Raw genomic sequence first — 288,358 nt, forward strand, 5'->3', positions numbered from 1 at the left:
TATCTTCATTTTTTAAGCCATCGGTAATTGACTTTTCTGTTATTTGCAAGTAAAAGCAATTTATCTGGCTATATGTTCTTATGATGAAAGCTATTATGATTTTTTATCCTCTTGAATAAAGAGAAGTACAGCTCATGCTAATTTTCAGAGTTCAGAAAGTGAGTGTTCTTAGAATGAAAATGTGCAATGGATGTGGGATCAATTTTTTTTTTTTTTATAATCTGGCCATATAGAAAGACTTTATTCAGTTAAAGTTTTGTTTTGTTTTTGTTTTTGTTTTGTTTTAATTTTTTCAATTTATTTATTTTCAGAAAAACAGTATTCATTATTTTATAAATAAATTTCATTCATTTTCACCATACCCAGTGCTCCAGGCAATCCGTGCCCTCTATAATACCCACCACCTGGTACCCCAACCTCCCACACCCCCACCACTTCAAACCCCTCATATTGTTTTTCAGAGTCCATAGTCTCTCATGATTCAATTTCCCTTCCATTTTACCCCAACTCCCTTCTCCTCTCTAACACCCCTTGTCCTCCATGATATTTGTTATGCTCCACAAATAAGTGAAACCATATGATAATTGACTCTCTCTGCTTGACTTATTTCACTCAGCATAATCTCTTCCAGTCCCATCCGTGTTGCTACAAAAGTTGGGTATTCATCCTTTCTGATGGAGGCATAATACTCCATAGTGTATATGGACCACATCTTCCTTATCCATTTGTCCATTGAAGGGCATCTTGGTTCTTTCCATAGTTTGGCGACCGTGGCCATTGCTGCTATAAACATTGGGGTACAGATGGCCCTTCTTTTCACGACATCTGTATCTTTGGGGTAAATACCCAGGAGTGCAATGGCAGGGTCATAGGGAAGTTCTATTTTTAATTTCTTGAGGAATCTCCACACTGTTCTCCAAAGAGGCTGCACCAACTTGCATTCCCACCAATAGTGTAAGAGGGTTCCCCTTTCTCCACATCCTCTCCAACACATGTTGTTTCCTGTTTTGTTAATTTTGGCCATTCTAACTGGTGTAAGGTGATATCTCAATGTGGTTTTAATTTGAATCTCCCGAGGGCTAATGATGATGAATGTCTGATGGCCATTTGTATGTCTTGATGGGAGAAGTGTTTGTTCATATCTTCTTCCCATTTTTTGATATGTTTGCCTGTTTCGTGTGTGTTGAGTTTGAGGAGTTCATCATAGATCATGGATATCAACCTTTTGTCTGTACTGTCATTTGCAAATATCTTCTCCCATTACGTGGGTATTCTTCAAAGAGCTGGAGCAAATAATCCTAAAATTTGTATAGAATCAGAAGAGACCCCGAGTCGCTAAGGAAATGTTGAAAAACAAAAATAAAGCTGGGGGCATCCCGTTACCTGATTTCAAGCTTTATTACAAAGCTGTGATCACCAAGACAGCATGGTACTGGCATAAAAACAGACACATAGACCAGTGGAACAGAGTAGAGAGCCCAGATATGGACCCTCAACTCTATGGTCAATTAATCTTTGACAAAACAGGAAAAAATATACAGTGGAAAAAGGACAGTCTCTTCAATAAATGGTGCTGGGAAAACTGGACAGCTATATGGAGAAGAATAAAACTTGACCCTTCTCTTACACCGTACACAAAGATAAACTCAAAATGGATAAAAGACCTCAACGTGAGACAGGAACCCAGCAGAATCCTAGAGGAGAACATAGGCAGTAACCTCTTTGATATCAGTCACAGCAACTTCTTTCAAGATATGTCTCCAAAGGCAAAGGAAACAAAAGTGAAAATAAACTTTTGGGACTTCATCAAAATCAAAAGCTTCTGCACAGCAAAGGAAACAGTCAAAAAAACAAAGAGGCAACCCACGGAATGGGATCAATTTTTTTTTTACTGATTTTACTAGGTTGCTTGGGCTGCCATAACAAAGTACCACAGACTTAGAAGCTTAAACCACAGCAACTTAGTTTCTTAAAGTTTTGGTGGCTGAAAGTCCAGGATCAGCAGTTGCTTTCTCTTGAGGCCCTCCCCTCTCTCCTTAGCTTATGTGTGGCTGTCTTTTCTCTGTGTGTGTGTTGTGTGTGTGTGTGTGTGTGTGTGTGTGTGTGTCCGAATTCTCTCTTTCTACAAGAACATCATTGGATTGATTAGGACTCACCCTAAAGAATTCATCTAACTTAAACGACCTCTTTAAAGATCCTGCTTCCACATACAGTCTCATTTTGAGGTACTGGGGGTTAAGACTTCAACAAACGAATCTTAGGGGGACACAATTCAGTTCATAATACTGGTAATGAAAATTTGGCCAAGAATAGGCTATTTTCACATCTATAAAGCCCTTTTCTTGCCATAGAAAGTAACATTCACAGTTCTGGGAATTGGGATTTAGACATCTTTAGGAGGTCGTTACTCAGTTTACCACAAGTACTCAGTGTTCCAGGTGCTTACAGCTTATGAGTTATGGATAGAAATCCGTGGTACCTACATCGGAATCCCATTCTTCCCACAACAACTGCATGGATCCAATACCACAAAAGGAACCCTCATTCAGAAATTCTTCCTTAGGACAGGTGTAGCTTATAGTCAAGACAATGCTACTGGCCTTCTGGGGAGCCTTGTGGTTGGGTCCAGGCCCTTATTTTTCCTGAAATGGAGACCGTCCCCCAGGTCAGAGCAATGCCCCATTCCAGCAGGCTCAGTTTATAACTAGGGGTCAGAACTTTTACAGTATGTTCTCCTACTCCTTCCTCTTATTTTTCAAAAGCAAGCTGGCCTGTTACATTTCCATTTTCTTTAAGGCTGTTATACAAGAATTTGGAAATGACCCTCAATTGCTTATTTTTTTCTCAAGCTTAATCAGAGGAATGGAAATCTAATTATTATTGACTGGCCTAGCATATCTTACATAGGGAGACAAGATTAATAAAACAAAACATTCTTCTGAGTATGTCTTATTCTGGTTGCATAGTATATTTCAAGCCCAAACACTTTTCTAAGGAGTACAATTCTTTTAAGAAAATTCTATATAAGAAAATTATTTTCCTTTAATTAAGGTATAGTTGACACAACATAAGAAAATTCTTATTACAGGATGGTTCCTGCTTGATCTTTTTACTTCAAACTATATCAGAAATTTTTATTTTTTTAATTGTTTTTAAATTTTCTTAGGATTAACTTTAAGTGTCTTTTATTCCTATCTGAAAAATTTAAAGTCATTTTAAAGTCTTGTTTTTCCTTGTTTCTCTTAAACTTAAATAAGCCCACAGTCAGGTGTTAGAAGTTTAGAAATAGTTTTACTTTATAATATACAGGATCATCCTGAGAATCAATTTAAATGACAGAAACATGCTTTCAGGAACACACGTATCTTTTCAAATGCAAGATCATAATGCCATATTTTACATAACATCTATTCTATTAATATGACAATCACTCTTGTTACATTTATTTGGTTATATTGTTTCTTAAACTGATGGCCATTTTGTTACTGATAATATTAAAATAATAAATAAGGAGAGGTAGCATTTTATAGGAGGAGAAGGGCAGGATTCAGTTCAAATTCCTGGGGTACCAGGTACTATCTGTGTAAGTATGGTCATGTTAATTTACTCTGCGATTGTTTCCTCATTTATTAAATGGGGATATATATACTTTTCTTGTAGAGGTGTTTAAGGTGTATACTAACCTATTTAAAGTACCTTGTACAATGGCTGATATTAAATGAACTGTCAACTGAACAGTTACTATGGCTGTTATTATTGTTAATAGTGTTATGACTAATGAAGACACTGACTTTGTTGGAAATCAATTCCCTTATAGAGATTGAACATGGATGGAAGACGATAGAGATCTTTTTTTTTCTAAGTTTTTTTTTTTTCTTATTTGACAGAGATCACAAGTAGGCATAAAGGCGGGCAGAGAGAGAGGGAGGAAGGGAAGCAGGCTCTCCGCTGAGCAGAGAGCCCGACGCGGGGCTCGATCCCAGGACCCTGGGATCATGACCTGAGCCGAAGGCAGAGGCTTTAACCCACTGAGCCACCCAGGCGCCCCAAGATCTTTTTATTTTTAATTTTTAAAAAAGATTTTATTTATTTATTTGACACAGAGAGAGAGAGATCACAAGTAGGTGGAGAGGCAGGCAGAGAGAGAGAGAGGAAGGGAAGCAGGCTCCCCACTGAACAGAGCACCCTATGTGGGGCTCGATCCCAGGACTCTGGGATCATAACCTGAGCCAAAGGCAGAGGCTTTAACCCACTGAGCCACTCAGGTGCCCCAACAATAGAGATCTTTAAAAATTCCTCTAGCCTTCTGACCATTTGGCCAGGGAAAGTGGCCTCACTTTATAAATGCAAAGTAGATGTATAAAAGGGGGGAAAGAAAACCACTCTAATTTATTCTCTCAAAGTATTCATCCAGTGAGGTAGGATTTCTGGGAAAGATTAAGAGCTTACAATTTTTATTGGACTTATTTCCCATAAAGTTTCATAAAGGATGAAAGGAGGGGAAGTGTAGAAGCGTACTATTTCTATTTTATCTGCAGCCTGTGATTATAAATCTTCCTGATACATCATTAATTATAGTGGTGCCATTCACAATTTGGGCTGCATTTCAGGCCCATTAGAATTTTCAACCAAAATTTCATGGCTGGGGCTTAGTAATTGGCAACTGAGTTTTTGTATGAGGCTGAAAGTTGAAGGCTATGACAGAGGGGAACATCTTTAAACTAGTTGCTATAGACTGAATGTTTGTGTCCCCTCCAAATTAATATATTGAAATCCTAATACTAATCCCCAATGTGGTGTTACTTGTCGGTAGGACCCTGGAGAGGTAATTAAGTCATGAGGTTGGAGCCCTCATGAATGCAAATAGTGCTCTTATAAAAGAGACCCCAATGAGCTTTCTCACTCTATTCCCCTGTGTGAGGATAAAACACTAAAAGGGCCATCTGTAACTCAGAAGAGGGTTCTCACCAGAGCTCAACTATGCTGCACCCTGATCTTGACTTCTAGCTTCCGGAACTGTGAGAAATAAATTTCTATTATTTATAAGTCACTATGGTGGCCATGGTGTTCTGTTAAATAGCCCACGCTGACAAAGACATGTACTGTGCACAGAAAGCCTAGAAACCTATGATGGGTTTGCCCAAAAGTTCAAGGCTGAGGGATGAACTTTATAAGCACAACGTGAGATCACCAGAGACTTGCCAGTTCGTGGCTGCTAAGGATTGGGAACAGAACAGAAGTGCTTAGGATCAGGCAGTACTGGGGGTACTGAACATTTCATAGTGGAGAGATCTTTTTAATACTTTGTATAATACTTCTGGAATCCAGCTGATACACCAGAAAGTCTGCACTCTAGCAGAAAGAACAATATCCTAGAGTTAGGCCTGCACTAGACCTGCCTGAACAAAGTCTACAACCAAGCCTGTTGTAGACAGAGTTTGGAAGAGACAGAGTTTGGAGTCCTACTTGGAGTCCTACTTGAGTCCTACTAAGTTAGATGGGCTTTAAGAACATCTTGGGCTTTCCACATATCTGCACTAGTGAAGTATATAACTAAGTCTGTATAAGTGCAAGGTAATCACCCCATACTTAAACTGCCTGCTTAAATAAGAATCAACACTCTTCAGAGAAAGAACAGAATCCAGGTTCTTACAACGTATTATTCAAAATATCCAGTGTTCAATAAGAAAAATCACTAGATATACAAAGAAACAGGAAAATGCAATGCATAGTTATGAAAACATTCAATTAGTAGAAGCAGAACTTGACATGGCACAGATGTTGGGTATAACATATATAGGCTTTAAGGCAGCTATTGTAAATATTTTCAAGAAATAAAGGATATCTTTGAGAGGTAAAGGAAAATAGGGTCCTAAGAGTAACAAATGGGGAATATCAGTAGTCATGTGAAAACTAAAGAAAAAGACCACATGGAAATTTTAGAACTGAATAATACATTAAGTGAAATAAAAAATTCACTGGATGGTGGGAGTGTAGACTGGCAGGGCATTCTGGACAGCAACTTGGAACTTTTTGGTCAAACGAAGACTGTTCATACTCCATGACTTAATTTCTATTCTGCTCATTATATACCATATGGAAAATTTATAAAACTTAAGCATGAATTGGGGAAGATATTTGTTAACACATATAATAGATGTAGGATTAGTAGTCAGGATATATAAAGAACTCCTATAAATCAGTGTAAGAGAGAGAGAGCAAGGGAGCATGACAGAAAGCAAGCAAGAGAAAAACAACCTAAAAAAATAGCAAGAGAACTAGTAGACAGTTCATAAAAAGAAAGTGGCAAGACTAATAAAACCAGGAAAAGGTGCTGAATCTCAAGAATAATAATAATAAGAGACACAAGACAAATCCACAATGAGATACCTGGACTACACACACTCAAATATACAAACATTAAAAACCTAAACAATACCAAATGTTGGCGAGGATGTGGGAAAATAACTCTTATGCACTCCCAGCAGGAACAATAATTGGTTCAACTACTTTGGAAAACGGTATGGCATTACCAATTAAAATTTCTCATGTACAAAACCTAATACCCTGTTAATCTACTCCCTCTGGAGCATGTGCACACTAGTAGACATGTACTAGAAAGTTCATAACATTGTTAGTAATAGCTAAAAATGGAAACAGGGCCAGTGACCATCAATAGTAATAATATTCACTATATTGGAGTACTATCCAAAAATAAAAAACTTCAGCTACACAGCATTGATACTGGGTGAATTCCACAATGTAGTAGTAAGTAAGAGAAGCAAGTCACAGAAAAATACAAGTGGTATAATTTCATTTATATAACATCAGCAACAGGAAGCAAATTAAAAACATCTAGTTCAGAAATGTACACATAAGGGGTGTCTGGGTGGCTCAGCTGGTTAAGCATCTGACTCTTGATTTTGGCTCAGGTTATGATCTCTGGGTTGTGAGATCAAGCCCCATGTCTGGCTCCATGCTGGGCTGGAGCCTGCTTAAGATTCTTTCTCTCCCTTTGCCTTGACGCATACATTAATAGCAAAAGTATTTAGAAAAGTAAGGGGATTAGTAAAACAAAAGTCAGGGGGTGGGAGAGTGGTTTCTCCCAGGTCAAGGAAGGCAAGCAATGGCTGGGGCATTTCTAAGGTGCTAGTAATATTCTGTTTCTTAACCTGTGTACTAGTTGCACAGTTGTTTTATTGTTTAAGATGATCATATTTTATACACTTTTCTATGTATAATGTATTTTACAATAAAAATGATTTTTAAAAAGACTGGATTGGACAATCTCTTAGATTCTTGTCATCTTTGATGGTTTATGGCCCAAGCCCTTTCCAAATGGATTTATTGTTGGCTCTGCACTGACAGTCAATTTAAGCAATGTACATTGAGTACATGTGAGTACTCAGTGAATGGGAAAGCTTGAAGGGAGAGGGGGACACACTAACAGAACCACAGAGTAGGAGACTAGGAAGAACGTGATCTGATTCACACCTCAGTTCTCAGGGAGGCCACAGATTTTACAGGAAAGGTCCTGAGTTCCAGTCCTGGTTCTACCTTCTTCTGGGCAAACCTCTTCTCTAATCTTCCATTTCATCTCATGCTGGCTTTGTAAACTACTGTGAAATTCAAATAAATAATCAATAATAATTACTATTCTTTTACAGTTGAGGAAACTGAGGCTGCACTAGGACTCTACTAACCCAAGGTGCCATCGCCACCTTGGAACTCAGAGCTCTTGAGTCCAACTCCCTCACCTGGGCACTGCCCCACTACGCAAATGGTTAGCTATTCTCTCCTTTGTTTGGCTTTGAGCCCACGGTTTGATGTCACAGAAGAACTGCCCTGCCCCATCCCGCTCCTTCGGAAGCCACGCCTCCCCGCGTGGCACCGCCTCTGGCGTTCGCCGAGCCCCGCCCCCGGCCTCTAGCCTAGGAGTGGCGGCTCCCGCGCCTCCCCGCCCTGCCTCTCTTCCGGCCCCGCCCCTCCTGGCTGCCATGACAACGAGTCCGCGCCCCGCGCACAGCTGCTGCTCGGGCGGGACCCAGGCTGGACCGCGGGCCCCGGCCTGGGGGCCACAGCTGCCACCGCCGCCGCCACCTCGTCTCCTCCCCGTCCCCGCCCCGCCCCGCGTCTCCTCGTCTCACTCGGGCGCGCGGCCGGGGTCCCTCCCCGCCGCCCTACCCCGCGCGGATGCCGAAGGTGAAAGCGCTGCAATGCGCCCTGGCGCTGGAGATCCGCTCTGTGAGTACGGGTCGCGACCCCTCACCCCCCCGGCCTGGGTGTCGGCGAGCCTCCGGCATTTTCTCGGGGTCGCCTCCCTTATTCACCTCTTTGAACCTCGAGTCACCTCGAACCAACTTTACCCTCCGAATCATCCCTCGGGAGCCTTGTGGATCCGCGTCACCTCTGTCTCCTCCTACTTCAAAATCCTGAAGGCCCTCCCACTCCAGCCTCGCAGAGCTGTCCCACCGCCCCCCGCCCGGCCCCCCGCCGCCCCTTCCTGCCCTCCCACCTCTGCTCTCCTCGCTCTATCCCAGCTTCCAGCTTGGGTTCCATCAGATCATTTCCAGACCACTTCAGAAAGCCCCTCCTCTTCTGCCCCTAACTTTTCAGTGAATTGGGATGGAGGAGCTTCTCTTTAAATTCCTCTTCTCTGCTCCTGTTCTTTAAGAGTCCCGTTTCTCTCCGGTCGTCAAGGGAGACTTTTTCTTCCCAAATCACTGCAGGCAGATTCTTTCAGACAAATTTCCAAGCTTCTGATTGGTGAAGGAGCCTTTATTCTTTACTCTTTACTCTGTTTTCAATGTGGAATCCTCACACCCAGCAACCAAATTGTGTCAAAATCGCACAGAGCACCTTGTCATCTCCCCCAGGGTCAGCCCCTCAGAAACCATTTCAGGTACCTGAATCCCTTACCTTTCTTGTCACTCCAAGAAAGGCACCAACTTTTACAGAGAAACTGCTCATTCTCTGAACTTGCTGGAGAGGACCAGTAACAGTCACTTTCCAAACTTGTTCAAGAGGATCCTGTCCCCAGACCTGCTGTGGAAATCCAGCTGAGGTCTTGAGCCCCCATGCCCTTCCTTAAGTGAGAGAGGTTGGACCTCTCCATGGCATGAGAAATTTGCATCCCTCTTAATCATTTCAGAAGACCCTTCCAATTGTTCTTAAACTCCCTCCTCTTCACTTTTTACAGACCCCTTTCATTCTCATCTTCAGACAAAGCTCCAGCCTCTCTCTTCTAGAGGAAATCCCCAGAGAACCTTTCCATAACCCCATTTCTTTTTTTTTTTTTTTTTAAGATTTTATTTATTTGTCAGAGAGAGAGCGTGCACGAGAGAGAGCACAGGTAGAGTGGCGGTCAGAGGCAGAGGGAGAAGCAGGCTCCCTGCCAAGCAAGGAGCCCAATGTGGGGCTTGACCCCAGGACGCTGGGATCATGACCTGAGCTGAAGGCAGTCGCTTAACCAACTGAGCCACCCAGGTGTCCCTCCATACCCCCATTTTAGACATGCCAGCAGTTTGGAGCCAAAATTCCCCCATTCAAACCCTTTTCTCTCCTTCCACCTCTCCCAAGCCCTCTTATCTCTCAACTCTTTATCTCCCAGCAAAACTGGGGCAGGTATTTGTGTGCGAGGGTACTTCTGTATCCAACACCACACCTCTGAGCGCTGCCTCAAGAAGCTCTCCCCACTTCTTCCTGCCCATGGCTTCTTTCTCCACTTAACCCCACCTTGGCCATGCCCTGCTTTCCTGGCTGACCTTCCTCGCATTAGAATGAGGCCGCTGGGCGCACCTGGGTGGCCCAGTGGATTAAGCCTCTGCCTTCAGCTTGGGTCATGATCTCAGGGTCCTGGGATGGAGCCCCGCGTCAGGCTCTCCGCTGAGTGGGGAGCCTACTTCCCCCTGTCTTTCTGTCTACTTGTGTGTCTCTCTATCAGATAAATAAATAAAATCTTAAAAAAAAAAAAAAAAGAAAATAAAAAAAGAATGAGGCCGCTGTAACACAGTCTGTGTTACCTCCCTGGAGGTCACAAGATTGTTCTAGATCTTTTGTTAGGTCTTAAGGAAGGCAAGGCTGGGTAGGACAGATTGTGAGGCAGGGTGGAGGCGAAGAATGTTTCTGGCACTCTTGGTTTATCTCTAAAGCCACAGAGATTTTACTCTGCTCTGTAGCAAGGTACCGCGCTCATCCCACAGCTGCCAAAGATTAGCAACTTCTTTGTAAAGTTAAGATTCCTTTAGCCAACGAATACAGGAAGCTTCCTAAAGGGCTTGGCCTGGAACAGTTAGTCAAACGCTTCCTCAGGCACGCCCTGCCTCACCAGACTTTGTTACTGACCGCTGCTTCCTCCCCTGTCAGCCAATGGGGCTTAGCAGCCCAGTGGTGCAGCTGCTTTCCCTGCACTGCCAATAGAATCTTCCAGAGGAAGTACTTCGTTGTAACTGATTACTACCAGAAAGAGTTGCAGAAATACTTTTGATTTCAGTACCTTTCTTCCTCAGTGTTGATTGTACTGCAGAAAGTGACTTACTTTAGTACAATGGAGTTCTGTGTCCGTTGAAGCTGAAGAAATTATGTAGGTGCAAACATTGCTATTTAACTCTTTTCAACAAACACTTGAGTCAGAATTTTACAGTTCTCAGAATCTTAGCTGTCATTGAATTTAATTCCGTTTCACAGGTGAGGCTTAGCATGGCTAGTTATTTGTTTAGGGTTGCACAACTCTTTAGGGACAGCTCTGCAACAAGAAGCTAAGTTTTCAGACCAGCAGAAAGCCTGTTAGATGGCTCTGATGCTGAGAAGGAGCAAAAAAGACCCATTAGCAACCAGACAAGTTAAGCAAGCTTGATTAATTTGGCCTTGATTGAATAGATGAATTATATGACCATAGATACTCTTAGCATCTTCTTTTAAATTTTAGTGTTTTCTTTTCAATTTAATTTTTTATGTTTACATGGTATAAAAGTAAAAACCTACAAAATGATATACTCAGAGCAGTCACACATCCAGCTCTGTCTCCTCAAACTTATTTCCCATCCATACTCATCTGCTGTAGGGAAAGCTACTATGGACATTCATTCTTGTACAACTCTGTGTGTATTGCCTTTTGAAGATACCACGCTCAGATATAGAATATCCCATGTCATATTATTGCCTGAATTTTCCCTTTGTGGTAACATTTAATTTGTTCCTGATTCCTGTTAACTGGAAATTAGATGTTTGGTCTCTGTGTGCCTGTTGAAAGTGACACTCCAGGGGAACCTGGTTGGCTAAGTGGGTTAAAGCCTCTGCCTTCGGCTCAGGTCATGATCCCAGGGTCCTGGGATCGAGTCCCGCATCGGGCGGGCTCTCTGCTAGGCAGAGAGCACGCTTCCCTCACTCTCTCTCTCTGCCTGCCTCTCTGCATACTTGTGATCAGTCTCTCTGTCAAATAAATAAATAAATAATCTTAAAAAGAAAAAAAAAAAAAAAGAAAGTGACACTCCATTCTCCTCCTCCCCCACTCCCTCCACGATTGTGTTTTGCTGTGGTCTTGTATTGGTAGTAATCTCATGTATAATACTGTGGTAATATGATAGCAAGAACATAGTAAACATGAAAGGCTTTAGTGTATAACACAACATTCTGTGTTGCTCCACAGAGCCTTATGACTCGAGAGAAAATATATTGCTAGGAAGAAGGTGTGACTTTTCTCAATGAATCTTTGGAGAAAGATATAATAGGCCAAGTTTCTTGTTTTTCAAGAGCAGCAAAAGAATTACATCTTCTATCACTTGCGTTTTTAATAGTTGATACATCTTATCTGAGATATGAAAAAGTATTTTTGCTGTTTCTTCTCTCTTCTTTTTGTTAATAAGTCGTTCATTTTTCTTGAGATTATTTGGGAGAATGAAAAAAAAATCAGAAAGAGAATAATAAAGCCTAGTGCCTGGGCAGTGAAACCAGCCAATTTGCCTTATCTGAATAGTGTCAGTTTGAGGTTAGTTTAGATATATAATTCCTTGTTTTTCTTCTGTATACTCCCTTCACCTCTTTACCTCATCAAATTATTGATAACATTGGGGCAAACAGATCTGGGTCCTTTTTGATCCCTACTCATTTGAATATTTGTGATCCTTCTCCAGCTTTCCCTGGAGTGATTTGTCTCACAATTGTGCTACAGTTCCCTTTGCACACCTTCCTGACCCATTTTTCTTCTTCCCTTCCTAGAGGTGAGGCAATCAATGTCTTGAATTTGGAGTGTATTATTTTCATTCTGGTTTTGTACATTTACTGTATATTTGTGCATGTCTGTGTGCTACTGGTATTATTGATTTGTTTTAAAACTTTACGCAAGTGGTATTTTACTCTATGTATCCCGTACCTGTTTTTTCCAGTTCAGTTACCAAAATTTGTCAGTGTTGATTCTTGCAGATCAAGTCCATTTCCTTATTGCTATATAATACTATTTATTTTTATAATAGTGATTAATTTATATTCTTTTTTGATAGACCTTTAAATGCCAGTGAAATTTGTTGGGCTACCTTTTTTTACCTTAGTGTTTAGGGCTCCTGCTGGTGTTGTCTAGTATTCTGCATGACTTGAATGTCCTATTGAATGTGTAGGTGAAAACCTTCGTACAATTATTAGAGGTTAAGAATCTGTTTTATGTATAAACACAAAGTCTTTTTTTTTTTTTTGCAAGGTGGTATAAAATACATTGGATTTTCTAGGAATACAATTATAGTGTAATTTGAGGAAAGAGTATACTTTGCTTTGTTTGAAAATCTGCTAAGAGTTTACTTTTTTGGAAAATTGTGGCACCAGTGGCAGCACTGTTTGCGTTCGAGTTGCCAGTATGGGCACTTGTCATTCTGTTTAGAAACTGTCCATTTTACATAGATTCCGTGTATAGGTTCAAATGCTGTATCTTCTAGCTTAGTCCTGCCATGGCATTTACATATAAAAATAGATCTTTTATTATAAATTATTTCTGGTTTTTTGTTTTGTTTTGTTTTTACTTAGGGCATTGGTTTAGTTTTTAGTCACATGTATAGTAAACTGCAAACTATCTGTTGTAAAGGAGGGACTACAGACCCAGTGCTCCAGGCACTAAATTTAGAAATGGAACTACTGAGGCTCAGGTGGTTGTGTTGATTTCATAGGGCTACTATAGCGAATTTCTACAAACTTGATGTCTTAAGACAACAGAAATTTATTTCCTCGTACTTCTGGAGGGCAGAAGTCCAAAATACAAGTTCGGCAGGGCAACACTCCAGAAAGCTCTGGAGGAGGGTAGGGGATGAAGGGCTGGGAGCTGAGGGCTACGGAGTAGAGGGGTCGGCGGGGTGGGATTGGGATTCTTCCTTGTTCTTTCAGTTTCTGATGGCTCCGGGCATTTCTTGGTTTGTGGCTACATAACTTTAGTCTAATCCAAGAGGTTTCATTTTCTGTGAATAGCCAGTTTATATTCTTTGCCTTTAGGAATTCTAGTGTTTTTGTTTGTTTGTTTGTTTGTTTGTTTTTGTTTTTCTTCTTGTTGACTATTTCTTAGCTACTAACCTATCAGTTATATGTAATATAAATTTCAACGATCTAGTTGAACTTTATTTTTTCACTTTGTTTTTGCTGTTTTCGCAAATATATTTTTCTTTCTTTTCTTTTCTTTCTCACTGGGGAACAAATCAATGCTACTGATTTAAGTTAACTCTTTATAGAACTCTATATGCAGCAGGTATACTCACAAATCTGAAGTGTGTAATCACCACCTGGATCAATAATTAGAATATCAGCACCCCACATTGCACTCTTGTGCTCCATCCCTCCCAGCCACTCCTTTTGTGCCCTCCTCTCCCAAAGGTAACAGCTATCAGGACTTCTATCACAATATAATTTGAATTCTTGAAATCTTTTTCTCCACAGTATGAACTTTTTAATGTCTAGTTTTTAGTGAGAATTCAGCCCTGTCATCTTGTAAAACAATAGTTCTTAATCATTCTGTTGTTTTTTTCTCCCCAGCTTTATTGAGCTATAATTGACGCATAATATTGTATAAATTCGAGGTGTACAACAAGTTTATTTGTCCCTACTGTTGTAGGGACACCTGTGTGACTCAGTCACTTAAGTGTCTGCCTTCGGCTCAGGTCGTGATCCCAGGATTCTGGGATGGAGTTCTGTGTCAGCCTCCTTGCTCAGCGGGAAGCCTGCTTCTCGCTCTGCCTTCACTGCCCCTGCTTGTGCGCGGACTCTCTCTCTCTCTGACAAACAAATAAATAAAATCTTAAAAAAAAAAAAAAGATGTGTTTGATACAATTATAAATTGCAGAATGATCACTGCTATAGGATTAGCTAATTAGCTACTACTTCCATCCTGTCACATAGTTATCATTTATTTTTTGTGGTGAGGACGTTTAAGATCTATTCTCTTGGCAATATCAAGTATATAAGACTGTACTCGCTATAATTACCATGTTGTACATCAGACCCCCAGACTTGTCAGTCTTACAACTAGAAGATTATATCCTTTGACTAATAATTATCTCCCCATTTTCCCTATGTCTCCCAACCCCTGGTAACCACCACTCTACTCTGCTTCTCTGAGTTTATCTTTCTTAGATTCAGTATATATGTGGTGTCATACAATATTTGACTTTCTCTGACTTCCTTCGCATAGCATAATGCATTCAAGGCCCATCCAGTTTGTCTCAAATCAAAGAAGGATTTCCTGCTTCCTCATGGCTATAGATTATATATGTATAATCTTACATCTTCTCACATCTTTATGCATTCAGGGACAGTTGGGCACTTAGGTCGTTTTCCATATCTTGGCTATCGTAATACTGCAATGAACATCAGAGTACAGACATCTCTGTGAGATCCTTTTTAAAATTCCTTTGGCTATATACCCAGCAGTGGGATTGCTGGATCATATGGTAGTTCAAGTTCTAATTTTTTGAGGAGCTTCCATACTGTTTTCCACAGTTGCTGGACTCAGTTTACATTACCATCAGTAGTGCGGTAGGGTTCCCTTTCCTCCACACTCTTGCCAACACTTAGGATTTCTTGTCTTTTTGATAATAGCCATTATAACATTTGTGAGGTGATACCTCACTGCAGTTTTGATTTGCATTTCTCTGATGACAGTATGTTGACTATCTTTTCACGTACCTGGTAGCCATCTTTATGCCATTCCTGGAAAACTGCCTATTCGGTTCCTTTGTATCCATTCTACTGTTGATGGACATTTTCCCAGTTTGGGGATATTAAAAATTGTATTCCTATGAATATTCTTTTTTTTTTTTTAGATTTTATTTATTTTGCAGAGAGAGGAAGAGCACAAGCAGGGGGAGCAGCAGGCAGAAGGAAAGGAAGAAGCAGGCTCCCGGCTGGCTGAGCAGGGAGCCAGACGTGGGCCTCAATCCCAGGACTCTGGGATCATGACCTGAGTCAAAGGCAGATGCTTAATCAACTGAGCCACCCAGGCGCCGTCCCCCCTCCATGAATATTCTTATATGTCTTTTCACACATTTTGAATTCAGCACATTGCTGAAATCTCACATTAGTTCCAGTCATTATTTGGATTTTCTATGTGGAAAATTACGTTGTTTATGGATAAAGATGGTTTGACTTTTCCTGATCAATGTTTTGTTTTCTTTCCTTTATTGTATGTCCTTGAGTAGAATTTCTGGTGTAAAGTTAAACAGTAGGAATAGGTTTGACTTTTCCTGATCAATGTTTTTTTGTTTTGTTTTGTTTTCTTTATTGTATGTCCTTGAGTAGAATTTCTGGTATAAAGTTAAACAGTAGGAATAATAGTAGATATACTTGTCTCTTTATTTTTATTTTAAGTTGTGCTTCTGAGGTTTTACCAGTATTATATTGAATCTTAACGAATTTGCTGACAATGGCTTATTTTTTGACTTAAAAAAAAAAAAGCCGTGACAATTTCATATAATTCAGCCTAATGTAATATTGGCTCTAAGATTTTCACTTACTGAATTAAGAAAGTTCCCTTCTATTCTTCATTTTGGAAACATCCTGAGGCATTGAATTATACTGAATGCTTTTTGAGATTATTATGTAATATTGTTCCCATAGTCTTTGAAAGGACACATTTTGCGATGTTGCACTCTTTATATTCCTATGGTAAATTCTTTTTGTTAGAATGCATTATTTTTTATGTATTTGGATTGGCTTATTTTTTTATGATCTTTCGTTTGTGTTCATACATGAGGTTTTGCTATCTGAATCAGATACTTGTTTTATTAAGATTTCCGTGGTTTTTTTGCCTTTTTTTTTGTTGTTGTTGTTAAGGATTTTATTTAACTGTCAGAGAGAAAGAAAGAGAGCATGCAAGCATGGGAAGCAGGAGACAGAAGTTGGCTCACTGCTCAGCAAGGAGCCAGGCTAAGGACTCGACTCTGGGATCATGACCTGAGCTGAAGGCAGACACTTAACCCACTGAGCTACCCAGGGTCCCTTGTTTTTTTGTTCTTAAAACATTTATTTTAAGATATTTTAGACATACAAAAAATTATAAAGAGCGACATAATGAACACCCATGTGCCTACCTATCAGCTTAGGAAGTAAAACATTTTGGATGAAGGTGAAGCCTCCTGTATATCTCTCTAATAGAATCCTTTCTCCCTTCTGCCCTTTGGCTACTCACTAATCTGAATTTTGTTTTATCATTTCTCTGCATTTCTTTTTTTTTTTTAATTTTAATTTTTTCAATTTATTTATTTATTTTCAGAAAAACAGTATTCATTATTTTTTCATTTCTTAATATTTTCCTTATATTACTGTCTGTCTTTAGGGCACTTGATTTGCTTCCAAGTGATGCTTAACTGACATCCCAAAAGGATTGATAATATTGTTTTAAAATTATTTGGTTCTAAATATTTTTATCATTTTTATTGTGATTTCTACTTTAGCTTATGAACTATTTAGGATTTAGTTTCATTTTCAAGATGCATAGGATTTATATATGTGTATATACTCCCCTGTCCCATACTATACTTACCTACACATATACAAACATACTATCTTTTATTGTGGTGTTTTAATTTAATTGCATGGGGGTATTGAATGACATCTGCATAATACTATTTCCATTGAGATTTTTCTTGTGTCCTAATACTTATCCAATTATTGTGAATGTTCTCTGTTTACTTGAAAATTACATATAACTTCATTTTTTGGATGTAGGTCTCTAAAACCATTATCAAATGGAGTTTATTTTCTCCAAAATATCTTTAATTCCGTATTAATCTTTTTCTGCCTGATCTACTAGGTTGTAATGGAGATATATTAAAATTTTCACTGTGTTTATGTATTTCACTTTATTCTTGATGTAATCTAGTGCACTGTGATCTGTAGAACTGGATTCATTTCTACTTACTCTGCTTTGTACTGGGTGTGTACTTTCCCTTTGGAAATTTGTGGGTTTCTTCAGTTCTAGGTAAATTCTTAGCTATTATGTCTTTGAATTTCATTTTTTTCCCTCCTGTTTTCTTTTTTCCTCTGACACTATTAGACATATATTGGAACTTTTATCTATTCTCCACATTTCTTAAGTGCTTTTTTTGTTGTAATTTTTACTTTTATATCTTGTTCTAGGGAATTCTTCAGGATTATATTATTAAATTATTAAGTTAAATTTTAAAAATCTCCTGTATTGAGGGGTGTCTGGGTGACTCAGTTGGTTAAGAGTCCCAACTCTTGATTTCAGCTCTGGTCATGATCTCAGGGTCATGAGATCAAGCCTTGCATAAGACTCTGCACTGAGTATAGAATCTGCTTGGGATTCTCTCTCTCAAAGCCCCTCACCCCTGCTCCTGTGTGTGCACATGCTCTCTCTCTCTCTTTCTCAAAAACAAACAAACAAACGAAAAACCCAGGGGCACTTACGTGGCTCAGTTGGTTAAGCATCTGCTTTTGGCCCAGGTCATGATTCCAGGGTCCTGGGATGGAGCCCTACATTGGACTCCCTGCTCAGTGTGGAGTCTACTTCTTCCTCTTCCTCTGCTCGTCCCCCACTGCTCACTTTGACTCCTGCTTTCTCTTTCTCAAAAAAATAAACAAAATCTTAAAAAAAAACCCCAAAACTCCTATATTGAGATTTTTAATTTCACTGACTACATATTCAAGGATTCTCATATAGTCTGTCTTCATATTAATTTATTAATTTGTAATTTGTAATTTTTTTTTAAGATTTTATTTATTTATTTGACAGACAGAAATCAGAAGTAGGCAGAGAGGCAGGCAGAGAGAGAGGAGGAAACAGACTCCCCGCAGAGCAGAGAGCCCGATGTGGGGCTTGATCCCAGGATTCTGAGATCATGACCTGAGCCGAAGGCAGCGGCTTAACCCACTGAGCCACCCAGGTGCCCCTGTAATTTTTTTAAAGTAAACTTTACCCCCAATGTAGGGCTTGAACTCACACCCTGAGATCAGTAGAGTCATGCTCTACTGACTGAGATAGCCAGCTGTCCCTAGTCTCTCTTTTTAAATGACTGCCAAGTATTTTCCTTCTCTGTTTTAATTTTATAGTTTTGGGTTTTTTTTTTTAATTCCTCCCCTCCCCCAGATGAAAAATCCTAACTACTTATTTTAAAATTGTTTTCAGATTGTATAAATTAATTTTCATTTGAAGTGAAATTATCTCTGGATTGTCAACTCCATTGGGTTTTTTTAAGCTCTTGGAATTGCACTGAAATTATAGACCAGTTTTGGGAGAATTGATATTTTAAAAATATTGAGTCTTTCAGTCATGAACCTGGTGTATTTTTACATCTATCTGGACCTTCAGTTTCTTTCAGAAGTGTTTATTGTTTTCAGTAGACATGACTCACACGTAATTTGTTTAAATGTATTTGTAAGTACTACATACTTCAGGTTTTAATGCTATTGTAAATGGTATTTAAAATTTTTTCATTTTATAAGTGTTATTGCTGGTATAGAGAAATAGCATTGATTTTTTGCATATTGAATTTATATCCTGTGACATCAGACTCTTTCCTTATTTCTAGTAGCATTTTTGTACAGTGTAGACTACAATTAGATTGTCTACAAATATTCAGTTTTATTTCTTTTCAATCTGTATATATTCCCTTTTCTTGTCCTTTGTACTGGCCAGGACCTTTATAATAGTACATTGTTGAATACAAGTGTTGAGCATGGACATACTGACCTTTTTGGCCAATATTGGGGAAGCATCCAGTCTTTCAGCACTATGTATGATATCAAATTCAGGCTTTTTTTCTTTATCAGTTGAAGAATTTTCTGCAGTCCTCTGTTTGTTAGAGCTTTTATCATGAATGGAGCTTACATGTGTCAAATGCCTTTTCTGCAGAGAAAGAATTAAAGGGAATTTCTAAGATTTAATGCTATAATACACCTTTTAGAAGTGATTTAATTATACCTAACACATTTCTATATATTGTCTTTTCATTTTCATGCAGTCCAAGATATTTTAAAATTTGTTTTGTATTTTTTCTCTGACTCATATGAGTGATTTAGGAATACAGTGTTTAATTTCCAAATATTTAGGTTTTTTTCAGGTATTTTCCTGTTATTTATTTCTATTTAATTTAATGGGGCTAGAGAATATAGTCTGCATGATTTCAGTCCTTTTATGTTTGTTGAGACTTCTATGGCTCACAGTATCATCTTTCTTGATAAATGTTTTCATGTGCACTTAGAAAAAAAAGTATATCCTTCTGCTGTTGGATGGAGTATTACATAAATGTCAATTAGGTCAAATTATTTGAATGTTGTTGTTCACATTTTCCATACTCTTAGTGATTTTTTGATTGCTTATTTTATCAGTTACTAAGAGGAAAGTAATGAAATTCAGTTTGTTTTCATGTACTTTGATAGTATCTTATTAATTGGTTACACATTTAATTTTCTTATATCTTCTTGATTTTTGAAATTTGAAACTTGAAATTTGACAAATCAAATTTTTAATCAATATGAAATGCTTCACTTTAACTTGGGTAATCTTTCTCTTTCTGAAGTCTACTCTGTATCAGATTAAGACAGTCCTCTAGCTTTCTTACGATATTCATATATTCATATGATACACCCTCTATCATTTTGCTTTTATCCTGAATCTTTAATTTAAAAAAAATTAAGATATAATTCACATATATAAAATATACCTATTTAAAGTGTACAGTTCAGTTAATTTTTATATATTCATGAAGTTGTGAAACAATCACCACTGATTCCAGCGCATTTTCATCACCCTATAAAGAAATCCAATACCAGGGGTGCCTGGGTGGCTCAGTGGGTTAAAGCCTCTGCCTTCTGCTCAGGTCATGATCCCCAGAGTCCTGGGATTGAGCCCTGTATCAGGCTTCCTCCTCTCTCTCTGCCTGCCTCTGTGCCTACTTGTGATCTCTGTCTGTCAAATAAATAAATAAAAAATCTTAAAAAAAAAAAAAAAAGAAAGAAAAAGAAAAGAAATCCCATACCTGTTAGCTGCCTTTCCTCCTCCCTCTTCCCGAAACCCTGGCTACCACTAATTGGATTTCTAGGTCTATGGATTTGCCTATTCTGGACATTTATATAAATGAAATCATATAATATGTGGCCTTTTGTGGTCTGGCTTCTTTCACTTAGCATGTTTATAAGATTTATTCATGTAGCATCTGTTGGTACTTTATTCTTTTTTATGGTCAGATAATATTCCATTGTGTGGATATACCACATTTTGCTAATCCATTCTTCAGTTGGTAGCATTTGGATTGTATCTGTTTTTTGGCTATTACAAATAATGCTGCTTGTATGTATTAATACTCTTGCTTGTATGTATAATACTCTTGTATGAATTTTAGGGTTGCTGTATGTTTTCAGCATTCTCAGGTATATACCTAGGAATTGCTGAATCTTACAGTAACTATTTAGTTTTTTTGATGAACTGCCAAACTTTTTTCTACGGTGACTATGCCATTAATATGTTTCCAGTAGCAAAGTGTGAGGGTTCCCATTTTTTGGGATACTCCCCAACACTTGTTTTTGGCCATCATCTTAATTATCCTAAGATCCTAGTGGATGTGAAGAGGTTTCTCATTATGGTTTTGATTTATATTTCCCTAATGACTAGTGATTTTGAACATTTTCATGAATTTATTGGTCATATACTTATCTTCCTTAAAGAGATAGCTATCTTTTTTTGCTTCATGGGTTTTGGAACTCTGTTAAGCGCACATATATTTTCTTAAAATGTATGTCATATGTGTTTTTAATTGTTGTGTCATTATAAAATGTCCTTTGTTTCTAGTCCAATTTTTGTTTTAATGTCTATTTTGTCTGATATGAGTATAACTACTGCAGCTCTTTTTTGGTTACTGCTTGCAGAGTTAATTTTTTCCATGCTTTTACTATCAACCCATTTGTGTCTTTGGAACTGAAGTGTGTCTCTTATAGACAACATATAGTGGGATTATAGTTTTTATCCATTTTATGAAGTTCTGCCTTTGCTTGGAGTAGTTGGTCAGTTTACCTTTCATGTAATCACAGACAAGGTAGAATTTGCCTCTTTCATTTTGCTATTTATTTTCTGCATGTGATGTCTTTTTTTGTTTCTCTGTTTCTGCATTAGTACCTTTTGTGTTAACTGTTTTCTAGTGTACCATTTAATGCCTTTGTTTCTATTACTATATTTTTTAGTTATTTTCTTAGTGGTGGTTGTCCTGGGGTTCACAGTTAACATCTTAGTTTATAACAATCTAGTATAGATTAATACCAAGTTTAATTTGAATAGCACACAAAACTTTTGCTTCTATTTACTTCCATTCCTTCTCTTCTTAATGATTTTATTTTCATGCAAATACATCTTTATACACATAAGCCTCATCAACACAGTTTGATAATTGCTGCTTTATGTAATTTTATTTGAAATAAGGATGGAGAAATAAGAGAAAAAAATTATACTGTCGTTATATTTATTTGTGCTTTTTTTCTTCTTTTTTTTTCATGTGGTTGGGAGTTATCTAGTGTCCTTACATTTCAACTGAAGGATTCTCTTTAATATATCTTGTAGGGAAGTTGTGCTAATGATCTGTTCTGTTCATCCAAGAATATCTTAATTTTCCTTCCTTTTTGAAGAGAATTTTTTGTTGAAATTGAATTCTTATTTGAAAAAGTTGAAGTACAATATGCAAATATTATGAAATTCCTTTAGCACTTTGAATAAGTCATCCCACTTCCTTCTAGCTTCATGTTTCTGAAGCAAAATCAGCTGTTAAACCTATTGAGGAATTTTTTGTACTTGCTGAATCACTTCCTCTTGTATGGCATTAAAGATTCTCTCTTCATCTTTGTCTTTTGAAAGTTTGATTATGATGGATGTGGTTTGGAATTTTTTAAGGTTGTTGGGTGTGTAGATTGCAATTCTTTAAATTATGGAAGCTTTTGTCCATTATTTCTTTGAATATTCTTTCTGGCCATTTCTCCTCTTATTCTGGGGCTCCTATTACATCTATGTTGTTGTGCTTAATGGTATCCCACAGATCTCTGAGAGTCTATTCATTTTTCTTTATTTTTTCTTCCTGTTCTTTAGGATGATAATCTCAGTTGATATATTTTCAGGTTCACTTATTCTTTCTTCTGCTAGCTTCTCTAGTGATTTTTTTTCATTTCTGCCATGTACTTTTCAACTCGAATTTCTATTTGGTTCTTTTAAAAAATGATTTCTGCTTATTGATATTCCTTCTTTGATGAGACATTGTTGCCATACTTTATTTTAGATATTTAGGCAAGGTTTCCTTTAGTTCTTTGTACATATTTATAATAGGTGATTTAAAGTCTCTGTTTAGTAAAGCCAACTTCTGGGCTTCCTCAGAGATAGTTTCTATTGACTGCTTCTCCCCTGTGTATGGATCATACTCTTGTTTCTTTGTATATAATATTTTTTGTTGAAAATTGAACATTTTAAATAATATAACATGGAACTCTGTAAATCAAACTCCCCCCTATTTCTCAGGGTTCATTGTTGGCTATTGCTTTTTTTTTGTTTAGTTACTCTCCTGAGTTAAAGTCTGTATTCTTTGTCAGACCACCAGAGTCTCTTCTTGGTTAACTTAATGACTTGCTAATGACTGGATTTATATATCCTTTAAATGTCTTCAACCAGTAAGTCTCCCAGTCTTTGCTAAGGATCTCTGTGTGCTTGTTGGGCATGTTTTCTGAGCCCTACAGGGAGTTTACAACTCTGGCTTTGCCTTCATTTCCAACTATCCCAAAGCCTCAAGGTCAGCGAGAGGTGAGAGATTAGGGTTTCATCAGGTCATTTCTGGGCACATGCACAACCCTGAACATGTGCATGATCTTCTAAGTTGCCAAGAATATATTTTACTTCTCAAAGACAGTACCCTCCCCAGCCCTCACACACTCATATACATGATTTTCCAGCTTTACCTTTTAAGCATTTTGATCAGGTTATGTTTTGCCTCTCTTGTGATCACTGCCTCAGGCATCTGTGGTGTTAAACAATTGCTACTGATTGTATTTGACAATTGCCCTGAGGAGAAAGGCTCTTTATATGAGTGAACTCCAGTTCAAGTCAAATAGAATCCTTGTGAATGAGGGCTTCCAGGGTACTGTCAGACAGATCAAATAATGACAGTTTCCTAGGGATGGAGCTTTTGGGTAGCACTAAATCTGTTCTCCTCCACTGTCTCTGGGACTGCTGGTTTTCATGGCTACTATAATTCTAAGGATTTTGGTTTTCAAGGCTACAGAAGACCTGAGTAGAGGGGATTGGGAGTAGAATACATTAACATACCACAATATCACTGTATTAACCAAAGTTCAGCTATTTTTCTCCAATAAATGCTCTTCAGATTGTTGCACATCTCTGGTTAGTTTTTAGAGCTGTAAAATGTTCATTTTGACAGTTGTTGGTAGTATTCCCTTTTGCTTTTATAGAGGGACTGATTTTTAGAGGCATTTGATCTACCATTCTGAAAGTACCATTTCATTTTTTTTAATACTTTTTAAATTTTTTAATAAACATATGATGTATTTTTATCCCCAGGGGTACAGGTCTATGAATTGCCAGGTTTACACACTTCACAGCACTCACCACAGCACACCCCCCACAATGTATATAATTCCACCACCCTCTCTCCCGACCCCCCTCCCCTCAGCAACCCTCAGTTTGTTTTGTGAGATTGAGAGTCCCTATGGTTTGTCTCCCTCCCTATCCCATCTTGTTTCATTTATTCTTTTTCTACCCCCCAAATCCCCCACGTTGCATCTCCACTTCCTCATATCAGGGAGATCATATGATAGTTGTCTTTCTCTGATTGACTTATTTTGCTAAGCATAATACCCTCCAGTTCCATCCATGTTGTCACAAATGGCAAGATTTCATTTCTTTTGATGGCTGCATAGTATTCCATTGTGTATGTATATATATATATATATATATATATATATATATATATATATACCACATCTTCTTTATCCATTCATCTGTTGATGGACATTAGGTTCTTCTCATCGTTTGGCAATTGTGGACATTGCTGCTATAAACGTTGGGATGCACGTGCCCCTTGGGATCACTATGTTTGTATCTTTAGGGTAAATACCCAGTAGTGCAATTGCTGGGTCATAGGGTAGCTCTATTTTCAACTTTTTGAGTGAAAGTACCTTTTCTATGTCTGTCTTTATCTTTAAAGGAATTTTCTTTGAAGACCACATATTATGTCTTGCCTTTTTATCTAATCTGAACAATTTCTGCTATTTAATTAGAATGCTTAGAATATTTATATTCATGTAATTATACATATGGTTGTTTTATTTTCTATTTGCCCCATCTGATTTTCTTTACCCATCCTCCTTCCCTGATTTCTTTTTGGAAAGGTGCTCAGAGTTCTATTAAAGCATGGCAGAATTTGTAGAACTGTGGATGAGAAAAACTCATGCTTTCTTGCATATATTACACATTGGAAAGAGAGTCAGTAGTTTCTTTTTTTTTAACTTTTATTTTTTTTTCAAAGAGTTTATTTATTTATTTGACAGAGAGAGATCACAAGTAGGCAGAGAGGCAGGCAGAGAGAGAGAGAGGAGGAAGCAGGCTCCCCGCTGAGCAGAGAGCCCGATGCGGGACTTGATCCCAGGACCCTGAGATCATGACCTGAGCTGAAGGCAGCGGCTTAACCCACTGACCCACCCAGGCACCCGAGAGTCAGTAGTTTCTAGTAGGGTAATTAGAGCAGCTGTGCTACTCCATAGAAATAGAATATAAGTGACAAATTTGAACCAAGGATGTAATTTTAAATTTTTTACTAGCTACATTTTTAAAAGTTAAAAGAAGTAGATAAATTAGTTTTAATAATAATTTTATTTAGATTAATATATTCAAGGCATTAGTTATTAATGAGATATTTTATGCTGATTTTATAATGAGTCTTCAAAATCTTTTTGAATACAAGTCTTCAAAATCTTCAAAATCTTTTATTTTACATGCAGTATTTATCTAAATTTTGGACTAGCCACAACTATAGGCATAAGTGGCTTTGAGATACCACATTGGGTACTGTGGAGTTAGAGGGATTCTAACAGATTTGATTTTAATGAGGCATAGTAAGAAATGAAGGTGATGGGCAACATGAAATTTTCTGAGGACATGGATTTTAATAGATTTTAATGATCAGTGGGGGAATATATTAGGACAGAAGTGGAAAACAATAAGAGGGAGATGGAGTCAAAATATCTGGCACAGAAAATAATCTTAGCTGCTATGTACAAAGAGACATGAAGTCTTAGTAATTTATTCAGTTCAGGAATGTGTTGAGATGACAAATGATAATGATTTTCAGTCTAACAATAGCTATAGCTAGTATTAGTTGAATGCTCTGTTAGGCACTTTTCTAAGCACTTTTGAATGTTTTGTATTCATTCATTTACTGTGTCATTTTAAATAAGTGTATCATCTATACTTTTGGGGGGCTCTGTTGTTATCATATATAAAAAATATGAAGCTGTACTTGATAATCTCTAAGCTTTTCCTAAATACCAAAGTCTATGGTTTTGGATATATTGATGAGGAAAATAAAGTTTCTGTCGTCGGCAATTAATTTAAAAAGGTGAGATGTATTCACTAAATTAAAATGTGTGGAGACAATAATTGGGCCTTAAGAGAACTACAAAATGTTATGAGAATCTAAAATGTATTTACTTGAGTATAGTAGATTCGTGGTATATGTTTGGATTAGATTGAAATGAATAATGATAGCTGGTGAGTCAAGAGAAGTTTTGTGTAGGAGATGCAGTTGATTGATGTAAGCCTTGGGAAGTAGTGAGTGTAAATGAGGAGGAGATGGAATGGAGTGTTGAATAATCAGATAATGGGAGAATGTAATGTGTGTATTCAGAGGATAATAAAAAATACTTTGTATTATTGGGGAGCCATTGAGAAATATTACTATGTGGGTAAGTTGGATTCGAATCTTAGAGAGCCTTTAATATCCTACTAAGTGTGTGGTTGATCACTGCCAATGAAATATGGCAGGGACTGGGGAGACTGTGCCATGTAGTTTTTAGAAACCTTATATTTTGTGCCTATACTTTCTGTCAATGATGAGACTAATTAAGTGCAATTTCATATTTAAAAAATTTCATTGTGCTAGAAACTTATAATTCACTGGCTTTGAAACTTTGTCATATTGCTTTTGATGAGGGTGTATATGGGCTGCTATTTAGAATGGTACAGGTCAGATTTGTGCTTTTTATTGCTAGTTTTTGTGTGTCCTCTAGGATAGTGCTGTGTTTCTGCTGAGTCTTAATCCTTTGTGATTAAATGATGCTGAGTAAGTTTATGTCAGCATTCAGCATAAAGTGGGTGCCTAAGGCTGACTGTTTAAAACTGTTAGTGTCTGTCCCAAGAGCCAGTACACAGAGCTTCAAATGTGGCACAAAGAACCAAATGGAAAATCATAGATTTCTCAGAGGGATGGAAGTTATAAAGGCATTTCATTTAACTCTGCAAACATGAGTCTCTCTCTCTCCTTTTTTCATTTGAGCTTAATTTTATTAGCTTAGCAGACTAGTGGTTTTATGTAATGCCTTGTAAATTATTTTAGTAGGATAGTTCAGGGGATTCGTAAAGCAGTTACATCTCTCTATCTAATTTCATTCAGGTAACTTGTCCAGGAGTGGTGCTGAAAGACAAGGAGGACATCTATCTTAGCATCTGTGTGTTTGGCCAATACAAAAAGACACAATGTGTCCCAGCCAATTTTCCACTGGTCTTCAATGCCAGAATGGTGTTTGAAAAGGTGAGTTCAAATATCAGATCAAATATTTACACATAATCAGAGGACTTCCAAATTTTTAATGAAAACCCAGAACACAAATTATTGTTGCTGACTATATACTTTTGTTTATTCAAAAGGAGATTTGTAATTTAAATCTGAAAATAAATATTCATTATTTATGTATTGAATCAGTTGCCTCTTTTTTCAGGATGGATCAGTTTATTTCTAAAATTGTGTTAGTGGGCTTTATTTAAAATAGAGCACCTGAGTATTAAATAATTTTTATAAAAAAGAGAGAGGAGACATTAATAGGTATTTACAATGGTAAATGTAAATAGGTATTTACAATTTACAATGGCTATCTTGTGGTACTTCATTCTATGAGTTTCTTTTCTTTTCTTTTTTTTTTTTTAAAGATTCTATTTATTTATTTGAAAGAGAGACAGTAAGAGAGAGCATGAGTGAGGAGAAGGTCAGAGGGAGAAGCAGACTCCCCATGGAGCTGGGAGCCCGATGCGGGACTTGATCCCAGGACTCCAGGATCATGACCTGAGCTGAAGGCAGTCGTCCAACCAACTGAGCCACCCAGGCGCCCCTATGAGTTTCTTTTCTATTTTTCCCTGAAACTGCTGCTTCTGGTTGTTACTAATCACATTCCTCACTTTTTTATTTCCTTCTTTCCTTCCTTCCTTCCTTTTCCTTTTCTTCGGCAAGGAATTACCCATGTCTCCCTCTGCTTCATGCACTGTTCTATAGGTACTGGGTAAACAAGACAAACAGCCTCCTCTCTCAGAGCTTTCATTGTAATATGAGAAACAGAAAATAATCAAGTAAACACAGGAATAATGCAATTTTAGATAGTGGTAAGTGTCATGAAAGAAGTAAAGGGGGGCACCCGGGTGGCTCAGTGGGTTAAGCCGCTGCCTTCGGCTCAGATCATGATCTCAGGGTCCTGGGATCGAGTCCGGCATTGGGCACTGTGCTCAGCAGGGAGCCTGCTTCCTCCTCTCTCTCTCTCTGCCTGCCTCTATGCCTACTTGTGATCTCTATCTGTCAAATAAATAAATAAATAAAATCTTTAAAAAAAATTCTCTTCCCCACTGTTTAAAAAAAAAAAAGTAAAGGGAAGGCAGGGGGGGGGCTGAGTGATTAGGGGGATTATCTAATTTAAAGGATAGAGAAGGCAGTAACATTTAAGCTGAACCTGAATTATGAGACAGTTTCAGTTATTCAAAGGTCTAGGGGAAAAGTATTCAAAGCAGAGGAATAGCAAATATAGAGGCATCTTGTTGGCAATAAGTTTGATGAGTTGCAGGAGCACGAAGAAGGCCAGTATGACCATGGAAACAAGCAGGGGAGGAACTGGAGGTGAAGATCAAGCACGGGTGAAGTTAGAGAGGGCGCGTCGGCTAGCCATAATATGTAATTGTCAAATCCTCCATAGTGATCATGGGAAGCGGAGACGAAGTGACAGTCTTCAAGAATGTCAAAAGTTTCTTTGGTTGGGAAAGGAGTATTTGGGGAATGAGAGGGAAAACACAGAGAGTGTTGTTTTATGTGTATATTCCTCTCACTTCCTCCTCTCCACCTTGCCTCCCTCCCTGCTCTCCCTCTGTAGGTGTTCCCTGAAGCAGTTGACCCTGGAGATGTGGTTGCACAGCTTGAATGTAAGTCTTTAACTTTTAATTCCTGATTCTAGGACATTTTAGAATTATGCTTCTTAATCTTGGGTCAGGTAAAAGTTAAAAAGAGTCTACTAAGAATTTTAAAAATCTTGAGTTGATCATTTTAAAACAATTTTTTTTTAAGATTTTATTTATTTATTTGCCAGAGAGAGAGAGAGCAAGCAAGCACAGGCAGGCAGAGTGGCAGCAGAGGCAGAGGGAGAAGCAGGCTCCCCGCCGAGCAAGGAGCCCGATGTGGGACTGGATCCCAGGATGCTGGGATCATGACCTGAGCCAAAGGCAGCCGCTTAACCAACTGAGCCACCCAGGCGTCCCTTATTTTAAAACAATTTTTAAAAACATTTTTCAGAATAAGAATATACCTGGAAATAATAAAATATACATGTGCTGTACAGAGGCTGAGAGTTTTTGCTTTTTCTGTATTAGGTCTGTGGGTATCAAAAAGACTTACTTGAACCTTATATTGATTTAGATGATATGAAGTGTTTTTGATGTAAAGATAGAGATCCATGTTGGGTGGGGCTTTGCCCTGCAAACAAGCATATGTCTTTAACCCCAGTGTATTACAAATTAATAGAGTAAATAATAGAATATTGAAGTAATGGCAGCTTAAAATTATATATGATTTGCATTTTGTATTGCATCTAATATGTTGGTAAATTATTTGAAGTGACATTTTCAAGACTGTGAGTAATAGTAAATTCCTCAAAGTACTAGGAATCAACTATAAAAAGATACAACTATTTTTGAGAGCAGCAATGCAAAGCTGTATATATATTTGGGAATAAGTTACTCAAGCTCAGGGTATGAAATGAAAAGCTCTGTTATCTATTCTTGTGATTAGAGAGGGATCTGAGATCACTGGTTTGGTCTAGTAAATATCTGTGGTTCAAAACATCAACAATAATGGGCATCATCAATGTCACCTGTTCTTTCCCCCTGCACCCCACTGGGATTCCAGCCTTGTAGAAACATTGAACTCAGCACCTTGCTGGAATCTGGGCATACGGGGAGAAATAGGCCAGCTTACTCTCTTATCTTTGTGAATTATACAGTTTAATGATTCGTCTCCAGAGAACTCTTTATGGCCAGCATCAATACCTTATTTATTTTTTTGTAGTTGTTCTAGTGCTTGATATTCTATCTTTCACTGTGGTGGATTAGGTAAGCAGCAGTTTGGTGTTAGTAGGTAAATACCTTTTCTAAAATTAACATTAAATAAACATTAATATTTCTTGTACATCTTCTTCAGTAACTGGGAAATTGTTTTGTGTATCTTAGAAAATATGAATTCTGATATCTAAATATCTAAATATTATCTAATATCTAGTATTATCTCATCTAAATATGAGATAATTATTTCATTCTGAAATTCTTTTTTTCAAAACACAATTCTTTTTTTACTATTTGTGTTTTTTTAAAAGATTGATTTATTTATTTGAGAGAGAGAAAGAGAAGGAGAGTGGGAGAGTGGGAGCAGGGGAAGGGACAGAGGGAGAGAATATTCAAGTAGACTCTTACTGAGCTCAGGGCCCCATACAGGGCCCAGTCTCACAGACCATGAGATCAGGACCTGGACCAAAACCAAGAGTTGAATACTTAACTGACTGAACTACAGAGGTACCCCTTTTTTTCTATTTGATTTGAAATTTTGGGACTATAATAAGAGTACTTAGTGGTTATTATTGTGGTTATTATTATTTGGAAACTTTCTTGCCTTGCTTTTCCTGATTTAGTTTTTCTCTTAGGTCTCTTCCCATCTTACTGATTCTACTTTTTGGTATCTTTCTCAAACTCCTCTTTCTCTGCTCTGTCTTTAAATTTACTATTCCACTGGCTTTACTTCTCCGGTCTCTTTTTATGTATTTATTTTCTATTTTTCTTCTTGTATTCTGCTCTCCAAAGACTAGGCTTCATGTATTCTCTATCTTCTGAAGACTTACATGTCAGTCCTTATCTTTGACCTCTCTTGTGAGCTATGGCTCCCCTTTTTCTTTTACTTTTTTTCTCTTAGGTTTACAGTCTTTCATTGTCCACTAACCTTATTAATATGAAAAATTAAAAACATACTAAGAGTGGTGAGAATGGGACAATGAAGTCCAATATACCTATTGTCCAGTTTCAACAATTTTCAACATATTATCAGTTTTATTACATGTGCACTCTGCAACTTAAAGTAATTGTGGTTATCTTTAAAAGCACATCTTTACATCATTTTACCATAGGTATTCTAGCTACACATACACGCATACCACTATGCTGGTATCATGCAAGGAAATTAATTATTTCTTAATAATATCAAATATGTAGTCATAATGAAGATTTCCCCACTTGTCACCAAAACATCTTTTTACAGTTGGTTTGCTAAAATCAGAATCCAATCAAGGTATAGTTCATACTCTATGTATCAGTGTTTACCTCTTGAATCTTTTTCTCTGTATTTGTGCCCCTCACTTTTTTTTTTAAGATTTTATTTTTAAGTAATCTGCATAGCCATCGTGGGGCTCAAACCTACAACCCCAGCGTCAAGAGTCACACGCTCCACCGACTGAGCCAGCCAGGCACCCCTTTACTGCTGTGAATTTACTAGAAAAACCAAGTCCTTTAGAATATCCTTTAACTTGGATTGACTGATTGCTTCCTTAAAGGGCTGTTGAGTTGTTTATTACTGTATTATGTAAACTGATAATTAGATCTAGAGGTTTGATTAGATCTAGAGGTTTAATTTTTGGCAAGAATCCTTCAGAGTTGATTCTGTGTACTTGTTGTAAAATATCAAGTTGTATATGAGTCTGATGGTCTTAAGTTTAGTGATGTTAAAATTGATGATTTAGCTCCAGGCAGTACCAGCCTGATTCTTCCATTGCAAAGTTCCTCATCAGTCTTTCCTCAAGTAACTTTGAGATCTGCCTTTTAAGTAGGGATTACAAAGTGTGATTTTCCTAATATTGTCACTTTCTGTATTTATTAGCTGGAATTCCTCTGTAAAAGAAATCTTCTTTATTAGCAATTTGTTTACTCTGAAACATAGTTCTTCAAGAAAGCCAGAGTCATTCTTCTCTTCTTCCCTTATAGTAATAGCTTTAGTGAGGCATAATTTGCATATCACAAAATTCATCATTGTAATTGTACTTAAATGATTTCTAGAAAATTTATGCAGTTGTGAACCATCCTCACGATTCAATTTGTGATACTGCCATGACCCAAAAATTTCCCTAATGGTCATCTACCAGCATTCCTTATGGCCACTTCCCATCCCCAACAACCACAGATCTATTTTCCCTCTTTGCCTTTTCTAGAAATTTCATGTGTATAGATTCATATAATATATAGCCTATTGTGTCTGGCTTCTTTCACTTAAAATAATATTTTTGAGATCTATCCATGTTGTTTTATGTATTAGTACTTCATTCCTCTTTATTGACAAGTTAGTATTCTATTGTATGAAATTTATTTCCCTTTCCAAAACTCCAAAATATTGGAGTGAAATTAAAGATCAGCTAAAAAAAGCAAATGAAATGACACAGCATGTTTATAGATCAGAGATAGTTCATGAAGGCAGTTCTTCTAAAATTTTTTTCTACATTTAACATTATTTCTATTTTATGGACATTTGGATGAGCATTGCATTATTTCTAGTTTTTGGCTCTTATGAACAGTATTGCTATGAATATATGGCTATAAGCTGGATTGTATACTATGTATAATGTTTAACTTTTTTAAAGATTTTATTTATTTATTTGCGAGAGAGAGAGTGAGACAGTGAGGGAGAGCATGAGGGAAGAGGAGGGGCAGAGGGAGGGGGAGTAGCAGGCTCCCTGCTGAGCCGGGATCCTAGGGCCATGACCTGAGCAGAAGGCAGACAATCAATCGACTGAGCCACCCAGGTGCCCCTGTGTTTAACTTTTTTTTTTTCTTTCCATTTTTTAAAAATTTAATTTCTTTTCAGTGTAACAGAATTCATTGTTTATGCACCACACCCAGTGCTCCATACAATACGTGCCCTCCGTAATACCCACCACGAGGCTCCCCCAACCTCCTACCCCCCACCCCTTCAAAACCCTCAGATTGTTTTTCAGAGCCCATAGTCTCTCATGGTTCTTTTCCCCCTCCAATTTCCCTCAACTCCCTTCTCCTCTCCATCTCCCCATGTCCTCCGTGTTATTTCCTTTGCTCCACAAATAAGTGAAACCATATGGTAATTAACTCTCTCTGCTTGATTTATTTCACTCAGCATAATCTCTTCCAGTCCCGTCCATGTTTCCATGTTGCTACAAAAGTTGGGTATTCATCCTTTCTGATGGAGGCATAATACTCCATAGTGTATATGGACCACATCTTCCTTATCCATTTATCCATTGAAGGACATCTTGGTTCTTCCCACAGTTTGGCAACTGTGGCCATTGTTGCTATAAATATTGGGGTACAGATGGCCCTTCTTTTCACTAAATTTGTATCTTTGGAGGTAAATACCCATAGTACAATTACAGGGTCATAGGGAAGCTCTATTTTTAATTTTTTGAGGAATATCCACTCTGTTTTCCAAAGTGGCTGCACCAACTTGCACACCCACCAACAGTGTAAGAGGGTTCCCCTTTCTCACATCCTCTCCCACACACGTTGTTTCCTGTCTTGCTAATTTTGGCCATTCTAACTAGTTTAAGGTGGTATCTCAATGTGGTTTTAATTTGAATCTCCCTGATGGCTAGTGATGATGAACATTTTTTCGTGTGTCTGATAGCCATTTGTATGTCTTCATTGGAGAAGTGTCTGTTCATATCTTCTGCCCATTTTTTGATATGATTATCTGTTTTGTGTGTGTTGAGTTTGAGAAGTTCTTTATAGATCCTGGATATCAGCCTTTTGTCTGTACCGTCATTTGCAAATATCTTCTCCCATTCCGTGGGTTGCCTCTTTGTTTTGTTGACTGTTTCCTTTGCTGTGCAGAAGCTTTTGATCTTGATGCAGTCCCAAAAGTTCATTTTCGCTTTTGTTTCCTTTGCCTTTGGAGACATATCTTGAAAGAAGTTGCTGTGGCTGATATCGAAGAGGTTACTACCCATGTTCTCCTCTAGGATTCTGCTAGATTCCTGTCTCATGTTGAGGTCTTTTATCCATTTAGAGTTTATCTTTGTGTACGGTGTAAAAGAATGATCGAGTTTCATTCTTCTACATATAGCTGTCCAATTTTCCCAGCACCATTTATTGAAGAGACTGTCTTTTTTCCACTGTATTTTTTTTCCCGTTTTGTCAAAGATTATTTGACCATAGAGCTGAGGGTCCATATTTGGGCTCTCTACTCTGTTCCACTGGTCTATGTGTCTGTTTTTATGCCAGTACCATGCTGTCTTGGTGATCAAAGCTTTGTAGTGAAGCTTGAAATCAGGTAACGTGATGCCGCCAGCTTTATTTTTGCTTTTCAACATTTCCTTAGAAATTCGGGGTCTCTTCTGATTCCATACAAATTTTAGGATTATTTGCTCCAGCTTTTTGAAAAATACTGGTGGAATTTTGATTGGAATAGCGTTAAAAGTGTAGATTGCTCTAGGCAGTATAGACGTTTTAACAATGTTTATTCTTCCAATCCAAGAGCATGGAATGGTCTTCCATCTTTTTGTGTAGTCTTCAATTTCTTTCATGAGTGTTCTATAGTTCCTCGAGTACAGATCCTTTACCTCTTTGGTTAGGTTTATTCCCAGGTATCTTATGGTTCTTGGTGCTATAGTAAATGGAATCAATTATCTAATTTCCCTTTCTGTATTTTCATTGTTAGTGTATAAGAAAGCCACTGATTTCTGTACATTGACTTTGTATCCTGTCACGTTACTGAATTGCTGTATGATTTCTAGTAGATTGGGGGTGGAATCTTTTGGGTTTTCCATATGAAGAATGATGTCATCTACAAAGAGAGAGAGTTTTACTTCTTCATTGCCAATTTGGATACCTTTTATTTCTTTGTTGTCTAATTGCTGTTGCTAGGACTTCTAATACTATGCTGAACAAGAGTGGTGAGAGTGGACATCCTTGTGTGTTCCTGATCTCAATGGGAAGGCTGTGAGCTTTTTCCCATTGAGGATGATATTTGCTGTGGGTCTTTCATAGTTAGATTTTATGAAGTTCAGGAATGTTCCCTCTATCCCTCTACTTTGAAGCGTTTTAATCAGGAATGGATGCTGGATTTTGTCAAATTCTTTTTCTGCATCAATTGAGAGGACCATGTGGTTCTTCTCTCTTCTCATATTAATTTGTTCTATCACATTGATTGATTTGCAAATGTTGAACTATCCTTGTAACCCAGGGATGAATCCCACCTGGTCGTGGTGGATAGTCTTTTTAATGTGCTGTTGGATCCTGTTTGCTAGGATCTTGTTAAGAATCTTGGCATCCATATTCATCAGTGATACTGGTCTGAAATTCTCCTTTTTGGTGTGGTCTTTGCCTGGTTTGGGGATCAGGGTAATGCTGGCTTAATAAAAAGAGTCTGGAAGTTTTCCTTCTTCTTCAATTTTTTGAAACAGCTTCAGGAGAATAGGTGTTATTTCTTCTTTGAAAGTTTGGTAGAATTCCCCAGGGAACCCATCAGGTCCTGGGCTCTTGTTTTTTGGGAGGTTTTTGATCACTGCTTCAATCTCGTTACTAGATATTGGCCTATTCAGGTTGTCAGTTTCTTCCTGGTTCAATTTTGGGAGTTTATAGTTTTCCAGGAATGCATCCATTTCATCTAGGTTGCTTAACTTATTGGCATATAACTGATGATAGTAACTTCTGATGATTGTTTCTATTTCCTTGGTATTAGTTATGATCTCTCCCTTTTCATTAATAATTTTATTAATTTGAGCTTTCTCTCTTTTCTTTTGGATTAGTGTGGCCCATGGTTTATCGATCTTATTGATTCTTTATAAAAACCAGCTTCTAGTTTCATTGATACGTTCTACTGTATCTCTAGTTTCTACCTCATTGATCTCTGCTCTAATCTTGATTATTTCCCTCCATATGTGTGGAGTTGGTTTAATTTGTTGTTGATTCTCCAGTTTTTTAAGGTGTAGAGACAGCTGGTGTATTCTGGATTTTTCAATTTTTTTGAGGGAGGCTTGGCTATGTATTTCCCCCTTAGGACCGCCTTTGCTGTATCCCATGGGTTTTGGACCGAAGTGTCTTCATTCTCATTGGTTTCCATGAACTGTTTAAGTTCTTCTTTGATCTCTTGGTTGATCCAAGCATTCTTAAGCAAGGTCGTCTTTAGCTTCCAGGTGTTTGAGTTCCTTCCAAACTTTTCATTGTGATTGGGCTCCAGTTTCAAAGCATTGTGATCTGAGAATATGCAGGGAATAATCTCTGTCTTTTGGTATCGGTTGAGTCCTGATTTGTGACCCAGTATGTGGTCTATTCTGGAAAAGGTTCCATGTGCACTTGAGAAGAATGAGTATTCTGTTGTTTTAGGGTGGAATGTTCTATATATATCTGTGAGGCCCATCTGGTCCAATGTGTCATTCAATTCTCTTGTTTCTTTACTGATTTTCTGCTTGGATGATCTATTACTGAGAGAGGCGTGTTAAGATCTCCTACTATTAATGTATTCATATCAATATGACTTTATCTTGATCAATAGTTTTCTTATGTAATTGGCTGCTCCCATATTGGGGGGATAGATATTTACAATTGTTAGATCATCTTGGTGGATAGTCCCTTTAAGAATGATATAGTATCCTTCTGTATCTCTGACTACAGTCTTTAGTTTAAAATCTAATTTATCTAATATGAGAATTGCTACCCCGGCCTTCTTTTGAGGCCCATTGGCATGAAAGATACTTCTCCATCCCTTCACTTTCAGTTTGGTTCTTTACATTCCATATACATTTTAGAGTCAGCTTGTCAATTTCCATATAAGAATTTGGGAGGAATAATAGTGAATAGGAATAGTGTTGATGCCTTCATAAACTATGAACTCTGTGATGTGAGAACATGGTGTGTTTATTTTTTTATTTTTTAGATAATCTTTAATTTCTCTTAGTGTTTTGGAGTTTTTAGTACACAGGTCATGCATTTCTTTCGTTATATTTATTTCTAATATATATTAGAAATTGTCATTGAATATATATTAGAAAGTGTCATTGTTTCTGGTGCTATTGTTAAATTTATTTCTGAATATGTCATTCTTTTTGTTGATAAAAAATAGAATTATTTTCTCAATTTTATTTTTGAATTCTCATTTACTATTCTGTAGAAATAAAATTGATTTTACATATTTATCTTGAACCCTGAACCTGCTAAACTTATTAGTTCAGGTAGGGTTTTTGTTGTTCTTGTTGATTTTTTTGTTAGTTCATTTTTATATACAGAATTATATGGTCTGAGAATAAATGTAGTTTTACTTTCTTTTCTAATCTACACGCCTTTTATTAAAAATTTTTTTTAAAGATTTATTCATTTATTTTAGTTGGGGGAGGGACAGAAGGAGGTAGAGAATCTCCAGCAAAGTCCCCACTGAGCACAGAGCCTGATGCGAGGCTTGATCGCGGGACCCCAAGATCATGAGCTGAGCCAAAACTAAGAGTCAGATGCTTAACTAACCAGCCACTCAGGCACCCCTAATATGTATGCCTTTAATGTTTTTCTTGCCCTTTTGCCTTGGCTTGAGCTTCTAGTACATTGCTGAAAAGAAGTGGTGAAAACAAACATTCTTGCTTTGTTTCTGATGTTAGGGGAAAAACATTATTTATATTAAATTTGATGTTAGCTGTAGTTTTTATAGTAGATTTTAAAAAAGCTCTCATTAGAAGATATGTTATTGATAAAAGATGACGATATCTGTTCCTAACTGGTTGAGAGCTTTTATCATACATGAGTATTGAGTTTTGTTATATGCTTTTCTATGTGTTTTTCATGTGTTTTCCCTTTTATTTTATTAATGTGGTTCATTACAATATGGATTTTCAATGGTATACCAGTCTTTCACTCTTGAGAAAAATCCTAATTGGTTATGGTATATAATCCGTTTTATATTTTTCTGGATTCAGTTTTCTTTTTTCTTTTTTTTAAAGATTTTAATTATTTATTTGACAGAGATATAGAGAGCACCAGTAGGCAGAGAGGCAGGTAGAGGGAGGGGGGAAGCAGGTTTTCCGCTGAGCAGAGAGCCCAACACAGGGCTTGATCCAGGACCCTGAGATCATGACCTGAGCTGAGGTCAGAGGCTTAATCCACTGAGCCACCCAGGCACCCCTGGATTCAGTTTTCTAATATTTGTTAATGATTTGTTTAAAAAGTTTCATTTAAATTCAATTTAGTTAACATATAGTGTATTGTTAGTTTCAGGGATAGATTTTAGTGATTCAGTGGTTGCATATAACACCCAGAGCTCATTATATCAGGTGCCCTCCTTAACGCCCATCACCCAATTACCCCATCAGCCTACCCATCAATTATACAGTTTTTAAGTAGTTTCCACTCCCAGAATGGAGCCCAGTGCAGGGCTTGAACTCATAATCCTGAGATCAAGACCGAGCTGAGATCAAGTGTTGGATGCTTAACTTACTGAGCCACAGAGGTGTCTTATTAATTTTTATATCTATGAGAAACTTGATTTGTAGTTTTGTAATTTTTCTGTCTTGCTCTGTTATCAAGGTAATACTAGCCTCATAAAATGAATTGAGAAATGTGTCCTTTATTTCCTGGAAGAGTTTGTATAGGAGTGATAATTATTTTTTTTAATATTTTATTTCTTTTTTTGAGAGAGATAGTGAGCAGGAGGGAGAGGAGAGGGAGAGAGAATCAGAAATAGGCTGTGCACTGAGCACAGAGTCCGATGCAGGGTTTGATGTCATGACTGCGAGATCATGACCTGAACTGAAGCCAAGAGTCGGCCATTTAACCAACTGAGCCACCCGGTTGCCCCAGATTGATATTATTTTATCTTCAAGTATTTGTTAGAATTCACCTGGACCTGGGCTCTTTTGGAGAAGGGGGGTTAAATTACTACATCAGTTCTTTCTTATGTATCTATTTCTTCTTTAGTTAACTCTGATATTTGTGTCTTTCCAGAAATTTGTCTAAGATGTCTACTTTGTTTGCTTAAAGTTGTTCGTACTTTACTCTTACATTTTTTATTTTTGGAGGATTAGTAGTGATGATGTTTCTTAATTTATTCCTCCCTTTGATAATTTGCATTTTATTCTTGGACGGCTTAGCCTACAGGCTTATCAATTTTGTTGATAATTTTGAAGAACCACTTTTTAATTCCATGATATTTCTCTGTATTCCTATTTTCAATTTTACTGATTTTTATTTTAATCTTTACTATTCGTTCTTATACTTCCTTTGTGCATGCTTTGCTCTTCTGAGTTTCTTAAAATAGAAGTTTAGATAGTTGATTTTAGATATTTTTGCTTTTCTAATATAAGCATTTAAAGCTAAAAGTTCTTTCGACACTGATTTTGATGTTATTTTTTGTTTCCATTAATTTTGAGATAGTGTCTAATTTGTGTGTGTATTTGATTTTTTCTTTGATGGCCGTGATCGTATAGTGGTTAGTACTCTGCGTTGTGATTTCTACTTTGATTTTTGAATTATTTTGAAATGTTCTTTCATTTCCAAATATTTTCATATTTTTTACATTTCTTTACGATCTTGATTTCAAACTTAATTCTAGTGTGGTACTAGAACAAACTTTATAGGATTTCAGTTCTTCTAAATTTACTGAGATGTATTTATAGCATATCCCAAAGTTTCTATCCTTGATAGTATTCCATTTGCCCTTGAAAAAATGTGTATTTTGCTGATGTTGGTTGAGATATTCTATATCAATCAATTTCTATAGGTCAAGTTGGTTGATAATGTTTAAGCCTTTGTATTTTTGCTGATTATATCTCTTGAGGGATAAGGGAGGCCTGATTATTTTATGAATTACTGAGAGAGGGGTATTTGGATATGCAGCTCTAATTACCGAATTTTCTGTTCTCTTTTCATTTTTTTTTTTTCCAGTTTTTTGCTTCATCTAATGTTCTGGTTATTGATTTCTTACTCCTCCATTCCAAATCCAGCCTTTTTGGCTGCTCTGTGGAAATTGATCTGGTTCCTTTAAAAAAAACCTTTTTCCCCCCTCAGCTGGCACTGAAGCTTCACGCAGTAGAGGGCCCTGGAGTAACGCTCCAGAGGGAAATGTTTTTGCTTCCAGGTGCTGGTGTGCTGGCTTTTTCCAACAGCAGGCTCCTGTGGCTCTTGAGCCTTCCCTGATGCTCAGGTATTGCAGTACAGGGTGACTGACAGCAGTGTCCTCTAGCTGTTCCCATTGGTAGTGTGGTTTGCATTGTGTATTGTTTGTAGTTTTGTACTGAAGTGCCTCTGGTGAAACACCTCTCTGAATACCCTCCCTGGTTATTGATTTCTGGCTAAGTGGTTGGTTTCTCGCAAGTTTTTTAGGCAGCTTCCAGAAAAGTGAACAACTTTTCTCTTTCAGTGAGCAAAGATTGTACCCTCTTGAACAAGTTCTGGATCTCAGTACTGGAGAAGAGAGCTTGGGGAGAACTCTTCTTTGGGTGCTCTGGGTCCCTGGAGTAATGGGATCTTAGATCTCAGAGCTGCTATTACGATATTCTTTTACGTTCTCTTACAGCTAGGCAATCCCTCATTACTTTAACTGCCATTATAGTTAATAGTTCTTGATATTAAATTTTCCTTATGTAGTCTCTCTCTCCTGATTGGACCTGTATTGATATATTTGTGCTGAAGCCCTGTTTTAATTGTTTATATATTTATAATTGTTGTGTCTTCTTGAATCTTCACCTCATTTATGGTAGTAAAATTCCTGGTAGAAAAATTACAGCACCTTCAGGCCTCACATCTTCCATATTCTGAAGAATAAGAGGCCTGTGATCCATGATTTTCATCAAGTTTTGAGATTTATTCTAATTACAGTTGGGTGAGGAAATACAATATGCTCTTCACTTAGCTTATACATGTTGTTCTTTGGTCCAAGCGGTGCATGTGTCTCCTTTCTAAAAACCACATAGGTCTCTGACTGAAGGGGAAAGAAGGCGAAAGCTGTGGAGAATTCTCATAGTTGTCCCTACAGTGAGCCTCCATAGCACCAAGCCTTTGAACTTAAACACAGAGTGATGGTAGAAATGGTAGAAATAGCTCCTTTAAATAAAATATAAAATTGAGCCCAAAGAAGTAAAGTAGACTTTAGGTCAATGGAAGCACAGAGAAGAATTTCAAGTAAGGAAACACTGAAATAATCGTGGACTCCTCCAGAGTTCCCACCTACCAGTAGTAGTCTACTATTGTGAGTCACATGTATCATTTTCCATTGTGTAACATACAAAATGAATGTGTAATTGTTGGTCTAAAATCCAGTATCTGTTAATTGAGATTATGTTATTTAGAAGCAAATTGAACATGCTTAAGGAGATTCAACAACCCCCTTAACTGGACAGTCTGACAAACAGTGAGATCCTTAAATAACAGTCCTTGGCACAAAGTAAACACTAGAAATGTCTCTTGCTTATTATTACTGGTGTTATGTTGTTATTATTACTAGTGTTTTTACTGGGGAATTTAACGGTTACATTTCACATCATATCTGCACCCCTAAGGAAACCCCAGAAGTCCAGAATCACTTAAAGTCTAGGGAAACATATGATATATAAAATGATATTAAGTGCCAATGATATTAAAAGCCATAATAAGTCAGTTTTATATTAATAGAGAAGGCATTCTCTCTAGGGAAACTATTTTAGTCCTGGAATCTACCAGAATAAACTTGGTGATAGCTAAAACCACACCCTAGGTACCATTTTTAGGCAAGAAACAGAATGAAAAGTTTTCTACTTCATAGACTTCTTTATTGAAATGGTGTATTTTCATCCTTTCTCAGTGTAGGTTTATAGATTCTCTTACACACACACACACACACACACACAAAATATACTATCGAAAAAGCTCTCCCTACAGACATCCGTGTTGCTTCCTCCCTCACTTCTTTCTAGTCATTTCTGAAATTTATCATCATAATAAAAGGCCTTTTCTCACAAGAGTAACTAAAATAGCACCTGTTGGTCAATATCTCAATCTCTACCTATCCCATTATCTTTAGAGTTATTATATCTTACATCCAAGATACTTTTAAGTAAAAGAGTATGCTTTTAATAGTTCCCTGAGGACAACAGGTATAAAAAGGATACTGTCCAGGGCAAATAGGAATGAATGGTCCTCCTGTCTTTCCTTGTAGCACTGATACATTATTTACATTTTTCTTTCAATAGAATGACAGTTTCATAAGTGCAGAGATTTTTCCTGTTTTGTTTACTGCCATATCTCTAATGCATATAGCAATACCTGGCACATACTAGCTACCCAGTAGAGAGTTAACTAAAATATCATAATGCATCATAAACCTGTCTCTTATTGCTGTTTTTATGACTGTTGGACCTATCCTGTGGAGACATGGCAGCTGTTTGTAGTGTTATAATCCTTTGATTAGGAAATCTATTTTGTACTTAAAAATTTATAATTAATAGCTTCTCTGGCCTCATTCCCTTTAACACTTGATACAGAGAAAATGTGATTTTTATTTATATTGTAGTGGATTTGGAGGTATCTATATTACTTTCTCTTGCCTGTAGGGAAAAATTTCAGTTTCAGTGGAGCTCCTGCTTTTTAAGCTTCTGGAAATTAGTGCTCACCTGGTGTCTGGAGTATTAAAATGCTTTCAGGTGAAGATTTGAAGGCTGAGAATATATCCTCCAATGTCTATGAATGCGAGTATCCCTGCCTCAATCCTCAGGGAGGGCTTGTAGGACCCCGGATTCATATTTTAAATGCAGAGTGATAAATACATTCCAACCAATTCATCTTTGTAGTTAGGGCAGGTAAATAGGCATCCAAAGGATGTCAAGAGAGCAGTTGTTCTTACTGGTGCAGACGCTCTCAGAGTTCTGGCTGAGGTATTTACTGTGCTTTTGATTTTCTGTGTGTGAGTAGGATTTCTGGAGTATCACAGTGTGTTTACTCTGTAACTCACACTAAAAGGTATATATGTGAAAATGAGGATTTTTATAGAGGAATGAGGAAAATTGTCATTATTTAGTTACAAGAGAAAGGGCAACTATAAAATGATTAATTATGCTATATGTTCCCATAGATGTGATTACATCAACTTGCTATGTAGTTTCTAGCAACATTAGTCAACTTCCTTTAATAATTTAAGGTCTTTCTTCCTGAAGTACTTTTCCAAACTATAATTTCTAAGTATAAAGGAATAGAAAATTGTTTATAGAAACTAGCAAATAGTTTTTCTCAGTAGTTTATCTAGGTTCTTATGATAAAATATAAATCAAGCCCAAGCAGTTACTTTTCAGGCAATTTCTTTACAGCTGGACACTTGCAATCACGGGGGTACCTGTCTGGTTTAGTTCATCACTTCACTTTGCATGGCAGTTGTTCATTAAGCCGGTGGTAGATTTGCAAGGTAGATAGTATATTGACACAAATCTTATATTTGTTTTCTATTTAAACCCTTTGTTTTTCAACTTTATGTTCCTACTGAGACCATATTTACTTCTGAGACCATCGATACCTTTACCAAACCTATTGGAATTACAAGCGAATTATATTTGGAAATATATTTTGGCAATAGGTGCATTTATTTTTCTTTCTTTGCTGGAAATGATTCACAGAAATAATAACTGGCAATACTAAATACCCATGTAATATTTTCATGAATGTTTTCTTGGCCATTTTCTGCTTGCATATTTGGCCCCTTCCAGAATGGTTCTGGCTAGAGTGGGGTACTTTTGTTTTACTTTGGTCCTATCCCTTATGGAAGTATTATTGCCTTCCTTGGCTTTATTCTTAACCTTTTTCCTTTTCTTTATGAAATATTTTTCTTTTAATTTTTTATTTTTTAAAATATTGTATTTACTCTAGAGAGAGTAAGCAAGAGAGAGAGCATGAGTGGGGGAGGGACAAAAGGAGAGGGAGAAGCAGGATCCCCACTGAGCAGAGGGAGCCCAACATGGGGCTTGATCCCAGGACCCTGAGATCATGACCTGAGGCAAAGGCAGACGCTTAATAGACTGGACCTCAGGTGCCCCTGATTTTTTTTAAGTTTTATTTTATTTGAAAAGAACTATCACTTTTTTTTCTTTCAAATTCACAAATACTGAATTTACACTGTCAAAGCAAGGCAGGTTCTTTGAAATGGAAGGAGGAGCCATATTATGCACATGGAGACAGAACTTTTCACCCAGAGAACTACAAAGCAATTGATTTTATTATTCTGTAGTACTTGCTGTCAGACCAGATGTATGCATACATATACACATACACACATACACATTCATATATAAATACATGCTATTAATAGCTATATGTAGCTATTAATGTCTTACCTTTTCAAATTTGGTTTTTACTTATATTGAAATCATTTTAATTAGTTATATAATTTTGTTACTTTTCTTTATATCAGAGTTACATATAGTCTACAGAGCTTCTTACAAAAACAGCCATCCTGTAACATCCCTCTCCGCCACCATTTCCCACTGCCCAGGGACTAGGTTTAATTTTTTAAAATTTGTTTTTCTTTGTACTCACCCATGTATCTCTGACATGCTTATATTACATTTGAAACATTTTCATTTTTTCAGTTTTAGACATTATTTGTACATTCCCTTATAGAAAATGAGGATTTAACTATTTCTCATACATTCTCTGTTTGTCCGGAAACATATACACGACCTTTCTCTGTCTTTCTCTCCTCTTAGTATAGTTGTACCACAATTTTGGTTTACATATGACCATGTAAAAAGTATTTTTAGCTGAACCATGTGGTGAATATATTATGGTAACTTTTCTTGGCAAGAATCCTGTCTTCACTTGAATTAATATTTTCTCTGCTTAGTTTTGTGTTTGTTTTTTTTCTTTCAGTTTTTGCCTAACTTAACCCAGTTCTCCCTCAGGTATTTAAATCATTTTCTCAAAGTTTAATGTTATTTCAATTATAAGTCATTTTTTTTTTTTTTTTTGCCTAGATGCCCAAAGTGTTTTATATTTATCTTTAAGGTCTAATAGTTTTGAATATGTCCTGAAGTTGTTATGACTTGGATTCTTCAGTAGTATGTGTGCTTTCTCATTTGTAGCTTCTAATCTTTTTTCATTCTTGCAAAGTTTCCTGGACTATACTGCTTAGTATTTATTTTTTTCCTTTGCCTTAGTCTTCATCGGGGTCTGCTGTTATAGTATGTTGGATTTTTTGTTTAATATTTGTTATTTTCTCTCATTTAGAAATCTTTTTTTCTCTTTGATTTAAAAAAAATCTCCCTTTTTTATTTCTTTTAAGGCTTTTCTATTTTTCATTTGCCTGAAATGACTTCCCCTATTTCTACTTCCTTTCTGAGTTATACCATCTCACTTTTTTGATTTATATAGCTCTTCAATATCTTGTATAACTTTTTGAATTTTTAAATAGTGAATTATAGATGTGATCTCTTTTACAAGCATCTTTTAGCTGTCTTTATTGTAGGAAATTTTTTCTTTTGCTCACTATTTTTTTTTTATACAAGAACCAGGTATATACTTGACTTTTATCCTTTTCTTTGCTTATTCTTAATTGACTTTAGTTTTTTCCTGAATGGTTTTTTTTTTTTTTTAAGATTTTATTTATTTGACAGACAGAGATCACAAATAGGCAGAGAGGCAGGCAAAGAGAGAGGAAGGGAAGCAGGCTCCCCGCTGAGCAGAGAGCACAATGCCATGTGGGGCTTGATCCCAGGACCCTGGGATCATGACCTGAGCCAAAGGCAGAGGCTTTAACCCACTGAGCCACCCAGGCGCCCCTTCCTGAATGTTTAGAAGGAAGCACTATTGAGGATAACTTTTTAGCCTCGCTGAGCTCCCTTTTATAGTGTTCAATGAATATGATAGCTTGCTTTTGTGGATTTTTCTGCCTTTGCTTCATTCTACTTGTATTAATCGTCCCCCCCCCTCCACCCCCAGCCCTCCCCTGGTTTTTCTTTTTCTATTTTTTTTTTTTAATTTCTTTTCAGTGTAACAGTATTCATTGTTTTTGCACCACACCCAGTGCTCCATGCAATACGTGCCCTCCTTAATACCCACCATCTGGATCCCCCAACCTCCCACCCCCCACCCCTTCAAAACCCTCAGATTGTTTTTCAGGGTCCATAGTCTCTCATGGTTCCTCCCCTTCCAATTTCCCTCAACTCCCTTCTCCTCTCCATCTCCCCATGTCCTCCTTGTTATTTGCTATGCTCCGCAAATAAGTGAAACCATATGATGCTTAACTCTCTCTGCTTGACTTATTTCACTCAGCATAATCTCTTCCAGTCCCATCCATGTTGATACAAAAGTTGGGTATTCATCCTTTCTGATGGAGGCATAATACTCCATAGTGTATATGGACCACGTCTTCCTTATCCACTTGTCCATTGAAGGACATCTTGGTTCTTTCCATAGTTTGGCGACCATGGCCATTGCTGCTATAAACATTGGGGTACAGATGGCCCTTCTTTTCACTACATCTGTATCTTTGGGGTCAATACCCAGGAGTGCAATGGCAGGGTCATAGGGAAGCTCTATTTTTAATTTCTTGAGGAATCTCCACACTGTTCTCCAAAGAGGCTGCACCAACTTGCATTCCCACCAACAGTGTAAGAGGGTTCCTCTTTCTCCATATCCCCTCCAACACACGTTTCCTGTCTTGCTTATTTTGGCCATTCTAACTAGTTCTAGTGTAAGGTGGTATCTCAATGTGGTTTTAATTTGAATCTCCCTGATGGCTAGTGATGATGAACATTTTTTCGTGTGTCTGATAGCCATTTGTATGTTTTCATTGGAGAAGTGTCTGTTCATATCTTCTGCCCATTTTTTGATATGATTATCTGTTTTGTGTGTGTTGAGTTTGAGAAGTTCTTTATAGATCCTGGATATCAACCTTTTGTCTGTACTGTCATTTGCAAATATCTTCTCCCATTCCGTGGGTTGCCTCTTTGTTTTGTTGACTGTTTCCTTTGCTGTGCAGAAGCTTTTGATCTTGATGCAGTCCCAAAAGTTCATTTTCGCTTTTGTTTCCTTTGCCTTTGGAGACATATCTTGAAAGAAGTTGCTGTGGCTGATATTGAAGAGGTTACTGCCTATGTTTTTCTCTAGGATTCTGATGGATTCCTGTCTCACATTGAGGTCTTTTATCCATTTAGAGTTTATCTTTGTGTACGGTGTAAGAGAATGCTCGAGTTTCATTCTTCTACATATAGCTGCCCAGTTTTCCCAGCACCATTTATTGAAGAGACTGTCTTTTTTCCACTGTATATTTTTTCCCGTTTTGTCAAAGATTATTTGACCATAGAGTTGAGGGTCCATATCTGGTCTCTCTACTCTGTTCCACTGGTCTATGTGTCTGTTTTTATGCCAGTACCATGCTGTCTTGGTGATCACAGCTTTGTAGTGAAGCTTGAAATCAGGTAACGTGATGCCGCCAGCTTTATTTTTGCTTTTCAACATTTCCTTAGAAATTCGGGGTCTCTTCTGATTCCATACAAATTTTAGGATTATTGCTCCAGCTCTTTGAAAAATACTGGTGGAATTTTGATTGGAATGGCATTAAAAGTATAGATTGCTCTAGGCAGTATAGACGTTTTAACAATGTTTATTCTTCCAATCCAAGAGCATGGAATGGTCTTCCATCCTTTTGTATCTTCTTCAGTTTCTTTCATGAGTGTTCTATAGTTCCTCGAGTACAGATCCTTTACCTCTTTGGTTAGGTTTATTCCCAGGTATCTTATGGTTCTTGGTGCTATAGTAAATGGAATCGATTCTCTAATTTTCCTTTCTGTATTTTCATTGTTAGTGTATAAGAAAGCCACTGATTTCTGTACATTGACTTTGTATCCTGCCACGTTACTGAATTGCTGTATGAGTTTTAGTAATTTGGGGGTGGAATCTTTTGCGTTTTCCATATGAAGAATGATGTCATCTGCGAAGAGAGAGAGTTTGACTTCTTCATTGCCAGTCTGGATACCTGTTTAATTTGTATTCTCTTCTCTTAAGTTTCTTCTAGTTTATTGGGCTCTGTCCTAGCTTTCTAGTTTCTTGGGCTCTGAACCCTGGGTGGTCAGTTTCTATAGTTCTTACAGGTTGCCAGACTACCATCTTTGGGACTTACCTTAAATCTTTTGAATTCACCAACTACTAGAATGGGCTAGCATTTGCCCAGTTTCAGCTATTTTTCTCAAATTGACCTGTGCTTCCCAGTGAGCACCTGTTGGCTATTTTGGGGATCTCTTCCCAGGTCCTTTAGATTGCCCCTTACTTCCTTCTGCTTCCCTGAATAGATGGATGGTGATATCCATGGGTTTTGTGACTGTGAGTGGTTTGTAGAGATATCTTAACACCTTACATTTTTATAAATGTTGTCCATAGGTTTATGGTTTTGCTATGTAATTGCTGCGTCTGTTTTTATGAGGGGATTTGGGAAAACAAACTCTGGTGCTTCTGCTTTTATTTTCTGCTTTGTGTTTTTGTTTCTGCCTTTCATATTAGAGGATGTCATCAAATTTTTGGCCATCTGTTCATATTTGAAGAGCAGAAGACTAGTATGCTTTTAGAAATTATATGCCAAAGATGCCTGGCACTACTAATTACTGAATCTGTTGGGGTTCCTCCTCGATGGAGATTGTCAGTATGGACTTTCAAGTTAGGATAATTTCTCTGGGTCATCTTATTGGAAAACTTAGGATTTGGCATCTTTTTATGTCTTTTCTCTTTAGCTGGTCATGTTTAGTAGAAAAATAAGTTATATCTTTCTCCTAGAGGCTATAAACTTGGCTACTACTGATTTTAGAACCTTGTGGAAGAACCAGCTGTGGTAAAGTATCAATATGTAGCCCATACTCTTCATCTACCTGTTTTCAGATAGTACCCCTGCTATCAATGATATCTGCTGTTTCCATTCCAAGGACAACAATGACCAGGACAAGGATGACTAATCTTCCCTCTTGCCTCATCTTCCCTCCCTCCCTCCCACCCTTTTCTCCCTGTCCCACCCTCTCCAAAAAATAAACTTCCAAACTTACCTGCTTGGGTATGAGGAAAGACCGTTTCCTAGCAGTGTACACTGGAGGAAGGATCTGGGCTTTTGACTGCTTCTTAAACTTTCAGCTGCTCTGGCTTTTAGCCCCATTGATTCTGTCATTTCCAGAGGTACCTGGCACCACCAATTACTAAATCTGTTATTACTAAATCTGTTAGGAATTCCTGAGTATAACATGGATTGCTTCTAAGATTTCCTGTCTATTGGCTTAAGATCCTTTCTCCTGTTAACTCAGTTACCACTTCTGTTCAGATTGTTTCCTCTCAGGTTTTGCCATTGAGAGAGAGAGAGAGAGAAAAAGAGAGAGAGGGAGTGTGTGTGTGTGTGTGTGTGTGTGTGTGTGTGTGTGTGTGTTTAATCTTTTGTTTTTTTACTGAGGGTTCAGAAGGGAACATAGCTAATGTGTATGTTTAACCTACCATGTTTAACTCAAGCATCTATTTATAGTTCTTTGAAATATTGCAGTGTGAGGGATGCCTGGGTGGCTCAGTTGATTAACCATCTGCCTTCAGCTCAGATCATGATCCCAGGGTCCTCAGATCAAGTCCCATGTTGGCCTCCTTGCTCAGTGGGGAGCCTGCTTCTCCCTCTGCCTGCTCTGTCTGCCACTTCCCCTGCTTATGGTCTCTCTAAAAAGTAAATAAATAAAATCTTAAAAAAAAAAAAGAAATTGTATTACAGTGTGAATACCTGTGTAATCAGAAGAAATAGAGCATTGCTAGAACTTATATCACCCTTAATCGCTATTTCCTCTCTATTTCACAAAAGAATTTCCATTTTAATGTCTAATATAATTTAGCTTTGTGTATTTTGGAACACTAAATAAATGGAGTCATACTGTGTGAATTCTTTTGTGCCTGACTTTGTTGCTCAGCATTTTGCTTGAGAAATTTATCTGTGGTGTTGTAACTAATCCATTCGTCTTTACTGCTGTATAATATTTTATTACATGACTCTACTCCAATTTATTTACTCTGTTCTTTGTGGACATTGATGGGCATTTAGGTTACTAGTTTTTGCTAATATTTTAAAAGATTTTATTTATTTATTTGACAGAGAGAGAGATCACAAGTAGGCATAGAGGCAGGCAGAGAGAGAGGGGAAATCAGGCTCCTGATCAAGCAGAGAGCCCGATGGGGGGCTCTATCCCAGGACCCTGAGATCATGACCCAAGCGGAAGGCAGAAGCTTAACCCACTGAGCCACCCAGGTGCCCTGCTATTTTGAATAATGTTGCTGTGAGCATTCCTGATTACATGACTTGGTGCTCATGAGCATGCATTTCTATTTGGTGTATACATAGAAGTAGAATTGTAGTGTCTTAGGGTCAACATGAGCAGACATTGCCAAACAGTTTCAGTGTTGTTCTACCAGTATACACTCTGCCATGGATGAAAGCAGTTCTCCATGTCTTTCCCAACTCCTGGCATTGCTGGACTATTTCATTTTAGTTATTATAATGGGTGAATAATGGTTTTATTGGGCATTTCCCTGAAGACAAATCAGGTAGACCAATTCTTCATTTATTTACCAATCTTTCTGGACACCTTTTTATAATATATGTGAAGTGTTTTGTTCATTTCTGTATCAGATTTTCTTATTAATTTGTAGGAATGTTCCATATTTTCTAGTTACAAATCCTCTGTTAGTTTCCTGTGATGCAGTATCTTCTACTCTGTGGCTTGCATTTTTTATCTATTAGTTGTTCTTTTGATGCACAAATTACTTTTAAGATAGCCTAATTTAATAATGTAGTTTGACTTATTAATTTTTTCTTTATGCTTAGTGGTTTTTTTTTTTTTTTTTTGGTCATGTTTAAGAATTCTTTTTTTTTTTTTTAAGATTTTATTTATTTATTTGACAGAGAGAGATCATGAGTAGGCAGAGGCAGGCAGAGAGAGAGAGAGAGGAGGAAGCAGGCTCCCCGCTGAGCAGAAAGCTGGACGTGCAGGGCTCCATCCAAGGACCCTGGGATCATGACCCGAGCCGAAGGCAGAGGCTTTAACCCTCTGAGCCAGCCAGGCACCCCATGTTTAAGAATTCTTCATTTATTTACCAATCTTTCTGGATACCTTTTTATAATATGTGTGAAGTGTTTTGTTCATTTCTGTATCAGGTTTTCTTATTAATTTGTAGGAATGTTCTATATTTTCTAGTTACAAATCCTCTGTTAGTTACCTGTGATGCAGTATCTTCTACTCTGTGGCTTGCATTCTACTCTGTGGCCTACCCTATGTTATGAAGATGCTCTTCTATCTTCTGTCTTCTAATCTAAAAACCTTATACCTTACTTTTTACATTTATATTTATACTTTACCTGGATTTCATTTTTATCTATGGTTTGAAGTAGGGATAAAATTTCATTTTTATTTTATATATGTGTGTGTAAAATGCTATTTGGCGAAAAAACTTTTCTTATTCTCATCACTCTATAATGTTACTTTGTCATAAATTAAGTGCCTCCATATATGCAATTGTTTTTCTAGAGTCTCTGCCCTGTTTCATGGGTCTGTTTGTCCATTCTTGGGTATATACTATGCTTTCTTAATTACTGTAGTTTCAGTTTTGATATCTGGTAGTTTGAGTCCTCCAGGTTTATAATTTTTGAAAATTGTCTTAGCTATTTTTTTGTGTTGTGTCTAATGTACTAATTTTAACCCTGTGTACTCATCAGTGATTAGTGACACCTGTGTATATCAGTAATGACCATTCACCAAGACTTAGTGTTTCCATTGCCGAAAAAGGTTTCTGTGTGCCTCTACCAGTCAGTGCTCCCCTCAAGATAATCACTATTCTGACTTTTATCAACATTGATTATTTTTGTCTATTCTTGACCTTCATATAAATTAAATCATAGAATATATTTCTTTGATATGGCTCATATCTGTGTGAATCATCTGTGTTGTTTGTCTCAGTAAACCATTCTTTTTTATTGCCCTTTGGTATTCCACTGTATGACTATACTATAATTTATTCATTTTTCTATCAGGATTGTTTTTAGTCTTGGATTTTGATGAATAAAGCTACTATGGGCATTTTTATAAATATTTTGGTAACCATATATATTCATTCTCTTGGTGTAGTCTTAGGAGTAGAATTTTTGGGTCATAGATTAGGTATATAATTAGTTTAGTTAATAATGCTTAACAGTTTCCCAAAAATAACTATAACTATTCCTAGTTGTTTGGTGTATTGGACATCGTATGTGAAAAATTGTAGAAAAAATTGGGGGCATGGCATCATGCTATCTTTCTCCAGATAACTTTTCTTTGCTTTTATTTGCCTGTTCTAGGCTGCAGGTAACTGGCAATCCTTGATCATGTCAGTCTGATGTCACTAATTAAGGTCATTTGAAGCCAGGTTTCAGTCCTTGTCAAAACCAGGTTATTTCCAGTTCATCTTTGTTCCTGGGCCCTTTCAGGAGCTTAAGTATAAAAAATGTATGAAAATCTCTCCTTGTTGGTAAGCTCTACAGTCATATTTTGCTTCTAGGTCTGCAAGACCATCAAAATCTCAGCTGAATTTATCAAGTTCTTCATGTGGAATTAACAGATGCCCTTAGAGAGAAAAAAACTCCAATATCTGGTTCATCCTCCTGGATTTTTCTTCTTCTCCAGGATTTTGGCACTGTAATTCTTCACAGCCTTATTTGCTTCTCTGTGCTTTCAAGCAGATTTTTAAAAATAGTTTGACCAGATTTTTTAAAAATCTTCTTAGTAGGATGATTGGTCTGCTTTGTATAAATTGCTATTGTCAGAAGCAAAAATCTGTTCTCCATTAATATCCTTTCTACCTTCATCCTGTCTCTGTGTACTCTCCCATTTCTTTTTTCCTCCATTATGTCTGTTTATTCTAAGTGTATATTATTTGGCTGATACTGTGTGGTTAATTATTAGAGCTTTCTGTAATCATATTTTTTTTAAAGATTTTATTTATTTATTTGACAGTGAGACAGGCAGAGGGAGAGGGAGAAGCCTTCTTCCCCCTGAGCAGGGAGCCTGATGCGGGGACTCGATCCCAGGACCCTGGGATCATGACCTGAGCCAAAGGCAGACATTTAATGACTGAGCCACCCAGGCGCCCCTGTAATCCATATTTTAATTTGATATAATTTGATTTGATATAATTTAATTTGATATTCATATTCCTACATGTTAGTTTTGTGGATGTACTCAGAATCATGTTTCAGGGTCTAAGATAAATCTCTTTGAATTTTAATTTTAATTGTACTTTGGGACAAGTGGCATTTTTACATTATTCATTCTTCCCATTTAGATATGCAATGTTTATTGACTTATTTAAATTTGTTTTCCTTCTGTCTATTACTAAGGTTTTGGGGGGATATATGTGTGCACACACGCACCTGTGTATGTATGTATATGTGTGTGTACTTGCCATATAGATCTTATGTTTATTTTGACTGTTATATATTCTGTAGCTTTTGGGAATAAAGCTTTTACCCAATTTTCTTTTCTTTTTTTCCTTCCTTTTGTGTGTGCGCACGCGTGTGTGTGTGTGTGTGTGTGTGTGTGTGTGTATGTGTCTGATATACAGGGAGGTGACCAAAAAATATTTATCTCATTTCCAATCATTTTGCTGAACTTTCATATTGAGTCTGATGTCTTTTGTTCTATTTAAAATATTTATTCATGATTCATTTAAATATCTTTAAAAAATATTGTTAATTTGTATTGAAATTTGAGCACATGGCCTATAATACTACTACTTAGAATTTACTGATATTTTTTCCCTGGGCATCTAGGATAGAGATCAAATAAAAACATGGCATGGGTGCTAAAAAAAGGTATGCTCTCTCTGTGTTGGCTACAACATTTGAAACTTTCTGTCTTATTTTACCTTATGTATTTCATTAAGCCAGATATTACATTGAGGCTGACATACAGGAGATTCTTCATGAAGGGTCATAGCTAACATTTGCCTTCCTGGCTTTTATTCTAGCTGAGTTTGGTGTTGCTGATTGACCCTCATGACCTTCAGATTGGTACCAACATAAGTTGCTTCTCAGTGCTACCTTTTAGTCTTTATACTTCTTGGAGAATTTCTTGTCTAATTTCTCTTATAGGATACTCCAAGCATTTAAACTTCAACATTCTTAAGATGAACAGATGACTCTACTTCCTACATTGCCAACCAAAATTGAGGTTATAGTAGTGATCTACCTTCCTTGTCCTAAGTCACCTACATTATTAGTCATTTTTATCTTATTTCTCCTGGTATTAGAGTTTTTCTGCTCAGTGTTTTTCTATCTGCTTGTCCCCTTACCTGTCTCCTTATGCCATCTCTAGTGTCTTGGTCACTAGATTCTTTTTTTAAACAGATTTATCTGAAAGAAAGAGAGAGAGCACATGCATGCGAGCAGGACTGTGGGCAGACAGAGTGAGAGAAACTCAAGCTGACTCCATACTGATCGCAGAGCCCAAGGCAGTGCTCAGTCTCACAACCCTGAGAGCACAACCTGAGTCAAAACCAAAAGTCAACGCTTAACTGACTGTGCCACACCCCTCAGTCATTAGATATTTTTAATTCCTCCTGTATCTTCAACTTCTCTCTTTTTGTGAACGCTCACCCCATATAAACATGCTGTATATTCCCATCTTAAGAAAATATATTCCCTGCCTTCATACTCACCCCCATCTAGCTACTGTCTGATTCTTTATTTTACTCCTCATTCAAAATACAGTTTACTCATCTAACATTTGTATTGTAAGTCTCACTTTCTAGTTCCAGTAGGCTGTAAAGGAAAACAGTACAGACTTTGAAGACCATTAGAGCCAAGATAAAATCTCAGCTCAGGAATTTAGGATCTTTGGAAACCTTAACCTTTAGGCTCTGTGTCTTATCTGAAGGGGAGCACTGACTTCTTAAGGTTGTTTTGAGGATTAGTGTGAAGCTCATAGAAACTTAGTTCTGGCAAACAAGATATTCTCTAGATGGTAGTAAATACTACTGTTATTTTGACTACCCTTATCCTTTTTTTAAAGGTATATTTTCTGTTTTGTAATCATGTTTTTCAAGTAGTTGGGGTTGCAGAATAAGTGACCTCAGGAAAATACAGTGTTGGTATGTATAGAAAATTAAGACAGCTTATCCCAGTCTTGTTAAATGTGTTTGATTCTAACAAAATTCATTTTATTTTCTAGAAGACAGGACTTTTCTTGGTGGTCAAGAATTAGAATTATTTTGAGTACAATAGATCAAGTTTCTTAAAAGCCTAGCCCTTATTTTAGCACCATGTTTAGCATTAATCCTTTTCTGTTTTTCCGCCTATTGGAAAAGGGATGAAAAACAGCATGGTGTAGTCATAGAATGTGCAATGTGATTCAAGGGATTATAGTAAAGTTCTCTTACACAAAAGTTGCTTATCCACTGACCTATCATAAGAACTGGAATTTTTTTCCAGCTTTTTGATTGCCTATGCAGACTCCGTAACTCCGAGAGAATATAGAGGATTCAGAAATAAATCAAATATAGGCCCATTTTAGTAAAAGAAGAATGAGACATATAAATAAATAAGCAGAATCTTTGCATAAGTGGATTATGTACTGGATTGGAGGAGATTAGAGCTGTTGTATGAGGCAGTCACATGGAAGTTGGTATTACTCAAAATTATGACAAAGTCCTGTGTTTGAAGGGAACGTATTTCATCTTCAGTGAAAAATGATAGGGACCAGAGGTTTAGAAATTGTAATAAGAAAGAAGATGAATGGTTGACAAAATCAGATGATAAAGACTAAAAGGAGATGATTAATTTCTTGGTAAGAGTCCTCCTCTAAAAACTTTTTTCCCCCCAGTTTTATTGGGAAATAATTGGCATACATCATTGTATCAGTTTAAGGTGTACAACATGATGGTTTGGCTTATGTATAATGTGAAACGATTACTATGTTGGGCTTATTTTATTTGTTTTATTTATTTTAAGAGAGGGAGTGTGCACACCTGAGTGTGCACTGAGCTGAGTGTGTGGTTGGGAAGGGCAGAGACAGAGGGGAGAGAGGATCTTAAGCAGACTCTGTGCTTAGTGCAGAACCAATGGGGGGCTGGATCCCATGACCCTGAGATCATGACCTAATTGAAACCAAGAGTTAGCTGCTTAACAGAATGCACCACTCAGGCCCCCCTACCATGAGAGGTTTAGTTAGCATCCATTATATAGATACAATACAAAGAAAAGGACAGAAAATTTCTCTTGTGATGAGAACTCTTAGGATTGACTCTCTCAACAGTATTCCTGTATGTCATACAGCAGTGGTAATGGCAGTCATCATTTGTACATCACATCCCCAGTACTTACTTATATTTATAACTTGACCACCTTCTTCCATTTATCCTTCCCCCACCACCTGCCTCTGGTAACCACAAATATGATCTCTTTTTTAGAGTTTGGTGGGGTTTTTTGCTTTTTGTTTTTAATTCCGTATAGAAATGAGATCATAGAGTATTTGTCTTTCTCTGTCTGACATATTTCATTTTGCGTAATGTTTTCAACATCTATCCGTGTCATTCCAAATGGTAGGATTTCTTTTTTTTATGGCTGAACAGTATTCCATTGTATAATTTCTGCAGATTTAGTGGAAAAGGCAGAAGAGAACTTTAACAAAACAGTATAATGGGAGTTTTCATGGTGATGCTTTTAGAGCACACACACAACTTTCTTTAATCAAAAATACTTTAAAAAACCTTTTTATTAAGAGAAAATTTAATAAATATACAAAAGTAAACAAAAGAGAAAAATAGACACCCCTGACTTATCACTCAGTTCAGTAGTTATCAACTCATGGCTAATGTTGTTTTATATCTATCTCCCCCCTTCTTTTAGAATATTTTGAAGTAAATCACTTTTTTAAATTGCTTTTTTTTTTTAAGATTTTGTTTATTTAAGATAAAGAGTGAGTAAGAGAGAGAGAGAGAGAGCATGAGTTGAGGGAGGACAGAGAGAGAGGGAGCAGCAGACTCTCCATTGAGCAGGGAGCCTGATATGGGGCTCGATCCCAGGACCCTGGCATCATGACCTGAACTGAAGGCAGATGCTTAAGTGACTAATCCACCCACATGCCCCTATACCCTTTTTTAGATCATCACTTTTTTTTTTTAGATTATTTTGAAGTAAATCTCAGACATCATATGACTTTATCTATAGATACCAATATCTAAAATGTAGGTTTTGGATAGATAGCCTGTTTTTTTGTTTGTTTGTTTGTTTGTTTGTTTGTTTGTTTTTGAGCTTCTTGCCATGTTTTGGTATCAAGGGTTTCCTGAGCTTATAAGACAAGTTGAGAAGTGTTCTTTCTTTTATGGCCCTTGAAAGAGTGTGTATAGGGGCGCCTGGGTGGCTCAGTGGGTTAAAGCCTCTGCCTTTGGCTTGGGTCGTGATCCCAGGGTCCTGGGATCGAGCCCCACATCAGGCTCTCTGTTGGGTAGGGAGCCTGCTTCCCTGTCTCTCTCTCTGCCTGCCTCTCTGCCTACTTGTGATCTCTGTCTGTCAAATAAATAAATAAAATCTTTAAAAAAAAAAAAAAGAGTGTGTACATAATTGGCATATTTTCTAACTTAGAAGTTTGAAAGAATTCACCAGTGAAGTCACTGAATTAGTGTTTTGTTGTCGCCGTTGTTGTTGCTGTTGTTAGGTTTTAACTAACAAATTGTGTGTATCTCTACATATATATATATATGTGTGTACACATACATATACACATATGCATTTGTGCATATATAAAAAACCATTTCATTTTTCTATATAGAAGTTTTAAGTTTTCTTTTGGTAGAAACTTGTTTGTTTTTTTTTAATAAGGAAGATCATTTTGAAGTTAACATCAAGATCAAGATTGGATCAGATATGGGTATCTAAAATAAAGGAACAACTTTACCTCACACCAAAAAATACCAGTTTCTTACCATCATCAAATATCCACTCAGTTAACATTTCGCCAGTTGTATTATAATTGTTCAGTCATTTTTGTTTGAATTATGATTCAGATCAGGTACCTTCAATACATTCAGTAGCATGGATGTATTCATAATGTCTTATTAGAATTTTTGAATATCTCTATCTCTTTTAATTTCTGATGTTAGTAATTTGTGTCTTCTCTCTTTTCTCTTGACCAGTGTTATTATGTATTCATCAGCTAATGAATTGAATCTTTTATTATTTTGATCCTTTTCTTGGACGATTTCTCTCTTTTCTAGCGCAGCCAAGCCAGAAGGGGTTTTTTTTTGTTTATTTTGTTTTGTTTTACTTTATATATTATATATTATGTCTTTGTAGTTATTTTTTATATATTATGCCTTTATTTGTATTTTTGTTTTCTATCTTTATATGTCCTTGTATTTTATGTGTGTGTCTTGCAAGCAGATTTGAAAATAGTTTTCTTTCTTTAAAAATACAATCTGAAAAAAATTTTAAATAAAAATAAAAATTCAATCTGTCTTTTAATTGGCTGATTTAGACTTTTTCTTACAATGTGTGATATAATTATAGAAACTGGAAACAGGCCATTAGTTATCAGGGGTTAGGGATGGGTTTGGGGAGGAAGGTGGGTGTGATTACAGATGTGATGCAGCCCTTCTGTATCTTGACTGTGGTGGTGAACACAAACCTACAGACCCAACAGAAGTATATAGACCTAAATATAGACACACACTCACACAGAAATGAATACAAATAAAACTGGAGATATCTTTAAAAAAAAGTGGATTGTATCAGTGTCACTGTGGTTGTGATATATTTTACTATAGTAGTCCCCCCTTATGTTGGGTTTTGCTTTCCATGGTTTCAGTTACCTACAGTCCAGTAGCACATGATCCTCCATCTGACCTGTTATTGTCAGAAGGTCAATAGTAACCTAACACTATAATTCACCTCACTTCAGTAATACCCTAACAATCATTCACCTCACTTCATCTTATCATAGTTATTTTATCATCTCACATCATCACAAGAAGAATGGTGAATACAGTACAATAAGATATTTTGAGAGAGGGAGAAAGATCACTTTCACATAATTATAGTATTTGTTACAATTTTTCTATTTTATTATTACTTATTGTTAATCTCTTACTATACCTAATTTATAAATTAAACTTTATTAAAGGTATGTATATACAGGAAAAAACATAGTAAATATAGGGATCAGGGCTGTCCATGATTACAGGCACCCACTGGGGATCTTGGAATATATCCCCCACAAATAAGAGGGGACCATCGTGTATTTTTGCATTGGGGGAGAATGGGTAAAAAGTATATGTAGTATTTCTGTCTTGCTTCTTACTGCATGTGAATCTTCATCTCAAAATAAAAAGTTTACATAAAAAATGTATTTACTGATATATTTTGATTTAAATCTACCATAATATTTACTTTTTATTTGTTCTGATTATTGATTTTTATTATTCTTCTTTTTTTCTTCTATTTTCTGCTCTTTTATTTCTACTCTTTCATTAACTTGGAAGTACATGTTCTTTACTATTTTGTTTTTTTCAGTGGTTACCGTAGAGATTGCAGAATGCATGCTTCACTTATCAAACCCTAATATATATATTTTTATATTTACCTTTTCTAGGAGTGGAGAAGCTTAAAGCTCCTTGACTTCATTTATGTCCCTTCTAGATTTTATGTGTTTTTTTTGTCCTGCATTTTAGATTAGTATGCAGTTAAACTACACAAAATATTATTGTTATTGTTATATCAGCATCATCTTTTCACTTTACCACTGTATTTTACCTTTTTGGTTGTTCTTTATTTCCTTTGTTTTTGAGCTTCTTTCTCAGTTTAATGCTTTTTTTCTGAAGAAAATTTTTTCACAGTTCCTTTCTCGGTGGTCTTTTGGTGATGGGTTATCTTTTTTTTTTTTTTTTTTTTAATTTGAAATGTCTTTATTTTTTCTTAATTTTTGAAGGGTAGTTTTGCTGAACTTGGAATTATTGCTTCCTAGCTCTTAGAACATACTGATTTCATTCCCTAAGTTTTTGTTGAAAAGTCATCTGTCAATTTTATTGTTATTTTCTTAAAGGTATTGTCATTGTCTACTGGCTACTTTTAATATCTTCTCTTATGTCTTTTTTTCCTGTAGTTTTACTTTGATGTGCCCAACTCTGCATATATTTGTTTATATATGTGTATGTATATTTTAAAATATATTCCACTCAGTGTTTGTATCTTGATATCTTTCTTAAAATAAATTCTCCGGCATTAACCTTTCAAATATTGCTTTTTGTCCCTTTCTCTTCTTTCCTTTTACAAATCCAGTTACACATTGTCAGACCTCTTACTGTATCCATTTTTCCCCTTTTTTTATGTTCTCTATCCTTTTCGCTTTCTGTGTTTTACTCAAGGTACTTGTGTCTTCTAATTCTGTTGAGCTCTCCAGGGTCATTTATAATCTGATAAATATACCTGTTATGGGTTTTTTTGTTCTTTTTGTATTTTTCAGTTTAAAAATGTCCCCAAGGTTCTTTAGAATAGTTTCTAGTTCTCAACTAACATTCTCAACCTTGCATTTTATTTTATTAAACGCATTAAGCATATTTTAAGACCCAGTCTGATAGCTAATTTTTCTGGATCTCTTGTTGACCTGTTTTTGTTGTCTGTTACTTTTCTTGTTTTTCTATCCCAATTTTCATTTTTCCTGTATACTTGGTCAGTTTTCATTGATTGTCAGACTTCAAATGTAAACATTTTTGCAATAACTTAAAAGCTTAGATGATAGTGTTTTCTTTTAGAAAAGATTTATGATTGGGATTTGGCAGATATCTAGGTGGCATTAACAATTCTGGACCACCTTTATTTGGACAGGATTTGGGATAATTCAAATTTAGCCCTTAGTTCCTAGTTGGCTCTCCTGGTTCATTTGGGTTGCTATAGTAAAATACCATAGACTAGGTGCCTTATAAACTATAAAAGGTTTTTTCTTACAGTTCTGGAGGCTGGGAAGTCTCAGATCAAGGTGACTGGTGTTTGGTGAGAGTTCCCTCTCTGTTTGTAGATAGCCGTCTTCTCTCTGTATCCTCATGTGACAGAATGAGAAAGGAAGCTCTCTGGGGTTTCTTTTTAAAATCTCATTATAAGGATTTGCCCTACCTCTCAAAGGCCCCAACTCCAAAAGCACATTGAGGACTAGGATTTCAGTATATTAATTTTGGGGAGAATATAAGCATTCAGTATATAGTGTTGGCTATCTATTTTTGGTTTACTCTTTATCCTTGTAGTTTATCTTTTCAAGATCTAATCTTACAGCCTAGCCAGTTTATTAGGCCATCATCTCTTACCAGCATACCTCCCCTCCTGCCTCTTTCCAAGGGCATGAAGGGCATGATACTCCAATTTTTCATCCTTTACTTCATGAATTTATCAAAAGCTTTGTTCAGCTTCTCAGCCTCTAAGCTACCTCTATCGGGACTGTCAGATATCTAAAAAGAAAAGCAGCCTCAAATGCCTCAAATTATTTCTCTGTTTCCTTCTTCTGTTGCGTTTCAGACATTATGTTTTTACTACCTTTTTATGTCTCTCGTGCTTTCATTGTTTACCTTTTTAAGTTGATTTTTGCAAAAGGGTTATTTTTCAAACACCTGATCTCTCAGATTACCCTGCTATGTTCTGCTTAAAGCTTTTGAACATCCTATTCCTCCTACTTAAAAAACTCTACCTCCTTAGTCCCCCAGTTTACACCAGTTCATGCTGTAAATCAGATCCTAAAGAGTTCTTCTTTAGGCTTCTCTGACTCCTGGAATAGATTAAGACTTGTTAGTATAGTCTTTTATAGCACTACCTGTAGTGCCTTCATTGTACATGTGGCTTGTAGTTATAATTTATTTGTGTGTTTATTTCCTTTAATGTTTATATTTTCAATGCAATGTAAAGTTCTTGAGGAAAAGAGCCATATCAGGTTTTTTATTTTTTTTTACTTATTCCAAATTATAACCTATAGAAACTATTTAATATTTCTTCATAAATAGGACACACTGGTATTGGGTTAAACGATTGAGACTTTCCTTGGATGATAATGGCAGAATTTAAAGAAAGAAAGAGATGATGCCTTTTTCATGGGTCCTGGAAGGGGAGACGAGACACAGTTCATCTTCATCTTTTATTCTTATTTTTATAAATGGATTATAAAATACTTCAGGTGTATTAAAAATACAAGGAGGTATATAATATATCCTGTTGTCCTCACAGCACTGCTTAAGAAATAAGACATAATTTATATTCATAAAGATATATAGAGAGCCCAGAAATAGACCCCCTCCAAAATATAATCAACTGACTTTGATAAAAGGCAATACAGAGGAACAAAGATAGTTTTTGTTGCTACAACACTTAGGCATCCAAATGAGATAAAAGGAATCCAGATACAGACAATATACCCTTAACAAAAATTAACTCAAAATGGATCATAGACCTAATTGTAAATGCAAAACCATAAAACTGTTAGAAGATAACATAGGAAGAAACCTAGATGACCTTGAGTACAACAATGCCCTTTTAGGGGCAACTCCAAAGATAACATCAATGAAAGAAATAATCGATGTGCTGGATTTCATTTAAATTAAAAATTTCTACTCAGAGAAAGACAGTATGAAGAGAATTAAAAGATAAACCACAAATTAGGAGAAAATATTTATAAAATGTTGATAAAGGACATTTATCCAAAATATACAAAGAACTTTTAAAACTCAATAATAAAATAACAAGCAACATTATTTTTAAAAATGGGCCAAAGACCTTAAAAGATACTTCATCAAAGAAGAAGATGGCAAATAAGCATATGAAAAGATGCTCCATACCATATGTCTCTGGGGAAATCCAAATTAAAACGAGATAACACCACATTACTAGAATGGTCAAAATCCAAAATACTGACAGCACCAAATGTTGATGAGGATATTGAACAACAAGAATTCTTCTTTTATATTCTTATATATTGTGGGTAGAAATTCATAATGGAACAGCAATTTGGAGACTCTCTGGTGACTTATTACAAAACTAAACATATTCTTAACATTTAAACCAGCAACTACCCTTTTGGTATTTACCCAAAGGAGTTAAAAACTTACGTCCACATAAAAATCTGAACAAGCGTGTTTAGAGCAGCAGTTTTAACTACCAAAACTTGGAAGCAACCTAGATGCCCATAGAAGGTGAATGGATTAATAAAATGTGGTACATCCAGACAATGAATATTATTCAGCACTTATAAGAAATGAACTATCAAGCCATGAACAACATGAAGGACACTTAAATGCATGTTATTGAGTGAAAGAAGCCAATGTGAAAAACCTGAATACTGTGTGATTATAATATGACATTCCAGAAAAGGCAAAGCTATGGGAACAGTAAGAATATCAGTGGCTGCTTGTGGGAGCAAATTGGAGTGAGGAGAGAGATGACCAGGCAAAGCATAGAGGAAAGCCAGGAAAGTGAAAATACTATGAATGATACTGTAATGGTGGAATATGTCATTATGCATTTATTTGTCTAAACCCAGAGAGTGAGCCCCAAGGTAAGCCATGGACTTTGGGTGACTATGATGTGCCTATGGCGGCTTATCCTTATTAAAAAAAAATGTGCCATTCCTGTGAGTGCTGTTGATGGTGGGGAGGGTCTGCCTTTGTGGGGACAGGGATATGTGGGAAATCTCTGTATTTTCCTCTCAATTTTGTTGTAAACCTGAAACTGCTCTAAAAAGATAGTATTAAAAGAAAAAAAATCAGAAAAAAAGCCCAGAGAGATCAAAGGGATAATCTCTACTATTGATTAATAAAGCCCTAAGAGACAAAGCAACCAAAAAATATACATAGTATACTAAGATATAAACATACATAAACATAAACATGTGCTAAGATATATACATAAACAAATAAATATATAAACAAATAAACATATAAACATATATAAGCATATATAAACAGCAATTACTTTGACTTTTAGATACTCTCATGATAAAGTAACTAATTTTTGTTTATTGTTAATTTGTTTAAGGAAATTTTTCTTTAAACTTTCAGATGATACAGCATTGTTTGAGTTGATTCAACTAGTTCCACCAGGTACTGTATTATATTTTGATAAGGTAATTGATATACAAACCCATGTCAAAGAATGCTTTTAAAAAATACATATTTTTCCCTTCTTCCCAAATTAAGAACAATGTTGAGTTTCTCGTATTGGTCCACTGTGCACAAATACATAAATACATGAAGATTGACATAAATTGTGTTGGGCTATATTGTTTTAAGTTGAATAAATAATAATAAAGAGAAGTGGAAAATTGTATGCTATTCTCCTAGCATATTTTGTGCCATTCATAAAAACTGACTTTGCGTTTTTGTGATTTTCCTTAAACTATATTTTTTTGCTTATAAAGTAATTATCTTTGTTTTTGTGTGTTGAGTGTTACTGGGAATGGGGGGGGGGGTGGAATAAAACCTTAACTATTTAGTAAATATTACAAATTTCCAGGGTAGGTAAAATTAAAATTGATATATGGAGGATAGCTTGATTTCTGTTATTTACTTCTGTGATTTTTAGGAGAATTCTATCTTAAATAATTATTCTGTGTGAAAAATGGAGAGTTATGTGTTACTGAAATTTAATAACCTTAAAGATTTTGATTATTACATATATACCTAATTTGTGTAACCACAGATTCTAGAAAATACCTTCATTTTTTTTCCAACATGTAACCTAGTGCCTTATAAGGGCAATTAGAAAAGAATGGAAGATAGAAAAAATTTATGGAGCTGATCATTACATTTTAGATTTGTAAATGTTATAACAACTTGATATGTTTACAAGGACTTTTTTCCTCTGGAACACATAGGTACTCACAAAATTTACATGAATATCTCCCTTCTATAAAAGGGGGAGGGAGAAGTAGTAATATGTACTACATTTCTGAGTAAGGAATCCATTTAACATAACTTTCTTTTAATTTTTATTTCATAGAAAAAAAAAAGGCCCTGAAGCAGAAATTTCAGTAAGGCATCAGGCACTATAAATCCTGTACTTGATGATTTTATTTCTAAATAGAATATTTTGTTATAATTTGAATCATAGGGTATCTTTCTTGTAGTGGGTGAAACACTGTCTACATATGATGAAAATACACGAGATTTCATGTTCCCGGGTCCAAACCAAATTTCTGGACACCATGATTCAAACCGCCAGGTTACCATGAGGAGGATTTCTGGCCTTCGAGTAAGTGCTTACAATTTTCTGAATCAATCTGTGATGTGGGATCATTGTCAAAAACCACCACATATGCTTTAATACCTGAAATGTGAAGAACTAATTCAGAGTTTAATTTGGTTCAAAACATAATTTTTTTATGAAATTATGATGTTATTTTAAACATACTGAAATCTGAACAAAACCCATGCATCTTTCATCCAGAATTAACAAGCATTAATTTGCCTTATATCCTTAAGATTTTTCTCCTCTTTTTCTGCCTCCCACCTCCCTACTTTCCATGTCTGTCTCTTCTTTCTTCTTTATTGTTCTCGCAAAAGAAAGACCAATCAACATTTGAAAAGATGTCAATTTCATTAGCATATAGGGAAATCCAAACTAAAACAACCTGATGATTTCATTCTTATAGCCATAGGGTTGGTAAAATTTAATAAAATCTGACAATATTAGAAGTGTGAAAAACTCTTACATGCTGCTATGCCATGTAAGTTGAAACCACCACAATTCAGAATTATCTAGTAAAGGCAAAGATTCTCATAGCCTCTTGCCTTATAGGTATGTAACATGAAAATGTATTCTCTCTGGTATACTAAGAGCCTTCCTAGGGATGTTCATTGATAGCATTGTTCATAATAGTGAAAAATCAAAATGATTTAAATGCTCATTAGTAAGAGTTTGGATAGATTAATTGTTGTATGTTCATGTCATGGAAATATACATTTATATGCCTAAAAGTGAAAGCAGCGTTGTGACAGCCAACTCTACCATCCTTTCCCCCAACACCTTTCAACTTTCGTTGGGTGATTTAAAAATATATTTATCCCGGAAAATGTCTTCTGCTTAGAGAAACTGAGAGAAGACCCTGCTATTTCAAAGAAGAAGAATAGCAAAAGATGTCTAGGTTGAAATAATTTGGACAAACATTTTTTTACTACCTTTATAAAATGTTAAAGCTGTATGAGTAAGGAAAGTGGGGTGATCCATGAGCCAATATGGTGAATTAAATACTTTTCCCTTGGGTCTAGGTTTATGATATACTCTGTTCTGGGAAATAGGAATTTCAGCTTGCTAGAAGTGTTAAAGTTGACTAACTAGCAAATCTATGAAAATATACTTCCTTTGGGATATTATCAGTGTCTATTAGCCATCTTCTGTATTATAAAAACCTTCAAAGAGTGTTTCAGCAAATGTATGGAAGCTTGCAATGAAAAAAATATGATTTTAAAATTATGGTGTTTTGAAAGTAATTTAAAATGCTGTATTATACCAAATTGGCAATATAAACATCGAAGTATGGACCATTAATAAGTATCTTCTTCATTTTCTTTGGGTTACTTTTGTATACATTCAGGTGTTAGATTACTAAAGCAAAAAATACACACACACACATAAATATATAAATTAAGACTTCTGGTAATGGTGGTTTGAAGAGGTTGTAATTCCTCTCTCCATAAAAAAACAGGTATAAAACTGGACAAAATTATCACAAAAAACAATTTCAGAACACCGGAAACTAACTGGCAATAACTACATTATACACCTGAAACTAATATTGCACTGTATGTTAACCAACTGGAACTATATAATAAAAAAAAAAAGTGTTTATGCTTAAATAATGGCTAAAGCTTTGGATAAAAATGGCGGCCGCATGGATCTTCTTGCCTGGGACAGCTCCCATACCCTGTGAGGCAATGAGAATTGTAGCTTCACCAATCCTGGGGTTGGGCGGAAAAATCAGAAGCTCTGCTACCAGAGAGGTCAGAATCAATTTTGAAGGGTGAGACTGTGATACTGTGATTTAAAGTAAGAAATATATATTTGGTCTTTATTCTTGTTCCGGTACAGAGCTCCCCAAATCCTCCGCATTTCCTAAGTGATGGGGAGCAGTAAAGGTGTCTTTTGTTACGTTAATGAGGTGACTTTTGGAAAGCTTCTACATAACCTAAGGATGGGGGCTGGTTGCCAGGAGGAACAACCCTGGTATTAAAGGGTTAGGCCTTTAAGACCCTTGAGGCTGGAGATTGCATTAAAATACTAATGGCCAGTGATTTAATCAATCTTGCCTACGTAATAAAGCCTCCATAAAAAAACAAAGGGCCTGGGTTTAGAGAGCTCTTAGGTTGCTGGACGCATGGAGGCAGCTCCTGGGAAAGTGGTTTCCCTGGGGAAGGCATTGCTCCATGTCCCTTCCCACATACTTTGCTCCATGAATCTCTTCCATCTGTCTGTTCATCTGTATCCTTTATCATATTCTTTTGTAGTAAATTGGTAAACAGTAAACAATTTCCTGAGTTGTGTGAGCCTCTTTAGCCAGTAAATTGAACTGGGGTGGCAGTCACGGGGACCTTCAAATTATACCCAATTTGTCAGGAACACAACCCAGACTTGTGATTGCATCTGAAGTGGGGTAGGCACAGTCTGGTGGTACTGATTCCTTAACCTCTGGGATCTAATGCTATTGCCAGGTAGCTGGTGACAGAACTGAGTTAAATTATAGGACCCCTACCTGGTGTCACAGAGAATTGCTTGGTGCTATTGGAAAACCTACACATTGGAATTGGTGTCAGAATCGTAAGGACAGGCAGTGTGTCTTCACTGGATTTGGATGCAGGTGGTTGAAGAAATGCCATAGCTTTGATAGGCCAATGGCAGTTTCAACTAGAGGGAACAGCCAACTAGAGGGAGCAGCCCATCTGCCAAAAAGTTCACAGAATTAAGGGAGCAATAGAAGGGCTGAGATAAGCTCTCCACCCATTCCTGGCTGACTCTGAAACCATGTACATGCCACGAGACCATGAGTGCCCAGCAAAAAATGAAATTCAGTAGAAATTACAGACCTGACTATCTTTGAATGTATTCCCCAAGCCACATACAGATGATCAACGAAGAGTGGAACGTTTATAGGTAGATTGGATGACCACCAAGCCATGTAGACAACAGGTGAGATTCCTAGAAAGAATGGAAGAATCAAAAGATATGGGACATGTAAACTGAAGAGCCAAATGGCAGATAAAAGTCCAGTCATATCAATTATTCTATTTAAATGTATAAAACACTCCCATCAGTAGTTTATTGTCCTGGCAGATGACAGTGCACCCTTCCTCAGAATTCTTGTGACATCTCTCTGAGTCTTGAACCCATTGCTGTGGCAAGGGGTTCTTCTGGGATTAAATCTTGGCACTCTCGCAGACTACCTGACTAAACTTGAGCAAAGCACTATCATATGAAGATCTCGTAGGGCTGCTGGGTACATTAATGAAACGTAAATGGTTATAGCAGTACCTGGCATGGAGAACACTCTGAAGTATGAGTGACATGCTGATGGCTGTGGAGATGATTACAGCACTGATGTTAATCCCCCTTAAGGCTGTGGACGCCATACAAACAGCATCTGTGGCTTTCTCATCTTTGAACTTAACTCTTAGCACAGTACTTTGCATGAAGTAGGTACTTAAATGCCACTTGATTGAATTGAATGAATGAATCACATCTTACAGACTTCATAGAGGAACTGACACTTGAGATGGAGTCTAATTAATTTTATGTGTCAACTTGGTTAGGTTATGGTGCCAGTTGTTTGGCCAAATGCTAGTCTAGATGTTACTGTGAAAGTATTGTGTAGATGTAATTAATATTTACAAGCAGTTGACTTTAAGTATAGGAGATTACTGTTGACAATGTAGGTGGATCTCACCCAATTAGTTGAGGCCTAAAGAGCAAAAACTGAGGTTTCCTGAACAATAAGGAATTCTGCCTCAAAACTGTTATGTAGAAATACTTCCTGAGGGGCACCTGGGTGGCTCAGTCGGTTGGGCATCAGCTTTTGGCTCAGGTCACGATCCCAGGGTCCTGGGATTGAGCCCTGTGTGGGGCTTCCTGCTCAGGAAGGAGTCTGCTTCTCCCTCTCCCTCTTCTTCTGTGCTTTCTCTCTCTGTCAAATAAATAAGTAAAATCTCAAAAACAAAAAGAAAGAAGTGGCGGGGGGGTGGGTGGTTGGGGTACCAGGTGGTGGGTATTATAGAGGGCACGGATTGCATGGAGCACTGGGTGTGGTGAAAAAATAATGAATACTGTTTTTCTGAAAATAAATAAATTGAAAAAAAACTATAAAAAAAGAAATTAAAAAAATTAAAAAAAAATACTTCCTGAGTTTATAGCCTGCTAGCTTGCTTACAAATTTCACACTCAAGACTGCAATAACAACTTTTGTCTGAGTTGCTAGCTTGTGGATTGCCCTATGGATTTTAGGCTTGCCACTCTCAAAATCACATGAACCAATTCCTTAAAATGAATCAATCTCTTCCCCCTATATATATACTATATACTAATATAGTATATTACATGTTTTCCTGGAGAACCCCAACTGATACATACTAGTTTTGAAAGCTCAGTGAAAATAATAGCTAAAACACTGAGTATTTGCTATGTGACCAGTGATATGTATGGGGAAGGGTAAAGTGATAAGTTGTAATCCAGGCTATGGTAGTTATAAAGTATGTCCACACATGATCTGTTACTTCTCTCTTCCAAAGGCAGAGCTAGTTCTCCAGACTATACTTAGTAACTATAACAGATAAAACGTGGTGAAGTGACAGTATTAGACTGGAGACCAGGTCATTAAATGCAGTGTGGCTTCCTCCTTGCTCTCACTCCTTTATCAGTCACTTTGGGCTAAGCCAACTGCCATGTGTGAAGACACTCAAACACCTCTATAGAGAGGAAAGAAGCTGGAAAGGCTTTGCTAGAATGTCTGTGAAATCTTGAAAGGTCTTGAAGAAATTCAGATGTGTGTTTGCAGGAAAATAAGGTAAATGTTATTGGAAATTAGGGATAAAAGGGTTCCTTGTTATGTAATGACAGAAAGTTTAGCCACACAGTCACCTGCAGTAATGTGGGAAGGAAAGAAATATGAAATGGATGGTGTGTCTAAGACTTTGAGATAGAGAGTTAGAGGGTCTGCTTGGTTTTCTCTTGCTGCTTTATAGCAAAATATAAGAGGACAGAGATAAGCAAAAGGAAAGGCTGTTCAGCAAAAATGAGTTGGAACTTACTGTTCCTAAAGATTCCCAGCCTTTCCTGATGGCAAATAATGCTAAAATTAATGAATGACTTCCGAAGAAAAATCATCCCAGGCACTTTTGGGAAATTGTGGTCTGACAGTGAAACCAAAGGCATAACTATAAAACCCTTCATTAAAATCTCAGAAAGATCCAAGATGTTATCTCAGAAAATAATTTAATCAAACATTGATTTTTTTTCAAAGATGCTTAAGGGCAGTCTCAGCAGAAGCCAAGTGTAGAGAGGGTGTAGCTCATGTCTAATGGAATAAACTTTAGTAAGATTCATATGAGAACCAAAATTTTTTTTAAGAGCACTATATTGGTAGAAACACCACCAGCTTGGTCTGAAATGCAGAGAGATCTCACAAAATGAATAGGCCTTTGAACCCTCAAAATTCTGTTGACAGGACTCACACTCAGAACATTGTGCAGCTCCAAACATGGTCTACTTCTCCTTGAAAAGGAATAATAATGCAAAGATCAGGAGCAAGAGCCCAGAGGAGCCCAGAGGATAGTTATTTCTGGGCAGGAACAGGACCAAATTTCTAATCAAGGAACTTTTAACGTTCTCCTGGCTGTATTTTAGAATTTCTATGGGCCAGTGATTCCCATCTGACTCTTAATTTCTCCCTTTTGAACAAGAATATCTGGAGTAATTACCCTGCACTTGCCGCATGTGTGTGCTTTGGGTACATGTGGGGCAGATAATTTGTCTCTGTGGTTCATAAGTCTTCTAACTCTGAGAGAACTGTATTCTAGAAACTATCCTTAAAGAACCACATCGAAGGAAGCTGAATAAGGATTTGACTTAGATGCCAACATCCTGGATTTCAAGCTGAAGCTGTAAAAGGATGAGACATTTCTTCTTTTCTTTTCTTTGTAGAGCATGAGTTTGGTTGACACATGAAAGGAGTATAAGTAACATGTGGTCAGAGGGTGAACCATGGTGGTTTTAAAATATGTCCACAAAATTTTTGGTACTCCTGTGCTAAAAAGGAAATCTAACTACTTTGTCCTTGAGTGTGGCCTATACTTCAGGACTCTAATAAATAGGATGTGATAGATGTGACAGTGTTAGATTTAGGAGACTAGGTCATAAAAACAGTTATGGCTTCCTCCTTGCTTTGCTTTGGGAGAACTAGCTGCCATGGCATGAGATCACTTGAGAGGTTTGTGGGATAGAGGAGCTGAGTCCTCTTGCTAAAAGCTAGAAAAGAACTGAGGCCTCCAGCCAAGAGCTATCTGAACAAGCCTTAGGAAGCAGATCTTCCTGCCCCAGGCAAACCTGCAGATGACAGCAACCAAAACAACATCTTGACTGTAATCTCATGAGAGATCTCAAGCCAGAACCACCCCGTTCAGCCTCTGCCAGATTCCCGAACCATAGAAACTATCTGAGATAGTAAGTGTTTACTCTTGTTTTAAACTGCTAAGTAATATCCTGTTAGGCTACAGGGTAACTAATAAGTGGGCATTATGGACTTCATTATTAAAAGTTACATTTGCAGAATTACATTTAGTTAATTCTTAGGCAACATGTATTTACCTTTTCTATAATACGGTGGTTCTATAATATGGTGGTTGAAACTCCCAAGTTAGTATGTTGGAGACTGGGTCTGTAAAGGACAAATATCTGACTTCAGCTATGTTAGAATAAAGTTGCACTGGGCCTACACAGTATCTTTTAATGCTTTGGTGAATATACAGCTGGTATGCTTCCAAATATCTAGGCAGGTGCTTCGTGACTCTTCCTTTGAATTTTACCATTTGTCTCCACTTATTTTAAAACAGTGTTCAAGCTGATGTTTGAAAGGTTGTGAGAAACAGAAGCCAGGTTCATTCATGGATCTGAGTGTAACCTATACATTATGAAAAAAAAATGTTGGAGGTATTGGTAGAGACTTCTTTCTCTTCTGTTTTCAGGAACTGCATATCTGGAAGCTGTAATTTTTTTTTAACATGAGGAGACTATCCAAAGTGTTTCTTGAGTATATAGTTAAGTATGTCTTAATTTGTAAAAGTAAAAAGAACTCAAATCCACCAAGTGTTCTTATATATTTATGACTTTGATATTTTATCATAGTTTAAAATCTTAGAATAATTTGACAGGGAAGTTCTTGACAATGAAAAAATATAGTAATTTTTACATAAAGGTAATATAATCACTTCTGTGGGAATCATCAGCAATGAAATGGTTTCTTGCCAAAATTTAGCATCACTGTATTGTCTTTATCTTTAATAAGGTCAAACTAACAAATGAAGCAGCTAAATCTTGACAGGTATCTGTTACTTCAGGTCATAATTTTATCACTAATAATTCTATTTTTTAAAAAATTGAAATATGTAATACTACCCTTTTTCCCCTCAGGGAATTGCTCCAAAGCTGGAATTTTCTACAACCTCAGTGATTACTGAATGTCTGATAAGTTCAAGGAAGTGCCGCACTCAGGTTGAACTCATTTATTTAAAGTATTTGTTTAACTTATTTGTTCATATTTATGGGCATTGGGCAAGAATTATTCTTGTATTTTGACTGTAACTCTTTTCACTTTGGGGGGTTATTCTTCAGTTTAAGCAAAACAACTATCAGAGGCATTTAGTAATTTGGTTGCATCTTACATGGGAGAGGAGAGAGTTTGGTATACATGATAGAAGGCGCCATGATGTTATTGCTATTATTTTGTAACTCCATGGGCCTTTTTTTTTTTTTAACCAGCCTGCCAGAAAGGTGTTGAGATCAAAAAGTCCCATGGAGAACTAGATCTGAGGCTTCTATAAATCTTATAGAAGTTAAAGGTGGCTGCAGAAAGTTCAAAGGATACCTTTTAGCAAATGTGACCAGAGGTTCTCATGCAGGGATATTGGTGTTTAATGAGTATGGTTTCTTGAGTGTCTCTAATTCTTATATGACTCTTGCTCAGTCTGATGGCCATACGGTGTAATCAGACCAAGGGAAGCTTGGACAGTCCAACCTAAGTACTTTCTCTGTTTGTATAAACTGCCTTTAGTAAACTGAGATATCTGGACCTAATATTTCATTCTTGTCTAACTTTTTCACTGAGTCACTAGGTTCATCTTACTGCCTTGTCCATAGGTTAGCTAGTAATGTCTAGGCTTCACTCATATGCAGTTGCATTATGATTAGGTAACAATGACTAGGCTGTGATGAAGAGCCACTAACATATAAAGCCCAGAGGACCCAAACAAGACAGGACTGGACCTATGATGGAAAGAGTGCAGTATTAATTTACTGCATTCTCAGTTTCAGAGTACATTTGTTAAGGACAGTAACAGTGATGTAAGCTAAGAAAGGTAAAGCGCGATTATATAAAATTATCAAGGGGATCATTCTTATTTTGTTTAGCAAGATACATAGTGTGCCTGTTTGGCTATAGTTAATTATCTTTGAAATGCAATCTGAAATGCAGCTATTAGAGATCTAAATAACTATGCTTGCCAAATGCAAAGATGTTACTGACCTGTTTTGAGTTATGCACTGTGTATATTTGTAAATTGTTAACAGTATTTTACCTGAACTCAGATAAAAATTTTTTCTTCTCCTTGGGGTATGTCCTTCTAGTGAGTGGATAGAAAAGTCTTTTTTTTTTTGGTATGAACTATGGCATATGCACAGAAAAGGACATGCCAAGTGTACAGCTTGGTTGAAAGTCTTTTGTAAATGTAAAATTGTGCCCTCATCAGTAGTCTCATTAGGCTTAGGAGCTAACATTTTCCTCTGTAAACTTTTGGGAAGACTCATTTCTTTATTTAACTTGCTATTTCAGTATTTGTCATTTGTTCTTTACTGAACAGATGTAAGAAATTAGGATAGGTGTTAGAATCAGACAGTTTTTAAGCAAATATGCCTCAGAATCACATGGATCTGGGTTCAATTTCCTCACAAGACTGCCGTAAAGATTAAATTAGAGAATAGGTGATGTGTCTGGCACATAACATATAATTAATGAATTTGATGGCTGTTACTAAGATTTCTTTTAAAATGATAATTAGGAGACAAGACAATAGTTAAAATACAAGATAGAAAACATTATCTGGTAGGCACAACAAAGTATACACTTGCACATTAAAATTTTAAATGTTAACAGCCAGAATTTTGATCTTATTTGACCTTATTTAAGAATGTGATAAATCTGCTTTTTAAAAAGTGAGTATTAGTTACAATTAAAATTTTAGTGACTACAAAGCAGCATTTTCAGGTTCAAAAATAAGAATGAGACAAGCCATTTTGGTTTTTAGAAGAAGAATGAGTAAAAGAGGCTATAAAAATATTTAAGTTTACAAATACTTATAAACTTTATTCCTTTTGGCATATTATTTTCAACTGTCACCAGTTGAATGGATTGAAAAAATTATATTTTTGTGATTTTTCTGAAATTAAACTAGTTTTAATTAAACTAGTTTTCTACTTACTTTTTTTTACCTACTAAAGGTAGAATTTAGTATTAATTAGTTCAATATCAATAGTAGTATTAATTTGTATGCTGCATCAGGTAGTTTTTGCTGTGTAAAAAGTGACACTAACTTAGTGGCTTAAAACAAACCATTTTTCACAGTTCTGTGGATTGGTTGGGTGATTCTTTTGGTCTGAACTGACGAGGCCAGGGCTGAATGATCTAGGATGGCTTCATTTATATCTGGTAGTTGGCTGAGTTTTTGGTCTGGGAGGGACATTACATTTCTCATAATTTGCTTGATTTTAGCTGGGATGGTGGCTACAAGACTTTCATCATCTAATAGGCTAATTTTGGCTCATTCATATGGAAGCAGGGAGGTTTTCAAAAAAAGGAGTAAAAGACAATAGCACTTTTCAAGTCTCTCTTTGTATCCCAAGCTATTATCCTGTTGGCCAAAGGGAGCCATCTTGTTACCAACGTATAACAGCCACTATTTTAAGTTTTCCTGTGCAGTAACAGGATACATTAAGGATCTGGTTGAGTTAGACAGCATGTATCTGTACTACATATGCCACAGTTTAGAACTTCCTCTATAGTATTCAACATTCAAAAGTTGTAATGAAGGAAGAAGATGGGGTTAGTTATTTTAGGTTTTGTATAATCAGAGGCAGGTAAGGAGGAACTTCACAGCAGTGCTGAAGTGGGTGCTATTGGGTTTATCTGGGTCTGGAGGTAAGAGATATTAAAAATATATGAAGGTCTGGGGAAAAAGAGGTCAGCCGGTAGCAGATTCAGTGAGAATAAAAGGAGTAGAATGAGGAAAAGTAGTTTTGGTCAGCAAGGGATTTTCAAAGTTTCAAATGCAATAGATCTGTGTAATGATGAAATCTAAGATGAGGTGGAAAAAAGCAATGAAAGCTGAGAAATAGAAGTCCAAGTCCAAGGTCTTGGAAAGATTCACTGCTTGAACATTTATTATACCTCAGAAGTCCTTGTGTGTGCTAACGTTCCTGCTTCTGTGCCTCAGTGTGATGTCATAGAGATAGATGAAGTGTGATAAGGTAGGAAATTCTGAATTACTTGTTGAAGTCATTGAGCAAGGTGGGAGAAGGACCGGGAGCATATCAACAGCTGTAGAGGAGAGATGAGGAAAAAATCTGATGCTGCAGGTTTGTATGAAATTCAAGGACTTATTTTCCAGTTAGGAAAATATATATTTTTCCTCTTTATCTTCTTTTTAAAAATATGTGACCCTCTTCCCTTCTATATAACATTTCTGTTTTAATATTTACTTAGAATAGATACCCTTAATGAGTAGGGAAGGAGGGGTTGAGAAAATAGAGAAGGAAGTAGGAGTGATGGGTTTTTTTAAATGATTAAAGTTAAGAAGACAGTTTCTCACCTGTCCATTTTCACTAATATTAGAAATATTATAATTCTAGATAATGAATCAAGAGATCTTATATTATTTACTTGTAATCCAAATTTTAAGGCACCCATAAGGCAGAGACTAAATAAAATGTTATCCTAATAACGCAAAAAAAATTTTAGAAAGGTAACATTTACTTTTTAAAAATTTTTAGACTGCTAACCAGTTTTACTAGTAGAGTACTAGTCATTGAAGTTTAAATGTGTCTTTTACGTCTTTTTACTTTTATAAAAATATGGAACCAGAATTAAGATGATATGACTATTGGTCATTGAATTGTAAAGTTTTATTTTGGAAGAGATCTTAAAATCCTAATCACCTTATATAATCCAAATATATATTTCATGAAAATATGTATAAAGCTGTTTTTCAGATGTTCACATTGTATATATGTTTTTAATCATAGCAGTATAAATGAAACTAACTTTAATAGTTGTCTCCGGAAAGATTTCATAAGCAACAAATTAGTCATGTCTGTTTGTAACATTACTAAAGAGAGCCCTCTTGGGGCATCAGGTGGCTCAGTCAGTTAAGCCTCTGACTCTTGATTTCCTCTGGGATTATGATCTCAGGTGTGTGAGATTGAGCCCCACATTGAGCTCCATGCTCAGCATGAAGTCTTCTTAAGATTCCATCCATCTCCCACTTCCCTTCCCCAACATTCACACACACACTCCTAAAATAAACAAACCAAAAAAAAAAAAACCTCTTAAATTATATAACTAATTACTTGGAAGCTTAATTACAAATGATAAACCAATGTTTTTGTTAATTTTTTACTACACTGAAAACTAATTTTTCTGACCTTGTTTCTTAGGTTTTTCAAGTGGTTAAATATTATGCTTTTATTTTCATAAGTACTTGTTAGACTTAAGAATACCATGGACTTTATTAACTACTAGACAAAGAGTAACTTAGCATAGATAAGAAAGACTAATCTAGTTGGGTTTGATAGATTGTATGTGCCTTAAATTAATTTTTGAAGTCTTTTTCTATGTGTAATTTATAGATATACAAATATCCCTACATATATCTTCTGCCCAAGTTAATTTTTATTTTTAATGTTTAGGATAAATTTATTTACCATACGGCTCCAGTTGAAAAATCACACGGCAGACTGCAGACCAGAACATCAAGATCACAAAAGAAAAAATCCAAGTCACCTGAGAGAAATAAATATTGCATAAATGCAAAAAACTACGAACAGCCTACCATTTCTTCAAAATCACACTCTCCATCTCCCTACACAAAAAGACGCATGTGTGAGCTATCTGAAGACACCAGGCGGCGGCTGGCCCATTTAAATCTGGGACCCTATGAATTCAAAAAAGAAACAGATAAACCTCCATTTGTGATTAGACATGTATGTGTTCTCTTAAACATTTCCATTTGAAACCGATCTAATCTGTTCTTTCACTAAAATGTTATTCTGAAACTTCTTTCAAAATCTGGCTTCTATTCAAAATTTTCTTTCCTGAACTGTTAGCCTAGCAATCTAAAACGTAAAATTAACTTAGAGTAAAAGAACATTCTTTTGTCAGTCTTTAAACCCGACAGAGATCAAGTTCCATTATGAATACCATGTTAACTCCTATAAGTATTCATTTCCTTTCTTCTTCTACACTGGACAGTGTAATAACTCTACAAATTGAACTTAGATGTAATTGACATTAGTACTAAAATGGCAGAGTAGGGTTTTAAAAGAGGACCAGCTTTTCTTTATGAAAAGGAAGACTCTCCTATTCTAGCCTTTTTAAAAATGATAATGGAGAGTTAAGTTTTCTTTGATATTATGTCCCTTGGATAAACCTTATATAATGGATCTTTGAAGCAAATCATTATTTGATGAAGATGGGAAGGCCTTTGAAAGTGAAGAGAAAAACTTAGGGTAGCATAGTTCTAATCTTCCCAAACAGAAGACTGCTTTTGATACGGTTTAAGCTTAGAGCTTGTGTTCATGTCATAGTCAAGTAAACTTCGGGTAATCTTAAGGGTCTGTAATATTTCAGAATGTTTAATAAGGGACTTCCTTAGAATTCTCATAGTTTCTTGAATTTTTGTAAAGAATTTTTATCCTAAAAGCATTTCTTTAACAAAAGCTTGTAATAACAATAATGAATGTTAAGATTTAAGTGCCTACAGAAGTAAAACAACTTTTAGGGTTATCTATAAAGTTATTTCTGACTTTAATGTCTAATTCATTTTTTCTAAATTCTAATATGTAAATGTAAATGTAAAGATGCTTCTTGGGTAGTCTAATGGGGTTTTGAAAATATATCATCAGAAAGTTCAGATTTTTTGTGTGTGATATATTTTTCTTAATTTTAGATGTAATTATATTAAACAACATTTCACTCCATTTTTACATTTGACTATAAATCCTTTATGCTTTTAACCTTAGTAACAGATAATTTTCATTGTAAAAAGAAAACTTATAGTGGGTACTTTTAAATGATAATATTCTATTGAGATTATTGTGATTATGTTTGTCCTTTTTCTATAGAATTGGTTTATAGGTGCTGACCACATTTTTTTGTTGTTGTTTGGATGTATCCAGATAAGATTTGCTTGTTTCATGGCAGTTTCAGAAAAGCTTTCATTTTATGACTGCTCATAGTTGTAAATTAAGTTGAAAAGAAAGGATATATTAAATTCTAATCTGAAGGAATAGTAACATTTTAATTAAAATGCTTAGTGCAAAATAACCAGTAATAGTGGGAGTTAGCCACAAAAAAAATTGTTGAGGGAAATAATTGCTCTTCCAATGCTCATTAAATTACTGTTTTTCACACCAGTGTTCAAAGTGGAATAATTCTAATATTGCTGAGTGTAGGCTTTAATGTTTTCGTTGAAGAGATTTCCTTCACAGCTTTCCAATGAACAGAAAAAAAATGCATGCTTCTAAGGCTACAGTTAGAAAATTGCTTCCACTGGGGTGCCTGGGTGGCTCAGTCTGACTCTTGATTTCGGCTCAGGTAGTGATCTCAGGTTCATGAGATTGAGCCCCACATCAAGCTCTGGGCTTAGCGGGGAATCTGCTTGAGATTCTCTCCCTCTCCCTCTGCCCCTCCCCTTCTCTCTCTCTCTCTCTCCAATAAATAAATAAATCTTTACAAAAAAAAAAAAGAAAGAAAGAAAATTGCTTACATTAAAAATCCTGGAAACAGGATTTTTCCAATTGTATTTACATAGAGATATCTTTTCTTCCCCTGTAGCCATTCATGATTTCAAAAGCACTTAATAAATTGATAAACAGAATTTTAATTTCATGGGCTCTTGGGTGGCTCAGTTGATTAAGTGTCTGACTCTTGATTTTGACTCCGGTTGTGAGCTCGGGCTGGTGAGATGATCCCCACATCTCGCTCCGAGCTGGGCATGGAGTCTACTTAAGATTGTCTCTCTCCCTCTGCCCCTGCCTCCTCCTCTGTATGCGCCCTCTCTCTGTCTTTCTTTCTCCCTCCCTCCTCCCTCATCTCTCAAAAAATAATAATAATTTTACACATGCATATGTACAGAGTTAATACTTTTAGGAAAGACATTCTAGTTTTGCATACGTTGTGAGAAAAACAGTCTTAACCTAGTAAGGAGCAGTTTCAAGAAACCAACTAGCATGCTTCCAAACAAACTGGCACAACAATCCCAGAAAAGTTAAGCAGAATTACTTACTTTTTCCTTGATACAGAATAGGATCTTTTTTTTTTTCTATTTGCAGTAAAATATAACATGAAATGTACCACTTCAGCCATCTTAAAGTGTATAATTTCAGTGGCAGTAAGTACATGTTTTGTAACTGTTGCTGAAGTCTAGTTCCTGAACTTTTTCTATAATCCTAAACAGGAACCCTATACTCATTAAGCATTTACTCACCATTTCTCCCTTTCTTCAGCCCCTGGCAACCATTAATCTGCTTCCCATATGGATTTTCCTATTCTGCCTTTTCATCTAAGTGGAATTATATAATATGTAGACTTTTCTATCTGGGATTTTTCATTTAGCATACTGTTTTCGAGTTTCATTCATTTTATAACCTGTATGAGTACTTGGTTCTTTTTATGGTTGAATAATATTTCATTGTATGGATATATACCACATTTTGTTTATTCATTCATCTGTTGGTGGACAGTGGGCTGTTTTCATCTTTTGGTTATATGAATAGTGCTTCCATGAACATTTATACACAAGTTTCCACTTGAGTACCTGTTTTCATGCCTAATTTAATACCTAGGAGTGGAATTGCTGGGCCATGTGGTGTGTCTATGTTTAACTTGTTGAGGAATTGTCAAACTGTTTTACACAGTGCCTGTCCTATTTTACCTTCTCTCCAGCCATGTAAGAGGGTTTCACTTTACCTGCAGTCTCACTAACACTTACTATTCTTTTTGTTTTCTTTTTATTATAGCCATCCTAGGGGGTGTGGATTGGTTTCTCATTGTGGATTTTTTTTTCTCATGGTTTTGATTTGCATTTCCCTAATAAGTAATGATGTCAAACATCTTTTTATGTGCTGTTAGCCATTTGTATATTTTCTTTGGAGAAATGTCCATTCAAGTTCTTTGTCCTCTTTCAATTGTTTTTTTTTTTTGTCTTTTGATATTTAGTTGCAAGTTTGCTTTAAATATTTAGGATTCTAAATCCTTATCAAGTATGATTTATAAATTTTTTCCTTTTTTGAAAATTTAATTTTTAAAAATTGTGGTAAAATATACACAATATAAAATTTACCATTTTAGCCATTTTAGTGTATAGTTCAGTCGCAGTATGTACATTCACATCATAAAGTAGTATCTCTCACTACGATTTTGATTTGTACTTCCCTAATGATTAGTGATACTGAAAATTTTTCTTGTGCTTATTGGTCATTTGTATATCTTTTGTAGAAATATGTACTTAAGTTCTTTGCCTACTTTTGAGAAGTTTTTTTCAGGGTTGTAGAAGCTTCTTTATATATTCTGGATATTAATGCCTTATAGATAATTATTAGCAAATATATATTTTTATTAAATGGTTTGCTTTTCACTCTCTTAATAGTGTCCTTTAAGGGGTGGCTCAGTGGGTTAAGCCTCTGCCTTCAGCTCAGGTCATGATCTCAGGGTCCTGGATCGAGTCCCACATCGGGCTCCCTGCTCAGCAGGGAGCCTGCTTCCCCCTCGATCTTTGCCTGCTGCCCTACCTACTTGGGATCTCTCCCTCTCTGTCAAATAAATAATATCTTTTAAAAAATAGTATCCTTGGGGTGCCTGGGCTGCTCAGTGGGCTAAGCCTCTGCCTTCGGCTCAGGTCATGATCTCAGGGTCCTGGGATCGAGCCCCGCATCTGGCTCTCTGCTCAGTAGGGAGCCTGCTTCCTCCTCTCTCTCTGCCTGCCTCTCTGTCTACTTGTGATCTCTCTCTCTCTCTGTGTCAAATAAATAAATAAAAATCTTTAAAAAATAGTATTCTTTTATGGGTGAAGTTTTTAATGTTGATGAATAGAACTATCTTTTTTACACTTTTTATCACTCTCTTTTCTTTTTCATTAGAAAACGTGCTTGACTACAATAATCTGTGAACTATAAAGCACTGAGCATGCTGGGCTCTGAACACAGCTGAGTAAAGACACTGTTTGAATTCAACATCTGTCTGAGTAGCAAATGGCTAAACTTGCTTTTTAAGTATGGCAAAATAGATTCCTCTTTTTGTAGCTTTATAATGGAAGGCCAAGTAGGCAATGGGGTAATGGACATTTCAACTATAAATTTGTTAATTTTAAAAATAGACTCAAATTTATAATTAAAAATTTCTGGAGTTTAATTTCAATTTTATTTAAACATGAACAGCAAAATAGTCAACTAACCTCTGGCTTTAGAACATGCCTGAATCACACAGGCATTATCCTGTTAACCTGATGACCACACTCTATGTGCTTGAGTTGATTTTCTGGTGCCATGAGACTGAGAGCATTTAGGTTCTTTTTGACTTTCAATCCTTCTTCTTCTAGGTCGACCCCCCAAGTCCAAGGGCTGATGCTTTATTTGGATCTTCTGGCAGAGACTGTGAAAGAGATGGATGGTCCAGGATGCACAACGGTAAGTTAAAGGTTGTCTCTCTTCATTGCTTTAGTTGCCTTGGCTACAGCCAAGCCTTTCACTTACATCAATGAACAGAAATAGATTCTTTGCTGTGTTTGTGGATAATAAGGCATACTGCTACTTTTTACAACTTGTGGGACACCCAGATAGGTACTGTCTAAAAATAATAGAATTTCTGTGCTGCTATAAAATTAGCTCCCTCTTTGAGATTCACATTACATAGTAGCATATTAAAGACTGATGACCTCTTAGTGAAGGAAAAGAAAGACTTGATTTTGCTTTGCTCAACAATTTCTAAGTTTATTTGCCTATGGAACCATGTTCCTACCTTAACATATACTCCTTAGTTTGTGGAAAAGGCTTTGGGAAACACCATAGTAAAGAAGAGTTCAAGGTTATGGGTTTAGGAATACATTTACAGATATATTTAAATACTTTGTCACTTTTAAATTGGGCATTTTTGAACAAATCATTTTAACAACTTTGATAGTATATTACAGAATGAAGATAACATGGTATATATGAACATGTAAAATGCCTTAGCACACAGGCCTTAATATCCACTGTCATTATAATAATGCTTACATTTCTGAAAAGATAATGTCCTTTAAGTTTAGTTTATAGGAATCTTTTTTTATCATAGGCCCCGGTTCTAAGGGTTAGAGAAGTTATTTCTTAAATTCAATCTGAAGATGACCTTTATGAAGAAGATGAAATAGTATTATGTAGTTAGGGATATTTGAGTGTTAATATCTAGAATCATTGGTTGGTCAGTTCAGCAAGCCTTCCTGAGCAGCCTTTAAATTAATTCACTACACATTGATAAGGGCATAGAAGGAAGAGAGACAGTGAAAAAAACATGATCATAAGATGTCGTGAGTGTCCATCTCTCTTCGTTTCTAAACTGTAGTGTAGAATCTTTTTTTTAAAATGGGGAAATGATATATTTTTCTCTGAGAACATCCAGAGTTTGTGCTCATTTATTTTCATGTTTTAGCATTAGCAGGAAGATAGATGTGGTAGTCAATACGTCTTTAATAACCACCATAGAAGATTATATGAAATTAGGAACAGATGTTATACTGTTTCCCCTCTTGGAAGAAATGTATGGACATGGAACAAAAGGTTTAAGAACAAGAAAATAAAAAATTACTTCAATATAGATATTCCTTTGGAAGATGTTTTTGGAATGCACTGAAGCATCTGATTTCTCTTGATAATTATTAGGTACTTGCCAGTAGAACTGTTAGAGTTTCTAGTAACTTTTGATTGCCATAGTCAGCTACCTATGTAGAGGTACAATCAGAGAGGTTAATAGTGAGGTCAGCTTTTGTTTTTTAAACTTTTTATTTAGACATAATTTCAGATTTATAGAAAAGTTGAAACAGTGTAAAGAATCCCTATATACCTTTCAGAATCCACAAATACTATATTTGCTTTTCCCTCTTCCTCTCTGTCTCCTCCCCAGCACAACCCCGCCTCCATCTCTGTGTGTGTATATAAAGTTTTTTTTTTTTTGGTTTGGTTTGGTTTTTTTTGACAAGGACATTGCTATGGACAGAATTGTGTCCCTCCAAAATGTTTATGTTGAAGCTCTAACCTGAAATGTGGTAGTATTTGGAAACTGGGCCTTTGGAAGATAAATAGGTTTAGGTAAGATTCGGAAGGTAGAGCTTTCATGATAGCATCAGGGCCCTTATAAGAAGAAAAACCAGAGATCTTGCTTTCTCTCTCTGCTTCATAAGGACACAAGCAGAAGGTAGCCATCTTCAAGCCAGAACTAGAGCTATCCCCAGAACCTGACTGCACTGGCACCTGGATTTCAGACCTCTAACCTCCAGAACTGTTGTATAAGCCCCTCCCCAGTCTATATGTTATTTTGTTATGGCAGCATGAGGAGACTAATGCAGATATTATGTGATATAATCATGAAAATCAGATAATTGACAATGATATGATAATAATAACTAATCTATAAACTTAACTCAGATTTTGCGCCTTGTCCTCATAATATCTTTATAGCAAAAGAAATTCCACATCATGCATGGGCTTCAGTTAACATGTCTCTTTAGTTTAGTTTTTTTTTTTTTTTCAGTGAACACATTTCAGCAGTTTAACTTTATAACAATTAACAATAAACGTGTTACATTTTTTCAGTCAATGCCAGCATTTGGGGATTTTTTTCTTTTTCATTTTCATTTGATTTGATTTCTTTTCTGTGTTCCAGAATTCATTGTTTATGTACCACACCCAGTGCTCCATGCAGTATATGCCCTCCATAATACCCACCACCTTACCCCCCTACCACCCACCTTCCCTCCAAACCCTTGGTTTGTTTCTCAAAGTCCACAGTCTCTCATGGTTCGTCTCCCCCTCCAATTTCCCCCAACTCACTTCTCCTCTCTATCTCCCAATGTCCTCCATGTTATTCCTTATGCTCCACAAGTAAGTAAAACCATATGATAATTGACACTCTCTGCTTGACATATTTCACTCAGCATAATCTCTTCCAGTCCTGTACATGTTGATACAAAAGTTGGGTATTCATCCTTTCTGATGGAGGCATAATACTCCATTGTATACATGGACCATATCTTCTTTATCCATTCATCTGTTGAAGGGAATCTTGGTTCTTTCCACAGTTTGGCGACTGTGGTCATTGCTGCTATGAACATTGGGGGTACAGATGGTCCTTCTTTTCACTACATCTGTGTCTTTGGGGTAAATACCCAATAGTACAATTGCAGGGTCATAGGATAGCTCTATTTTTAATTTCTTGAGGAATCTCCACACTGTTTTCCAAAGTGGCTGCCCCAACTTGCATTCCCACCAGCATTGTAGGAGGGTTCCCCTTTCTTCATATCCTCTCCAACACTTGTTGTTTACTCTCTTTTTAATTTTGACCATTCTAACTGGTGTAAGGTGGTATCTCAATGTGGTTTTGATTTGAATCTCCCTGATGGCTAGTGATGATGAACATTTTTTCATGTGTCTATTAGCCAGTTGTATGTCTTTTTGGAGAAGTGTCTGTTCATGTCTTCTGCCCATTTTTTGACATGATTATCTGCCTTGTGTGTGTGTTGAGTTTGAGCAGTTCATAGACCTTGGATGGCAGCCCTTTGTCTATAGTGTCATTTGTGAATCTCTTCTCCCATTCCCTGGGTTACCTCTTTGTTTTGTTGACTGTTTCCTTTGCTGTACAGAAGGTTTTGATCTCGATGAAGTCCCAAAAGTTCATTTTCACTTTTGTTTCCTTTGCCTTTGGAGACATATCTTGAAAGAAGTTGCTGTGGCTCTCGAGATTACTGCCTATGTTCTCCTCTAGGATTCTGATGGATTCCTGCCTCACATTGAGGTCTTTCATCCATTTCGAGTTTATCTTTGTGTACAGTGTAAGAGAATGGTCGAGTTTCATTCTTCTACACATTGCTGTCCAATTTTTCCAGCACCATTTATTGAAGAGACTGTCCTTTTTCCACTGTATGTTTTTTCCTACTTTGTCAAAGATTATTTGGCCATAGAGTTGAGGGTCCATATTTGGTCTCTCTACTCTGTTTCACTGGTCTATGTGTCTGTTTCTATGCCAGTACTATGCTCTCTCGGTGATCACAGCTTCATAGTAAAGCTTGAGATCCGGCAATGTGATGTCCCCAGTTTTGTTTTTCTTTTCCAACATTTCCTTAGCAATTCAGGGTCTCTTCTGGTTCCATACCAATTTATGATTGTATTTTCCAGCTCTTTGAAAAATGCCAGTGGAATTTTGGTTCAGGATGGCATTAAAAGTATAGATTGCTTTAGGCAGTATAGACATATTTTTTAAATTTATTTATTTTTTATTTCTTTTCAGCATAACAGTATTCATTGTTTTTGCACCACAATGTGTATTCTTCTGATCCATGAGCATTGAATGGTCTTCCATCTTTTTGTGTTTTCTTCAATTTCTTTAATAAGTGTTCTGTAGTTCCTCAAGTTAAAGGTAAAGGATTCGTACTTGAGGAACTGCAGAACACTTTAGATTTCTTTAAAATGGATCAGTTCCCTAATCTATCTTTGTGTTTGACACTGATGATTTTGAAGAGTATAGGCCAGTTAATTCGGTTGAATGTCCCTCAATTTGGGTTTGCTTGATTTTCCCTCATGATTTAATTTAGATTATTCATTTCCCCCCAGAATATAACAGATGTGATGTGTTACTCTCAGTGCAACATGTCAGAAAGCATGTGATACTTCTTTGTTACTGGTGATACTCATTTGCTCTTTAATTAAGATGGGGTCTGCTAGGTTTCTGCATCATAAAGGTGCTATCTCTTCCCTTTGTAATTAATGGGGAGATATTTTAAGACTATTATATCCTGTCACCTCGACTTTGACTCCTTTAGCATACATTGATGATTCTTGCTTAAAACAATTTATTGCTGTAAAGTTTGCCAAATAGTGATTTTTAAAATTCCCTTATTCTTGGTACATTTATTACTTGCCCTTCTACTGTAAAGAGTTTTTCCATCTCATTTCTCTACTTTAATGTTCCTATCATTTGACTGCCTTTTTTTTTTGTCTAGCCATTGGGTGGTTGTGCTTTAGGGTCTCAACAGCTATTAAAATGCATATGGGAATTTCTTATGATAGAGTGAATTTTCATTAGTGACTTTAATGGAAATTCTTAAACCTTTTCTTGCCAAATTATCCTACCTAAAAATTAAATTTTTATAGGATACCATTTCACCACCATTGACTATTTTAGTCATCATAATAATCGCATGAGGATGAATTTAACTATATTTGATCAGGAAAAATGACAGAGGCCTAGACAGGTTAAGTGGCTTGTTGGAGAGTTCCAGAACAGTCCTGGTTGGTCTGGGGTCCAGGGTTTCTTGCCCCAACTTCCTTCCTCCCACCACTCTTCCCACTTACTCTATTTCCACTTACATGTATTTTTTTTTTTTTTAAGACAAGTTTTTCAAGCACGTTATCTTTATCTGGAATTTCCATAGTATATAATTCTAATTGTAATTTGTGCAGTCCTTTTGAAGAGATCCAGCATGTCTTGCGTTACAAGAATGTTTATAAGCTTTATCCGACCATTGGTATTTTTGAGGAGGAAATTGAGGGCATCATCCTGGCCCCTTTTTTATTTGCTTAGAATATGAAAAGATGTTAGATTCTGTCTCCTCTTTGAAGGAATCTTCTCTTTTTCTCTTCATTTTGAAGATTCTTTTATGAGTTTCATTTCCACCTAAGATTGTAATCTTTTTATGAGCTTCAACTAACCTCTTTGTTTGGTGGTTATTGTTTGTAAAGTAAAATAAATTGGAAATTATATTCTGAAAGCTAGTATGTCATTACTGGAATAGAGGATAATAAATGGTAACATTTTACTATTCTGAGTAAAATAGCAAATAGTCATTTTATATGTATACTTACTAGCAAGATATCTTATTTGTTTCAGCTTTTATTTAAATGTGTGCCTCATCTCACAGAGCAGTGGGCAGCTAAACTGTATCATTTTAGGTATCCCTTTTTTAGTTTCTTCATTTTCTATTATTAATTAAACATTTTTATCAACTTTAGTAAGCTGTAATTTATATATCATAAAATTCACCTATTCTGAGTACACAACTGAATGATTTTAAATAAATTTGCACAGTTATAAAATCTCCACAATCCATTCTAAGAATATTTTTATCATCCAAAGGAATTTTCTCATACCCATTTGCAATAAATCTATATTCTCACCTTGAGTCCCTGGGTTGTTTCCACTTTTGGCCATTATGAATGGTGCTACTTTGAGCATTTTCATTGGAGTCTTTGCATAGATACATGTCTTTATTTATTTTTTTTTGATACCTGGGAATGGAATTACCAGTTCATATGGTAAATCTGTATTTAACTTTTTAAAAAATTGCCAGTTGTTTTCCAACATGGCTCTGACATTTTACATTCCCACCAACAATGTATGATGGTCTAGTTTCTCCACATCTTTGACAACACTTGTTATTATTGCCTTTTTTTAACCATTCTAGTGGATAGGAAGTCCTGTCTCACTTTAATTTACATCTTTAATTTAATTTACATTTAATTAATTAAATTTACATTTAATTAATTAATGAATGAAATTACATTTTAATTTAATTTAATTTACATCTTTAATTTAAACTTTAATTTACATTTGACTAAGGGCATTGAATGTTTTTTCATGTGCTTATTAGACATTAGTTTATCTTTTCATGATCATCATTCTTCAGCCACTGATAAGTTTGCTGTTTGCTAAACTTCACACAAAAATGGGGAAAGTCTGAGTCTTTTGCTGATGAGATTTCAGAAAGCAATAGAAATAAGAAAGATGAAAACATTAGAGGTCAGAGTAACCAGTTTCCGGTGAAGGTATCAAAAGTGATCAAGAGACAGAAAACACATGTTATATGTCTTTCCTTTTTAGAAGGTGGGATCCCCTAAGAGATATTAAACCCTGGTTTTATTTCATAAAGCTGGGCATCTTAGCTTTGCTTCCAGTTACAGGGACTGGCATATAACAAATACATGGCTGTGTGCTCCACGAAGATTCACAGGAGAGCAGAGGCCAACCTTAGGATGTTATGTGGGCATTAAAATAGTAATAGGATAATTGCTGATAAAGGACTCCAGGGGCATACTCTTTGAAGTTTTGTAGGTACACACATTCATCAGTAGGGATGTTTTGCAATAGTAGTAGCACTCACTACCAGAATGGGGTTCAATTCCTTGAAACCATGAAAAAAAAGAAGATAACAGTACCCTTCCAGGTGGAATACTGTAGAGGTTTCCAGAATATGAATTGATTCATAGGGAACACATATTGGCTGTAATCATCAGAATGGAGCTCAAGAATTATTTTGATAGAAAGGATGAGCTAATACAGGGATGCTAAGTTTTAGATTAAAGTTTCTTAAGCCCTTCTTGGTTCAAGTCAGGACTGGCCCTTTAGGACTGAGTCATATTTGAGCCTGGTGGGTGAGGGTCCACTGTGGAGAGAAGAAGGATGCAAAGGCTCTAAGTTATCAGAATACTCCCAGCAGAAATGGTGACCTTTGTACAAAGTGGATCTTTGTTTCTATATTAGATGGTTGCTATGGAAATATTTTGATGACTGATTAACACATTTGTTTGTTTGTTTGTTTTTTAAAGATTTTATTTATTTATTTGACACAGAGAGGGAGATCACAACTAGGCAGAAAGGCAGGCAGAGAGAGAGAAGGGGAAGCAGGCTCTCTGCCAAGCAGAGAGCCCGATGTGTGGGGCTCAATCCCAGGACCCTGGGATCATGACCTGAGCCAAAGGAAGAGGCTTTAACCCACTGAGCCACCCAGGCACCCCACCACATTTGTTTTTAACCCATACAGTTAGTCACTACTTGATACCTGACTAATCTGATTATATATCACATCCATTTTGTTAACAAATCCAGAATGTGATGTCATTTTTGAGACTAAAGGCATTTTGATTCTCTTGTGTGAAATAATCAAAGACCTTAGTTCCATTACTTTTGAACAATAGAGGAGGTCAGCTTCCTGAAATGTAAAGCAGAAATACCTACTCATCTTATGTGTTCTACCAGTCTGCTCACGCTGCCACAGCAAAATACCATAGACAGGGGACTTAAACAGGGGATGTTTATTTTTCTCACAATTCTAGAGGCTAGGAAGCCCCAAATCGAGGTGCTAGCAAAGTAGGTTTCATTCTGAGATCTCCTCTCTTGAGTTGTAGAAGCTGCCATCTCCCTGTATGCTCACATGACCTCATCTTTGTATACACAGCTTTAGAGAGAGAGGGAGAGTGTCTGAGCACATATTCATGTGCAAGCTGTCTGCTGTCTTTTCTTAGAAAGATGCTCTTTCCATCATGAGGGTCCTACCTGCATGACCTCATCTAATCCTGATTACTACTCAAATGTCCCATCACTATGGGGGTTAAGACTTCAACATAGGAATTTTGGGAGGAGACCAACATTCAATTCATAACACCTATTCTATTTCATGAGGTTATTAGAGAACCAGGTAATAGCTAACATTTATTGAATGTATTTTCTGCTGGCCTTGATTCTAAGTACTAATATTCATTGGTTACTTAACAATAATCAAGAATTTTATAGGCGCCTGGGTGGCTCAGTGGGTTAAAGCCTCTGCCTTCAGCTCAGGTCATGATCTCAGGGTCCTGGGATCAAGTCCCACATTGGGCTCTCTGCTCGGCGGGGAGCCTGCTTCCCTTTCTCTCTGCCTGCCTCTGCCTATTTGTGATCTCTCTCTCTCTCTGTGTCAAATACATAAATAAAATCTTTAAGGAAAAAAAAAAAGAATTTTAGATACTATTATTTATCTCCATTTTACAGATCAAGAAACATGAGGTTTAAAGAAGTAAAGTCAAAGGTGATCAAGGTCACAAACACATGTATACATGCACAGTCTGAATTAGCTCTAATTTTTCTTCATACTTCTCTCTTTTTTTTTTAATTTATTTTTTATTTATTTTCAGCATAACTGTATTCATTATTTTTGTACCACACCCAGTGCTCCATGCAATCCGTGCCCTCTATAATACCCACTACCTCCCACCCCCCGCCACTTCAAACCCCTCAGATTGTTCTTCATACTTCTCTTAAGTGTGACCCATCCATTAATGCTCAGGTTAGCTTTCTCCTCCTTAGGAAGTTTTCTCTGATTGCCTTCAACCTTGAGAGATTAATCTCTGATATGACTTTTTAAAATAACATTAATTGCCTGTACCATTCTCGCTTAGCCTCTTCTTTTATGCTGCTGTTATTCAACTTTGTGTAACTTAACCAAGGTAAATTACAAGCATTTCACAAGCATGGGCCATGACTTTTATCTCCTTTATCTCCTGCTTTTAGAATACAGTTAGTGTGAGGTTAGTGGGTAATTATCAGTAAAGGTGATGAAGTGCAAGTGTCGGGAACCTCAGTTAACAGCTGGATCTCTAAAAATAAAAGAAAATTATAAATCTGTCTCTGTTAGGGTAGATTTATAAATGGTTTGTGGAAAGCAGAAGACATACTGGAGTTTTAATATACTGATAATTTTAATATTACATTAGCTGCCAGAAAGGATATATACCAAGTACAGAAATTATTACCTTAATTTTCAAAGTTAGCACGTGTGGAGAATTAGGTTCATTATGTCCATATCATTCTTTTATTTCTGCTGCTGTGGCCAGCTATACATTATTAGACTTTATGGAAGAGAAGTTGAGCTGGGATCTATTTTTATTTTTAATTTTGAAAAGCACTTGAAGTAAGTTGAGTCTTACTGACTTAAAGCGTAAAGTTGGCCTTGTGTGCAAGACATTAATGTTTCAGCTAGTCGCTGTAATGGTTCAAGACACTTGGTAAACAAATAGACTCAAAATGGATGCAGGACCTCAATGTGAGAAAGGAATCCATCAAAATCCTTGAGGAGAACACAGGCAGCAACCTCTTCGACCTCAGCCGCAGCAACATCTTCCTAGGAACATTGCCAAAGGCAAGGGAAGCAAGGGCAAAAATGAACTATTGGGATTTTATCAAGATCAAAAGCTTTTGCACAGCAAAGGAAACAGTGAACAAAACCAAAAGACAACTGACAGAATGGGAGAAGATATTTGCAAACGACATATCAGATAAAGGACTAGTGTCCAAAATCTATAAAGAACTTAGCAAACTCAACACCCAAAGAACAAATAATCCAATCAAGAAATGGGCAGAGGACATAAACAGACATTTCTGCAAAGACATCCAGATGGCCAACAGACACATGAAAAAGTGCTCCATATCACTCTGCATCAGGGAAATACAAATCAAAACCACAATGAGATATCACCTCACACCAGTCAGAATGGCTAAAATCAACAAGTCAGGAAATGACAGATGCTGGCTAGGATGCGGAGAAAGGGGAACTCTCCTACAGTGTTGGTGGGAATGCCAGCTGGTGCAACCACTCTGGAAAACAGCATGGAGGTTCCTCAAAATGTTGAAAATGGAACTGCCCTATGACCCAGCAATCACACTACTGGGTATTGACTCTAAAGATAGAAATGTAGTGATCCGAAGGGGCACGTGCACCCGAATGTTTATAGCAGCAATGTCCACAATAGCCAAACTATGGAAAGAACCTGGATGTCCATCAACAGATGAATGGATAAAGAAGAGGTGGTATATATACACAATGGAATACTATGCAGCCATCAAAAGAAATGAAATCTTGCCATTTGCGACAACTGGATGGAACTAGAGCGTATCGTGCTTAGCAAAATAAGTCAAGCGGAGAAAGACAACTATCATATGATCTCCCTGATATGAGGAAGTAGTGATGCAACATGGGGGCTTAAGTGGGTAGGAGAAGAATCAATGAAACAAGATGGGATCGGGAGGGAGACAAACCATAAGTGACTCTTAATCTCACAAAACAAATTGAGGGTTCCTGAGGGGATGGGGGTTGGGAGAAGGGGGGTGGGGTTATGGACATTGGGGAGGGTATGTGCTTTGGTGAGTGCTGTGAAGTGTGTAAACCTGGCGATTCACACAACTGTACCCCTGGGGATAAAAATATATGTTTATAAAAAATAAAAAATTAAAATTAAAAAAAAGACACTTGGTAAACAAACAAGATCTTGTGCCTTAAAAGAAAGCTAATTAATTGACTGACTATTGACTATCCTAGGTCTCTCTATATATAATCATTTCTTTTTTTTTTTTTAATAAGGTGGTTTGGTAAAATAAAATATAGAATGTTAGAATGCTTTTGACTAGAATGTGTAAGGAAGTGGAATTGCAAATTATGGTTCTGATTTGCTTGAATGTCAATATACAGAGATTATAATACTTAAGTGTTGACTTCTTTAAGTAATGAGGAAAACCCAAAACCTGCATCTGCAATATAGTGGTCTTTATCCCAGGAGAGAGTTAGAATAGTTTTATGATCCACTTTGTTAGAGATACTGTGCTAGGAACTTTCATAAGCGGTATAATTTAATCATTACTATGACTCTCCGAGGCAAAGTAGGCATTGTCTTCATACTTTTAAAATGAGGAATGAAACACGGATTACTTATATAACTTGACCAAAGTAATATATTTGATAAGTGGTGGAATCAGAAATTGCATTTAGGCTTGTTTGACTTAGAACTTGAGAGTAACGATGTTGATGATGAAGTTAGTTTATTTATTTTATTTATTTTATTGCCTCACATGTAATACTTGATATAGTATTTAAAACAATTTATGAAAGAAATACATGAGACAGATGAGGAATATGAGACTTAGAAAGGTTAAATAATAAGTTCAAGGTTATACAGGAGGTGCTAGTGACTGAACTGTATTATGGATGTATTTGTCACAAGGTCTGTACACCTGTGCTACCACACTCTAAAGCTGGTCCTCTTGCCAGTATACTCACTTGACTGTAGTGTAGACTCCCAAGAATGGGAACACTTGCAGTTTGGCAATACCTATCAAATACATATATTCAAATTATATTTCATCATAAACTGGCTTATCTACTAAAAATTATCCATTCCATGTAGGTGAATTGATTTAGCAACAAAAAAATTATTCTGGTCTATATTCTGATACCTCTAACTCCAATGAAAATAGTATTTGTGTAATCACCTAATTACTGAAGAATGGATACAGATTTTAGCTTAGTGTGTATCATCTTTACTCATATGGCATTGTTGAAGGATTTTAAGATACTTTTGAATACTGCTCTATGAAATTATAATCATAGAAATCAAAGAAATTATAAACAAATAAACATAGAAATTGTAGCAAAAATCAAAGATGAAACCAAATTTTCTTCTTTTTGATATGAAATATCTATAATTTAATTCTTTTGTACATCCTTTTTCAGATCATGCTCATCTTGGCTGCTACCGACCCAAGGATTATAAGGTATGTAAGTATAAATCACAGAATGATAATTGTCCTGGCTTTCACATAAAAGCCATAATGCACATAAATGTACATTTCTTATATATATGGTCAGAGATTATTGTAATCATTTAGTCAAGAAAATGGACAAACAATATTGTCATATCATAGAATATCATTATTTTGGCTACAATGTCAAGTGATAGAACAGACTTCTTATTGAATGTCTTTGTACAACAATTTGTGGTATATATACAATTACTTATTGAATGTGTTTGTGTATTTGTGTGTGAGAGACATAGACCAGAGAAATTGGTGGCTACTTTTAGTAATAACTTGCACAGTACTATTTCTCAACTTCATTCATAGACCATCCTTATAATTTTTAGAATATCTGCATGTAATTTGTGCTGTTTTCTTTAAATTCACTTTTTATTTACCTCACTACTATAAATGAAAAATCAGTATCTTATGCTTTAAATGGATGATTGCTGTAAAGGATACAGTGAAAACAAAACAATGTTACAAAGTTCTGGCTAGATAAACAAAACAATGTTACAAAGTTCTGGCTAGGTTGTTTTCCAAAAGCTCTGAGGCATGCTCTCTATTTCTTAAAATGGGATAAGCAAGGATAGAGAGGTGTAGGAAACATACCAATAGCTAACTGAAGGTTTCTGACTGAAAGAGAATTGAAAAGATAATATCTGTTTTCTTTTGTAATTCAGTGTTATTTAGTCTATGTCCATGTGCCATGTAAAATAATCCTGCATATCATCTAAAATCACTTTGGGTACCATAATAAATTATGTGCCATACTACTAATAGTTTGTGTCCTCCATTTTGATAAGTATCATCTCAGAGTTTGTCTTTTCTGTTCCTAAGTGAAAGCTTTTTGATAAGGTGTGTCAGTGTATTTGAGAAAAAAAAACAAAATCATAGCTTTCCTTATAATACCTTTGCTTATTTACTTGAAGACAATCTATTCTGTGTTTACTAGCACTGAACAGCATAGTTTGAGTACTTTGCCATGCTTTTGGGCATGATAAAGGAAGTATGGGACAGTTAAGTAATGAATCAAGGCAATGTATGACTAAGAACTCAAATCTAACAGAGTATCAGAATCATCTAGGTGGAACTTTTTAAAAAATTCATTCCAGGTACTAAATTGAAATTGTTGAGAAAGGAGACTGGAATTTTTAAATTTTTAACACATTTCCAGGTGATTCTGATGCAGCTCTCTTGCCATCTATCCAAGGATTGGCGTTTGAGAACCACTAGCATAGACTATGAGTATAGCATTGGTATTGGTGGAACTGTCTCTTGCATAGTGTGTGTATATGGCTGTGCCCTTGTTTAAGGCTGCTGCTGCAAGAGTGTGTGCTTGGCATAATTCACCTGTTGCAGATCTGGAATGTATTACACACACACACACACACACACACATACAAGCACACTGGTGTGTGTAATATATATGCATGTGTACACACATAGGTCAAAAAGCATAATATTCCTTATCTTGCAGGGTAGCCACCCTCATTTGGTCTACCTAAAGGATAAGCCTGTCTTTGTACATTTCCCTCAAGTTATGCTTGTATTTATTTACATCTTTATTTGCATCTTTGTTTAAAATATGCTTGTTTTCCTAATCTCTAAGTTCCAGGGTGGTAGGGACCTTACTGATCTGCTTATTGATAATTGCTAGTACCTAGAATATTAGCTGATATATGGTGTGGATTCCTAATATATGTGTATTGTGTGAACAATTTTTTTTTAAGATTTATTTAAGAGAGAGAGAAAGATAGAACAAGTGGGAGGGGCAGGGGAAAGGGAGAAAGAATCTCAGACAGACTGCCTTGAGTGTAAAGCCCAACTCCAGCATGACCTGAGCCAAAACCAAGAGTCATACGCTTAACCAACTGGGCCACCCAGGTGCCCTGTCTGAGTGGGTTGTTAAGAGAAAACAAGTAAACCAAATATATAAAAATACAGAATGGAGAGACAGGGATAAAGTTTATAAGCTACTAATCTTTATCTTATTAGAGTGACTGTAATCCAGCTCTATGTTGGCTGGTCCATTTAAAGATAAGTGTACAATCTTCTTTCCCACTTGAATTCTTTGAAAGAACTGAACTTTGTCTCCCACTATCATTTCTGGATTCTTCACTTTTAGGGTTAGAGTGAAGTTGATCATTCATACTATCCTTGTTAAAGCAGTAGGTGGTAAGTAAACTCACAGGATTATTTTTATATTCAAGGGGTAGATTTTCACTGAAATGCATATATAGCATTGAAGACTGCTAGCTTCTCTATGGAAAGAATGAACGTTCTTATAGGCACATAGTAGCTGGCTAATAAATATTCAGGGAATAGAACACTAGGATTTCTACAAGTAAAAAAAGTCATAAAGGTGGGAGTGCTTACAAAAAAATTTCTGGAAAAGGACTTTGCTTGAATCCTGTTCAGAAATATATTTTGCATAGACAAGAGAAAGAAAGCAATGTAAAAAAGTTTTAGGATTTATATATATATACAGGGTCCTGGGAGAAAAGAGAAAAGAGAAACAGCTAGTTTCGTTTGAGTAGAGGGTAGTACTGAGGGATAAAGGCTTTTTAACATCCTTACTTTTCTATTTTTCTTACATCTTCTTATCTCTATATCTGCTGCCTCCCCTTTTAAGATTTGTAGCTGTTTGATCATTATCTATTCTTTTGACCAAACTCAACTCTCTTTACCTTGGAAGCCTTATAACCCAACTGTTCTCATAAATGCTTGTATTCTTTTCACTTCTTTTTTTTTTAATTTTTTATTTTTTATAAACATATATTTTTATCCCCAGGGGTACAGGTGTGTGAATCGCCAGGTTTACACACTTCACAGCACTCACCAAAGCACATACCCTCCCCAATGTACATAACCCCATATTCTTTTCACTTCTACCATTACTCCCCTGAATCATTGACTTCTTCTCTCCAATGTAGTTCCAATATGCCTGTGTCGTAGGCATTCATTTAGTATATGGGCTCTCAGTGGAGATTGTACCACTCAGTGGAGTGTACCATCTCAGTGGAGATTGTCAAGGTGGCATTTAACAGGTACCATTATTACAGTAATTTAGGGGAAGTACTCTTGATATTTAATAATAAGGGATGCTAGATATTCTGTAATAGTGGGACAATGCCAAACGGTGAGGAATTTTTATGTCACACATGGTTTTTAGCTATCTCACCAACCATAATGGAGGTGAAAAACATGTTCATAGTTATTAGAACAATTCTAACTCTACATAAAACACAGGTACCTTTACATTGTTTTGAGATACATATTATAGGGATACAAGTATTTTATAAAGCTTATACCTTTGTTTTGTTAAAAATATGTGGTATAATATTACACTGTGATGAAGTATAGGGCAGCTCATTTATTTTCCTGGTTTTCTTGTATGGAATGGCTTATGATCTTCTTACATTTTAAAACTCCAAACTATTTATGTAAGTGACTGTAAGCATCCACTATGTTTTCTAGAATAGTCATGCTTGAGCATTTATGTATTAAAGTACATATTTTAGGTCATGTTCCATTAATTTCTCTTTATACTACAGTTAAGACAATTTGTTGATTTTTGATACATTTCATTTCAAGATATAAATGAAGGCAATACAAAATATTTGTTTTTAAATGAGAACTGTCTTAGTTTCGGCTACCATAATATATATCATAGACTGGGTGATTTAAATAAGAGAAATTTATTTTATCACAATTCTGGAGTCTATGAAGTACAAGATCAGGGTGCCAGCCAGTTTGGTACCTGGTGACAACTCTCTTCCTAGCTTGCAGACAGCTGCCTTTTCACCATGTCCTACATGGCAGAGAGACAGGAGTGCATGAGAGTGCAAGCTCCGGTATCTAAGAACAGTAACCCTTTCAGATTAGGACCTCACCCCAAAGACCTCATTTAACCTTAAATCCTTACTCCAAATGCAGTTAAGTGGGAGTTAGGACTTCAATATATGAATTTTCCAGAGACACAGTTTAGTCCATTGCAGGGACTTTGGGAGTGAAGGTTGAAAAATCAATGATGCCATATGTAATCAGTGTATGAGTAAATGAATGGATATACATCTAATAACAGAGTATTTCTGTTAATAGAACCCATTTTACCTGGGTCTTGATAAAGATATCCTTTCTAGCTTCAAATTTGCCTTCAGTGCTATTGATCATTTTGTTCTCTTGTTGATTCTGTAACACACAGTCCAACCTAAGTTCTACTTCTTCTCCTTCTCGTTTTCCATACATAATGTCATATTCTACTTTGTCAGAGAACATATCAGTCAGTTGTGGATGGAATTATCCTCCATTATCTTCATCTCTACTTCAGTCTTTCTGTTAATTTCCACTTTCTTTTTCCTTCTACTCTGCCTTCTTAATAACATTAACACCTTCTTTGCCTTTATTTATTTATTGGCTCCATCTCTTTTGACCACAAACATAATAATAAAAATCAAGTTAAATGTATATAATGGGTTCCAGTTTTAAAGCTTTTCATATGGATTATATCACTGGATTGCATGTAGCCTTATAATTAAACAATAATTTTTATTCCCATCTTAAATGACAGAAAACAAATTCTGCAGAGCTCCTGAAAAAGAACATACCTCTCAGTCTGCATCGCCCTATCTTTATCATCCTCTCTTTCTCCTTCTTTTTACTGCTAGACATTCAAATGAACATTGCTTCCACTTCTTTATCCATTACTTCTGAACTATTTGGGGAAAATGAATTTTATGAGAACTCTCAAGCCGGAAAGTTCTTATATTTCTTTGAAAGGGATAGGAAACCACCTTAGTGGAAGTGGAGAAGCAGACCTGGCTTTAGGCAAAGTTATGATATATGTGTGGAATATATGGTTGATTTAGAGTAGCCTTACATCACTCTTAGCATCCTCGAATGCCTAAGCATCGCTTTATTACACTGGGTGCCTCTTGGACTTAGAAGAATATGGATTTAATGTATCTTCCTAAACCCCTGAAAGTAAGTGTAATGTTTTGTTCATTTTATCCTCACTTGCTATCAGGCATATAGGTATCTGGTGGACACTTACATAATGTTTGAATTTATGAATAAATATCACATCAAGGTCAGGGTTTTCTGCTTGGATTTTTTATTCCCTACCACTTAGTTGTTCCTGCTGCTCCTGAACTTACACACTGTTCCCATGGTGTCGTCACTATCCTTCTCCAGGTCATGTCTGTATTTCTACTTCTGGATTTTTAACTCATACAATGTAATGCTAGAAGTTCTGAAACTTTACTATTTCAGTGTCTTAATGAAATGTAAGTGTATTTGTCATTAACAACACAGTGCATCTGTTTCTTAAAAGCCTGGCTGTGACCTAAGTCACATCTTATATTCCATTGACAAGAACTGGTCACATATCTAGAAGCACAGGAGGAAGAGTGGCCAGCAAGTAGAAACCTGGTTAGGCCGCTGATCCCGTTCATCTTATACCACATAAGAGGGAACACAAATTTTAGGGGACAGCTAACCGTATCTGACAGTCTGCCCCTCTGGACACAAAATATCTCTGCATACCTTTCTTCCCTCACATAGAACATACTCATGTCCTCCTCAAGAAAGACCACTCAAAGTTCCATGCAGGGGCACCTGTGTGGCTCCGTTGGCTCAAGTCATGGTCCTGGAGTCCGGGGATCGAGTCCTGCATGTGGCTCCCTGCTCAGGAGGGAGTCCGCTTCTCCCTCTGACCTCTCCCTGTCATGCTCTCTCCCCTTCTCACTCTCTCTAATAAATAAATAAAACCTTGGCCGGGGGGAGCTTCCATGCAATTACTTGAGTCTAGCTTGAAGGCCAGGATCTTTGGGTGATGGAGGGCCAGTCCATCAGACCTGCATTGGGTGACCTGTGAGTTGACATACTCTTTCCCCTCTCTCATATTCCCACCCTACCTGAACCCCATTTCTAATATACTCTGTTAGAGTAGGAACAGGATAGCTGAGAAAATGGGATACTTGGAAAAGGAAGAACTAGAAGGTAAAGAGCAATTGTCAGTCTGCAGCAATGCTGAATCCTGCCAGGCTTGCCATCCTGATAGCAGAAGGATTTCTTTGCATAGACATTGCTGAAATTATGGTGCTTACAACAGTAACTGTATGGTTAAAATTATAGTGTAAATACACGAAAACAACTTGAATCTAACTTGGAGGGGCTACAGACCTAAAGTGAGGCAAACACAGGAGTCTGGCAATATTGGCCAGTGGGTTGCTTGCATACTTTGTGCCTCCGGCCCCTTGTTGTCTCCAATGGGAGACCTGACACATCCATAGTTCTAGGAAGATGGAAGGTATGGGAGCAATTTCTCCTAAAGGTATGTTTTCCCAAGGAGAAAACAAGAAAAAAAACCTAAAGACGTTTTCATGATATTTTGACAAGTGACACAGGTCAGTTTTATAGTAAAAAAGGATTGTGATGTGGCCTGTTCACCCATGGGCCTGACTGGAGGATGGATTTAGTAGCTTAATGTTTTGTTCATTTTCCCATGACCTTCCTCTTAAAGACTCACAAAAAGAAATGACAAAGATAGAGACATATAAGTATTGTTAATGAAAGACAGACTTCCACTGGGGATATGAGTTTTCAGACCTGATCACATAATGAAAAGATTACTAAAGGTTCTGCATTCCTTGAAGACAAAGCAAGCATTTGGGAAGTTGAGCAAAAGGAAGTCCGAGCCCAGCCTCAACACCAAGATTCACTCACCTCACTATGTAGTCAGAGAAACTCCCAGGAGGGAAGCTCGAGAAGTCTCAGAAAAATAAAGTTTCTATATTGAAGGTCTTCACTGTGGTAGCAAGGGTATATCTATTAATATCTTAATGGGCTTCTAGGATTGTCTACTACCAAATCACCAGAAGTCCAGCACAATAACTGAATAGTCTGTTGATACCAAGCAAAACTGGGTTTGTGACATAATGCAGTAAGGGAAAGCCATCACCTTGACAGTTGGAGTAGTGTCTCTGAAAGGGGAAGGTTAAGGGCAGGTACTTATAGGGTTTTGGGGTCTGAACTCCAGTGTTTCAAGGTAGGGCTTTTACTGAGGGAATCTAATTGACAAAGTCTGTGATATAAAAGTTTAGGATTGGGGCACCTGGGTGGCTCAGTGGGTTAAGCCACTGCCTTCGGCTCAGGTCATGATCTCAGGGTCCTGGGATCCAGCCCCGTGTCGGGCTCTCTGCTCAGCAGGGAGCCTGCTTCCTCCTCTCTCTCTGCTGCCTCTCTGCCTGCTTATGATCTCTGTCTGTCAAATAAATAAATAAATAAAAATTTAAAAAAAAAGTTTAGGATTAATGGACACAAAGATTGGGGTCTTAAAGCAAGTCTTGACAAGTGAACAGTTTATTTGGTAAGGAAGGGTTTGTCCATTTCAATGATCTGTCCTGAGAAGGGAATTGTTTGCCCAGATTAAGAATCTATTGTTTCGAGAAGGAAGTTGATTGATAATTGAGCAGACTGCTTTCAGGTAAATGACTTATGGGAATGTCCTGAAGCAAATGATGGTTATTTACTGGTTTGTAACATAATTTTTTGGGGCAAGAATTTCCTTAAATTCATGGTCAAGTCATGTTCAGGTAAGTGGGCCTCATTTCTCTGTTCTGATAGTTATACCATGTGAATGCAGGTGGTCTCAGTTCTCATGTGGCTCACTAAAGTTATAAATGCTTTGCCATCAATGTGTTGCACATTTTTTGTTAGATATATTCCTAGAAACCTTTTAGTTTTGGTTCCTACTATAAAGAATATTTTATGTAAAATTACCTTTTTGTGTATTTTATTGATATGTAGGTTTGAAGTTGATTTTTGTATAACATTCTTATCATAGCTATTCTTGAATTTTTTAATAGAAGAAACTGCAAATAATCATCTGCAAATAATGAATTTTATTTCTGCTATTGAAATTATTTCTCTATCTTAACTGATTAGAATCTTCAATATGATGTTCAGTAAAAGCAGTAATAGTGGATGTGACAGAGACATTTATTGCTTATTTGTTATTCATGTCCTCTTCCATCCTTTCAAGCCCTCTTTCAGGTATATAGGGCCTACTCTCTCTGGGCTATGAAGGAAAATTACGTGGATCCCTTCCAGGGTGAAGCGTAAATGAATGGGTATGAACTCTCTCTCATTGCAGTGATAATGAGGCCTCATGTTCTGGATCATACAGCCATAAGTTGTTCAGAGTGCCTCATCAAAACAGTCCTTGGACAGTTTTGTGAAGTGTAATTTCTCTTGCTAACCTCTATTACTGTAAAGCACAGGGGGAAATGAACCTTTATTATGTTAAGCCACTGATTTTCAAACTTAATTTGCTACTGCAACATAGCCTAATACAGTGTGCCTTCTTGTCTTGATCCTGTCTTTGATAGGCTCATGTCTAAGGTTTCACACCTTTGAATGTTATTTGCAGTAGATTTTTGTTAAATATCCTTTAACAAGTTAACAAAGTTCTTTTTGAAATTCCCTGTTTGCAAAGAATGTTTTTTTGATTATAAATGGATGTTGAATATTATCAAACGCCTTTTTTGCAGCATCTATTGAGTTGATTAATAGATTTTCTAATATTAGCCTATCCTTGTATACTTTGAGTAAACCCAATCTGGTCACGTTATGTTCTTTTTCTTTAATGTTACTAAATTTAATTTTTTAATATTTTATTTAACATTTTGTCCATAGATGGCTTCTAGTAAGGGTGCTCTGTAATTACCCTTCTGCTATCCATTAGTGATTTGGTAGCATTATTATGATTGCATCATAAAATTAATTGGAGATGTCTTTTTTCTTTGAGGACAGTTTGTTCCTGAGCTCTATATTTTGGGTTGTTAGTAAATCAGATTGTGAGACCATCTTCTGTGAGACCTTCCTTTTAGGTATCCTGAGGGGCTTGGGCTCTGGGAGTTTTCCACTTGGGAGATCTGCCGTAGGTCTCTCGTATGTCACTGGCCCGAGACCCCCTTACTTGGTAGCTATTCTACTTTGCTTCAGTTTCCTCTGCTATGAAGTACAGAGGATTAAAATATCTACCCCATAAGACTGTTGTGGGGATGAAACAAGTTATTTATATAAATGCATAGAATAGTGGTCTAAGAAGGGACACACACACACACACACACACACACACACACAAACAAGGATTGATCTATTTAAGGAATGACTTATCACTTTCATTGCATTATTTTAGAATTTCTTCTGAATCCTCCAGTGTAAAGGAAGTACATCTTACTAAAACCAAACCAGATAGTTGAGCGTAAGGATTTTTAAACTAGATAAGATAGGATTGATTACTTACTTGAAATAGGATTCACTAAGGAATTTTCTTGGCAAAACTGAGAAACTGCTCTTAGTTACCAATATCTGTTTCTGTCTTCTTCTTCTTCTTCTTTTTTGGGGGGGGGGGGATTTATTTATTTGGGAGGGAGCACAATCAGGGAGGGGAGCTGGTGGAGGAGAGAGAGGATCCCAAGTAGGCTCCCTACTGAGTGTGGAGCCTTATGTGGGGCTTGATCTCATGACCCTGAGATCATGACCTGAAACCAAAAGTTGGAGCCTAACAGACTATGCCACCAGGTGTCCCTGCTTCTCTCTCTTTGGATGAGAACTGTACTTTCTTATCATCAAAGCAATACCTATACTGAACTTTTTTCCTGCACTCCTTATTCTCAACTACTTCCCAGCTAATTCCGTTAGAATTATTTTTATTTATTTCTTAAATTTTATGCCCCACAACAAAGGAGAAGTTTTAAAGCATGTTGTTGACTACCAGGCACTAAGTAACTTTCAACAGATACTTGATGGATAAGTGAATTTCCTGTTTCCCATTATACTTAGTAGTTAATTCTTCCTTCTATTAATTGGATCTTGAAGTTCCTATAAATATAAAATGTTATGGGGCGTCTGGGTGACTCAGTTGGTTAAGCCTCTGCCTTCAGCTCATGTCATGATCTCAGGGTCCTGGGATCGAGTTCCACATTGGGCTCCCTGCTCAGCGGAGAGCCTGCTTCTCCCTCTCCCTCTGCCTGTCACTCTTCCTACTTGTGCTCTCTCTTAGTCTCTCTGTCAAATAAATAAATAAAATCTTAAAAAAAAAAAATATATATATATATATATAAATGTTATGGCCATTAATATGATTTAACTTATCAGATTATCATGTAAACAACTTTACAGGAATCTCATTTCATGAGTATAGTATAACCAGACCTTTAAATATCACAAGTTTAAAAAGTGTGTCATTTCCATCATTACATTTATGAAATTACAATTAATTTTATATATGAAGCTTTTCTATTTACAACAGTTTTAGATTGGGTCAAAAATACTAAATTTTTTATCTTGATACATTTTAACATTTTGAAATTGTTACATATTTGAGGTCTCGGCATTTAAAGGATAATTTCCATAAATGTAAAAAAAAAAAGAACTTTATGCTGAAACATGAAGATTGCTATAAACAGAGGACATAAATATTATTCTGTCTCATGAGCTACACCCTCTGCTTTGTGTTTTCACTAGTCTTACCACATTTTTGTGGCAAACCTGGGAGATCATTTGCCTGGTTTATAGATAAGGAAAAACTTGGAGGGGAAATGACCTGCTCAGGCAGGGATTTGAACCCAAGTCTTTGGACTGTAAGCCAGTGTTCTTGAGGAATCATCCAGGAAAGGAACTCTTCTGTAATGAGCCAAAAACATTAATATTCCATTTGATTTCTGAAGTGAATAAGTACCCTATGGAAAACTCATAAGAGCTATGGAAATGTTTCTTAAGCTAAGGTTTAAGACTGAAAGTTTGAAATGGATTCTTATCAAAGACTCACCCCCTCATTATACATTTCAGTCCTCTGTTTAGATATAAAACATTACAGTACAAATATTTACTCTAATTCCATGCAAAGTCTACATCCTGGCGGTGATCCCATTGCACAGTTACTTGTTATAGACCTCTTTAGTTCTAATTTGCTTCCTCTTTGTTGTGTCAGTACTTGTTTGTTCATGTCTGCCGTCATGGATTGTAACTTCTTTGAGGTTTTGTCTGTGATATTTATTTTTATCAAAAATATATTGTGTATTTATCTGTGTCTTTTACCATGTTCAATACTTTTTACATAAAATATGCTTAATAAATGTTGAATAGTATTGAGTTATGGCGTGCACACACACACTCTCTCTCTCTCTCTCTCTCAAATATATAAGTAAAATCTTTAAAAAAAAAAAAAAGAAATTAACAAAGAGAACACAATCTCTCTAGCATAAGCCAAGGAGCTCGTATTTGGATATAACTCTAGAAACAGTATTACAGCACTTTTTCTTTCTTTCCTGTCTCTCTTATATATACTCTTAACATTTGTTGACCATGGATCTCTTTGATCTTTTTTTTTTTTTTGACATTCACTGTGCTTTTACTTCATCTCTGTGAACAGCTAACAGTGGAACAATTTTCGATTTTTTTATTCAGTCTACATCATATATTTCTTGATCAGTTATTTGGGACTGTAACTGAGCCATTTGAATTACATGCTATTTTGTTCTAGGATTGAAAGCTTGATTCAGCTCACTGCTGACTCATCATATGTTGCTATAATTCTGGAAAACAGTGAAAATTGTGGTAGTATTGAAGCAAAAGTTGTATTGGACTGGTAGTTCAATAATAAAGGACTTACATTTATTGTATAACTAATTCATATACCTAGGTATTCTATAAAATACTTTAAATTGTAGATGATCTATAAGATATATATATCTTACAGTAGCTATAAGATAGCTGTTATTAACCCTATTTTACATATGAGGGAAATGAGTCTGTGAAAGATTAGTTAGCTTTTCTAAAGATCAAATTGACCTCCTTTAAGGTCAGATATTTACCAAGTAATACTTCTAGGACATTGACTCATAAAGGCAGGGACTTTGTTGTGTTCAATGCCATTGTCCCAATACTTAAAATAGTGGCTGGAGGTTAGATGTTTATTAAATGAATGCAGTTCCCCTCTCTCATTCTCTCTTGAACTCAACTCCAGATTATCACTCCCATCACTCCATCAGTGCTACTCTTGCTGATGTTACTGATGACCTTCCAATTGCTAAAATACAAAGGTCTATTTGCAGTGCTTTCTAATTTGATTTATCAGAGGTATTTAACTCAGTTACTCCTCTTACTTGAAACGCTTTCTCTCAGCTGACAACACATTCTCCTGTTTCTTCCCCTTCTTCCCTGGTCACTCCTTAGTCTCATGTTTCCTTCTTACCTTCTCAGCCTCTCAGAGTATTCCTAGGACTCTGTCTTCAGATGTTTTCTTCTTTCTATTTATGCTCTCTTCCATGGTGATACCATGCAGTTCCCTGTATTTTTATTCTGGACTCTTCTCCTGAATTCTGCTCCTCTGTGTTGTGATTAATAAATTAATATGTGAAGCTCAACATGTCCAAAAGACAGACTCTTAACATCCTTCCACCCTTCCAGTTGGAATAACTAAATCATACGGACTCAACTCTTCAGGTTGATTAGGCTGAAAGACTGGTGTTATCTTTGACATCCAGTCCATCAGCAAATCCTGTTGGCTCTATCTTTCAAATGCCTTTTGAGTCTAATCACATTTCACCTCCATTATCACTCTGATCCAGTCCAACATCCTTTTCCATATTTTATTGTAATCATTTCCAAGCTGATTTCCCTGCCTCTGCCCTTGGAACCTCTGTAGACAGTTCTTAACACAGTAGCCAGGGAGAACTCATTTAAAACAAAAACAAAAACAAAAACAAAAAACAGTCACAACATAGAAGCCTAAATCCTTTAAATCTACCTTTTTAACTTCACTGCCTACTATTTAGTTCAGTGTTGTTGGTTTCTTTGCTATTTCTAATATACCAGGCCATGCTCTCCACCCCACCTCACAGGGTCTTTAATTTTTTTTTTTCCCTCTTTTGGAATGATCTTCCTATAGATGTCCCCATGACTTATGTCTTGTGTTCTTTACTAAGGTCTTCAGGTCTTTACTCCTTAGATCTTTACTAAGATATTCTCTTTCTCTGTGAGGTCCCCATTGATTATCCTATTTAAAATTGCAACTCCTTCCTTCTATACCCCTCCCACACCACCCATCAGCACTTCTTATCCCCTTCCCTGCTTTATTTTCTTCTCATGCTACTTACCATCCTTAGGCATACTATATATTTTACTTATTTACCTTGGTATGTGTGTGTTTTTAAAACTATATTCTTAGTGGAATGTAAAGTTTATTAGAATCGAAGTTCCACATAGTAAGGGTAGGAATTAATTTTTCTGTCCTGACTTACTCATTTGTTCCCAGAACAAATGAATCAATGTGTGAGTATTGGGGTGGAATTCTGTTCTGATTGACCTCATAGCTAAACTGGGCTATAATTAGTTTCTGTGTATTGTCCTTTGTTTTATATGTACACCCCTACCTTTACCCCACTACTACTCAAAGGCCCTTGGAATTGATAAGGTTTTATAAGTTTTAGACATGTAGAATGAACAATCCAGATATATTCAGTATTTAATCTTAAAATGATAATGATGACTGCTACATTCTGAAATTTACCTTTAAGTACAGCTATGACATTATACTTTTTTTTTAACTCTTAAAAATGTTCTCAGGTTGTGTGTATGTATAATATTACCACATTTATTGGTGTATACAAATATTTTTTAAACAGGTTATCAGGACACCCCATGGGAGAGACTTTGATGAGTCTTTGGAAAGGTGTGATGAGTACTTAAGCTCACGGTCATGTAGCAAGCCCCAGCATTCAGCAAGGACCTTACTCGTCCATTCAGCACCCTCAACGATGCCAAAGCATTCTCCCAGCCCTGTGTTAAATCGAGCTTCTCTCAGGGAAAGGTAAAGCTTAGTCTCTCTTTCTGTACTAATTTTTTTGAATAATCATCATTAGAAAAGACAAGGCAGCACTTATGTATGTGAAATGATTATTCATACAAGTATAATTCGATCTTTTATTAAAGGGCTTAATTTTTGTTTAGAACATGACATAATACATATTATATGGTACTAGATACTCCTCCCCAACCCAGTCCTCTTGAAGTAAGTTTATTAATTATTGACGAGTTTATTAATTAGAGTCACTTAAACCCTAATTAAATACTGTAATTCAGGGGTGCCTGGGTGGCTAAGTTGGTTAAGCGACTGCCTTCGGCTCAGGTCATGATCTTGGAGTCCCAGGATCAAATACCACATCGGGCTTCCTGCTTGGCAGGGAGTCTGCTTCTCCCTCTGACCCCTCCCCTCTCATGCTGTCTTTCTCCCTCTCTCTGTCTCTCAAATAAATAAATAAATAAAATCTTTAAATACTGTAATTCATGAAAGTGAAAAATAGCACACGTTGGTTTCTTTTCAAGAGACTCATAGGGATTTAACATATGAATATGGCTAATGCATAAAAATAGCATAGGTTATACTTTCCTTTTAGTGGTAATGATGATGCCATATATCGTTGGTATATGGTACCTGATTTCCTCAAACAACCCCCCCGCAACTCCCCAGGAAATCTTAACCATGTAAAGATTCCAGCCGTCCTTCTAAAAAACCTTGGGCAACCAAAGTTAGACACTTGTTACAACTGAATGTGAAAGAAATAATTCCTCTTTATTGGTTTTTGTCATTGTTAAATTCAAGTTGGAAATTCCTTGCCTCACTCACTAATAGTAATGTAGAAAACAGAGTTGTCATAAATTAAAAAAAAAAAACTTTAGTTAAAAAATTTTATAGAAATTTGAACACCTAAGAGAAATGTTATCAACAAATGGAAATAAAATATGTCTTTACAGATGGTATAAAAAAGCTAATGTAACACACTAAATTTGTACGGCTTATTACAACCATTGGACATAATTGACAAAATTTAAACTAAATGTATAGTCTGTCAGAAAGTTCATCTCAAAACTGATGATCTGAGCAAGAGTGTATCAGTTTGGAAGCTGTATTAAAGCATCTCTATTCTGAAGAGAGATTTGTCTGTTTTCTTTCTTTGCCCTATAAGCATTCAGATGGATGTATGGAGGTCTGCTGGAGACCCTAACCCTGAGATGGGGAATTTTGATTAATATTGCTTCTAGGCCAGTAGAATCCTGCCTGAGGTATCATGGAGGTCATAGATAGGACAGATAGATTAAAAGATGTATCTCTGTATTTACAGAGAGAGATACATATTTATGTTTCTGTAGGCTTTAAAGTTCAAGAGAGACTTTTGAAGAAAGATTTTCCTGCTGAAGTCTGGTAACTTGTGTCTCAGTTGTCAGGGGACTTTCTTTAATTTCCATGTCTGTTCAGATGTGCGGTCAGTGCTACACTCTTTTTCTGTACTTTTAGAATTAAGCACTTGTGATTTTATTCATTAGGTTCTTTGCCACCTCTGTAGATTTTCAAGAAACTTTTTACTCGTATCTCCTTGGATATGTTTTTATAAACATTGTTTTATTTTTCTATTTTGCACAGTTCTCCAGTTGTCTACCACTATAGTACAGTATGAATTTTAGTCCCATGTTATTTTATCCTTACCTGTAATTTTGTCCCAGCTTCTGAAGCCTGTCTTCCCAATTTGATAAATTCTTCATTGAGGCTATACTCAAAAAGTCTTCACTGAGGTGAGGTAAAGTCAACTGTCCCTTTTTCATATTCCAGTGGAAGTGATGGCTTCTAGTAATGAGCGGCATTTGTACATTTATCATGATGGTTGGTAATAGATATAATTCTTTTCTAGAAAGAAATGAATGGCTCTAATCTTAAACATGACCATTTCACCTATCACTTGAGGAAGGTTAAGGTGCTTCTAAAATAAAAGAATATAATGACATTTTAGTTTTAAATTCATCTAAATAAGTTAATAAATTTATATTGGGGTATGCCTTAGGATGGATAAACCTTTCTACTTTCACTAAAGAAGAACACCTCTACTTTGAGAGTATGTTCCAAAAAATATTCAGATTTACTTATCAAAGAAATTAAAATGTCTATAGGACATATTACTAGGAAGAAAAACATTTCATCCTTTTTAGCACACACAGTACCACACCTTTAAATATAAGACGTTCTCTGATATGACTTTTTAGGTCACTGAGCAGTATACTTACAGGGTGTTTATAAAATCTAGTGGAATCAGTACACAATTTAAGCTGATGTAAATGTAGACTGTACATCTCCAGCAAAATTAGGAGTGTGACAGAATATATAGCTATAGGAGATTATCTTGGTAATTATTCATTAAGATGAAATAAGTTTTCCTCTAAGATTACTGTAAAATGTTGACTCCTTAATCATGTATGTGAATAAACAGACTTTCAAAAACTCTATTAGTGACTGTAAGCAAATGAACTTCTTTATTTATGGTGAAGGTGCTTTTTGCTATAAGCCCATTAAAAAAAAATCTCCAATAGATTTAACACACATAAAATGGTTGCAATTTTTATTATAAGTGTTACATTTCAGAAACAGTGTTCTCCTCCAAGTATAAATATTAATTTTATGGTTTATCATTTGTATTAGGCTATAGAGTTATTACTAAAATCAGACTTAGAAATACTAGCAAATCTAATTAAAAAGAAGCTGATATTCCTTTTAATCATGCTTATGGTTTTGAATTTTGTAAATGAAGTTAAATATAGTTAGGTAGTCATTTCTTATACCACAGCACAGACTAGTGGATCCTTGAATAGTATACTGAAGGGATCCTCTTGGAACTGCATATTTGGATCTCAGATTTTCAAAATGGGTTACATATATAGTAAATGACAAAGTCAGACAATATATTTGTGTCGATGCAGTAACACTTCCTTTTACAAATGTAGGATATTAAAATTTAGATATAGTTGATCATCTATTATTGATGCATTCTTTGACAGATTATATAAATCATTTTTCCTGCTTAATAGTTTATATTTTGTATAAACATATAAATTTATAACTTTGCAAGAACAAGCTGCGAGAAAAAAAGGCAAAGATGTAAGCACTTAGCATTTTAGTACTCATTCCTTTATAAAGGAATTATCAATAATGTTTGATATAGATGAATTATAATCAGGTGGACCTGGAGATATGAATATTCATTATTCCTTGTATAAGGTAAATATAAACTAGCTTAGTAAAACTAATGCAAGTTTTGAGTTTGGGAAGGACATTAGAAAGAAGAATGGTTGCATTATTTCTTCTGTAATTCCAAAACTCAGATTTTAATAAAAGCCACATTTTCCTTTCCTGTTTTTCAGTATTCACTTTAAAAACACACACACACACACACACACACACACAGAAGAGACTAGGGGAGTGATATCTGTGCTGAGAGGGGATTATCCATTTTTATGTTCCTCTGTATTATGAAAGAGTAAGAACATGTTTGGATTCTAAATATTTTCATCTATTTAAACATTTTGCTTCATTTCATAAAACATTTTATTTTTCTGTATACAAAAAGGAATTTTTCCCACATAATTTAAGAGAGTGGGATTAAATTACTGGAAAATAAGAACTAATTTTAAAGACACTATACTTGGAATTATTGTTCTAATCTGAACATCTGTATCTTTATTTCTTGATAAATTCTGAAGACTTATGTAAGGAAATCATTAAATGGTCAGATGTATAGGTATGCTCTCCCTGATTCACACCAAACTTTATTAAGACTACTAATTACACATATTATGAAGACTCAATATTTCTGCAGAGAACCAGTGCCTGATTTTACATCTGCCTCTCATCCTTGGTCAATGAAGAAAATATGCCATTTTAATCTTTCTGTGTTATCACACAAGGATAAGGGGAAAATGACTTTCTGTGTCTGGCATTTGAAAAGATTTATTTTTCTCTCCCTCTGGCTACAAGTCACCTTTGTTTTTTATGCCCACAGATTCCATTCTGATTGGTGTTCACCTTCAAACTGCGATGAGATCCATGACCGGGTAAAAAATGTCTTGAAATCACATCAGGCTCATCAAAGACATTTATATGTTAGTTTCTAAAATTTTCTCTTGAAGGCCTTTTCTAATTGGGCAAGAAAACCAGTGAAGATGCTTAAAGCCTGTAATAGTTAATCACTGGAAAGAGAAGAAAAAAAGATACAACCTCCATTCGACGGAAGTCAGGGGTTTTGCTAAAGGCAACATCTCTAACTTCCTGCTTGACCTGAGTCATTATGTGAAATGTTTGACATCATCTGAACGCTAAACAATGTTACGAATAATTATCTCATAGTCAGTAAGTAGTGACTTTATGATAATTATTTCATAGCCTTCAAAGTGTGGAGATTTGTTTTGTGGCCTAGTATAAATTCCATTTCCCACAAATAGTTTTTATTCTAAATGGTAGAACAAGAGGACATGGGGTGAGATACAACTATTTTGAAGCAGTTTCTGAATTGATTTTTGTGTTAATTAAAAATTTAAAAGAGGAAAAGAGCAGATCAGGTTTACTGGTTTAATATTAGAGAACGTCAATATGAGAATATTTTCTGGGTAAGGCAAATAAACATTTATGAAGGACAGCTGGGGAATAATTACAGTGTATTCTTTTTGTGTTTGCTTTTTTTGTTTGTTTCATTCAGTAGTTTAAGAAACAATCATTTATCATGAGTGTCCTGTTGGGTACTAGGCTTGGTCCTAATGATGTGACTGGATTATGTGACATTCTATCATTTTGTACAGTTTTAAGTTTCTATATGCATACTGTCTTTAAATTAAGCTTGTTTTCAAAGTACAGTATACATATGGAAAAGATACAAACCATAAGTAACAACTTTATGAATTGCAATAAAATCAGCACACTCCTTTGTAAACCATCTACCAAGTCAAGAAAAAAAAATATCAGCTCTGCAGAAACTTCTCCTCTTGTCTCTCAGCTACTTTCACTCCAAGGATAAACCTTCTCCTAACTTTTAATAGCAAGATTAGTGTTGTGTGTTTTAATCTTTATATAAATGAAATCCTATGGTATCTACTTTTTTCTCTGACTTGTTTCACTTTGACTTCACAATTCAGACTTCTTTGTACTACAGACATTATATTTAACAATAGGTCTTCACTTTTGCTGCTATATGGTATTTTATTATATGAAAATACTACTGCTGACTTATTTATCTCTCTGTTGATGGATATTCAGGTTGTTTCTGGTTTGGGCTATTATAGACCTGCTATAAGCATTTTATGCATACTTTGGGTATCATTGTATTCTTCTTACTGGGGTATGTATGTATTCTTATTTGGGTGTCTATGTATTCTTCCCATTTGCAATTGCCCAGTCATAGGGTATGCTTTAGAAGCAGCTTTAGAAGGTGCTGTCAAAGAATTTTTCAAGTGATTTTAACAACCTGGGTGTGAGAGTTATACTTGCTCCACATCCTTACCATTACTTGATTGGTGTGTGTGTGTGTGTGTGTGTGTGTGTGTGTGTGTGTGCACGTGTACTTGTGCCTGTTTGTGTTTTCATTTTGCCCTTTGGGTAAGTAAGAAGTAGTTTATCATATGATAGTTCCAGTTTGCTATTTCCTGATGACTAATGAGTATACTTATTGGCCTTTGGCTATTCTCTTTTGTGAGTACTTGTTCAAGTCATTTACCAATTTTTGTACTGAATTGTCTCCTTTTGGTTTTTTTGTTGAGTTCCATATAGACCCTTGACATGAATTTTTAATTAATGTTTTGTAATTGTCTTTTTTCACTCTGTGCCTTGCCTTTTTATTCTCTTAATGACGTCTTTGATGTAAAATTCTTAATCCTAATGAATTCAATTCATTATGGTTTATTGTTAACATTTTTAGAAATTTTGTGTACTTCAAGACTGTCTCCTGTATTTTCCTCTAAAGGCTTTCTTTCCCATTTAAATATATGATCTGATGAAAATTATTTTTTCTGTATCATGATAGATAGGTATCAAGCTCCAACGAAGGTTTAAGCCTCAAGATTTCTTTCTAGTTATGTTAATTTTATATATTTGGAGCTATGTCATTGGTGGGATACAGATTTCAGACTGTGGTATGAACCTTTTGTTATGAAGGTTCTTCATCTCTTCCTTTCTAGCAATATTCCTGTGTGACAGTATGTTTGATCTGATATTTATAGAGTTACAATGGCTTTCTTTTGGCTAGTCTTCCTTTTGGCTAGTCTTGGCATGGTATGTATTTTTCCACTTTTTGTTTTTATCAATATATTTGAAGTGCATATCTTATGAGTAGCACAAGGTTTTTTTGAAGAATTAAAATCTTGAACTTCTATATAAATTGATGTGGCTTTGGTCTGGATTACTATTTTTTATAACTTACTTACCTTTTTATTTGTTATTTATTTTTAACTTTTCTGTTATTGGTTGCTCTACAGATTTCAACATGTATTCATGACAAATTATTTTTTCATTGACCTCTCCCTTATAATGGGGCCCTAAATTATTTAACCCTTTTTAACCTGCCCCCCTTTTTTGCACATTTTTGTCATGTATTTTAAGTCTACATATATAAAACACACAAGAAATTAATTTTATTTATATAGTAATGTTTATTCATATTAGCCCCTTATTTAGCCTTTCTATTATTCTTCTTTCTTTCCTGCAATTCCATGTTCCCATATGGATTCTACAGTCATTTTCCTTCTGCCTTTAATACTTCTTTTGTGATATTCTCCTGGCTATCAATTCTGATTTTGTTTGAAAACATCTTGGTTTTAATTTTATGGGGGTTGATTTTATTGGATATAAATAAATGGTTGGTTGGTTGGTAGTTGGTTGGTTGTTAGTTATTTTCTTTGGTGTTTTAAAGAAGCTATTCCATTGTCTTCTCGCTTTTTTTGTATGTCTTAGAAAGTAAGCTATTACACCTTTGAGGTAATATGGGGATTTTTCCCCTCTCTGTTGTATTTAAGATTTACTCCTCAACTTTGTGTCTAGTAATTTTACTATCATATACCTACATTTGGCATTCTTGGATTGATTCTATGTTAAGTTTTCAGAGCTTCCTAAATTTGTAGGTTGATATTTTCCATTAGTTTTGGAAAACCTGTAGCCATTCTTTCTTTAACGCGTTCTTATGCCCCATTGCCTGTTTTTCTGGAACTCCCAGTTATACTTACATTAGATGTTTAGACTTATAGAAGATTTTTTAGGGGCACCTGGGTGGCTCAGTGAGTTAAAGCCTCTGCCTTCAGCTCAGTTCATGATCCCAGGGTCCTGGAATCAAGCCCCATATCAGGTGCTCTGCTCAGCAGGGAGCCTGCTTCCTCCTCTCCTCTCTGCCTGCTTCTGTGCCTACTTGTGATCTCTGTCTGTCATATAAATAAATAAGATCTTTAAAAAAAAAAGATTTTTTAGATTTTTAGACTCATATGTATCTTGTGCTTTTTTTAAGATACTTTTAATTATTTTTTCCCTCCCTAATTTGGATACTTTCGTTAGAAATGTCCTCTAATCTGCTAATCCTGTCTTGTGTTTATATTGATGTTAAAACTATTTGAAATTTTATGAAAGACATAACTTTTCAAGAATTTTTTGAAAGACATAAAGTACCAAAACTAACTCAAGAAGAAATTGATAATCTCAGCAGTTGTATATCTATTAAAGAAATTGAATTTGAAGTTAAGAATCTTACGTAAAAGAAAACACCAGACCCGGATGGTTTCTCTGGTGAATTCTACCAAATCTTTAAGAAGATTTCTGTCTTACCAGACAGAAAGTAAAAGGAAAACCTTTTATGAAATCAGTATTTTCCCTAATATCAGACTATGACATAAAAAGAAAAGAAAAATACAGACCAGAATCCCTAATGAACATATATGCAGAAATCTCAACAACACACTAGCAAATCAAATCCATCAGTTCATAAAAATGAAAGTATATCATAATCAAGTGGTCTCCTTCTAGAAATGCAATATAAGTTCATCTTACTGATGGGTTAAATAAGAAAAAACATATTTCTTCTGTATGTCATTTCAATAAGCACAGAACAAGTATCTAACAAAATCAAACTCTATTCTTGATAAACATTCTTTTTTTTTTTAAGATTTTATTTATTTATTTGTCAGAGAGAAATCACAAGTAGACAGAGAGGCAGGCAGAGAGAGAGAGGAGGAAGCAGGCTCCCTGCCAGAGCAGAGAGCCCGATGCGGGACTCGATCCCAGGACCCTGAGATCATGACCTGAGCCGAAGGCAGCGGCTTAACCCACTGAGCCACCCAGGCGCCCCCTTGATAAACATTCTTAGTAAAATTCAGGTAGAAGGGAACCTTATCAATCTAATGAAGAGCGTCTTTGAAAACCTACAGCTAACACTTTATACTTAATGGTGAAAGAGTGAATATTTTCCGCTAAATTCAGAAACAAGGATACCCTCTCTTAACATTCCTTTAACATCATACTGGGAGTTTTAGACAATGCAGGAAGATAAGAAAAAGAAATAAAAGGGATACAGATTGGAAAATAAGAAAAAAATACCTTATATTTGCAGAGGATATGATTTAGCAGAGAATTCCACAGGAGCTCCAGAAAGGCTGCCGGAACTAATAAGTGAGGCTAGCAAGGTCATAAAATATGAATAAAGTCATTTTTTTCCTATATATCTGAAATGAATAGTTGGAATTTTAGATTAGGAAATCCAAACCAGTTACAGTAGCACCTGATAATGAAGTCCTTAGGTATAATCCTAACAAAATATGTGCAGCATTTGCATTCTGAGAACTACAAAATGCTGTTGGAAGCAATCAAAGAAGAGAGAACTAAATGAAAAACTACACCATGTTCACAGATTGGAGGACTCCATATGAAGATGTCAGTTTTCCCCAATCTGATCTCTAGATTCAGTTCAATCATAATTAAAACCCTATCAAACTTTTTAATAGAAATTGACAAGCTGATTCTAAAATGTATATGGAAGGAACAAAGGAAATTGAAAAAACAAAAACAATCTGAAAATGAACAAAGTTGGAGGACCCTCTGCCTAATTTTAAGACTTACTATAAAGCACAACAATGAAGACATTGTGTTGTTGACTAAACAGTAGACACATATGTCAAAGGAATAGAGTAGATACCCCAGAGATAGACCCACATCAATACTGTCTACTGAGTTTTGACAAAAGTACAAAGTCAACTAAAGACTTTGCATTTGTTGTCTTTTCAATGCATGGTTCTGGAGTTTTAAAAATGCACATTTAAAAATAGATCATAGACCTAAAACATAGTAGAAAAATCTATTTAATTTATATTTGTAAATTACTTTTAAGATATGACAGCAAACCCATGATCCATAAAAAAATTGATAAAGTGAACTTGATTAAAAATAAAAATTTTCATTCTCTGAAAGATAATATTAAAATAATAGAATGACAAGTCATAGTCTGGATGAAAATATTTTCAAATCACAAATATAATTAAGGATTTTTATCCAGAATTTTTTTAAAAAATCCTCTTCAAACTCAGTTGCAAGAAAATAACCCAAATAAAAATGGGCAGTATATCTGAACAGACATTTCACCACATAAACATGAAAAGATGCACAATAATCATTATAGAAATGCAAATTAGGGGCGCCTGGGTGTCTCAGTGGGTTAAAGCCTCTGCCTTCAGCTCAGGTCATGATCCCAGCATCATGGGATCGAGCCCCGCATCGGGCTCTCTGCTCTGCGGAGAGCCTGCTTCCTCCTCTCTCTGTCTGCCTCTCTGCCTGCTTGTGATCTCTCTCTCTGTCAAATAAATAAAAATAAAAAAAAGAAATGCAAATTAAAACAGCAATGAGATATCACTGCTACCTATTAGAATTGTTAAGCAGAAACAAAACCCCAAAAAAAACTTGTGTTAGTAAATGCTGTGAAGGATATGGAGCAATAGGAATTCTCATTCAGTGCTGGTGGGAAAGCCCAATGGTTATAGCCACACAACAGCTTGGCAGTTTTGTATAAGGTTAAATACACTTATCATAAAACCCAGCAATCCTGCTTTTAAGTATTTACCCAAATGAACTGAAAACTTATGTTCACAGAAAAACCTGTACATGAATGTTTATAGTAAGTATATTTTTAATTGCCCAAAATTAGATGCAACCAATATACTCTTCAAAGACAAATGAAGGTCAAACAATGGTATAGCCATTAAATGGACTATAACTCAGCAGTGAAAAGGAGTGAGCTATAGGGGTACTGGGTGGCTGTCAGTTAAGTGTCCAACTCTTGATATTGGTTCAGGTCATGATCCTCAAGGTCATGGGATCAAACCCCGCATCAGGCTCCGTGCTCAGTGAGGAATCTTTTTGATATTGTCTCTCTCCCTTTCTGCTTGTCCCTCCCCCCTCTCTAAAATAATACATCTTTTTTTTTTAAATGTGGGCTTATAAATTCATACAACAACATGGTTAGTCTTAAATTCAGTTTGCTGAATGAAAGAAGTTAGAACTCCAAAGCTACATATTGTATGATTTTATTTATATGACATTGCTGAAATAGCAAAGTATAGGAGAGGCATGAGAAGTTGACTACAAAGGAACCAGGCTCACAGAGAGATTTTTAGGGTGTTGGAGCTGCTAGGTACTGAAGTTGTTAACATGTGACTTTTCTTTGAAAAACTGCCGGAAATGTACATCAGAGAGAGAGAACTTTACTGAATGAAAAATAAAAGAAAAAACATCAAGTGTGGGCTTCTGAGGATTTAATGCAGATTATACCAAATTAATCTAAAAGTCCTAAAAATACAAGATATAGCTATAAATTAGCTTACCTAAATAACTTTGGAGTATAGGGTTTTGGTTGATACTGTGAGGATAAAGACAAAAAGAACTATTTAATCACTATATTCTTTTGCAGGGATTTGCAAACATTTTATGCAACGAGCCAGAGAATAAATTTTTTTTTAAGATTTTATTTATTTATTTGACAGAGAGAGAGAGGGAACACAAGCAGGGAGGGAGGGGACAGGGAGAAGCAGGCTTCCCGCTGAGTGGGGAGCCCAATGTGAGGCTCAATCCCGGGACCCCAGGACGCTGGGACCCCGGGATCATGACCTGAGCTGAAGGCAGACGCTTAACAACTGAGCCACCTAGGTGCCCCAAGAGTAAATATTTATTGTGCCATAGGGTCCCTGTCATACTACTCAGCTCTGCTGTTATAGCAGTAAAGCAGACATATACAATAGGTAAACAGATTAGTATGTCTGTATTCCAAGTAAACTTTATCCATATGCACTAAAATGTGAATTTCATGTTATTTTCATGAAACCTTTCCTCCCATCTTTTAAATGTAAAGATAAAAATTACTTTTACATATCAGACCTTACAAAAGGGCCAGAATTACCATGGGAGTTAAAGTTTGCCAACCCCTGCTCTAATAGCTAAGTGTGTTTCATACAGGGGTATGGATTAGCAATTCTAAGAATACTTTACATTTATATGAAAGTTGAACAAACAAGTAAAGAAGTCATAGATAAATACAACCAGGTTTTTCACTGTGAAAAAAGACATTTGACAAACAAGGTGAACCCTATGATTTTAGTGTCTAAAGTAACAGTTTAATTCATGTTTATTTTAATATGCATACAGATAGATTGACTCAAATACAGATATGAGTGTATTTGGGTTAGTACACATCTGTATTTTCTACTTTTGTCCTCCAGAAGGGCCTAAAAGGAATGACAATCCAGTAGCAATGAGCACACCCAGCTCCCAGATCTTGGTTTCTAAATACCTGTATTCAGTAAAAGTTGCCAGGACTCTTGGAGCAGTAGCTGATTCTGGGGCTGGGGCAGACAAAAAACAGATTAGGACAGAAGAACATCTTATAGCATGGAAAGTGAAGAATCACTTAAAAAAAAAAAAAAAAGGAAAGGGGAGTGAGGAGGACAGGGTTATATCAAAAGAACATAGGAGCCAATCTGAAGTCCCAATGGCCATTGCTGGAATAATTTGAGCAACAAATATATAGCAATATTTGGATTATAACCCAAAGAATAAAATTAAGTCCATGAGTACATATTGATATAAGTGGAACAATGAATGACTGAGGAAGAGAATGGACACATCTTCCTTATAGCAGAATTGTAAATAATAATTGTGGATATGGCCCCTTCCATGAGGTAGAGCTTAATTATTCCTCCCTCCAGTGTGAGCTAGACTTAATGATTTGTTTCTGTTGAAGAGAGCATAGAAAGGAGAAATTTTAACTTGAGAAATCTGGCAGACACCACCTTTACAAAGTGGTCAAGGTTAACATCAGTAATGATAACTCATGCTGACATCCGGTGTTCCTTGATATCAGGCGATATGAAGGGCACTGCTCTGTGACATTGTTTCCCAGAGCCCATAACTCTAGTTAAACATGAAAAAATATCAGACAAAATCAAATTAAGAAGCTTTATACATAATACCTGACTGGTACTCTTCCAAACCGTCAAGGTCATGAGAGACAAGGAAGAACAGAAACTTGTCACAGTTTGGAAGAGACTGAGGAGAAATGATCCAAAAGCATCATGGTATCCTCTGTTGTATCCCGGAATAGAGGTGCATTACTGGAAAAACTAGTATACTCCAAGTATAATCTGCAATGTAGCTAATTACTGTACTAATATTGATTTCTTTGTTTTGCAAAATGAACTGTGGCTATATAAGATGTTAATATTGAGAACATGGGTGAAGGGTGAAGTTCCTGTATACAAGAACTCTTTTCTTTTTGCAACTGTTTTGTAAATCTAAATATTCAAAAATAAAAAGTTAAACTACTGTTGACCTTTAAACAATACAGAGTTCAGAGGCTCCACACCCCCCTTGCACAGAAATCTGTATATAACTTTTGACCCCCCAAAACTTAACTACTGATAGCCTACTGTTGGCCAGAAGTCTAACCAATAACATAAAACTGTCAATTAACACATTTGTGTATGTACTATAGACTGTATTCTTACAATGAAGTAAGCTAGAGAAAAGAAAATGTTATTAAGAAAATCATAAGGAAGAGAAAATATTTTTATAGTACTGTAAAAAATCTGCATTATATGTAGATGGACCGCTCAGCTCAAACCCTTGTTCAGGTCAACCATTCTAAGTTCTTAATTTCAGCTCTTTGGGCTTTTAACCGAGAGCTGATATGATTATAGGCTCCTTTCCTCACATAGCGTACTATGTGTAATTCTTCTTAGGCAACACAGCAGAAAATCCCTTCTGCTTTTCAAATACTTTCTGCTTAGCTTTTTGTCCCTTCACCCTGCACTGATTCAGACATTCTGCATTAAGGGAACAGTTAGCTCAGTTTTGTACCCATCATGTCTCATTGGATTTTGACCTCTCAGGTTTTTAATTTTGTACATCTAGCATAGTGAGACTGCCAAAACCCTACTGATTTCTCTGTCTTCCAGCAGTGGACCTGTGGTTGAACAAAGCATAGATTCCCAACATTTTATTCTATGCTGAACATACAAGACCTTTAATTCACCTATTATCTTACAAACCTTTAGGTCTCTTACAGACCTTTAATTCACCTATTCTCTCAGAAATTTGGCACCACTTGTACTACTGTTTAAGCAGCTTCTTTGTGCCTTTAAACAAAAACAAACTACACACAGGCACATTCACACACACACCAAACACATACATACATGAATGCAGTTGTCTTAAACTAGGCACTAATCCCAGTATCTTAAATTGGTTTACTCTAGGGGTAGCCTAAACACATACTATTAAAATTAGTCATATTTTTCTGCCTATGTTAATTCATATATATTGAACATTCTCCTCCAAATATCTGCATGCTCTGTATCTGGCACTATGCACAGCACTGGAGATTTTTGCATGTAAGCAAATTTCCTGTCCACAGGAACTTTTATAATCAATGATTATTTAATAAACCAGCAAATAAACATAAAAGAGTAAAAAAAAACAGTGTGGCACAGTATATGATTAAATATAAGAATAGAAAGCATAAACAAGTAAAGTCATTGTTTTTCCAGAGAAAAACAAATTGATTACATAGAAATAAGTGTTCATTAAATGTTGACTGCATCCCAGTCACTCTGTATATGTTACTCCATATTATCATTGCAATAATCATAAAGTAATTACTATTAAGGAGTACTATTTTAAAGATGAACTCAGAAAAGTTAAGTGGCTTGTATAAGGTCATATAGATATTTAAGATGATTGGAACAAAGATTTGAATCTAGATTAATACTTTTTTTCATTTCAGCATGTTTTTATTGAGGTTTTTTTTGTTTGCTTTTTTCATTTAAATTCAATTAGCCAATATATAATACATCATTAGTTTCAGATGTAGTGCTCAATAATTCATCTGTTGAATATAACACCCAGTGCTCATATACTCACATCACGTACCCTTTTTACTCTCTGATCTTAACCACTAAGCTCTACAGAAATAAACACAAAAAGTACAATCTGATACACATAAGTTAGATAATATAAATTCCCAAACATAAACATGTGGAAACATGCAAACATAAGATCCATCAACAGAATACATGCTCAGAAACAGAAATAAATACTAACATTTAGAGATAGACATTGTTTTTTGCACACTCAAATACACTCTTTGGACACAGGTCAGATCAAAGTTCAGGTTGGTCCTCCTTGAAGGATGCTCATAGACAAAGACATATAATCTTAAATGTAAATACCAGGGTTTTAAAAATTTACTTTCTACTTCACAAAGAATTTTACAAACTAAAAAAAAAAAAAAAGGATTTTATTTATTTATTTATTTTTTTTTTACTTCACAAAGATTTTATTTAAATATCAACCTATTCTGGGACAGCAACAAAGTCCTTTATGAATCATTAAACATTTGACTAATATGGAGGAGAATAAACCATAATATGTTGAAAGTTTGATAATCATTAAACAATGAAGAAAACCTTCAAACAAGTTAATGAAAGTCAGTGATCAGGAAAGATTGAATTGAAAATAAAATCCCAAGTGAAAAGGGAGCAAATGATTTCCACTTTTATTCAAGAAAATGTAAGATCACTTCAATGAAAACCCCAGTCCTTTTGCTATTATGTCTAAATCCCAGACACTTGTGCCTCTGGCAGAAATAAGAGAAATAGAGGGAAACACAGACTATAGAATAGGCAGGGTAAATAGAAAACAGTAAATTTATACCCAACCATATCAGTTAGGTACATTAAATACAAACAGAATAAACATGATAATTGAACACAATGATTGTTATGTTGAGTAAAAATGTCAATATATGCTTATTTCAAAATACCTCTTAAATAGAAACAGAAAGGTTGAGTCATGTTTTGTCTTTCATCAGTAAGCACATAATGCCTGATTAGTTCATATTCTCTCTTTCTCACTGTCTTGCTGTATGTAGCAATTATTTTTTGCCTAGATGCTTTAAATAGAAGAAATAAGAATAAATGTGACTTAATCCTACCAGCCTATCCTGTACAGAAATGCATGTTTTTAGGTATAACTCCTTGTGGAAATAATCCAGGTAAAGCAGAAGGTCCTTATTGAGCCAGATCATGGAAAACCAGGCTAAGATGTGTAGACTTTATCTTGTAATCCAGAAATCATGAATGCAGATGCTTTCAAGGTGATAAAATTAGAATATAACCCAAGTCCTCATTTTCTGTGGTAACAAAATGATCTCAGAACAAAGATAACAAACTACCATTGGAGATACAATTATTGAAGACAGTTAAAGAATTTTTTCTCATTTCTGTTTTTTCATAACTATACTCAGCTACCTTTTCAGAGCATATACCATTATAATATTCTATAATATGCACTCTCCTTTACATTATTCATTTAAAGTTCTACGTGTAAATAACTAATGTTTGCCATTTTATATCAGTGTCTTCTCCAATCATTGCAGTTGTCTGAAGCTCTTCCCTAGTAGATTCCTAAGGAGGCTCAAGGGACAAATACTCCCTGAGTTGCACAAAGTTGATATTTTGTCTGTAATCTTTGTCCCTGAAAGTTACTTTGGCTGGATATAAAAATCCTTGGCTTATATTTTCTTTATTTTAAGTATGTTACTTGGTTTTGACACAGAATGTTGCTGTCAAAATCTGTTTAAAATCCAACATTCTTCCCCTTGTGAGTGACTTGCTCTTTTAGCTTGGAAATCCAATTGTGGTGTTTTTTCCCCCTTCCTTTTTGAAGTTTGCTAATAATACCAGAATGCATCATGTGTTGATTATTCTGGATTGACTTTTTTCACCAATGTATGTCATGTGTCCTTCATTATTTTATGAATATTGTATTTTTTTATTTCTTAATTAAATTTTCCTTTTTCAATTTAAATTTTATTTAGTTAACATAAAGTGAAATATTGATTTTTGGAGTAGAACTCAGTGATTCATCACTTAAACACTCAACATCCAGTGCTCATCACAAGTGCCCTCTTTAATTCCTATCACTCATCTAGCCCATCCTCCACTCACCTCCCTCTACCAACCGTGTTTGTTCCCTATCATTAAGAATATCTTATGGTTGGTTTCTTTCTGTCCTTCCCACCCCCCTCCCATATGTTCACCTGTTTTCTTTCATAAATTTCAAATATAAGTGAGATCATATGGTATTTGTCTTTATCTGACTGACTGATTTCACTTAGCATAAAACACTGTAGCTCCACCCATGTTGTTGCAAATGGCAAGATTTCATTCTTTTTGATGGATGAGAAATATGTGTGTATGTGTGTGGATATACACACACACACACATACACACATATATTCTTCTTTATCCACATCTTCTTATCCATTCATCCATTGATGGACATTTGGACTCTTTCTGTAGTTTGGCTATTTTTGATAATGCTGCTATAATACATCAGGATGCATGTAAATGTACTCCTGTGGATCTGTATTTTTATATCGTTTGCGTAAATACCTAGTAGTGCAATTGCTGTATCATAGGGTGGTTCTATTTTTAACTTTTTGAAGAACATTCATACTGTTTTCCACATTGGCTGCACCTGTTCATATTCCAACAGTGTAAGAGGTCTCCTCTTCCTCCACATCCTCACCAACAACTGTTGTTTCTTTTGTTGTTAATTTTAGCCATTCAAACAGGTGTGGTGTGGTACCTCATTGTGGTTTTGATTTGTATTTCCTCATGGTGACTGATGTTGAGCATCTTTTCACACATCTGTTAGCCACCTGGATGTCTTCGTTGGAAAAGTGTCTATTCATGTCCCATGCCCATTTCTTACCTGGATTATTTTTTTTTTAATATTGAGTTTGAAAAGTTCTTTATAGATTTTGGATAATAACCCTGTATCAGGTATGTTGTTTGCAAATATCTTCTTCCATTTCATAGCCTGGAGAGTGGGAGAGGGAGATGCAGGCTTCCCATCGAGCAGGGAGCCCAATGTGGGGCTCAATCCCATGCTAAAGGACATCAAAAGAAAGCTGGAATGGCCATACTTATATCAGTCAAACTGGATTACAAAACAGAGTGTAGAAGATAAAGAAGGGCATTTTATCATAATTAAGGGATCTATCCATCAAGAACATCTAACAATTGGAGCACCCAAATATATAAATCAATTAATAATAAACATAAAGAAAACTCATTAATAATAATACAGTAAAAGCAGAGGACTTTACCATCCCATTTACAGCAATGGACAGATAATCTAAACAGAAAACCAATAAGGAAAAAATGGCTTTGAATGACACAATGGATCAGATGGACTTAAGAGATATATTCAGAGCATTTCATCTTAAAGGAGAAGAGTACACATTCTTTTTGGGTGCACATGGTACATTCTCCAGAACAGATCACATACTGGGTCACAAATCACCCTCAACAAGTATGAAAAGATCAAGATCATACCATGCATACTTTCAGACCACAACACTATGAAACTTGAACCACAAGAAAAAATTTGGAGAAACCTCAAATACATGGAGGTTAAAGAAAATCCTATTAAAGAATGAATGGGTTAACCAAAAAATTAAAGAAAAAATAATAATAAAAAAACACATGGAAGCAAATAAAAACATAACAGTCCAAGATCTTTGGGATGCAGTAAAGGCAGTTCCCAAGAGGGAAGTATATTGCAATACAGGCTTATCTCAAGAAGCAAGAAAAGTCTCAAATACACAACCTAACACTACACCTAATGGAGCTAGAAAAGGAACTGCAAATAAAGCCTAAAGCCAGCAGAAGAGGGAAATAATAAACATTAGAACAGAAATAAATGATACAGAAATAAACAAAACCCCCAGAAGGACAGATCAATGATGCTAAGAGCTGGTTCCTCAAAAGAATTAATAAAGTTCATAAGCCCCTAGCCAGACTTATCAAAAGAGAAAGGGCCCAAATAGATAAAATCACAAAGGAAAGAAGAGGGATCACAACCAATACCACAGAAATTCAAACAATTGTAAGAGAATACTATGAAAAATTATATGCCAACAAACTGGGCAATCTGGAAGAAACAGACAAATTCTTAGAAACTTACAAACTACCAAACTGAAACAGGAAGATATAGAAAATTTGAACAGACCCATAATCAGAAAAAGATTGAATCAATAACCAAAAATCTCCCAACAAACCAAAATCCTGGGCCAGATGGCTTCCCAAGGGAACCCTACAACATTTAGAGAAGAATTTATACCGATTCTTCTCAAATGTTCAAAAAAATAGAAATGATAGGAAAACTTCCAAAGTCATTCTACGAGGCCAGCATTACTTGGATTCCAAAACCACACAAAGAACCCACTTAAAAAGGAGAATTATAGGTCAATATCCCTGATGCAGATGGATGCAAAAATTCTCAGTAAAATACTAGCAAATCAAATTCAACAGTGCATTAAAAAATTATTCACCACAATCAAGTGGGATTTATTCCTGGACTGCAAGATTGGTTCAATATTCACAAATCAATCAATGTGATATACCACATTTATAAAAGAAAAGAAAAAAAAATATGATCTTGTCAATAAATGCAGAAAAAGCATTTGATAAAATACAGCATCTATTCTTTTTTTTAGATTTTTTTATAAACATATAATGTATTTTATCCCCAGGGGTACAGGTCTGTGAGTCACCAGGTTTACACACTTCACAGCACTCACCATAGCACATACCCTCCCCAATGTCCATAACCCCACCCCTCTTCCTCCCCCCTTCCCCCAGCAACCCTGTTTTGTGAGATTAAGAGTCACTTATGGTTTGTCTCCCTCCCAATCCCCTCTTGTTTCATTTCTTCTTCTCCTACCCCCCTAACCCCTCACGTTGCATCTCCACTTCCTTATATATTTTTTAAAGAATTTATTTATTTGACAGACAGATCACAAATAGGCAGATAGGTGGGGCAGGGCGGCGGGGAGCAGGCTCCCCACAGAGTGGAGAGCCTGACAGGCCTGATCCTAGGACCCCAGGTTCATGACTCGAGCTGAAGGCAGAGGGGCTTTAACCAACTGAGCCACCCAGGCTCCCTGAATTCTTTTTCCAGATGTTTACACTCAGTGAGGGTTTTATCTTGGAAGATGACTTTGGTATGTTAGTTTGAGTTAACAGTTTCCAGACTGCTCCAGCTTCTTCAGAATTTATTGTAAATCCTTTGTATTCATCAGTAGGAGAGTGGGAAAACCTCTTCCGGTTTCAGTTTCTGAACTGACCCACCAAGCTTTTGAGTGAATACTTTTTTGTTACTTTGAACTTACTTTTTTTATCAGATGCTTCAATGTTTTCCTCTGATTCATCCTCCACAGATGGTGTTACCTTCTCGTGTACCTTCTGGGGGTTTATGAATGTCTCCTGATATTTTGGAGTTCATGGGAAATCTTGTCTGTTAATTTTCTTGCAGATGTTTCCCATGGATTTTTAATACTGCTATTCTAGATAATTTTAAAATTTTTTATTTCAGTATAATTACTCTAATCCTAAATTCTACAGCACAGTGAGTTTTTAAAAAGTGAACCCATGGGTAAACAGCATCCAGGTCAGAGACATGACATTACTAACACCCAAGAAATGCCTCTGGTGCCTCTTTTCAGTCACTACACAACCTATCTTCTAATATCTAACAACATACAGATAAGTTTTATGTGTTTTTTAACATTTCATAAATGGAATCATATATTCATCCTTTTGTATTTAGTTTCTTTTGCTGATCATTATGTTTGTGACATGCATGTGCTTCATTTTTATAGTCATATAGTGGGAATCAGTAAGCTATAGTCCACAGACAAATTCCAGACTTTTAAATTTTAAATAAAGTTTTATTGGAACATGAATTAGACCCATTTGTTTATATATTATCTATGGCTATTCTCAAGTTACAACAGCAGAGATGAGCAATTGTGACAAAGAACAAATAACTTGCAAAGCTGAACATATACAGTATTTGGCCCTTCAAAGAATAGTTTGCCAACCTTTGCTTTATAGTATTCCAGTAAGAATAGCAAAATTTATCAGTTAATTCTTTTTATTTGGGGCTAATACTAATAGTAATGCTATCAATATTATTGTATATGTTCTTTGATGAACATATATATGTATTCCTGTTGGATCTATACCTAATATGGAATTGCTGGTCATAAGAAAGAATGTAGAATATACTGCTAAAAAGTTTTTTCAAAGTGTTCCAGTATCAGTGGTTTTCTCTCAGTTCTAGTTTTCTATAGCCTTGCTAACACACTGTATTTTCTGGGTTTTATTTCCTCATTATGGGTATTCCAGAGGCTTTGCATATTCTGAAACTGTGTTATTGGATGCATACAGGTTTAAACTGTGGTGAGGTTTTTTTTCTGGTTAATTGACCTTTTTGTCATTGTGAAATGTCTTTACCTCTAGGAAAGCTTCTTGCCTTCAAATATAGTTTGTCTGATATTATAATAAGCGTATCAACTTTCTTTTGGTTAATGTCAATTGGTACTTTTCATTCTTTTACTTTTACCCCTTATGTGTCCTTATACTTAAGATGTGTGTCTTATATAGTTAAGTTTTGTATTATTGAGTACTTACTTTTATTTACTGCAATCACTTAATTACTGATATTCTGACGGATCTGTTCATGTTTGTTTTTTAAATCTCCTGTATGTCTCCTTTGACTAAGATATTTTTGTTCCCTCTCCTCCCTCTTTTAACTCATAGGGTATGCATTTGCTTATTATTCTTTTAATGTTGCCCTATAAAATACATGTCTCCTCTGTTATAATTTAAGACACTTCTTTTCTTTACCAGTTTTTTGATAATGCTAGAATTTTAGAATACTTATACTCCATTTAAACTCCTTTCTTTTTAAAAGTTATTGTGATACATTTTATTTCTGCTTGTATTTTGGATTCCAATAATGCATTGATACTATTGTTTCATATAATAATATTTATTTGTATTGGCCTACATATTTTGTATAGTAGTATTTATATTTGCCTACATATTCATCTCTTTTGATGCTTTTTAGTTTTACTTTTCTTTTCATTTTAGATCATTTCCCATTTGCCTGAAAAATTTCCTTTAGTGTTTTTTTGTTTTTGTTTTTGTTTTGTCAAGGTCTGCTAAGGGTCTGCTATTTTTTTGTCGCGGTCTGTTTTCATTTTTATTTACTTATTTTTATTACTTAGGTGTTTGTTTATGTATCCATAAATCTATGAGGAAGTTTTCCTCACTGGATATAAATGTATATGTTGGCAGATGTTTTTCTTCCTGTACTTTAAGAATATCATTTTGTTATCTTATAACTTCCATTATTTTCTTGATAAGCCTATTGTCAGTCTTAACCCTTTCTGCTTATAATGTCTTTTATCTCTGGATTCTTTTAGTATTTTCTCTTGTCATTAGTTTTAAAAGATTTGATTGTATATATTTTTTTAAAACATTTTATTTATTTATTTGACAGACAGAGATCACAAGTAGGCAGAGAGGCAGGTGGAGGTGGGGCACAGGCTCCCTGCCGAGCAGAGAGCCCAATGCAGGGCTCAATTCTGAGACCAACGCAGGGCTCAATTCTGGGATCCTGAGATCATGACCTAGCTGAAGGCAGAGGCTTAACCCACTGAGCCACCCACGCACCCCTGGTTATGTATTAACCCTGCCCAGAGTTTCTTGAATCTGTGAATTCATTACTTAAATTAATTTAGGGAATTCCAGCCCTTTATTTCTTTAAATATGCTATATTGACCATACCTTTATTCCTTCCTTCTTGGGTGTCCAATTTCAACTATTAGACCTTTTGATTATCTCCCATAGTTTCTTGCACTTCTTTCCATATTTATCTTTCTATTTTCTCTTTTATTAGCATTTCCTATGAACCTATATTCTACTTCACTGATCTGGTCTTCTACTGTTTCCAATATACTGTTAAACACATCTATTAAGTTCTTTACTTCTGGGGCACCTGGGTGGCTCAGTGGATTAAAGCCTCTGCCTTCGGCTTGGGTTGTGATCCAGAGTCCTGGGATCAAGCCCCGCATCAGGCTCTCTGCTCAGCAGGGAGCCTACTTCCCTTCCTCTCTCTCTGCCTGCCTCTCTGCCTACCTGTGATCTCTGTCTGTCAGATAAATAAATAAAATCTTTTTTTAAAAAAGTTCTTTACTTCTATTTATTTTTTTTTTTAAAGATTTATTTATTTATTTGACAGAGAGAAATAACAAGTAGATGGAGAGGCAAGGAGAGAGAGAGAGAGGGAAGCAGGCTCCCTGCTGAGCAGAGAGCCCGATGCGGGCCTCGATCCCAGGACCCTGAGATCATGACCTGAGCCGAAGGCAGCGGCTTAACCCACTGAGCCACCCAGGCGCCCTCTTTACTTCTATTTAATATTTAGATTTAAAATGTCTCTTTGATTAATTCTTATAAATGCCAGTGTTTCTGGAAAACCTTAACCTTTGTTTATTTTGTACAATTTTTCATCTATTTTCTTGAAGATACTGATCATAGTTAGTTTAAAGTGCTTATCTCCTAATTCTGATACATGGATTACACTTGTGATCTGCTTCTTTTGTCTTTTTCACTCTTACATGCTGTCCTGACTATACTGTGCTGACTATAGCACTTATTTCATAATAAATTCTAGACATTATTTCTAAAAGAACTTTAGATCTTTCTAGATGATGAAAGGGTTCTCTTTTTCCTCTATTAGGCAGGTTGCATCAGGGGGCTAACCTTGATTCAAAAGAGACCAGACTACTTTGAGGCTATATTGATGTTTTGGTAATCAACCTCTAGAGCTTTGAAGTCAGAGTTTTTCAGGTCTTTGTCTTCTCAGTACCAAGAAACTGAGGCAGTTTCTCTCCTACTTCTCAGAAAGTTTAGGTTTAGTTCCTTGTATTTCCATACCAGGAACCTTCAGAAAATATTCATATATTTGAGTCCCTTCTCATCTCTGTTTTTATGATATCAGCTCTGCATAATCACCAAGATGTCTGCTGGTTTCTCTGTCTTCCAGTACAACTTCTATGACCAGTTCTAGCTGCTCCCAGAAGTGATCATACCCTGCTCCCAGTATAAATGTGATTTCAACCAGTCAAGTGTCAATTCACTACATTTCAAGGCTTTAAACTTTGACCTATTCTGTTACCAACATCTTTTTTCCTGACAGATGTTTGTCTTTTAACTATCATCTAATTATATGGATCTTTTGCTTTTCAGTCATTTTTGGATTAGTTTGATTCCCCCTTCCCCAAACTGGCATAATTCAAAATTTTGGCAAATATTGTGACAAGACACTTTTATGTGTTTGAGGTTCTTCCAGTTCTCAGTTTTATTTTTCGAGTGTGGTGTGATTCACAAAAAAAAATTCTGCTGGGTACTCCATCCCCAGAAATAGCCTTTGCCTGAGCCAAGACCAGATTTTTTAGCCTAGCTTGTCCCAAATTGTCAAGTCTTAACAGTTTAAAAACAGTTACAGGTCCTTAAGTGTCACTGCTATCTCCAGGGTTTTTGCCTCTTGTGTTTTGAGGGCCTCTCACTATAGATCTTTATCTCTTATATAGGTCTTTATCTCATAAGTACCATGAAATTGTAGGAACATTCAGAGACTTTTGGGTTAGCTCTATACCCTCTAGTCCCACACAGCTTCATAAATCAATAAATGTCATAACTGAGAAACTGGTTGTACATCTAAGGCCTCATAATACTCCAGTTACATTACTCTACTCTTTTACAACCATCAAAAACTTTGTTGGTTTTTCTGTGTCACAGCAATGACTCTTGTTCTAATAGAAGCTCTGGTTCTTAGCATCTAGCCCATGCTCACGATATGCAAACACTTTGAGGAAAAGTGGCTGTGCAGATCATCAGTCCACCTTTGAAAGTTACTCTCCTCTGAAATGTTAGTATCGCTAGTGTTTTGGTTTTTGCACCTTTCTAATAGCTTAAAATATATAAATTTTTATTTTTTTTCTGGCTTTTCTAGTTTTCAATAGGGGTATTGGTCTGCCATGAATTGTTCCTTGTAACCCCAAAACAATTTCTGCATGTTTTTATGAGGGGATTTTTGCCTCTAAATACTATTTGTTTTTTATTACTACCACAACAAAGTACCACAAGTTTAGTAAATCAAATTGATTATCTTACATTTCTGTAGACCTAGCATGGATCTCATTAGGCTAAAATCAGTGTGTCAGCAGAGATGTTTTCTTCGTAGAGTTTCCAGGGAAGGATCAATTCCTTTGCCTTTTCCAGCTCCTAGTGACCACCCACATTCCTTGGTACGTAGCCACTTTCCTCCAATTGCAAAGCCAGCAACACTGCATCTCCTTGACCCTTATTCTTTTTCAAAAAAAAAAAAAAAAAAGATTATTTTTGAGAGAGAGAGAAAGAGAGAGTGCGTACATATTGGTGGGGGACAGAGGGAAAGAACCTTCAAGCAGACTCCTCACTGAGCAAGGAGCCCTATATGGGGCTTGATTTCATGATCCATGAGATCATGACCTGAGCTGAAACCAAGAATTGGATACTCAACCATCTAAACCACCTAGGTGCCCCTTGACCCTAATTCTTAGTCACATCTCCCTCTTTCTGACCATAGCCATGAAAGGCTATTTCTGCTTTTAAGAACTCATTTGATTAAATTGGGCCTAGATAGATAATCCAAGGTAATCCTCCCTTTTCAAGATCCTTAACCTTAGTCAAATCTGCAAAATTCCCTACTGCTCTGTAAGGTAACATGTTCATTGGTTCTGAGAATTAAGGCATGGACATCTTTGGGTACCCTTATTCTGCCTAGCATACACTGTCACTAACATCTTCCTAGAATTCCCTTCTCTGGCAGTTTAAAAAAATTTTCATCGTTATTTCTTTTCAGCACTTAATTTTGTACGCTTAGCTGTGATTTTCTCTTGTTTTTATATAGTTTGGCCTTTGCAGTTCTTCTCAAAAAGCAATGTCAGACTTGTTCCTTGTGTACCGTATATATGCCTCTTAAGGTCTTTTATTTAACTCCTGGACATTTTCTGATGGATATGTTTTATATTATGAATATATTCAAATCTGTTGCATGCATGTTTGTTTTCTTAAGACACCATTTATGAATAAAAGTTCTTAATGTAGCCCAGTTTTCCTCTCTTTTTGTTTAGTGTTTTGGTTAGTCCTTTCTTATGTGTATATAAGACAACTTCAGCTAACCGTGATTCTGAAGATATTCTCCCATTAAAAAAGTCTTTTATCATGTTGCTCTTCACATTAGATCTACAGTGTATGTGGATTTGATTTGTATGTATAATGTGAGACTTGGATGAAGGTTTATTTTTTCCCCTATGTTTATGATCCATCATCTTTTTTCAGGTGGCCATTTTTTCCCTTTCTCTGTTTACGTGGAAATAGTCCTGGATTCTTTTCTGTTCCATTGGGACTGTATATATATGAGTATCTTTCTGGATTTTCTTCTGTTTCATTGGCTTCTCTCATTTTGTAGTAACATCATACTTTTTCATTTGCTGTAGGTTTATAATAACTCTTGACATCCAATGGCTACAGTTCTTCAGGTTTGTTCTTGCTTGCAAGTGATATGGCTATTCTTTGTTCTTTGAATTTCCATCTGCATTCCAAAATCAGCTTGTCTGTTTTAAAAAACATGATATGATTTTGACTGAGCTTACATTGAATCTGTGCTTTAACTAGGGGAGAATTGACATCTTACCAATATTGAGTCTTCCAATCCATGAATATGATGTCTTTTAAAATTAATTTAGAGATTTAATTTCTCCCAATTATGTCATAGTTATCATAGTTGCATTTCTTTCAGTAGACTTATTCTTAGATGTTGGATATTTTAATGCTTCTATCAGTTGTATATTTTGAAGTTGTATCTTCTTTTTGGTTTTGGTATAATGACTCTAATAGATTTTTGTGTAATGACCTTGTATCCAGTGACTTTACAGTCACATATTAATGTTAATATATGGTACTTCTTTCATGTTTATATGTATAATATAGTCTGTAAAGAATGACAGATTTATTTCTCCCTCTTTAGTCTTTAAGCCTTTTATTTCTTTTTCTTGCCTTACTGCACTGTGTAGGGTTTCCAAAGCAATATCAAATAGATGTTGTGAAAGAGGGTATCCTCTCTGGTTTGCCATCCAAAGAGGAAAGCTTTTTACAATTCAACGTTAAGTATGATGTGTGCTATGCATTTTTTGTAGGCGTTCTTTGCCAGATTACAGACATTCCTTCTATTCTTTTTGTTGTTGTTGTTGAGTTTTTTTAAATTTTTCATTATAAATATATGAATTTTTTGACATTGGGATGATTAAATGCTTTTTCTCTTTGTTTTAATGTGGTAAATTGCTTATTTGATTATTCAAATTTTAACCCATGCCTGCATGCTTGGAAAAAAACCTCCTGATCATAATTTATTTATACGTGCACACACACACACACACACACACGCGCGCGCGCACACACACACTACTGGTTTTGATTTGGTGATATTTTACCTAGGATTTTTACATCTTAGTTAGTGATAGTGATGGGTCTATAAGTTTCCTTTCTTGTAATGTCTTCCTTAAGTTTTTGCTGGCCTCATAAAAATGATTAGGGAGTGGGGTCTGGATGGCTCAGTTAACCATCCCACTCTTGGTTTCGGCTCAAGTCATGCTCTCTTGGGTCATGTGGTGAAGCCCGGCGTCCAGTTCCCCACTTGGCAAGGAGCCTACTAGAAGACTGCTGCCCTTCCTGCCATTTGCTTGCTCGTACTCTCTCTCACTCTCAAATAGATAAATAAGTCTTTAAAAAATGATTTGAGCACTGAGCATTATACACAACTGATGAATTATTGAACTCTACATCTGAAAATAATGATGTACTATATTTTGGTTAATTAAATTTAAATTATAAAAAGTGATTTGGAAAATACTCCCAATCGTCCTCTGAAGAGTTTGTGTAATATTATTTATTTCTTAAATGTTTTAAATAAGCCCATCTTTGTAGGAGAATTTTCAATAAAGAATTTGCTGATTTTGTTTCACTGTAGCCAGATAACATACTTTGTATTATTTTAGTCCTTTTAAATTTATTGAAACTCATTTTATGGTTTAGTGTATGGTCTCTGCTGAAGAATTTTTTTTTTAAGATTTTATTTGTTTATTTGACAGACAGAGATCACAAGTAGGCAGAGAGGCGGGCACGGGAGAGGGAGATGCAGGCTCCCCGCTGAGCAGAGAGCCTGATGCGGGGCTCGATCCCAGGGCCCTGGGATCATGACCTGAGCCGAAGGCAAAGGCTTTAACCCACTGAGCCACCCAGGAGCCCCTCTGCTGAAGAATTTGTTGTATATACTTGAGAAGAATGTATATTCTGCTAGTCTAGAGTGTTCTGTAGATGTTAGATCTAATTGATTCATAGTATAGTTCAAGTTTTCCATTTACTTGTTGATCTTCTGCCTTGATTGTTCTATCCATTGTTGAAAGTAAAGTACTGAAGTCTCCTACTTAATATATTGTAGGAGTTTTTCATTCTCATATTGTGGGAGTCAGGATTCTCCAAGGAAACAGAAGCAAAAGAACATGTGTATGTGTATATGTGTGTGTGTTTATATACATAAACACATATATGGAGAGAGGGAAGTTTTCAGGAGTTGACTCATGCAATTGTGGAAGGTTGGTGAGACCAAAATCTGGTGAGGTAGGCTGGATACTCAGGGAAGAGTTGTAGTTCAAATCCAAAAGCAGTCTACTGGCAGCATTCCTTCTTCCTTTTGGGAGGTTAGCCTTTGGTCCCTTAAGGCCTTCAACTGAGTGGATGAGGCCAGCCCACATTATGAAAGTCAAAGTCCATTCATGTAAATGTTAATCTCATCCATAAATACCTCATGGAAATTTCCAGAATAATGTCCCACCAACATCTAGGCTGCATGGCTGAACCAAGTTGACATACGTAATTAACCATCATATGTACCTTTTCTCAGCCTCCCTCTAGCAATTTGTCAAAGTTCCCATTTAAGTATTCTTTAATTGGTCTTCCCTTCAGACTTTATTATTCTTTATTACAATTATAAACCAGGTTATAGAATTAGAAAAACCTTGGGGTGCCTGGGTGGCTCAGTTGGTTACATGTCAAACTCTTGGTTTCAGCTTAGGTCATGATCTCACTGTCATGAGATAGAGCCCACAGAGGCTCCATACTCAGCGTGGAGTCTGCTTCAGATTCTCTCCTCCTCTCCCTCCCTGCTCACACACTCACTCTCTCTCAAATAAATAAATAAATTCAGTTCAAATCAATTCAAAGTTAGCCCTTCAACTTCTTATCCCTTTGTCTTTAAGCAGTTCTACCTAAGTTTTCTCTATGTTATGAATTAGGAAATTAAAGCCATTAAGGCTAACTGATTTGTCCAGGGTGATAATGCATATTAGAACTATTTAAATTCTTGTCCTTGTACACAATTCACTATAAATCATGTATTGAATTTGATAGTAATAAAATATACCTTATAGGTGTTTTAACTATGTATGAGAACTTCATTTCTTTGAGAATGACAGATGTATATTTTATTTAAACACTCTATAATTAGTGAGATTGCTTGCTGCCTTTTAGTTCTAGTTATGTTTTAGACTAACCACCTTCGTCCCTAAATTTTTCAGTTTGCAAGCATGAGTAGAAAGCAGGGGTAGTCTAAGTAAGATGTCAATCACATGTATAAGGCATAGTGATCATTGTTGAGAGGAATCATAAAAGCACATTTAATTTAGTGCCAGTTTTAGGGAAGGAAAGCCCACAGCTTCTTTTAATAATGTTTACTTTATTAATGACTTTTGCTGGAAGAAAAATGTTTCTTCGTGGAAATCCTGAGAAAGTTTCTTCTGAGCTATATTATTTAGGACCACCCTCATAAAAAAACAAGTAGATACTGGCTGAAAATAGATACAGCTGAAAGTTTGAGCCTACTTTTCATATAGGAGAGTAATCTAATGGCTTGGGATGGAGATTTTATTTCATTTGCATTCTAGGAGGCAGTATAATGTAAATCAAGTTAAATCTAATTTTAAATTTCAGTTCTGCCACTTAATAATGTATGACTTTGGCCAAGTTATTTAATTTTTTGATTTCACTACCTCCTTTTTCATAAGGTTATCAAAGGCTTAAATGATACACAAGTAAAGAGAACCTAACACAGTCCTAGATACCTTACAGGAACTCAGCAAATATTGGTGTCATCTGTTTTTTCTGTATTTGTATGTTGGCAAATGGGAATGTTGACAAGGAATAAGACTGGAATCATTTCTCCTTGCCCTAGGGTTGTGTTTCCTGGCACTAATGAGAATGATATATCTCTTCAAATGCTTGCTCTACTCATAGTTAATACCATATAATAAAGTATGATTTTTTTTTACCTCTTTACTTTTATATAATTTGACCTTTAAAAGAAAGACTATACCAGGACTCTTACAAGATATATGTATTTGTACTGAAAATATATTAAATGTCACAGAATATAGTCTTAAAATTTGAAGGGAATAACCATGAAGATCACCTGGTCCTTTGTGTTTCCTGGGGCAGAATTCCCTTCCATGAACTTCTTGAACTAGATGTGTATCAACACTCTGCCAGAATAATTTCAGTAATTATGATCTTATTTCCTCTAAAGAACATCATTCTGATTTTAGAATACTCCATTAATTAGAATGTTCTTCCCTATTTTTTCCTTTGCTCTCCTTATAATTCTGCCCTTGCTTCTTACTACCCGTAGAGCTTCACAGAATAAACAGCTATGGTTCCACAGGAACCATATCTTGGTCATTTTTTTTTTTAATCTCATAGGATAGTAAGTACCCAATTCAATATAGGGATTTATTTAATGAATACTAAAAGTTCAGATTTTTTTTAAGTACTTCTGTATTTTTTTATATATAAACTTTAAAATTTAGTCAACATTTTTTATTTCTCTTGGTCAAAAATTATTTTTTTCAACTGTATTGATAAAATTAAACAAGGAATATTGATTTATGCTTATGTATAATACCACTTATATAATTTAGAAATGAATGGCTTTTTCCAAGGAAAGAATTAAAAATTAAATATTATTTACATCTCTTTCATTCATTCCTTCTTGTAGTATAATCTGTTTCTGAAGATTGAAAACATATTACATTTTTAAAAATTTCTTACACTTTATTTTGTAGTGTCTTTTGTACTCATTACAGACATTAATGCTCTACTTCACTGATTCATCAGACTGTACAAAAATAACCAACATCCAGCTATATGATATTTAAGAAGAAGATCTAAAACCTAATGATAAGGGAAAATGGAAAATAGAAAGGGAAATTTATGCCATCCAAACACTAAGAAAGCTATTTAATTACAGTAACTGTAAATCAAAAAAAGTTAAGGGGAAAAAAGCATTAATAGAAATAAATGGAATTATTTCATTATGATAAAGGGTTAATTCACCTAGAAGCTATAACAATTCTAGATATATACTCACATTTTCTGTGATTTTTAAAAATTTGCTCTATATTTTATTGCTTCCATTTTTTTAAATTTTATTTTTTCAGTGTTCCAAGATACATTGTTTATGCACGACACCCAGTGCTCCATGCAATCAATGCTTGCCCTCCTGAATACCCACCACCAGGCTCACGCAACCCCCTACCCCTCTCCCCTCCCAAACCCTCAGTTTGTTTCTCAGAGTCCACAGTCTCTCATGCTTTGTCTCTCACTCCGATTTCCCCCAACTCCCTTCTCCTCTCCTTCTCCTAATGTCCTCCATGTTATTTCTTATGCTCCACAAGTAAATTAAACCATATGATAATTGACTCCATTGCTTCCATTTTTTAATTGAATGCTCTCTTCCCAATTTCATGCCATCAGCAAATTTTTTAGAAACATTTTTCTTCATTATCTTTATTCAGCTGATTTCTCACATAAAGTAAATGACTCCCTTATTAATACTAATCTTTATAGCAATTGATTTGTGCTTACTGGCTTCTTTTGTTATCCATTTGCCTTTATGTCTGTTCCTATCTGACTGAGGGATAACAAGGATATTGGCTAATTGTCGTGAAAGATATTTGATACTAAATTATATGAAATTACCATACATAAGAACATAGTTGCAGTGGATGATATAGTTTACAATCTATTTCTTTAGAATTCTATAGCTATGGATTTTGATACCAACTACCTTGCCCTTCATTTTTGCTTCTTGTGGCTTATTGTTGTGTTTTGGCTTATGAATAATAGGTACATGTTTGAATGCTTACATTTGCATAAGTTTTCCAGGTACTTATTCTTCAGAGTGTAGGAACAGTCTTTCAGGAGTCACATAACAATGTGTAAGATATTACTATATATCTTACTACATATCTTGACACAGTATCAATTCTTGCTCATTTATTGATGCAGGAAAACATCTACCAGGTATCTAGTCTTTGATAAGCCTTATTAACAAAATATGATAAAACTATATTTTATTGAGCAGAATCATGAATCATGAATTCTCACCTACTCTTTTTCTCTTTCCTAAGAAATCCAAGCATTTAATTCATTTCTTATAATGGGGAGAGGGAGAGCATTTCCCAAAGAAACAGAAGCATCATTTTAATTATAAAATGAATTAATGGAAATCTTTAAACTTTTCAGGATGAGAGAGATCCAGAGAAAGAAGATGAACTGGAACTGAAAAGAGGTCTTTTATACAGAGACTCTGCCTATGACAGTGACCCAGAGTATAGGTATGAGCTGGATTAATGCAGTGTGTTGAGATTTTTCTCACAGTTGGCATAAATATAACCTTTTTAATCTGCCTGGATTTGTGGGAAATTTAGACTCAAATTGATAATTATTTATTAGTAAGTTTTATTTTTAACTATATAAAAACCTATTAAAATACTTTAATGATTTCATTACTGCAACTTTTCAGTGAAAACAAATATAGTCAATTAAGGGTGATTCTGTCCATTTTACTTAGGATTTTTAGGGTATTTGACTGGCCTGCAAACCCACATATCCAGGGTTTATTTTCAGGTATATTTATTCTCATTCAAACAACAGTTGCCATAATTTTGGACCATGAGTGAACTTGTTTTTAATAACACAAGAAAAACTGTTCTTCTAGCCTAACATTTCAGAAATGTTAGTAATAACAAAATTTTTGCAAGATTATGCTAGAAAATGTCATGAAGATTTTTAAAAGCTCTGTGTCAGTTGCCACAGAATGTGATATTAAAAGCTGAGTGTAAATTGTGCGTTTAAGTAACTGAAGGTTCTCTGCATCTTTGGTGTTACACCACTGATTACCACATGGCTTCCACCTTCTGAGTTTCCTGAAAAACAAGTATAAGAAAAAAAAAAGCTCCAGATAATGGAATATGTCTTATTGCTAACTTGAGTTTTGGACTGAAGTTTCTGATCTTTACCCTGATAAGTTAGGCTAGATATTCTGTGAACATGGAAGTACTTCTCTTGCCCCTTACACAGAGTATAAATGTGAACTCCTTTCCCAAAGCTACTGCTTCCCAACCAACAGGCAACCTGGGCCTCCCATCAAGGAAGTAGCATATTACAGGTGAGTTTGAAGAAGCAATCCAAACAGGAAAAAGGAGATCCAAGAAAGTTCACACCTAAAGGAAGAAGACTTTTTACCTTTTATTATTATTATTTACTTAAAGCTCTAGTCTCCAGATTGCTACTATATGGATTAGCCTCTCAATTTTAATTCTTAAACTATATAATTGATTCTAATTTGGGTAAGAATGGATAGGGTTGGTAAAGGAAAGTGTCTGATTTGCATACTTTTCATATGAATAATAATTACCTGGGTTGCATCTTAAAAATATAGAGTTCTCCTTTCTACTCCCTTAGATTCTAAATCTTTACATAGAGGGGTGAGACCTAGGAAGCTGCATTTTAAGAAATATCATGGATGCTCCTAATGCAGCTAGTGTAAGGACCACATTTTGAAAAGCACTGGTCTGTATTTAAAGTTTGCTGTAAACCTGAGTATTGGTTCTTTTTCCAGTTCACCAAGCAGTGTTACTGGCTAAGCTTTTGATTACCTGAGACTGTTTTCGTACCCCTCAGGTAAGAGTTAAGCAGAGTATCAGAAAAGTTCTGCTTACACATTTTTTTGAGATTCTTTATATTCCTTGCCACTTATCTTATATACACATTTATTTTTTTTAAGATTTTTTACTTATTTATTTGACAGAGAGAGAGATCACAAGTAGGCAGAGAGGCAGGCAGAGAGAGAGAAGGGGAAGCAGACTCCCCACTGAGCCAAGAGCCCAATGTGGGACTCGATCCCAGGACCCTGGGATCATGACCTGAGCCGAAGTTAGAGGGTTAACCCACTGAGCCACCCAGGCGCCCCTTATATACACATTTAGACTGATTGAACCGAGTGGTCAGAACTTCAAGACCTCTTTTATAAGAATATATTTTATATTAGCTCCAGAAGCTATTGAAATGATCAGGATATTATTTTAGTTTTATCCCTAAGACATATTAAATATTCTGCCAAGGTATGACTCTCATTCTACTTTCCATCTCAAAGATGAGAGAACGTGCACTCGGAGTCATCACCCACTGGCTTGCCTTACAGCTTCCATCAGCAGACAACAAGAGGAGATTTGGGGTCTTGGCTTATATCACCCCTCTGCAGACACAAATTAACACAGAGGTCCTGAGGAAGTCTGCATGGACCCCTGGAATGGCTGAGTGAGGAGCTCAACAAATCCTCTTCCCCAAAGCAACAACTAGACAGAAGTGTCAGAAACAATAATTTTAAGACTTTAAAAATTGAAAAGCGTGTAACAAATTGAGAAGCACTTATCAAGAAAATCTACTGAACCTCAGTAAGGGCAGTAGGAATCTGTGGCACTTTGCCCAGAACTCCTGGTTCCCAGCTCCTTGGGGCAGTCCTGCTGAGAGAGCTGCAGCGTGGCTGCCAGAAGAGACTGGCTATATGGAGCAGAGCATGGGAAATCCCGTGTGCACGGAGATTAATAGAAACAACAATGACCCCACTGGCAAGCTGTAAGAGAAGGCTGAGATCTAACTACTTGTTGGTACAGATAAAGATCCAGGGACCAGGTAGCCAGCATTGGTTTTGATAAAGTTGTACTTACTCTAGTAGTCTGGAACATTATGTGGGTGTGTTAAGGGTGTAAATAAGTCCAGAAGAAACTGGAGAGGCCCTTAGGGAGCCGCTAGTCCATGGCTGAATGTGAGGCCTTGTGAAGGCACAAAGTAATATCCAGGGCAGGCTTGCAAACCAGATACACTTTGAATCTATATTCCAAGTCACACATAGATAGATCCATTGGCAAAAGATGGAACAAGCCTTTCTGACCAATTAGCTAGTCACCAACCTATGTTAACGCAGGGGCAGCCCCTAAGAGTATAAGCTTCAAAGTAGAAACAATCATTTTTTTAAAAAAAGAAAAGGAACAAGAGACATCAGAAACTATACAGGGCAAGGGAAACAGACTTCAGGCATTAGTCCAGGCAGGATACTAAACGAATAATCAAAAACAAAACCCTGGTAAGGTCAAAATCCAGAGTTGTTGCAGTTTTTATTTAAAGTATCGTTTTCAATAAAAAATTGTGAAACACACAAGAAATAGGAAAATCTAACCCATACAACTGAAGAATGAATTACTATAAACTGTCTTTGAGAAGGCCTGGATATTGGATTTAGCAACTGTGTTCAAAGAACTAAAGGCGATCCTGTTTAATGAATTAAAGGCATATATAATGGGAGTGACTCTTCAAATAGAGAATATCGATAAAGAGATAAAAATTATTTCTTTCATGTTTTGCTTCAAAATTATGCCTAGGACTCCATGCTTGATCTTGTGATCTACATGTGCACTGTGGCTATCATCCATGGAGCAGAGCAGAGAGGCCGTGCTTTCTGTAGGAGGAGCAGAATGGGAAATTGGAGTACCTGTTACTGTACACGGCAGCCTGTGCATGCTAGCTGTCCTAGGTCTTCTGACATCTTTGAGTATAAAATTCATTTGGAAGAAATCTCTTTTATCAAGGAGTTGTTAAGTAATCTTACTTAAAGTGCTTTGGAGTTTGGAGCCAGAGTTTGGGAAGAACTTTCTACCTGTGCTGACCTCCCTCTCTCTTATGTGCTACCTATATTTAAGGAAATTTTAGACCTTCATGATGGTAGCCTTGCCAGTGCCCTGGGTCCTAGTGTGCTTTTTAGTACCCCCTCTGTATAGTTCAGATTTCTTCAGTTTTCAGGGTGTTTAAATTTCTCTATATTGTCGTGTACTTCTGGCATAACTGTCTTACTTGAACCTTGTTCCTAATTAAAGACCAGGCATGAGTGATCCTTCATATAGATGGGAGTTGGTCACAAAAAGAGAGAAGTAAGGATAAAAATAATTTTAAGTTCATCATTAAAATGTGAATTGACCTGTTATGACTATTGTCTGAAATTTTTAATCATATTCTTTTATGGAACTAGCTAGTGATATAAACTGTTTTCTATTTACTTATGCATATTTTTCAGGTTATTAAGAGTAGAAATATGTTCGATATAATGTTTTAATTGTGAAATTATTTGTAACTGAGTAATTTAAATTTTGACTCTATTTATTTTTTTTATCTTTATAGATTCCAGTATAGTTAATATACAGTGTTATCTTAGTTTCAGGTGTACAATATCGTGATTCAGTAATTCTGTGCTTCAGCTGGTGCTCATCACAAGTGCATTCCATCATTCCCATCACCTATTTCACCTATCCCCCACCCCCCTCCCCTTCCATACCCAGCAGCTGAGTATTTTTGAATAACACAGGCTTGACTCTAGTTTTCATCTCTTCCCTATTGGTCACTATTTGATTAATCAGATGAATCTATTAAGATATAATAACAGCCAAAAGGCTGCCTTTAATATTTAACAAATAGAAGAAAAAATCTAAATATTATACGGACTTAAAATCTCTTAAATAACTAAGAATAAACCTTCATTTTTAAGTGAGATAAATGTTATTTGATTCTATTTTGAATTCACTGGATCTTGTGGTATTAACTCAAGTATCTTAAAATCCTTTTTCATTAAATACTTAAGGTTGAACTTTTCTTTTTAAATAAATTTTGTCTAGGGGCACCTGTGTGGCTCAGTGGGTTAAAGCCTCTGCCTTCAGCTCAGGTCATGATCCCAGGGTCCTGGGATTAAACCCCACATCAGGCTTTCTGCTCAGCAGGGAGCCTGCTTCCTCCTTTCTCTCTGCCTGCCTCTCTGCCTACTTGTGATCACTGTCTGTCAAATAAATAAATACAATCTTTAAAAAAAAAAAGTTTAATTAAATTTTGTCTAAAAGGTATATTGATATTCAGAAATATTGGGGGTGCTGCATATTTTTGTGATTTTTCAAAGTGTCAAGATTGTAGCTTAGGAGTCTAGAAAACTCTCTGATGATTAAGACAGGGCAATGTTGTATTCATTTTTTAAAACAAAAATATGACCTTGGTAATTAGACTTAATATTGATGCCAGGACATGTCCAATGTTCCAACTTGTTGCCTGCTTAAAAAATACTACTACTGAGCAACCAGAATGGTTTTAGGACTACCAAATCTTGGCAGACTGATTTAATTCTTTAAATAGATCATGAGAAAGTAATACATTAAATACAACTTTCGGTAAGAATTGTGATTTTATGACATTCTCATGAACAACTAGGCAGTTATGGTCTGAACTAATGTTAGGTGGACTGCGGGCTGGATGATGACATGGAAGAGACTATTACAGCAATCCCGAGTTAGATTCAAGAGGCATAATAAGCAGTCGTTCATGATGATATGCTTGAACTGTAGTTGTCTGAGCTCTAGTGATAACTGCCATTAGGAATAAAAAATGCATTTATTATTTTATGTAACCAGGGCAAAACAGGAAAACCCTCCTGAAGTATCACAGCTGTGCTCTTCATTAAACCAGTTTTATGGGTAGTTCTCTTTACTCCAAGTATGAGAGGGAAGTCAGAATAATAAAAATAAATGAGCTGGTCTTTATGGGTTTACCCTGAATTCATGAAACTGGAGGGAGGACTTAAAATATCAGTTTAAAATACTATTTTTTTGTGTTTAAATAAAGATCACTTGTCCCCTATATACATATTACTAAAAATAATGCTTGAGACTGAGGAGATTTTGGAGTAATCTTGATTCAGTCACCCACTCAGTAGAAATCCCTTCTGTGTCCTCCCATTGTAGGCTCATTATTCATTCCAAGATAAAATTATTTGACTTCTGACAGTTAAATCTTACTTTATTCTTACCTCTTCAGATGTACCTGGTATTTTATGATACTCCAAACTGCCTCCTGCCTTGATTCTCTTACAATACGGTGCCCGGAATAACTTCTGTCTTCTTGTTTATGAAATGAACACCTACTTATTCTCTAGGACTAAAGTCAGGTTTTTCCCTCTTGTGAGATCCTTTCATGACCTCAATAGACTGTTAGGCATTTTCTCCCTTATCCTGCCACTTCCTCTCATGTATTTCATTTGAATTGGCAACGTTTTTCTCACAGTAACTATTCTATCATGTGTCTGTTTTGTCTTCTGTTAAATGTGAGCTCTTCCTGAAGGCACAGATATGTTACTTATCTTTGTTTTTGACAGTCCATCAAAGTCTTTGATATGTAATAGTTCAATTTCAAAAAATTGTTCCATTATTAAAACTATGTTCTTTATTAATAATGATCAGTTACATTGCTAAAATTCCATCATTTAAGTAAACTTATATTTTGATTGTGGTATTTAATAACATGTCTAGATAAGGAATCAAGAAAGGAATTAATAACATTGAAAGCTCTTAGACTTTATTTGTTGTCAGTGGCTCATTTCTACACATTCTTAGTCATAGAAGAGGGGGGGGAAAAAGACCTGTGAGTAACCAGTGTTCAGTAAATTTCTCTGAATGTACTTCTTTTACAGTTTACTATATAGTTTCTGCTAATGATAAAAGAAGATAAATGGCAAGATGCAATTTTTTCCCTAAACTTTTTTGTTCCTATAGAAAACAAAGTCTCAGGGGACCTGGGTGGCTCAGTCAGGTAAGTGGCTGCCTTCGGCTCAGGTCATGATCCCAGAGTCCTGGGATGGAGCCCCGTGTCGGGCTCCCTGCTCAGCGAAGAGCCTGCTTCTCCCTCTCCCTCTGCCTAGTGCTCTGCCTACTTGTGCTCTCTCTCTATCCCTCTGTCAAATAAATAAATAAAATCTTAAAAAAGAAAAAAGAAAAGAAAATAGAAAAGTCTCTAATTCAGTGCTTTCTAATGATAGTTCCTAGACCAGTGACATCAGCATTACCCTGGTATTTGTTAGAGATCCAAATTCGTGGACTCTACCTCAGTAACTCTGGAAACGAGACTCAACAATCTTATTGGTAATAGGCCTTCCAGATGACCTGATGCATATTATAGTTTGAGAACTACTGCTATAATTTATGTCTTTAATTACATTTCACCTTTATATGGTATCTTTAAAAATACAAAATACTTTTCAGATTTTAATAAACTGTAATATATCCTCTTCCTGTTACATATTCTAAACCCCAAGACTTTTGAGTACTTCCATTCCTACTTTTCATCCATTCATCCATCCATACATCCACCCACCTATATGTCCATCCATTCCATTGCCTCTAAATATACATCACATCCTTAAAAATATTCCGTATTTTGTGAATCAAAGTTTTGTTTGATAGGAGCCTTTGTTGGGTATTATGGGAAAGATCTTATTCTTTTATTATATAAACATCTTTAATCATATTGACTCTTAAATCACAATTTTGAAATATAGAATGTCATCTTTGAAGTCACTTTCAGCTCTGATTTTTTTTTTTTTTTTTTAGTACAAATGGCCAGTAGCCAATTTTATAATCCTCATGGCCTTTTCATTATTTCTTTCAATTAATAGTTTGGGGATAGCATATCCATCTTACCTTCTGACCTTCTTTTCAATGAGTATTGAGGTATTTTGAGATATTTTGTCTGAAGACTATATGCTTGGCCTTCATTTGGCATAGGAAACCCTGATGTAATTAACATCAGGGTTTCAAGTGAGTTCATTCTTTTTGAAGCAAAAAATTAGTAATGTCCTTTGTCTCCTAGTTCATGCTAAACTTTCCGAAGACCTTTCTCTTCTTTGATATATGCTAGGCCTTATCAACACCTAGGAATTGAAGCTGTGCAGTTCTTGGATATTATCCTGGTCTGTTCTTTTTTCTCTTTTTCTCTTAATAGCATTATCATAATTAAATACAGGGCTCCCTACTTAAGTAGCAAGAGTAAATTAAAACAAAATGTACCACATTAATAAAATACTATCCCCATTTTGAAAGTAACCGTTTGATAGTATGTAGTACTGATGCAGTATTTTGTAGAATATAGTAGGAATTCACTAAAAGGCTTTGAATTAATGAATGCTGAAGATACTCTTGGTAAAATAGAGGACTATAATTTTTAAAAGCCTATTACTATAATAAAGCTTTTTAGAGTCACTTACACATATTAAACTTACTAATATATTCAGTAATGAAAATCAGAATTGACTCAATATGTTCACAGTTCATTAGAGATTTAATGCTTTCATGTCTGGAAGTAAATATCTTTTTTAGGATTATGGTACTGCACCTATCTGTGGACCATATTAGGACCTGTTCTGTGTTCACATCTCTGTTTTGAAATTCAGACTTCCAGGCCAAACTAATTCCTAAATTCTCTCCAGAGAATTACAATATTCTTTATTAAATTGAAGAACTTTGCAATTTTAAATAGCAATAAACTCACTGCCAAATTTTACAAGCTCTAAAAGCATCAGGATGTATATTTTGGCCACTTTAGCTCTTCTTTACAGAACCTTATCAGGTTTACATTTGCTTCTAAAAAGCTTTCTGAATTTTATTTATTCATTGCAAGCCACGGAGGTGATACTTTACGGCAGCTTTGAGACATGAAAAAAAAATGTATTGTCTAATGGAACCAAAGCAGTAACAAATCTATGCCAGGTAACATTAATTATAGTAATTGATGATAGAGGTGGTAATTTGGTTTACAATCTCAGAAAAAATCTACACAATGTTGTTTAAGGTTAGCAGCTATGCTGCTACTTTACCTCTCTGAGTGGGGGGTAGAGGTGTATGTTAGAAATTCAGACTTCTGTTCAGTAGTTTATCATAGTAGAACTAGCCTGGCAACTAAACAAAATGTAGAATTCAAAAAAGAACATTGTTAGCTGGCCATCAGCATGTAGTAAAGTCAGTGATTGTGGAAAAAGAGATAAGGACAAACCTGTGTTTTGTGAAATTTTAATTAGTTCATGACTTATTGCAAAACAATACAACAAATAAAAACAACCAACCAAGCAAAACACAACACTGTGGGATTCCTAAAGTAGTATGAGGGAACACAGGCAAATGCCTGGGCTGGTAGATACGGTTGCAGAGGCAAAAAAGATGTAGAAATGTTTCTGTTAATACATTTGTGGGTGTATGATTCCCCTATCATTTGATTCATACGGTAAAAAAAAAAAAAAAATGACAATAGGAGTGAAGCTTGGTGAAAAAATATCTGTGAAATCAGAAATTATATTCAGTGGCTAGACTATTTCTTCAGCAAAGCTAATGAAAGAAATGTAACTATATCAAAGCAAGAACACTAAGACTTAGCTAAGGCCCTTTGAATAATTTTAAATATTATACTGACATTATTAGAAATTGTCTTAATTATCCCTCCTTAACTGAATGGACAAGATAGAAGTAATGATAGTCATGTTTTAAAACACCTCTGTTATCCCAGAGACTCTATCATTTTCAAAATTTTCCAGTGTGAAAGAGGCAGCACCCAAGTGTGAAGAAAGTATGATAGGATCTAGTAAATCTAACTAAAAAATATGAGGTAAAATTTCATTTTAGCAAGGCCTACAGGGGTAGAGAGACCTATTGTCATGGTTCACAGAAGTGAATTTTTAAAAACATATCACATATATTACTTGTAATAGGGGAATATATTTAAGGTTTGTGCATCCTAAGTAATAATAATAGTGATAATATGATAAATGAATACCCCTTTACTCACCATTCAGCTTCATAGAACATTAGCCATACCTCTAAAGCCACCTTATGCTCCTAGCCAATTTCATCTCTTTCCATAGAGATAGCTATTGTTACAGCTTTTCCATTGTTTTTTTCTTTGTAGTTATACCACACATGAATCTATCCTTCAGCAATAAGTTGTTTAATTTTCCTTGTTTTAGACTTTATATAAATGTAAGAATAACTGTGTACTGTTTAGAATTTTTCTTTTTCACTCCATTTGTTTTTCAGTTTCACCTACATTGATGCATGTGGCTATAGATCATTAATTTTCCCTGCTGCATATTATATCATTATAGGCACATACCATTTTATCCATATCTGATCTAAGGTAGATGGATATTTAGGTAGCTTCCAGTCCTTAGCTTTTTTACAGAGTGTTATTATAAACATGTCTGTACATGTCTCCTGGTACACAAGTGCGAGAATTTTACTTCGTTACCCGGGAGTGGGATTACTGGCTTGAAACTGCTTATCCAACCTTATTGGGTCATGCCGAACTCTTCCAAAATGAGTGTCTAAATGTTCTCATGACTTTACGTCCTCATGGACCACCATGTCAGGCTCCAAGAATGATAACCCAAACTACTCCATGCCTTTTTTCATGGTGTCTTTTATTGTGTTCAGGTGTTAGATTGACTTCATGTCAAATAGCAAAGTCTTCTTATAGATACACAGCCCTGAGAGTTCCTGTTTCACAATTGACAATAGAGGTAACATCATTGAACTGAGAAGTAAAGGAAGAAATTGTTTATTGGAAGTGAGATTCCAAATGCATGAATAAAATATATGTGGCATTTAATAAACAGAACATACAGTTTTATAGGGTACAAACTTCATAATCTCTATCATGCCTGAGAGTCTTATCTATAACAAGTAATTAATTTCTTGAAGTCAATTATTTATTTAAAAAAAAAAAAAAAAACACCTCAGTCCTTGAAAAAGTCAACATTTTGTTTCTGGCAAATATGTTAATCCCAGAACTTAATATTAGTGAAAATTGTAACTTTGGTATGTTTTTAAAAGTACTATCAAACTTTCAAAAGGAGTTGCCTTTTCTTATTACCATTATAATTAGTCCTGGTCTATTTCATAGCTTCCTATCTATTCTCTCTTTTTTCTTCAAGACCCTCAAAACTGGATCCCTATCACTTCAAATACACTTTTTGGCCTTGTTTTCCATTTTCTAGAAGTTGTTCATATTCAGGCTAATTTCCTGCTCCTCCTTGAGGACAATAGCAGTGTGCCATAGTGGAAGGGGCCTTAAGACCACAGATGTGGTATCTCTTTCTGTTCTGCCAGTCACTAGCTGGGTGGCCATAGGCAAGTCCCTTGACTGAGCTTCAGTTTCCACAGCTACCAACTTCAGAGTGTCCTCAGATTTTTAGGTAAATATGGAGTACCTAGTTGTTTAGTGCCTTGTGGTTAATAATGTCTGTGTGCAGAGTAAGCACTATACTATACATTTTACACATATTATCTTTGATTTTTTTTTAAAGATTATATTTATTTATTTGACAGAGAGAGAGATAGCAAGAGAGGAAACACAAGCAGGGGGAGTGGGAGAGGGAGAAGTAGTCTTCCCGCTGAGTGGACAGCCCGATGCAGGGCTCTATCCCAGGACCCTGGGATCATGACCTGAGCCAAAGGCCACTGCTTAACCGACTGAGCCACCCAGATGCCCCTTGTCTTTGATTTTTAAACAACACTGAAGAAAATACAGTAAAGGAAGCTGAGACTTGGGATGACTAAATAAATTGCCCTTGGGTCCATAGCTTATAAAGGAGCTGTTACCCGGTTTCAGGTCTGCCTAACTGGGGAAGCCAGAAGCTCTCAAGACTGGCCTTCCCACAGCGTCTGCACCCTGCTTTCACCACATCACACGCATCTCCCTTCTCAGCATTCTTCGTAACTCTCTCAGGCACAATTTTCACTTTAGTGTTTTGTAATAGTTTCATACAAGTAGGGTCACTCTTTGAAGGCACAGACCTCATTGTCTTTTATTTCTTGCAGCCCAGAGTATCACACACACATAAAGTACTCAGTAAATATTTGAATTATATAATACTACCTCTCATTGAGTTTCACCAGTTTTAATATTTTATATCCTTTTTTATAGCTCATTTCAGCGGCCACGTGGCACTCTCCATTTGGATGATGGTGAATACTGGTCTAACAGGGCAGCCTCTTATAAAGGGAAATCCCACCGACCCATCTTTGAGAACAGCATGGACAAGATATACAGGAACTTGTACAAAAAGGCCTGTAGTTCTGTTTCTCATACACAGGAAAGCTTCTGAGACCATCCATGATAAACTGTATGGGTGTCTGTGTCAACTTCTCAATGAAAACGTTTGATGTGATCAATATCTGTATTCTTTTTTTTTTTTAAACAGGTGGTTCTGAATAGTTAGATGTGAATAAGTTTACTGCTTCAAATGGTCAATTATCACAGGCAGTCCTTTTATTTTTAATCACAGAAGAGAGTGCTCTGTTCTAAAAGTCAAAGCTCTGCACCGTAATCACAGCTTCCAATCTGATTATGAGAAGAATGTTCTGCCACATATAGCTCATATCTCCATCTACAAATCCCAGAATAGATTCTCTCTAGAAATGGTCTGCCTTAATCACCTTGTGATTTTCTTTTCATCTGCTTGATTGGTTATCTTGTCTAAGATTAATATGGACTCCCTTTTCTTGGTAATAAGCAAAAAAGATATACTATACAGAAATTAGTTTCCTAAGTTTAAAACCCGTATTTTACTAGTATTTCCTACTTAGTTCTCCTCCCCAAAAAAGGCTCCTTGTACTTCTTAGCTAATAAGAAATAGGGGTTTTTTTAAGTTTCTATAATCATTCACTTCCTCTTCTTTAAAAGAACTAAGTTACCTACAATACGGTCAGCTAGAAATAGCAGTGGCCATGTGTGACCCAAAATGTGAATAACTGATTTTTAAAAATAGAGTTCTTTGCATGATTTTCTTTTAAGGTCCTATCTCTTGGTGCAACCAGATTCAGAAAAAAGCTTTTGTTAGCACGTAGAAACTCAGAAAGAATAAAGGGATTATATTGTATTTTAAAACTCTTTAGAGTTTTCATAGGTACCAAGTGACCCAGGAAAAGTAGTATCTTTACCTAAAGGACACTTTAAACCATAAAGGGGAGTAAAATATTATACAGAATGCTTTGTACTGGAAAATCCGGTAGTTGATAAAATTAGCTCCTCTCTACCTGCCTTATCCACCCCTGTGAGGCCAGTGAGTCTTTGAAGATATGAAGAAATCGGTCACCTCGTATTTATCAGAGTAAGTGGAGGGAAAGTAGAGAATAGAAAATAAGTAAACTTGGCTGACAAGCTCGAAGAGTTGACAATACAGTACTGTTCTCTCACTGACTCTACCTATGGTTGGTTTTACAGTTATGATTTAAAAAAGAAAAAACTTGAACTCCATTTAAGTTGAAATTAACTTGTAAAATTGAGTGATTTGTTTTGTATTAGGAGAAAATATATAATATTTGTTATATAATAATAGGATTTTTAAACTTCATGTTTAGAGTGTTCTGGCATGGCAATCAGTGATGTATGGGAAAGTATGCCAGAGAAAGGGGCCAGGAGGCCTAGGCTTTATTCCATCCTGCCATTCTCCTGCTGAGTCTCTTTAATTCTCTTGGCCCAACTCTCCTCAGGTATCAAGTGAAGAGAATGAAGCGGATCAGCATTTCTTGAACTGTTTTCCATGGACTTCTAGTCTAAGAGATGGCTGTAGGCATGTAGATACAGGTGTTTCGTTAGTCATATAAGCTGAGGAGACTCTCTACACTAGATTCACACTCCCCAACTTAGAGAGTCATAGGTAGGAAGGCAGGAGTGAAAGGCAGTGCTATCGATACTGGAACAGCTGTTCCAGACAGAGCTGTCCAGGCAAACTAGCAAGTATGGCTGATAGAGTAAACACTGGCCTGTTGGAGGCACTAAAATATCCTGGCATAACCCTCTCTCATTCTAGCATCTGGTCTGGAGTCTGACACATAATTAGTTCTCATTAAATATTTTTTGAATTAGCCCAGAATTTCCTAAGTGAGCATGTAGCAGTATTTGTCATTATGGCGATCCTTCCCCACCCATCCCACCCCCTCAGCTCCCCACACTCCCTTTCAATCATGCCGTCCTCAGGTCCATGTAGACACTGTCAAGGAAGTAGTACACTACACAATCACAGAGTTACCCCCTGGCTGTAAGTTGTAGGATGGCGTTTTGTACAATGAGCTTTTTGAAGGTCAGCAATGACTAATCCTTTTTTTTTTTTTTTAAACAAAAAATACCATCAGTGAAACAATATGTTTTGATTTTGTTTTTGTTTTACATGTGGAAACAAATGAAAAACTCTTCCATTTAAAAGGTCCTGCTTGGTGAAAAGAACAAATACAAACTTCAAAGAAAATTTCACTTTCATAGAAAATCTCCCAAGTGAATAACTACATCAAAAGTTACCTATTACACCTATTTCTGCCATTGGCTATAGAAAGACCACAAAAAATTAGGTCTCAAAGGGGAACTTAAGAATATGATATTCTGAAAGGTATTCTCCTGTGGATTACATTTGATTTCTCTCTGAAGGAGCAGATGAAGAAAATTTCCAGATATATCTAGTGTCTTAGCTAAGTATCTATTTCTATTTCCTGGGGGAAGGAGTGGTCTTTGTTGCTCTCCCTATTACTATGAATTCTTATGTTAAATTATTGTTAAGAAGTAAAACCTTTAAATACTAATAGTTGTCTTTTCTCATTGTAAGAAGCAGAAAGATGCATTATTTCCTTAGCCTTTTAAAAATATTTCTTATAATCTAGTAATAGTCATTGGATTTAATATGAAAGATAAATTGATCTTACTTCTTCCTTTTAAGGTATTTTTGTCCTTTAAATAAAAAGAAAAAAAGCCCTGGGAATTTCAGGAAGAAAGATGTCAATTCAACTTAGAAAAAAGATTTGTGATTTGACAGAGTGAAGTCTTCATGGTCCCACTATTAGCTATACAATCTTGTTCAAGTCATTTATCCTTCTTGGAGCTAAGTTTTCTTATCTATAAGGTGATGAAGGGGTTAATTTAGAAGAGGCTTTTAATGTTCCAATATTGCTGTAATTGTGTAATTGATTAACATGGAAGATAAATAAGTTCTAGGCTGCAGAGTTGTATTGTAACTTCAAAGATTAATCCCCTGATTAAAAATCTGGAGCAGATAGAGCATCCTTCTTGTGTTCATTTTCCAATAGTAGCTTTATTGAGATATAACTCATATACTGTAAGGTTTACCCTTTAAAAGTATACATCTGCATGGTTTTTAGTATATTCATAGAGTTGTGTGGCTATAACCACTAGCTAATTATAAAATTTTTGATGACTCCAGAAAGAAATCCTGAACCCATCAGCAATCACTCTCCATTCCCTTCTGCCCTCCCCTCCTGGCAACCAGTAATCTGCTTTCTGTCTCTGTGCCTGTTCTGGCATTTCATATAAATGGACTCATACCATATGTGACCTTTTGTGTAGCATAATGTTTTTCATAGTTCATCTGGGTTGTAATGCACATCAGTACTTTATTCCTTTGGTGATTAAGTAACAGTCTTAATGTGGGTGCACAACCCTCAGTTGATGAGCATTTATATTATTCCCACTTTGGGGATATTATGAAGAGCACTGGGGCATGAAATTTGTGCATGAGTTTTTGTGAGAACATATCTTTTCATTTCTCTCAAGTGTAAACGTAGAAGTGGAATTGCTGAGTCATACGGAAACACCGTGTTTGACATTTTGAGGAACAGCCCAACTGTGTTCCAAAGGGACTCCACTATTTTACAATTTTTGTGTTTTCCTAATTTTACCTTAGGATCTTGGGCTCGTTACACATTTAAGCATCATCCACCCATTCATCACATGTTTACTGAGCACTGTGTTAGTTGTAGAGTGTATCAGTTTTTACACATACGAGTGTGTGCATACCTGCACGTGTGAAGAGTCTGCTGAAAAAACAACATTGTATTCCAACATTTATAGTGGTTGGTAACCTCTACAATGGAAGACTACAGGAATGGGGATATAATACAAGAATGGGGACACAAGGCATTCTAGCTTGAAACAGAACTTGCAGAAGCATAAAAATGGGGGAGAGCATGGTTGTTCAGGAAACTCCACGGGCTGTCACTGGAGATGGTCCGCAGGAGTGCAAGACCTTTGGGAAGACGGGTTGAGCAAAATAAAAGAAGGGCAAAGAGAATGATAGGCCTGGAACAGCACTGGAAGAGGTGACCTTTGAGCTGGACATTGGAAGATGGGAATGATTTTTGAGGAAAGGAAACCAAGATGGAATAAACTAAATATTGATCAGGTTTTATTATGAGGGGAGAAGTGGGATAGAAGGAAATATTTAGTAATCAGTTAAAAATTAAAGATCTAGAACTTAGGAGAATTCAGAAGTAGAGAATGGATTTTGAAATCAGATAAAATAATGAAGTGAGAGAAAAACAAATGAAAGCTGTCTGCTGTTCTTGTCCTAATTGGTACAGGACCATTATAGGTGCCCTGACGGAAGGAACCTCAAGCAATTGCATGTTTTGCTTATTGTGGAGGCTCTGGTGGCTAGCATGTTAGAGGGCCACTCTTTTAGAAATTAGGAATAATAATGGAATTATATTTCTATTATAATTAGGGAAATAGCTAGAAATTCATGTACAAAATAAAGAGGTAAAAGAGGAAACCCAATTTTTTGTTATGAGTTATTATTTATCTCTGAGTGATGCATTTAGTTGGGTAATATAAAATTTCTTAGACAACCAGAACTGGTGAATATTCATCCGTTCAAAAATATTATCAAAGGTCTTCTCTGCTCTAGGCAATCTGCACAGCACTGACTCAGCATCCAAAGATAAACAAAAACGTAGTTTTTGACCTGAGTTCATGGGGGGAGACTGACATTAATTTACTTATTATATTGAGAGAAGTACTGTAATCAATGATAGAAATGCTATAAAGATTAAAAGGAAGTCCTAATTAATTCTTAAAGGTGTCATATACTTCAGGAATTAGTAACTAATGATAATTGAAATTAGCTGGTATTCTACTAGATGGTCTGGATAGTATAGGCCTTAGAAAATCACTAGGACTTTTATTAAAGTAGGAAGGAAATAACCCAACACAGAACAGATATGAGCATATATACTGCTACACTTACCTTGTTCTTTATAGGTTAATATTAAGTCCTTATTCTCTTTACTAAAAATAACTCTACTTTTGAGGGGAAAAATGTGTGTTGCGTATAAGAGATTCAAAAAAGTACATTTTGCTATATTTCTATAGATCACCTCCACAAAAGTACTGAACATGAATTAGTAAAATAAATCAGGACTCTTGAACTCAGGGAGCTCATTTTGACTATTGATGGAGGATCAGACAAGCAATGCTAATATAGTGTCCAAGGATTTCCTTATTTTTAGTCTTATGCTTTATGTAGGCTTCTCTAGCTCAGGAGTATTTCCTCATCTTTGTGTTTCCAGCACCACAATCTGAGCATACCTTTATTATAGCACTTAAACTGAATTACAAATGCCTTTCTTGTATGCCTTTTTCTATTGGTCTAGGGCCCTGTTTACTTTTGTATCTGTGGCACAGAGTAGTTGTACAAGGTTTGTTGAATGACTGCATGAAAGAAAAAATACATAAAGGGCCACTAAAAATGATACAAAGCCCAGCTACCTGGACAGAAGGAATAAGAAGACCTGATAGGACTTGCTTTCAGCTAGTTTATCCACACCAGTAGCCAAAAGAGAAGACAAAGGAAGAGAGAAAAATCCTAGTTGAACCATGGTCCTCAAGAAGAAAGAAATGGTTCATCAGTTGAGTTAGTGTTTATGTAGTGCAATCTATTTTTCAAAAAAGTACTCTCAAATTAAGAAAAAATAAATTATACGATGGCCTTTTTGTTTGGCTGTTACTTGACTAAGCAACTGAAATGTACAGCATTCAGGTGCCAAGGGCCAGGTCCTACTCAGCTGCTGCAAGGGGTGATAAGTACAGAGTTAGGCAGTGGACCAAGCAAGCAATTGCCTGCAATTGTTTCCAGCACCTTCTATTCCAATGGAGTTTAATTAAATCCCTTCTATGAAATGCAAATTACATGGTTCCCAAGAAGAGCCTTAAATGTTCTTTCCCAATGTCTTATGTTTTATCATTCACGCAGAGGCAAATTTTTGACTGAAGGATTGAATAATTTTCCATCTTCCAGCCTTCAGATGTAACTAAGGTACTCAATCTAGAAACTGTGGCTCTCTAGATTAAGAGTTGGTATATTAAGGCATTTAAATGAATATTTAAGCAAAACTGTCTCAATGAAATAGTTTTTTTAAGCTAATATCTTGAACCTTAGTATGTTGCATTCAAGTTATGCTAAATCAAGTAAATGAACCTGATGGAAGAGAATGCATTCTGCTCTAATTTGTACTATATGAATGTTTGCAGTATATTGGGGGGGGGCAGTTAGGGTAATTTTTTGGTTTTTTAAATTCTCATCCTCATCTAAGCATCATCTTTAAAATTCTTAAAACAAGGGAATTAAAGTCATACTTATGTAAGGACACCATCTGTACTTGATGATATACATACGTTATATTATTTGATCTTCCCAACAGCCCTGTGAGCTAGGGTAGGTATAAGTAATCTCAGTTTTAAAGACCAGATAACCAAGGATCAAACTGCTATGATTGGCTAGTGATAAATACAGTCAGTATATGGTAAAGCTCAGATTTGAATCTAAACCCAATTCTTCCTCTCAACAAGTAAGTGGTTACAAAAACTCAGCCTGTTACAGTTAACATTTTTAAATGGTGGGGCTAGTTCTTCAGAGAACTGCTATAGATTACGACCCCAATTTAATTAACATTAATGTAGTAAAACCTTGGGCAATTTTCCAACATCCAAACACTAATAATGAATAGAGATCATTTCATAAACTAAGGTAGAAGTTGGTGGAAGTATATGAAAGGAACATCACTGAAGATTTATTTTAACCTGAAATTTCATGGTAACCAGAAATGATGTATGGGATAGTTCCAGGTAAAAAGACAATGTGCTTTCTGTGGAGCACTAGTTACCCTCTTTGAGTAACTACACATTCAAGCATCACTAACATTTCTCTTTTTAAAAACAGCTTTATTGATGTATAATTGGTATACAAAGAACTGTATCTATTTAATATGTAGAGTTTGATAAGTTTGGACCTATGCAAACACCTATGATACTGTCAACACAATCAAGGCAATAGTCATGTTCAACACATTCCAGTTTCCTTGTGTCCCTTTCTTTATGTATTAAATATAGACACCATGCCATACAGTAGTTCTCTAGAACTTACTCATCTTCGAGAACTAAAACTTTGTTATTACTAACAAAGATATTATCAGATATCTGGTTTGCCAATATTTTCTCCCATTCTATAGGTTGTCTTTTTCATTCTGTTGATTGTTTCCTTTCCCATGCAGACAACTTTTTAATTTGATATGGTTCCATTTGTCTGTTTTTACTTTTGTTTCCTTTGCTTTTGGTGTCTTACCTAAGAAATCATTGCCAAGATCAATGTCAAGAAGGTTTTTCCCTGTTTTCTATTAGGAATTTTATAGTTTCAGGTCTTAGGTTTAAATCTTTGATCCACCTTTTTTGTATGTGTGGTATAAGGTTGGAACTTCCTTCATTTCTGCATATGGATGCTCAGTTTTCTCAGCACCACTTACTGAAGAAACTGTCCTTTCCCATTGTGTGTTCTTGGCAGGAGGGTGCCAAGAACAGTTGACTATATATGTGTTGCTTTATGTCTGGACTCTGTCTCATTGCTATACTCTTTCTTTATATCAGTGTCATACTATTTTAATTACTGTAGTTTTGTAATTCAGTTTGAAATCAGGAAGTATGATGCCTCCAGCTTCTTTGTTCTTTCCTAGATCACTTCAGCTATTCTGGGTCTAAAGGTTCCGTATGAATTTTATGATTGTTATGTTATTCTATTTCTGTTTTTAAAAAAAAAAAAAAGTGCCATTAAGATTTTCATGGGCATAGAGATAAATTTGTAAATCACTTTAACAAGTCACATGGTAGCCAAATAAATACACACACACACACACACACGCACACACACACACACAACATACAGAAGATACACAAAATAAAAAGAGGAATAAAGTATATCCCTACCAAAAATCAATAAAACACAAAGGAAGACAACAGAGGAATAAAGGAACAAAAGAACTACAATACGGAAAACAAAATGTCAAAGTAAGGCCGTTCCTATCAGTAATTACCTTAAATGTAAATGGATTAAACTCTTCAATCAAAAGACATAGAGTGGCTGTATGGATAATACAAACCCAACTATATGCTATCTACAAGAGACCCGCTTTATATTTCTTTATATTTAAGGACACACACAGGCTAAAAGTGAAGGAATGGAAAAATGGTATTCCAAGCAAATACTAAATAAAATAGAGTATAGTGGCTCTATTAATATCAGAAAAAAAAAAGGGCTTAAAGTTAAAAACTGTCATGAGCATCACTGTATTTCTGTTGCATTAGTTTAAAGATGTTTAGTGTATGATATAATTCAGAAATAAGGTGAGAGGAAACCTTTAATGTCTTTGAACATGTAATAGAATTGAGAATAAGTGTATTCTATTGGAGACTTTTAACAATGAAACACGTTATTCACTAGAGTTTTTGTGTGTTTTTTAATAAAATTAGTGATCAAAGGAAGGAACAAAGGAAGAATTTACATATATATATAGCTTTTCAGAAAGTCCTTCCAAGAGACTGACAGCAACATTGCATAGTAGAAAAAATACTTCCTCCACAACTTTTCTGAACCTCATTTTTTTTTCTACCTGTGAAATAATAAATACTGCCCTACATTATTCAGAGAAGTGTTAGAATTAAATAGGAAAAATAAGTGTGGACATTCTTTGACATATATGAAGTGCTATCATAATTGCTTTTTGAAAATGATCTGGGAAAATGAATTTGCAATTTCAAAAATATTCCATCTAGCACAATAGCAATGCTATTGGTTTTAAAGTTGAACAAACCTCAGATTTCTTTCTCTGATTTTGTCACCTCTGTGTTACTTAACCTCTCTGAACTTGTATTCTCACTTGTAAAATGGAAGATATTTTCATAGAGTTATGACATTTATTTAAAAAAAAAACATTTTTTTTAAGTAATCTCCATGCCTAAGTGGGGCTCAAAATCACAACCCCCAGATCAAGTCGCATGCTCTACTGACTGAGCCAGTCATGTGCCCCCAGTTGTTATGACAATTTAAAGAGTTAATCCATGTAGAGCACCTCATACAATGCATGGTGATCAATAAAGGTAACTGTAATAAATGAAATTCCAAACCAATGTAAAAGTAGTATTTTGAAAAATCTTAGTCTGATTGGAGAGCAAAAAGTGGAATATGAGCTATGTGAATAAATGTAAAAATATTCAAAATTATTTTAAGAAATGAAACCGCATTACTCAGATTTTTGGTATAACTTTCAGATTTGCTAGTTATTTAATTTAGGTAGGTTGTACAGCATATGGAAAGAGCCACATATACCTGGGTTTGAATTCTGTTCTGTGATGCTATCTGGACATATTGAACCTTATTTTTATCATTAATAAAATGGGAATGATACCTATCTGGGATGGTTATTATGAAGAATACATTAGGTAAATGATGCAAATATTGTAGGTAAATGACGCAAAGTGACTAGCATTGTACTTGACAAAATGCTTAAAATGATTTAGTTCCCTTTCCCTGTCATTAGTTTCGTCATTGTATGCACAAATCCACCCAAGCGTACACAGTTGCCTTAGCATCATTATTTCTATTTTTTAAAAATCCTGTTAACCTTGTATACAAGTGTGCCTTTTGGTAAAGGTTTTATGTAGCTTTCACAAGTGAAACTAAACACATGACCTCAGTCTCTGATAATATTGCCCACTTCCACTCTGTATATGGCTTCTCTTACTTGTGAAGATATTATTTTTGAAATAAAAATAAATTTAGTTTGAGTGTATGTCCTATAAAACCAGTTTTGATCCTAGGACGTTTATTTTGTCCTTTATTTGTTTTAGATTTAGCACAGATCTGTTTTATAAATTAACCACATATATATTTTTTGACTTGGGGGTTGTTAGAGGTAGAATTTAGAGTAAGTTACCCTAATTCAACAGAAGTAGCAAGATGATGCGAGCTTTTGAATTAGGAAGTATTTTCAAGTGTTTGTGTGGGGAAAATGAAAAAAAGGAACATTTGACTTCAGTAAATTTTTATCTACCAATTTTCTATAGCTCTTGAAAATTATAATGAATGTGATTGAGCAATTACCTTTTTGAGAAGACACATTTAGATGGCGGTCAGAGAGGTATGTATGCACACACACACATGCACACATACACTATCTTAAGAAACCAATCTTAGGTTTACCAGGTAAATTCTAAAAAATAATTACAAAGGTTTCCTTTAGAGATCTCAACCCAAGATAAAAACAAAGTAAAATTTTAAATATATTTAAATATTTTTGGAAATTGCTAGCTAATGACTATTTTAGCTATTGATCTTACTGCCTGTGAATTACTCACTGTCCAGAAAAATAGTCTAGTGGTTAGATACACAGGCTCTGGAATCCCACTGCTAGATTTCCTTTCCACTTCCATTACCTAATACTGTCTTACCTTAGAAAAATGAACAGATTTCTTTACATCTTAGTTTTTTCATCTGTAAATGAAGATAACATTACCAGTCTCATGGGGTCACTATGAAGATTAAATGCGTTAATAAATATAAAGGGCTTGAAACATGCCTAGCACCTCGTAAGGCCTCTGTAAATGATATTTACTATGATGATGATGTAGCTAACTGTGGGACTCATCTGAAATATGCTTTCTGAAACATTACTTAGTAGAGCTTCCTTCTCCCTGTTTTTAAGAATATGCCGCTATTAAAAAGTTATATTGAAATCTACCACTGGACAAGGACATGTTAAAAATATTTCACATTTTCCTAAAGGATAGAAAAAATATGCTATCCTGTTTGTGGCCCGGCAGTTGTTCACATATGATATATTCCTAAAACTGTGCTGCATAAAGAATGTGTTTTGGCATAGAAACTGCATAATTTGGAGAGGTTTTTGTTGATAATCTTAAACAAAAACAGTCAAACTCATTTCAGTTCCACTGGAAACCTTCGGGGCCAGCGGGGGGCGGGGGGGCAGGGGGTTTGTTTTTGCCAAATGAGAGAAAAAATGCCAGCTTTTGAATTAGGAAGTATTTTCAAGTGTTTGTGTGGGGAAAATGAAAAAAAGGAACATTTGACTTCAGTAAATTTTTATCTACCAAACATTCAAAGCCTTGGAAAACTATTTTCACTAAACTTTTACGATAAATAATGGCTTGTATTTTATATAGCCTGTTATGATTTTCACATATTTTTATAGAAATTATAACTCCCCATAACACCTTTATGAATTAGGTAGGGCTGGGATGATAACGTCCATTTTTGACAAATGAGAAGACTCAGGTTTGGGTTAAGCATCTCTTGTAGTCCACAGTGGGAGTGTAAGTGGCTGAATTAGGATTTAAACCCAGATATTAATATTTTCTCATAAATATCCTATAGAACTTTTTTCCAATATTGTTTGGTTTTCCTTAGGTATTGGATTTAATATCAGACTTTAAGAGATAATATTTGATTCATTTGTATTTTTGGAGGAGGCTTATTGTCCCTCATTCAGATTTGTTTATATGTTTGTGAATATCTACAAATACGTGCTTTTCCTGCTCCCTAATCTGCTCCTACCCATCGGCCAATTCATCTGCTTATTAACAGACCTCTGTTACCTTGAACAGCAAAGGAAATTAAATTACTCAACTTGAAACTGTTAGCAGCTCTACTAAAAAGTTCTGTGGGATTTAAAGAATTCAGTGATCTACTTACTACAAATAATTAGAAATTATCATGATTTGGAAATAACTTTTCCTTAGGTATAGGATTCAGGAGTAGAATATCAGAGACATACCTAATATTCATCTCAACAGTGGAATATGGATGAAAATATAGCATCCAGGTCAAAAGCTGGAGAAACATTTTTTTTTCTTACAATTTCATTTATTTGTCAGAGAGAGAGAGAGAGAGGATGTGAGCACACAAGCAGGGGGAGCAGCAGCCAGAAGGAGAAGCAGGCTTCCCTTGAAGCAGATGGCCCCATGCGGGGCTCCATCCCAGTACCTGGGATCATGACCTGAACAGAAGGTAGACGCTTAACCCACTGAGCCACCCAGGAGTCCCGCTGGTGAGACTTTTGGTTATGTTCCAGTTCAGTGGTTCCAAATCCTGACTGATCAGAATCATGTTAAATTTAGTTTCCTCATCTCAGTCTTTGGAGAGCATGATGCAGTAAATATAACCATTTTTATGAGTCTCTTTCAGTGATTGTGATGTTTGCCCCAGTTGGAGGGTCTAGCACCTATTCACATCTTCCTCTGCAGTAAGGAGCATGTAGGACTTATCTTGTGATTTAAATTTCTCCTCCCTTTTTTTTTTTTTTTTTTGGAAGATTTTTAAGTAATCTCTACACCCAACATGGGGCTCAAACTTACAACCCTGAGATCAAGAGTTGCATGCTCTACCCACTGAGCCAACCAAGCACCGCCCCCCTCCTCCTCTTAAAATGTTTTCATTTTGCTAACCTCTTCAGCATCTGAATTTTCTTTGTTGTTATTTTAAGCACAAAACATTTTGAGCTCCAAGAAGTGATAAAGGCTGGCTCTTGATTCGCATATGAATTATATACCTTTTGGGTTATCCATGGCTAACAAAAATCAGATTTTTTTTCTCCCTTCCTCTAAAGAGTTTGCAAGGTCATTCATTTATCTATGTACTCATTAGCAAAAACACTGGACACCTACTGTGAACTAGTTATTGTAAGTGGCACTGGGCAAATATAAGTAAGATACATCTTGACCTCTCACAAACATAAATACGGTATGTTCTAAAATGTTAATTTAAGGGCCTATGCAGCCCACCTCAGTTGAACAGCCATTTTGTTGTTTATGCAATAAAACTTACATTGACCCTGCCCCCCTCCCCCAGAGTAACTTATTTAAAAGCAAGTCCGGGAAACCAGTCCCAGGTAACAAAACCCAAATACAAGGGTGGGTCAGGTCAGGTAGAGATAACAGCCCGAAGGCAGGGATGAGTCTGGTCAGGTGGAGACATCCAATCAGTAGAGCGCATAGCTACTCTCTCCCTAGCTACCAAGGAGTGCAGGCCCTGCCTTTTGGGTGCCATTTCTCACCAAAGTGATAGGCTAGTTCAAATGTCTACTACAGAGTAAATTGTAATTCAGTTGGTCACTTATGTGTGACCTAGCATGACTGTGCAGCTTTCTCTGTGGTTACAATCTCATTGGCCACCTGTGTGTGGCCAGGTCGAACCACATGGCCTTTGCTCTATAAAAGTTAGTCTGTGAGGCAGGGAGGGGTCGCCGTCTCTGTAAGAGATGCGGCCCCGGCCGGTGGGTTTGATTCTCGATGCTTGGCGCGAAATAAAGCTTTGCTTGACCTTTGCTTTATATCAGCCTCGCTCCTTTAATCACGGATCCATTATTGGGGGACCCAACATTGGGGACCCAACAGTTAAGTATAGTGGAAATATACAATATAAATGGATGAAAGAGATGTTTGGGTGGATGCTTTAGGAGCATGAAAGAGGAAGCAATTAATGAGTAAAGGAAGACATTACAAAGCAAAACCTTTTATCTCAGTCTTAATGGATGATTTGATTGGAAGGGGAAAGGCAGGGCCTCAGAACTCTCAGGGACATGAAAAAAGCACAGCATATTCTGGGGCCTGCAGGAGGTTTAGAATAGTCAAGGTGTAAAGGTCCATGGTAAAACTGGGGCCCAAGATGAGGATGAGATGTAGATGGAAATTACATCAAGGCCCTTCTTCACATGCTTTACTATAGATTGTGAATTGTGTCCTCGTACCCTAAAAGACTGTTAGGTGCTCAAATAATGCCATTTCCCTCTCCTAGTATTATTAAGCAGATGTAGCGGACATCCCAAAGGTCACAAGTCAGATAAGAGTCAGGCTTTTGTAGTCTGTTTTTCTGGCTGTTTTTCTTCTTTTAGCTTATTTATTGCACTTGCACGGTAAACACTATAGATGAGCGAAGAAAAAAAATATCATTCTCAAACATTTCCACTGAATTTTCAGTCTACTTCAGCAGATGGTATAAATACTTGAAAAGATCACAGTAAGAGATATCACAAAGGAATCTATAATTGCTGAAGAGTCCATGAATAGTAGAAGTTCAAAAGACGGAGGAACCGGTGCCCTTGATCTGAAAAGGCTTCCTGAACACAGAGGGACGTGAGTTCACACTGAGGGGTGGGTCCGATTGGAAGAGGTAGGAAAGGAGAAGCGTCTTTAAAAGGGAAAATACTGAGCAGCAGCAGAAAGGTGTGAAAATGAGGGTTAACCACTGTGTGTGAGGGCAGCGTTTGGTCACTTGGCTGGAGCTCGAGTTTTGTGCAGGGAGACCATCAGTAAACTCTGACAATAAATAAATGTGTCTTCCACCTGAAATGAAGCCTTCAGAAAACCTAGTGAGAAAGTCTGTTGCTGAATTTACTTTTGGTCCATCGTAAAGATCTCACATAAAACTCTTCAGCTGAACTTTAAAAAATAAATATTTTGTAATAGAAGAGCATTTTCTGGCTCTTTCAAGACACTCTCAGATCCTAAAGTCATTGCCAGAGATTTTTCAGCTTAAACTCATGCTGTTTAAATGCATTCGAAAGAGATTTAGATAGCCTTTAATGTTTGATTTAGATTTTTTTTTCAAGAAAAAAAAATAGAAAAGTCTAACCATCGACCTTGTGTACACAGAGAGCATAATTGTCACATCTTCAATCTGTTCGATGCCTGCATGTGGTTCATTGTTTGCGTATAGCCAGTGAACTTTAGGGATAATTCCTTCTTGTCTCCAACAAGGATGAAACTATCCCGATAAGGGCCACCATTGCTAAGGCATCAGAGATTAATATAAAAACATTTTCTGATAAACTTAGAATCACTGTTATTTTATATCCATATTCTAGGTGGATATTTCAGCTTTAACTGGACTTACCAAACATTGCTTTCTGATTTTAAAAAAAGCAATACTTTATAAAAATTAGAAAATTTATAGAAGTACTTGCTCACATAAAAGTAAAAACTTGGAATAACTTGGTAATATTTTTGTATGTTTTATTGTGATAGTCAATATGCAATTGCTACAAAGCTGCATTTTATAAATACTGTATCTTACTACTTCAATGTTAATATGTACACTTGAATTTTTCTAAAATGATGCATAATTGCATTTTTAATGATTATCTAACATTGCATTGGTATACTCCAGAGCAACTTAACCATTCCTTTATGGTTTGACGTGTAGGTGTGTATGTGTCTGTTACACACTTCAACTGAGGAGAAACGTGTTTGCACCGAAAGCAGGTTATATGATCTACTTATGCAACATGCAAGCAGAAAATAGATGACAGAAGGGTTGTTCTTCCTTCTTTGTTTGTTTGTAGCAGAACACTCTATTATTTACATACATTTTAGCCTCTGTGCCATTTTCAGAAGCTTTATTTGTCTCACTTACTTTTTGGTTTGGGTAAGGCTGAAATAGAAAATCCATCTGTGAAGCATATTGTATATTCACATTGAAGGCTAAAAATCCATTTTTAATTAAAACTTTATTCAGCTCTATGGTTCACTTTGTCCTGTTTTTATTATGAAACACTTCAGTCTTCTTCCTAAAACACATATGTCTTGTACATTTCAAGATGTTCCTTGTTGCTCATGCGGAACTAGCTCCTTTATGCTGTCAGCTCACTGCCATATGTTCCGGCTGTTCATTTTGCTTCCTTTCTGGCATTTGTGTAGGCAACATCTTGTATGTAATACAAGTTAGTTTCATTCCCTTTGCTTTTATAAAACTTGTTAGAAGGTAAAATAACAAACTGGAAACACTGAATGATTCTCTGGCTTGTTAGATTACACATGAGTATAAAGGATGTAGCCTCTCTTAAGTTCTTAATGTTTGTAAGATATGAAGAGAAAATATGTCCAGTGAGACCAAAGTCTTGCCAGATGTGAATAATTATGATTAAGATATAATTGATGCTACTTGGCAAGGGCACACATTATATAAATTAAACCAAATGTGAAGATTGGAGGGGAAAGGAAGCATAAAAATCAGATTATCCCTTTTATTTTCAGCAACACACCATCAGGTTCTCATCTGAAAATATCTTTGTAGGATTGTCCACACCATGTAAATGATCTTTAAGGTGGGAGGGGCAGAGAGAGAGAGAGAGATGGAGAGAGAGAGAATCTTAAGCAGACTACACCCAGCACAGAGCCTGACACGGGGCTTGGTCTCATGACCCTGAGCTCATGACCTGAGCCAAAACCAAGAGTTGGAGACAACCAACCAAGCCACCCAAGTGCCCCTCCATGTAAATGATTTTAAAGATAAATTGGGTTGTACTTCAAGTTAAGTATATTGAGATGAATTTAAAAAGTAGTGATGTTTGAGTTAAATCTGAATTAGAAAAGGCAATGATATCTGATGGTATTATAATAAAGATTATAATAAAGAAAATTCTGTAAGGATGGGCTTTACATTCTCTATTATATAAAGTCTCTGAATAGTATAACCTCAGCTACTTGAACCCTAATGAGTTCTGAATATTTGAATTTCTCAAAGAGTTCCATTATACTTCCATTAAAATATTTGTTCTTTTAACTATTGACTGCAGCATCTAAATTTATCACATATTTCCTAACCTCCTTGAACTAGACATTCTAATGCATTCTTGATGATTTTGGCTCACCAACATGAACAGCAGGTGCTGTGTCAGCCCGCACAGGCACAGGGCTGCTGAGGTGGAGGGGAGCCTTTGTGCCCGAAGTCACTGCCTCTGTGTGATTACGGTTCTTTGTTTTATTTTTAGCACTGATGCTACTTTGATGTCTGTCCTGTCCTTGCTGACAATTGGCACATCTCATTATCTCAGAATTTCTTCTTCCTCTTCAAATTTTCTGTTTCTGGCATAGAGCAAACTTGGGGACCAGGTCACCAGTGTAGAATGATCCCATAAAACAATAACAGAAGTGTCCTGTCAGCTACCTCTTATGTATTGATGTTACGTCATCAGCTCTGACTAATAATGTTTGCTTCCAGTTCCATCCATCTGGATGAACTTACTGTGTCCAAAGACTTTAGCTGTCAGTGTAAATGTTAATCTGTTTCTCCAAATTTGGAGATAAATTACTTTGGCCTAATGTTCTAACTTCATAGAAATTTTAACATGAGAGAAGTACAGGTGCATTTCGACTACCCTGAGTAGTCGAAATATGATAACTTAGTATATCATACACCTTTACCTTACATTGATTATAATACATATTTTTTTTTATTTATCATCTTGCACAACCTAGTATGTAAGACTTATCATTATCCCAGTACAGACATCATGGCATATTTAATTTAAGCTCCTGGTGGTTTCCCTCTGAAATGGAAACCCTTCTTCCATCATAGCACAAATGAAAGAGCTAAGATATAAGGTTTTATGTATTCTGTGCAGCCATTTTGAAATGGGCTAATAAATTTTTATTCCATCAGTAACATTTGAACTTAGCATTCTGAGTCATGTCCTACAGATTTACGTATTTGATAAGCACTTTGCTGTCACTGAACTAAGAGAAACACGCATCCAGCACTCAACTTTAGTGGGACACTGGAGCATTTCTTGAACTCTGTTGAGCATTTTTTTTGCCAGGTCCAGTTCTAGGTGCCAAGGAAAGCAGATACAGGGATAAATGAAGTTCCATTCCTACTTTTGAGGAACTTCAAGTCCTAAGGAGAATGAGACAATGAGGTAGGTTAAACTTCAACGTGGAAAATGCGATAATAAATAAAAACAAATCCAGTTGTGAGCTCTAGAAGCTGACGGGAGAGGAAAACAAAAAAAAGAGTTGAGGGCTGGTGGGCAAGTAAAGGGGCAGGAGAAAAATCCTTCCTCCCTGATTCAAATTAAAACCACATTGAGATACCACCTTACACCAGTTACAATGGCCAAAATTAGCAAGACAGGAAACGTGTGTTGGAGAGGATGTGGAGAAAGGGGAACCCTCTTATGCTGTTGGTGGGAATGCAAGTTGGTGCAGCCACTTTGGAGAACAGTGTGGACATTCCTCAAGAAATTAAAAATAGAGCTTCCCTATGACCCTGCAATTGCACTACTGGGTATTTACCCCAAAGATACAGATGTAGTGAAAAGAAGGGCCATCTGTACCCCAATGTTTATAGCAGCAATGGCCACAGTTGCCAAACTGTGGAAAGAACCAAGATGCCCTTCAACGGACGAATATCCATTCGGAAGGAAGGAAGGAAGATGTGGTTCATATACACTATGGAGTATTATGCCTCTATCAGAAAGGATGTATACCGAACTTTTGTATCAACATGGATGGGACTGGAAGAGATTATGCTGAGTGAAATAAGTCAAGCAGAGAGAGTCAATTATCGTACGGTTTCACTTATTTGTGGAGCATAACAAATAACATGGAGGACATGGGGAGATGGAGAGGAGAAGGGAGTTGAAGGAAATTGGAAGGGGAGGTGAACCACGAGAGACTATGGACTCTGAAAAACTGAGGGTTTTGAAGGGGCGGGGGTGGGAGGTTGGGGGAACCAGGTGGTGGGTATTAGAGAGGACACGGATTGCATGAAGCACTGGGTATGGTGCAAAAACAATGAATACTGTTACGCTGAAAAAAATAATTAATTTAAAATAATTTTTAAAAAAAATCCTTCCTCCCTGTCTCCAGGACCAGGAGAAATACCTGTCCCCAACCCACTTGTTAGGAAGACCAGACATGCATTTATTAACATTTTGAATGCTGTTACTCTTCAATCTCGGAAAAACAAAATATCTAGGTACAGAGTACTGTGAAGACAGAGAATCTGATCAATTCTGCTAAAAGAAGGAAGGAAGGAAAAGTTGAGACATTTGAGCCTTAAAGGAAGCATGGATGTTAAGTGGGCAGAGAAGAGCAGCAGGGTAGCTAGCTCAGGCAGAGAGAACAGCCAGGACAAGGAGGACCACACCATAACAGACACTACGCTACCCAGCCTGCCCCTACGAGCTCTCGTGTCTTCTAGCAGAGGAGGAAGTGCAGGGCAGTGTGCTAAGAGCCCCGGCTTAGTCAAGTCAGCCTGCTTCCTGTCCCGCTGGAATCATGCACCGATGGTGTGAGTTGGTGACAAGGGGCCAAATAATTTCTTTGCCTCCATTTTCTCATCCCAGAAAGAGAAAAAGTAATGTCTGGCCCAGGGTTTCATGTTGCCCAACTGTAGGAGGGAGGCACCCTTCACACTGCACACCGAGGTCCTACCTATCTCAGGCAGGTCGGGAGGGTTCAACAAGGGAATACAGATGAAGACTTAACATAGTGGCAGGCACTACGTGCTCAGTAAACATGAGCTATTGTTCAGCGGTCTGCTGCAATTTTAAGGAATCTCTTTGGAGTCCTTTTTATTTATAAAGGTTTATGCATCCCTATCCTTTTTAAGCCATCTGTGTGTTCCGAGATTTATTTGAGTACAATGCAAGATGCCCTTTGCCTAATACTCTGGGCTTCAACCAAAAGCAAAACAAAACAAAAAATTAAATCCCTCTAAGAGGCTTTGAATGATCAATCTTTTGTCCCCAGTCTTGGTTCATTTGATTCATGCCAATGTATAGAAGTGTCAAATATATTTATTTTTATTAATAAAACCTGTCTTCTGTGACCATCCAGCATTTCCTCTGGGAACTTTTTCTGATATAATTTTGTGACCCTGAAGTTTAAAGATGTTTGCTTTATCTTTTCCTTTTATATCCAAAAGCAAGTCTGTTTGGAATGGATTAGTTGGATAGAACATCTGACTCAGAAAATGGGACAGCCATGAATTTGCCTGAAGATTCAGAAACATGGCTAGGGGACAGTGATTATTACCAGACTTCAAATGTCAGCAAACTCTTCAGGGTTGCAGGAGAGAGAAAACAAAACACACAAGGTTTAATGGCTTTTGCTATGGGGGCAGCCAGGATGAAATTATTTGCTGAACACATGAGAGTCTTTTTGTTACTTGTCCAACTGGATTAATTGAAGCCTGTTAACACTCTGTCTTGTAAAACAGAACATAGCCCTTAGCTACTCACCAGTCCACATAGAGAAGGCAGAGGTTATCGTCTGTCTTCAGAGATCAAGTCAGCAAAGTTTGTGAATGTAGCAAGAACCATGACTAGGTAAAGTCAAAGGAGTTTGGTCAGAGGCTCCTGGGTGGTTCAGCTGAGGCATCCGACTCTTGGTTTCTTCGGCTCAGGTCATGATCCCAGGGTTGTGAGAATGAGAACAGCCCTGCCCTGCGCTCTGTGCTCTGTGGGAAGTCTGCTTGAAGATTCTCTCCCTCTGCCCCTCCCCCACTCGTTTTTCCTCTCTTATTTTTCTCTCTTTAAAATAAATACATAAATCTTATAAAAGAAAAAAAGCTTAATTAGTCACAATTTGGAATCAGACTCTGAGCCTGGGGTTCAGAGGGCAAGATGTTCATTAGGGAATGCCCTGGGTCCACACCAGTGGAAGGAAGGACACAGGACCGGGTGCAGGGAGAGGTTGAGCTGAGATGTGGGCCTGGTCGCAGCCTTGGCCAACCCCAGGGGGCTATTGAGCTAAAATGACCCATCAGACTTGTCTCACATGACGCTGAAATGACAGTGCCTTTATACTTACTAGTCAGTGGATGTGAGCTGCTCCCAGAAGGGTGGGACCCATGACAAGGTGGGTCTGAAATGGGGCAGTTCCTTGTCAGTTCCCGTGAAGTCGGCCTCCCCACAAAACTGCCAGTAGTTGGCGCATGTCCTTCCTGTCCTCGCCTCGCCCCAGCTCCGAATTCTATTGTCACACGTGTGTAATCCAAACCAGTTCCAGAAGCCTCCCTGGACAGAGAGAAGCCCCACCCTCTCCCTTTCCCAGTTGACCCCAATGAAATAAAGCCTCAAGTGACTCACTATCCAAAAGTTACTTAACTTCTGGGCAGCAACCCCCCCACCCCCAACACAAAAATACAGATTCAGTACTAGCTCTGTGGGGTAGGTTGTGTTTTTCCCAAGCAGGAATTATAAGGACCTTTTACAGCTGTGATCTTCCCAGGCCCCAGACCCACAGACACAACAGTATGCTCAGACCTGAACTCATCATTTTACTGGATTTGCTTTTAGCGTATATCCATCCATTCACCAATCCTTATTTTTATTGTGTAAATATATATAACAACATTTATAATTGTAACCATTTGTAACTATATAATTCAGTGGCATTAAACACATTCACAATGCTGGGTACCCATCCCCACCATCTATACCCCGAAGTTTTTCATCGTCCTCAACATAAACTCCATCTCCATTAAACAATATTCTTTCCTTCCCCCTCTCCCCACCCCTTGGGAACCTCTCTTCTACTCTGTGTCTCTCTGAATCTGCCTATACTAAGCATCTCATATGTGTGAAATCATACATTTGTCCTCGTGTGACTGGCTTATTTCGCTAAGCATAACGTTCTCAAGGTCCATCCATGTTGTAGTAAATATCACAATTTCATACCTTTTTATGTTAAGTGGTATTCCATTGTGTGTGTATACATTTTGCTTATCCATTCATCTCCCGGGGGACTCTTCCTTATTTCTTCCCTGTCTTGCAGTGATACCCCAACAATCTCGTACACAGCCATCCCTTAGCAGCCTCTGACCCTTTAATTTCTTCTCTTTCTCTTGTGTTAACAATTTTCCTAAACAAACAATAAGGTGCTCCCTGGATATGTACTCGCTGCCCTTCCTCCCCCTCCCTGACCCTATCCCATTCTCCGCTACATCATGGCGCTCCATTTACAGTGGCCTTCCGTGGCCTTAGCATTGCCTCTACCTGTCTCTCCAAGCTGGTCTGCTCTATACTCCTTCACGTCTGATGCTTCGGCCACACCAAGCACCTCACTCTTCCCCAAACATGCCACGCCCTAGGACCAACTTGTCTTGCTTGTTTCTTCTGCCTGGAATATAATGCATTCCAACTTGTTTCTTCTGCCTGGAATATAATGCATTCCATTTTTCTGCACAGAAATCTCTACTCACCATTCAAAATCCAAATTAAATGTCATATCTGTGAGCATACCTCCCCAACTCTGCCAGGTAATTTGTTTCTCTCTCCTCCATTTCCCCAGAGTATTTTGTTCCTTCCTCTACTTTCAGTTCTTATTGCAGTGCACTGCAATACCTTACTTGTCCGCCTTTTTTTTATCAGATTGACTTCTGCTTGGACTGCCAATTTTTTGCACGTCTATTCTGTGTGCCAGGAAGCTAGCACCATCCACAAAGACTGCTGCCTATGTGAGCAGGGCAGTGGGGTGATATCTGAAGGCAGAGTCCCGTGTCTGGTCTAGAACCACCTGCATTACTGAGTGATGGGGCTAGGCCATCTCATGGCCCCTCTGAGTTTGTTTCTTCATTTGTAAATAATTCAACATCCTAGAGTGTTACTGAGAGCTGCATGAAGTGATTGATGTGGAATTATTTTTATAAAACAATTGTGAGTGGTCTAAAATGGCCAGTTTCTTTAGTCTTCATGTACTTCTCCTTCCAGATTAATCTGCCCTTCTATGGGTCATTCCCAGTTTTGTGAATTATTCTTTTAAGAATAAGTCACCAGGGGCGGCTCAGTGGGTGGCTCAGTGGGTTGGGCCGCTGCCTTCGGCTCGGGTCATGATGCCAGGGTCCTGGGATCGAGTACCGCATCGGGCTCTCAGCGGGGAGCCTGCTTCCCCCTCTCTCTCTCTCTGCCTGCCTCTCTGCCTGCTTGTGATCTTTCTCTCTCTGTCAAATAAATAAATAAAATCTTAAAAAATACTTTATAAGAATAAGTCACCAATAGTGGGGATGTAATTTGGAGTAAATGATTCATTTGAGTTATGGTCACAGGGCTGGGTTTGTTTGTGTATGTGGTTGGAAATGCAGGGATGCACAGTTTAGACAGTAAAAGAAAGAACTTTCTAATGGTCCGTATAGTCCAATGGTGGCTTCCAGCTCTGAAGTTAGGGAGTTCTCCATCACTGGAGGCATACAAGCAGAGCCTGGGGAGATTTACTTATCAAGGAGGCCAATCAGAGAATGTATGACCTGGCCCGAGGGGCAAAAGAGATCTGGGCTAGCTGACCTGAGGGTCCTTCTCTTTTAAATTTACACACAAACCACTCTGAGAGATGGGTCAGGCTTTTGCATTTTATTCAGGGGATAAGGTAAAATGGAGGAGGTTTTCTTTCCTCTTTAAATGAAAGTTGTGGATTTTATGTAAGACCACTGTAACAAATCTGACATTTCTACAGTGTGAGTCTGAGCTAAAGCTGAGATTTGATTTTGAAATATGAAAGTAAACTGTTACTAGCTCAATTTAAGTCTCTAGGATTTATATTCATATATATAACCTTTAAAGTTCTCCCAACTTTTCACCCTGGAGAAAAAGAAGAAATTACAGTTATCTTACTTAGGGCCGGAGGTTGAGAGACACACTAGTTGTAGGTTAATGGAAAACTGACCCTGTTTTGCCTGGGCTCCCAGCAGCTTCCACCACCTTCCAACTGATGTGAACTCTCACACCCAGGGACATAGTTACGAGCCTCACATATTAAATTGAGTGCTTTTGTAGTCCAAGCTCGATTACAAATCACGTTTTGAAATGTTTCTTCATGGTATTTTTAAGAGCACGATTGGTTTTTAAACATCAGCCTTTCACAGTCCAAAGCAACTTCTTAATGTCGTTATTGCTCATGGCAAACCATTTCAATTCTCCAGAAACTATCTTCCAGGGTTTCTCTCTTTGCGCTGTTTCCACCCAGCGCGTCAGTGTGTGGCTTGCTTTCCTTGTACTCTCCTCCACCACCGCCCACTCCCCCCCACCCACCCCAGAGCTGGGATTGAGCCAAAAGCATGCCATGTTGGCATTAGAAGACTCCTAGATCCCATCTCTGCTAATTCCTATCTCTGCAGCCCCTGCCCCACTCTCATTAAGAATGAAGAAACTGAGGTATGGTGGGGCCCAGGGGTGCTCACAAAGCAAGTAGTAGCAAAATCAAGCTCGGTCACGCGGACCTCAGAGTCTCAAAAGACTGAGTTTGGTTTGCCAGAAGTAGCACATAAAAGCAGGTACAAGTAGTCTATTTGCCGGGGGATCCCAAGAGGCCAGCAGGCACGTGAGGAAATGCGACAGTGTTTCCTCATTAGGGAAGGTGGCTGTTTAGGATGCAGTCATGGACAGGTTAGCACCGTGGGCAGCCAGGGCTCAAGTCCCTGAGAAACTTTGCAGAAGGTTCACAGCAAGCACCGCCCCCCACCGGCCTCGGCACAGAGCTGAAGGGCTTTCCACAGGAAGTCACCCAGCAAGCAGCGCTGGTGCTGGCCTGGGAGACACGAGTGGGGCTGGGGCAGCTGCTGCATCAGGGCTCAGATGCAGAATCCGCTCTCGTCTCTGGCCAATGACTCTCAGAGCTCTCTGCCTTCGAGCCAAGAGGCTGGAAAGAAACATGATTTGTAAAGGGAGATTAAATGTGCAAGGTCCGTATTTGCAAATGAGCAGTGTCCCTATTCTGTGGGAACGTGCCGTGCCCTTGGCTCATGCCATCCCTCCTGCTTGTGACTTGTCCTAGAAAACTCCTACTCATCTTCTAAAGTCCAGCTCCATCATGAACTTTTCTGCTATGGCCTTTCCTGATTCCTCAGGAAAAATTAACCACTCCCCTGCTTTGCTCTGACAGCGCATTGTGCTGGCTCTGAAATAACAGATGACATAGTGTCAAGCATCCTGTGCGCCCATCTCAGCTCTACTAGGAGCAATAATAGCTAATGTTTACTGAGTTTAATTATGACTTTATGTGCCAGGCACTGTTAAGAATACTTTATGTAGATACTTATACTTATGTATCCCCTCAATGGCTCTACTATGAAGTAGCTGCAGTTAACATCTCCAATTTGTAGAAGGGAGTCAGAGAGGTTAAGCAGCTTTCCTGGGATCATGTTAGCTAGGGCCAGAGCCAGAAGGTTCCAGAATGTCAGGCTACCAAGTCCCTGCTCTTAACCACTCTGCCAAACAGCCTCTCTTTGGCCGCAGTTGAGAAGGAGTGCCAGGGACTGAACCCTGACCGTACTGCTGGCGGTTTTCATAGGGTGTCCTGTGAGGCTAGGAAACATTGTAGAGAATCTGACACGGATAGGCAACACAAGACTTACATTTAACAAAGATCATTCTTGCTGTGGTGGTAGGGTGAATTGGAAGAGGAGAGCTTGAACACAGAGATGGATGACGGTTGAGAAGCTGGTGCAGCGATCCGGGAAAGAAGTAACAAAGTTCCAGGCTTAGCATGAGCTAGCCCCTGTTTACCTCCCCCACCACTCCCCAACGCAGCGGGGCTACCTCCTGTGTTTGTGCAGGTGGTGCCCTGCACACGTGATCTGGCCAGGGGGGCAGGTAGGGGCGGAAATGCAGCCGCCTGTGAGCCCTGGCGAGGGGTCACACACACCAAGAAGGAAAGGCACTTTTTGCTCACTTGTGCAAAGAAGCCAGGTGGGCCAGTGGGGACCTTACCAGTGCAGACATTTTAAACTACTTTTTGTTTCCTGATTATGTCATGGTTTTCCCCCACCTCTGTGTTTTGAACATTTGGTTTCTTCTGCAGAGGATGCTCTTTCTGTCATTAATTTTTTCTTTCACTTGATGGTGACTTGGTGGGGAGCTTACAATTTACAAGGTAGGATGAATATCTGTGGAGTCATTCTACAAATAGATCCGTCTGACATTTTCTTCAAAGGTGAAGTCAGGGGACCATGAGACTCTAGGCTGGGTGCTGAGGGCTTCGCTGTTCTGGAAGGCAGCTGGCCGTAGTAAGGTCGTCGCTGGGAATTAGGGCTTCCCTTAGGATGTGCAGAATTTTTACACCAAGGTGAGCCAACTAGGCAAAGAGGGTAGAGAAGGAGAGTGGCCACTTTTGTCAAGGACCCACTACCTTTGATAGCATGCTCACGCATCTGTGGGCCAGAGGACAGAGGTCTGGACCCAGACAGGCTCACATCGCAAAGAGAGGGGACACTGTGGAGGAGGCCCTGCAGGACGATGGAGTCTGTAGAGGGGAGGGAGGGAGCACCACAGTGCAGACAGCAGGAGCTTAGAGACTCAGAGGCCTGTGGGGAACCCTCAGAGGCTGCTGGAAGCTTTCAAAACAGAGATGTTCAATACTTAATTTCAAATTGTGCCTCTGAGGTTTAAGAATCTTTCCTTCCCCAAACCTTCAGTACGTTTGGTGGCACACAAATGCTTCTAGGGAATGGTTTTGGGGAAAATTATGGGGAAAGCTGAGTTCCCAGTAAAGGCCAGTGGGGAACAGCAAGGAAAAGCATGGCCAGGTGAGGTGACAACAATGAGGTCAAAGGTCAGAGGTCACAGAAATGTGGAGGCAGCACCAATAGGAGGCGTTCATAGAATCAGCTGTGTTTCAGCCTCAAAGGGCTAGAATTTTATGTGTAGCCAAGTGTGGTGAGTGACTAGTATAATGATCAGAGACAGTGCTGAGGAGGCTCAGATGAGAATAGGAACAGCCTAGACACGAGAGAGAAAGGAAGGGACCTTCTCGCTGTGTCCTTGGCAATGGGACAGGACTGGGTTCTCTTCTGGACATCTGAGGCGTGGTGTGTACAGTCCAGCTGAAGGAGGCTCCTCCCCACGGGCTGGCTCCCCAGGTCGCAACCCAGCCAGCCACCATGCAAACCTTCCAGGACCTTAGAGTATTACTAAGTCACCATTTACTGGCACTTTCACTTTCTGGGTACAAAGTCACTTGGAATGTGGTCCTTGGCTCTTGGTCCTTGCCCCTTGGACTATCCTGCTTAGTTGGGGAGAGAAACATCACAGGACAGTGATTGGTATGTGACAGAGGCAGGCCCAGAGGAGGTGGGAGTGGGAGAGGGAGACTGGCCTGGTTGTGGATGTCAGACAGCTCTGGTCATGGTATTTTCCAGGCTGGGTGGATGCCTGGCAGGCAGAGGGAGAGAGGAGCATGGGCCCAGGGCAGTGACTCGCAGGCTGTCCATGCAGCCTTTCTGCATGGCTACTTCTTCACAAGTTCTGTCTCTCCAACTGGACTTCAAATGCCTTAAGGCCATGGAGACTGCAGTGTTTGGAAGTGATGGTGGGAAGGGGCAGAATTTGAGTGGCACCAAGGAGAGTCCCCCCCAGAGCTCCCTGCCCAAACATCATCTGTCACCACGCTTCCATTCCATCCTGGCCCCTCATTCCCTGGGGTGTGTCAGGGGAAGGACCTCCTGGGTAGGTGCCTGCTGGAAATAGATGACTAGGGGTTGGGAACTAGGGAAGAAGGGGACAACGTGGGGAGGGAAGGGATGCCAGTGAGCAAAGATGCACTTGGACTTTTGCAACGTTCTTGCAACCCTGTTTCTTATGCCTTCCACTTGTTTAAGCCTCAACACACAGGTACAGTAAAAGCTCCTGAAAGGAAGCACCCAGGGGGTGGGAACAGTGTTTCTGAGGTAGAAACATAGGCAGTAAAATGGACAAAGAGCTGGAGTCAGAAGACCCAGTGTGAGTCCTGCTGTGTGGCCCTGAGCAAACCCAGAGCCCTCTCTGGTCTCCCATTCTCCACGTGGCCTCTCCATGTGGCCGGTGTGCAGCCTGGGACAGGGGCTTCTGCTGGCTCAGCCTCCATGGTCCCCGGTTTCCACAGCAAGACAGACTGGCCAGGCTCGAGTCCAGTTTACTCGGTCTCCACTGAAGCCAGGTCTATGGAGTCAGGCAAAATAGCCCCAGAGGAAGATGTTGAGGGCCAGGAGCAGGATGGCATTGACGTTGCAGACGGTTCTCCAGAGCGGCTCCTCGGCGATGCTGGTCAGCTCCCGCTGGCGTGCGGCCATCTCCTCGGGGCTCCGTGCGGGCTCGGGGCTGCCGGCCAGCCCACAGAACCAGTCCCACAGCACCCTGCCCCACCGCCTGCACCGGGCTGGGGACCACAGCCGGGGGAACAAGGGAAGCAGAAGGGGAGGTGAGGCCAGGTGGCAGGCAGGGAGAGAGAAGGGGCAGGGGAGGGGGAACTGGTGAGACACAGAAAGGGGGCGCACAGAAAGAGGGGCAGGTGGCACTGGGGCCTTGCTGGGAACCTACAGACTGGGCGCCCAGCTGAGACTGGGACAGAGCTCTGACCCCAGCGTCCAGTCCTCCAGCAGAGCTTCTCAGTGATGCAAGTAGGGGGATGCGGTGAGGATAATGGGGTTCATCCCAATTCAGAGCATGAGGATGGAGTGGGACATGATCTCTTCCAGGACAGCTGGGAGCCACGTTCCCACTCCGGGCTGGCCTACCTGAGGTCCTGTGCTAACCACCCACCGGCTCCTCTGAGCCGCAGCTTCTCTCTCAATTAGGTTAACTGCGATGCTCAGGTCTTCTCCAGATTGCTTTGAGCATCAAATGAGAATGCACATTTGCTAGCATTTCGAAAAGTGAGCCTTGCTGGAGCAGCAGGGAGGTTCAGCTGACTACGGTTCCAAACACCCGTGAGACAGCTGGTGTGGACCTGACTCCCCAGCACCCAGATGGGGCTGCTTTGAGGTGAAAGGGTAGCTCAGTTCTTTAAAAACTAAGTTTAAAGGAAGTAATAAAGTAAGTATTTTTAAAGTTTTTTTTTTTTTGCATTAGCAGATGACATATTAAAATTAATATTTCATTGAGGTCAGACAGAACCCACTGGAAATGCTTTATGATCTTAATGACCTTGGAACTTGGTACCTGGTAAGCTCAGTGTGACTACAGCGTCTCTGGTCCCATCAAGAGACCGCTTGGTTTCGCTCCTACCTTGTATCCAGGAGGACACAGGCTCAGAGAAAGGAGGGGACCTGCTAAAGGCGGCACTAAGCAACACCAGGCGTGTGGCATTCCAACGGTACTGGGTTGTAGCATTTTACAAGCCCATTCGAGAACTCTCTTCTGACTCTCAGGGCCACCCTCAGAGGCCGGTGATGCACAGGGCATCGCGCCAGCTCCGAGGCTCAGAAGTCACAAGGCGGTTGTTGGTGAGCCATGACCTCGTACATGTGAGTGTGCGTACACTTCTTTCTGACCTATTCTGCTGTCCTTAATATTTTTTTTCATCTTTCTTTTTTTAGGACACAAAACTACACTGCCATGTTGCTGTTTAACTCAAGGACAACAAAGATGAGGCTTCCTCTGCCTGTGGGCCTTTTGTGAGGGGGATTCCAGGGGTTGCCTTCTAGGAGTGGGAAGTGTCTCCTTCATCTTTTTGGGGAGCAAGCCCCCCACACGGGGCTGGCATTTCTCTGCTTCTCCAGGAATAGGTTCTGCGCTGGGCCACAGGGACCGCCAGGGAAAGCCGTGATGATGGCGTCCGTCTGTCTCGTGCGGGGTTCCACCGGGACAGCACAAGTGGTGCCCTTCCTCCTTCTGCTAAAGCTACCTTCCCAGCTTCTTCCGTCCCTCTCTTCTCTTGGATCCACCTCCTAGAAGGGCCTCTGCTTCCTCCCTGCCATACACTTTATAGGAACCTAGACCAGGTTCTTGCCTTGATGGGGGGGAGAAACACTTTTGAGACCCATCTGGTGTACGGACCACAAAATGTGAAAAAGAGACAAGGGGTTACATTGTGCAAAGCAAAACACAGTGAAACTAATGGGACAACTGATTAGACAGGGGGCAGGGTGAGGGGTGTTGACTTTGAGCATTGGTGGGGTTTTCTGAAGTCAGCCCATACGGGTTTTGCCTTTGGAAGTTTGTCAAGGGTTACATTCTCCATTAAGCATAGGTTTCTAGAGTGGACCGCAGGTGTTTAATTGTCGCAGCTTGGGCAAGAAGATGAGACTGTTGGCTCTTAGTGGGATGCTGGAGCTTATGATGTCATTGACTCCAGGCCCCTGGCTGCTTCTCTAGCAGGGCCTTAAGCAAAGGGGAGGGAGTCAAGATAGGGGGGCAATTTCTCAGGCCTAGGGGAGCACAGGGCCCCCCGAACCTGGCAAAGACGAGGGACCTGAGTGGCATGCTGCTGCTGGAAGTTCAGCTCTACCAGCTGGCACTCTGATGATGTCACCTATGCTCTCAGCTAAACACGGCTTATTAGAAGTTCCCAGAGGCTGGGAATGGGACTAAGACACTGTGGAGGCCCAGAAGGAGCCCCACCCAATCCAACAGGAGAAGGCTGCTGACCAAGGCACCCCAACTCCACCCACATGCTGGAGTTCCCTCTAACTGAGGCAGGAAGTAAATTTAGGACTTAAATACCATTAAATTATTAATTCCTGAAGGCAAGAGAAATTGATTTGGGGCTTTGCTTGCCACCTGATTTAACTTTTTTGACTGTAATTTTTCCTTAGGAAATTTATAATTTAGGAGATCTCTATAAGGTCATTATATCAGACTATTCTAATGTGGCTATTTAATCACACTGTGGGAAGGTTACAGTTGTGTTGTGTCTAAAGCAGTAACATTAAGTCTTACGCCAATTTTCAACTTCAGACACTGTGTGGCCTTGGAGTACATCTCACTAAGGGACTATTCGAACACATTTAAGGACCTCTAGGAGGCCAAAAGTATATGGCCCATCAGCAGCTCGAGGACGATACCCATAGGAATGGTTGTTGGTCTAGAGGAACCTTGTGAAGAGAGACAGACCAGTACGGACCCAGGGTTGCCATGTGTCTGGGTGACTCTAGGCAGAATGGTTAAGCCCTGAAGGAAGTAAGTTTCTTTGATGTGCCTCATGTTTCCTTCCATCTGGAGGGAACTCAGTTAGTGTAACACCCTTTGATTTCTCTGCCCTTAGACTCATTCAGCCCAGGGGAGGTGAGGAGACTTCCCTGCTGGTAGATTTGGGAAGCATGAAGGGGGCACACTTGGCTGTGTCCCTCCCTCCTCCTTCTTGTCAATGCAGGGCTCACAGGGGTAGGAGGCTGATGGGCACCTCTGTCTGACGCTGGGCTTCACCATAAGGAAATGCACCTCCCCATGGATATAAACAAAATCTTTCTAATTATATATATACTTAAATACAAAATATTTCTACTTATATATAATCTACTTTCTACTTATATTTATACTTATACTAATTATATAATTATCTACTTATATTCTACTTTCTACTTATAAACAAAATCTTTCTACTTCTATATACTTATAAGTATATATATACTTCTATTTTGACTCCTGCCTTGTTTGTCTTATTTCTCTAATAGTTTGGTAGCCATGTGGGAAGGGAGGAACAGTCATTTTCTTTTTTTGGCATCCGAGATCTCATCCCCAAAGGAGGGTCTCTGGGGCCCCATGACACGGCATCCCCATGACCCTTGTGTGATGTGTGCCCCCAGCGTGGCCCCAGCCTACCTCCATGCTGGTCCCGGCCCTGGCTGGAGCTCTCTGTCCCTCCATCTCCTGGAGGGCTCACCCCAGTTGGCATCTCCAATGTCCCCGGCGTGCCCTCTGGGGCTTCCTTCTCCAGCTCAGGGTGGGGACCGTTCCGTGTCCACCATGTCAGGCGAGCAAGCTGGAGGGAAAGAAAATACTGCTTGACTCAGCGGAGCATGAGGAACAGGCACAGGGCTGAGTCAGGAGGCCTGGCTCTCAGCCCGAATGCCCTTTCCTTTGAACAGCTGCGCCCCTCTGAGTACCTGCTCTAGGCTCCCCACTCATAGACTGGGACGAGAGAAGCTGGACAGAGAGGCAGGCGCCCCATGACAGAAGGCTTCCAAGATCAGGTTGTGGAGTTGATACTCTTAAAAAGAAACTCATAGGCGATGGAGAGTCCCTGCAGACTTTAGACAAAGAGACGAGACTCTGAGCTGTGGGATTTAGAAAGCTCTCTTGGGGTGAACTGAAGGGATCCAGGCTGGAGGCTGCTAGAACAGCAGAATACAAAATACAGAGCATTGGGGGCAGTGTTCGGGCAAGGAAGCAGTGAACATGGCTCTCAGGTTCCCACCTTGGCCCATCAGCTGGGGCATGGGAAGAGCTCGGAGACTTTGCCTACAGAATGCCTGCGGGGCCTGCTGCCACAGAGCAGAGATTGTCTGGGTAAGGAGCAGCGAGCCTGCATTCCCTGTACGGCCCCGGTGGCTTTCTCTCTTCTCCCTTTTTGGTGGCACAGCAGAAAACCCAACAAGTTCTCTAGCTGGTATGGGTTGGGCCCAACCAGAACTATCTGAGCTCTGTACTATCTCCTTTCCAAAAAGCTCTTTTCCTGGCCCGGCAGCTCTTGGTTACAGATTGGAACAACTGTCCCTCCCCTGTCGCCGAATTCCTACAGACATGTCCAGCACGCCAGGGGAGCGGCTGTCCTCTAGGACCCTTTCCTCCAGCGCCCAGCTATGTGTCTGTATGGTCTCAGGAGAGCCCAGGCTGCTTCTCCACTTGTAAGGACCTCTCAGTAAGCGTGGCTTCATACTTCCACGTGTGCCATTAGCAGTGTATGGGCAGTGCCTCTTTAAAGCTGGATTTGGGTTTGAATCTTGGGCAAGAGCGAGAGAATGGAGTTTCATCTTCCTGTAGAGCATATAAACCAGCTCAGGGACAGTGTGGGTGAAAAGGGTTAGAGGCCATAGGTGGGTCCCTAAGGGACACCATGAGGAAGGCTTCAGAAGAGCGAGCAGAGGGTTGGAGGGGAGTGTGTCACGGACATGAGCAGGACGTGGTGTGTGGTGGCTAGTTCTCCTCAGAACTCACTGGCGACGAAGATGCGGATATGATCATTCATTTCTAGCATCAAGAAGGTAACTGGGGTCTTGGTGAGCTCAGTTTCTGTGGGGAGGTGGAACACCAGCCGGACTGGATGAGGAGACAGGAGGTGGGAAGTGGAGGCTGCCAGTGACCACCCTGCAAAGTCCGCTGTTGGGGAGCAGAGTGGGAGGGGAGAATGGGGCTGGGGAGGGGATTTCAAGTGAGAGATTCTTCCGTGTGGGAGTGAGGCAGTAGGCAATGGAGAAGCTGAAGAAAGCAGTGGGGAGAAAGCACTTCTGGAATGAGCCACCAGAGAAACTGGCCTGTCTGGACTCCTTTGTCTGTAGGAATTAGTGACGTCAAGGGTATAAAGTCATTTTGCAAACTCTCCAGCACCCTCCGGTAATGCCTTCCTCCTGAAGTTCTGGGACTAGCTTCTGGCACCAGTTCTGTTATTCACTGAATTCTATAATCCCCCCCATTCATATGGTAAAGTCCTAACCCCCAATACACCAGAATGTGACTGCTTGTGGTGATAAGGCCTTTAAAGTGGTAATTACGGTTAAATGAGGACATCAGAGTGACCCCAATCCAATAGGGCTGGTATCCTTATAAGAAGAGGGGATTGGAACACAGACACACAGGGGAAGGACAGGGTGAGGACACGGAGGCAAAGGCAGACATCTGCAAGCCAAGGAGGGGGGCCTCAGAGGAAAGAACTCTGCCAACACCTTGATCTTAGACTTCTTGCTTCCAGAACTGTGAGAAAATAAACTTTGATTGTTGAAGCCACACAGATGGCAGTGCTGTGTCATGGCTCCGCCCATGAGGTAAAGATGAAAGGTTTCAAAAGACTGAGGACTGGGAAATCTGTCAGCATAGGAGAGTGGGGCACTGGCCCTGGGCTCTGGGAGACTCTGTGTCTTTTCTTACCTACCTGTTCCTTCACTGACCAATGAATCCCTACTCCTTCTTCTAGGGCCAGCTCAAAGTGACCTTGCCGGGAGCCCTCTGCCATCCCCCAGGGGTGACCGCCCCTCCCATGCTGGGCGCCTTCCCACATTTTCTCCTGGTAGGATAACTGTCGGCGTTGGTGTCTGTCCTGGACAGTTGGTGGCAGGGACAATTCGTCTTTGTAACCCCAACACAGTGCCTGGCACACAGGACAAGTTCACTGAGTAATTTTCCAATTGAGTAAATTACTTTTCACCTGGGATTGAATAATCCAGTGAGCTCCTCTCCCAAGAACGTGTGTATGGCCACAGAGGAGTCAAGCCACTGGAATGAAGCTCGGTGCTAGAATCCCAGGGCCCAGGGGGGAAGGGACAGAATTTCGAGGGGCCCCAGCACCAGCGCTCCACTTGCCTTTTCCTCAGGGATGGGGCTGGTACAGAGGCTGACAGCGACGATGACGATGGCAGTGAGCCCACAGAGCAGGAGGGCAAAGTAGAGGTAGTGGATGTCCTTCAGCACGGCCGGCCTCCGGTCCACCTCCCCACAGGCTGGCGCTGGGTAGGAGAACTCCAGGATCATGCGCACAAGCCCCACAGCCAGGCCGAACATGAGGCCCCAGAAGGCTCCCTGTGGAGAGAGGGCAGACATGGGGGCGGGGACCCTGGCAAGCTCAGGTCTGTTACACCGTTTGCAGGCCCACCTCGGTGAGCTCCCCTGTAATGCTGAGCCTTTGCTGAACTTAAAAGCAGTGGTGCCCTGGGCAGGACATAGTCTCCAGAGTCAGCCAGACGAGGATTTGGATTGTGGCTCCATTCCAGAATGACTGAACAGGTGAGACAGCCTCACTGGCTTAGAGTTTTCTCATGTGCAATGATAGAAGAAATTAGTATATAGTAAGTATAGATGCTTGCTATTCAGCTAGAATGGGATATGCTTTTGTAATAAGTAGGGAAAACCAGGTATCCCATCCTGATTTTCTGTCACAATAAATAATCAGAATAGAGCTCTTCTTTTTTACCAAGAAAGAAAGAAAGAAAGAAAGAAAGAAAGAAAGAAACAACAACAACAAAAAAAAAAAAAAAGAAAGAAAGAAAGAAAGAGGAAAGAAAGAAAATCTCCTTCCTTGTTTATAACACCACTTGAACCAAACCTACACCTTTTCCCCAATGTGAGGGTCAGAAGGCTCATATTTTAAAAATGAAGTGCTGATCCTGACAGCAAAAATTCTGGAACAAACAGAAACACCCAGAATTCAACCAAGACCTGCTGTGCACCTGGTTATCAGCAGGGAGGTTAAAGTTCCGGAAACGATAAACATGTGGCCTGGGTACCTGTCCTCCCCCAAGGAGAGGAGCTTCTGGGTGTCCTTTGCAATGACGTAGAGCTCTCCTGTGGCTCATATGGAACCGTGTCCGTGACATCCTTTAGCCCCCAAAGCACAGCCCACACAATCGGGCCCTTCTTTTTCTCTGCTCTCCTGGGGAGTAACCAAGGCAACCGTCCCGGCCCCTCTAGCTCCTCCCAGCCCATCAACCTGCAGCAGCTTCATCAGCGATGCACCTGCAGGGTCATTTGTGGCTGGTGTTTGCCCACATACAGAACCTTATGGGGTTAGAGAGGGAACAGACCCCAGAGAGCCTCCCATTTGTCCTGGCCTTTCGCGCACACTCTTCCACGTGTCGGAAACATTTTTCCCCTCCCCATTCATTCTTCCGTCTAGGCTCAGATGTCCTTCATCCAGGAAGTCTTCCCTGGCCCCTTCCCAGGCATCCCCTAGGTTAGGTGCTCCCAACCTCCACTCTCACAGCAGCCACTAGACCTTATGGTTATTCGCTATTGAATCATCTTTCCTCTCACCTGGCCCAGAGATGGTGGACCTTCATGAAACTTATAAACCATTGCATCTAGAAGCCTCCATAATAGGATCAATGAAGGCTTATCGAGTGAATGAGTGAATCAAAACCCTACACTATGGATGGGGAGATGGAAGCCTGAAGGAGGCAGCTGGTATGTCTATTATGTCCCAAAGAGACCCCAGGCTATGGAGAGCCCAGACCTCCCAGCCCTCTGGTGTGTAGGGAGAGACAGGGGCCCTGCTGCACTCACAGGCTCTGTGACCCTCTTGCAGAAAATGGCCAACAGGAAGAGGGCGGTGATAGGCGGGGCCAGGTAGCTGGTGACAGACTGGATGTAGTCGAAGAGCTGCCCGCTGTTGGAGCTCTGAATGATGGGGATCCAAAGGATGCTGATGACAACCAGGAACACCACGAACACTCTGCAGGGAGGGCACAGGGCTAGAATTTCCCTTCTTTGGGCTCCTTTAGCTCTAACCCACCACTCCATTACACTGGCACTTATCTCAGAGCGGGGACTCCACCTTCTCCTCCTGACTTCACCTCAACTGATCCTGGTTCAGGCCCAAGTACCCTAAAGCACTGTCTTAACAATTTTGCATGCACGAGTTGAAAATTTTTCTTGGGTGCAATAATGCCATTGGCCAGGAGATGGCGCACGAACCCCACAGATGGATGAAATAAAAGGCATGAGACCGCCTCAGTAGAAGGAAGGGAGGGTCTTCGGAAATGTCTCTGAGCACCTGTTCTTTCCTCTCCCTTCCCTCCCACATTTCCCGCCTCAGGCCCCACTGGAGCCCCTCCACTCGCAGATCCTTAAATGTTCAGGCCCTACACACAGCACCCCCTTAGGCAGCTGTAAACCAGAGCCATCCTGATGGAAGGAACAGTGAGTGCAAAGGCACAGAGATGGAAGAGGGTAAGTTATTGAAAGTCAAGTATCATCTTCCAAACGGAAAGAATAAACATGTTCATCCAGAAACCTGAGTCACGGAGCCTTAAGTTATGAAGCAAAGAGTCCGGAAAGTGCCCCTTAGCCCCGTGTAAACTACAAGCCTAGGGAGAAAAGAAAACAAGCCACCAAATGATACTTTGAAAAGCAGAACATCGAAACCAACGAGATGAAGTTCAAGTTCTCCTGCTTGTTGTTCAAGGCTCTGTGTCCACTGGAGACAGCCATCCTGTCAACTTCCTGGCTGCAGCAGCCCATGCTGCATTACCTGTGCTACTGCTACCATGCTCAGCCCTCAGCACAGACCAGTACACATCGCCCCGGTGTCCCCAGCACAAGGTTTGATGCAAGGGGAATGCTCAGGGTGAGTCTGATGGAGTAAATTTAACACGCTTTCCGTTTTCCTGGGATAATGGCCAGAGCTATTCTAGAGCTCCTGGGGGTGAGTTGCTTGCTAACTACCCCCGACCCCCTACAGTTCACCTTCCCTTTCTTAAATGCTTTGTCAGCTTCTCTCACTTACTCAGTCATCAGAGAAAGAGAAAATTGAACAGACAGGGAAGAGTTTTTTTCTCCTTATTCTGGAAGTGGAGGAATGTTCAGAGCTGGGGAGGGACTTACATGAGGTCATGCAGGAAGCCGGAGCTAGAACCAGGTCCTCCAACTGCCAGTGCTGGGGCCCAGACCCAGCCGTGCCCCTGCCCCCGCCCTCCAGGGCAGCCCAGGGCAGGGAGGCGAGGGGAGAGGGGTCCTGCCTGCAGGAAGGGGTGCTCCAGAAGAGGGGCCAACGCACCTGCCCACCACCATCAGCTCCTGCTCGGTGGCCTTCCTTCGGAGGCGCAGCCACACGTCAATGGCAAACAAGGTGCTGCTGCTGTTGAAGATGGAGGTGAGTGAGCTCATGAGGGCGGCCAGGATCACGGCGATCATCAGGCCCCGCAGACCTGGGGAGAGGCGACGTCTCCGTGGGCAACCGGCCGGTGAGGGCCAGCTCTGCCGGGGGCCATGGAGCCTACAGTGTTTAGAAGAGCCGGGGGTTTGGGGTGGTGATGGCTTGCAGGAGGTTCCCATCCGGGCGGATAAGGAATCCAAGAGCCATGGAGGCCGGCTTCTGGGTAAGCACTGCCTCTGTCTTGCTCTGCGGCCTTGAGCAAGTAACCTGCACCCAACCTCCTCAGCTGCATCACCGAGAGTAGTGGGACTGGGTGACCCTGCTGCTTTGACTCCCTGGTCTGGGTTTCAGAGTTTGTAGACACTGGGTTACTGGCCCTTGCTGGGGAGGAGGGTGCCTTTTAAGAAAGGAGTGTTTCTGGGGTGCCTGGGTGGCTCAGTCATTGAGCACCCGCCTTCAACTCAGGTTGTGATCCCAGGGTCCTGGGATAGAGCCCTGCATCCAGCTCCCTGCTTAGCGGGAAGCCTGTTTCTCTCTCTCCCACTCCCCTCTGCTTATGTTCCCTCACTCACTGTGTCTCTCTCTGTCAAATAAATAAATAAAACCTTTTTAAAAATTTTTGAAAAAGAAAAAAGAATGGAGTGTTTTCTGTCTGTGTGCCTTCTCATGGACACAGTGGTGTCGGGTTAAGGCCCTGGCCTGGGAGGCAGAAGGCCTGGATTTGTTTCCTGGTTCTGCTAGTAACTAGCTGTGTGATCTTTGAATGAGTTCCTTCCTTTCTGGACCTATTCTCCCCCTGTTTGCAGGAGAGGGTAGAACCCACTGATCTCTGCAGTCTTTATGACTCTAATGATCAAGCTTCTAGAAACAAGTCGTCTCCCTGGGGAGACCACTTTCCATCAGCCCAACCTCGGCCCTCTTTCCTCTCAGTCCAAACATTGAACCACCTCCTAGAAGTCTCCCTGAAAGAGTTAAGGCGTTCCAAACAAACCGAGGTCAGCACCTTCTTCTGGGGTCTTCTGTTGCTTCCTTTGGTAGCAAACTCCAATCTCCACAGCAGACACTCAGTTATCCTAGACCCCTCCTCTGCTGCCCTCCCAAGCCCCCTCCCTCGATCAGCCTCCCTGTGGATGGCCAGTCCCAGCCACGCCCCCCACCATCTCTCCTGTTTCTTTGATTCATTTCTTTTTCTACGGGAGAGAGGGGAGAGCTCAGCTCGAGCACTTCCCTTATAAACCTGGCTTTTGCCTATACCCCTACTCTCAATATCATCGTAAGCCCAGGACCTGGGAGCCCTCTCTGGATCCCTCTGTCTCTCTCATCCCTCGAATGTAATCAGCCACCAAATCCTGCCACCTGTACCTCACAAAGATCTTTAAATCCCTTCTGTCCACCCAAAACCACTGACATGGCCCAGGCCATCCAGCACCCTCAGCTGGGCCACCGCAAACCCCTGTTAATCTTCCCTCTGCCTCCCCGAAGCTAAGCTCTCCCTCAGACTGCTCCTTCTGAAGTTCGAATCCCCTCATGTGCTCTGGCCTAAAACCCAGAGGAAAGGCTCTGCTCCACAGTGAGGGGCACGACCTCCTCTCCACCCCTGCGGCCCATTCCCCGTGCAGGTAAGCCCCACGAGGCCGCTTCAGACGTCCTGCTCTCTGTCAGCCCTTAGCCTCAGCACATGCAGTCCCTCCTTCCCCGCTACATTTCCCACCTGCATCTGGCTTTGTCTGCTTAAAATGTTCCTCGGGATTCAGCTCCATTTCCTCTCCTCTGGGAAACCTCTGAGGTTCCCCCAGGCTTCGTCAGGAGCCTCCTTAGGGATCCCTCAGCCACACTGTGTCCCCACACTGGTGACGCAGCACTGTATCCTCAGTGAGCCCAGGTGTCCTGGGGATGGCATAAACCCCAAGCACAGGGGCGGGTCTTTCATCCCTGCATCTCCAGGATTAGACCCAGACTGGGTGTGTAGACGCTCGTGAAAACTCTGTGTGTGTGTTTGTGTGTGTGTGTGTGTGTGTGTGTGTGTTGGGGAAGGAGGTGTGGAGGTGAGGTTTTATCCCCTATTCCCATCCATGTCCATCCTTAAAGCCCCTCCTGGGCAGCAGGGATTGGAGGAAGCTGGAGGATGGGCGTGAAGGGCGACGTGGGGGAGGCAGGACTCACCGACGGGCATGAGGGCTATGACCAGCTTAGGGTAGGCGATGTTGGAGCAGCCCACTCGGGCCCCGCAGATTCTTTGGCAAACGTCAGGGTCTACACAGCCCACCTCATCTATAGAAGACGTGATGGCCATTAGAGCCCAATATTTGCTTTCCAATGGGAAGAAACTACAGGAAACCTTTTCCTGCTGACTCTGGAGAGAACTAGCATCTCTTGTAGGAGCCAGAGGGTCAAGGGGCAGGCCGATGTCTGGGTACCACAATCTAGCCATCTCCAGGAAATTTCTTGACCACATACTATCCTGCAAAGCCTGACAGACTCCTGTGGGTTTGAGGCTTTCTATCTTGCTTAAAAGGCAAAAATCCTTAGAAGGCACCAAGAATGCCTTCATTGGTCTTTCCCTTATAAAGGGAAAGTAGGATTTTAAGATGACATTCAGACACAAATGTCTTCTTCTGAAACATTTACTGTATGTTTGGCCCACAAAGCCTGACACACGATGTATTCTTAATAGAAGTAACAGGTGGGCTCCCCCACCCCCCACCCCACCCCACCCCCAGTGCAACACCGTCCAGCTCCTACCTGGGTACAGGGCCCGGCTGATCATGCCAGGCATGACAATGAAGAACATGGGCAGGATCTTCAGGTAACCCCCCAACACAGAGCCCCCCTTGGCATGGGACAGATTCTTAGCAGAGAGAGACCTCTGCACGATGACCTGAAAAGGGAGGAGCAGTGGCAGGCTGCTCAGCTTGGTAGGGCTCAGCTCAGCCACACGTGAGCCCTGAGGTGGTCCGGGAACAAGGCCCGACCCTCTCTGCTTCTAGATGCACGGTTTTCCCACAGGAAACCACCCCTATGATGGGCTGGGCCAAGCCTGGCTGGGGCATCACCTGGTCCGTGCACCAGCACCATGTGGCCAGCACCGTAAGCCCGAAAATGAGGCCAGGCCAAGGGATGTCCCCATTCACAGGGTCCCGGAGCATGTGGAAGGCGTCAGACCGGGGGAGATGGCAGGTGGTATTGGGGACTGTGGCATTAGGGATGGCCTGTCTATACCGCTGCTCCAGGCCTGGGTACCAGCCTACCTCCTGAAAGCCTGTGGAGAGAGACCACAGGAAGTGACACGGCCCTGAGACCCCGCTGAGCCTGTCCCATGCCCCTACCCTAGCTTCTAGTCCCATGTGGGGCCCTGGGGCTTGGAACTAGTATGGGATTTGGGAATCGGGGAGGGACATGGGGCTCAGACCCTTAGTTGGTGTAGCGAGAACTTTGCTCATTTGGAACCCAGTGGGGGGGGGGCGTGGAATAAGGCTCTGTGCTCTGGAAAGTTCCAATCAAACCACGGAGATGAAAGTCCAAGACAGATCAGTAAGAAGTTTCTACATGATTGGCAGGGGTGGGGGGATGGGGGTGGGGAATATATTCAGGTCTCTACCTTACCCAGAAACATGAGGACCAGGGCGCCCCCCACCATGATCACCGTCTGCAAGGCATCTGTGTAGATCACGGCCGTGAGGCCCCCTGTGGACCCAAGGAGAGGGCTCATCAGTGGACACCAACAGGGGGTTCCTCTCTGGGTGCCTGCCCTGTGCTTGGCCACACTGAGAAGCCCTCTTAGCAGGTGGATTCTCTCTGTCTGCCTTCCCCCCAACTGGCTGGTCCTAACCACAAGCACTCTGGTCTAGCTCTCTCTCTCCCCAGCAGGCCCTGAGTGTGGCCACTGTGCCTCAGTTAGTTCTTGTTGTTAATATCCTAGGGCTATTCCTCCGCTGTGCTGGGAATTTCCACCTACCCCAACTCCACTGAAATTCCCCAGCTTTGCAGGCTGACTTAGCCACGAGCTGGGGTCCCAAGTGCCCAGACCTGGAGGAGACAGGGGAAAGCGGGCTGGTGGCTTTGTCCAGAGCAGGTCCTGATGACTCCAGTCCCGATGACAATCCCCTAGTCGCACCCCTGCTCACTGCTACATCCCTAGGCATCCCTCTCCACCTCCTTCTGTCTCTTGGTTTCTGCTCCTGATGCCTGCGCCCCAGTGCAACCTGTCCTCGGCCCTACCAGCAATGGTGTAGACGGCCGTCACCACCAGCAGCATCACCGTGGAGAGGTAAAGGTTCCAGCCCAAGGCCATCTGGATGAAGAGAGCTCCAGAGAAGATGTCAGTCTGCAGAGAGCCGGGACCCAGGAGTCGAGGTCACTTGAGGCCCTTGCTGTGGCCACCAGGGTATGTCGCCTCCTGCTCAGCGATACCAAGTGCTGGCAGCCCTCATCCCATGATGAGGGTGAGCCTAGAATGCTGTGCTGAGGAGGACGGGCTTGACCTTGCAGACGCTGAGGGGCCATAGGGAGTGTCGAGCAGAGGAGCCCCACATCCAACTTTGGAACCGGGAACAATGTCATCTGGGGCGCTGATAGGAGAGTCTTTGCCCAGAAGGCAGGGGTGAAGGAATCAAGTGAAGACAAAGGAGGTGAAGCGGGGAGCAGGGGTCGGAGAAGAGAGAGCGAGTCCCCAGAGGCTCGCCGCCTGCTCCCTAGCAGAGCAGAGGCAGCAGAGGCAGCTCCGGCACCCACGGACATGCAGGGGCAGGAGCCCGGTGCAGAGGACCGCACTTCCAGACACGCCTCGTGTTCAGGTTTATTAGAGGACTCTGGAGCGTCCTCTGCCGGAGCGGCCTTGGGCTCATTTTCAAGCTCGGTCCCTGTCGGTGCCTGCTTGCTGACGCCCCTGCACAGCTCTTTAATGAGCCCATCCCAGGTCTACAACAGGGCAAGGTGCAAGGACCCCTGGACTGGGGCACAGGACCCCAACTTTAGTTCCAGTCCCACAGCTACATTCTGTGTGGATGTGGGCAAGCTATCGGCCTTAAGTGTGTTTTCTGAGTGCAGGTCAAGCAAGGAAGAATAAGGACCTTTGTTACTGTAACATTCTAGGTAATCAATGCATGGTGCTAAATGGAGAATCACTTAACAGAAAGATAAATGAGCCAATGAGCTCTAGATGATGGAGTCTTTGAATAGAGGGACTGTCATTTACACAACAGACATTTCTTATTCATCTGTGATCACTCCACTGCTGAGCGGGGGCTTGCATTGAAGGTACGTGGTTTCATCCCTTCTTCCTCCCTTCCTTCCTTCTACCAATCTATTAGCTGTCCATCCATCCATCCATCCATCCATCCATCTATCCATCCCTACACCCAACAATAAGCCATGACACAAACTCAGCATTTTCGGGCGGCTGCATAGCTCAGTCAGTTAAGCATCTACCTTCAGCTCAGGTCTTGATCCCAGGGTCTCGGGATGGAGCCCCCGCATCAGGGTCCCTGCTCAGCAGGGAGTCTGCTTCTCCTTCTCCCCCTGCCCCTCCCCCTGCTCTTGCGCACATGCTCTCTCTCTCTCTCTCTCAAATAAATAAACTCTTAAAAAAATAAACTCAGCATTTTAAAGAAGAAGGTGGCCACACTGGAGTGGGTACTCACAGAAATCTTGGTGAAGATGTAGAGGATAAGAGACAGGACAGACATGTACACCTGGATCCTGTGGCCGCCAAACCGCTTCTTCAGGTACTGCGGCATCGTGACCGCCCCGGCGGCGATGTACACAGGGACAAAGATCCAGCCCAGGGCCAGAAGCAGCCAGGTTGCCTTGGAGAGTGGGGAGAAGTAGGTCTCTACATCCTAGATGCAGAGAGAGGGGCAGCCCCTACCCTAGGGAGAGAACTGAGCCAGGGAGCAAGGGACCTGGGACCTAATCTTGGTGCTGTGTGGTCTGATGAGTCCCTCTTCCTCCTCCAGGCCTTGATTTCCTCATCTATAAAATGGGTTCTTGATTTACCATGCAGCCTCCCCAAGTACCTCCAATGCTTCCCTCAACACTAAAGACTGGGATGGAGGTCAGGGAAGCTTCAGACCTCCATTTTCCTCTAAGAAGCCTCCAGGCCAACTTCCTTACATTCCATTCAAAGCCGCCCACAGCAAGACCTCCAGCGGCTCCTGTCCCAGCCAGGCCAATGAACAAGCCACTGCCCACATTGCTGGACATCAGAGAGGCTCCAATCTGCAAGGCACAAGTGGGGTCAAGGTTCAGGGTCAGTTTTAACCCAAATCAGTCTGGAGCCAGGACCACAGGCCTCAGGAGCTGTGGACAGAGCAGGAGCTGGGCTCAGGAAATCTGAGATCAGAGGAAGGAGAGGACATGAGGGAGCACAGAGGAGGAGGGATGGACCTGACATTCACTGGGTACCTATGTATGCAGGCACTGCGCGAGGCATTTAATATGCAGCAATACACTTGATCTTCATGAACATTTCAAGGGATGGGCATTAATCTTTTCAATTTACAGAAGAAGGAAATAATGTTGGGAAAAACAAAGCCACTGGCCTCAGGCCACCCAGTGAGTGAGTGGCCAAGTGGGAAAGAAGGAAAGCCTTGGGGAGCAGGGTCACGTAGGGAGGACAAGGCTCTGCACTGGGCTGTCCATCTGGGGGCCTCCAGAGATGAGGATGTTGAGGGGAAGGAGGAGGTCCCCTCGAGAGGGATTGGAAAGGCCCCCCCCCCCCGTGACCCCAGTGCCTCCAGGCTCCAGGGCAAGGCCAGGCAGAGGGAGAAGCCAAAGGGCTGACCACAGGCTGAGCCAGCCTCTGAGTTGAGGTCATGTTTCTCTAGGAGGCAGCCAAATATTCTGAGGCCTTAGAGACACTGACATAAGGACCATAATGGTTAGTACAGTTAGTACGTAAGCAGCATCGCCAAGTGTCGGGCAATGTTCTAAGTTTCCTCATGCAGTCCTCACCACAGCTCTGGGTCGGATATCCTGTTACATCCCCAGCTGACTGAGGGGGGAACTCAGGCACTGATAAATGACTTGCCGGAGCTCCAGAACCAGTGAGTGATGAACCTTTGAACCCTGGCTCCGGTAACCAGACTGACTCCAGTAATGACTGCACAATTATTGCTGAGCTCCTAATAAGCACTCATTACTATCACCTTTTATTATTGGATGGGATCCTTCGTGGGGCAGGGGGAGGGTCAGAGGGAGGCGCTCTGGAGCCTGGGCAGAGACCAGCCCTTGGGGACAGGCCCCCAGGGCCAGAGGTGTAGACTCTGCTCTGGGCTTGTCCCCTGTGTCAGCCTAATAAAATCACTTCCTCCTGCAAATCCTGACTCTCCACTTATAAAATGTGGGGACTCACCTGTTCCCACTGCCTGTTTTAGAGGTTGCTGGGCGGTAGAAAGCGAAAACAAAGAAAAGGTACTGAGGCCTTCAGAGATCAGACCGCAGACGCATAAAGGCACAGAGATTACAACCGGCTTGACGTTGCTCATTGCCTCAGGCACCTCTGCCGCCACACACTCGGGTGGTCCTGGGGATGCTGGTGGGGCCGGCGCTGGAGCACCTAGCCAGGGCACAGAGCACTGGGCCTTCCCTGAGGCTGCTCTAGGAGCAGGGAGCTGCTTTGAACCTACTCAGCACAGGCTCCTAGCTCACGACTCAAGGAGACATCGGTCATCAGGGTTGGAAGGGGGACCAGACGGGCCCCCTGGGACCAGGGATGCTGCTGCTCCTGCTCTTGGCTTCCCAGCCACACACTCTCTTTGGGGTACAGGATGGGGGGTGAGGCACGTCTCAGGACTGTCACAGACTCCCGTAAGCTCCAGGGTTGTCAATGGGACAGAGATACCCCAAGCAGGGTTGGCTCTGCTCAGGCTGAAGCCTGCTCCCAGGGCAGGAGGCCCAGCTCCACACCACACACACGGCCGTGCCCCACAGAGACGGCCCGTGTCCACACTCCACTGGTCTCGGGAGCACCCTCCTCGTGTCCAGAGGCATGGGGTTTCCTCACACCTACAGTGAGACACAGAGTTTCACATGGAGCAGGAAGATCTGCTCTCTGCAGGGCCGGATGAGCACCCGGGCCAGCCCCTGGTCACTCCCCCAAATGGACCAGAGAGGCGCCCTGTCCTGCTTCTCGTCCCTGCTAGTGACTCATCTCCAGGGCTGTGATAGGGGGTGGGGCTGGGGATCCAGCAGAGAGGAATGGGCTCCAAGGGGCTTGCTTTCTTCTGTCGAGGGGATGGCGGGCACCACTGGGAACCCAGTCACTCTTCCTGTGAGCTGCCAGGCCCTCCGTCCCCTGCTGTCCTGGGGACTCTCACGCTGAAGACACGAGATCTCCCTGACCCAAACTCCTCCTGTCCCAGATACCCGAACCTTCCAGAGAGCTCTGTCAGAATCCTGGGCTTCCTCTCCTCTTTAGTGAGTCTGTCACCTGTGCAGGTGGAGAAAATGGGAAGAGCCAGCATGGGGTGTAGGGATGGCTGGTGGTGTGTAAGTGCATGCACACGCGCGTGTGTGAGCCGGGTGTGTCTGCGCGTGTACACAGCCGCAGCGCCCCGGGTGCTGACTCTCCTACCATTCGATTTCCAGGCAGGGCGTACCTCCCTCCGTGCTGTTTCAGGAAGAGGAAGTTAGTTTTGCGGACTAAGAGAAACAAGTGAGGCAGGCGGATAGGGGAGGCTGGGGTTGGCAAAGGCGTCGGGATCAGTTCCCTGAGGTTGCTGGGGATGGACGTCTGTGGTCCCCCTCACTGCTCCACAGTACTAAGCAGATACGTCTCCTTCCCACCTCCCGTGGCTGAGGCCAGAGTCTTCCCGGAGATACACACAGCCCCCCTGCTTCCCTCCTGTTGTCTGTGAGTCTGTCTGTCCAGCTAACCTGAGCTTCTCCAAGACAGGAACGTTCTAGGTTATTTCTTTTGGAGGGCGCTCACCCAAGGTGTGTGTTAACAAGATCATTCTGGTGGTGGGGTGACTTGGGGCCATAGAGAAGAAGCCCAGACTGCCAGGAACCCCACTCATGGGGCTGAGACATTAGCAAAAGAAGACAAGACGAGGATCCAATGGTGGGAGGGGCAGGGAGGAAGATTGACTCACCGGCCACCAGCTCATGGACCTCCCCGCCAGGAAATAGCCACCAATTGTGCCTCGGCTCGCGCGAATGGATGACTGGAAAGGAAGGGGAGAGAGCTGAGGGTTTCTGGAGCTCACCCACCTCTGCCCCACCTCAGCAACCTGTCCCTGGGCTCAGGCACTGGGGGACCATGAGACCCGGATGGGCAGTTTCACTGGTTTTACTCGACCTGCCTTTGGGAGGGGCACCACCTCTCTCTGGGCCTCACCGTTCGTCCGCTGGTGTGAAGAGCCAAGGGGTCAACAGAGGTTAAAGCCTTGGCGAGCAGCACCGTGTTGGGCAAGCGCGCAAGATTCTGGTTATTGCCCCCTTAGCCCTCCTTCTGTCCAAACTCTGGTTCAGGAAGTGATTTATACCTGATCTCCTTTCTGCAGGACTCCCACACTGGGGCTAGGATGGCAGAAAGCCCCACAGGCCCAAGCAGAGAGGGGCCCCATTTGGGGCTTCTCTGCCCTGGCCTGAAGTGGGACCACACTGTAGGAGCCCGGCCAGTCCCCTCATCTGAAGAACAAGAGGAGAGTGGATGTGAGTGAGTTCCTCTGGGGCCTCAGGGGCTGGGAGCATGGATGGCAGGCATGGAAGCAGAAACCTGACTTTATTAAGATGCTAAAAGCTCGGGATGCCTGGGTGGCGCAGTTGGTTAAGCGTTTGCCTTGGGCTCAAGTCATGATCCCAGGATCTTGGGATCGAGCCCCACATCGGGTTCCTCACTCCGTAGGGAGCCTACTTCTCCCTCTGCCTCTGCTGCTCCCCTGCTTGTGCTCTTTCTGTCTCTCTCTGACAAATAAACAAATAAAATTTAAAAAAAAAATGCTGAAGCCAGCAGGTCTCTGATTGGGTCTAGAGGTAGGAGACATACCTGAAGAAGAGGAAAGGAAAAGAGAAAAGGGGCTTCTTTGCCTCAAGGAAACATCCCTAGTCACGAGGGAGTGTTGGGGGAGGGGAGGGGCTGGTTCTTGTGAAGCCTTTGCTTGAACTTCACCTGTCACCTGTCACCTCCAGCCCTCGGGCAGGCCAGATGAGCAGAAGGAATTCTTCTCACACGTGAGGAAACTGAGGCCGGAGTCAGGGAGCAACTTGCCCAAGGTCACTGAGGAGTTGGTGCCTTTCCTGCCAGGAGTCGGTGACCAGCCTTTTGCCCATTTCTTCCTCACATCAGCCTTGGGAGGAGGGACTGTTCACCCCGCTGTACAGCTGAGGGAACTGGGGCCCAGAGAGAGTGTGTGACCCAGCCTCAGTAAGTGACTGGCTGGGACTCCCATCACCGTCTGCCACCCAGCAGCATCTGAGGGGGCTGGCCCGTCTCCCGAAGGGGCCGCGGTGACACCTGCCATGTCTTGCTCCCTGCCATGCCGGGCACTGGGCCAGGTGCCTAAATGTGTCATGTTACTCAGGGCCATGACCCCTCTGTGGAGTAGTCTTTATCGTTCTCACTGTCCACATGAGAAAAGGGGGCTCACAGAGCATTCGCATGTTCCCAGGGCTCCGGGGCTCTGTCAGCTGGGATCTGAAATCAGGGCTCCCTCCTCTTAGAGCCTGGCCCCCGCTCCAGGGCTAAGGCTCTGGTGGACAATGGAGAGCAGAAGGACCTTCCGAGTCACCTGGCTCCCTTCCCACGAGCACCCAAACCCAGCTCCGTTAGAAAGCACCATTCCTTGCCAAGACACCCACTGGTGGAGGGGGGGGGGGGTAGGCCAAGAGTGGAGCGATCACAGAGCTGGCAATCCTGGCATGGGAAGGAGGGCAGGAGTGGGGATGGGGGATGGGTGGGGCCAAAAGCCGCAGATGCACAGAGACAGGGAGTTGGGAGATGGGGGTCCTTGCCTGGTCTGCCTCTGCTTGCTATGTGCCCTCAGGCATGTCACACCCCTCTCTGTGCCACAGTCTGCCCATCTAGAAAAGAAGGGACTGGAGAGAAGGATTTCGGAAGGATTTCTGCACCTTACACCTGTGCCTCCCTAATCCACCTTCCTTCTGCCCACCCTGCCCCCAGCTTCACCCCCAGCCAGAGAAGGGAGCTGTCCCTGCCTCCCCTGTCAGCCTCCAGCCTCCAGGACTACTCACCCAGACCCCCACACCAATGACAAAGATGAAGTAGACAACCAGGACCCCGATGTCGTAGGCGTGCAGGCTGACTCCGGAGCCTAGCGCTGAGCGTGGAGCTGTCACAGTCCTGACCCCATTTCCTGACGCTCCAGGCCCCATTGTTGCCGGCTCCATGCTTCTCTGTTAGAGTCACTCACTGCCGGTTGGACTTTGAGGCGCTCCTGGCTTCGTTCCTTCCTTTAATGATTAAACAACCCCAAGTGCCATTAGTTGCTAAGAAAGCTCTGAGACCCAGTGGCACGGAAAGTCCTGGTCCCCTTTCCTCCTAACTGCCACCCCATCCTCTGTGGGACTCTCTCCCTTCCCCTGCCCCCAGTACACACACACACACACACACACACACACACACACACATGCACACATGTACACACACATGCACACTCCCACCCTTGAGAGCAGCAGGAGGAGGAAGAGGAGGAGGAGAGGAGGAGAATCCTGGAATTCTGGAGCTGGGAGGGACCTCCGAAGTCGAGCAGTTCAAGCTCCTGCTTATGTGGAGGGGAAACTGAGGCCCAGAGAGGCTAATGGTCACACAGGGAAGTAAGGTGGAGCTGGGACTAGAGTCCAGGTTTCTTAGTAGTGAGTTCAATGCAATTTTCCTCATTCCCAGAAGGAAGACCAGGGAAAGAGTCCTGTGACCCTTGCCTCTACCATGTCACGTACTGCTACTTCCACTCCCCCACCCACCCCCCCAGCTGTCATTTTTCTTTTTATTTTCCAGTGTAGGAAACTGAGGCCCAGGAAGAGACATTGTTCATTATTCCAAGTCACAGTGTGGGCCCGAATTTACCCCTGCTGGGTGCTAGGACAAGTGGATTGTCCTGGAAAAGACAGACAGCTCACTGTGCCCAGAAGTCCTGCTACCCAGGACCCAGGCGGCCTGCTTTCCCATCCCAGCAGCACATCTCACTGAACTGCAGAGTGACCGTGGACAGACCGCCCTGGCCGCCCCCAGGCCCATGCTCACAGACACCCCACGCTGAGCACCTTCCCCTCTCATTTTACCTAACCCGAAGCCGGCAGCCTGGGCCTGCAGCAGCATCTCCTCTGATGCATCTGAGACCCATCAGTGAGCCAGCCGACCATCTGAGCAGCCCAGAGTCCAGAGAGTGCCAGCAAGGGAGAGAGAGAAGTGCTGAAACCTTGAGGATAGATATGTGAAGCTTGTAATACAAAGCCCAGCCTTTGACCTGTCAGTGAGCCCCAGACATCCCCCCCTCCCCAGGGCCTGTCTAGTTTTGCTCTGTTATTTGTGTCCCAGCTCGGGACAAATTAAAAACAACAACTTAAGGGCACGAGAGGCAAGGCCATGCAGGGCGGCGCGGGAGCCCGGGCAGACGGCCGCATAGCGCATGCGCGTCCTCACGACCGGGCAACATACGAAGGATGACGAGGAAAGACAGGCCAAACTGGAGCGAACAAACCGACAAGTTAGGTTCCATCCACGCTCGGCCAAGGGCGTTCCCACACAGCAGCTGAGGGTCCGCGTGCATACTGCTGGCCCAGAGGCACCGAGAAAAGATCACCGTGTGGCCATTACGGATTTCCATTTAGTCAGCATGGATTAGGGAATCCAGACAGGAAGAGTTGCGTCCAAAATGGGTTAACAGTGTAGACAGGTGTTGGCATTCAAGGATGAGGCCTCACATATGCAGGAAATCCTCTCCGAGAGGTCCCGAGACGGAGGATGTGGTCTCGCTGTGGCTCTCGCTGGAGGGAGGCACCTGCGCTGCACCTGGCTCGGGGGCGGGGACACCTGCGTGGGAGCTGTCCCTCCCAGGCTGGCGGGAAGACAGCCGCTCATGCAGGACCGTGCCTGCGGCACAAGGCATGCCAAGATTCGCCCACCTGCTTCCTTCTAGCTGAGGGGCTTATGGAAGGAGCAACAGAGTCCGGTCAGGAGGGCTCCAGGGAGGGCCTTCTCACCGAGTGCCACAGAGGGGCAGCAGGCGGGGAGATGGAGAGAGGCAAGTCTGGCTGACAATAGCCCCTTTCCCCACCCCAGGAATGCAGAGTAGCCCACCCTGGAAGGGGGACCTGCAGGAAGAGCGGTTAATTTTAGATGAAGTTACGGTGTATAACATATGGTGTGGGACGTTATAATTCCTGAGTAGTATCTGCAGTAAGACTGTGTTCTTCGAGTTAGAGTGGCCCTGGGCATGGCTATGGCTCCCTGGTCAGGGGGACATGCTTGCAACTGGTCTAGGGGGGACAGAAGAACCATACTTGAGAAAGCTGCTTTTCCTACATCCTCTTTATTCCATGTGTAGTTCTCAGTAAGTAGAAGCCCAGGAACTTGACTTCTGGTGTTCAGGGCCTGTGTCTCCCTTAGGCTTCAGGCTGCGCCATCATTAAAGAATCTGGAAAGCAGTGTTCTTGGAATTCTGGGGCCAGTGACTCTCTCCAGATTTACAGCCTTGCCTTGGAAGGTCACCACCCAAAATGCAGTCCCTTTGGACAAACTGTTCCCTCCCTATCCTCCCGAGGCTGTGTTTGGCCTGCCCTTCCCCACCCTCCTGATGGCTGCTCACATCCAGCCATGTCCAGAGCCCAGAGCCTGTGGCCTCTCTACCCTCCCGCTCCTCCCCGGTAGGCTGTGCACAGCTGCCACAGGGTCCAGGTTGTCCCCTCAGCAGTCTCCTCATGTGAGGCTCCTCCTTCCCTCGTGCCCTCAGAGTTTGGGTCAGAATCCTTGCACTTCTTAGGTTTTGCGTGCCTGGAAGGGCCACACCCCCCATTTGCCCCCACCTCCAGGTGGGGCAGGTGCCCCCACATCTGTGCTATGTCCTCCTCCACCATGCCTTCCCAGAAGACTCCTCTCCCCTAGCCTGGGGAAGGTCCCCCTCCCTCCCATTTATCTCACTGATGTGGACTTACTAGGTGTGAGCCCTTTCAGGGAACTGGGTGCCTCATTCCTGTTCCTGTCCCCGTGAGTGGACTCAAGTCAGCACTTAAAGAGTGGAGGACATTTCTGATAGATTGTGCTGGGGAGAGAAGGGCAGGGAGGCACAGCAGGAGCAGACAGGGCCCCTAGGCAGAGGGAGGCAGGAACACCACTGAGGAGTTGTACGCAGGTGTGGTGTGTTCAGGGAATGGCTTGTGGAAGGGACAGGGGCTGCAGCCTAGGGTCTGGAGGGAGAATGTGGAGGCAAGGAGGTATGGGAAGAAGGGGGCGGTGAGACATATTCTAGAAAATCTCTCTGGGAGAACACAGGCAGCAACCTCTTCAACCTCAGCTGCAGCAACTTCTTCCTAGAAACATCGCCAAAAGTAAGAGAAGCAAGGGCAAAATGAACTATTGGGAATTCATCAAGATAAAAACCTTTTGCACAGCAAAGGAAACAACAAAACCAAAAGAAAACAGCCAGAATGGGAGAAGATATTTGTAAATGACATATCAGATAAATGGCTAGTATCCAAAATCTATACAGAATTTATCAAACTCAACACCCAAAGAACAAATAATCCAATCAAGAAATGGGCAGAAGACATGAACAGACATTTCTGCAAAGAAGACATCCAGATGGCCAACAGACACATGAGAAAGTGCTCAACACCACTCGGCATCAGGGAAATACAAATCAAAACCACAGTGAGATACCACCTCACATCAGTCAGAATGGCTAAAATTAACAAGTCAGGAAATGACAGATGCTGGTGAGGATGCGGAGAAAGGGGAACCCTCCTACACTGTTGGTGGGAATGCAAGCTGGTGCAGCCACTCTGGAAAACAGCATGGAGTTTCCTCAAAAAGTTGAAAATAGAGCTACCCTATATCCGAGCAATCACACTACTGGATATTTACCCCAAAGATACAAATGTAGTGATCTGAAGGGGCACCTGCACCCTATGTTTATAGCAGCAATGTCCACAATAGCCAAACTATGGAAAGAGCCTAGATGTTCATTGACAGATGGACGGAAAAAGAAGATGTGGTATATATCTACAATGGAATACTATGCAGCCATCAAAAATGAAATCTCACCCATTTGCAACAGTGTGGATGGAACTAGAGGGTATTATGCTAAGTGAAATAAGTCAATAAGAGAAAGACAATCATCATATGATCTCCCTGATATGAAGAATTTGAGAAACAAGGCAGAGGATCACAGGGGAAGGGAGGAAAAAATGAAACCAGACAAAATCAGAGAAGGAGACCAACCATAAGAGACTCTTAATCTCAGGAAACAAACTGAGGGTTGCTGGAAGGGCAGGGGCATGGGAGGGAAGGGAGGGCTGGGGATGGACACTGGGGAGGGGATGTGCTATGGTGAGTGCTGTGAATTGGGTAAGACTGATGAATCACAGATCTGTACCCCTGAAACAAATAATACATTATATGTTAATTTAAAAAAAAAAGCAAAGAAAATCTCTCTGGGGGCTAGGATGATGTAGATGAGGAAGCTGGCAGAACAAATTAATGAGACTGGAGCCTAGTGGAAAGGATAGAGAGGAGAGGGTCCTGGCTATTCTTACTGAGCTGGAAGTGTGTCTATCTTTGCAGCTTCCTCTCTCATCGTGTCCCTTTCCTTGACTGTCGTGTCAGGGCCAGGACACTCCATGGCGGGCGCCCCACCCCTCGATGGTCCTTCCCTTCGACTCCCAGTGCTTGTAAGCCCTCACTCCCTCCGCAGAGCCACGAGTGAGCCACCTTGGATTGTTCCATTCCTGAAAGGACCCACCCTGTAGCGAGGGTTGGTAGGGCAAGAAGCCCTTGGCTAAGGGAATGAGGCACTAATGGCAAGATCTTGAGCATGAGGCATGAAATGTTGATGATACGAAGTAGGCTGGGGCCCCCTGAAGCCACAGTGGGATTGGTGTTTTCCATGGGGAAGGAAACCACCTATCATGCTGCTGCCTGGGTATCTGCCTCTCCTCAGGCACCCCAGCCCCAGGCCAACCCCAGGCAGGCTCTGTTGTAGCTCTGGCTGGCCTCGCCCTCCCTGCCCTCCCTTCTTGCAAGTTCTTCTGGAAAAACCACTGGAAGCCAACCTTCCTGCTATGAACTTCCTCTTCCAGAACAATGAGGGGTAAGGACTACGTTTGCCAGCACATGCCAGAAGTTTTGGGTAGGTCACAGCCTGCGTATGATCGAAATTGTGATGCTAGCTATGGGAGCTGGCTTCATGATTCCCATTTTGTTAGGCGAGGAGAAGAGCTCATTGGTGATATCCCGTAGTTATGACTGATTTGGATTTTGAATTTAGTCTTGGTTTCCTCTAACAGCTGGTCTATATTTTCTCCTAATCCTATGTCTCTAGGGAGAGAACAGAGAAGGGGGATGGGTCTATAGAAGGAAAGGAATCAGCTCTGCTTGGCTTCCTCTCATGGGACCTCTGAGCAGGGCACAGAGATTGCTGGACTGGGGTCTGGATCTGGCTCCTCTCCTGCCACGCTTCCCTTAGCCACCCTTCCTTCTCTGGCCACCTCTGTCCTACCCCCACCACTGCTCTAGCTCTCAGCTCCTGTGGCCAATGATTCCCACTTCCCCTGCCAGGGACCCATCATCCGATCAGCTGAAACCCAAATGCAATTCCATTTGACTGATCTCAGACACTCTCTGAGCACAGCGCGCTAGACTTCATCAGGGCTGTGCCATCGCACAACTCCGGGGGCACCTTCCCCCAAGAATGCATCAGTGGTGCCCTGGCACCATGGAAGGCAGTGACTGTCCTCTCTGCAGCAGGGAGAGAGGTAAGTAGGGCCCGGGAGGCCTGCAGAGGCCTTGGCTTCTTCATGGCTCTGCCCCACCCCCAGCTGCCGAAAGGCCAAGGCTTCTGGAGGGCTCCCAAGTCAGGATTGCACAGTGGGGAAGGGGGGAGGCCCCAGGTGGGCAGGCTTGATGCTAAATTCCAAAAAGAAAGGATTGTTAAATAGGAGAAAGGAGGGAGAAAGACAGTGACAGAGCCCCAGTGTTGGGGACAAGAGAGGAAAGAAAAAGAAGAGGGTTGTAAGCTTCAGACATTATAGATGCAACACTGTCAGACCCACTGACCCCTACCTGTGCTGCCCGGCCTGGACAGAACCTCCTGGGTTCGGCTGTCAGCCTCAGGATCCCGGTCCTCAGCAGCTCTGGCCAGGCTCCCAGAGTTCAGGTTGTGGTGGGTGAGCCCTGGCTCGTCCCACAGGTGCAGGCATGCGGAGGGCCCCAAACCTCCCTACAGCCCACCAGGCCGCTTCTGAGGAATTGCACTTGTCCTGGCTCTGTGACGTTGTTTTGGGGTAAAGAGAATTTATTCTGTGCTCAGGGCTCTCCAGGACCCCAGGGTCAGACCGGGAAGACCACAGCTCAGAGTTGGCTGACAAGTCTGCTGAGACAGCCCTCCCACACCCAGGCAGACAGGTTTCCCTGGGCAGACAGGTTTCCCGAGGCATTGATTGGAGCTTGGGAGAAGGTCTGGGGTTGGGCCACAGCTCATGCACAGGTGTGATTGGCACGTGCACACACAGCTGAGCCACAGGGGTGACCGGCACGTGCACACACACACAGCTCGTGCACTGGTGTGACTGGCATGTACGCTCTGAGGCACAGGTGTGACTGGCACATGCACCCACACACACACACACACACAGCTCATGGACAGGTGTGACTGGCATGTGTACACACACATAGCTCGTGTACAGGCGTAACTGGCACATGCACACAGAGCTGAGCCACAGGGGTGACCGGCACATGCGCACACACATACAGCTCGTGCACAGGTGTGACCGGCATGTGCGCACACACATGTGCATGTGTACATACACTTAACCAGCAGCTTGTCTAAGAAATGCTGTGAAGTCGTCCTGAATACACAGACTCTCAAGTCAGATGAGTGCAAGTTCATTTAGGCTCCTACGTGAGCCAGCGGGGGGATGGAGGCAAAGCCCTTCACCTTTCTCTGTCCCCTTTTCTCTTCTCTAAAATGGTGACAGTAACTATCTCAAGAGTCTTTGGAAGAATGAATTAACACAGTAGATTTGAAATTGTCTTATCAGTGGCCAAGTCCAGTGTCTGTGGGAGGCCTGGCTGTTAGCCGAGCCCCCATGGGGGTTTCGGCCTCCGTCATGAGCCCCTGTGGCCAGACTGCAATGGCTGACTGGTGGGTCGGAGAGTCACAGATGGGGTAGGAATTTGAGCCCTGGGTCTGCTGCTCACTAGCTACACTGTGATGGAAGAGTTATTTAACCCACAAAGTACAAAATTTTGCATCTGTAAAATGAGGTAAAAATGCACTGGAAAAATAGAGAATTGGGAAAATGAAATAGATGACATGTATGTAATGAGATGCTGAACTCGGGGCCGCCAGACTCTTTCTGTCTTGGGTTTGGCTGCGGTCCAAAGGGTGAGAATGCTCTAACAGGTGCCTGCCCCCACCCACACACACCTAAATGTGAGACAGAACTCCTAGGGAGCCTTGCCGAGGTGGCCTTGGCAGTGGCAGAGCTCAGCGTGCCTGTGGCCCCGGCCACCACCCCTCAGCAACAACACTGCGTCCGCCCTGAAGTCCACGGGCCCTAGCTGCTCCTGGCCAGAGGCTGAGAATGGCTGGCACCGTGCATGTCCTTTCCTGCAGGAAGCGTGGCTCATCTAATAGGCATCTCTGGCTGGAGGACTCTTCCCAGCCAAGGAGAAATCTTCCTAAAGCTCCCTAGAATCTCCCTGTCCTTCCCTTCTTCCCTCCCAGTTACCCCCTGCTTCCTCCCTTTTGTCCTCTAGTTGCTTCCCCCAGCTAATCTCTCGCCTGTCTGATGTGGTCTCTGGGACAGCTTCCCGAAGGGACTGTGTGTGCACCGTCCCTCTCTTGAATTCTGGGTTATATGAGACCCCACTATAACTCCTATTAGTTGTGTTATAACTGCTTGTCTGTTTCCCCTGTTAGGGGCGAATTCCTGGAAGGCAAAGGTTTGTTGGATTCATTTCTGTCCCTAGGGTATAGCCCAGGGCCTGGTACACCTTGGATTACTGTTACATTTTCATCAAATAAATGAATGAATACATATGGCATTCGTTTCCTCCTTTCCTCTGAAAGCTCTTTATAAAGTATAAAACTCAAAACCATGCAAACTAATACATATCAGCTGGGACTAAGTTTGTCTATAATACATACCCACGTTAAGAGTAGCTTAAACATGGGACGCCTGGGTGGCTCAGTGGGTTAAAGCCTCTGCCTTCGGCTCAGATCATGATCCCAGGACCCTGGGATGGAGCCCCACATCGGGCTCTCTGCTCAGCAGGGAGCCTGCTTCCTCCTCTCTCTCTGCCTGCCTCTCTGCCTACTTGTGATCTCTGTCTGTCAAATAAATAAATAAAATCTTAAAAAAAAAAAAAGAGTAGCTTAAACAAGAAAGATTTTTTTTTTTTTTTCCCCACACAAAAGTATGGAAGTAGAGAGAACAAGACTGGTAAGGTTAGTTCACAATTTCTTAAGAGAACTGAACTCCTTTTATCTTGTTGTCCTACCATCTTCCATCTCATTGTTAAAAATGGCTGCTCCCACTCCAGCCATTGCCTTGATACTCCAGTGTACATGTCCTGGAAATTACACACAACATTTCCACTGATTTCCCGTTGCCCAGAACTCAGTCATGCAGTCCCATCTAGGCTTCAGGGAAGGATGGGAAATGCTGTTAAGATTTTGGGTGGCCTGTGCCCCGGCAAGAATCTGCATTGTTTTTTACTCATTAACAGAGAAGAATGGATGTTGGGGCATCCGAGGAGACCCACCCTTTATAGTCCAAACAGCACACCATTGTCTTATTATCACTGTCCACTAGCTCTGATTTAAAATGTATACCCAAGCTGAAAAGTTATACATTTGGAATGATTGGATTATTATAGATTTTTTTAATTTCACACAATGCTAGCCACAAATTTTTCATTTTCTAATTTCTACATAATACACAAAGAAATGAAGATAACGTTATTGCATATAGATCCATAAAAGCCGGGACTCTGACACACTGATTCAGAAACCCTCCTTATGGAAAGGAGACGCTCACGAGTAAAGCCTAAATGGTTCTGCCCTATTAAATGTCCTTACTCTGAAGTATCATTTTCAGAAGTTACCACATCAAATAAGGAATAGAGGCATTGTCCTCACTTCACAGTGGGAGGAAGAAAGGCCCTGAGAAGTCAGCATGTTTCCCAGGACCACAGGGCCTTGGGCAGAGTTTACAGGAGGACAGAGATGGACACCCAAGACCACCAGCTACAAGATCGGTGCTCTGTCCTTTTTGTCACCCTGCCCCAGGGCTTCTTGGAAAGGGTGATGGTTGTGCTCTTTCCTCCCAAGCCCCCCAAGAAGCTGTGCGTTCAGTCGCCACTGGGGAGGAGGCTGGTGAGCACTAAGCTGAGAGGCACAAGACACACCATCTTGGGTTTATTGAAGACTCGAGTGTTCCTGTTGGGACAGAAGATGGGGCTGGAGGACTTGCACTGAGCTCCACACTGCATGCAAAGGACACAGGGGCTCGTATTGGGTGTAGTGACGCAGCACAGCAGCTCTGAGATCAGGAAATGTTTGTTCTCCTTTCATGGAAGGCAAGTTTTGACCCTCAACTTTCTGGTGAGAAAGCGGAGGCTCAGAGAGTTCCAGTCACTGGTCCGCCCAGAGGCAGGGGCAGGGCAGAGTAAGAGTTGAGCACGAGTCTCCCCCACGGCTCAGCCTCTGTGGAACGCCCCCTCCCTTTCTCCCTCCCCAGGCCACTCCACTGCTCTGACCCCTGGCTGCCGCTCCCTGCCCACCAGACCGGACCAGGATCACTACCTAGATTATTCTGCAGCTAGAAGCCTGATAGCCTGTGAGGGCCTCTTGGAATCAGGTCCCATCAACTGGAGAGAGGAAATCTCACCGAGAGAGAGACTTGCCCCTTGTCAGCTCGCAGTGCCTACTCGGCTGGACTCCATTGCCTGTCCTTTCCCTTCCCTGCAGGAATTATGTGAGGACGTTTCCTCATTTCTGTAGGCCTCCTGGCTCTCCTGCATCCCGAGGTGGCAAATGTGATGGGCAGATACGGCCTTTGTTGCCTGCAGCAGATAGGGTCTACTCTAGCTCACTGACCTCAGCAAACCTAGTAGGGTTTAAGGAGAATCATCGGCACATCCTGGGATGGCTATCGAGCCAGTCGCTGGCTCTGGTGGGGCACTGATCCATAGTGATCAATAAATGGTCAATCAGTAAGACACCAGTCAATCATCAATTCATTTGTACTTATCAGCATTCACGGCTCCTATGGCATATCACTGTGCTTGGCCTGTGACTGGAGAAAATAAAGTGGAGAACGACCCTTCCTTTAAGGAGACTGAGCTGGAGAGCTTAGAGGTAGCAAGAGAGAAAGGAACAGGGGATGTGAAGTAAGACAGGCATAGGGCCGAATGACACAAGCTTATTAACTGTGTGACCGTAGGCATGTGGCCTCACCTCTTGTAGGCTCCATCTTCTGAGACCCAGCTTGGCTGGTGTGAATGCGAAAGGAGAGGGTACAAAACCCTTTGCCAGTAGTTTGCGCTCTCTTGGTGATAGCTGGCAAACGCAGGTTGAAGGCGCACAACTATAGCTATTTACAGTCATATCGGAATTCAGAGAAGGGAGAGAGTCATATGTGGATTCTCTTCAAAGGCCCTGGCTTGCAGAGTAGGTCCTTCTGACCCCTGTGGGTCTACGGCCCCAGAAAGGTTTCCCTTTTCAGAACATGCAGTACAAGAGATGGCCACTGGGAGGAGGAAGAGGACAAAGTTTGGCATCTTCCATCTGGCTGTCCCCCTAGCTCTGGGAAACCACTAGGTGACTGCCCTTTCCTCCACTAGGTGACTGCACTCCCCTCTCCCCCACCTTTCACCTTGTATTTGAAACTAAACTTCCACGTACCACATCTGTAGATAGATGGGGACTCACTAGGTTTTTCGTGTTGCAGTAAGATGTCAAAAGTTCCCAGAGACCTTCCTGGCGTGTGGGAGCCCGTGTGTCAGAAAAATATCTTGATTCCATTTTCTCTACCCTCCATCTTACTCCAATACTTTCCCCCAGTTGTCTGTGTCACTCTCCCAATAGATCTCTGGAAATACGCACATATCTGCAGTTTTCTGTATTTCTCTGAACTTTTGGAAACTTTCTCTGGAATGCTGTCACTATTTCTCTGAAATATTCAGAAGCTTCTTGAAATGCTGTGACTTTCTGTAAATCTCTGGATTTCTCTACTCTCAAAAACCACATATGCTCTCTGAGTCTCAGTGACTTTCAGTCCATCTGTCTACCACAGCTCATTATCATCTCACAAACGTTGTTGGGCAAAAAAAAAAAAAAAAAAAAAGAGGGGGGCTACTTGTGGCAAACGTTTCCTACTCACGAGCTTCGGGAAGCGCTTGCCTCCTAGCTCAGAGCTACACCTTTCCCGCTTGGAGATCAGACGACTTCCCAGCAGGGAAGTTTCAGCAAGCATCAGAGCCAGAGGAAAGGACCAGGCATTTGGAGTCCATCCAAAGAGTCTCGATTCCCGGGTCCTCATCGTACTCTTTGTGTGACCTTGGGACAAGTTGCTTCTGCCTCTCCATCTCTCTCCTAATCCTGTGAAAACGATCCTGCAAGGTTGCTGTAAGAAGTAGAGAGAGTAAGAGGTAGTCAGGTGTAAATGCCTGGTGAACGCCCACTGCTTTCAGTAAGAGTTCAGAGGATGGAGAGGTTTGCCGGTGTGTTTCCTAAACCCTTGGCAGGGAGGGGCAGTGTTCAGAGTCCGCCGCATTTCAGAAATCGCTTCGTAAGCCCGTGATATTGCCTTCTCTGCAGATTCCGTGAGACTGTGGACCTGCAAGAGTTACTTTTTTTTCCCCCAGCTTTGAGGTATAATTGTTAAATAAACTTGTTAATACATTGAAAACATAGGATGTGATGATTTCATATACATTTACACTGTGAAATGAACCCACAATCAGGTTAATTAACACATCTGTCACTTCACATAATTACCTTTTTTTGTTGTTGTTGAGAATGCTAATATCTATTCTCTTAGCAAATTTCAAGTATACCAGGCAGTATTAGTGACTACTGTCACCAAGCTGTGTGTCACACACTCAGAACTCATTCATTCTGTAACTCTAAGTTTGTACCTTTAGCAAACAGATCTCTCTTCCTCTATCCGCCAGCTCCTGGCAACCACCGTTCTATTCTGCTTTCGTGAGTTTGACATTTTTTGGTTCCACATACAAGTGACACCATAGAAGTATTTGTCATTCTCTGTCTGGCTTATTACACTTAGCAAAATGCCCTTTGGTTCATCCTTGTCACAAATACCAAGATTTCCTTCTATTTTTAAGGCTGAATAATATTCCCATGTATATTTTTATATATTTATATGGGGATATACACTTATATATTATGTAATATATAATGTTGATACAATATAGTAATATTAATATCATACTAATATTTATATAATATATAATAATACATAAATCACTTTAGATGGTATGGGCATTTTAACAATATTAATTCTTCCAGTCCCTAAACACAGTGTATCTTCCCATTTGTTTTTCAGTTCCTTTCATCAATGTTTTATAATTTTCTTTGTATGTATTTTCACCTCCTTGGTTAAATTTATTCCTAAGTATTTTATTCTTTTTGGTACTGTTGTAAATGGGGATCATTTTCATAGTTTATTTTTCAGATAGTTTGTTTTAATGTATAGAAATATGGCTAATGTTTATATGTTGATTTTGTATCCTGAAACTTGACTGAATTTGCCTATTAAATTTAAAATTTTTTTAAGATTTTATTTATTTATTTGACAGAGAGAGATCACAAGTAGGCAGAGAGGCAGACAGAGAGAGAGGGGGAAGCAGGCTCCTCGCTGAGCAGAGAACCCGATATGGGACTCGATCCCAGGACCCTGAGATCATGACCTGAGCCGAAGGCAGAGGCTTAACCCACTGAGCCACCCAGGCGCACCTTGCCTATTAATTTTAAGAGTTTTTTGGTAGAAGCTTTAAGGTTTTCTTTAGATAAGATCATGTCATTTGCAGAGACATTTTACTTCTTCCTCTCTGATTTGGATATCTTTTATTTTTTTTTCCCCTAGTTGCTCTGGCTAGGGCTTCCAGTGCTGTACGAATAGGCATGGTTGGAGTGGATACCTGTGTTTCGCTCCTGATCTTAGGAGGAAAAATCTTGCAGCTTTTCACCATCAAGTATAATGTTAGCTGTGGGCTAAGCTCAATGTCTTTACTATGTGGAGATGCATTTCACTTATATCTAATTTGTTAAGGTACTTTCTGTTTATATCTAATTTCTTTCTTTCCATTTACATCTAATTTCTGAAGAATTTTAAAAAATATTTTATTTATTTATTTGACACAGAGAGAGAGCACAAGCAGGTGGGGCAGCAACAGAGGGAGAGGGAGAAGCAGACTTCCCACTGAGCAGAGAGCCCAACCTGGGGCTCTGGGATCATGATCTGAGCTGAAGGCAGATGCTTAACTGACTAAGCCACCGAGGTCCCCCTGAAATTTTTAATCACAAGAGAGTGTTGACGTATATTCCATCTATACTTAATTTGTTTAACTTTTTTTTTTATCACGAAAAGATATTGACTTTGTCAAATGCTTTTCCTACATTTATTGAGATGATCATATGGTTTTAATTCTTTATTTTATAAAATGGGCATCACATCTATTGATTTGTGTAGGTTGGTCCATACTCACATCCCACGCGTAAATCCCACTTGATCATGGTGTATTGTCCTCTTACTGTGCTGTGTGGTTTTGTCCGCTAGTACTCGGCTGTAGATTTTTACATTTGTATTCATCAGGAATACTGGCCTACAGTCTTCTGTTCCTGTAGTGGTCTGTCCGACTTTGGTATCAGGGTAATGAAGGCCTCACAGAATGCTTTTGGAAGTATTCCCTCCTCTTGAGTTTCTTGGGAAGAGTTTGAGAAGAATCGGTATTAATTTTTTACATATATTTGGTAGAACTCACCATTTGGTCCCAGAGTTCTTCTTTGGGAGATTTTTGATTGTCGATGCAAAGTCCTTATCTATTATTGATTTGCTCATATGTTCTATTTCCCTGATTCAGTCTCTGTGAGTTGTATGTTTCTAGGAATTTACCCATTTCTTTGTGGTTTATCTAATTTGTTGGGGGTATACTTGTCCATGTAATCACATGTATTTCTGTTTTATCAGGATGCAAAGTTGCCTCTTTCATGCCTGATTTAATTTACTTGAGTCTTCTCGTTTTTTTCTCAGTCTAGCTACAGTTTTGCTAGTTTTGTTCATCTTTTCAAAAAACTGACACTTAGTTTTGTTGATTTTTTCTATTATCTTTCTAATGCCCGTTTCATTTATTTTCAGCCTGCTTTTTGTTATTTCCTTTCTTCTAACAACTTTGTGCTTGCTTTGGTTTTCTTTTTCTATTTACTTGAGGTGAAACTTAAGGTTGTTTATTTGAGATCTTTTTTTTTTCTTAATGCAAACATTTATTGCTATGAATTGCTTGCTTTGAATGTGCAGTATCAAGATTTAGAAACCAGGTGAGGCAAGAGAGCAGATTTCAGCCTCATCCTCTGGGGCTCACTTTAGCGAGAAAGAGTAAAGCATTTGTTTTGTTGACTGTTTCCTTTGCTCTGCAGTAGCTTTTGATCTCGATCCCAAAAGTTCATTTTCGCTTTAGTTTCCTTTGCCATTGGAGACATGTCTTGATAGAAGTTGCTGTGTCCAATGTCGAAGAAGAAGAGGCAACACATGGAATGAGAGAAGATATTTGCAAAAGAGGCTACAAAGGGCTGATATCCAAGATCTATAAAGGACTCCTTAAACTGGACTCAAAAAATGGATAATCATGTCAAAAAATGGGTGGAAGACATGAACAGACACTTCTTCAAAGAAGACATACAAATGGCTAACAGACAATGAAAAAATGTTCATCATCATTAGCCATCAGGGAGATTCAAATCAAACCCACACTGAGATACCACCTTACACCAGTTCAAATGGCCAAAATTAACAAGACAGTAAACAGCAAGTGTTGGAGAGGATGTGGAGAAAGGGGAACCCTCTTGCACTGTTGGTGGGAAGGCAAATTGGTGCAGCCACTTTGGAAAACAGTGTGGAGATTCCTCAAAAAATTAAAAATAGAGTTACCCTATGACCCTGCAATTGCACTACTGGGTATTTACCCCAAAGATACAGATGTAGAGAAAAGAAGGGCCATCTGTACCCCAATGTTCATGACCACAGTCGCCAAACTGTGGAAAGATGCCCTTCAACAGATGAATGGATAAAGAAGATATGGTCCATGTTTACAATGGAGTATTATGCCTCCATCAGAAAGGATGAATACCCAACTTTTGTATCAACGTGGACAGGACTGGAGGAGATTATGCTGAGTGAAATAAGTCAAGCAGAGAGAGTCAATTATCATATGGTTTCACTTACTTGTGGAGCATAAGGAATAATATGGAGGACATTAGGAGAAGGAGAGGAGAAGGGATTTGGGGGAAATTGGAGGGGGAGATGAACCATGAGAGACTGTGGACTCTGAGAAATGAATTGAGGGTTTTGGAGGGGAGCGGGGTGGGGGGTTCGGTGAGCCTGGTGGTGGGTATTAAGGAGGGCACATATTGCATGGAGCACTGGGTGTGATGCATAAACAATGAATCTTGGAACACTGAAAAAACAAAATAAAGTTTTTAAAAAAAGAGTAAAGCATTTGGAGACACTTCAGACACTACCTTAGGTAGACCCCATCTGCCTACAGTATTCAGCGTTGGGTAGAGACTGCTTGGGCAGCTGGAAATCTGAGCTGTTATGGGACAGTATGTCTATGTTTAGCTTTGAGGCTGGTGTGGTCCAGTAGAACTTCCACTGTGATGGAAGTATTCTAAACCTATGCTGTTCAGGATAGTAGCTATTGACCACATGTGTCTATTGAGCACTTGAAATGTGCAATTGAGGAACAAAATTTTAATTAAATTAATTTAAATATAAATAGCTACATATCTTTTAAATGTCTTGAGATCACTTCCTCAGGATCCAGCATTCATGAATTCAGGGTCATGGGTCCCCAGGGGCATTACCAAAGAAACCTGGAGAAGACTCCCCTCTGTTCTTACCCTTAGAACTGTGGTGACCTCTTCACGGGTGTTATGGTCTTTAAACAAACAGTGGTATTGATCAAAAGCACTGATGTGAATTTCGAGGATCATTTTGCCTTTTCCCAGGCTGTCCTTCAGGAAAGGAGTGCAATTCATATAATAGCGAACACTTTTTCCAGAAAGTTCTCTCTTCTCCTCCTACAAGTAAACCAGTTGGGATTGTGATCCTGAGATCTGCCCACTTCCACATCTTCTGCTCGCTGTGGTGGAGAAGCTGGCAGTGGCTCTCCACCTGTAGGCTTACTGTGACCACTTAGAAAATTCCAGAGTTGCCCACAGTGAACTGCTCTGCAGAGGACGTCAGAGACCACGGATCTAGTCTGAAGGCCACAGAAGAACGCTTCACCTAGATCCTTCTGCACTGGTCCCATTGGCTTTCTTGCTCATGCTTGATGCCAAAGTCCTTCCTGACTTTGGAACTTTGATCTTTGACAGCAGCATTATTCCCTCCAGACCCTCCCACCATTACGGTCTCCTCCTTCTCTCTCAGGTCCCAGCTTAAACGTTAACTCCGTGGACTTCAACTTCTCTTGACCATCCCATTCAACATTTCCCCAGATCATGCCTAAACTATGTTCATAACACATATCACTACCTGATATTTTTAATTCCTATCTTTATTTTCTCTCATGGTCCACTAATATGTGAGCCATGCCATAGCAGTGTCTCTGTCTTATTCCCTCTTTAAAATTCTACTTATTTCCTCAGAGCATAAAACATTGCCAGAACATAGTACACATTCTGTAAATATTTAACGAAGGAGTGGAGCATACTATCATTGTTCAGAGGTGGGATGTGGACCACTGAGCTGAACAGCGGTGCCTTGTCAGACATACTGGTTGCTCTTCTCAGTGTCTGTGTTTGGCAGATTAAATATGGCCACAGCTTTTTTGATGCTCCTTCCAAAAACAGAAGGAACACCCTCTCCTCTTAAAACTCTCTGCTCTGTGATTGCTTTGCTCAATAGAATATGGCAAAAGATGGGCTGCAAACTTTTCTGGGCCCGTTTTAAGGAGTGAGCAGCTTTCATCTGTCAGCACTTTGGTTTTGTTGTTGTTGTTGTTGGTGGTGGTGGTGGTCATGGGTTTTTGTTTTTGTTTTGTTTTTTTGTTTTTGTTTTTGATAACATTCTTACCGGAAGCCCTGAACTGCCATATTGGAAGTCTGACTGCCTTGAGACCACCATGACAGAAAAGCCATGTATTGACAGGCTAGTTGACAGTCCCGGCTGACTCTGGTCTTTTAACTTACTCTCCCAAAGCATGAGACATGTGAATGAAGCCACCTTGGGCCCTTTGGGCCATACCACTAGCTGAAGACACCAAAGGACCTCAGTCTTTGTCACATGGAAAGAAGAATTACCCCATGAGCACTGATAAGAATTCCTGGCCCAAAGCTGTGGGATATAATAGAATGGTGGTCATTTTAAATCACTAACATAGGGATAATTTGTTCTGAAGCTGTAAATAACTATGACCCACGCCTCCCAGACTCTTAGTTTTTGCTCCTTTCAACAACGCCACATTCATTCCTGATGCTGCCAAGAATGTTGATGCTTCCCACCATAAGGAAACTGAATTATTAGACTTAAAGCCCGCTGTGCTAAGGAAAATTCGTGGATGGTTCAAGCTCACAACAACTCCTTTATCTGAGATCCTCCTAGACTTATAATTCATTTCGTCACATAAACGATTGTGGTTTGTTCTTAAGCATAAGGGATATATTCATTATGATTTGCCACTGAGAATATGAGATTCCCAAGGGGAGATGTCGGACATTTATCTCTCTCTTCTCCAGGACCCGTTGTGGCAGTGCTGTGGCACGGAGCTGAGGCTAAGAAAGATACAGTAATTGAAATAACATTTCTTACTCATAAGTTGTTTTAACACACATTTCTATCCTCACAAATAGAACAGAGGATAGACTGAAGATTGGCAATGAGAATGCTTTCTCATTTCCTTCAGTGTCACTTACCTCTATTCTTTTTCTGAAAGATTGATTGATTGATTGATTGATTGATTGATTTGAAAGAGAGAGAGAAAATGTGGCTGGGGGAGGGGCAGAGAGAGAGAATCTTTTTTTTTTTTTTTAAAGATTTTATTCATTTATTTGACAGACAGAGATCACAAGTAGGCAGAGAGGCAGGCAGAGAGAGAGAGGAGGAAGCAGGCTTCCCGCTGAGCAGAGAGCCCGATGCAGGACTGGATCCCAGGACCCTGAGATCATGACCTGAGCCGAAGGCAGCGGCTTAACCCACTGAGCCACCCAGGCGCCCCCGAGAGAGAGAATCTTTAAGCAGACTCCCAGCTGAGCACTGAGCCCAACCATGTGGGGCTCAATCCCATGACTTGTGGGATCAAGATCTAAGCCAAAATCAAGAGTTGGACGCTTTACCGACTGAGCCACCCAGGCACTCCCCCATTATTTTTCTTTATAGATGTGACACATATGACAAAGAAATAGATATCTGTACCTGAAGTGAATACTATAATCTGTAAAAGAAGAATGGCCACAAAGTATCCAGATACAGAGGACAGTGGGGGCTCCATCGACCTCAAAAATGAAGTCTTAATCGGGGCACCAGGCAGCAAGAATCACTGTAACACGGTGGGAATGGGGAGACAATTTAGAAATCCTGCCTTTTGAGAGAAGTCCCTTTGATGTGTCACCAAATGACTTAGTCAAATCACAGGTGTCAGACCCACTGAGATTATCTCTTTTCCTCTTTCCTTCCTGTGCTTTTACTGTGGCCCACGACCTTCCTCAGATGACTATTCCCAAGGGCAGCTGCGGTGGACAAGCATAAAAGGTGTACAGAGCCCAGCTCGGCCCATTCCCACGCTCACTTGGCCCCATCTGCCATTGGCCTAGGCCACTTGCCAGATGGAGAGCCTGGTTGCTGCCTCTGATGCTGTCTCATTTCCTAATGGGAACACCTGTGTGCCTTCTCCTTGGAGGGGGCAGAAAGGCCAGCTGTGGCCAAACCTCCACAACCGTGCTGTTACGGTCAGGGTCTGACCTGCCTGGATCCATGACCTGGGGGTTCCTCTCACTATTTACTAGTTCAAATGCTATGCCACATCATGGAGGCAGCATCTAGATTACCCCGGGGCTCCCCGGAGGGCCTGGGTAAAAGGACTCCGATGCAAAGGTGTGTTAAAATCTTGTGAGATAACCATGGATCAATCAAATATAGGAAATAGGAAGAAGCAAACAGATAAAGGCCTCTCCTTTTCTGATTTCCCCTTCACTTTTGCTGCCTATAATTGCCGCCTCCCCTCTAATCAACTGTTACTAATTAGTTTTGGCATAGGCTTTCTTTCTAGGTATCCTAGACAGAGAAAAAAAGATACTGCTAAGATATGGAACATATATTAGCCCGCTGGACTGAGGAACACATACATATTTGGTTACATATACTCAGTAGTTAAGCTAGGTCTGGTTCATGAAGGACCTCAAGCATGCCAATAAATAGAACATTAGATTCTACTGGCTAGAAAAAAATGGAATGCTTAAATGCAAAATATATATGGTATAATCTACGGTGAAGTTTCTGTTTTATAATCCAAGACTATCAAATAAGGTGTTTAAAAAAGAGAAAAGTTATAGGTTCGATGTCTCTTGCAATGGTCTAATCTATGCATTGGAAAGAGAGTGGAGTTGGAGAGACCATAACAGATGAAAGCAATACCACAGGGGTTTGGGGAAGATATTTGCAAAGTTTCACCTGATGAAGGACTTATCCTGAATGCATGTATTGTACATTTTAATTATGCAAATTATTTGAAGGCAGATAAGCCAAAAGAAAAATAGGTCCGGGACCTGAACAGTTTCAGCATAAAAAATATCCAAAGATCAGTAAAGACAAGAAAAGGGACAGAGCGTCCCTCAGAATGAGAAAGTGCATAAAGATGCCACAAGGCAATGTCACCATTCCCACCATATGGGTACAGGGAAGCAGGCTGGCGAGACCAGGGGCTGATGAAGATGTGGTGTGATATGGTGTGAAGGATAGTCCCGTGCTCGTGGACAGTGACCGGGAAATAGGTAGTGATATTTGAAAGCACCTGAGTATCTTCTTCCTGAGTTAAAAAGAATCATAGCCTACGACCCAGCAATTCTACTCCTGGGCATGTGATCAACAGAAATATATGTACATACGCACAAGAGATATGGATAAACTTCACGACATCCTTAGTGGCAACAACTAAACCGGGAGCCATAGGAACATCCTAATGATAATGATAATAATAATGACACATAGAACCCCAAATAATATCAACAGCCATCCAACAGTTGCACAAACACAATGTTAATAATTGATCTTTTTAAGATTTTTATTCCTTTATTTGAGAGAGAGAGCACGAGCAGGGATGAAGGGATACAAGGGGCAGAGGGAGAGGGAGAAGCAGACTCTCCCACGGAGCAGGGAGCCCAGTGCCGGGCTCGATCCCAGGACCCTGGGACTATGACCTGAGCCAAAGGCAGCTGCTTAAATGACTGGACCACCCAGGTGCCCCAATAGTTTATTTTTCATAAATCAATTTGTTAAAATCTCTTATCTTTTACAGTTATTTAGCTGCATGTTCTTTCAGGTTTTTACACAGAAAATTATATTTTTCTGAATGATGCCTACTTTGTTTTTCCTTTTCTTACAAAGTCTCTTGCATTTCTGCCAGCATCAGAGTTAGCACACACAGCTTTTCAAAACCACCATTTATTCATAACAGCCACAAGAATATGAAGTCCTCAGGAATAAAGGTAACAAAAATGAAAAACTTACATTCAAGAAGTTATGAGAGTTCCACTCTTGGCCCCCACTATAGACTCCACAGATGAATGGACAGCTTCAGCAAATCCCAATCAAAATCCTAGCGAACTATTTTGTGGATATTGATAGACTGATTCTAAGGTTTACCTAGCAAGTCAAAGGACAAAACTGCCAACACCATACTTTTTTTTTTTTTAAGAGTTTATTTATTTGACAGAGAGAGACACCGCGACAGAGAACACAAGTAGGAGAGGGAGAAGCAGGCTTCCCACTGAGCAGGGAGCCCGATGCGGGGCTCTATCCCAGGACCCTGGGATCATGACCTGAGCCAAAAGCAGGCGCTTAATGACTGAGCCACCCAGGTGCCCCTGCCAGCACCATACTTAAGAGCAAGTCAGAGGATTGACATGACGTGACTTCAAGACTTACTATAAAGCAACAGTAATTAGGACCACAGAGTATTTTTTTAAGACCACATAGCTTAGTGGAAGTACAGATTCATAGAGATAAATACATCAACTGAAAAGAATAGAGAGCCCAGAAACAGTCTCATACAAATAATCGAGTGATCATTGACAGGGAAGTAAAAGCAATTCAATGGCAGGAAGGATAATTTTTTTTAAAAAACGGTGTTTGAACAATTGGATGGCCATGTGCCAAAATATATATATATATATATATATATATATATATATATATATATATACACACACACACACACACACATACACACATCCCCAAACCAAAATAGACAAACAAAAACCTACACACTGAACTTATACTGTTTACAAAATTAACTCAGAATGGATCATAGCCACTAATGGAAGATGCAATACTATACAACTTCCAGAAGAGGAAAATAGGAGAAAACTCTATGTGACCTTGAGTTTAGCAATGAGTGTTTAGATACTATGCCAAAAGCATGATCTGTGAAAGAAAATTTGACAAATTGGAATTCATTGAAATTTAAAACGTCTTCTTTGCAAGAGCTGCTGTTAAGAGAATGAATGGCAAGTCACGGAATGGGAGAAAAACACATATCTGATAAAAGACTTGTATCTACATATTAAAATTAAAAATAGAAAACAGCCACCCAATCAAAAAAATAGGCAAAAGTTCTGGCCCCGCCATTAAAGTCTGGCACCAAACATGCCCATGAAAAAATGCTTATTTGCTATGAAGAGCTTACAGATTGGAACAATAATGAGACGCCATTACTCACCTATGAGAATGGCTGACAGATCCCAAACGGAAAACATCCGAAACTGGTGAGGATGCAGGTTGGGGTGGGGGAGAGTGGTGGTCGGGGATGCTTTTTCATTGCTCGTGGGAACACCAGAGGGCGCAACCCCTTTGGAAGACAGGTGGTTTCTTACAAACCTAGGTGCGGTCTTAACCACGTACTTAAACGGCACTTCTAGATGTTTACCTTACTCATCTAAAAATTTATGCCTACATAAAAACCTGCACATACATGTTTGTGGCAGCTTTATTCGTAATTGCCAAGAACGGGAGTTCCTAAAACATTTTTCAGTAGTTGAATAGATAAACAAATGGTGGTCCACCCATGAAATGGAATATGATTCCGTGACAAAAGGAATTGAATTAACAAGTGGTGGAAAGACATGAAAAGACCCGAAATGCATATTGTTAAGTGAAAGAAATGGCTCTGAAAAGGCTGCTGTCTGATGTTAACTATATGACGTTCTAGAAACGGCAAAACTACATTGACAGTAAAGCAATCAGTGGCCACTGAAAGTTCAGGGGAGAGAGAAGAGGGATGTGTAATGGAAGCACAGGGGACTTTTCGGGGAGTACGACTATTCTGTATGACACTTCAGTGGCAGATCCACGCCATTATGCTTTTGACGAAACCCATAGAACTTTGTAACACAAATAAACTCTAATGTATGCAAATCTGAAAAAAGTTATGAGGTCAGATAATCCAAGGAAGGACTGTGAAGTGTGACGGGGGAATCTAAGTGTGTCACAAATGTATGAAACAAGGGGATGGGTGGGACAGAGGTGACCCGAGTAACTTTGCAAATGAATGAGCCCCAATGCAAAAGGAACTATGTAAGCACATGGCTGTCATTGATAAAATCATTTCCTGGTGGGGGAAATTCTGAATAGCTCCTCTCTGAGTGTACTGCGTGTACTACTGAGTGTACCACCAACAATTAAAAAGATGGGCTCAGTGGGTTAAGGCCTCTGCCTTCGGCTCAGTTCATGATCCCAGGGTCCTGGTATCGAGCCCCACATTGGGCTTTCTGCTCAGCAGGGAGCCTACTTCCCCCACTCTCTTTGCTTGACTTTCTGCCTACTTGTGATCTCTCTGTCAAATAAATGAAAAAAAAAAATATATATATATATATATATGCCACAATGAGATACTACCACCACAAACATAGTAAAATGGTTAAAATTGAAAAAATTGACCAGGCCACTTTTCGGCCAGAAAGTGGAGGATCCCTATACCACTGATGGAAAATGTGAACTTTGGAAAAGAAGAGAAAATAGCCGGAAACTACCTAAAACTTTACATAAATGGAATGATACAATATGCACTCTTCTTTGGTTTGGCTTATTTCACTCAGCAGGATTATTCTGAGATCTGTCCATGGTGTTTTGTGGATCAATAGTTTATTCCTTTTATTACCAAGTAATGGACCATTGGATGTGTGGGCCTCAGCTTCTCTAGCCACCTGTTGATACACATTTGGGGTACTTCCACTTATTTTCACCTTATTTTGTTCTTCTATATTTTCTTGACTCTTTTATTCCAATTTCCTATTAAATTTTCTATGACCCCAATTTTAGACTTACAGTAATTTGTTCTGATTCTTTCATCGTGATTGGTATGTTGTCTTTTCAATGTTACTGGAGGTGGAGAGCAAATCGGTTTTTGTGCATTTGTTTGTGTTGTCGTATTTTATTCTGTTCTCTAAATTATCCATTTCTTTCTGTTTTCTGCCTTTTCCTCTTAGTCTTTCTTCACATTGTAGACTTTCCTCAGGTATCTTGTAACTGTTTCTCCAACGTACATTTCGGTCTGAAGAGAAAGGCAGGCAGAGTGAGAGCTCTGTTGGTTGAGTGGGACTCACTGATATACCTTCACTGAATACCATGGAACCAGGCCTTTTCCGCAGCACCTCTCTCCCAGAAATCCCCGCGACATGGAGGGCCTTACCTAGGTAGACAATCACTACATTTGTCATCCTAGACTTCCGCATATGGTATGTTTAATATATTTTCAAAGGAATATGTTTTATTTCTTTGTCTGTGATCTCTTTTGGTGGTTGGCTTTGGCCAAGGAATAAATACTGATTAACGGCCATTCTGTGCATGGAGGTAGAGGTGCAAGCTGACGATTACAGGTGCAAAGTTTCAGCTCGTCTCCCTGTTTTCTTCTCCACTTTTCATTCCTATTCATTGTCATGCATAGTGTATCAAGCCTTTCTAGCATCTTACCAGGAGGGTCTACTGCCACTAGCTGTAGCATCCTTGGAATGAAGAATGCTGATGCAGACCTGGTTCTTTCTCCTTGGTCAGGCATCAGCTCCAATGGCACCCCAGCAAAGTCTACCATGACCACCTTACCCGAACAAATGCAGCTCTAATCCCTCCCTCTTCTGGCCCCCGACGTTTTCATCCTTGTTGCATTTGTCAGATGGGGTCTTCTTATTTATTACTTATTTCCCCTATTTACTAAAATGTAAGGAACTCTGTCTTTTTGGTAGCTCTGTCCTCCTGCCTCTACCAATACCCATAACATGAGAGGTGCTCAGATATTTATGGGATAAAGGCGTAGCCACGGACACTACTAGGCAGGTGGGGAGAGGGGGAGATGCTTCCATTCCAGCTTTAAGTTCAGGTGGCCCAGGCTGAGCCCTGTTTTCACACTTTCCTCGTCCCAGATCAAAGGCCCTCACTGCTTCCCGTGGTTGGAGAGTCAAGGATGACTGACCCCCCCCCCATTCCTGTACAACTAGCTTCTTTGTTACACCTCTTTGGTGCTTTTCAGATTCATTATTTTTCACAGCCTCTTCAAACACAGTGCTTTTGGTTGTGATCGTGACCCTGCCTTATCTTCATCCTGTCTGCCTCTCTGTGTAGAATAGGTAAGAGCAAACAACAGGTAATAAATGTGGAATTGAAGAAGACAAAAGTCCTCTGCTTGTCACTTGAGACAAAACATGCACTTTGCCCCAGAGCATGGCTAAGCCAGGGTCTTGTCCCCTCATAGGACCCATGGTCCAAGGCCTGCCCGTCTGCAGGAATCCAGCGGGGATGGGAGTGACACTGCATCTGAAACAGAAGGACCATGTTGAGGGAATCCATGTCATCAGCCTCAGATAGGTAGGACTTAGGATGCCAGGCTATTTGACATCAAACCTTTTTAGGCCGAGAGGACTAAAATCTAAGACAAAATGTGTGTGCCTTCTGGTATTTTATTAACCATAAGTGGATGCCCTGCTGTAGAGGAACACAGTGCTGGACACCAAGCTGGACAGACATTGGGCAGAGCCACCCGCTGAGTTCCTTTGAAACCTAAACTGTAAAAGCGGTGAAGGGTCACGAGTGCCATCTAGAGGTAAAACTAGTATTGCAGGCTTTCTGAAGGCTGCTCTGATAGAAGGGGTCACAGAAATTTGCTCTGAGACCCCTAACCCTTTCACAGCTTGGTGGCCACCACCATTATAGGCAATGAGGAAAGGAAACAAGATATTTTCACATGTTGGGTCAAAATCCGCCTCCACGGCAGGCCTGACTACAGCAGACCACGGAACCTCCTCCTTCATGGTTCCTACTATTTTTTCTTTACCACTAAATTCAGTCCCACAGCAGAGCATTTTCTATCTTTAACAGTATTTTTAACACTTTTTGTGTGTGGCAGATTGTGCTTACCAATGGGACTATCAGCTCCTTCACGACGAGTCAGTCCCTGGGCTGCAAGGGACATGGTGCCGCCCCTGCTGTCCTTGGCAGGAACACTCAGTACATCTTTACCTCTTTCCCGCCTTTGTGAAGACAGGATTCCCTGCAAGAGCAGATCCCATCATCTCTGGGACGATTAACATTTTCAGGCAGGTCCCCATTCGGTGCCAATCATCAGTTTGATTGTCGGGAAGATGGGCCATCCAATCCTAGCTCTGCCACTTGTAGAACCTCGGGCAAATTACTTCTCTGAGATTTGATCTCATAGTTTGTGAAGTGGAATGATAATACCCACCTCCTGGTCTTCAGGTTCAGATTAGCAATAGTATTGATTATTTATACACGACCTAGCACAATTTCTGAAACCAAGAAGGTGCTAAGAAAATATTAGCGTTTACTATCATTCCGATAATAAGAATTCTAACTAGGAGAGTAACTGAGCTACTTTGCAAGATCCTTGAGGGTTAGATTATGTACACATGTATGATAGACTGGCAAGTGAGACAGAACTTCACTTTTTTTTTTTTTTTTCAAGAAAAGCTGCCAGTGGCTTCTATCTGACAAACACTGAAAACTTTATCACCTTGAAGTGGATCTTTGGTTTTTCTCTGAACACTCCAGTGGCACCTCTTAGCTCTTGCAAACAAAAGCCCACAAAGTACACACTGAGATATGGAATAGGTATAATAGGGTTCTTTAACAATTACAAAGATTGTCCTTTGCAAAATCTCCTAAAATGTAGCTGCTTCAGAGACAGGGGCTAAATTTGCACAGAGCTAAGGCATCCCCAAGAAGCCAAAAGGCTTAAAGCCAGTCTCTTCCCTTCTGAGAACCAACAAGGTCATAATCACTCTGATAGTTTGAGTGCCCTTGGAAGCCTCACCTAACCCTTTGTACTATGTGAGGTTATTGGAACAGTCGAGGAAGGTAGCCTTAGGGGTAGATAGGCCTTGAACAATGAAATGAGAACTAAAAGCTGTATAACCTTCTTCTTCTTCTTCTTCTTTTTTTAATGCCTCCCACTGGTGAAGGAGGTCATTCCAGCTCTGTATCTGGAATAGGGTAGCACTCAGTCAATGGTAGTCCTTATTACTGGCATTATGGTTCCACGTGGTTTCTCGATAATCCAAGCCATGATAATCCATGTCATCTGGCAGCAGCCTCATCTGGGCCCCGTTAGCAACCTCTCTCGGATGCTGGCTCGGTGGCTGGGCCAGAGCGCAAGGATGGAGGGAGAGACCTCAGGGCAGCAGAGGCAGAGTTGGGCCGCCAGACGCAGACACGGCTTGGACTTCCACATCTTCTCTGCATCCTTCTCTCTTTGGGTTCACGGTTTTCCCTAGCAGGGAGCCATGCGAGAAATGCCCCCAAATAATGCTTGCCCTTCAGACATTTCTGAAAAGAACAACTTACTCTTCGTCGTGTGCCTAAGCCTAACTGTGCAACCTGCAGATTGCTTTTCCGTGTCCTTTTTGCTCACCAGCGTAATGTTTCCTGAACGTTCAGCACAGGATGCGCGGAGGACAAAGAAGGGTGAGGGATGAAGTCATAGCTCTCTTGGATGTGACGAAGTCCAGAGGCCTGGGACCATCTCTTGAGCCACGTTGCACTTTCTTTCCCCAGGGACTTCCTGTGTTTGCTATGCGAATGCGAATAATGCGCTTTTAGACACTTGAACCCCACAGTGGTAACCCGGAGGAAAACTGGCAAGCCCAAGGTAAACTGCCATTACTAATTTGCATCTCAACAGTGCAGCTTTCTTTGTAATGCACACTTAATTACATGAGAGGCCTGGGGAATGAATCATATTTCCACTGCCGATTGTTGGGATTACCTTATGGATACAAGCTTCGAGATCCATCTTAAGGTTTATTGGTGACAAATATCAGCCCATTGTCCTAATGGCGAAATAACATCATCTACTACCGCAGGATACAAATTCAATTTAGGGAAATTTCTTGAAAACAATCCCTGAGTCACGGGGCGATGGGAGCTGGAGGGAACGGGAAAATAACCCAGACCTTCCTCAGCCTTGGCGGCATCATATGGGAGAGATTTCAAAACCAGCACCGCGCAGGCCGTATGAAGCAGGAGTCTCCAGGGACAGGGCCCAGTTAGCAGGATGTTTTAAAACTTTCCCGGTGATTAATAAGCACAGCCTAGAATGAACACCACGAATACCACTGATACAAATCAGCCCCGCATTTGGGCCGGCGGAGGCTTCGAGGCCCCGCAGAGGAAGGTGGTGTGTGCAGGGCTCCCGGGGCCCCTGGGGCCCCTGGGGTGACCAGGGTGAAGGGGACAGCTGCCTCTGGAGCCCTGTGCTCTGCCAGAGTTGTTCCTCCCACCGCTGACTGCCAGGGCTTCCCCTCCTCTTTGCTCTGGTTCCCTCTTCCCCGCTTGCGCTCTTCTGCTTCTGCATCAGTTTCACTCGGTGATTGACCAGACTTGTATGCAGTGTCTACTGTGTGCTCCAGAACCCCATTCCTGTGACGTCCGCCAAACCTTGTCCACTGCGGAGATTTTTCTCAGCGTCCCTGAGAGGCGTGGACTCCCTCCAACAGTGGCTCCTGACCACTGCAACCACCAGAGGGAGCCCAGTGCCACCACCCTCCCTGGTGCAGACCATGGGAAGCAGGGGAGGGCGCCCAGAGAGCAAGAGGCAGGCCCTCCAGGCAGGGGGTGAGGGCTTCAGGAAATGACCTCTGATGACCTTCAGGTGTGAGGTGCTGCTTTCCGCCTTGAAGAAGGGTAGCTGGAATGGAGCAGCCTTCACAGCCGTGTGTGTCCTGGAGACTTCATGGCCCATGGCGCCCCTCAGACCAGACACAGGAGGTTGCGTGAGGATCAGATGGGACCACTGTGTAAGGGTGCCCAGCAAATTGTGGATTCCGTCTTCTGATGTCCCTGCCTTCTCCCACTTATCCCTTTCATCCTCAACTGCGGGACACTGAACGTTTGCGTTTGAGATTCTTGTGTCGGGATTCTCATCTCCTGTGTGATGGGATTAGGAGGTAGGGTTTGGGGAGGCCATGGGGTCAGGGGGTGGAGCTCTCCTGAGTGGGATTAGTGCCCTCATCAAAGAAACGCCAGAGAAATGCCTTCCCCCATCAGCAGTGTGGGGACCCAGCGAGAAGAGGTGGGGTCCACGAACCAGGAAACGAGTTCTACGAACCAGGAAGTGGGTTCTCACCACACATGACATCTGCTGATGCCACGATCTTGGAACTTCCAGACTCCAGAACTGCGAGAAATACATTTCTGTTGTTTATAAGCTAGCCAGTCTGTGACATTTTGTTATAGCATCCAGAAAGGGCTAAGACACCATCATCTTCTCTCCTTTTCCCGAAAGCCTAAGTCACAGAGAATCCCCATCTCACAGTGGCTTAGAATTCATTTTGTGGCCTCTCCTGAAGGACTGTCCTATAAACTGTAAACTTTCCATCCTCTAATTATGAGCTGAACAAGGCCTCGGATGGTCCCGTTTGTCACCAATCCTTCCAGCAGATAATGCCTCAGTCAGGGGATCTATGATGTCACAGCTCTGCCCTCCTCACCCCTCCCAGGCTGCCCAGCCCCACTGACGAGTGGCCCTCTGCTTCCGGTCTCTTTTGAACACTCCCAGCTTTGGAACTCACGGCCTCACAAGGCAGTCGTGTCAGAATAGCAGCCCCTGTTTTAAGCTAAAGCTTGGCTCTCCACCAAAGCTTCTGCACTGGGCGCTTCAGGGATCTGGAGTCAGAAGTACAGTCCCAAGAATCTTCTTCAGACTTTAACCAACAAATCTCTCCCTCACCAATCGGGTCAAATCTCCCCATTTTGGATTGCCAGTTCAGTGTGCTCTGACCAGGGCTGACTGCCTGAATACCACACTATACCCTTCTCACTGGCGGCCAGCCACCAATCTGAGAGCAGCTGTGGTCAGCCGACTACTTCCGGTTCACCTGGTAGCCGCCTTGGGGTCTCAGCTCACTCTCTTGCATCTGAACAACGGAGCAAGAGTGGGCTCCCGAAGACCAGATGTTCATTGTTCGGGATTTGGACGTGACGCTGGGCCAGTTCCTCCAGGCCCTTCTCCCTGGTCTCCTTTCCTTCTCCCTGTTCCCTATCTTGCTTCCTATACATAGATTGGTGTCTGTCTTTTAACCCACACCCACAGAGCTCAGCTCTGTCCCTCTCAAAAACCTCAATCTCTGCTCTGAGTTCCTTTTCTGGGCAAATACAATCCAGTTCCCAAATGAAAATATCTGCTCACTCTCAGCCTGGCACTACCAGAGCTGGTCCGACCAGCCAGAGTGACTTTTTCCTCCCAGGGTTGTAAACGTGAACATGCCTTTCCTGTGGACGCAGGAGCCCTTCTCCTTTCTCCCTTGCTCCCAACACACACACACACACACACACACACACACACACACACACACACACACACACCCTGACTTTCCACCTAGCTGCAGAGAGCTGAAAATCTCTTTAAGCAGGGGACTGTGCCTGTTGCGTCCATGTAGCCCCAGAAAGTGCCTGCCGCCCAGTATGCTTGCAATAAGTTAGAGCTGGATTGAAGATAGGCACTGGGAAGCCAGGCCAAGCAGCTACTCACAGCAGCACTGAGAAAAATGAGTCTTGTCTGGATTGCCTGCTGATTCCAGCGTGCATCCAACACTCAAAATGTAAGGTTTTAAACTGCAAAAATATTTGTGAGACCCTCCTCCTTTCCTTTCCCACACAGCTCAGGCTCTATCTTGGGAGTCCAGAAATGGAGATGTGCCCCTTAGTTCTCGGCAGCAGCCTCTCAGATGCAATTGTCTAGGGGGTTTCGAGCTCCTTCTTGGCCTACCTGTGTGACCTAAGAAACCTGGGAAGCTGGGGAACCCCATCATCAGACATGTTTGCCAGCCAGGCCTGCAGCTTCATGCCCTGCTGAAGGGCCCAGGAAGACCCTCCATGGGCAGGAAGTCATGGGAGAGGCTAAACCTAGCCTCAAGAAATGGTGATAATGGTCAGAAAACCTCAGAGGCTTCAGGACTCTCTGTAAGGACATTCATTCATCCCTTCACTCATTCCTTCCTTCACTCGTTCATTCCTAGGAAGGGGCATTACATAACATTGTCAAAATAAAGGTTCTAATATGAGATACAACTGGCTTTAAATCTCAGCATTGCCACTAAAATCCTATGTCAGCTCAAGGTAGCCACATGAGCCCCTCACACACTCAACTGTAAATCTGAGGATAAGGATATCCTTGTTTCAGAGGTTGTTGCCAAAGGCCAAAGGAGGTAGGTAGTGTGCATGCCAATGACTTCCATGAGTGATTTTATCCTCATGGAAGCCTGGTAAGGGAGATACCGTTCTCCTCATTTATAGATAAGGAATCTGAAGCACTAGGAAGGGAAGGTGATCTTCCAAGTTCACACATACAGTGTCACTGGCAACATGGGACACAGCACGCAGTTCTGTCAGCCTGCTTGGAATGTGTGGGGTCTCCCAGCATCTGGGTGTCCACCTCAGGCCTCACCATGGCCCAGAAAACCCAGCCTCGATGCCCTCAGATTGCATAGTAGCTTTCTTCCCCGGAGTCTGTGCAGCACCGAAAACAGACTTGTCCCTGCCCCTGCCCCTGCTCCTTGCTGGTCTGGAGGTCAGAGTCCCACAGTCTGCCAGCAGCACATACATCAATGAAGGCCGCTGTGCCCCCCGTCTGGGGTGGGTAGAAGGTGCTGACTCCCAGCTAAAGCTCTCCTCAACTTCAAGAAATCACTTCTCCAGCTCTCCCTGCCTCCGAAAGACCCCTGTTCCTGGGCTGCGTGAGGGGAGAGGCCTAGTGCTCAGAGCAGGGGCCAATCCGTCTCTGCCTAAGGGGACAGAGACTCTCACCCCAGCGTGAGCTCAGCAGGCCACTTTCAAGGGGTCCTGGCCCACCTCACCTTCACTTTCTGTCTCCTGAATCTCAGGATAGGAGGGCTCTTTGGTTCCACAGTGCTCTTGTCCCCTTATCTCAAGGACTAACTTCCTCACCCCAAGCCCCTTGTCTTGGAACAGTCACCTCAATGTCATGAACAAAAAGTAGATTCATAGGACTCTAACGGGTGGTGAGAGCAGAACAGCTACCTTAGATGGTTGTCTAAAATGATCCTGTGCAAGAGATTTTGATTTGGAAGAGCCTGAGGGGAAGCCCAGGAACTGCAGCTTCCCCTGGGAAGCTGCAGTTTTCATTGTGGAGACTCCTGATACCCGCCCTGGAGAGCACACTGCTTTAATGCCCCTGACTCGGGGTCCCGGGGCAGGACACCAGCCATTAAAACTCAGCCAGGACCTCCGAGGTGAAGCTGACAAAATGCAGGCTTCCGTGTCCAACAAGCCCCGTTTGCGTCCCAGCGTCCCAGCCCAGCGCTTGCTGGCTGTGCACTGTGGGTCTAATGACTTAACATCTGGAGCCTCCATCCCTCTGTCCCTGGGTCCCTCATGCCTATTTTTAGAGTTATCATGAGGATTAAGAGAAGCATTAGGTGTCAACTGAATGGCCCAGAACATGTGAAATCAGATTTCCTCCAGTCTCCGTTTGTACCTCAACCAGGGGGATCTCACTCCTGTGTCCTGGCTTAGTGTTTGCTGGAATAGATTGAGAATGTCTGGGGATCTCTCTCTCTCCCCCCAGTAGTCTGTGGGCTCTGTGAGCACATGGGCTGTGATTCAACCCTCTTTCGATGTCCAGGACCTAGTGCAGAGCCTTGCACACAGGAGGGTCTCCGGGAGGTAGAAGCTAGTAAAGTTGAGAGAAGCCCTTCAGTGTGTTCTTCTACCCTGGGCCTTCAGTCAGTTCATGCAAGAAGAACAGAACCTACCAACATTTCTTTTACTTTATTTTTTTTTATTGGGGGGGTGGGTGCAGCAGAGGTAGAGGGAGACAGAGAATCTCAAGCAGACTTCATGCCCAGGCTGAGCCTGATGTGGGACTTGATCTCAAAACCCTGAGATCCTGACCCGAGCTGAAATCAAGAGTTGGAGGCTTAACTGATTGAGCCGCCCAGGCGCCCCTCCCCAGCATGTACTGACTAACCACTAGGTGCCCCGTGTGCTAGGGGCTTGGAACACCTCACACCTCACTCCTGATCCTTATGAAATCCTCAAGGGTATGGATGACTAACCCTGATCCACTCCGTCTTTTTTTTTTTTTTTTTTTTTAACTTCGGAGGTGACTGTGGTTTGGAAAGATAAGGCATCTCATCCAAAGTCCCATAGCTAGAAGACTCCAGAGCCAGGACTAGACTTTACATCTAAGCCCAAAGTTTCTGCCCTTCTCAGAGCAATAGCCTCCCCTCTACAATCGAGAATCAACCCCTTTGCCTACAGCTGTCTTCCCATCTCCAAGCGTCATGGAGGTCATGGTGAAAGGCACAACAGAAGCCAAGTGAACCCTGGGACCTCAGCGTACCCTAATGCCCATCTCATACGTACCCATCCAAAATCATCGGCAGACTGAAACCATAAAATCACAGCCTTATTTAGTGTGTCTCCAAGGCAAGCTCGGAGGCAGCTTCATAACTCTTGGCCAGGAATATTATTTCAAATAACTCATGCAGACAGCTGTGTAACCAAGAGGAGAGATAGATGGGTCCTGGAATGCCCCTTTGCTGTAGATCATAGCCCCCCACTCCCATACCCTCCCCCAAGCTGCCTGGACAGAAAGGGTCAATGATTCATTATGTTAAGATAAACAGAGTTAATTTTCTTCCTGGATAAAACTAATTACAACTGTGTTTGTTTTGGTAGGACACGGAATTACTGTCCCCGGTGACAAATCTTCCTAATTGAAAAGAGTGTTTATTTTAAAGGGGTGGGGGTTGGGGTCACTAAGCAACAGTTAGCTAGTGTTTTCCCCATTTTTCATTTGGAGAGGGACAGTGATTAGGTGTTGGCCTCAAAAGAACATGCAAAATCTCTTTCTCTGGGTCCCTCTCCCTCAGGCCTGCCGAGAGCATCAGCAACAGCATATGTGTTAGAGGGGGGCCGGGGGCGGGGAACGATGTTTAGCAGTGAGGAGGAAGTTTCCTAGAATTCACATACTGTGGTTGATTAGCTCTTGGTGGTGGGCAAAAGGAGGCTGGCACCCTCTTTGGCAACCCAGCGAGGAGAGTTACGAATCTCGCCCCCGGCCAACATCATAAACTATGAGAACAGGCGACCAAACTCAAATAAATTCTTGTAGCATTGTGCTAGGTCAGATTTGGTACTAAGGCACTGGGGAAAAGAGAGAAAAAGCGTCCCTGTGCTCAAAGAGTCCATGACGAAGAGGTGGTGGGTGGGGAAGGGGGGGAGCCGCCTTCCTGCAGAAGGACCGTGGGAGTGAAGGGGGGGGCACGTGCGGGGTACATTTGGAGAGCCGTGAACAAACCACAGGCTGTGCCGGGAAGGTGAACTGAGGCCCATGATTGCGGATGAGGCTAGAAAGATGGCTGGTCTTTGGACCATGACAGGTCATAGTATGTTGCCAGGGCTGTCCTGAGAAAGTGCCACAAACCAAGTGGCTAAGACAAGAGATGATGTCATCTCACAGTCCGGAATCAAGGTGTTGGCAGAGCCAGGCTCCCTACCTTTTCCCACTTCCCCTGGTGCCAGGCATTCCTTGGCTCGGACGCGTAATGCCAGACTCTGCTTCCTTCTTTAGGTACCCTCCTCCCCCTGTGTTTGCGTCCATGCCCACACTCCCCCTTTTTATAAGGACACCAGTCATATTGGATGAAGGGCCCACTCTCCTCTAGGATGACTTCATCTTAACTAATTACATCTCCACAATGTCATTCCCAAATAAGGTCCTATTTGGAGGTGCAGGGGTGAGAGCTTCAACTTTTTGGAGGACACAACTCAACTCATAACAGAGTTACAGAAGGCACCATCAGGAGCATGAAGTTTCCTCTGCAAGCAGAGGGGTGACACGAATGGCTGTAAGTGATGGGGTGGTTTTCTTTCTTGGGTGGTTTCTTTTGTTCAAGACGTCTCTGGATCCAGCATGAAGGACGGACTGTGAGCAGTTCAAAGCTTGGAAGCCCCGTTAGGTCAAAGTGGTTGCAATAACCCAAGTGAGTCTTGACCACACCAGAAGTTTGACAGTAGCAGGAAAGGGTCAGGGTAGGGCTAGTTAGAGCTCTAGGAGTCTCTGATTTGAACAGTGTCACTAATGGGGTTGTCAGAGGAGTAGGGTTGTCAGAGGAGGGGTCCAGAGCTATTCCCAGGTTTCTGGCCAAGGAACTGAGCTCAAAGAGGAAAAGCTGGCTGGCAGGGAGAGGCATTGTTTGGGACAAGTGGCATTTGAGTGGCATTGAGTGGATCCGAGGGTCTAAAATTCACAGAGGTGCTTCCCCCGAGAGATGCGGGTTTAGAAGCCATAAAGACGTAGATGCTCATGGAAGCCAGGAAATGGATGACACAGCAGGAAGCCCATATAGTGTAGGAAGAGCAGAGGGTCCAAGAAAGAAGCCTGGTGAACCTGCCCCGTAAGGGGTTAAAAGAGGAGGGGCTTCCGACTGGCTCAAGAAAGCACCGTCCCCTGGGTGGGTACAAAGATCAGCCACGGTCTGATTTCTCAGCCTTCCCAGCCCCAAACCTACCTAGCCTCATACCACTACCAAGCACACAGCTGTGCTGACGGTGTGCCTGCCCCTTTGCTGGACACTTTAGCACGCTCACGGGGTGTGTGTGTGCTTGCGTGTGTGTCTGTGGACTCTCTTCCCCTGGACTCTGCCCCCTCCTTGAGGGCATTATAGATCATATCCTCTTGGGTCTCTCACAGCTGCCCTGAAAAGAATTTTACACAAACCAAGAGCTTATGGCTAAATATGTCATTAATTGTACGCAGGTAAATCTCCGTCAAACACTCATTTGGTACCTATTGTGGGTCAAGTTCTCTAATAGTGACCTAATACAGGGCCCCAAATAAAACAGGTACTCGCTAAATGCTGACAGGAGGAAAGCAGGAAGAACAGTGGGAGGGGGCCACCAGCTACATCAGGAATATTTAAAATAGTAACAGGGGCGCCTGTGTGGCTCGGTCAGTTAAGTGTACAACTCTTGATTTCAGCTCAGGTCATGATCTCAGGGTTGTGGGATTGAGCCCTGTGTCTGGCTCTGTGCTCAGCATGGAGTCAGCCTGTCTCTCTCCCTCTGCTCCTCCCCCTGCTGGTGTCACTCTCTAAACAAACAAACAAACAAACAAACAAGTAAGTAAATGAAATGTTTGAAAAATAAAATAGGAAGAGTGGAGGCTCCCTGGAAGGCTGCAGGCTTTGAGAGGGAGGACAGCTAGATCTTAACCCACCTCACAGTGAGTGAGACAGCTTCCAAGCCCCATCTACTCTGCCGTAAAGTGGGGAGTTTAGGCTGTTGATTTTCCAGGGGTTCTTGGCCTCCAGCTGGAGTCTAGCTTGAGAGTGTTGAAAGTCAGAGTGGGTAGAGTTTTCTACAATGACCAGCAATGCCCATGTTTTCCCACGCAAACTATCTCACAGAGTTACTGCTATCTCACAGAGGATGAAACTGAGGCCCAGAGAAGCTCGAACTGCCCAAAGGGCTCTGAGAAGAGGGCAGCACCCAAGAAGGAGGTAGAGGGAGCCCGGGACCATGGCAGAAGGGAACGTGTTGCCGTATGATTCAGGACATGGCCTCTGGAAACCTCTGCCGCCAGGGTGTGAACTCTGATGTGGGCACAAACACGTCCACACGTTTTTGAATTATTTGGGACTTGGAGTTGTACTAAAAGCAGCTAAAGTCATCGACTCAGGGGAGGGTCCTTCCTGTAGCCCCTCAGAAAGTGTTCTAAGATTCCTGGATGAGTGAGGCAATGACAGTGCCTTGGCCATGATGAGCTGGGTGGGCGGGACCCCGGGACCATGGTTGTGTCCTCCCTGGCCTTAGTCTCCTTATTGGTGCTTCAACAGGGAGCCCCAGGGTCCTTACCAAATCCCACCGGACCCGCTGTGAAGTCTCTTACCCTCTGAGCACCAGGAGTACAGAAGGGTGGCCTGTCCTACCCGTGGACGCACTCCATGCTTGCGAGCAGCTGCCTTTCTCTGGAATTCGCTGAAGCAGTGGCTTCCAGAGGGAGGTTCCTGCCACAGGCTGAATCATGATTACCTTCGGAGGTTTCAGAAAACGCCATGTGCCCAGGGCCTCACGCCAAACCCAAAGCATCGGAGTGTCGGGGAGGGGCCCAGGCATCCGAGTGGTTTAAATATCTGCCAAGGGATTCCCGGGCCACCTGCAGGATGGGCTGTGGGCCTGCCTCACCTGCCTTTCAGACGTAGCACCTGCCACCTGGGGAGCACGGCAGGTACCACAGGGACCTGACCGCCATGAGACACATTGCAGACGGTGGAACAAGACTCAAGATTTCTCACATGGGTAGCTGGCCATCGGACAGAACTGTGCTTGACTGCTTGCCCTGATAACCTCCAGCCATGTATCCAGGGACGTAGCTCAAAAAACGGCCCAGAATTCAGTGTCAAATGTGGGTTTTCTCCAGAATAGCAAAAAATGTTCCTCCTCTTTCTCCTGTGAATAGGGAAAGTGATGTGACTAAGTAAAGATATGTTTCTTGGGGCGGTGATGGAGATGGGTAATGAGGGAGGAGGCAGTGAAGATGTGGAGAAAAAAAGAAACGCACGTATTTGGATTCATGCAGACTTATTTTTCAGTAGCAGAAGGGAGCTACCAAGTAATAGAGGGTGGGCGATGATATGGCCAACTCATGATAGAGTAGGCCATGTACCAGATACTGATCGAGGGCTTTATATTAGCACATGGTTCCTCACAACAGCCCCATGAAGCAGCTACTATTACTGCTTTGGTCTGACGTCTGTGTCCCCTCAAAATCCATACTTGGAAATACTAAATCCCAAAGGTGATGGTATTAGTAAGTGGGGCCTTTGGGAAGTGATCGGGTCATAAGGATGGAGCCCTCATAAATGACATTGGTGCTCTTATAAAGGACGCTCCAGAGAGAGCCCCAGAGCCTCCTGTCACATGTGGATACAGCAAGAAGTCTGCCACCCAGAAGGGGGTCCTCACCCGGCAGTGCTGGCGCCCTGGTCTCAGACTTCCAGCCTCCAGAACTGTGAGCAATGCATTCCTGTTCTTTATAGGCCATCGGGCCTGTGGTATTACATTAGAGAAGCCCGAACAGACCAAGACCGTTGCTGTCCCCATTTTACATAAGGAAGGAAAGCACCGACAGGTTAAGTGGCTTGTCCAAGGCCACTTAATTGATGCCTCTCCCTTGGACATGGTTCCGTGAGCCTGGATCAATATTGCACCTGTGGACGATTTATGTTTTCCCATAATTCCTCTCTCTTCTTCCACCTCCATCGAGCAGGTAGGCTGTCCTAGTTGCACCAGGAGATGGGTTGACGGAAAATAGCGTGGGGAAATGGAAGAGACCCCGAACATAGGCAAAATGTTTGGAAAACCTCATGAATAGAGCAGTGAAGTGAAGTAGAATGGGTTTTCTCGTAGACTGGAGTGACGCGTGGAATTGCTACAATCAGTATTTCAGATCCAAAATTTCTAGGCGCTGTATTTAGGCAAGTTAGTTGTGCCTCGGTGTACCTCCTCTGCAAAGAGATCCTCTTTCTGTTACTGTAGAATTAGTTTGTATTTTCTAGAGTTTTATTTAAATCGAATCATCTAGTATCCATCTAGTGTCTCTCACTCAGCATCAGCACACTGAGATTCATCTATGAGACTGACCGTATCACTATAGTTCATTCTTTTTTACTGCCGAGCAGCTTTCCACTACATGTGTATGCAGCAATTTCTGTATCCATTTACCAGCTGATGGAATTGGAGGTTGTTTCTAGCTTTTAGCTATTGCAAAGAAACCTGCGATGTCCATCTGTGTCCAAGTCTTTGTACGGACATAAACTTTCAGCTATCTTCAGTGGAATGGTAAGATTTCACAGTGGCTGTACATTTTAAGAAACTACCAAACTGTTTTTCTGAAGTAGTTCTGCCATTCTATGCTCCAACCAGCAGTGTGTGAGAATTCCCTTTTCTCCATGTTCTTGCCAACCTTCGGCATGGTCGGTCTTTCCATAGATGTGTAGTAGTATCATACCGCGGTTTTCAAATCGCTAATGATGATCGCCTTCCCGTGTCTCTTCACTGTCTATCTATCTTCTTGGGTGAAATGTCTTTTCGAATACCTCGTCCATTTTTTATTGGGTTGCTTGTTTTCTTTATTGAGTCCTAGAGTTCTTTATAGATTTTGGATTTCAGTCTTTATCAAATATATGCTCTGCAAATACTTTTACCCAGTTTGTTGCTGGTGTTTTCACTCGCTTAAGAGTTTTCTTTTGAGGTGCAGAAATGTTAAGTTTTGAAAAAGTCAGATTTACCAGATTTTTTTGTTTTATGATTTGTACTTTGATGTTGAATCTAAAAAACTTTGGGGCTAAGGGACCCATTCACTATCTTCACCGTGGTGACGGTTTCATGCGTGTGAGTATTCTTATGTCAACGCTTGTGAAACTGTACCCTTCAGGTATGTGCAGTCGGTCAGTTATACAGCAATAAAGCTGTTGAAGAAGCAGCAGCAAGTCTTTTGAGTTCATGTGTACCCTCAAATTCCAGGCAGAAGGGAAGCTCCTCCTTGACCTTGAGCTCTGCTGCTCTCTAACAGCACGTCTGGGATGACCCTCCATATTCAGGCCATCCTGGCATTGAACCAGGGATGAACCTCCAGCCCCCTCTTCCCATAGACATTCCCAGTCTCTAGGGGTCTCTCTTGGAAACTCCTCTCTCAATTAAATAAAGTTAGGGGAGAAGCAGAGTGGAGGGAGTATTCATTCTATGAATGTTGCACTTCCCACGATGGTTATGGCAAATTTCCCCCTCTCTTTTGACCTATCTTCTTGTGCAAACTTGAGGGATGGGGTGCTTCAAAGGGTAGGGGCGGCTGTGGGCCCAGAAAGCTTCAGGCTGCATATTGAGCTAAGTCAACAAGTCTTTAATGACATCTCTCTTGGGGGAACTAAGATCTGGGTCAGCCAGATCTTGAAGTCAGCAGAGTTTTGTCCCCGGCTCTCCTCCCACATTCTTTTTCTCTCTTTCACTCCTCCTTCCAGCTTTCAGCGTTGCTGAGGAGGGAGAATAGACAGCTCTTTTATGTCTGATGTTTTTCCACTATGTATTCTTTGTAACACATAATTATTTAGCTTTCCAAAAAACAATTTAAATATTCAAATCATGCACATGTCATGGCAATGCCAACAGGTTTTAATGATGCCTGCAGTGCACTGAGTCCTGTTCCCGAGGTTCTGAGATGAAGAATGAAGAAACATTTTTGTAAGGATCCCATAAGGAACTCTAGTTCATGTTCTCTGCGAACCCTGTCTTGAGTCTATCCTTTACTCTCCATGCTCAGACCGACCTCTCAATTCTCACCTGACCTGAAATGCTCCGCCTCTTCTTGGAGACTCTTCAGCAGGCTCTGCATGGATGTCTGAGACCCTGGCTCCCAGCCAGCCTGGGGTGAAAGTGAAACTTGACAAATCTGCCAGAGAGCATTCTTCTGGGCTCCCAAATTTGCCCAAATGGACCACATCAATTATGACAGAGACTTTCTTCTGAGGAAGTGAGTCTATGAGCCTGTTTATTTATGACAACCTCCTGAGGACTTTGCTCTGCCAACTGGGCTCCCCAGGAGGGGAGATGGTCATTAAGCTACCCACGTCTGCTGTGCCCTTACTTTATAAACAAGATCCCATTCTTCATGTGGGTACTGATGCCACGAAAGTGGTCAGTTTCGTGAGGGTAGGGGGGACTGGGAGATGGAAATACAAGGGGCAGATAAGCTCACCTTAAACCCTATAGCTAAAAGGAAAGTCACCTGGATCAATTCATAACAAAGACACGAAAGCCCAGAGAGAGACTATGTCCAAGAATATGCAAAAAAAGGGAGTGGGATTGAAATGGAGAGTCAAATGTCTCACCTCCCAGTCAAGGTTTTGTCCCATAGTCATTTTCATTTTCAAAGGACATTTCTTAGAAACTAGGAGATTTCTTAGGATTCTGCTATTGGTAACCCTGGATATTGAAACTTCTTGCAAGCTTCCTCCTTCTCCTGTCCTGGAGAACTGAGTTCTGTGATCAGGATGATTTTCTGGAATGGGGTACATCCAGAACTTGCTTCTGCGTGGAGGAAGAAAGGGCCATTTCTCAGAATGTAGGCAAAGATAGAGCAGGAGGAACCCTCATGATAAGCTCCATGAGGTTGATTTTATTACCTCCATGTTGTGGGTCAGCAACCAGAGGACCAAAGAGTTAAGGCAGCTTGCCCTTGTCAGCATTTGAACCCACAGCTGATTCAATCTGAAGGATTTCAGAGATTAAAGAGACTGTAGATAGAGAATAAAATAGTACCTTTACTGATTAGAATTGGAGACAAATGTACCTTTTGGGCAGATACTGGATAGATGCTCAGCAAACTTGATTCCTCTTCCTCCAGGCCATCAGCTAGACTGTACCTCTCAACCTCACTCACTTCTCAGTGTCACCAGATGACCTAGTTCTAGCCATTGGACTGTGGGCAGAGAGGTAATTCACTTTCACACAAGCCTGTAAACTCTTACCATATATAATTCTCTGTTCTCCCTCTCCTTCATCTTTTGGTTGAATGCCCCAGAAGGCCCTAGAACATACTTTTTCATCCTCAACACTACCGGCATTTTGGGCCAAATGATTCTTGTGGGGGCTGTCCTGCTCATTGTAGGATATTTAGACACACCCCTGGTCTCTACCTACTAGAAGCCAACAGCATCCTACTCCCCAGGGTGACAACCAATATGTCCTCAAATACTTCCTAATGTCCCTTGAGGGGCAAAATCATCCCTGCTTGAGAACCACTGGTCTAGAAGATGCCCAAGGCACACAGTGGAAAGAATTTGGGTCCAAAATATCTACACAGAGCAGAGCACCCTTCCCACATTTGTCAATAAGATGCAAGAAATTAACTTTTACTTTATAGAGCCATTGCGATTTGGAGCTGTTTGTTCAAAAGTTAGCTCACCCTGGCTGAAACAGTGCTGCCAAATGATTCCTATAAAGAGACAGACTTAGCATATTAGGCAGAAGAGCACTAGCCCAGGGACCACCCCGGCCTACAAGGACCAGGCCCACGAGGGACTTCATTCAGTTTCTGTAGGCAGAACACTTTCAAGGTAAGGAAAATAGTGGGGCTGGCTGAGCTCTGCATGAGCCCTGAACAAATTTCTATGGAAGCTTCTGCCCAAGTTCACCCATCAGTAAGTTACTTCTCATCCACAGGGGTAGAGAAATCTGACATGTGCTTGGTGGGAGAGTCTTCTTCTTGGAAACCCCTTATTCATGAAACTAAGGGGCTCTGCTCCAGAAAACTCCAGACCCTACTGCCTTTTCCCTATATCAGAAGATCTAGTAGTACAGAAAATGGCCTGTGTTTGGCTCAGCACTAAATATGGCTTATGAGGGGCACCCAGGTGGCTTAGTCCTTAAGTGTCTGCCTTTGGCTCAGGTCATGATCCCAGCCAGGGTCCTGGGATCGAATCCGGAATCAGGCTCTTTGCTCAGCGGGAAGCCTGCTTCTCCCTCTTCCACTCCTCCTGCTTGTGTTCCCTCTCTCGGTCTCTCTATCTCTCTCTCTGTCAAATAAATAAATAAAATATTTTTTTTTTAAAAACATGGTCTATGTTCTAATTTTCTCACTAGTGCTTTATCTTATTTTACTATTGCAGTCAAGGCTCAATCTTTGGCCAAGGTCAAGGGTTGGTCTGAGGCCTCATTTTGTGACCAAGGTCTATGTTCAGCCCACCAAGGACAGGACTTGGTCTGTGACAGAAAGACAGAAGGAGCCATAGAAGGTTAAAAACCCACAGCCTTGCCCTGGATTAAGCGGTGAATTTTATCTACAGCCCCACCATAAGATCCATGTCCTTTCTTCATTGTTCTTTATATTCCCCATTTACTAACTGCTTCCCATAAAGCTGTCAAAGGAGTGAAATGAGCAACCTCAGTTCAGGAGACCCGTGGAAGGGAAATAATTGGCTGCAAGTGAAAAAAATTCATGTCCACAAATTCATGTCCAGATCTGATCTGTCAAGAATTGATTGTTCCAGCCTGGACAGATCACTTTCCTTCTGGAGACCTCTTTACTTACATAAAGTAAGAACACCGGGCATCTCTCTTACTTGTAATGTTCACTGCACTGAGCAGCACTAGCTGGAGATCTTGTTTCTACATCTACTCTTAATGGTAACCATGTGCTGCTGCTTCTTCCTTGCTTGTGTCACCAGGCCTAGCTTAGGCCCTGGAGGTCATGATACTCAACAAATGGTACACTGGCCTCCAATACGTCCTCCTTAGCCCAGACTCTCCCCAAAGCGCCAATCTATTCTGCTACAGAAGGGACTAAATCGGATGTGTTCTTAGGCCTCTTCAAACTATGCCAAGCTAGAATTCTAGGATTCTAAGACTCTAATATTCTATATCTTTAATATTCTAGATTCTAGTGTATATAGCTGAGAGCCTAAAATTCTAGACTCCTTGGAGTTTTAAATTCTAAAGCCACGAGAGCCTCGCATTCTGAGTATAACTTGAATTTCCCCAGGAAATAAATGAAGTTGCACAATAGGAAGAACTCAGAGTTGCACTGGTTCCTGCCCCCATGGGCCACAGATTCCTAACAGTATCTCCTGTGCCCTCTTTGTGAACACATGTGGTCTACTAGAAGGCAGGACTTTTGGGGCCTCTCACTGGGCCTTCAGTCAATGGAAATATAAAGAACAACCAAGAAAGGACATGGATTGCCCTGCCCCACTCTCCTGCCAGGTCTGCCTGATTACTACTGGACATCCCTGGGTCAGCCCCCACTCCTCTCTCTCTCTCTCTCTGTGTGTGTGTGTTTCTCTCTCTATCATACACACACACACCAATTAGCTAGACATGTCCAACTTTGTCTAAACCTCAGTGGTAGACAGAGGCCCAGACTCAAACTGAGCTCCTAAGCTCTTAATATTCTTACCATTCAGTATTTTATATACTTAAATACTTCAATACTTTGTATTTTAATACTTCCAGGTAGCTTAGAATCTCACATTCCTCACAATTTTACAGCCTCCATATTCTTGGATTTTAATAGACTAAGATTTAAAATTGCTTAGATTCCGGAATACTGATTGGAAGATAGTAGAAGATGCTAGAGTATCTCATACTTTTTCTTGGAGGCTCTGGGACGAAGGGGGGCAGGGAGGCCTTAGCCAGTTCTGAGCGTGGCTGTGGGAGGGAGTCATGGGGCCTCGGGGGAGAGCACAAGCATATACAAAGTGTCATACACCTGGGATGGAAGAAAGAGCCATCAAGCTTCTTCCTAGAATGCCCAGAGTCACACCCTAGAGGGCTTCCCAGGCCCTTGGCAGGCAGTGAGAAGCAATTTCATGGCCTCCAATCAAATGTGTTATTTAATTTACAAGTAACTATAAATAGCAAAATAAAACTGCGAGTTTATGTCCACAAGCAGGCCCCAGAGTTACTAGAGCTGCTCATGGCTGTACATTTGGGAAACTCTTCTCCCAGGGAGGAAGGCGCCCCCTCCCACCCCCCCACCACCCTGGCCTCCTGCAGGCCTGGTCCTAACCCCAAGTCTCCCGGGGTTGGGAGTTCTGGAGGTCTGATCCCTCCCAGCTTGGCTGCAGACCCCTCTGGCTGGGGAGAGGGCTGGGGGCGCGGGGGAGGCTTTGGAGCAGTGGAAGTGATTTAGGCATGTGTCAGGAAACTGGGGCCCGGCCCAAATCTCAGATTTCATAAGAAGCCCAGGGGGCTGGCAGAAATTCTTGGCCCAACACATCCCAGAGCCAGGGGCACCATCTGTGGCCAGAAGCAGTAAAGTCCCTGCGTGGAGGAAACTGAGGGCAGAAAGAGAATTTTCTCGGCGGTGGTCAGGCCAGGCCTTCAGTAGAAATGACTCCAACAATATACCGTCCGATGCTGTGGAGAAGTTCTGATGAATGCTTTAATCAACCAGTCAGCTGGTTTTACTAAGCACCTACTAAGTGCCAGTCAACATGGGGAATAGGAGAGTCTCTTGTTCTCCAAGCCTCACAAAGGCTAGTGCCTCAAGGTAAAGCCCCACTGCTTCTCCTGGCCTTCAAGTCTTGGGCCACCTGCCATGTCACTTTCCAACCTCCCATCTGGCCCTGTCCCTGCGAAGCCCACTGGTTCCCCCCATAACCCACTCAGCCTCGATCACTGATTCCCCTGCTGGCGTGTCTTCTCCTGCTCCTGGAGCTCAGGCCCCGCTCCCAGTTCTCCTGTCTGAAACCTGCTATCTCTGCATTCTCAGGTTGCACTTCTCCAGGGTATTTATTTATTTTTTTTAAAGGATTTTTATTTTATTTAGTTGACAGAGATCACAAATAGGCAGAGAGGCAGGCAGAGAGAGGAAGGAGGGAGCAGGTTCCCCGCTGAGCAGAGAGCCCGATGCGGGGCTCGATCCCAAGATCCTGGGATCATGACCTGAGCGGAAGGCGGAGGCTTTAACCCACGGAGCCACTCAGACGCCCCTCTCCGGAGTATTTAAAGCTCACTCTTCTAAGGTTTCCTTCAAATGTCAGTCTCCCCACTGGACCGCACCTTTACTCGTATCTGTGTCCCCAGCCCTGAGCTGGGGGCCTGGAATGATACTTATTCAGGATATTTGCTGACATGGACGAGCGGGCAGTGGGGTCAAAGTGCGTCTGAATAAAGCGGAAGGATCTGTGCAGATTCGGTGAAAGCCACATGTTATCCTTAGACAGCAAGGAAGGCGAGACAGACACGGGGGCAGGTGGTGCCAGGTTTTCATGCCGGCAGGATGTCTGGGCGTTTATGGCTGGCTCCTCCCTTGGCTAAGGCCCTGGCTCTAAACAGATGACTTAACCCCATTGTCCTCCTCTGTAAAATGGGGGCATTTGTGAGGACTAAGTATATACTTACACTACTTAGGACAGTGCCTAGCACATGGTAAGCATCCCCCAAATACCAAGTTTTGTAGCAGTCCTGGTGACAGTAGGAAGACACGTGGTGGAAGGCTCGGCGTCATTGTCTGGGCGTGAGCAAAACCAAAAGATCCGCCAGCCAGGTCGAAACAGGCAATGGGTTGGCTTCTAGGGGAAGTTGAAGCTTCCCCACCTCCACCAATAAGAGTCTGTCCTGAGCTCCCCACCCCTACCCCATGAACAAAGGTCAAGGGCACCGCTGAGCCGGAGTGAGGGTGGAGCTCTCTGTGCTGAAGATGTGGCAGGCTGTCTTTCCCGTGTCGTGGTCTGTTTGGGATTTAATTTCTTGTCCATCCCAGCCCTGAGCCTCTCTCTCTCTCTCTCTCAATGTGAGCAGAAATGCTTTCTCTCTTAGCTCCTCCTTTTCTTTCCTTTTTTTTTTTTTTCCTTTTTAAAGATTTTATTTATTTAATTGACAGACAGAGAACACAAGCAGGCAGAGAGGCAGGCAGAGAGAGAGAGAGAGGAGGAAGCAGGCTCCCCGCCGAGCAGAGAGCCCGATGCGGGGCTCGATTCCAGGACCCTAAGACCATGACCCAAGCCGAAAGCAGAGGCTTTAACCCACTGAGCCACCCAGGCACCCCAGCTCCTCCTTTTCTTAAGCTTGCCTTTTCCTTGCTTCTCTACTTCTCACTTCTCTTCTACTTTCTGAAGCTGACTAGCACATAGCGAACCACAAAGAACCCCAGCTGGGGACTCAGAAGGCCTGGCCTGGGGGCCAGCCCCAGCTTCATCCAGAACTTCTGGCCAGTCCTGGGCAAGTCTCTTCTCCTCTCTCAGCCCAGCGGCTTCTCAACAGCAAAAACATCAAGCTGCATGCAGTTCTGAACTCCTTTTGTTCTACACAACCGTATGTCTCCGTGGCAACATCTTCTTGTACGAAAAATGCTTTGTACCCACAGGGATCGTACAGAGAACTTGGTTTTCTTTATCATCAAGCAACATTCTGAGCACAGAGACACAGGTAACATGTCGGGCATTATAGCAGGTGCTGTGGATCATGAGTGACCAAACCAGAGGAAGTCCTTGCCTGCAAAGGGCTCACATTATAATGGGTCTAGAGAAAGATCCGATAGTAAACTCACTACCTCCCAATCGTGGACCATGGAAGAAAGGAGAGAATCCTGTGTGCTGGACACTTCCTACTTTGGTTCAGGTCATTTTGGTTGGTCCTCACAATCACTTTGTGAACTAGGTATTATCATTCCCCCTTTAAAGGAAAGGGACACAAGACTAAGAGACATTCAGTAGCTTTTGGTCAACGTCTCCCAACGACAAACACCACCTTGCTGAGTGTCCTCTCCACACGAACACGCCCCTCAGTTGGTCCTGCTCCTGAACACTGAGGCCGGTGCACACCAGGAGAGTGAACCCCAGGGTCCCACTGCCTAGGACCAGTGCCCGAGAAGGTCGTCCAGCCTGGCTTGGGCTTCTTGGGGTGTCCAGGCTTCGGACCCCAGCCACTCACTCTCTGGTCTACTCCCTCAGCTGGAAGAGCTGTGAGATTTGCAGCCATGTTCTGCCCTCCTGGCTCATAAGCCTATAAAGTAGCAAGCAGCCTCAAAGGTAGAAAAAAACAGGGGACAGAACTCAAAAGTAAACACTGATGAAGATTAAAAATGACCAGTGAGTCTTGGGGATTTATGTCTCATAAAGTGAGATGGCCAAGGAGGCCAGACAGGGAGCAGACAGCCCTGACGCCTCTGCCTTGTGGATAATTTATTCCAGAAAGTAGAGGCCTCTTGTGCGACTCACACAGGCCAGGGTGGTTCTCTGGGTCCTCCCAATCCACTGTCTGCGGGGCCCGCCTGTCAGGCTGAGTCAGTTTTGTTTTCACAGACCGAACCCACACGTTTGATACTTTTTCATTCCTTTTCACGTCTATGATGTTGTCTGCGGTTCATCTCACATTCCCGGTGAGGCTGACAGGATGGGGACCTTTATCCCCATCGGTCAGATGAGCAAATTGAAGCTGACAGAGGATGACTCATCCAGGGTCTTCCAGGGGCTCAGGACTCCGAACCGAGTCATTGTTGGTTGATGTGAGGGCCCCCATTGGATACACATTTCCTTTCCTTCAAATCCTCCTTCCCCAACGCCTCATCCACTCTCACGTAAACTGGCTCAGCCAACAAATTAATTGAAAGAACCTCTGTTGAGTAATAATCTGTGGCAAGCACAGGGATGAGCAAGTTAAAAAGAGACACTAAAAACAACTTAGAACTTTTAAAATATGTGGTGTTAGTGGTAATAAAGGTCATGTTAATGAGTTATGACTCCAAAGTCATAGTCAGAAAGCAAAAATAAATAATAAAATTAATAAATAAGCAAAAAAAAAGCTTTGGAGAAAAGTCGGGAAGAAGGACTCGATGTCGGGTGAAGCACGGGAGAGCCTATCTGCCAGCATCTTCCAAGGCAATTGCCGGGACATCAGAGAGGCTTTTGTTCTGGATGACTTCCCATCAGATGAGTTTGTACGAATGTGTTTCAAGATAAAAAGTAGCTGACAGTGACCCTGGACTTGATGCGAATGGCCTTGCTCACATTCTTGCCATCCCGATGATGGGCTAGCAAGCATTGTGCCGGCCCCCATCTGCTGCAGAGGCAAAGACTCAGTTTTTGAGGTACAGTGAAAAGAACTCAGGTTTGGGGATCTGATCAACCCTGTTTTCAATCCTAACTAGCTGTAGAGTTTCTTAGCCTCTCTGAACCACTATATGGAGATAGCAATATCTACCTCAAAGTTTTGTTTAAAAAAAAAAAAAAAGTGGAAAGAGAATCTTAAAATTTAACCACGTTAGTTCAGCCTTCATGTGAGGCCCCAAGATAATGGATAACACATCCCCAAGTGAAACGCAAGACCACCGCGCGAGGGCTGCCAAAGGTGGTGTTGAAAACTGCTTTTGTGGTTCTTTGCTGACCACCCACCTCTAGCACGTTAAAAGAAGAAAAAAAAAAAAAGAGGTGGGAGAGTTCAAGAATGGAACCAGGGATTAGATAGGAGATTTCTGGAAAGAGCTGTAAATACCTTGAGCAAGTTTGTCTACTCTTTCCCTTAACTTCGGCCTGGGAAAAGTGGTTTCCATGGGGGTAGTTCGAGAGTTCGTGTTTTCCTATCATCAGAGGAGACAGTGGATTGGACTCGGACTCCCACTGCTAAGTGTAAAGAGCAAAGGCTGGCTGACCAGCTATTCTAACAGCAGAAGTCACGGGAGCTGGCTCTCCTGGGGCCATCCGCCTTCTCAGAGTGCATCAAGCAGAGGACACAAAGCTGTTTCTCTGAACCCGATCTGGACCACATGAGAGGGAGAAAGTCCAGATCATTCTAGATCTTGTCAGAGGGCCCTGTAGAGAGAGGAGACACCTAAGCAGAAAGAGGCTGATGGTGTTGGCAGAGGCCGAGGGGCTGGCAAGGAGTCATAATCAGCCAGCTGGAACAGAAATGCATTTACCCACATCAAGGCATCGGCTGTATGGGGGAGGGGATGGATTTTCTCCAAAGAACCCACAAAAATGCCTCATGAGAAAACAAGCAAGGTTAAATGCCTGCCAGGCCCAGAGAGTATTGACCCTGATTTTTCAAGTCTGTAGTAGTCGAGTAAGAGCTTTCCTTCTCTCCCTCCCTCTATCCCTGACAACAGACAGGTCAAATATCTGCAATGGTTACCAAGATGAAGAAGAAGTGATGTTCCAGGTAGAACAAGAAAAAAGACACTAACCTCATTCTCACTGCAGGAGATTGGCCAGCCGCAGTTCCAGTTCCAAATGGATGGTGAGAAAAGCACTTCCTTTCAATGAAATTTGAAGTCAATTACTGAGCAGAAATGATGTTTTGTGAGTTAAAATAAATGGGAAACTTCTTATTACCCAAGAGAAAACAGAAGAATAATGGATCTCATTCAAGTTTTCATCAAAAGGGGTGGATGAGAGTTAGCCCTGCAGGAGGGCTAGTGAAAGTCATTTCTTCGGTATACCCCATGAGTCTCACCTGTTCAAGGTCATACCTACAGGACATTACATATTGCATCCCTTGCACACAGCTAGACTTGAGTACATCTGGATTTGCTTCCACCATTTCTTTAGGCCTGGTTGATCAGGACAATGGGCAATGTTAATCAGCTAAGGTATCTTTAGCCAGCTACTGTGTATCTGACCTGTGTTTCCTATCTGACCCAGAAGCAGGAATAGGAAGAGAAGGTCCAGTCTTAAACCTTAGAGATATCCCTTAAACCCCTTAGGGATATCCAGATGGGATGACAGAGACCCAGAGAGGGGCAAGTGTTTTCCAAATCCATTGTAAAACTAGATGTGGAACCTGGTTCTGTTTCTTTCTTCTTTTATACCTGTACCATTCAGACAGCCTCCTCCTAGAAATCTAAGACAGAGTGGAGTAAAGTGCAAGATTGGATAATCTGATGGTTTCTACCATTTATTGAGTGCCTACTATGTATCAGGTCCCTTATGAATATTAATCCTGATTCTTACAATAACCCACCAAGGTAGGAGCATCAGTAGAGATGAGAAAACTGAGGTCCCTGAGGTTAAGTGACTTGTCCATAGTCACATGGTCATTAAGGAGCGGAATTGGAATTCAAATAAGTCAGTCTGACTTCAAAGTTAGTGGTTTTATTATACAACCTTACTGCCTCTCTTGAAGGCTGCTGGAATCAGAAAAGAGAAGGATCATCAGATCTATGGTCAGACTGGGTCCTCAGAGCCCTAAACGGGGCCCAAGCCATCCCACAGCGCCATCTTTATGGAAAAGAACCAGTCCAGACTGACCCAGAAATTCATCAACCATCCCAAAGCCAAGACCATTGGCATAGGTTTACACTTTACCAGTTCTTTCCACGAAACAAAAAATAATGCAAATTTTAAAAAAATTCATTAAGCAGGGGCCCTTGGATGGCAAAGTTGGTTGGACACCTGACTCTTGGTTTTGGCTTGGGTCTGGTCTCAGGGTTGCGGGATTGAGCCCTGCAGTGGGCTCCATACTTGGCGTGCAGAGTCTGTTTGGGCTTCTTTCTCCCTCTCTGCTCCTCCCTCTAATGCTCTCTCTCTCTCTCTCTCTCCCCCCCCCCTTTCAAATAAATAAATAAATAAATCTTTTTAAAAAAATCATAAAGCGGTGTGAATAATTTTTTAATTAGTTGGCAAATCATGTGCCTGAGGGTGCTTCATCCTCTGAAGTGGATATTAACTTTATTAACATTTATTTCTTTTGAAAGTTAAGTTGGTTCTTTGTGAAGGTGGGTGCGTGAGAGTGTGGTAAGTTTCATTTCATTTGCCAGGAATCTTGGCTGAGGTTTACAGAGAAAGTTACTTTCAGATTTTTCTTCTGACGGTGAACTTGGCCTCCCTCACTCCCTGGTGAAACCCAACTCTTTGGAGGCGGAAACAGGGAATAAAAAAAAAAAAAAATTAAAGAAATAAATTAAAGGGGGAAACAACTGCAGAATAAATAATCCTCTTAAAAGAGTCACTGGCAGACACAATGGAGAGGGTCCCAGACAGGGGCAGTGTGGTTCTGGTTGGGGGAGTCACGTACTTGTTGATTTTCTGACCTTGCACAGATGGCCTACCCTCTCCCAGTCTCTTGTCTCCCTGGCTGTGACAAGGCGAGATAATCCCTGCTCTGAGGCTCCACTCGGGTTCGGGTGGGATATCATCTGATAAAGTGATTTGACTTTTCAAAGCACAGTCCACACTGAAAGCTATGGAGATCCCTGACACCTGGACTAAGGTCCTCGGGGATCTATCCCTGGAGCCAACCTGACATCAGCAAGGGAAGCTTCAGGGTGGAAAAGGGTCTCTCTGAGCTGAATTCCAGAAAGGGCCCCTGAAGGAGAGCTATGGTGTGGGAATGTGGGTGGGAGTGAATGTGCTGTATGTGTCTAACACAGGTCAGCCTGCACCGGCGCCCCTGAGTGTGTACCTCTGATGGCTTGTATATACATGGGCGAATGTGAATTCCTGAAACAGTATTGGGGCAGATGGGAATATCTATTCATTCTGTAGGTGAGGTTTGAGGATTCAATAGGTGCTCTGTTCTAAGTACTGGGGATTCAAGTGAGAAACAAGATACACTAATTTCTGCATGGGGCCAAGAATGTGTATTAACAAGTTTGAGTCTTTATGTATATGAGGGAGTATTCATGAGTATGTGAGGATATGTGTGTGAACACACACATCCGTGTATATGAGGAAGTATGCATTTGTGTGAGTCTGCTTATGAGTGGGAGTCTGTGTTTGTATGTGTGTGTGTGTGTGGTGGGAAAGAGAGAAAGAATTCTTGGCCACCCTAGAGGGTATCAAATTTTGTTAAAACACCAGAAGGCTTGAAAGGCCCTGTGATATCATCTCATCCATTCCTTGACGTCTAAGATAGAGAATCTGAGGCCCAGAGAAAGGAAGCAGTGTGTAGAAGGTCAGCCAGCAGCAAAACAAGGACCAGAATACACATCTGCTAACTCTGAGCGCAAGGGTCTTCCCCACTGAAGATGTGTGAAAATGCAAATGTAATTTAATCGAAGGGCTGGAGGGAAGAACCTGGGGGACTGAGCAGAAACATAGACCAGGCAGAGTATGGAGGGGAGGGATGGGTAAGGAGGCAGGTGTACCTGTCCATGTGAGGGGGATGAGGCCTGCTTTAGGGAGACTCAAAGAAAGGAGAGAACAGACAGGAGGCTTGTGGCCTGGAATCAGTGGCCTTTGCACCCGTTAGGATGTGGAGGGTAGGTTTTCATTCTTTGGATGGTTTTCATGATGAGACAGTTTCCCTTGAACCTGGAAACTGGCAGGAACCTGGGAGTTCATACAAGCATCTCATTGAAACCTCCCAACAGCCCCATGAAGTGGGCTTTTTTTGTCCATGCTGACGATGACACAGCTGTGGCTCAGAATGGGGAGGTCACCGAAGAGTGAAATAGAGAACTCGCCTTGTTTTCCTGAGCCTGGTGTCCGGTTTAATCTGTCCTAAGACTCTCTGGCTCTGTCACTCTTTCTAGATATTTCCTTCCCTTACCTCTATTCCCATTTCCTCAAATTGCTGACTGAAGTCAGGATACCAGAATCTGACTTCCAAACTGCCAAACTTTCCTGAGAGTCCCACTGCCAGCCCCTCTGGAGGCCCTGGGTGAAGATCAGAACAGCCAGAACCTGAACACCCCACCCCCTCCTGAACTGGGAGTGCCCAAACTGGTCACTCTGATGGCTTGGGGCTATGCCAACTCCAACACTATCTTTGCCTTCCTCACCAGTTTGGTTGCCAAGACCCCAACGTGCCTTTGCTCAAGCTGATCCAATTTACCACACTGGAACTGATTTCTCCTGACTTTCTGTTCTGAGTCTAACCTCACTCCACCCTAATCCCTGAAACTAATCTCTGGCCCCACTTGAGAGTGAAAATAGCCTTCTCTCCCAAGTGCACGGACATCGAGACACCACAGGTACTTCCTTCCTGACCAGAAATGCCGTCAGAGAACCCAGTAAGGGCCTGGTCTGCTGCTCTCATCAAGGTCCCCCCCTGCATCCCCTCCAAAAACATAGTTGGAGAAAACACACCCAAGAAAGTTGTCCGGAAGTAACCAGTCGTCCAAATTATTTACTGTGCCCTGGAAAATAGCCAGCTAGAGGCTGGTCATGCAGACGCTGGGAAAATATTTATGTGGGTCCTGATGGATGCTTGGTCAGTGAAGACTGCCCACTGTCATCTTTCTTTCTGCTGATAAGGCAAAGCTACACATGTCAGACGGCTCTTAGCAGGGCCTGGCGGCAGGGTTCTGGCATTGGATCCAAGTGAGGTTAATGCCTATACCCAAAGGACTTGCTCTCAGTCCTTTCTCTGCCACCAACTAGTTCATACCTTCCCTGGGCCTCAGCTTCTCCATGTGTAACATCATGGAGTAAACCAGATGACTCTAATGTCTCTGGGATCCCACAAGATTGCGACTCAGGAAGAATCAGATCTATTTTCCAGATCTGCCATCATGATGCCATTGGCTCATCACAGAGCTATTTTTCTTGGCATCCTGGAAACGTTCCTGAAATTCCAACATCCAAGAATTTCTCTTTCCACTGATCCAGTTTCTGCAACCATGTGGGAGAACTCCATCTGGAGGAGGAAGATCTGAGCTTAAAATAAAAGAGTAAAATGGAAGAGGGGAAATTGAGTTCAAGCGGTGTTTATCATGCATCCAATATTGGGAAAGCTTGATGCTGGGCCCATGAGGACAGAGATGCGCCCCCCAGGTCCTGTTCTTTAAGTGAAGAGCTCACTATAGGGCAGTGGTGAGGGTGGCCCACAGACTCTTCTTTTCCCCAAATGGACCCTCATGTTTCTTCCTTCCCATAAACTTCAGTAGCTCTGCCTGCAACCCTCCCCTGCTGTGCAAGTCTGTCCTTGTCCATGTTCATCATGGGCTCATTGCTTCGAGAAGTTTCAACCTGCCCGGCTCCCCTCTACCTTGTGGACAACCTGACCTCATGGGCCCTTCTCTATTTCAGAGTCTACAGCTACTCCCTTCAAAGCTCTACTTGAGGTAACAAGATCATGGATATAGATGCAGGACAAAGGTTCAAGAGCCCCCAGGGTTTTTTAAACGCTGTCTCAACTCAGGGATTCCTGTGACTTCTCTGAGACACTTGATTACATCTTAGGGCCTCCTGCATACGTCAGTTTCCCTGGATGAGAAACTCAAGAGTAAAGGAGTGAAGAGCTCAGATGTGCCAAGCCAAGGGGGTGTCGAAGGTCAGTTTTCTGTGTGTGGGAGTCAGTTGATGGGTGGGGAGAAGCAGGACACGAAGCTAAGGAGGGGACGGTTGTACCACTTGAAGAGCCTCAGGTGCAAGAAAAGGGGATCCTGACTTTGTATTTCAGGCCCCAGGGATATAACAGTTTTCAAGCAGAGAAGCAAACTGTTGTCATTGAAGATGACTCTGGGGACAAAGAATCCATCCCAGGTACAGGAGCTCCTAACGTCATCAACAATGATAATGGCCGCTTACACGTGATTATCATCTCTATAAATCTCAAAAACAAAACTTCCAAGCAAACTGATTTATTCCTAACATCAGTCCTGTGAGTTAGCTGGCCTCATTCCACTTTCACAGAAGAGGAAAGCAAGGCCCAATGTCACACAGACCTGTCCCCTCTGGGTCCAGGGCTGTTCGTCACAATGCACATCTCCAGACACTCTGTCAGTGGTGAGCGTCTACACTGACCTTGGTTTTCTGCCCCAGGTGGGGGGTCTGGACTGGCTGCTTTCCGTGTTACCCAGCTTTGAGACTGGAAAATGCTGTGGCCCAGAGGCAGGCCGGCTGTCTCGTTGGGCTGCCGAGCTGAGCCGTGGGTGGTCAGGAATGTTTCAGGACTTCCTGGGACCAGTGTTCCAGGTCGGAGTGTCTGGATTAATGATCCGTCTCCAGGCAGAGCCAGCCGAGGCTCCGACGCCAGGCACAAGGCATCGATTAGACTTTGCACTTGGAGCTTGCTTTCATCTGGGGCTCTCCTGGTGGGCTGGGCCTAATAATTAACATTCTCTGAGCCCCACAACATGACTGTGCTGGAGAGAAAGGGTCTCTGAGCAGGTCCCCATCCGTGGTGGGAGTGGAGCATGGAGCACCTCCTCCCACTACCCCCAAGATGCCTAGGCGTGGCTGCTTGGCAGGGGACCACGTCTTCTAGCTAACACTTCAATACTACCTGAAGTTTGTACAGTAAGTGGCTTTGGCATCTTTGGGCTTCACTACATACCTATGGCAAGTCACCACATAGGGAAGTAGGACTAGGACCATGCACATAGGGAAACTGAGGCCCAGAGAAGGACACAGGATGGCCCAAGGGCAGAGGGATCAGGTTGAAAATTCAACCCTTCCACCAGCAGTGCTTGGTACATACAGATGTTCAGATGCACTGGCATCTTCCCAGTGCAGGAGCCTGTCTCTTGCAGGGCTGTTTAGGGCTTCCTTGTACTTTGAGGTGACGGAAGGTAAGGGTGTGATAGGATTTTCTATTTTATAGGAGGAATCATTACAAAGGTGCTCTGTCATTCACTCATGCGTTGGTTTCGCCAGGACTTATTATATCCCTAAGATGTTTCAGCCTCTGTGTCAGGTGCTAAGGATAGCAGAAAATAGTCCGACACTTATAGCCTAGGGAAGGAGGGGTGGTGGAGAGTGTGGCAGGGGAGCTTATAGCCTATGGTAGGGGCACAGTGGAGAGTGTGGCATGGAGAGGTAGATATGCAAACTCTAAGTCCAGTGAGCTGCCATGGTGCTTTACTAGTAAATCTATTGGAGAGTATAGAGCATTTTGGCTCCCAGTTCCCAGGGAGGGCACAATCGGGCCTTTCCCAAACAGTGAAGCATCCGCAATAGTGGGATGTGATCAAAAAAGGCTTCAGAAGGAAAAAACCCCCCAAAATGGAAACTTAAAAAAGGCTAGATGTTCATCAGGCAAATGAGGGGGGGTAGAAAGAGGGCATTGGGTGGGATCATCCCAAGGAAAAGGAAAGAACTGACCCAGGCAAAGAGAGACAGAGAGGCATGGAGTCCCTTAGTCACTGAGAGCAATGGAGTTGGCCAAAGAGTTGGCTTTGAGGAAGAGATCGTGGGAGGTGAGGTTGGAGAGATACATTAGGAACCCATCAGAAAGGCCTCCTGAGCAAACAGGAGGGCCTGAACTTTATCCTGAACGATTCAAGTAAGGAGACAGTGTGGTCAGAACTGCATTTTTGAAGGCTCCTCCTGCTGCAGTGCTGAAGCTGTGCTGAAGGGAAGAGAGATTAAAGCAGACACATGTGGGAGGCAGAATAGATGGTGGCCTGCTTTTATTGGTTCGTGGCCACTGAGGACACCAAAGACCTTTGTCTGGTCTGGAAAAGACTACGTCCAGAGAATTTTCCTACACACAAAAAAAGGACTCCCCTTGGTTGTCAGCTTATATCCAAATTCATAACTGTGGACCCATTCCAGGCTCCTCTGGTCTGAGAAGAAACCACAGCATTCTTCCCTCACTTCCTATAGTGTTCCCCGTACCACTTTACCCATTCTGCAGGTACACGTCTTCCCACAGCGGGTCCCCACAGCCTCACCACGGCCACCAGCACACAGTGGCAAGGCTCCAAACCTTCACATCCTCCGTTTCAAGCCTTAGATGATTCTGCCTTCTCTGGCCATTCCCATTCATTCAACATAAGGTCTGGGTTAATTGAGCATCTGTATGTACCAGGCACTACTAGGCTCCATGGAGGGGGCCTCTGCTCTTCCTTACACGGAGTCCCTGTGGTTAAATCCAGACTCCTTAGCCCAGCATTTTAGGGCCTTCTTAGGCTGACTCCGGCCAGCCTTCATGACCTCATGTTTCCCCTCGCTCCTCCCACACCCTGCATTTGCCACACTGACCGCCACTTGATGTTCCTTAAGTACCCGCTATTATTTTTTTCCAAATACACATATATTTGGAATAGAAATATCTTCTTATTAAAATGCTGATCTCCACTCAGTCTAACTGAAGTAACACCAAAGATGGAAAGTAGAAAGTAGAAATATGTCCCCTACCTTGAAAATCCCATTCTCCAGAGATGAACACTATTAATATTTGGGTAAATATTCCCCCAGATTCTTTAAAAAACTTACACGTCCTAGCATATCACCTTTTGCTCTCTCTCCTGCCCTGTTCCCTTGTCTGAGAAGTTCTCTATGGTCCCACAGGAGAAGTAGGGGCCCAAGGCTTACAACAAACACAGCACTTGCCATCCTATATTGAAATCATCTGTTCGCATGGTGTGCCTCCATCAGACTATAATCCGAGACGACATCTATGAGCACGGAGTTGTGACTGTCTTGTTCTCTGCTGTATTCACAATTCCTTGCGCGTAGTAGGCCCTCAGTAAGAATCTGTAGACTGCATGGTGGGTGGATGGATGGATGGGCGGGCAGGTGGATAGTTGGAAGGACAGGTGAATTGATGACAGGTGGGAACCCCTATGACATGCTCTGCAAAATTAGGGGGAAGGATTGGCACTGAATAGTGAAAAGGACCCCAGCTGGGGGTTAAGAACTTGGATTCTGGCTCTAGCCCCGCCTTCTCCCACTATGTAGCTTTACAGAAGTTCCTGCCTTCTCTTAAGCTTCAATTTCCCTACCTGGACCTGAATAGCGGAGCTGGGTAGCTCCCCAGAACCCTTCCCAATGGATGCTCCAGAATGCTCAGCTGGCCCTGGCCCAGCACTATTTCACACCTCTGTAATTACCCACCTGCATGCCTTTATTATAGAAATTGGAGTGGGGGCGGGGCTCATTAAATAAAGGGCAAAAGGAAATTGCTGGCTTGCCGAAATGACATTGTTGGCGTTAACTAGATTAACTTCTGAAATGAAAAGCCCACAAAAGCAAAACCAAAACAGAGAAGGAGCCATGGCTTCCGCTGGGGGCTCCATGGTTCCCTGTTTCAGGCTGCCTGCCCCCCAGCCCAGGTCTCGCGATCCAGCCTTCCTGGTGAGGTCACGGGAGCCCCTTTCCTTGGTTCACACAGACTCCATCTCAGGGATGTCAGGAAAATGGCGCCAGCCACTGAGCCCCAGGGCGGGACTTCGGTAACTCCTCTCAGGAGTTCTGTCTGTAGGAGTCAGGAGGGCAACTAGGCCCCCGGCAGAGCATGAAAGCCAGTATAGGGAAGCCGCTGGCAGAGGGGTCTGTAGTCAAAGGATCAGAGAAGCAATACGGGAGCTGAGGGGTACCCCAGGGAGAAGACACCAAGACAAGAAAGAGGAGGGCATCTTCAGACAATCGAGGGCAGCCCCGCATGGCTGGAGCAGTGAGGGAACATGGCTGTTCCATTTAGCGATCTCCTCTGGTCACAATGAGACTTCTCATGATGATGGGGGAGCAGGCCCTAGAGGCTGGGCAGGTGACGGATGTACGAAGCGCCCGTACCCAGTCGGGGACGCCAACATTCGAGAGCACCCGGTAGGCAGCGCTGTGGGAAGCTGCTGCTGACCCCCGCACTGGTTCCAACGGGCGCTAAGACGAAAACAGAAAAAGAAAACAGAGACAAGAGGGTCCGATGGACCTGGACCAAGGCACTTTCTCGGCTCACAAAATTTACAGTCTCAGGAGAGGCAGGCAGACCCAGGGAGAGGAGGCAGGTGACCCCAGCCCTGCCTCCAGGGGAAGGAAAAGAGGATCCCTGATGCCTGGCTAACGCTCCAGTCTCAGAGGGAGACAGCCAGTTCTTGTAAACATCCCAGAGCACCCAAGAAAAGTCCTCTCCTCGGATAAGCCTGAAGTCCTCTCTACCTCCCTGCAGAGGGCAGCTGAAGCGAGTCCCAGCAGGGAGAAGAAAGTGGGGCAGCAGCACTACCTGGTGTGTGCTTCCTCCAAATCAAGTACTTTCCATGCACTCCCTCTTTCATCCTCTAAGGAGCCTAGAGAGAGGAGTTTCTCTCTCTACTCATTCGACAAAGAAACTGAGGCCCACCCCAGCTCTCACAACTAGTGATTATCGGAGCTAGACTTTGCACTGAGGTCGCTCCGGGGAGCTCTTTCCCCATGTGTCTCTGTTCTCCAGACCCTATCTTTGCCCCTAAGAAGCTTATTGCCCGGTTTTGCTGGGAATCCGGTGACATCCCATTAGTTTTTCCCTCTGAGCTGCTGGGCATCAGGATAGTCAAATCAATAGTCCAACGATTATTTGAAACATGATTTGTTTTCCTAGCCGCCACCCCCAACGGGGGAGGGCATTTGTGCCATCCTATTTCCAAGGAGTGACATCTAATGACAGAATTCCAGGCACAGGACACAGAGAGCCTTCCAGGCAGGAAGCCATCCCAGCACCTTTCGAACCTCATCCAGCTGCACAGCAGCCCACTTCTGGACCTGGAGGCTACCAGCACTCTCCTGGTCAGTCCTGGTCAGGATCACCTGAGGCCAGACTAGGTCACTGGGTATTAATCATTGCCAAAAGGGAAGTTAAACTGCAAGCCAGTTCATTAAAGATTAAGCTTCATCTCCGTAGCCCTGAGGGAAAGGGGGTTTGGGGGGAGAGCGAGGTCCTGTTGTAGGAGGTCACCTCCCATGAAAGCCTTCCGAGTGAGCCTGTGGTGAGGAGCTGGGAAGCCTGGGTTCTAGTCTAGTTCTGCCCTCTGCTTGCTGCGGGACCTTGGGCACAGCACTTCCCCATTCTGAGCTCCCATTTCTTCCTTCAATACACAAGGAAAATTCTGTAGGTTTCCTTGTGATGCTCTAGCATATGTTGCCTTAAGAATCGTTTATCCATGCTTGCTTTTTCTCAGTCTATGTTTGCTCTGTACCCTCAGGTTGTCCAGTGCAAGTTCACTTACTGTTCACAATATCTGTGGCCATGGAAAGCTGGCAGTAAATCACAACTCCACCAAGACCCGGAGTGCAGGGACTCCCATCTCTCTTCCTTGCTCCGACACTAGCCAGATTGCATCTCTGGCCCCGGAACATGCCCCCTTTGCTCTCTGGGAACTGGCCCAAGTTGTATCTGAAGGAAGCTCCTCGGAGCCCACTGCTCTACAAGAACAGAAATTCCAAATTTGGCTGATTTCTGGTATTTTCCTTTGGATCATCCCATCTCAATCGGATCACACAGGTCCTTCACAGACCTTGACCTATACCAAAGCAATTCTACAATATAAAATGAGCAGTCAGAGAACAGAGACCTAATCATTTTGTACTCTCTACAAAGCACAGTGCCGGTCAAGGGGCTCCAGCACTGACCATGAAAGGAAATGGCACTGTACGTGTCCTGCTATGAAGCCAGAAATTTCTACGAAGGTGGGACATCTGAAAACTACTGCGGCAAATAAAGACAGGCTCTAAAATAGGAGGGTAATAAGATGAGGAAGGCTGTTGGAATGGGCCCCTATTTCTCTCCTCTGCGGCTTCATCAAGTTCCTTTTAAAATGAGACAGAGCACTTTTCTGCCTGTAGATGGCAGCACTGGTCCCCTTCACGCCACAAGGGGGACCAGGATTTCACTAGAGAACAAGTGCTCCGAAGTTCAGAGTAGTGCAAAACAAGGACAAAACAAGAGGAAACATCTTCAGAACAAATATCCTTGCACACTGAGAAGTGAGCACCTCTGGTGAATTCTCAGAATTTCCAAAACCTCACTTAACTTGTAAAATAGCCCCTTCACGATCTAACTGGACACCACAGATCACCAATAACTTTCTAGGGCACTTTTGCAGAGGGCATGAAACTGGGGGAAGGTTCCCCAGAAGTCCACGAGGGTCCACAGAACCCTGGGTGGGAGGACAGCGGCCGGCCAGCGGAGGGCCACAAATTGCCCCTTCTGCCAGTTCCGCGTCGGCCTGGAGTGGCTCAGCTCTGGGGCTGCTCTCCCCGGATATTGCCCCAAACTCCTACGTGTCCAGGGCTCATTACCTGCCGGGCAGGGCACTGCCAGTTACTGCTGCAGTAGGAACTCCTACCACCCTACTTTGCAGAGGGAAGACGGCGGATCCAAGAGGTTGCCTACCCAGAATATTCAACCTCCACCCCCTTGTACAGACGGAAGGGAATCGAAGATCGGTGTTTGGTGTCACGTGGCAGATGGCAGACAGGTAGGTGAGGACATGAGGCGTACCTTGGAGCGAGCCGCTTACAGAAGCTGCATGATGATCGGGCCACTGACAAGTGTACCCCACCCTCTGAGAAGTCCTGGAGAGGGAGTCGGGATGGCTCCTCGAATCTGATGCCAGTTCTGCTCTCTGCGAGCTGTGTGGCCTCAGGTCAGTCCTTTCACTTTTCAGAGCATCTGTACCCTTCCCCAAGCGGATGGCAAGGATCCAATGAGATAGTGGCAAGAAAAAAAAAAAAAAGGCTTTTAAAAATATAAAAGCCCTCTTGGAGGTATTATTATTAATTATTATTATCATCCTCCTCCTCATCCTTCATGGTTATTAATGACCTGTTACCTGCTAGGGATCTGTCATCCAGGAATGTGGGTAAGCCCTCCTTGAATCTGTTTATATTCCCAGTCAGCAGCACCTCTCTGGCTCTTCACCCCCAGCCCCCAGCCCAGGAAGCTGCAGGCAGACTCCTCTGCCAGGGGGGCCTGGATTTGAATGGCCTGTCTCTGTCTCTTTTGTGGGGTCCCTGGCAGCCGATGGAATTCAGCGCAACAGAGCCTGGCTTCCTCCCCTGAACGCCATCTGCTCACTCAGGTCTGTCAGGAATCTCAGGAGGAAGCAGAGGAAGGTATAGGTCTTGCCTTCTCAACCATCCTCCTCAAGCCCAGAAGCCCTGAGCAGGACCCTTCTTAAGTGCCTTGCTAGGGCTGAGAAAACAGGATCCAGACCCCAAAACCCAGAGACCATCCAAGGACCAGGGTGCCCCTTGGCCTCAAAGCCCATTTTCCTATGCACACCAGAGGCAAACCGTGGGACTCCTTTCTCAAAGACAATGCACAACCCCAAAACCTAAAGCAAGCCCAGCCAACTTTGGTGCCTATTCTGGAATGAGCTCTGCAGATTCCAAGCTGAATCAGACGTGGTGTGGTCCTACCCGCAAGTGCACAGTCTGATAGTGAGGCTGAGGCATAAACCATCATCTCACAAGGCAGGTTTGCTGAAGCCTTGACTAGAGGATTCTAGAACAGCAAAAGTCCAGGGGCAGGCCCAGCTAGCTTTGCCTGGGACAATCAGGATAGGCTTAAAAAAACAAGGGTCTTTGAGTTAGGTGCTAAGGGGTAGATAGGAATTTGCCTGATAGAGAAGGCAGTGAGCAAAAGGGGAAATTTTCTAGAGCAGGGAAAGTACGAACATGGGAACGGAGATGAGCTGGTCGGGGGACAGAGGAGTTCCACCTGGGTGAGAACTGCACAGGTCTGCATGTCACCAAGCCTGACAGATGCCCTTATTTCCTGATCTTGAGGGAAAAAAGTCCTGCTGACAATTAAAGTTTGGGACCCATAGGAAAACAAACTCCCTGACTCCCCTTAAGGGAAGGCCTCTGGATTTCTCAGTTTGTGAAGAACCCGGAAGAGCCTGGGCACCAATATATTCCCAGGCACAGGCCAGCACTGACTCTGTATGAACTGGGTCTTAGAACGTCTCAGCTGAGAAGGGCTTTCCAGACACGTGCTCCCTCCTTCCCTTAATACCCCTTTGCTGCTGGTAGGAAAACTGGAGAAAGAAGCCCCTTCCTCAAGAGTCAGGGGCGGGATGCGAGAGGAACCCAGGCCTCCTGCCCCTCCTCTCCTCTCTGCTCCCATAATGGGGTAGAGCTCACCCAGTCCAGCTGGAGGAAACCTCCAGACAAATTCAAGGTGATTGTAACAGTAGCATTTGCAGGCAAATTATACTCCATGAGCTAATTAGGAAGGGATTGGGGCCCTTAGCCTTAATTAATATCTAGTCCCTAACAACTTAATCCTGGGTGAGATCATAGTAGGGATTGCCCCTGAATGCCGAAATTCTTTCCTTCAACAAATCACCTATATAAATACATATATTTTAATAGCAGCAATTATAAAGTTCTCTGCCAACTTATGGGGCTGTTTAACATTCCTGGATGGAGGCCACCGTTTTTTTTTCTCCTCCCGGTCTCCTCCCTCCCCACAACCAAAGCCTAATGAATAGTAACGCTTTTGTGGCTCGGGCTTTCCGTTTCACCAGTATCTCCTACCCAGTGGGTCTTCGCAGGGAGTTAATAAGCAGTCTGGGAGGACTGCCTGAGGAGGTCCCGAACCTAATGGTTAACTGCAAAGCCTAATCAGTATCTGCTTCCCACCCAGAGGCCCCCACAGCTACACGGTCCTGGTCCCTCCAGTAATGGATGGAAAATCAGCGATTTCCTGACAGTTAGCAACCAATTTTCCACCAATTAGAAGAGAGATGGTGGTCTCTGGAGGCAGCTGGATGGCGGCGTTGCACGGAACTGGAAGGAAGAGAGATGATCCTCAAAGCATCAGGTAACCCAACCCTGGAACCAGAGCCCTCAGCCTCCCAGGTCAGCTGTGGCTCGTGTCCCGTGGGAGGCAGTTGCGGGGGGGGGGGGGGGCAGAGTCAGGGAGCTCTTCTCACTCCGTGCGCGATCCTCCTGCACCCCTCCTGGGCCAGCCGACTGGGCTTCTCCGGCTGGGTCTCCCCTCCGTGCCCAGGATGGTGGAGAAGTTCCTCCAAGGCAATGGGTGTGGAGGCTTAATGACAGCAAACCCTCTGGAGTTGGACACTTGGGCCTCCAAATCCTGGATCTGTCCCTTTTCAGTTGGGTGTGACCTTGGACAAAACTTCTAAATTCTCGGGGCCTCCATTTCCTCCTTTGTAAGATGGGGCTGGTCTGAGCACCTACCTGATAGGATCTGAGGACTAAAGGGAAAAAATGTGGATAAAATGCTTTACCTCGCACACCAGGGTGCTCAGCACATAGCTGCTAGTATTATCTTATCACGATTTTCCTAAGGAACGATTGCTATTACTAATCTACGGGAATAACAAATGTGTGCCAGGCATCGAGCTCGGCCCCGTGAGGACCACCACTCTACATCTTTGGATGGGAGTTCGCTGGCCCTCCCCCTCCTCACCCCAGCCCCCCCAGGGAAGCGCTGCAGTCCTCTCCTCTCTAGGCTGGTCTCTCATCCCTCCACCACCACCAATTCCCCCCCACCACCGCAATACCCAGAGCCAATGTAGTCTTTCCAAAGGATGGATTTGACAGCGTCCATGTCACTAGCCGCATTTTACAGCTCGGGTTCCCTCCCAGGCCTCACCTTTTCCTCCCTCAGCACTCCGGCCCCCGCTCCTTAGGGTCCTAAAACAGAACGGCTCCACAAGGGCCACAGGCCTTCAGCATCCACCACTGCCCAAGTGTGGGCGAGGACTCCGTGGCAGGAGTAGCAAGCTCTTGTACACGGTAGGCGCACAGGACACGCGGCTCTCCTCTGCTCCCGGGCCACAGCTCAGGGACAAAAGTAGGTGAGTCAAGACCTTGCTGACAAGCTTTTGAGTCATGAAAGAGAGACAGAGTCGCCCTCCATCATTTCAGCACGTATTAGACGGGATTGTACTCTCAATTCTTGGATTACTGGCCATTCTCCTCTGGGAATTGTAGCCGAATCAGAAATCAGCCATAGTCCCCCTCAAGGAGCTCAGTGCTGGGGCAGGGGAGAGGCAGTGACTGTTTCATGAGCACCCCTGGGCTCTGGGCTTTTGCTAGGAAGCTCTCGTGGACTGTCTTGCCTAGCACCTGGCGTCGGGCACGCATGTACCATATCATACAGACTGAGACCCTTCTGGAAGTGAAAGGGGGCACCCTCGCCAGCAGCCGAGGTTGATGGGCACAATTTAAGGCCGTCACAGGCTCACTGGCACAGAGGGATGGCCTGTCTCAAAGGCACGTGTCCTTAATTCAGGAATGAGGCAAGGAGGCTTCAAGAGGTTAAGGACTGTGCCCACATTTACATCGCTCTCAAGAGCAGGGATTCGAACCAGGCCCTCAGCTCCTATCACATGCACAGATAATGAGATTCAAGGTGACACAGAGTGTTTCCTAAGTGAGGAAGGGAGACATGGGTCTAGGCTTTAGCTGAACAGGGAAGAGGGGCTTCGGCAGGGGAAGGGCTGCCGGCCAGGAGAGGACTAGAGCTGGAGGCGGGTGGGCATTCCGAAGCAGATGGGGAAAGACGCGCGGGAGGGAACGTGGGATGAGCGAACAGGTGCAGGCAGAGAGGGAGGGAGGTGTTTGGAAAGGAGTAGGGAGCTGGAGTTGAGGCTGGGGTGGGGAAGCAGGAGCTACGTTAGGGTTGTGCCCACAGACCCTGGTGAGGATGATCACGGAGGGGGAGAATGTCAGGAAGGAAGAAATAATGGGGAAGGAGCAATGGCGCCTTGGCCTCAGCCCCTGCCTCCTTCACACACCAGCTGCCCCCTCCTCGCTCATGGGACACGTTTGCCCCGAAGCCTACTATGTGCTTCAGATACCCGTCCTTTTCCAAACAAACCTTCCATCCCCCTGCCTCTTCCAAAGCAGGCTTGAAAGCCCCGTACCTCAAGTCCTCATCAAGGGAGGAAAGGGGCTGCAGAGTTTCTTGCTGTCATGCCTTGGACTGCTGTCCTCTAAGCTCTCCAGATTTGGGCAGGATGGGGGTGGTGACCAGGTCATGGTCACTGGACAACGCTGGGGTTCAAACAGCATCCTCTTCTCTCAGGCTTTGCTTTTCTCAGATTCTCGGAGTCCATCCCTGCTTTCTATCACTGCCAGTCTGGCCCAGCTGAGCCTCTGGCTCTCCTTCCATAGAACCCAGCCACCCTGAGGCTGCTTTCCAGAAGTTCTTATGGGAGGAGGCAGGTGTTAGAGTCCAGAGCTGCTGATCTGGCAACTCAGAGGGTCCCTGGATGTCAAACTCCGGAATTGAGAGGGAGCTTTCTCATCTCCATACTGTGAGTGACTCCAGATGCTGCTTCTGACCCACGGACTCAGGTCTGGGCAGGTAAGGGTCTTGCCTGTGGAGAAGAAGGCCCACACCCAAAAGGGCCAGGCTTGGAGAGCACCCAGGGGTGTCTCTGCCTCCGGCACCTCCTTCAGCCGCCCAGCCCACTCAGCCCGGTGTCCAGCTCTCCTCAAGCCTCCCAGACCCGTGCCCCATGGTCTGCCCAGCCCCATCCACTCAGCCCCTAGCTCAAAGCTTGCCGCAGGGTGGTGACTCTGCTCCCCAGCCCCAAGCTCTTTGTCACAGGGGTCATTCTACCAAATCTGATCCTGTCCCTCCGTAGCTTTCCATCACCAACAAGAGAAAGTTCTGAGCATCTTTGCAGAGAGCCCGCAGGGGCCCTCCAGATCCAGGCCCCAGCCGCCACCTTCCAGTCCCCCACGTCACCCATGAACCTTCATCCCACCACTTATTCATTCATCAGATATGTGTCCAAGGCCTTCTTCATGCTAAGCCCTGGGCTAGCAGCTAAATCACCCCTCAAACGAGTCACACACCCAACTCCAACCTGTGTGTGTTGGGAGTAAGGGCTCCAGGGGAGTTCCCCACAGCCCCAAACAATTCTCCAAAGCTGGCAGGGGGGTGGGGGCAGGGCTACAGCTCAACTTAATTCTGACCCAATGGACCCGGAAGCAGCACCCAATTCCACACTTTAAGGGCTCAATCCCACAAGACTGCCTCCATTTCAGAGGCCGGTCCCAAGTTCAGATTGTTTCTGTCCTTCTGACTGACCCGCCAATGATCAGAGGCTCCCAGCCCTCCATCCTTGGGTTGAACTGATGCACTCGAGTGGCTCGCGAAACTCAGGAGGCCCATTTACTCACCAGATTACTGGTTTATTACAAAGGATATTAAAGGCTACGAACCAACAGCCAGGTGATGGCATATGTAGGGCGAGGTCTAGAACAGAGGAGCCCCTGTCCTCACGGAGTTTGGGGCATAGCACGGTGGCACGAGGAAGAGCTCTGCTTCCCCAGCCTGGAAGCTCTCGGGAACCTACATTTGGGGTTTTTTTATGGAGGATTCATTCCATAGGAAGGATCGATTAATGATTCGCTGTTGGCAGTTGATTCAATCTGCCCCCCTCCTCCCCCTGGAAATCAAGGGGTGGGACTGAAAGGTCCAACCCTCTCTTCTCTGTTGGTTCCGGGGGGGAGGGGGAAGCAGCCCCCCACCTTAGTGCGGTCCAAAAGTCAGCTCCTTAACATGAAGTGGGGTGTGGTAGGAAGGGGCTTGTTAAGAATAACAAGACACCCATTCACTCTGATGGCTCTGAAGGGATTTCAGGAACTAAGGACAGGAGACCAAATGTTATGATAAAAGATGTTCCCGGTGCTCTTATCATCCAGGAAATTCCAAGGGTTTTGAGAGCTGTGGATGAAGACCAAAATTGCAAGAGGAGTATCTTTTGGCCATCTGAAGGACCGGATACAGACTTCCTCCAGATTACAATATCGCGTTCCCCGTTCCCCAACACTACCCATTGCTGAGGCCTCCCCAGCCGGTCTCTCCTATCTGCCGTGCCCTGATCCTCCAGCACCCGGACCCGGAGGCCCCATCCCGTCCTCCTCCGGGCTCCTGAGGCGGCTTATTACTGTCTGTTGGGATGGTTCCTGAATTCAGCTGGAGCTCCCCGAGGAGGGGGGTCAATTTTGAGTCAGTCCTGTGCCTCTCACGGCGAAAGAAACTTGTCTCCCTTCCCAGTTCCTATTTTCTAGGGCCTATATTTTTTATGATTTCTTCTCCTACGCCACCGCCCCCTTGCCTGCTGCTAGGCCTTATGATGCCTGTGCGTGCCTTGGGAAAAAATGCTGCTTCTTCTAGCGAGACGCAGCTGCACGCCAGGGTGCCTGTCTTGTGAGCGGAGGACCAGCCGGATCTTGGCCCCAGCTTGCCCCTTGGCCAGGCACCATGGTCCACAGCACACCCATAATGTCCTGTGCATTGTTCCCAACCCCCACCAAGATGCGGGTGGGTGTGTTCGGGAGAAATACCTTCAGCTCAGTCACACTAGCATCAAAAGCTCACGGGCGGGCTCTCCGCCAGCGGACTGCTTCCCCTAAAAAGAAATGAGAGTGGGAAAACTGACACAGTCATGGGAATTGGGACTGGTCTGCAGGTGGAAGGCACATGAGTCAGGGACTTTCCAGTCCTAGTGGTCACTTCAGTGATGCCGGTCATGGACAGGGCTGGGCTGGTCTCCCTTCCCGACCTCTGCACATGTGCACACAGAAGGGCACACGCACACACCCGTGCTCACTGCTGTAATCATTCATGGAAATGGGCTCCAGGAGATGAGCCTCAGAGAAGCTTGCCTGCCAGAGAGAGCGTGGTCTTCGACCAATACTCAAAGGTGACAGAAGTCCCATTGGACCCTACCGTGGTCAGAGGCACCAGGGGTTCTCTCGGGGACTTTCGTTGCTCAGACCAAGGCAGCATATCCCTGCCATGATGGAAAGCCTGGGTCTGGGAGAAAGCAGCACGGAGAAGAGCAGGTGCTGGGTAGACCTGGATGTCCCCAGCTCTCCGGGCTCTCATGGGATGAGGGAGCAGATACACTCTGGGGGCCCAGAGAGAACTAGGACCACCTGGGGCCAGACCTGTATTCAGCATGAACTTCCCTGGGCACCTGGGAGCCTCAGTTGGTTAAGAGTTGACCTCGGCTCAGGTCATGATCCGAGGGTCCTGGGATCGAGTCCAGCATTGGGCTCCCTGCTCAGTGGGACGTCTGCTTCTCCCTCTCCCCGCCGCACGTGCTCTCTCCCTCTCGCTCACTCGCTTTCTCTCTCAAATAAATACATAAATCTTAAAAAAAAAAAAGCCCAAAAAACCAAAAAAACAAACAACTTCCCAGGAGCCAAATTTCAGAGGTAGGAAGGAAACCCACCCTCCTGGGGTTATGGGAGCAAAGGCTAGACAGCCAGCTGTGGGCTGACCTTTAAGACCTTAAGATGTGAGTATTATCTTGTTTCATAGTTCAGAATGCTGTGAATCAGACTCTACATTGCTAATTAGTATATGATTCCAGTACTACCTTAAGGCATTTTTCCCCAGTCACGTGAGTGACTTTTTATTATGAGTGAGATTTTATTATTCCCTAAGTCTAGAACCTGAGAAACTTAGCTTTGTAAGATTACCTATGAGACAGCCATTTGTGTGGATTTTTCTTAAAAGTGTGTTAAGCACATGCTTTGTACTTAGGCACTAGGTATAGTATCTTATTGAAGTCTCACAATGTTCCTACAAATTCTCTGCTATTATTATCCTATATTTTAGACCAGGAAACTGAGGCACAAGAGGTTAAGGGACCTTCCCAGCCTCACACACGTAGTCTATAGTGGTTCTACCATTGGAACTGAGAGTCCCTATTCTTAGCCACCGTCTCAGGCTGCCTTTTGTAAGGCATTCCTTTTGTAAAAAGAATATATGCAGGAGGACAGAAGTGCCTGGGCCGGCCGAGCCGAGTTACGGGTCCTTCTGAGATGGCTGCTCAGCCTGACTCCAGTGGCCCATCTGAGTCCCAGCCCTGGGGCTAGGTCCTCCCCACCTTTCCAAGGAGTGTTCCCTCCATGATCTCAGGTCTTGAATTCCCCAGGCAAAGCCAGCCACATTCTTCGGGCTGGGGTCCAAGTTTATTTAAGAAGAGGAAAATGTTATTATGGAAATTACAACAGCTTTACAAAACAGAGCGTCCCTGTATCAATCCAGGACCACAAGAATGCTCATCAACTTAATAGCTTCCTGTTGGGAGTCTTTCAAGCTCCGCCTGAAGCTGGCAGGCAGCAGGGCCCAGGAGGGAGTCCGTCCAAACGTCCAAGCCGCTGGGTGACGCTGCCCGCAGGAGGAGTGGCAGAGCCCACGGAGGGGACCACAGGGGATGCCTCCCTTTCTCCCTGTCTCCTCGTGTAACCCCTGAGCAAGACATCAGCTTTCGTTTGCCCCTTCTCAGAACTGGAGCCATGGTGTTGGTGTTGGTGGTGTGGTGGTGCTGGTGTGTGCACGTGAGCGTGGACGTGTGTGTGTGCATGCGTGTGTGTGTGGTACCTGTATGTGTGTCTGCTGGCGAGGAGCAGGGAGAAGGCTGGGGCTCCTCCTCCCGCCCACCCCATTCCATCACCTCAGCCCAACTCAAGTAGGAACACGGTTGCGGATCCAGTCCTCAGACCTTCTCCCCAGACGCAGTGTGATGGTCTGGATCTCGGCTCCTGGTAAGGGGAGGGCTTTAAGAAAGGGACTGCTTTCTTTACCTCCTAAGGGTAAGGAAGGAGAAAGCTAGGCCTTAACTCTTTTTTTTACGTGTGTGTGTGTGTGTGTGTGTGTGTGTGTGTGTGTTTTAAGGAAGAAAAGAAAACCATTAAAGTCAAATTCCTGGGGCTGGGAGCAGCCAGGAGTCTGGCGCGTGTCTCCTCCTGGATAATTATCTGGCATTTAGCACCCCTCTTCCCAGCACTTGTAATTAGCAGGGAAATTAAGGTGCTGTCATCCTACCTCCCAGTTTCTCTCTGCTATGCCCAGAGGCCTGTGCAGAGGCCCTGAGCAGGGAGGAGAGCATCAGCGTGGCAAGAACAACTGCAATTAGACAGCGGGAAGGACTCTCAGCTGAGAAGGGCCACTACGCAGGACAGCAGTGTGTGTGTGTGGGGGGTCCCCTGGGGAGCACTTGACCTCCAGCCACAGACATCTCTCCTGTCTCCAAATTCCTGGACCACGTGCACGCTGGAGCACGCCTCTCTCCGTGGGAGATGTCCTGGCTTGGATGAGCAGACTGTGCTCCAGTGGGGGCTCATTCACCAAATCCTCACAGAGAGAGGCTTCTTCGGGGCCCGCCTCTATGCTGAACTCTGAGCGTAGAGCCAGAACCCCCCCAGAACTGGAAGTGCTCCCCAGGGAAGAGGCAAGGCATCTGGCGAGTACAAACATAGCACAGGGTTGAAAGTGACAAGAGCTGAGGGAGAAGGGACCAGCTACATAATTTGGAAGGACCTAGTAAAAAATGAAAATTATTGGGGCACCTGGGTGGCTCAGGTTAAGCACCTGCCATCAGCTCAGGTCATGATCCCGGGGCCAGGGAGGGATTAAGTCTGCTTCTCCCTCTGCTTCTCTCCTTCCCTCTACTCGGGCACGTGTGCTCTCTCTGACAAATAAATAAAATCTTTAAAAAAATGAAAATCTTTGAAATTATAATTTAAAACCAGCACCAGCAGAGAATTAAACCAAGTGTTGGTGGTGGGGGGGCTTGGTGCTGCACCGGCTGTGTGCCCAGGGAGCTGGAGGGAGGGCAGTGGAGGTCTTGCCAACTGAAGAAAAACTCTCCGAGGAAGCAGCCTTTGAATTGGTCTGGTTCAAGGTCAGTATTCCTTAATAAAATCAGTTTTGCTTATCTGGCCAGTTTTCTCATCCTCTAGGACCTCACTCTGCCCCCTCTTCCAGGAAGCCTTTCCTACTAACCCCAGGATGTGTTAAGACCCTCTGAGACTTCCCCACCCCATCCAAGCCTCCGCTTCTCCAGACCACCTAGTTCATTCCATTACAGATGACCTGTTCATGAATCTGCCTCTCCCACCAGCACGGATTCCCTAAGGACAAGGTCTGCACCTTATTCCCATCTGCCTCCTCAGTGTGCTGTGGGAGGCCTGGACACACACGACAGGTGCCCAACGGTGATTGATTGAACAAAGGACTGAATGAATGAGCACACCCACCCAGAGGGAGCAGCTCCGGCAAAGGCCTCCTTTGGCTGCACTGCGGGAACATGAGGGTGAATCCTTACTGGCCAGGCTGAAGAGTTAAACTGGGATTCGATCAGGAAGGCCCTACGTGACATCAAGGTCAGGGTGCTCTCTAGGAAGCTCCGAGCTCTTACAGAGTGGTCTGGCTGCTTTGCTTTGGATGATGTGGGGTGGGAGTGCGGAGGAGAAAGAAACTTGGCAGGCAGCTGTAACCATGATCCATGTAAAAGGTTAGGGTGTCCGGGACCCAACAACAGCCATGGAAATGGAGAGAGAGTGGAAGAGCTGGTGGGGAGCTTTGAAGCCCCAGCCACCCTGGTGGCAGCAACATCGGATCACCAGCCAGCAATTCCAATTATTCGTGGAAATCAGTCTCCGTCCATAGAGGCTCAGATAATACTCGTGCCCTATAATGGATGGGGAGCTTAGAGAGAGGAGATAAGAGGGGCCCACAGCACGCCGTGAGCAGGTGGGGCTTTGCAGGCAGGGGAGGAGTCATCGGAGGTTATCAAAACATCCCTCAAATAGCAAAGGCTCCAAGGCTGTCTGCCCAGTGGTGAGCGTGGAGGGGCACAGCGGCTCACCCCGTGCTTGGGAGACCCAGGCCTAGTGACCCTTGGACGTTTCCTCAGCAGCAGGGGTCAACAGAATAGCCCTGCTGACCTGACATTCATACTGGAGGTCCGGTGCCTTCTGCTGAGAGGTGGGGAGCAAGGGGGAAGGGTGTGGAGCAGGTGGGGTCCCCTCTGAGGGCCCTTTGTTCCCTGATTTTGGGCAATCCCAAGTCTATGAGTCACCACAGGGGCATTTCGTCTGTAGGATGAAGAAATGGATGGTCTGTTCTCTGGCACCCGGCAGGTGGATGGGGGACAGAGGGGCGTTGCCAACTTGTTCTGAGCTAGGCCAGGAAAGCTGTGTGTGCGGCTGCCTCAAATCCTTCCACACATGCCGGGAAGGGACCCACTGAGCATCTCCCCTTCTGAGACAGGAGTGGGAATGCAGGTGAGCTCGAGCTTTGCCCCAGGAAGAGAAAGAGAGAAAGAGACTCTGGGGCTTCCCAGAGCAGGGAGGGACCAGGAGGGAGAAGCTGTGACAACTAGATGAGCCATCAGAGGGGGAATGCCAGAGAACTGTAAAAATCAATAACTTGGGGGCGCCTGGGTGGCTCAGTCATGAAGCGGCTGCCTTTGGCTCAGGTCATGATCTCAGGGTCCTGGGATCGAGCCCCACATTGGGCTCCCTGCTCAGCGGGAAGCCCATTTCTCCCTCTCCCCCTCCCCCTACTTGTGCTGTCTGGTTTTCTCTCTCTCTCTCTCAAATAAATATTCTTAAAATCTTAAAAAAACAATCAATAACTGGTACTTACACGGCACTGGCCACTGTGCCAGGCACGGTCTTAGGAGCTTCCTCAGAACTGACCTGTGCCGTCCTCACAACCGTCATTTTATAGAAGAGGAAACCAAGACTCCGAGCAGAAGTAAACTTTCCCAAAGTCACAGAAGCTGGAGCAGGGCATGCGAACCTGGAAAGCCCGGCTCTATTTTATCACTACCTTGAAATGACGGCCCACTGACAAAGGGCTTGCTACGTACCAGACGCCAACTTCCCTTGGCCCCTAGGAGAGGTTAGCATCCCCGTCCTACAGAAGAAAAAGCTGCGGCTCCAAGAGGTGATCGTTTGCACTCTCATTTGGGGAAAGTGGCTGAGTGGGGACCTGAATCCATACCTGTCTCAGGTCTCCCAACCTCTAGGTTTTATCGGTCAGGGGTTGTGCGGGTGGACTCTTAGAAAGCAAGGGATGGGGCATCTCCAGGGAGGGCAGGATGACCCAAGGGGCCCAACCCTCCCACGTTCCCCAGACAGTGGGGTGGAGGCAGTGGGAGGTTGGCCTGAGAGGCCCCATCTGCCGACACTCAGGGCTGGGAGGAGATAGCACCTTTTATCTCTGCAGAGAGTTCAAGAGTTTACTCCCACCCCAGGCAGTGGGGAGGCTGATGCCCATTCTTGGAGGGCGTCCAATGACAGGACAGATGGGGAAGACTTCCTTCCCTCTCCTCCAACATTCAATGCCCTCTACGCCCCACCAACATCAGAGGCCAGCACTCAGAAAGATGCTGGGTCTAGTGGAAAGTCTCCAGCTCTGAGCATGGGGCTGGGGATGGGGAAGTGGCCAGTGGCAAGAACACAGGTCTGGAGCAGGGCACACTGGTGGTGTGGGGGTAGCCCTGGTTCCACCACCTTCTGACCGTGCGACATCAGTCATGATGCCCCCCCACCCACCCCGAGGCTCAGTTTCCTCCTCTGAAAAGCTGAATGATCATTCCTATGTTGAGGGCTTGATTCAGGGTAAAACAGAACGATCATGAATTTTGGTCCCCTGGCTCACAGCCTGGCCCACAGCTGGGGCTCTAGAACAACCCCTTTCTAGTATTACCACATGAATTTGACTTCGCCCAGTGAAATAAAGTCAGTCCAGTGTCCCAAAGACAGAGAGAATGATCTCACCCTCTCCTTAGGATTCTTCTGAGCTCCCCATGCCCTACAGGGTGGGTACACCCTCAGCCTGGCATTCAGGGCTCCCTGGATCTGCTGGCAACCTGTCTCCAGGCTTCCTTTGCCACCTCCAGCCCTCTCCAGGTGACTCATTCTTCCTGAACAAAGCAGGCCCTATCTTTGTCTCCCAGCACATCCTTCAAGGCCCAGATCACCTGGTGTCTCCTCTCTGAAGCCGCCCCCAGATCCCTGCAGGAGGATGAATCACAACTCTGTGTGCTCCCACAGTTCTGAGCTCATTCCACTCTGTGTCGTGTGTATCTGGCCCGCATCTGCTCCTCCCTACCCCCCAGCAGACTCTGAGCTCCTGTGGGGCAACGGAGGGAATCCCTGTCTTCTTGTAAAATGCCTGACACAGAGTTTGTTCTCCGTAAATGCTGTTCAGTTGAGTCATTAACTAATCAAATAGAATATTCTAGATTCAGAGATCTCCAAGCTAGCAGAGACTTAAAGGTCACCCAGTCCAGATGCCTCATGTTCTAGATGAAGAGGCAGGGGCATGGGGGAGGGGTTGCATGTGGGCTACGGAAGGACAGGCCTGAGGTCGCGCTGCAAGAGAAGGGAGGAGGCTTGAGAATGTGGTTCTCCGCAGCACAACGAAGGCAAGGGTTGTTAGTTCACAGCTGGATAGACAAAGACCTATCTGTGGCTCCTGTTGCCCTCTGGATAACGTTCAAATATGTTTTTCTTACTCCCTAACTCCTTTCTAATGTGGTCCCAGCCAAGCTCTCTACCCTTACTTCCAGATGCTTCACACTCAGTGTATACTGTGCTACTCCAGGACCTGGGGCAGGTCCTTCTCTTGCTTCCAGTCCTGCTCTGTTCTTCTCTGTGCCTGGAACACGCGCTCCTTTGCACGGGACACTCTCTGCTCCTTTGCCCGCAAAATCCTATATCCTCTCTACACTTACAAAATGCAAAATCCCAATCCTCTCTACACTTACACCAAAATCCTTCTGGTGTAAGTGTAGAGAGCACCTCCTCTGAAAGGCCCCTTTGTCCCCTCTACTTTCGCCCCCTCTGATCCCCTCTGCGTCATGAGCCTGCAACTCTCTGTCTACATGTCTCTCTCCAGAGACTGACAGTCTTGTTCCCCCAGTAACCAGCCCAAAGGAATAATGTACGAATGAGTGAGTGAATGAATGAATGAAGCATAGGGAGTTGAATGCTGGACCTCAGGCAGATGCTATTGATCTCAAATTAACTCCAGGACCTGTGGCAGGGGAAAGGCACTGAGCTGAGAGAGGGGAGAAGGAAGGGTGGGCTTTCGGATAACCAGCAGAGGTGGGGCTGGGAGAATGTTCGCAGCAGAGGGAATGGAGTTCCCCAGAACCCAGGGAAACAATGTCCACTTTATTGACCTGCGCCTTCTTTCTTCTTCTTTGGTCCAGTGACCTTTATTATTCGTGGCAAACCTCTGAATCACTGAGGGAGCGTCTGGGACAAAGCAAGTCCTGGAAACAACCAGTCAGCCCTGCAGCCCTCATGAGCCTTCACTGCCCTGTGTTCCCGTCCTCGGGCTCCGTACGCTGGACTAGAAGGGCGCCTGGGCTTCGTGAAGGGGGAGGACAGCTATGGGGGAAGGCACAGAATATGGAAAGACCTGGAGGCCAGAGGGAGTGTAACTCCTTCGGGTGACACTAGAGACTTTGGGGAGAGGCAGAGAGGAGCCCAAATGAGGAGCGGGAGCTGTGGTCGAAGACCTGGATTGCCGGGCTAAGGACCTCAGGCATTTAGCAGGAGTTCAGACCCTCCACCCTACATGCTCGGCACTCTCCCTAACCAGTCCCCACCCAGACAGCTTACAGCCTGCAGGGGGTCGGGGTGGGGGACACTCGAGTTCAGTGTGAACAAAGGCCTGACAGCGGGGACCACAGCAGGGGCTCTAACCCCACACATCAGTCTGGAAAGACTTTCCTGGCAGTGGGTACTGAGCTGGAATTTGGACAGCAGATAGAACCGCCTTTTCTTCCTTTCTCTCTTTCTCTTTCTGTTCCCTTCTCCATCCTGTCTCTTTTTCCTCCCTCTCTCCCTCTTTCCTTCCTTTCTTCTTCCCTTCCTTTCCCGACCCATTCCCTTTCTTTCTTTATCCCAGTTTCCAAAAGCTTTATTGCCAAATAGATTATAGAAAAGAAAAGTTGATCCTACAGCTTCCAAGCCCATGGAATGAAGAGCTGTGTCAGGGGACACGCCAAGTGGTGCCAGAGGGGACTGCTGCTCTGTCCCTCCGTTATTCATAGATCTTGCGAAAAGCACAAGACTTGGAGTCACCAGTTCTTTGGTCGTAAGCTGTAGGCTCATTTTTTATCTGCACTTTTTCCTGAATCACCTCTAGGAATGATGTTCTTCCAAAACAAATGCAGAAGTCCCCGTGAACGGCATCCAGCTTAGATCCCCCTGGGTTGGTGTCCCAGGCATCTGTCTGAGCACAGGCAGCCCTTCCCAGATCACGGCCACAACTGGCCCTACATTCATGTATGTCTCTAGCCCCAGACACAGTGGGCAGTCTTTCAGGGCTGCTTCAGGTGTTTTCGGAGGCCTAAGAAACTTTGGGGCCACAGGGCAGAATCCTTCTGTTCCAAGTGCTTGATGACCTCACCCAGCAGGCTGTACTGCAGGTCCTCTGGCTTGGTGGCAATGGACGTATTCTTGAAATTGGCCATGGCCCTAGAGGCTTGCTGGGGAGGGTGGTGGGTGCACTGCCAGGCCAGAGCCAAAGGCTATTTCTTCCTTGTTCTCTGCTATGCCTCAGGGCCCAGCACAAAGCTTGACATGTGGTAGTTGCTCGTGATATGTTTGCTAATAATAAAGAGATCTTGGGAGACCTTAGATGGCAAAATTTGGAGACTATTTGGGCCAATCTCAATGAGAGTCAGAGAGAGCCATCCTTTCCCAAATCTTCCCATGGAATCTGCTCAGCAGGAGGAAGACAGACAGAAGTGGGCTCCGTACCCTAATCCCATCCCCAGAGCAGAGATTTCCTCCCTGACACCAGACAGCACAGAGACACAGACAGATGCTCCCCATTCTCCCCCCCCCCCCCCACCATACAGGGGTCCAGCGGCCTGCGCTCTGCCATCCTGGCTCTTCCCAGGCTGGGGAGGCCAGGCCCTGCCTGGCTGGGCCACAACAGCAGGATCTGAAAGCCGGCTCCACTTTCTCAACAAGGCAGAGGAGGGTCTGGGGTGCTCCTTCCCCCTCTGCTGCAGCCAGACGGAGCCCCAACTGGGCTTGGAGCCAGAGAGATAAGAAGATCCAGTCATTCTCAACTTGCCACAAACTTGACACTCAGTTCCAATTGCAGAAAAAACAAATCACCTTCCACTCTTGAGACACCAGAAAACCACAGTGGCTCAGCAATCAGGACCCTAAAAGAGCACTCATCTGACCTCCCTGCCCTGGTCTCTGCACCCATTATGCAAGTGGGGAAACTGAGGCACAGAGACAGGCAAGGAACTGACTGGTCTCACACTAAAAGTCAGTAAGAGAGCTGAGGCTGAAAACTCAGGTCTCCTGCTTACTGGCTTCATACACTTTCCAACCCCTACATTGAATAAATACCTAAGAATTCATATCCATACCCGCAAGGAGCTTTTGCTCCTTGTATATCTCCTAATATCTCTTGTATCTCACTCTGCTAGCATACCTCCTATGACATGGAGCTCAGCACCTCTGAGCAATTTAGATAGCACTCGATGTTAGAAAGGACTTCTGTACCCATAGTCTGAACCTGACTCACTACCCTCTCAGACCTTGTCTGAGAACTCACAGGGCCTGGAGAGATTAACATGGAAGGAAAAAAATAGAAAATGCTTTCTTACTTGGAATTCTCTGGGAGAGAAGAAAGCAGACTAGCAACTCTCTTCCTGCAAGAAAAGCCTTGGCTTCGGGCAGGAAGGTGTTGGGCATGGGGGGTACCTTTTATTTATTTATTTTTTTTTATTTTTATTTTATTATTTTTTTTTTTTTAAAGATTTTATTTATTTATTTGTCAGAGAGAGAGTGAGCGAGAGCGAGCACAGGCAGACAGAGTGGAAGGCAGAGTCAGAGGGAGAAGCAGGCTCCCTGCGGAGCAAGGAGCCCGATGTGGGACTCGATCCCAGGATGCTGGGATCATGACCTGAGCCGAAGGCAGCTGCTTAACCAACTGAGCCACCCAGGCGTCCCGGGGGGTACCTTTTAGACCCTGTTTTCCAGAAGACTGGAGAGGGGCACAGGTCAGGAGCTCAGAGTTTGGATGGTGGGGATTTAGTTCTATGGGGCAACTTGTAGTAAAAGTGAGCAAACCTGGTAATCCTCCCCTGGGACACCCCCAAATCATTGCTAAGGTGACAAAATGTTGTAAAATTCCCAAGGCAGTTACATTTTCCTAGAAAAGGGAGAAGGCAAAGTTTTGTGTGGGGGACTGATGTTTAGACATGGTTCGCCCTCTCATGAGGAGGGACAGAGAAGCCTGACAAACAACTGTGAGACAGCTGAACCAGCTGAGGTTAGACGAAGCTCTCTCCAATCTTTTAGAAGCATGGGAATTCCAAGGAGCAGATGGATAACGTACAAGGATTATCTGTGTCACTCATTCATCTCTTTTTTCCTCCATTTGAAGGGTATTTAATGACTGCTCCCAATGTGCCTTGGGCCCCAGAGAGGCTATTATGAACAGACCCAGACCTGGTACCTTGGATGCTCTGCCCTATATTTGTGGTTAATATCTCTTGTATGGGGGTCCCGCCTCCCCACAGAGTTTGCTGGAGCCTTTATCTGCCTCGTCTCCATCACAGACCCTTTGCGCTAAGCCCGTAGTGATCTATTAGAGGCTCGGTGGGGGAGCAGGGTTTTATCAGCTACATTTGCTGCTCAGTCACTGAATCGGGTAAACACGGCAGTGGCTCAGTTCTCACGTGCTTCCCAGTCCCTGGAGCTGACTTAGGCAGACCCGGAGGCGCTGATAAACTTGAGGTCATCAACTCTCTCCCTCAGCCTCCAGACCAGGCTAAAACCTGGGCATGGTCAATGCGAGGGCATAGGAAAGAGGAAGAACAGATGTCTGGGGGGCAGGAGACCTGGGTTGGAGCTGGATTCTGCCACTGGCCCGCTGTATGGTTAGCAACCGTTGGAAGTTCCATGGATAGCAACTGGAAAGCCCTCTTTCTCCTTGATCCTCTCAACAACCCATGAGTTAGGCATGAGGGAGTCTATTATCCCCATTTTACAGAGGAGGACACCGAGGCTCTGAGAAGTCAAGTGGCTTGCCCGAGGTCACGGAGCTGGTGAGTGGTGGCTCCAGAGTGTGAGGCCAGATCCTCTGGTCCCGGAGGCCTCCTTCTCTCCACTGCAGCAGCCTCTGTTGTGCCCCACTGACAGGAGCACCAGAGCTGAGCAGACTCATGAACTGGTGGCCCGAGCCTCCCAGTTCCCTCTGCCCCCATGATGACCTGCCGGCTCTTCTGTCCCCAGCACCACCGGCCCGGGACCAAGGGGAGAGCAAGGAGAGGGACTGAAGCTGGAAGGGTGAGTACTGGGGCTAGTGCTCCCTAATCCCCCATACCAGAGTCTCAGCTGCTGTCTGGTCTGCCTGAGAAACAGGCTCCCGCCCAAAGTCGGCCCCCTGACAATCTGTCCATCATTCCCCTGGGTGAGCCCCTTCCCAGGCTCCCGTGGCCTCCAGGCCTGCTGGGACCCAAGCAAATGGGCCACGTGTAGCTGGGCTCTGACAGGGAAGAGAGGCAGCCCCTTGGAGGCCAGCAACAGATGGATCCATGTCTGAGGAACTGGCCAGATCTGCTTCCTGCATTTTGGACAGATTCTCTGAGGCCTTTGTCCCAACCCCAAATTCTTCAAGCTCCTTTCCAAAGCTTTCTGGGTTTCACTGGCTTTAGGAGCTGTGACGTCTTGTCAGGCGAGTCTCCCTCTCCCAGCCTTCATCCTCACCTCAGCATGAATCAGGAGCTCATGGCCTCACCTCCGGGGCTGGGTTCCTTGGCTGGACATAGGAGGCCACCACACATCGTGCCTGTCACATCCTGTTGGCCCCCAAGCACCTGAAACCAGGAAGAGAGGAGGAAGGGAGTGAGACCCAAGCTGACAGGGTCGGGTCAGGCTGACAAGGCAAATCCATTGAGGAGGGTGGCTTTCCAAGCACAGGCTGCCCTGTTGAGCGGGGAGACCGTGGTGCTGGGCGTCTGAATAACAAGACGTTCCCTCATGCTGCTTCTGTGGCAGACCTGTGCTGGGGCCTGGATATGGTCCCGCTACCGAAAGGTTTTTCCTGACTGGTGGAGGCAATGGTTCAGTAAACAAATAATAAAGAACTGGTGATACTGGCTTTGAGAGGGGCTGAGGGGAGCCCAGGGTAGACAGAAGGCCTAAGGAGAGGCAAATTCTTTTTTTGGAAAGAGCTGGGACCCTGACCTCGGAGCTGAATTCCAGTGGCATCCCGCCATTGTTCATGGACTTCTCAAAGTCCCACTGCCCTATCTGTAACCGGGGTGACGTTATTACCCATCCTACAGCATGGTCCCAAGGACTGGGCAGTAAAGTGCTTCATAGGATAATGGCTTCTGGGGGGCCCGAATGGCCTTCTGAAAGAGGCGGTGCTTGGAGGACAAATGGAAGCTGTCCCACTAGTTGGTCAGGAAGCAGGAGGGTGTCCGACCACTACGGAACGTCAGCTGAGGACACTTGAGAGCAGGTACAGGCAATACATCCCCAGAAGCCCTCCCTGGGCCCACTCTCCTTGTGGCGTTGTCCTTGTCTGTCCACACCTGCTCTGAGGCTGTGAGTTGTTGGAGGGCCCGGGCCCACTTCACTCACTCCGGCATCCACAGCATTTGCTGCTAGTGGCACTCAGAATACATACCAGAATAATCCATGAGTGGCTCTGCAAAGCAAAAAAAAGCAAGAGAAAAGTGACAGCAGGAGAAGAGCTGGAAGGGAACCGACAAGTTTAGGGCCCCCCCTCCGCCTTTATGTGCCAGGCACTAGGCTGGTTACTTACGTGTACGGGCAGGTTAGTACCCCCCAAGACTGCCGTGTATATTATTTCTTCATTGACAGATAAGGAGATGAAGGCTCACAGAGGCCCTGAGACTTGCTAGAGATAAGGCAGCTGAAAAGCCGCCCCACAAAACTCAAGGTCCCATTCATGGATCTGCCAGGCCCTTTTCAGCATGCTGGGCTCCTTCCAGTTGGCATAAGGAAATTTGGTCAGAGCCTCAAGACCCAAAGAGCAGCCTCTCCCCACCCGTGCTCTACCCTCACCCCAGCTGTGCAAACAGACTCCAGCTGGGACATTCTAAGAAGGGTAAGGAGGAGGGTCTGGCAGGTCTGACAGGTCAGGGTGAGCTGGGCTTTCCTGAGAAGAACTCCCAACACAAGGTGGCCTAGAATACATGCTTCTGCAGGCTTGCTCAGGATGGGGGCTGAGAGCCTGGCCGGCTGCCTCCAGATGCTGTGATCTCAGCTGGCAGGACGACTCTAAAAATCACTCCAGGGCAATAGGACGCCTCCCTGGTCAGCCCTGCATGGCTAGGACTCTGTGCAAATTCACAGGTCTTGAAGCAAGCCCCAGGTGTTTGTGATATCAGAGGTCACGTGCCTCCCACTACCACCACCCCCCCCACCACTGGGAGCCATGCAAGGGACAGAAGGCAGGGAAACCCCGCTGGCTTGCTCCCCCTGCCTGCCCAGCCCTTTCTCTTTATCCTCTTTGCTCCAGAGTCTTACCTTCCAAGCGCTCGTTTCATTCACCCCTTCTCTCCTTCCAAGGCCCACGCAAGGCTAGAGGTTGTTATCCTAAGGGTCCTGTCACCAGTTCTGTAGAAATCCTTGGCAGAGAGTGGGGGCTAAAGGAAAGACCTCCCTGAAAAGAACACAGCCCAGGATGCTCCCTGTCTGGCACCACGGTCAGGGTCAGAGCTTTCCCACCTGCCATTGCAGAGGACAAGTTCCTGGGGTTGAGTGATTTTGTTTCTGAAGGACCAGATAATCCACTGGCAGGAGGACTTGGGGATGAAGATTGATTCGTTCACACTAAGACAGACACAGGTGGCACCGACGCCCTCCGGTGACAGGCACATGGGCTTCCCACGCGCACTTGGCTCTCGGGCCCCCAGAGAGCTGGGGATGCACCCTGCCCCAGGGCTGACACGGGCAGAAAGGCAAGCAGAACCTGATCCCCAGATCCCTGCCACACCTCCCCAGAGGCTGCCTGCAAGCTCTCCCTTTTCAGATCAGGCCGCTAGGAGTCTGGAAAGCAGTGTCTGCAGGAGGGAACCTCCCAGCCCAAAAAAGCCACACCCCACCCCTCCCCCGGGGTGAGGTGCCCGGAGGCAGCCAAGCCACAGGGGACGCTGGAATGCATGAAGATTTTATCAACCCTCCACAGACATTTGATGCTCACCTACGGTGTGCGAGACCCTCAGGATGGGAGATGGGGTGGCAGAGGGACCCCAGAGTCCGGCGTCAGAAAGCATGGGCCTTGCCATTTCTTACTCCCATCATGCTAAATTTCAAGTGCGAACATCATTCGCTCACCAAGAGTGTGTCGGCCGAGTTCACAGGAGTTGTTCGATCTCACCCACTTCTCTATGTGAGAGATGTGAGAACAGGGATCCAGCAAACACGCCATCGGTCCGGGGTGCACACGGCGGCCCCCACTGGCTCACATGTAGAGCAGATTCAGAGCAGTACCCATCTCACAGGGTTGTTGGGAGGATGAATTGACCCATGGAAAATTCTTAGAACAGTCCCCGGCACCAAGTAAGCAGTCAGTAGGTCCTTGTCATAAATTCTGTTCGCTGGAACAGCAGAACCTCAATTCACCTAACTCAAATCTCACCCCCCACACACTGTCAATCTGCTCTTGTTTCTCATTTTGTTGGTTTATACACACCTCCAACAACCAGCCTCTGGATGTCAGCCGAACAGGGGAATCACTGGGGAGTATGAGCAGCTTGAGGCGTGCCCTTCAAAGCCCCCCAAAACTGGCCCAATCTCCCTTCCTAGCCTCATGGTCTGCTCCTCTGCCCTCATGCTGAACAATAACTACTTCCCTGAGCTGACCCCAGGTTCTAGTCCTTCTAGGCCTTTGTTCAGACTTCAGACTTTCCATCTCTGTTTCTACGGGGTCTGGAGTTCCAAGAGTGGTTGGTATCCAGGGATCCTTCTGCTGATGTAAATCTCAAGATCCATGTGAGATAAGAGAGATCCACTGACTTTCAAGTCAGAGCTATGGCACCAAATCCCAGCTCTGCCACTTTGTCTGTGTGGCCTTGAATGAGTTACTTACCCTCCCTGAACCCAAGTTCAAGTTTTCAATTCATACACACACAAACTACATAAAGAGATACAGTTTTCTCAATTTTTAATTTTTTCCATAGCTTTTCATGAGCTTGTATGAACACTATCTTAACCATACTGAAATCCAATTTAAGGAGGCATGTATTTAACACCAACCAAGATACTTGATCATTTTGAATTTGGTCTCAAGGTGTCTCATGACATGCTCAGAGCATCTCAGACCCCAAAGGAGTGACGCCTGAACTGCACTGAGAATTCTGCTCGATCTTGTCTTTGGCGTGTAGCCACAACCCCGCCCCCCAATCTTTCAATGCCCATTCCCAAGTTGAATGACCCCTGTGACGTCACAGCCTGTGTATTGTGAGCTCCTTGGCGATGGAGGCTGGGTCTGATTCACTCCACAGGGTCCAAGGAATCGTTCAATAAATCCTTGAATGGACCATCGTCCATTCCTGCCATCCATCCTTCCAGCCATGCAATCATCCACTCATCAAGTGGGTCTTTTAGGACTTGGTCTTATGTAGGGAACTCATGTTCAGCATGAGCCTCTGCCTTCTGTGTCCTCTTACATTCTTCCCTCTCATGCGATCCTTCCAGCCAGGTCTGTCGCTCTCATGGGATCCTCTGCCTTTTGGATTTCGATCTCCAGTATAACTTCTTTCATTCCCACCCAAGCAGGGCCTCACACCTTCATGCAGGTGGAAGCTGGGGCTGGCACCTGGGAAGGAATAATGCCCGGCAGTCCACAGCTGGAGGCCTTTAAGGACATCTGGATGGACCATGAGTTGCTCTCTCAGCCTTTCAAGCCCCAGGGGGGCCAAATCTGAGCCTAGGCAGATAAGGAAGCTAGATTGTCATGTGCACATTTGGTGTGTGTGTTGCAGGGTGGGGGGAAGCTCGGGGGAGGGCCAGATCTCACTTAGCCCAGAAAGCCCTTCTTATCTACAAGTCCTTTGAAGTTGGGGAGGTCCCAGGGACTGGAGGCCAGAGAGGAGCCTATTCTCCACACCCAAGTCCCCATCATTCCTCCACTGCAGAGGCTGGGCCTTGTCCTGGAGTAATTCTGGGACCTCAGAAGTTCACAAGTCCTTCACTCACTCAGCAAGCACTTCTGAGCTAGTGAGTGCCAGGCCCTGTGCTCACTGCTGAGGAGACTAAGAAGAATCAGACCCACATGCTTATTTGCAACTACAAATGCTCTCAAATTGCCCCTCACCCAAGAAGGGATGCAGACGTGGAAATAGAGACAGGGCCCAGGAGGGCTTACAATCTTCAGTCCTGCTCTGGAATTTGGTGCCTCATTTGATGCCCCCACACCCCCTAAAATGTCCAAACAAGCAACAGGGCTTCAAGATACTGCTCACACACCCCTCGAGATGATGGAAACCATTCTCCCTTCCTTCTTCCCTTCCCACACCCCAGCAGCCTGCTAGAACATGGGACCCTCTGGTCGGCGCATTATCTCTGAGAGCCTCCCTTGGAGCTGAAACAACTTACCCCAGGTGTTCTGCCCTCTTCCTAACTCTGCCGCCTGAGGCTGCCAGAGCCCCTCAGGCTGCACCTGCCCCCAGGGCAACCCTGAAAAGAACTGGGGGCAATGACTGGTTTCCACAAAGCTTTCCTGAAGGCGTTTTGCTGCAGAAAGACCGCTCTAGCAGCGGTGAGCAGGAAGCATGTGCCCAGGACCCAGGACCTCAGGAAAACCAGGTGAGACATGACTCAGGACCTGAGTCAGGCAGCAGCCAGCTTGGGACCAACCAGAAGGCCACTGGACAGAGACTCAGTGGGGAGTGCTGCTGAGCTTGGGAGAGAAGCGACTGCCTTAGAGAGTTGGCTCGATGGCACATCCTGGCTAATGAGGGGGTCTTAATCCCTCTCTTCTGGCGAGCATGGGAGATAAGACCAGCAAAACCGAGAAAACAGAGAACAGGAGCAGCTTTGAGCTCCCAGCCCCCAGCCCCATCCCCGCCCTGGCCAGATGTGCACCCCTTCCTTGTCTCTCCCTTCCTAAACATGTATTCTCAAATTGCTAGGGTCCCTGCCTTGGTAGCTGGAGGACAAGGGTGGTACCTGGGTCATCTCTGTTCCATCCCAGCCCCGCCCCTCCCCATGCCTAGCTGAGGACCTGCACATGGCAATGTCCCAGGAAACATACACTGAATAAAACGGACCCTGGTTTATGCTGGTTGTAACTGGTGCAGACAGAAACTGTGTGTCTGAGGAATAAGGGTCAGCCAACTTTAGGGTCAGGAGACCCAAGCCTAAGCCCTGGCTCTGCCATTGACTTACTTTGCTCGAGGGTAACCTTGAGCAGGTCTTTTGTTTTTCCATGGGACTCACTTTCTCCCTTCTAGAAGAACCACACAAGACAATTCTGAGGGTTCCTAAGCCATAAAACACCCCCCAATGGTCCAGGGGCCCCCCTCTCCATATTTATTTGGCACATGTTATGTCCCCTATCGGGGACATTTGAGAAGACCACCATCTCCTTTCTCCCAGTTCACCTCCATGCCCCTCACCCACAACAAGCTATTTCCTGGGAACCAAAGGAGGAATGTGTCCAACTGTAAGCTTGGCCAAATCAAGCCAAGTCACCTTTGCTATTTAAAACCTCTCTCTCTGCAGAAACAGTCTGTTGAAGCTGGGAGGAGAAGCAAATCCCTCCTCATTTAGGAGTCCACTTTGCGGTGGCTCTAAATTCCCGGGGATTAAGAGACCTCCAGCACCAGCTTCCCACTGCCCTTTTCTCTAAATTCTCCCCTGAGGCCACTAGGTCGATTGGAATGTTCAGCCCACCCCCTCGGTGGCCAGGCAGGATAAGCTCTCTCTCTGGGGACACTCTGCTGGCTGTCGTGTTTCTCAGAACTAATCCACGTTGACAATCTCTGGCCCAGGCATTTCTAAGAGGCCTGAGTGGTGCAGTACAGAAGTCCCGGGTCCTCCAGGGATCAGGAGTAGCCGGGAATGAAGGGGGCCAATGCTAGAGCCAACAGGATGGACGGTGGGGTCTGGTGCTGTGAGCTCTTGTGTCCCCAGCATAGTCAAGCCACAGCAGACCCTCAGGAGAATGTGTCCTGTACCCGCATTGTACAGACAAAAAACCGAGGCCCCCAGAAGGCATGGCACTTACCCAAAGTAACGCCATCTGTTCCTGGGGTGTGGGGGGGGGGGGCAACACAGATCCAGGTCTCAGTTCTTCATTTATCCTACAACCTTCTGTTTTGTTTTGTTTTTAAACTATCTCCCAAGCTCCAAGGCTCCCACTTGGGATGCTGAGATAAATGTGTATTCATTTAACAAACATATATAGAAAACTGGCTACAGGCCAGCCATGGTTCCAAGCACTTTATCAATATAATCTCATTGAATCCTCCCTGGAAGTAGCTTTTATTATCTCCCATTTACAAAGAGGAAGGCTGGAAGTCCAGGAGATGAAGGAACTGTTTCCACGGTCACACAGCTAATGGGACAAATCTAGGTTTGAACCCAGGTCTGTCCTGTACTCCTTCCTCCGCTTTGGGTTGCTATTTTGGAAGCAAGAGAAGCTTAATCTGGATACAGGATGGTGTCGTCTGACCGGGATGCAGGCCACAGGCCAGAGGTCAGACAGGCAAGCTCTGAGGGCGTCAGGGAGGCAGCCCAACAACAGGCCTGCCCCAGCCGCCTCCCCTCTGACCAGTGTGGCCCTGACACCCACCTCCAGGGAACTCTGGCTGCTTTGTCTTCAACCTGAATTGTGCACCCTGCCCCCCAGCCCCCAGGTCATGGTTCGTGGCAGCAGCCCAGCCGTCACCTGTACAGGCCCCTGCCAGTCAGGTGTGCGCCTCAGCCGTTCAGTCCGGGCTGCTGCTGTTGGGGTAGGGACTCCTGAGGATGGAAGAATGGAAGGCCTTGCCAGCCCCAGAGGTAACACGCACCAGCTGCTGCCGCAGCCCCCCGCCGCTTCTGCAAGATCACGCCAAGGGCAGCCTGCAGGTCATACGTCT

At 41.7% G+C, this 288,358-nt stretch overlaps 3 protein-coding genes across 10 annotated transcripts in view; 2 read left to right on the top strand and 1 right to left on the bottom strand.

Annotated features, from left to right (window-relative positions):
* Positions 1-7,974: 7,974 nt before the first annotated feature.
* On the top strand, positions 7,975-158,809 carry SPATA6 (spermatogenesis associated 6). 4 transcript variants are annotated; one of them, XM_032301777.1, is made up of 13 exons: positions 7,975-8,244; positions 27,141-27,278; positions 28,876-28,924; positions 64,058-64,099; positions 65,125-65,249; positions 72,669-72,749; positions 77,214-77,507; positions 82,121-82,208; positions 94,085-94,125; positions 107,844-108,028; positions 112,044-112,143; positions 140,143-140,234; positions 140,980-141,129. In XM_032301777.1, exons 1-13 carry the CDS (start codon positions 8,194-8,196, stop codon positions 140,984-140,986), a joined length of 1,293 nt encoding a protein of 430 aa, XP_032157668.1. In that variant the 5' UTR covers positions 7,975-8,193; the 3' UTR covers positions 140,987-141,129. The 4 variants fall into 4 exon arrangements, with proteins under 4 accessions (XP_032157668.1, XP_032157666.1, XP_032157667.1 ...); XM_032301775.1 differs by lacking the exon at positions 140,980-141,129 and adding an exon at positions 151,735-158,809 and having other exon boundaries at positions 7,977-8,244; XM_032301776.1 differs by lacking the exon at positions 140,980-141,129 and adding an exon at positions 151,735-158,809 and having other exon boundaries at positions 7,977-8,244; positions 112,044-112,095.
* A 17,562-nt stretch (positions 158,810-176,371) lies between these two features.
* On the bottom strand, positions 176,372-206,757 carry SLC5A9 (solute carrier family 5 member 9). Of its 5 annotated transcripts, none has more exons than XM_032302922.1 (17): positions 206,444-206,757; positions 202,669-202,802; positions 201,448-202,223; positions 200,401-200,619; positions 198,300-198,371; positions 195,319-195,423; positions 194,847-195,011; positions 193,426-193,531; positions 192,811-192,891; positions 192,261-192,466; positions 191,950-192,085; positions 191,371-191,478; positions 189,109-189,259; positions 187,617-187,785; positions 185,922-186,137; positions 183,228-183,387; positions 176,372-179,844 (listed from the first exon to the last, which is right to left on the bottom strand). In XM_032302922.1, exons 4-17 carry the CDS (start codon positions 200,554-200,556, stop codon positions 179,636-179,638), a joined length of 2,040 nt encoding a protein of 679 aa, XP_032158813.1. In that variant the 5' UTR covers positions 200,557-200,619; positions 201,448-202,223; positions 202,669-202,802; positions 206,444-206,757; the 3' UTR covers positions 176,372-179,635. The 5 variants fall into 5 exon arrangements, with proteins under 5 accessions (XP_032158813.1, XP_032158814.1, XP_032158815.1 ...); XM_032302923.1 differs by having other exon boundaries at positions 201,448-201,584; positions 201,871-202,802; XM_032302924.1 differs by having other exon boundaries at positions 201,871-202,802.
* A 76,815-nt stretch (positions 206,758-283,572) lies between these two features.
* Positions 283,573-288,358, top strand: part of LOC116568212 — a 9,024-nt gene continuing 4,238 nt past the window's right edge. Inside the window, exons 1-2 of the mRNA XM_032303734.1 lie at positions 283,573-283,671; positions 285,795-286,079. Of these exons, the coding sequence (XP_032159625.1) occupies positions 283,573-283,671; positions 285,795-286,079 (384 nt within the window). The remainder of the gene's footprint in view (positions 283,672-285,794; positions 286,080-288,358) is intronic.

Source organism: Mustela erminea, chromosome 10 (genome assembly GCF_009829155.1).
Source record: "Mustela erminea isolate mMusErm1 chromosome 10, mMusErm1.Pri, whole genome shotgun sequence".
NCBI classification, from domain to species: domain Eukaryota; kingdom Metazoa; phylum Chordata; class Mammalia; order Carnivora; family Mustelidae; genus Mustela; species Mustela erminea.

Excerpts from the sequence above, each read along its gene's own strand:
- SPATA6 (XM_032301775.1), top strand. The coding sequence starts at position 8,194 with ATGCCGAAGGTGAAAGCGCTGCAATGCGCCCTGGCGCTGGAGATCCGC. Across the intron at positions 77,508-82,120 it reads CTCCATTTGTGATTAGACAT|GTCGACCCCCCAAGTCCAAG; the intron begins GTATGTGTTCTC and ends TTCTTCTTCTAG. Across the intron at positions 94,126-107,843 it reads ACCGACCCAAGGATTATAAG|GTTATCAGGACACCCCATGG; the intron begins GTATGTAAGTAT and ends TTTTTTAAACAG.
- SLC5A9 (XM_032302925.1), bottom strand. The coding sequence starts at position 200,556 with ATGGAGCCGGCAACAATGGGGCCTGGAGCGTCAGGAAATGGGGTCAGG. Across the intron at positions 195,012-195,318 it reads TGGGCGGCTTTGAATGGAAT|GCAACCTGGCTGCTTCTGGC; the intron begins GTAAGGAAGTTG and ends CCACTCTCCAAG. Across the intron at positions 189,260-191,370 it reads CATAGCCCTCATGCCCGTCG|GTCTGCGGGGCCTGATGATC; the intron begins GTGAGTCCTGCC and ends GCCTCTCCCCAG.